The sequence below is a fragment of the Dermochelys coriacea genome, chromosome 2 (genome assembly GCF_009764565.3).
Source record: "Dermochelys coriacea isolate rDerCor1 chromosome 2, rDerCor1.pri.v4, whole genome shotgun sequence".
Taxonomy (NCBI): Eukaryota; Metazoa; Chordata; order Testudines; family Dermochelyidae; genus Dermochelys; species Dermochelys coriacea.
The window spans coordinates 229,622,764-229,834,150 of NC_050069.1; the positions used below are offsets into that span (position 1 = coordinate 229,622,764).

Sequence of the window (211,387 nt, forward strand, 5' to 3'; positions counted from 1 at the left end):
CATCTAGCATTGTACAACCTGGAGAAAGACAACAGTAGACCATAGTTGTATGCAGTTTTGGTGTAGCCGTGGCATTCCCAGGATATTAGAGACACAAGGTGGGTGAGGTAATATTTTTTAATGGACCAACTTCTGTTGATGAGAGAGACAAGCTTTTGAGCTACATATTACACTTCCCCAGATGTTCCTCTGAAGAAGAGCTCTGTGCAGCTCAAAAGCTTCTCTCTCTCTGTCATCAACAGAAGTTGGTCTAATAAAAGATATTACCTCACACACCTTGCCTCTCTAATGGTGGACCATTACAGTTAATGGAAAGACATTGAAATGGAAAAGAAAACCCCAGTCTTGAAAAACTAAGGAATGAGGGAGTCCCCCCGCCTTCACGCTCTACGTAAAAATAAATTACCATAGTCTGAGAGAGAAGAAAATAAACAAACAAAACACCACCTCCCCAACACAAACCATGTTAAATGGGAGGAGGGTTTGAAGAGAAGGCTATCCAGAAACTGAGAGCCAGTATGTAGGTGGGGTGCTATCCATGGAGCACCAGACCCTCTCTAGGACAGAGGGCGCACTAGATAACTTGTATTAGAAAAGGAAATTTAGCTAATATAGAAGTGTAAAGTCTGAGATTGTGTCTCATTTATTTTTTGTGTAACTTGTATGTATTTTGCTTCCCCTTTCTAGTTCATCTTTGACTCTGTAGATTTTTTAATTAAACTTTGTTTATTTCTACCCCAAGCATGTCTCTGTTGTGCAAAGTGTGTGGAGTGTATGTGCCAAAGTGAACTGATAACTGTGGGGAGATTTCACACCTTTAGGGGTAATGAACCAGAGAAGAAAAGTCAGAGTGTCTGGTAATTAAGGACATGGGGAGATGGAATTGGGGAGGCTTGGGATCAGAGGTGTAGCTGAGGTCACCCACCAAGGAGTAACCAGGTTGGTGGAATCCAGGGTTCAGACCTTTATGCTTGCAGGCTGGCTATGGGTTTTAGGTCTCTGAGCCATAACAGCATAGCATTAAGGCACCCAAAGTTACAAGGCAGGTGGTGACAGATTCTCATATTAGTCTGATTCCCAAAATATCACAAATACCATACATAAAACTGTACTTGAATCACGGGATGATCTTCAAATAACTGTGGCTGAGTTGCGGACAAGATATGCAAAATGGCAGAAAAGTAATAATGGACTGTTATTAATAGTGGTAATTTGGAAAAGCCACAGTAGACCTATTTGTTTAAGAAAAGTTTGTTGGAACAATATAAACATTCAACTATTGTGTTATGCCTGCAAATTTTTTTGATAACCAGACAATTTGGTGCAACTACAGGGCTGTAACTAGGGTGGGGTGAGGGGGACAGCCTCCCAGGGCACAAAGCCAGAAGAGAAGGGGAGGTGGAAAAATGGGGCAGAAAAAATGAGGAAAAACGAGTAGGGGGTAGAGCCCTGCAGCAGGCATGTATTGCCACCCATACTTCTGTGCTGCTGCGAGCGGTGGTGCTGCCTTCAGTACTGGGCAGAAAGTGGCAGCTGCAGACTGGATGTCCAGCTCTGAAGGAAGTGCCTCCACCCGCTGCAGGCCCCCCCCCAGCTTTGGTGCAGCTGTCTCGCTCACCCACCCTGGTTACGGCCCCGCCCAAAACTCTCCAAGTTTTATGTGCTAATGGGTGGGAGGGGGTGGGGAAGTGTGTGTTGGAAAGCTCAAAATTGATGCAAAATTATGGACGGTGCAACAAAAGCTAATTTAAAACAAAATTGCGGTAAAAGCCTAATATTGCATAATCCGCAATATCGTGAATGAAGTAGGACCTTAACCATATGTCTTTAGTTTCATGATCACATGGTATTTCTCTAGTACAGTATTATCATGCAACTTCTTCTACAACTGTACATTAGAAGTCAGCTGATTTTCAGAAGTGAGCAAGTACTTTTCCATGTGCCTTTATTGTAGATTTTTTAAGGTGCCCTTCACTGTGTTATTTAAACAAAAGTGCACGTCCCCCCCCTATTTTGCTGACACACACATATGTACTTGGGCATGGGAGTCAGGGACCATATATATATGCTGGAGATACAGTGTGCATAAACCATACAACATGAATGCATGTGAACTCTTGAAAAACTTGCCTCTAGATGCAGAGCAGATGTTGAACACTTTGAATACCAGTAGCTGGTCTGCTGAAAACTGCTTTCAAAACATAAGCAGAATATGGCAGCGGTGAAGTGTGAATTTGAGTGTTTAATCAATATGCTTGCTTTAAAGTAGTTAAAATTGAAAGCCATGTTAACAGCCATGTAGGAATGAAGTAAATCTCATAGGATCACTTCAAATAGCAGTTAGACAATCAGATGCCCCTTATTAGAAGCTAAGAAGGAGCTAGTCTATGATAAAGAGAGGAGTTAGCATTTCTCCAATGAATGGAGGTTAAAAGAAAAGAAGAAGAGGCTTCTTCACAGAATGCTGTACTGAGTTTGGAGCAAGGTGTGGGAGGGAAACAACATGCTGGATGTTATACATTAAAAATATACCAGCTATTATCTATGGAAGATTCTTGTCATGTTTTATTGTCTCCAATTATATTTCCTCTTCCCTGGTTAGTTACACCAAACCATGTTTTCCTTTTCCATAAGTAATGCACATTTATAGTGAATTCATAAACATTTACAAGTGTTTATATATTCAGAGTTGCAAGAGAATGTATTTGCTGGTGTTGCCTGGATATGTAATATATAGGGAACTATCACATTAAAGTAAATGTCAGTGGCTTCAATTGTTTCCAGAAAGGAGGGAGAGTTGATGTATTTGGGGCAAAAGTATTATTGATTAAGTGAGAGCATGTAAGTGAGCATATAAGTGAGAGCATATACATAAACAAAAGGAGAATTTCATTTAAAAAGGGAATCTAGAAATAAAAATTAAGATATACAGCCTTCCCCCTGAAGGTTTGCTTCCTGGAAATAAAAAAAAAAAAAAGCACTTAACAAAAGTTTCTTGCCTGAGGAGAACAATGGACCAAATCTAAAGAGGTTATTTTCCCCACCAGTTCCAGAGTTAGTAGAGAGCAAAAAAGCCATTACAGCCAAATTCTGTAACACACTGAGTAATATTTACTTTTCACTCAAGTATATACTCCCATCGCAATCAATGAGAACTATGGAGTCAGTGAAATTACTCATGTAAGTGCTACTCAGCATTGGATAGAATTGGAGACCTAAACCCTTAAATATTGTCTCTTTTTTAAGATGCAAGAATGTATGTTTTCTCCTCCCCAAAAATCACAGCTGGGTTGAGACCAAACACAGAAAATTCCCCCATCAAAAGGAGATTTTGTTTCAGAAGTTACAGTCAAATGAAAACAGAAGGTTTTAATGGTACTTTGATACTATGATTACAGGTGCCTTATAAGTAGTCTAGGTTAGATACACATGGCCTGATTTTCAAAGGGGCTGAGCACCTATGGCTCCCATTGACTTCCGTGGGATTTGTGGGTGCTCAGCACTTTTGAAAATCGGGCCAATAGAGATAGCATAATTTGAGGTAACTGCAATTATAGCACTTTCTCCTTTTGTTACTGCTACTTATAATTAGCTTTGAGCCAGGCAACATTCCTGATGTGGAAATACTCATAATGACACATAGATGAAGTTTAGGAGAACTGAGAAGTTCAAGAACAAACAAAGCCCATTTTTTATAGGTTATTGTTGCAAACTCACCCCTGCACAGGGCTGATGTTTAGAGTAAATAAGCAGCCCAGTACTGAATTCTCTGAGAAAAAAAAATGGCTGCATAAAAGAAACGTCTGCATTACATATATCCCATTTATTATTTGGGACATAGTCTTAACTCCCTCCAGATGTAACCCTTGACATTTTTCTTTTTACAAGTTTATTTTCCTTGAATAAAAACATGGAATAGATTTTTGGTGGGTCTATAGACCAAAGTGAGAAGTACTGAATGTAAAGAATGAAAAAGACATTGTATGATATCTGCTGGCCATGATCCACTTCACAGGCTCAAAATCTCCATAGGTGTTTTGCACCTCTAAGTCCTCCTTGTTGGGTGAAATTTGTCTCCATCTCTCCCTGCAACAAAATGGGTTTCATGTGGGGAGCTAGTGGGGATGAAAGGAAAATGAAATCTATTCCCAGCTTCTGGGCTAGGTGCAGCAAAGCTCAATGGCCTTTCCATGGCCACGGCTTTATTCTCTAGGTCGGAATAAAGGCTGAAAATCCTGCACATGCTTTTTGAGGGAGTTTTCAGCCACTCAATATGCATATTTTGTTATGCACATTATCATGGACTAAGTGATCGTGCCTCTGTGTCTTCCTTAGATACCCATAAACCTCTTCCAGGCTGTGCTACAGTATGTGGAGCTGGCACGGAACCCAGTTGTGTCATGCCCAGAGTCCCTTCTGTATGTCTGCTCTGCAGACACCAACCGCCACCGGTGCTGCACATCTCCTCTGGTTTTACTGCTTTATTACTTCTTCTCTAACGGGTAAATTTAACCCCCTGAGACGAATAGGCCCTGTGATGAGGCTTCAGAAGAAGTGTTCTCATTCAGCTTCATTTCTCTCTCTCTCTCTCTCTCACACACACACACACACACACACACACACACACACACACACACACACACAGGTAGTGACTGATAAGAAGACAGTAAGTAGAATAAGAGACCTGAGGATCTTGACTCATCAGCTAACTAGAAGACCATTGCTGGAACAGCGGTTCTCAAACTCTGGGTCGTGACCCCAAAGTGTATCATGATCCCATTTTAATGGGGTTGCCAGGGCTGGTGTTAGACTTTCTGGAGCCCAGGGCTGAAGCTGAAGGCCAAGTTCCACTACCCAGGGCTGAAGCCCTAGGACTTCAGCTTCAATCATCCCCATCCAAATCAGGCTTCTGCTTCAAACCTCCCTCCTCCCGGGGCATCAGGGCTTGGGTTCAGGCTTTGGCATCAGCTCCACATGGGGTCGTGTAGTAATTTTTGTTCTCAGAAGGGGATTGAAGTGCAATGAAGTTTGAGAATGGATGAGATAGAGGAATGAGGGTAGTTACCTGACTTAACCAACACTGTCTGGGATTTTAGGAACTGTTGATGTGTACCCGATTACCATAGCAAGAGAAACTCAGTGCACATAGCTGCTGGGTATAGTAGTTCACTTTCAAAGGACATTATGAACTATTGAGTCAGTAATTCACATTTAAAAGAACAATCTGCATGTACATATGCCATAAGCAGTGAACGTTCCATTTCTCATGTCAGCACGCAGTCTCCACAGGCAGACTTGTTTTCTATTTTGCTTTTGTCTGTTTTATGTGGAGCCTATTATTAAAACCATCTGAAAGCATCACACACATTTTTATGTCTTACTGCCTAAAGTCAGGCCCCCTACATCCATTTTAAGTGCCTAAATAAGTGGCTGATTTTCAAAAGTGCAATGTTCAGCATCTCTGTGAAACAGCGTACTGACTGAAGTGTGCTATGGAGTGAGGTGTATACCTTCAGGCAGTGAAGTTTGAAAACTTTAGCCTATGTACAACAGAAAAGAAATACTAAAGGAAAACACAGGAGCCAGCAAACAGAGCTGTAAACAGGGGAGTTTGAGTGGGAGTTTGTAAGGGGAGTTTGTATTGTGCTGCTTGTTTGGGGTTTGCTTTTGCTGTGGGGGGGTGGTCTTTTTGGTGTGACTTGTGTTTCCCAGATTAACAGGATGTAGGTGGGAAGGCGATGACAGATACAGAGGCAGCTGTGGGAGTGACTCATGTGGTGGAAGACACATTGAGGATGACTGGATGTGGAAGCTGTGGTATGTACATGATCCTGGAGGGAGGACCTGGTAAGAGTTTTTTCTGCATGAAATGCCGTCTGATAGAGCAGATGGAGGAGAAGATCCGAGGTTTGGATATGCAGGTGGAAAGTCTCGTTGAGTTCAGGAAGGGGTTTGAGCAGATGATGGAGCAAAGATATGAGGTATCTGAGGGGAAAAGCTCAGACTCACAGATGGAAGCAGGGCTGGGGAATGCTGAGGGGAGACTGGGTGAGGAAAGTGATCAGTAGAAGCATGTGACTAAAAGAACCAGGCAGAGGAAAAGACGGGCTAGTGAAGGAGAAATAGAGCTTAGGAACAGGTTTGCAGAGTTGGAAAATGAAGAAGGGGCTCGTCAGGTACTTGTTGAAGGTGGAAGGGTAAGGAAGAAGAGAAGAGAGGCTAGTCCTACAGGAAAAGGGGAAGAGTCAAGGGAGACTACACCAAATATGAGCCCCAAGAGGATACAGGATGGGTTGAAGAGGATTATAAGGGAAAATAGGAATGGAAAGAACTTGCAACCAGAGGGAACGGGGAGAGACTGGAGAATAGCACTGTCACCAGGAAAAGGCAGGTCTATATGATAGGGGACTCTTTATTGAGAAGAATAGACAGGCCTGTAACTAGAGCTGATCCAGAGAATAGAAGGGTGTGCTGTCTTCCGGGTGCTAAGATACGGGATGTAGACCTGAGGTTGAAAAGGATCCTAAAGGGAGCGGGAAAGAATCCCCTAATTATCCTTCATGTGGGAACAAATGATACGGCTAGATTCTCGCTGGAAAGTATTAAGGGAGACTATGCTAGGCTGGGGAAGACGCTTAAGGAAATTGAGGCTCAGGTGATCTTTAGTGGGATCCTTCCTGTTCCCAGAGAAGGGCAACAAAGGTGTGACAAGATTATGACTGTCAACAGATGGCTTAGACAATGGTGCTATAAAGAGGGCTTTGGGATGTATGGCCACTGGGAGGCATTCACAGACAGAGGACAGTTCTCTTGGGATGGACTTCATCTGAGTAGGGAAGGAAATAGACTTCTAGGATCAAGGCTGGCACAACTGATAAAGAGAGCTTTAAACTAGGAATTAGGGGGAGATGGTTCGGAGATGTCCAGGTAATCTCCATGCCAGATTTTAACATTGAGAGGGAAGAAGACGAAGTAAGAAAGGATACAGCCGTGGGTAGGAGAATGTATATAAGGAGCGAGGGTGGTGTGGATACTAGTCTAATAGGTTATACTGGCTGTAGAATGACTGTGCCTAATAGGGTACAAAATGTGAGCGAGGCCAAACAGCAAAAATTAAGATGTTTGTACACCAATGCGAGGAGCCTAGGTAACAAAATGGAGGAACTAGAGCTACTGGTGCAGGAAGTGAAACCAGATATTATAGGGATAACAGAAACATGGTGGAATAGTAGTCATGACTGGACGACAGGTATTGAAGGGTATGTGCTGTTTAGGAAAGACAGAAACAAAGGTAAAGGTGGTGGAGTAGCATTGTACATCAATGATGAGGTAGAATGTAAAGAAATAAGAAGAAATGCAATGGATAAGACGGAGTCCGTCTGGGCAAAAATTACATTGGGAAGATAACTAGTAAAGCCTCTCCTACGAAAGTGCTTGGGGTGTGCTATAGACCTCTGGGATCTAATTTGGATATGGATAGAGCCCTTTTTAATGTTTTTAATCAAGTAAATACTAATGGAAACTGCATGACCATGGGAGACTTTAACTTCCCAGATATAGACTGGAGGACCAGTGCTAGTAATAATAATAGGGCTCAGATTTTCCTAGATGCGACAGCTGATGGATTCCTTCATCAAGTAGTTGCTGAACTGACTAGAGGGCATGCCATTTTAGATTTAATTTTGGTGAGTAGCGAGGACCTCATAGAAGAAATGGTTTTAGGGGACAATCTTGGCTCAAGTGATTATGAGCTAATTCAGTTCAAACTAAATGGAAGGATTAACAAAAATAAATCTGCAACTAGAGTTTTTGTTTTCAAAAGGGCTGACTTTCAAAAATTAAGGAAATTAGTTAGGGAAGTGGATTGGACTGAAGAACTTATGGATCTAAAGGTAGAGGAGGCCTGGGATTACTTTAAATCAAAGCTGCAGAAGCTATCGGAAGCCTGTATCCCAAGAAATGGGAAAAAATTCATAGGAAGGAGTTGTAGACCAAGCTGGATGAGCAAGCATCTTAGAGAGGTGATTAAGAAGAAGCAGAAAGCATACAGGGAGTGGAAGATGGGAGGGATCAGCAAGGAAAGCTACCTAATTGAGGTCAGAACATGTAGGGATAAAGTGACAGGCTAAAAGGCGAGTAGAGTTGGACCTTGCAAAGGGAATTAAAACCAATAGTAAAAGGTTCTATAGCCATATAAATAAGAAGAAAACTAAGAAAGAAGAAGTGGGGCCGCTAAACACTGAGGATGGAGTGGAGGTTAAGGATAATCTAGGCATGGCCCAATATGTAAACAAATACTTTGCCTCAGTCTTTAATAAGGCTAAAGAGGATCTTACGGATAATGGTAGCATGACAAATGGGAATGAGGATATGGAGGTAGATATTACCATATCTGAGGTAGAAGCAAAACTCAAACAGCTTAATGGGACTAAATTGGGGGCTCAGATAATCTTCATCCAAGAATATTAAAGGAATTGGCACCTGAAATTGCAAGCCCATTAGCAAGAATTTTTAATGAATCTGTAAACTCAGGAGTAGTACCGAATGATTGGAGAATTGCTAATATAGTTCCTATTTTTAAGAAAGAAAAAAAAGTGATCCGGGTGACTACAGGCCAGTTAGTTTGACATCTGTAGCATGCAAGGTCCTGGAAAAAATTTTGAAGGAGAAATTAGTTAAGGACATTGAAGTCAATGGTAAATGGGACAAAATACAACATGGTTTTACAAAAGGTAGATCGTGCTAAACCAACCTAATCTTTTTTGAAAAAGTAACAGATTTTTTAGATAAAGGAAATGCAGTGGATCTAATTTACCTAGATTTCAGTAAGGCATTTGATACCGTGCCACATTGGGAATTATTAGTTAAATTGGAGAAGATGGGGATCAATATGAACATCAAAAGGTGGATAAGGAATTGGTTAAAGGGGAGACTGCAACGAGTCCTACTGAAAGGCGAACTGTCAGGTTGGAGGGAGGTTACCAGTGGAGTTCCTAAGGGATCGGTTTTGGGACCAATCTTATTTAATCTTTTTATTACTGACCTTGGCACAAAAAGTGGGAGTGTGCTAATAAAGTTTGCAGATGATACAAAGCTGGGAGGTATTGCCAATTCGGAGTAGGATTGGGATATTATACAGGAGGATCTGGATGACCTTGTAAACTGGAGTAATAGTAATAGGATGAAATTTAATAGTGAGAAGTGTAAGGTTATGCATTTAGGGATTAATAACAAGAATTTTAGATATAAGTTGGGGACGCATCAATTAGAAGTAACGGAAGAGGAGAAGGACCTTGGAGTATTGGTTGATCATAGGATGACTATGAGCTGCCAATGTGATATGGCTGTGAAAAAAGCTAATGCGGTTTTGGGATGCATCAGAAGAGGCATTTCCAGTAGGGATAAGGAGGTTTTAGTACCATTATACAAGGCACTGGTGAGACCTCACCTAGAATACTGTGTGCAGTTCTGGTCTCCCATGTTTAAAAAGGATGAATTCAAACTGGAGCAGGTACAGAGAAGGGCTACTAGGATGATCTGAGGAATGGAAAACTTGTCTTATGAAAAGAGACTTAAGGAGCTTGGCTTGTTTAGCCTAACTAAAAGAAGGTTGAGGGGAGATATGATTGCCCTCTATAAATATATCAGAGGGATAAATACAGGAAAGGGAGAGGAATTATTTAAGCTCAGCACCAATGTGGACACAAGAACAAATGGGTATAAACTGGCCACCAGGAAGTTTAGACTTGAAATTAGATGAAGGTTTCTAACCATCAGAGGAGTGAAGTTTTGGAATAGCCTTCCAAGGGAAGCAGTGGGGGCAAAAGATCTATCTGGTTTTAAGATTCTACTTGATAAGTTTATGGAGGAGATGGTATGATGGGATAATGGGATTTTGGTAAGTAATTGATCTTTAAATATTCAGGGTAAATAGGACTAATCCCCTGAGATGGGATATTAGATGGATGGGATCTGAGTTACCCAGGAAAGAATTTTCTGTAGTATCTGGCTGGTGAATCTTGCCCATATGCTCAGAGTTTAGCTGATCGCCATATTTGGGGTTGGGAAGGAATTTTCCTCCAGGGCAGATTGGAGAGGCCCTGGAGGTTTTTCGCCTTCCTCTGTAGCATGGGGCATGGGTGACTTGAGGGAGGCTTCTCTGCTCCTTGAAGTCTTTAAACCATGATTTGAGGACTTCAATAGCTCAGACATAGATGAGGCTTTCGCAGGAGTGGGTGGGTGAGATTCTGTGGCCTGCGCTGTGCAGGAGGTTGGACTAGATGATTAGAATGGTCCCTTCTGACCTTAGTATCTATGAATCTATAAACATCTTTTAAAAGCTAAGATCCTATATGAATAACAGAGTATGATTACATGTTGACTTTACAATATATTAATTGGTAATTGTAGCAGGGTGGCTGTTCTACTCTGGCCAAGGGTTACTTTTCAGGCTCCCAGTCCCCTTTTAACTCCCTCTTGCAGGCTCCTTATGATGCCCACAGGCTTTCACATGGATAACACCACCCTGTCCAGGGCTGGTTTAATAACAGAAACAGTTCTTAACAATCTTCAAGGTCCCAAAATAAAGTCAATCACCACATAACAGGTCATACTTAGCTGTGGTGTCTTCTGTCACTGCCAGAGCGCTTTCTCTATCCAGTCTGTTCGCCCAGCTCTTCCTAGCTGGAGCGTAGCCTTCTGGCACTAGCCTCTATTCCCCCACTCTATGCACTCTCCTACTCCCTGGGTTCCACTGTCACAGCTCCCTTGATCTCGGGTCTTCACTGAAGGAACCCTTCACATCCAGTGCAGTCCACAGTCTGCCCTGCCCCTTTGCAGCCTCCTGTTGCTCTTTATAGGGCAGTCACCCTGAGCGCTCTCAGGTGTGTCTCAGTTTGTAATCAGGGTTGGGTACCTCCAGCTCTTCAGGGGAAAGCCACTGTTACAGTAATCTTTAAAGAAAATAGTTGAAACTCAGTTCTACCTTTATTAATGGCAAGTTCTCTGGTGTGCTATGACTAAGGCTAAGTTTTTGTCATGGATATTTTTATAGTGAAAGTCATGGTCAGGTCACGGGGAATAATGAAAAATTCAGAGAAGCCCGTGACCTGTCCTTGACTTTTACTAAAAATATCCATGACAAAATGGGTAGCCTGAGTAGCTGGGGTGGGGTGGGGTGGGGGTGGGGGTGGGGCTCAGAGCAACAGGGTCCCCCTCCTCTGGCAGCTCCAAGCTGCAGGGGTCCCTGTTGCTGCCTGCAGTGGATGAGAGCCAGGGGGATCCCCCCTGCCCCTCGCGGTGGCTGGGAGTGGAGGTTCCCCCTGTTGCCCATGGTGGTTGGGATTCCTATGAGGCTGGGTCCACCCCGGGACCTGCGTGGGCCAGGAGCAGCGGATCCCCCTGCAGCCCATGGTGGCCGGGAGCAGCAGTGGGGAGCTGAGGGGCTCCCCCCACTACCCACTGTGGCCCAGAGCTGAAGAGGTACCCTGCAACTCCCTGCCTCTGCAAGCAACAGGGGACCCTGCAGCTCCCAGCCCACGCTGGCTGAAGTCATAGAGATCTTTGGAAGTCACGGATTCTGTGACTTCCATGACCAAATCGCAGTCTTAGCTATGACCACTGCTTATCATGCTGTTCAGAATAATTGCATTATTTCCTTGTGCTTCCCCTACCTGTTTGTTGTGCTCAGCTGTTGTCTCTCATCTTATACTTAGATAGATAGTTCTGCTATGTGTTTGTATAGCACTTAGCACAATGGGGCCCTGACCGGGGCCTCTCAACATTATCACAATACAACTAAAATAATAATACACTTCATGTTCTGAGAGAGAAAACAGTTTTCACAAAAGCCTTGCAGTTTAACTATAAGGCTGGGACATATGTCAACCAAAACAAGGAAATTTAGCGTTAACATCCACTCTCCATTTCAACTCATCCTACTAAGTGTGAGGACTGAAGAGATTTTAGATGATATGAAGTATTGCAGCAGTGATGCATAGGCTTAACCCAATAACATGAGGTCTAAATGTGCCTTGTCCAAGATTTTCATGAGGGGATTGGTGATTTGGGATGCCCAATTTGAGACATCTTAAATGGTTCTGATTTTCAGAGGGCTCTGTGCACTTCCCTCTTAAAAACATTGAAGCACCCAAAATCCAGAGTCACATTGAAAATGTTGGCCTTTAACTATTGAATTGACTTGGTTATTTCAGCTTATACCATAGCTTTGATATTACTTAAACAGTTACTTTCTGTCTTGATCAAAATTCTATTTGATTCCCTGATTCAAATATATATTTGCTTGTCTCCATTCCTTTTCTAGGCTCTCCCTTGGGCTGCAGGGAGGAAAGTCACCCCAGCATACGAGAAGGGCTTCGTATACAGCACAGCAAAAGCAAGACCATACAACTTCTAATTTGATATATTCTTCCTCTCGCCCCAAAAGTTATGTTGTTGAAAAACTTCATAAATTACATATAATTTCACAATAAACTCTGTTTTATAGAAAAATGGGACAGATCCCTTTGGGATTTATGGATCTGCAGTTGAAAGAAGGGCTATTAAATACCAGTGTCCCTATCCCACTTGGACTGCTATAGACAACAACTTGGGAAACTATTATTTTTACAGCATTTCAATTTCTTAGAGTTTGAATTATATATGACTTCAGCTGGATGCAGATTGCAGATAATGGAATAAGCAGACCTTTCCAGCAGGCCTAAGAAAAATAAATAGCTTAAATCACAATACCCAAATTCTTCATTAGCACAGTTTTACTTTATTCCACCAGTCATAACTGTTACCCATTAGTGAAGCAAAACTGCTGAAAAGCAACCCCCCCTAAGATTTTGTTGCACACTGGACTGAGGGGGAAAAAGTGGTGCCGTTTGATTACTTCGTATTACAGGTACACAAATTATACAATAATAGCCCATCCAGAGATTGTTATTATTTTGTATTGATGCATCACCATAAGCTTGCCTGGCACTTCATAGAAATAAGAGAAATAGATTCTGCTCTGAAGAACTTGTAATCTCTCTCTTTCTCTCTCTCTCTCTCTCATATGGTCCCCATTTTAGGTGAGTAATTGTGAGATTAAGTGATTTGCCCAAGGTCACCCAGGAAGTCTGTGGCTGAGCCACAAATTGAACCATGTTTTCCTGAGTCTTAGTCTTGGGGCCATAAACCCGAGGGCTTCCTTCCTCTCCTGGTGTGTTAGATTAAGCCAGAAAACAATGACAGCTAGTAAAGGAGGGTGGGAATGGAAGGGACAAAGACTATAACAAATCCGAACATATTAATTAACGAGGGATATCAGAAAGAAATGGATTTTGAGGAGGGATGGGATTTGCAAGCTGCTCACAGAGTCAAGGTGCTAGTTCTGGACATAGGGGCAGGATTCAAGTGAAATACAGATGTGAGTAGTAAAAAGCAAAATGCAAAGAGAGCAACATGGTGAGAAGAAGAGGCAGAGCGTAGGGTTGGTTTTAGCAAGAGGGAGGGGCATGTCAGATGGGGAGACATAGCAGCAGAAAAGACACCCAGAGAGGTGCGTGTCTAGATATTACAGCTTCTGAGTTAAAAATTACTTGTACTACATCAGAGTAAACTGTAAAAGCAAGAGCACTGTGGGGCACAACATGCCATCTCTCTGTTACCGCTGCTTTGCCGTTATGATCCCATTCAGCACTGGATCCTTGAGAGTTCTTTCTAGTATTTCATCAAATGACTTGACAAGGTTCAGTGAGTTACTAGGTCAAAGATGAGTCACATGGTCAAATTCAGGCCTGGCATAAGTAGCTGTCAATACTACTATGTACATCAGAGCTGAATTTGGTCCATAGATATACGTTTGTCCATTGCATAGGCCATAAAAAGATAATTAGCTCATTTCCCCATAGATGCTACAGGAGATGTTCCCAAATCGCTAAATAAGTACATTTCCATAATAGGCACAATTACATACACTATAGAAAAGGACGAGGGGCATGGTATACAGCCGAGAAAGCATTTTCATGCTCTTCAGTTATAATGTGATCTCTGTGATTCACGCTAAGGGCAATTCTGGAGCTCATTACATACACCTTTCCCTTTATATAGTAACCTCAGAGGAAGAGGAAGCAGAATCTTGTAGCATCCATAGTCTCACACTTCATAAGAAATAAGGGAAAATGCCAGAGCATGATTTAAATCCTGTTCACTGTGGGATTTCAGAAGCTGCTGTATGTTTCATGGCACAGATTCAGAGGAATTGTCAGGATGAAGCTAAAGCATGGAGCTGCTGGAAACCCCAGAATTTCCATCCTGTGGGAAATGCTGACATTTCTGAATATGTTTTTCTTTCAAACTGGAATGACAAATTGAAATTTCTCACAGAATGAAAATTCTGAAAAAATTAGATTGAGAAACATTGAAGTGTTTTGTTTTAGGAATGTCAAAACATTAGATACATTTCTTTCAAAAAGTGGGAAGAATCCCCTGACCCCCCGCCACTTCTGGCACCACTGACTCAGAGGAGAATGGGGTGGGGTATGATGAAGCCACTGTAGGTTTAGAAAAGCATCTAAAGCTTTTCATTTCCCTGCTGCTGGGCCACCAGTGAGAAGGAGGAAAAGGTGATTTAAAAAATGACACTATTGTCTTTGTTATTTTTGCTACATCTACAGGGCTTTTACATTTAATTGTTTATTTAAAAAAACAACCCAACCTAACTCATGAGTAGTGAAACCTTCCAATCTGGCGATTTAAAATTTGTGTTTGCTGAATCTCAAAACTGAAAGTGTTGCTGTCTTTCTATATACAGAAAATCTTAGTAAAGAACCTACGATGAGTACACATTATAAGTACTAAAATCAGAAGATAAGAGAAGATGCTCCTTGGGACTCCCAGAAGGGGTTAGGAAAGGGCATAATGATTACCATGAAACTGATCTTTTGTTTGTTTGAAAACAATCTATTAGAATTAGTGAGCCTATTCTCAGTTACACAAAGGCCTCTTTGCCACGCTGCCCACTCTGGCAGTGTAAAGAGGCCTAAAAGTAGGTGTACATGTCTGAAGAGGGGTATTTCCAGCTATGTCTGCTTGAAGGTATCTTTTTACACCATCTGAGTGGTATAAAGGGCCTCCATCCTTACGTAAATGAGAATCAGGCCTAGTATGTTAACTGGTTTTGATTTGCTGCCTGATTTATATGGTTATTTTCTGGCCCATATGACTTTCAATGGAGCTTGTGCTCCTATGTCACTAAGAGTATGTCTACACTACAGTTAAAAAACCCCTGGCTGGCCTGTGCCAGCTGCCTCAGGCTTGCAGGGATCAGGACAAGGGGCTGTTTAATTGTAGACATTTTGGCTTGGACTGGAGCCCAGGCTCTAGGACCGTGCGAGATAGGAGGGTCCCATCCTTGAGCCTGAACGTCTACACCACAATTAAACAGCCCAAGGTAGCCGACACTGGGTGTCTGTCTGCAGTGTAGACAAACTCTCAGGCACTTCTGAAAATCCAGTCTCCACAGTGGGCCACTTTTCTGCAGCTGCATTATCTACTGATTTGGAAAAATAACTGCCTGTAGATCAAGGAGCAATTAATAGTGTGCCAAATAGAATCCACTCCTATCTCCTGTCTGTAGCATATACAAATCTTATGGACAAAATAAAAATGACATGAAAGTTTCTCATCTGCCTCATTAATGGTGCCAGGTCCAACACTCTGGCCTTCTTTCTATTATCTCTGCACTGCTTCGTGGCAGGCACGTCTCTGCTACTTCAATAAGAGCTCATAAACAGTCTGGGTAAATGCTGATACGGTCATTCTGAAATAGAAATTGGCCCATTGCTCTAGCAGTTTTTAACACAAATTGGCACAAATTCCATCCTAATAGCTTCACCCACTGAGGTTAGCCAGAAGTGAATATGGCTCTTTGCTTCAGAATGATAGGGATCCACAGATAAACACATCATGGTGCTATTGCAGCTGCAGAGATTTTTTCCTTTCGGATATCTTGTTACCAGAGAAGAGCCCTCCATCAAACCTTGTAAGTGCAATAAATCAATCAGCCACTGTCGAAAACACTGTAGTAGATCATTAGTCTCCATTTTTTTCTGGGACCCCTGCTTATTCTCAGACACTGTATCCGGGCCTTATTTCCAATTCATTCTTCTTCCTCGTCAGTCTTTTGTTGTCCCTGATCAACCCTGTGATAACATATGCATACTCTGAGTCTCTGGCTTCCGCCCTGGAGGCTTCCAGCTCTACCCTCTCTATTCTCTTTGTAAAAGCCTCAGCTGTCATTTTTATAGTTACCATAAAACCCTGCAACCTGTTTGAATGGCTAAGAACTAAATCCGAGCTCATTGAAATGGAGCTTTTAGCAGTCTACAATCATGGCTCCAGACTTGTGCCACATGGTGTGGCCTGGTAGTAACTTTGGTGCCATCTTTCCCATTTGGAAAAACAGATTTTGTCAGGGGAGTGTCCTTGCTATTAGGCAATCTGAATTTTCAATCCTAACCCTCCGCGGTAAGATGGGTTCTTTTCTTAGTGTAGTCAATCAAGGTGTGATTTTCCTGGCACACTATCTAGCATGGAGGGAGGTGCTCTCTGGCCCATGTTCCAGCCTCTTTGAATATTTAGCAGTAGATGGCAGTGAAAAATGACTTAGTGGTTCCTTTTACATATCTACCACTATGCATGATAGTCAGCATGGGGTTGTTGTGGGATTATGAAAAAACCAAGCCATCCAAAGAGACTCAAGAGATGCCTAGCCTCTTACAGGCCTAGGGAATGAAAGGCTGAGTCCAGATTTAAGTCTGGCTCTCCCATAAGACCTCGCTGCCTAGTTCTGATATACAGTAGTCCCACGCTATTGATTTGCTGAGCTAATTTTTGCCCAAATGCAATTTTAAAGAAACAGTAACATCAGGGGCATTTGATCTTTGCACATAATTATCACTGGCTACTGTAATGTGCTTCAAAAGTGTCAAAATGAAGCTCTACAAAATTCATGGACTCTCTGTGAATTTCCTCTGGCCCTGTTCATCTGCTATTACAGATGGAAACATTGGGTTTGTTGGGGAAGATTGATCTCATGCTTAATGCACAAGACAGAGGCAGGAGATATGAATGCTGTTTGTTGCTCTGTCACATGTTTACTATGATAGCTTGAGGTAAGTCATTTTGCTTCTTTTTCACATCTGTAAAATGTAGATACATACTACCTACCTACCGCATAGTGGTGAGGTGAGGCTTAATTCATTTTTAGACCCTTGAATAGAAGATGGGTAAAAAAGACCACATGCCCACCTGAAAAGAAGAGATTTGGGATTCAGAGGTGATTTAGTAATTTCTCTCTGACTGAATTTGTTGAAAAATATCAAGAAAGAAGCCAACCACGAATTGCTGCAGCCATTCCCCATAACGTCCCGAATTCTCCTCTGCTGTAGTCATCTATTGCTTCTGGAAAAACAATACTACCTGATACATTCCAGTTTAGCAAGGAATAATTGAAATATACTTTATGAACTGCTACTACAAAACAAAACATGCAACATCAGTTAGGAGAATGCAATATGTTGAATGCAAATGAACATTAAGTTGAAAAATTATTCCTATTTTTAAATTGGATTATATAAACGCAGGGTAAGGCAGCACACTGAAAAGCTAAATGTCCCTCAAATACAATGCACAGTCAAAACAAGCAACAGTCCTTAGATATTAAATACATTCCTGCTGTGTCACATCATGGCGCCGGCATAAGCTAAATTCAAGACTTTTTATTGTCAAGAGGCACTAACATTAGACTACATTTCAATGTGGATGTTTGCCAACAGTCCAAAATAAAAAGCTCCCTGTAAACAATTTCTAAAGGCAGTGCCTTGGGCAGATGAAGTGAGCTGTAGCTCACAAAAGCTTATGCTCAAATAAATTTGTTAGTCTCTAAGCTGCCACAAGTACTCCTTTTCTTTTTGGGCAGATGGTATTTCATTAAAAATAATTTTGTTAAAAGTATAGGAGTACGTTGCTTGATGGCCAGTTGGCTGATCTCTCTTTTATGCATCGCTGAATGTTTATAAATGTCAGACCTGAGGAAGAGCTCTGTGTAAGCTCAACAGCTTCTCTCTCTCACCAACAGAAGTTGGTCCAATAAAAGATATCACCTCACCCACCTTGTCTCTCAGTTCCTAAGTGGCTTTTCAGATAACATATGCCATGCTGCTTTCAGATCTGACATGCTAGCAATTCAGCAAAGGGGAAGTTACTTACCTTGCAGTAATTGAAGTTCTTCGACATGTGTGTCCCCGTGGGTACTCCACTATAGATGTCGGTGCATCCCGGCGCCTTTGATTGGAGATTTTCAGTAGCAGTGCCTGGTCGGGATGCAGGCACTCAGTTGGTATCTCCCGTCTCATTGGAATCTTCCTGAGCACATGCATCTTGCACCCACCTCAGTTCCTTCTCTACCTTGGAGCGATTATACTAGTACTCCAAAATAGAGGGAAGTGGAGCACCCACAGGGACACACATCTCGAAGAACTTCAGTTATTGCAAGGTGAGTAACTTCCCCTTCTTCTTCGAGTGCTGTCCCTGTGGGTGCTCCACTCTAGGTGAATGTGTAGCAGTATCTACGATGGTCGGTGGGACTTTGGAGATGCAGCAGTGACTACTGTAGAGCGTACTGTATGGCCTACTATGGTGTCTGTCATGGTATCTTGCATGATATCATAGTGTTTGGCAAATGTGCGTTCAGATGACCATGTAGCCACTCTACAGATGTCAGAAATGGGTACGTTATGTAGGAAGGCAACTGATGTTGACATAGCTCGAGTGGAATGAGTTCTAATGCCTTCAGGCGGTTAAATATTTTGAGTACAATAAGAGGAACTGATGCAGTCAGAGATCTACTTGGACAGACATTGTTTAGAGATAACCGTACCTTTCAATCTTTCGGTGATGGAGACAAAGAGTCGTGGAGATTTACGAAATGGCTTAGTCCTAAGTAAAAGGCGATTGCTTGCCTGACATCGAGAGTATGTAGGGATGCTTTGTGTGGAGGTTTGGGATACAAAGTAGGCAAGTATATTGGTTGGTTAAGGTGGAAGGTGGATACCATCTTAGGGAGAAATTTAGGATGTGGTCTCAGAGTGACTGTCTCTGGAGAAGATTGTGTAGGGAGGATGGGCCATCAGGGTGCTTATTTCACCTACTGTCCTTGCTGATGTTATTGCAACTAAGAAAGCTACCTTCATAGACAAACAGAGGTAGAAGAGCTGTTGAAGTATTGCGGGATGCAGTTCCCATTAGGGTTCTGTTGAGAAGTGTCTGCTGAGTGCGTCGGCAGTAGTTTGTGGCAGCCTGGTAGGTAGGAAGCGATGATTTGTAATTGATGTTGTATGCACCAATTCCATAGTCGGATGGCTTCCATGCAAAGGGAATGTGATCGGGCTCCCCCTTGTCTGTAGTACATACATGCTATGATGTACTACATACATGTTATGTTGTCTGTTAAGACCCGAATAGATTTGTTCTTTATGAGGGGAAGAAAGTGAAGGCATGCTCACCTCACATCTCTGAGCTCTAAGAGATTTTTGTGTAGGTGCGTCTCTGATTTGGACCACCAGCCTTGTACCCTGTGTCCCCCTACATGCACTTCCCAACTAATTAGGGAAGTGTCCGTGGTGAGCATGAGCATTGGGGATCGTTCCTGGAAGGAAACCCCCATGCAGAGGTTTTCTGGTCTTATCCACCAATGTGGGGAAGCTATAACATTGGGAGGAGGAGTTAGCAGCATCTCTAAGGCGTGTCTGTTGGGTTTGAAATTGGAATTGAGCCAGCCCTGAAGACATCTCATGTGTAGCCTGGCATACTGGACCACGAAGGTAGTGGCTGCTATGTGACCAAGGAGCTGTAGACAGATTCTTGCCTGTGTCCTGGGACGAATAGAGAGCGTGCGTAGGAGCTGCGTGATAGCGAGGATATGGGAGCGAGGCCCTGCTCTGGATTGAGTCAAGATGAGCTCCAATGAACCCGATCTGTTGTGTAGATGTCAGGGTGGATTTTTGGATGTTTATTTGGAGGCCTAGGCTGTGAAAGAGGGAGATGGCAAAACGGGTAGCTTGAAGTGTCTTGCCATAGGAGTTGCCTTTGATGAGGCAATCATTCAGGTAGGGGAAAAGCATGATCCCATGTTTGTTGAGGTGAGCCACAACCACTGCTAGAGTTTTGGAAAAGACTCTTGGCGCTGTGGAGAGGCCAAAAGGAAGAACTCTGTATTGAAAATGGTCGTGACCGATTGCGAATCGGAGGAAGCGTCTGTGAGCTGGATGAATTGATATATGAAAATAAGCATCCTGTAGGTCGAGGGCTGTGAACCAGTCCCCTTGATCCAGTGCAGGAATTATTGTGCCCAGTGTGACCATCTTAAATTTTTGTATCCTCACGAATTTGTTCAGTCGGCGTAGATCTAACATAGGCCTCCATCCCCCGGTCTTTTTTTGGGTCAGGAAGTAATGGGAGTAAAATCCTTTCCCTCGATGTTGCATCGGCACAGGTTCCACTGTGCCTAGCTGGAGAAGGTGAACCACTTCTACGCAAAGGAGGTGCTTGTGAGAGGGGTCCCTGAAGAGGGACAGGGAAGGGGGAAGGGTAGGAGGATAGGATATGAATGGGATAGAGTAACTGGACTGAACTATTTTGAGGACCCAGCGATTCTGTGTAATACGCTGCCAGGCATGTTGGAAACTCTGGAGGCAGTGGCCAAATGGGCAAGTAGGCTGTGGAAACAAGGGGAGGTCGCACAGACCCTCGACCAACATTTCAAAATTGTTGTTTATTCCCGGATGGGTGGGAGGTGGTTGCTTAAGCTTGATTTTGTCTGCGCTTAGAGCGACTCCTATTTATGTCATGTGGTTTGGGTTGAGGCAGATAATATTGTTGTGTGCGTGGTCTTTGGTAAGGTTGGTATCGTTGTCTCCTGGGAAGAGATGGGTGAATACCCAGGGTGTGCAGTGTCGCTCTAGAATCTTTCTAGATCTAGTGTGAATCTAGTGTGAAGTAGTTCATCATTTTTTTTTTTGGAAAACAGTGTGTCTTTATCGAAGGGGAGGTCCTCCACTTTGGTCTGCAGATCTTTAGGGATGCCAGATGCAGGAAGCCATGAAGATCTGCGCATAACCACAGCAGTTGCAATAGTACGGGCTGCTGTGTCTGCCGTGTCTAAAGAGGCTTGTAGGGATGTTTTGGAAATCAATTGGCCCTTGCTCAGAATTGATTTAAAGTCCGCTCTCCTATCCTCTGGAATGTAGGAGGCAAATTCAAAAAGTTTATTTTAGTTATCAATCCTGAATTGAAGAGTGGAGGATGTGTAAACCTTGTGTCCGAAGATGTCAAGGTGTTTAACGTCCTTGTCTTGCTGGGTGGGCTGATATTGTGGCTGTTTCGTCCTTTGTGTGACTGTATCCGTGATGAGAGAGTTCGTTTGTGGGTGAGAAAATAGGAAGTCAGCATCCTTAGCAGGAACATAGTATTTACGTTTGGCCTTTCTGTAGGTAGGTAATAAAGAACCTGGAGTTTGCCAGAGAGTGTCACCTGGTTCCAGGAGACCTTCATTTATAGGGAGCGCAATCTTTAGGGTGCAGAGGGTTGAAGGATTCTGAGGAGTTTGTGTTGTGTCTCCCGAACCTCTTCTAGGGGGATGTCTTGACTGACCCTCTTGAAAAACTCTTGAAATTGTTTACAGTCATCCACATGCTGTGGAGGCGGTGGGGGAAGAGGGCTGAGTCTGGAGCAGATGGAGAATTAGGGGTCAGTGAGTCAGGATTTGGTTCATAGCTCACGTTCTCAGGAGGATGTTCAAGTACTCTAGAAGTGGATGGAGCTGCAGATCGAGGCACAGAAGCAAGTAGTGGTTTCGTGGAAGAGGTCTGAGGATGAGTGGCAGGAGGATGTGGCCAAGGGTACCACTGGGGCCAAGGCATAGGGTAGGAGAACCCAGATTCCGTCCATGGGGGGGGGCAAAGTAGGGAAACTGAGGCTGATGACTGAGGACTGTAGCCTGAGGTGGAAGAGGGTCCAGTGGAGGAGGAGAGGCAGGTGAGGAGAACTCCGCCCGCTGCTGTATATCGGGTTCGTTGTCAGTGAAGGTAGCCAGCTCAGGTGAGAGCGGCTGTTTGAAGAGTGAGCCCTGGTATCCAGGAGCGGAGAGTTAAGCTCAGGTGGCACTGATAGATCTCATTCAGTGAGGAACTGCTGCTCCTGCTCCCTGGGCTGCGCTGAGCCTGGATTGCGTTCTAGCACATTAGCACTGGAAAGTGAAATTAGCTACTACACCACACTAGCATTGGACAGCGGTACCGCAAGTCTGTTAGAAGTCCCCTGCAGGGGTCCGCTGCCGGTGCTGGGGCAGGAGGCGGGCTCGATGCCGACATTCTTCCCGGCACCGGGGCAGAGCGCTCAGTCAGCACCACAGCTATTTTTAGCGCTGAGGCGCTCTGTGCTGCGGAGATCTTCCTGGTACGGGAGGTTGGATTCCTGCCTCTGCGGTCTGTGGGAGCCGCGGCCGAGGCTTTAGAAAGGGCTGAGGCACCTGCCTGTGGCACTGTCAGCACAGAGGGTAAGGATCTCGCAGGAGCCCCTTTACCCTTGTTGGAGTCTCTCCCAGGAGACTGCGGTGTTCTTGCCTCTGCTCCAAAAAGGGTGAAGCAGCGCCCCCAAATGGTTCGGCTCTGGCCGGGGAGCATGTAGGAGCGGGTTTAACTTTCCCCGTCTCCGAAAGGGGCTGCAGGGATTTTTCCATCAGATCTATTTTAAGCCGCAGAGAAGGAACTGAGAGGGGTGCGGGACGCAGGCACTCAGGAAGATTCCAATGAGACCGGAGATACCAACTGAGCGCCTGCGTCCCGACCAGGCACTGCTACCAAAAAATCTCCGATCAACAGCGCAGGGACGCACCGACACCTAGAGTGGAGCACTCACAGGGAAAGCACTCAAAGAAGAACCAACTCGAGATTCAGAAAAAAGGTGTGCAATTTTCAGCAGATATTTAAAACTTGCGAAGTCTCTTAATGCATCATTTGGAGAGGACAGGAAAGTTTATAAAAGTGATCCACATAAATGTGACAAGAGCTTTTTTCTCATTAACATGTAGGCAATTACAAGAAAATCATATTAGCTACAAACCTCTGATTCTTCACTCCCTCTGACCCCATCACTCTTTCCTGTGACTTCTACATTCTTGGCAATTAGTGGGACAACATAGGTGTGCTGCAATTTGAGGTCAACATCACTTATGCAGAGACTAGGCCACATTCATCAATTCATCTTTGGCTTGACTCCATTGAAATGAATAATCATGGATGGATTTGGTCAAGAATAATTGTATGGTACAGTAGTTACATGAGGGAGTGACAGATTATGGCAATTGCCATGCCACTGTCCATATACAGGATGCTATTTTCCATGGGAATAAATGCTCTAAAGAGAAATTCCCTCACCTACACTGAGCCCTAGAAGTTGCCTTCTCAAAGTTGTTTGCAATTTCCACCCAGTTATAATCACAAATATTGGGACTCAAAACTACAGTCCTTGACAGCCCAAAGCTTCTGACATTACTGTGTAGGAAGTTTAATCTACAAAGAAGCAGAAATATAAAACACAGCTTTTGATCAAAAGTAACCATTTGTCAGTTGATGTGCCTCTAATTTGGTTTTCAGTGACATTATACAGCTGCAGCCAATGGATTCCAGCCAGGCCCAGCAATGAATGGAGTGGGTTTCCTTTGTTTAAATTTAGTATCTGAACATGTTTTGCCCATCATTAAAATTAAGTGGAATTGCTCAAAATTGAACCATAGATGTTCAAACTCAAAAGGATTTATTAGGTCACCTAGTCCCTTCGTCTGGCCAAAGCAGGATTGAAAACAAATTGGAATCCATACTAAAAGAACCTTCTGGGTTTGTTCTAGTTCTTTTTTTATTGTACTCAATCAGTATATTCAAAAGTTTAAAAAACAACCACAAATGCCAGTGTAAACATGCTTCAGGTACATAGGTAATATAAAATATTGCACATATAAAAGTCATATGTTCAGTATTTCTTAATGATAATATTTCATCAGAGTAAGAGAGTCGTGCAGATGATGCGAATTTATTTGGCTGGCTGGACTTGTTTCAGAAACTACTACACACAATTCAATATTTACAAAAGATGAACTCATTGCATTTTCCTGTGTGTGTAAGTCAATCTGAAATGTGGAGGATGCAGAGATGTATGAACCCTGCAGGGTGTGGTTTGCAAGGGTATTTGTGAAATGAATGTAGCAGTTTGTTTTGCAAGGGGTCAGCACAATCAGCATAGGGAGGGCTGCTGTCCCCAGTCTCAAGAGTTTTTTGGGGCCCAGGAAGTGGTAAGGCACTTTCCTTACCTCTTCAGAAAACAAGAGGTTGGGGAAACTCTCCTTTCCTTAAGCCTCAGGGGCAGATAATGTCCCATAACACTAGAAAACCCTCAAGGATTTCCTTGAAGACTGATGTGAGGCATTAAGATGGACCTTTAGTGCTCAGGTTTTCTAGCTACAGACATGAGGTTTATGGGTCTGTCCATGAGCTGGCTGCCGTAAGATAGTGGAATGTCCAATTGAGCTATTTCCAGGGTTCTTTGGAAGGTTCTTGGGATTGACAGTACTGACCTTACCTGCTGGTTTTCCCTGCCCTGAAGACAGATGCCAGCAATCCAAAAAAGCCCAGGAGGTAGCAGGATGGATCAGAAGAGGCCACTGGCCGCCCTGAAGATAGGAATCCCAGGTGCTTGGTGGGCAGGGAGACCGGCTAGGAAGAAGGAAGGAGAATGAGGAGTGTGTGTGTGTGTGTGTGTGTGTGTGTGTGTGTGTGTGTGTGTGTGTGTGTGTGTGTGTGTGTGTGTGAGAAAATGAATGTCCTCCTCCTAGATTTCACAAAACATAACAAATTTCAAACTCAGGACAAGCACAGGATGGTCCAAGGTTTTATAGAGATGGTTTGCACAGCTCTATAGCTGAATGAATCCAGCTTAAATAAAGGCCATTCACTGATGTTATAGAAAGAATTACTGGTGAATTATGGATCTAGTCTTTTGATCTTAGAAGCAGCAAATAAACAAATGAACATTTTATTGCCTTTACAACAAAATGTCTTTCCTTCTGTGGGTCATCTCAGCCTTGGATGATTTGCATCCTACTTTTTATATGAATGCAAATTCAGTGCACCTTCTCTGCAAGACTCTTTGTAATATGAGATAACTATAGGATACTCTACCCAAAAACTTAACTTGCTGAAATATCTTAAACTCATTAAACATGTTGTTAGGTCTGTATTTTATAATTCCTTTTAAATCAATCAATCAAGTGTTGTCACCTATGACACAATAATCATGAATTTAACAAAATATGCAGTAGCATTTTAAGAGGATATTTTAATGAAATAAGTACCCATAAATAGCGGTTAGAAATTCAGCCCTAGCAAAAAGGTGGACAAAAATTCCCACAGACTTCAATTGATGTTGCACTAGTTTACACCAAGAATGGATTTGATTCACTGAATTCAGTGCTGCCATCTACAAGTTGAAAAGGGTACAAAATATTTTATTTATGCCCCTTCCAATACAATTATATTTAAATTCCCCTGCTCCCCAAATCACCCTTGTAGCCAAGAAAATTGTTCTGAATGTGCAGGCCACTTGTCTACTTACATACAAGATAAGCAAATTATTTCCATGTTATGATTTACTTCTCTAAAACTGTGAATCTACGATTAGATCTTATACTCACCCCAGAAAGGTGGAAAAATAAATAAATTGTGCCCCATCTATAAAGTCCTTTAGAGACTACCTTTCTGCTTCAAAAGTACTTTCACAGTACCAGTATATTGCTTGTCTCCCTGAGCCACAATTTCATAGAAGTTCTTATCCTTAGGGAGGTGTCAAAATATTCTGCATGATACAGTAGTGTTTGAAAGCTTTGTCCTGATCCATCTTCTAGATGATACAGCAATGCAGGCATTTCATCTTTGCAAGGTTTGGGTATTCTGAAAGTGATTTAACACACCACATGTGTTCAAAAACATCTGTCAAAATCTAGAGTGACTGAAGTATGGTACAAAAACTCTTTGCACAGTGAAGGATTATGTTTTTAAGGCAGTGATAAGGCTGATTTCTGCCTAAGATCATCATCATGTGGTGAATTTTCAGAAACGTTGCATAGATCAGATTACAACATCATGGCACTTGCAATTTCAAAGGAAGTCTGTTGGTAGAAGAAATCCTTCATTTAACCTTTAGCACATTCTTAGGCTTGAGCAGGACTCTGAATTGAAGCTTCACTCTCCTTTTTTATGCATCAGTAGTCTTGTCATTTGTCAGTTGTTCCCTGTCAGCCATGTTGTCTTGAGGAGGTTTAGCTCTGTCAAAGAAGCCGCACTACAGAAAACAAAGCAACAGAGAAATCACAATAAGGCAGCCACATGATTGTTCTCCTGCAGCTCATGCTCCTTTCCTCTAACCTCCACCCCTCACCTTATTGAGCCTTAACTTAGGGGCTCTTCTTCGCTCCTAGCTCTCACATGGAGTCAACAGAACTATTTGCATAAGTATGAACTACTCACTTGAATAGGGGTTGTGGAATTGGGCCCATTGTTTATAAGCTCTTGGGAGCAGCGACATTGCCCTTTATGTTGGTAATTATATATATAAACCCACTATATATTGGGAATTCCAGGAGATTTTAAGAATGCACTGATATGTAATAGAACCATTCTGCAAACTACTTAACACCCTCAGCTCTTATTAAAGTCAGTGGGAGTTGAAGGAGATTAGCATCTTGTGAGATCACCTTAAATGCCACCATTTTTTGCTCTGTAGCTACTATATATAAATAAAATGTTAAATGTATTCTAGTGAATTTAAGGTTCTACAGGAAAGGCATAAACAGCACCAAAGTAGTGACATAAAAAAGTCCCATCATATGATAAAATACATAATAAAAATGAATACAGAGGGGTGGCATAGGACATCTGACTGAGATAAGTATAAATCATTGTAATAAATTCAAAGAAATGAACAATAGTAGTAATGTCTTTGCCTTCCTTCCATCATGCATACACAATTTGTTACTTTTTTTCTCCAATTAAATGTATTTTTGTAGAGAAAAATTAAGAACAAGGGAAACATGCACTACAGAGGAAAACATTAGAAATGCTGTGAATAGAGAAAAGCCTCCGGTCCATCATATGGTACCTGTCCTTTCAGAAGAAATAGCGATTCTGTCCATGTAGGATGCTGCACTATTATTATTTAATACATGTTGTGATAAAGTTCCTCCTCTACCTTGGTGGGTCCTGCGCTTATTGGCGGATTTTACTCACTTCAGAGATTCACAGTAGCTCTCAGTTTGGCCATTTTCGTGGCTCAAATCTGCTATTCACTCAGATAACCTCATCACTGGCCAGCATGGGGGAAAAAAAGTAAGAACAATCCCCACAGTCTCTGCTGATCCACCATGTGGGTCGGGGAACAGCCTAGAGACCCTCCCCTCAGGTGGAACCTCCTGTGTTGGATAAGGAGTTGGGAGGTTTGGGAGGAACCCGGGTCCACCCTCTACCCCGGGTTCCAGCCCAGGGCCCTGTGAACTGCAGCTGTGTAGAGTGCCTTCTGGAACAGCTGTGTGACAGCTACAACTCCCTGGGCTACTTCCCCATGGCCTCCTCCCAACACCTTCTTTATCCTCACCATTGGACCTTCCTCCTGGTGTCTCATAATGTTTGTACTCCTCAGTCCTCCAACAGTACACGTTCTCACTCTCAGCTCCCCACATGCGCACTACAAACTGAAGTGAGCTCCTTTTTAAACCCAGGTGCCCTGATTAGCCTGCCTTAATTAATTCTAGCAGCTTCTTGATTTGCTGCAGGTGTTCTAATCAGCCTGTCTGCTTTAACTGTTTCCAGAAAGTCCCTGATTGTTCTGGAACCTTCCCTGTTACCTTACCCAGGGAAAAGGGACCTACTTAACCTGGGGCTAATATATCAGGCTCCTGTAGCCATCTGACCCGACCGTGTCTCCCTATTGTTTTGAAAAGCACTTTCCATTCTTTGAATGCAGTCCAGGCTTCACTGATGTCAATAGCAACCTTCTCATTGACTTCAATGGAACCAGAATTTCACCCTTTGGTGCCAGAGAGATAATACAGCATTCTCAATGGACAATAACATTTTGCATCCCAGGGTGCTATATTGCAGTGATATGTTCTTCTGAAAGTCTGACTAGATTATTAATTATTTTCTATTCATAACATTCGTTGTGAAGACAGTAGGAGTTTTAGGTTTTAGGTGGACGAGGAAAGCTGGATTGGACCCCAGAGTGTAAACAAAAATCTAAATTTAGTAAAGCTGCTTATGACAGCCACTATTAAAAACCTGATTTGAATTTTGTCATCAACAGTAACTCTAATGACACAGTTTGTGTTTATCCCAATTCAGAAGTGGTTACAGTAAGGCACAATTACTGAAGGAATTTCAAATCAGTGAAATAAAGTGACAAAGGGATGAGCAGCTGGCCTTGAGTTGGGGGGCCATTTTAGAGGGCTCGATTAAAGATCATTGAGAGATGACACTTTTTCCAAGGACTAAGTGATGGGTATGAAACTACTTCAACTTCTAGTGTTATAAGGGATGTTGCCAGGAACCCTGAAGAAGCAGATTGTCTTAAAACCTGTGAAATAAAAATCAATCAACTCACTGACTGCGAATCTGATAACTTGTAATTAAAAAAAAATCAGAGACAACCTGGTAATATTAAAAGAAATCTCCTTAAAAGTAATCTCCTCCCAAATTGGGTGAGGGATTATATAATTAGGTGCTAACAAAAATGGCAGTTCCTTAAAGATTCAAGGAAAATGAAACCAAAACTCTTTGTGAACCTAAACACTCCAGAAAGAAGATCATAAGTCTTTAGAATCAGAGCCAAACTCTGTAAAACCATTTATAACCAGACTTTCATAACAAAGAAGACTTTGAAAACAATGTCCCTTCACAAAAGTCAGCTACATAAGCATGTCATCATATGCTACATCAAAGACAACATAAGTCTATTGTTGCTTTTGCTCCAAACTCTTAAAGGTCACAGGTTCCAATTTCTCTCCCTCTTTCTCTCTCTCTCTCTCTTTTTTTTTTTTGGTTGGTCATCCTAAATCTTGTAAATATCCTTCCAAGTTTCATTAAGTAAATAATAATAATACAACATACCTTCCACAAAGCTAAGGTCAAAATAGCCAGAACCAACAATCCAAGGAGTATTGCTAGTATTATAACCCATAAAGGGATTACAAAGGAGATATTTGGAGTAGCCCAAATGATAGATGTTCTTATCTGAAATGAAAAGATATTTGTTGTAAATGAATAATAATAAATGAAACCCAAAAATGAAACACAATGAAATTGCCAGATTAGAAACATATACTGCCCACAGTTCTTGTGCATTAACTTTATTTGCTGCAACTTTATTCACAATAATCCTTAAAAATGGGATTTGCACAGACATAAATACCTCTTATATTAGACATAATATAAAACATTTTCACCCACTAAATATAGAATCACTCTGAAGCTCAACAAATTAACAGTAAATGCTTCAAAACCATACAAGGAACCAAACTCTGCTCTCAGTTACACCAGTGTAAAATCCAGAGTAATATTGTCTTAAATAGAATTAGTCTGAACAATGGTGTAAACAAGAACCAATTTCAGCCTAAGTTCTCTACTGGAACTAAAATATGTACCATCTACATAATATGTTGTAATCTAAAAACTTTTGCTCACAAACCAATACAATTTTTTTTAATATTACCTTATGTTTCAGCTAAGCAGCCCAAGAACTAAACTCCTCATATAGAACACATCATCCATGTAATATAAGCATAATGCACAAAAATACCATTGTTTTTGAACTCTCTCTTACATTTTGAACTCACACACTTAAAGGAAGCCTAGTAATGACCATTTTAATGAATTGAGATGTAATTGGAAAGTACAGCAACAGCTCTCTCATTGTCTGTGGCTCTAGAAAGCACCAGGTGTGGATAATATGTGAATTACGAGGAGTTAAGGTCTTCCCACTGATTTTACAAAATCATCCAGATTCCAAGCCTTCATTGTAACAAATGAAGCTAATAGCTCTTCTAGCTTTTTCCCCTCCCGTCTTCCCAATAAATTATCTCCTGGCTCTCTCCTCCATATCTCATATCCAGTTCATTCTACTCCCTCAGATACTGCTCAAAGCTCTCCTCATCAGTCTCACTTGTTACTTTGTTTCTCTCTGATGTTTCTAAGTCGAAAGAGTTAGCTTGAGCTTTCCTTATCTCCTTACTCATAGGTTACATCCTCTGTCATCTTTCTCTAGCTTTCTTCTTTTCCATTGTGCTAGGAAGTTTTCTTGGGTTTTCTGCTGGACCCATCTCACATACTCCTCTTCTGCCTAAGTAGAGAAAGTTTGTGGCAGATGGAACTCATCCTGCTCTTCATGATGGAATGCAACCACCAGGAAGTTTTCAGAGCAAATTGATTATATGCCTTCTGAAGCTATCTTCTACTTTTTCTGCTTGAGGTACTGCTAGGAAATCAGAGTCTCTACTAATTGAGTCTGCTGCTTACTGCTAGTCCCTCTGCCACATTCTAGGCTCAAATAATTTAGTGCAATATTGTATCCTTCTGGTGTCTGCCAAGATTTTTCTCACTCTCTCTCTTGGCCCTCGTCTTGACAGCTTAGTCTCTTTTTCATCAAATTCTTCCATGCAGACTCCCCTGTTCCCTTATCATTAAATGATAATTAACTCATCAGGATCCAGATTTAGCTGTTCTGATGCTCCTCTCATTTACTCCAGTGTAAAACAGAACCATCTCCACTGAAATCAACAGAGCTACACTAATGTAAAACTAGTGAAAGAGGAGAATCGGGCCCAATTTTTTCAGCCCTGCCACAAATTCTCCCTTTGCTAAGCTTTGGCTATTAGCTAACTGGCCAATTATAACCAAATAGTTCTAAACTTACTAATTCACTTTAATGGAATGTTCAATTTGAAGATTGATGATGACCTCTTGGCCCTTAGAATGAGTCGTTTTAGTGATTAAGATTCTAAGGATAGGTCTAAACTACAGCTGTGATCGATGCTCTGAGATCGATTTACCGGCGATCAATTGTGGGTCTAGTAAAGACCTGCCAAATTGACTGCAAATCGCTCTCCAGTCAACCCCTGTACTCTACCCTCGATGAGAAGAGTAAGGTAAATTGGCAGGAGAGTTTCTCCCATCAACCCCTCACAGTGTAGACCCCACGGTAACTCAACCTAAGATATGTTGACTCCAGCATTATTCACATAGCTGTAGTTGCGTAATGCAGGTCGATTTATCGTAGTAGTGTAGACATAGCCTCTGTGATGGACAAGTGCCAAGTTAATTCCACTCCTTCTGTCTGTGTTTCTTGCTCTTTTTTTTTTAAAACAGTATCTCCAACTTCCTTTCTGAATCTGATCTTTCTCTCTCCCTCCCTCCCTTGATCATGGCCTCCCTCTCTTTTTGTAAGCACCAGCAGACCCTATCCCTGCTTCCAACTACCATCATACCTAACTGCATAAGCCAGTCCTTTCCACATGTTCCATCTCTGTGCCTCTGGTTCCTGGTCTGAGGCAGCACTTGCAGAGTTAGCAGATGGAGAGTGGTGGGAGGATCGGTATGGCCTAATGAGATACATCTGTCTACACTTCTAGAATGCAGTCACTGTAGTATCTAGGTTCTGTTACCTGATTCAAAATCAAGTGAGTAGGGTTATACTGAAAGAAGGATGAAAATATATGTTCTGGATAACAGTCCTGACCTAACAAGGCTAGAACACTTATCTTCCAGCTACAATTACCCTGTGGGTTCCCCAGAAGACACTCAGAAACTGTCCAGTCCTTATGTTTAACACTAAGATTGGCCAGAGTCCCATTGATTAGACATATTGTTATTGATCTTGTAACGGAAACATTCAGCTACCATGCTTCTCCACTGCAGCTGGGAACACTTATTGAACCCTGATACTGCATTCATTTGTAAACATGCTCCATAGGAATTTGAATGCAAATATGCAAAAATCATATATTCTTTATCCAATAAAATTAAGTGAAATTTGTTTCCTTTCTCAAATAACCACCACAAAACTCCCACTACCCTCCAAATACTCCCTTTTCCCACATACCAGGATAAAAGGAATAGATTCCACCACTGTAGTTTTTTTTCACATCCTATAAGGCATTGCAGAATGTTGTAGGCTTTCTACACTTGGTTCAGCAGTAGTTTAATATGTTAATAAATATTTTGAATGGCTTTTCTTGTGTCTCACAGCAATACTATATCCAGCATTAAAATGCAAGAGCATCAAGAATGAGAGCAAGGTCAGCTGCTCTGTCTGCAGTCACTGCACAGAGAAAACTCTGTCATGGATAATAATGAATTGGTACAAAAGGCCTATCTGGCCAAAATAGTCATGAGAGTTGCAGAGATGAGTGGCTGCACAAAATCTGTAACAGAGCAAGGCACTGACTAATGAGGAGAAGAATTTCTCTCTGCTGCTTAAATATTATGATGGGAACCCTGAGGTAAATCTTGTAGGCTCAGATTAAGTATTGAGCAAGGGATAAGAATGGATTAAAAATAAAAAACCCCTCACAGACAGCCCAAGAAGAGAGAGAGAGACTGATAAGATATATCTGAAACAAAGTGCTGTCTCTGTTGGAAAAGTTCTTGGTTCCCAATACTTCATGAGCAAGGAGTAATATTTCTGACTGAATATGATCAAAGACTATAGGCCTGTGGCCAACTTCACATACATCAGTTCCACACTGGTGTAATTCATTTGACTTCAATAGAATTGCTGTCATAAAGGGGTGCAGCACTCGGCCCTCATACTGGCGTTACTTATCTGAGGCTGCTGGTGACAAGAAAGAAGCAGTAAAGCAAGATCTACAGGCATGTCAAGAAACCTTTGAAATTTGCAACCAGAAGCTGCCCTAAGTAGCACCTTCTATCAGCCTGAATCTGATGGACTCAGAGAAAACTTATTTGCCTGCAATATTGTTGTGATAAAGCCATTGCTGATCTTAATATTTTGAACCAAATTCACACCTGGTGTAAGCAATAATGCAGGGTACTTAAATGCAGTAAGCCCAGGAGTCAAAGAAATTGCACGAGGGATAATATTGACAATTGTAACAGGGCATTATAAAAAAAGACAGTACACCTACAAGAAATTAGCCAGTTATATATGGGTGGGTAAAGAGCCAGTTGGTGACAGTTTATTGACACTGCACATTTTAAACAAGAAAATAACTAAAGGGCTAGGCAAGTGGTCAGTAGACATTACAACTAGCTGCTTTATTTTTTGTTTAAAGACCTTTGAATAAGTTGTGACCATCTAACTGTGCACATAGGGCCTGATCAAGTCATACAGAAATCAATGGAAAGAATCCCATTGACTTCAACAGGCTTTGGATCAGGCCCAAAGCTCACTTATGTAATTACTTCTCTCACTGTTACCTTATCCCCTCTCAAACATTTGTTTGTTGCACTCATTTGTTGTACCGTGTCCCAATTTAGATCATAAACACATTAGGTTAGGTAATGTGTGTTATTATGGTTTTGGCAGAGCATCTTACACAATGGGGTACCATTCCTAATTGGGATTTCTGAGTGTTTCACTAATACAAATAATAATTAATGATGAATTGTGAACCAATTATCACCTTGCCAGTCTGAATGGGAGCTGCAACCCTTTCCCTTACCCTTCATTGGCACCTTTTGTCTTTTAAGGTAGTAAGCAATTTGCCGCAAGGCTGTGCCATCCTCCTATCACCCTCTATAGAGCTTACAATTTATGTAACATCAATAAAAAGCCTTAATCCTGTGCAGGTGCAGAGTGTAACACTCCCAAAGTTCAGAGTGTTGCATAAGTCAGGTAGTGCAGGGGAAGATGGTCTTTTATCAAGGAGAGTGCTGCTGCATGGTCATCAAATTATGCCAACCTTGTAGCAGGGGTAAGGCCAGAGAAGGGAATGCATAGCTAAAGGCCTTATTTGCACCTTTTTGTCACACCTAAACCCACGTCTCCTCACCCATGACCATTCTCCACCAACCCCATGCACCTCTTTGTCTTGTGTTCTTGAAAGCAAAGCAGTGGTGGTGCAAGTTCTTTGTAATTTACTTCCTCTGAATGGGAAGGACTATGCCTAATGCTTAATCCTAGTTGTGCCTTTACAAAGCCTGCACTCACACTAGCATTAGAACATAACAACCCTGTGTTCCCCGCTGCACACTGCACAAGGCCTAATAATGCACTCACTGATAGACAACTTGAGACTGCCAGCTCTGAACACCTGGCTGGCACAGGAGAAAGAACAAAACATCCTTCCAGTTTTTGTCTTCCTTATTCTAATATCTACACTGCACATATGTCATGCACACTCTCCACAAACAGTTTTTACTTACGAATTTGATTTAGGACAGATTTGTGTTATTTCAACTTGGATATCTGCACTTCTCCATGTGGTTTCAGGTTTAGTGCTAGGGGAGCCAGTTAACATTCTGAGCGGGTTTATCTGTTTTCATCTGAAGTTACAAGGATTTGGAATTTTTATACAAGATTTACACGTTTGGCAGCAGAATTTTGATGCATTTTGGTTTTCCTACATGACTAATGCTAATTTTTTCCCCTACGTTGAACAAAGCAAATGGCTTGTGCTTTCCTCTGTCATGATGAAGTGATTCACATCAGGGATGCAGCAGCAGGCCATAGTGATTTTCTGTCTGTTACATTGCTGTGGGAGCTGCTGAAGTGGAGAGCTGGAATCTGAGGGGAGCACACTTGTGTGTGTGTGTGTGTGTGTGTGTGTGTGTGGATTCACCCACCTGTGACAATGAGGACAGCCAGGAGCAAAAAGTAAAGTTGTGGTGCGGTAGGTGACAGTATAGCTCACAAGAAAATGTGTGGGAGCCTATTATTTTCATTGGGTGATCTCTGGTTCTTGTATTATGTGAAGGGGTAAATTACACCACTGATGATTTTATAGACTTCTATCATATCCCCCCTTAGTCATAGCTCTTCTAAACTGAATAGTCCCAGTCTTTGTAATCTCTCCTCGTAGAGAAGCTGATCCATACCCCTCATCATTTACTTTGCCCTTCTCTATAGCTTTTTCAATTCTAATATATCTTTTTTTGAGATGGGGCGACCAAAACTCTATGCATGTTCAAGGTGTGGAAGTACCAGGGATTTATATAGTGGCATTATGATATTTTCTGTCTTATTATCTATCCTCTTCCTAGTGGAAGCATTCTGTTTGCTTTTATGACTGCTGCTACACATTGAGCAGATGGTTTCAGAGAACTATCCACAATTGTAAACTAACCACTATTTTGAGTCAAAACAACTAATTTAGACCCCATAATTTTGTATGTATAGTTGGGATTATTTTTTTTCCAATGTGCATTACTTTCCATTTATCAACATTGAATTTCATCTGCCATTTTGTTGCCCAGACATCCAATTTGGTGAGATTCCTTTGTCACTCTTCACAGTCAGCTTTGGACTTAATTATTTTCAGTAAATTAGTATCATCTGCAAACTTTGTCACCTCACGGTTTACCCCCTTTTCCAGATCATTTATGATAATGTTGAACTCTACCAGTCCCAGTACAGATACTTTGGGGATCCCACTATTTACCTCTTTTCACTGTGAAAACTGACTCTTTATTCCTACCCTTTGTTTTTTATCTTTTAACCTGTTATTGATCCATGAGAGGACCTTCCCATTTACCCCATGACTGCTTACTTTGCTTAAAAGCTTTTGATCTAAGACCTTGCCAAAGGCTTTCTGAAAGTTGAAGTATAGTGGCACCCTCCTGTCAAGTATACTAATTTTTAGGGTTGCAAAGTTTAAAGGGTAAGTGATATAACAAATTTAAGGAGATATTTCTCCCCGTGTGCATTAAAATAGCCACATAGAAATTAAGCAAACCATTTTCAGGTAAATTCCTGTTGTTTCTGATAATGTATGCTGTTTAGGAATAATCTAGAAAATAACATTTAAAGTAAAATGAAGAATTTAAATCCTTTCACATGTAGCTGTGTACTATATTATACAAACTGCCTAGAGAAGTTGTGGAATCTCCTTCACTGAAGGTTTTCAAAAAGAGACTGGATAGTCATCTGTCTTGGATGGTTGAAACACAACAAATTCTGTATCTTAGACCCTTGCAGTTCTATGGTTTCTAATCCTATGGTTCTATGATTCTATATCAATTGGATCACCTTGTCCGTATACTTACTGGCAACCTCAAAGAATACTAATAAATAAATTGGTGAGGCATAATTTTCCTTTACAAAAGCTGTGTTGACTCTTCTCCCACATATCATGTTCATGTATGTCTGATAATTCAAGTTTTTACTAAAGTTTCAACCAATTTGCCTGATACTGAATTTAGGCTTATGGCCTGTAATTGCCAGGATTGCCTCTGGAGACTTTTAAAAAAAATCAAAGTTACATTAGCTAGCTTCACATCATCTAGTACAAAGGCTGATTTAAGCAACAGATTGCATACCATAGTTAGTAATTATGCAATTTCATATTTGGGGTCCTTCAGAACTCTTAGTTGGATACCATCTGGTTTATTACGGTTTAATTTACCAATTTGTTCCAAAGCCTCATCTACTGACGCCTCAATCTAGGACAGGTCTTTAGATTTTGTCACCTAAAAAGTATGGCTCTCATGTTGGAATCTCCCTGTCTTCCTCTGCAGTGAAGACAGATGCAAAGAATTAAATTTAGCTTCTTTGCAATGGCCTTGTCTTCCTTGTGTGCTCCTTTAGCATTCTGATCATCCAGGAGTCCCACCGATTGGCAGGCTTCCTGCTTTGGATGTACTTAAACATTTTTTGCTGTTAGTTTTTGTCTTTTGCTAGTCGCTCTTCAAATTCTTTTTTGGCCTGCCTAATTATACTTTTACACATGACTTGTCAGAGTTTATGCACCTTTCTGTTTTCTTCCAGAGAGGTCCAAACTATAGCCTAGAAAGTGCCTGTGTTCGGCTAGTTAATTCACAGATCATGGTCCTGTTGGAAATGCAGAAACTGCATTTATCTTTGTGTCTTGTAAAGTGTTGAGCACTCCCAGCATTAAATAAATAACTAAGCAAATCATAGTGCCAAATAGAATGCTCATTTCAATGTTAACCTTTTATCTTTATTCCATTTGGAAACAGTTTTATTATTAAAATGCCAGCTTATTCATAGCTATCTGATTTAGCTGCTATTTTAAGAAACAGTAGCTTTAAGTTAGTTATTCTTGTAATGCCATTGCTACTGCAATAACATTGCAGCTAATTAATCTGCTTTTCATCTAATCTTTAATCATTTTTCTTACAGGAGTTGATAGATCATAAATAACCTCTTTAATACTCCTACAAGTTACCATCAAACATTTACAGTATAATGTTCTTGTATATTTTGAAAAAATGCCCAAAGCAATATGTAAAAGTTCCCCTGAGCTTGGTGTCATAATTAATATTGACATTTGTGTTTACATATTACAATGCCTTGTGTAAACAGACTTCTTAGGGATTACAAGGTTGTTTAAAATAAACATACCCAATAGTTCATACTGTATAACACTGTTTAAAACAAAAGAGTAAAAAAAGTGTATTAAAACCAACTTTGTTCACTGTAGAAAAATTGATCAAACAAACTATGCCAAAGTAATTCTGGTAGATCCTATTATACATTTAAGATAAGAAAAGTAATTTTATTTTTATCAAATACAGAATCAAGAGTCACATAACCAAAGTCAAGGAAGTTACCAGCTATACTAATCCCATACCTCAGTCTTTACTACAAAGAATTTCCTGTGCAAACATTACTGAAGGAATGCATAAAATCTTATTTACAATAATTATATCTAGACTAAAATGGCAATTTCCTCTTGAACGTTACAGCCTTCAGCAAGAAAGAACTTCCAGTTGTACAATATACAGGTCTGATTCAAAGCCCATTGAAGTCAATGGAAAGACTCCCCTTTACATTTTCGATTTAGGATCAGGCCCCATTATAGAGTGCTACTGAAGAGCAGAAGTAAACAGTTCCTAAGGGTCATCTGATCTATTTAGTTTTGTTGTAATCAATTCACCATTCAGTTACGTTTCCAGCATCCTTCCTCTTTCCCAACCATGTACAAGATAAGCACCATATCCCATGACAAAAATACCATGCTCTAAAACCCGCAAAGACTCATGTAAATGCTTAATTTTAACATTACCAATATTCCCATTGAAGTTAACTGATTATTTACATACTTAAAATTAAATATGTACAAAAGTCTGCTGTATAAACTATAATCTCCACTCATTTCATCAGACCTTCTGAATCAGCCAACAGTATTGTGTCATCTGCACAGAGAAATGTTATTCACCAATTTTGCATTCATCTTTATACCTTCTTCTGTTTCCTCAATTAATTTAATCAAACACTCTATAAATGTTCAATCAAGAAGGTGACGTTATACAACCTTGTCTGACTCCTCTCTTGATCTCCATTAGATTTAAATTTTCATCTCCCTTTATAATTGCCTTCTGATGCCAGTATAATTATGATTTTAAAATTTTTGTATCAATCAATTCTGACAGATTGTAATATACTGAGCAAACTATGGTCATATGCAAGGATCCTGGGAAAACATGCAGGATCCCTATGGATGATTGAGCTGTATGGCAAGTGAGAAATTATTGCTACTTAGGAAGAATCATTGTAGGAAATGGAAAATTGGATATTGAAATCAGCACCAGAATAGCAAGAGCAAAAGGGTAAGTAATGGCTGCTATACCTCCACAAGATCATGAGACCAGGCCATACGTCTCTGGATTCCATCTTGGGATGTCAGTGTTTTTCCACAAACTGAGTTTTGGAACAAAGGGTTCCAGCCATATGCTAAAGCTACATAAGGCAGGGAGTGACACCATCTGTGATTCTTCATGCCCCACATAAGACGAAGCCTGGAAACACCTGAGCAACAAAGACTGAACTGGGGAAAGTGCTGGACTCAGGCGAAAGGGATTCCCCTCTGTATGAAAGATCTGGGGATTCCAAGCTGTAAAGCAAGTGCAGCTTGTCCCTTAAGAATCTGTAAGCCTGCTTGTACCATCTCTCAGGTTGAGAATTTGGTAATTCATATCCTATCTTTCTAGTATCTTAGGCTTAGTTTACATTTTTGTTTATTTTGTTTATTTGCTTTGATCAGTTCGTTATCACTTATAATCACTTAAAATCCATCTTTTGTAGTTAATAAACTTGTTTTTGCTTTATTTAACTCAGTGAGTTGCAGTGAAGTGTGTGGGAAATCGTAGCTCAAGGGGCAAAGGCTATTGCATTTCCTTTCCACATTGAGGGGGAGGCGAACTGGTTAATAAATTCACACTAGTCAGGGTTTTGACGAGGGCAGGATGGTACAGCTCTCTGGTCTAGGCTGGGAAGCTGGTGGTTATTTTGGCTGTAGCCTCTCTATTGTTGGTTCACATGCAGGGTCTGGTCAAAGTCTTTATGTAACTGCAGCTGGGTGTGTCCCTACCCGTGTGTATGCTGGTGAAAGTGTAGGATCGGGCGTGGGAGAGGGAGCCCAGGCTGGTGGGTCAGAGGGTTCAGTGGTACTCCAGTTCCAGGTGGCATCCTGGGGGGAACCCATCACACAAACCTCCAGTAAAGAGATTCCATATAAGCAGTAGTAGCATATTGGGGGTATGCTGTATTTATTACAATATATCTTACCCTAAACCCCAAGCTTATGAAGGGTGCAAGTCATTTATGAAGTATAATCATGTCGCAAATTGATTTTAAAAAAATATTACAATCGTTATCCTTCTGCACCTTGCCCTGTCTCACAAAAAGACAAACTTCCAAATAAATCCTTGAATAGATACTTTCAAACCACAAGCACGGATCTTTTACAGAAAGAGCAAAAAATATGAAGTATTGCTGAACTTCAAGAAAAATTCTTCTCACAAGTGAAACTTCAAAAGATCTTATGCACATATCACATCAAGCTGTAGAGTTGGCAAACATCCACTGTGATAGTCAGATAGGAGAAGACATAAAAGCACTATAATTTTTCAACGTTTTACAGTTGCCATAACAGAAATTGTGCGTAAATCACCTACACCAAATAACAAGCATTCTACTGGAGTAAAAAAATAAAAAGGGCTTATCTGATCATTTAGTAGATCATCCGAGACTTGTTGAGAACAGCAGGCTATCACCTGTGGCAAAGCACTTCAGACCAGATGGATGCAGTATGATCAACAATGTTCTGTGCAACATGTGTTTCTATTATGGAACACGTTGCAGAAAACACAAATAACTTGAATTTATCATTCAGTTTGGAGCCTTTGAACCCCTCTGGATGAACACATTATATTGAGCATCAAAACTTGCAGGGTGCAATCTTGGCCCTATTGATGTCAGTGGGAGTTTTGCCATCGACTTCAATGAGGCCAGGATTTCATCCTCTGTTTCCAAGCCTAAACATAAATTAACTATACAACAAGCACCTGTTCAAAAAAAGGAGTGATCCAAAAGAAGAAACATTCTATCGTTTGAATCCCATGCAATATATTTTGCTTGTGTAAATCTAAAACTATATCACTATATTGATTTTATGGGCCAGAAAATATTCTTTTCCTTAATAGGATTCATTGATAGACAGATTATAATTTGTTGGCTCAGGATTTAATTTTAGGTTTGAATTGATTGGTTTTATATCTTTTGTAAAGAAGGAGGATTGAGAATGATAAACCTCCTTAAATACGTAAATCAAAAAGGCTTCAGGTTTTGGACTCCTATGGTGCACTCACATGTTATTTATTTATTTCAGTTAGTACTGGCAAATGTGTTCTCCCTTGCGTTCATTTAAAAAATAAAATTGAACACCTGTATGAACAGACTCTTTTACTTTATTCCCAACATTTAGTTCTTTTGCAACAACAAAAAGGTAAAACCCTACAGGGCCAGAAACTGGGACCACATCAGATTCCGGGTCATTGATGTCTCCACATCACCACAGGGGAGGCTTAGGCTGGATGCTGCCTGCCTCCTGATGTTTCACTCTTTTTTTGCCCTCTGGCCTGTCTCAGATTCTAACCTTCAGGCACCAGACTCGGCCTGACTCACGATTCCTTCTGCTCCTGATTCATGACTCCCACTGGGTCTGACTGCTCACGCCCCACTCATGACAATTTGCTCAGACCAACCTTCACCCTGGCCCCCAAATCCATCCAACCCCCTCACAGATGATGGAGGCATTGGGCTGCCTTCCAACCATCAGCTCCCTGAGGGCCCATGAGCTGCAGGACTAAGTCACCTGTCTGCAGGTGAGAACTTCACATTAAAGACCCACACTATGCACCATGCACTGGAAGCACAGAACCTTCTCACTGCTGCTGCTCACTTCCAATGGTGTGTGGCTGATGTTGAACGGAATGAGGTGGCCCACCTTTACCAGTTCTGCTGGGGGCTCAATGATGAGGTAAAACACGAGCTAGTCTGTGTGGACCATCCCACCCACCTAGGTCTTGGGTCAGGTGCAGCAGATCCCCCCAGAACTAGCAGTGAAGGACACCAGGGCTGCTGCCAACTTTATGATGAAGCAGCCAACACCCTGCAGATCCCCTTCTGGTCAAAACCCACACCAGACCCGATGGAGACTATTGATGGGTCATCCCATCATCGAGACCTGTGACTGGGGAGACCATCCCCTCAGAGGCCATAGTGGAAGGGCACTGAAAAATAATATGCTTTGATGTGATCTTCTCCCTGTTCTTCCCAATAATTCTGGGCATTTGTTGGTTGGAATGGCATGTTCCATGTATCTCCTGGCGGCAGACGAGTATTAACTTCTCCTCTGAATACTGTCAGAAAGTATGCCTCCAATGAAGCAATCAGCCCCCAAGTGACACACACCCGGGGCCCCGGGATGAGAGGAGACCCTCAGAAGCAGAACCCCGGACAGAAGAGGAGCGACTCCAGGCCAGAACCTTAGCCTCTCTGACAAGTACCGTGACTACCTGGATGTGTTTGAGAAGAAGAATGCAGACTGATTACCCCCACATAGAGACTATGACTGCCTGATAGATCTACAGCCCAGGGCCCTATGGATTGATATACTCCATGTCTGAACCAGAGCTGGAGGCACTATGTGTGTGTATCCAAGAAAACCACACCAAGGGCTTCATTCAGAGATCTCACTCTCCAGCAGGGGCACCAGTCCTCTTTGTGAAGAAAGATAGTCTACACAGAGGCATAGTGACCTATTGCACATTGAACCAAGTGACCATACGTAATTGCCATACCCTTTGCCCCTCATTATGGAATTTCTAGACTGCCTGCAACTACCAGGATCTTCACGAAACTAGATCTTTGGGTGGCATATAATCTAGTGCATATAAAGCCTGGGGATAAACAGAAGACTACTTTTTGTACCCTATATGGGCACTTTGAGTACTTGATGATGCTGTTTGGCTTGATCAATGCCCCTCCAACATTTCAGTATTTCATAAATATCATGTTCACGGATCTCCTGGACTGATATGTAATTATCTACCTTTATGATATACTGGTATTTTCTGAGAACCCGAAGCAGCACTACCACCATGTCTAGTCTGTGCTGGGGAGACTACGGAAACATTGGTCATGTGCCAAACTGGAAAATCCACCTTCAACCAGGCCACCATTGAATTTTTGGGATACATCATCTCATGGGAAGGAATCCACACAGATCCACAGAAGGTGGAAGCCATCCACAACTAGACAGCACACTCGGCCCTCTGGGAACTTCAGTGCTTCCTGGACTTTGCAAATATTTATATAAGATTCATTGCTGACTTCTCTCAGTTAATAACTCCCCTGACTTCCCTCCTCTGCAAAGCTCTGCAATTCGCTTGGCTGCCCAAAGCCCAGCTTGTGTTTGATCAGCCAAAAGCAGCCTTGACCGCAGCCTGATCCTGGGACACCCTGATCTGACTCATCCATTTATAGTGGAAGCAGATGTGTCCAATATGGCTCCTAAAGGGGGTACTCTCTCAGCAACTCAGGCCCCAGTCAGTTCTGCACCCTTGTGCATTCTATTCCCAGAAACGTATCCACACTGAGATGAACTATTAAATATTGGACAAGAAGCTGCTCACCATAAAAATGGAATTTTAAGAATGGTGGCACCACCTCAAGGATGCTCTATCATAGAAGGGGAATACTATGGGGGAAACAAAGAATTGACTTTCGAGGCCCCTATCTCCACAAGTCTGATAACCTTAGAGCCTCTGGCTAGGCTGTGGTCTGCCATCAACCTACACTTTATCGTGGAACTCCCACCATCTGATGGTCACAGTGTAGTCTTAATGGTTTTGGACTGCCTGACCAAAATGGCCCACTTCATCTCCTGCAACCAGCTGCCTTCTGCCAAGACAACCGCCCAACTTCTACTGCACAATATGGGCTGACTCCATGGACCCCCAGACCACACAATTTCAAACTGAGGCCCACAATTCAGCTCTTGCTTCTGGTGTGAAGCATTCAGGCAACCGGATGTCTGGATATCCACCTCCGTCACATATCACCCACAAACAGGTGAACAAACAACAGGTGAACCAAGTACTGGAGCAGTACTTGAGGTGCTTCATAAATTACCATTAAGACAACTGGTCTAGTCATATGCAGAGTTTTCCTACAATAACACTGACCATGCCTCTATGGGTCAGAGCCCCTTCTTTGCTAATTACGGTTCCCCCAACGTGACCAGCAGCCTCACCAAACCCTGCTGCCATTGAATGGCTCTGATAGATGGACCTGATTCAGGAAGAACTCAAAAACCACCTAGAAGAGCTACAGAAGGCCTACAAGGGGCATGCAGATCACTGGTGACAAAAAGCATCAGTATTATTCGTAGGCCAAAAGGTATGGCTCACTGCCAAACACCTGCAGATCAGGAAACCATCCCACAAACTGGACCACCAGTTCCAGCAGATTAACTTGGTTACCTTCAAACTCCAGCTTCCTGTCTCTCAAAATGATGGAAGAACCTGCAGGTCTAGAACCTGGGACCATAGTGGTTTTTGGCTGTTGATGCCTCCCCATCATCACAGGACACTTAGGCTGGGCTCCCGTAGGAGGATCCTGTGAGGCTTGGCTCGGTAGAAAATACCCAGCAGGACCTGAATGGCAGCTCCTTATAGCCCACTGACTGGTTGGCACCAGTATTTAAGCCAGGAAGTCATGACAAGGGAGCTGTCTGAGCAACAACACAGACTGCCTGCCTAGCTCTGCTTCAGACCCTGCTGTGAGTGACACCAGACTCCGGCTTCTGACCCTGCCTGCCTCCTGAAACCAGACTCTGGGTTTGCCCTCTGGCCTGTCTCAGACTCTGACCTTCTGGTACCCAACTTGGCCTGATTCCCAACTCCTGCTCTGACCGCCCTTGCCCTGGTCATGACAAAAAATTTACACAAAAATTGGGTCCCAGAACTCCTTTCCCCAATAACCCAGGCTCACCTAAACCTCCCCCTCTCTAAAAGTAAGGGGGCATGTGGTTCCTAGAAATCTAACTACCTTATTTTAAGGGGCAATGATGTAATTAGATATCACAAGCCTGCAATTATTTGAGGGTGGAAATCCAGAGGATGAGTGGAGGCCTTTCTGAAAATCAGGACATAAAAGAGTAACTCCATGACAAACAAGGACAGAGGGTTCTATGGGTGGAACATACTTTCTACCCTTTAGGCATGCTGCTGATTGGGAGGAGACCAGTAACATGTTTAAAAACAATGAACATAAGAGAGACAAGATGGTGAAAGCTGCACAAGATTTTCCCTTCAGATTGTTTGCCCACGGTAAGAAATTACAGGGGTAATTAACGTTGGCTTTGATGGTACAAAGATTTTTCTGCATAAAAAGTCTAACATAATTGAAATTAAAGCAATGCACAATGTTACAATTTGTAAAAGAACTGAGAAATTAATTTAAAATGGAGTTCATTGTCATATCAGCTTTATGTAAAGAAGAACAATAAAGAAGTTTCATTTAAAAAGAATTCAAGGAACTCACACAGGAAATACTGGTTTTGCTTTTCCATATATATAGAAAACTTTCACAACTGTGATCAGGATGACCAAAGTAATTCATGTGCTTAAGTCTTAAAATATTTTTTGTGATACTTACTGCTATGCTTCCCTCAGGGTGTTTTGTTGGCTGGACTTTATATGGCATCTTCTTAACTTCAAAGGACACATTGGAAAAAAGGGTATACTGGTAATTATTTCTCTGGAAAGACAAAAAAAAAGATTTATAAGGAATACATTCAAATTTGAAGATTTATACAAGAAAGACATCACATACTTTGACTGTAAGCTCTTTGTTGTACACAATGGTACTGGGGTCTACAGATGGCACCACAATACAAAGACAACAAGAATTGAAGTGTGAAGCTGAAACCTAAATACTGCATGCATTTCAAAGGTGATGAGGGATTTACCTGCAAAAAGTGCACATATTTACCAGTTCAATAGAAGATTTGTAAGTGCAAATATGGGGTTTTGTGATTGTACATGTTATGTTTAGTTTTGAAATGTAGCATTTAATCTCCAGTATCAGGAAAAGCTCTGTGCATCTTCAGATTTCCAGGCCTATTTTCAAACCTATTTGTCAGGATTCCTTGCTGCTCTAATATGAATTGGCCATACAATCCTAATGAAAAATGCCAGTCCAAGACTATATAGGAATAAGCAGGCTTATCTTAATTTACCCATTTTGGTACTTTTAACATAAAACTGATTAAAAAAATATAAACAAAACTATTTGTCTGTTTAAAGTCCATCAGCAATTGCAGTAGGAATACAGAATGATCATATAGCTCTAAATAGGTCCCATCAATAGCAGTTTTATTTGGTCTTTCCTTTGATCTCTACAGCAAACCCCAGACATGCTGCTTGACTTTTACTATCCAAAAATGCATCCCTCCTTTAATTAAGATTCCTCAATTTAGAGATGGTCTGTCTTTATTGGATACCATGGTTTTTAATCTGGTTCAAGTCAGAAGCGACAAAAAACTGCTACCAGCTGAAGTTCATTCTGGAACTTTTAGATGAAATGGTTTCAGCCCATTTCCTAAAGGTCAAAGGAATATAGGAATTGCCTACATGGGCTCAAACAAGGGTCTGTCTTGTCCAATATCCTGTCAGTGAGTCTCCCACTAGATCTCTCAGGGGAAAGTGCAAGACATGCTGGAGGCAGTTAAGGGATAACCTATCCCATGCAAAAGTTTCCTGCTCAGCCCCATTAGTTAGAGACTGGCTTAAGCCCTGAAACATGAAAGTTTATATCCCTTAGAAAACTCTTGACTTTTTTTAAAAGCATTTACTATTATAGCTCTGGATATTCTTGTTTTCCATAATTATAGTTCAATCCTTTTCTGAATCCTGTTAAGAGCTTTTGGCTTTAATGATATATTATGACAATGGGTTCCACAGGCTAATCATGCTTTGTGTGAGAAAGAATTTCAGTTATCATCAGTCTGAATTTGCCACCTTTTGGTTTCAGTGAATGTTCTTGTATCATGAGAACAGAGGTTCCAGATCAACCTTCTCTTTATCGTTTATTTTTTGTTTCCTTTTATTATGTCCCCTCTCATTTGTCTCTTCTCTCAGATAAAAAAATCCTAATCTTTTCATTCTTTCTTCATAAGAGAGGTTGTCCATGCCCCCTAATCATTCTTTCTTTCTATGTTGCAACTTCTAATTCTGTTATAATCTTTCTGAGATGGAGGAGTGAGCAGAGCTCAACACAGTATTCCAGATGAGTGTGTACTGTTGATTTATATAAAAATGGGGATCTTGTAACCAAAGCTACCCTAAAATTTGGCACCAGCTGCTTGCAGGCTATATTGAGTGGCCAAGGAATGAACTGGCATGGAGTCCGAATTACTGTAGTAACATGAGCCAAGTGTAATTGTTACCTGATACACATCCAAAGTTCACTTTCTTTTAGCCCCTTGCTCCCTCAAACACTTATGAAGTTTCCACACTCTCTGGAGTTAGCTGAGCAGTAAAGAAAGCCAGTTCTATTCTTTTCAATTCATAGTTTTATTTAATAACCCACTTTAAAAAGAAACACAATACTCCCCATTTTCTGACACTCTTTGTGATCTCATTCTGTATCTTATACATTACAGTGCTGGATTATCCTTAAATCCTTTCTATCCCATAATACAGTTATTATATTTCATTTTCTTCCATTAATTGTACTTGTGTTTAATTTTTATTCTGAACCCTCACTGTCCTTTCCCAGGAGAGGATATAGAAAGTCCTTTTCATTTCTCTCCATCCAGGGCACATTTTGGGGCTTTGTTTCTTTCACAAGACTCAGTTTTCAATCAGCTAGTTTTTGTTCTCTCTCCTGTGCAAGGTGTTGGTTTTCTCTGGGATTTCCTGTGGCATTAACTTTCTTACCCTTTTCAGTTCAAGGATGTTTTCTCCCTTTTCAGCTGTTTCCCAGAGCAAAAGGAACAGAAGACTCCAATTATTTTCTCTTAGCTATTTTCTTGCTCATTATATGGGAAGGATTTTTGTGCACACATACCTCTGCATGTACTAAACCTGGACTTTTTGCTTGAGCATGGAGCACACACAAAGTTGGGCAGCTTTGTCAGCACACACACTTCTGAAAATTTTTCCCTCTCCCTTTTTAAACAGTTTTCTTGTCAAATATGTCAGAATATTTACTGGTGACATGAAACCAACATACTTATTGCCTTATGGAATTCATTTGGCTGTGCCATTACTTAGCTGTTTTAACATATTTATAGCAGTGGAATGTTTAATATCACAACATATTAAATTGCTCCTTTAGGCCAATGTTAGGAATGAGCAATAGAGCGAAATCTGCCTCAAGTGACCGCGAAGTGACAGACAAATCAGAACCACAGCATAGGTGTGTGGCGTTTAGATGCTGCTTGTAATTATTAGAACTGGGAGCACTGGCTGTTGGAAGTCTGAAAGGCAGGAAAGAGGAAGGTGGGGGGGAGAGTTGAGGAGGTGGAGTGAGAGCTACTGAGGGTGCAGCAGCAGCTTGGTAAAGAGATTTCCACTTTAAAAATAAAGTCCTGTTGAAGTTTGTTAGTACCTTGCCTGGTTGCTACTACATTTTAGCGATGAGGATGGATCTTCTGCCTCTGAACCCACCTGCAACCTTTCTGCAAAGCCCAGGTGAGCCTCCAATTGCTTTTACTACCTGGATCCATGTTTTAGACTTATCTGCTTGCAATTACTGCTACAGAGATTTCTGAAGTAAGAAAGTGTGCTCTGCTAATCCACTGCCTTGGAGCAGAAGGGCAGTGTATATTTTACACTTTCCCCCTTGCAGATGATGAATATGAGACTGCACTCACTGTATTAAAGAACTTTTTTTTTGCCAAAAGTGAATGTAGTAGCTAATCACTACGGATTTTGCCAGCATGAGCAGGGGAGACTATAATGCAGTATATTGCTTCCCTGAGGAGTCTGATTGTAACTTGTGACTTTGGGAATATGGCAGATGAGATGATTAGAGACCAGCTCATTGAGAAAACAACCATGCTTTGTGTAAGAGAACACTTACTTCTAGAAGCACAACTTACACTAGAAAAAGCAATAACCATTCTACTCAGATTGAGTTAGCTAGAGCTGAAGCCAAAATAATGACCATGGATACAGGAGGCACAGTTCAGGCTGTGACTCCTTTGCAGAAAAGTTCACTATCACTGCAGTCAAACAATTACAAGAGGAAAACTAATGGAAAACCACCAAATCAGCAAATTCAAAATACAGTAAAAGCATGCTTTCGCCGTGAATCTCCAAAACACATTGGAAGCTACACAGGATGTCCGGCAAAAGCTCAGTGCAATCATTGCAAAAAGATTTGGCATTTTGCTAAAGTATGTCGCAGTAGACAGTTCAGTCAACAGGTGCATGCAGTTACAATACCAGATGTTACTGTGCTGAGCGTGGACAAAATCACTACTGCACATATTCCAGAACAAATAAAGTGCACTGTAAATTTTTCCGCCATACCCTCAGGCAAATCACACTCTATTCAGCTAATGTTGGACACTTGCTCAGCAGTATCTATACTACCTGATTCCATCTATTTCCATTACTTTAAAGATGTGCCTCTTACTGAACCCAAACTTCACTTGGTGTGCTATTTGAAAAACCATATTCCAGTACATGGCTGCCTGCCAGCAATAGTTACTTTTGGTGATTGCTGTGTAACTGCAGAGTAATACAGTGTCCACAAAGGCACTCCTATCCTTGGCAGAGATTTATTGTCTGCTTTAAATCTCAGGGTAGTTAATGGATGAATTGATCTTCCTCAGCAAAGCACTCTTGTGGTACACACCAGTTTCAGCTGGGACCCAACACCAGGTTGAGGAGAAACTCAGCTGTGCTTATGGATTTCTGCATAAAGTTAAAATGCAGAATAATGTGATGCCTGTATGCAGAAGTTACGGCGCTTACCATTTTCAGTCAGGGAAGCTATTTCAGAGGAACTTAGAAAACTGTTCAAAAGGACATTATTGAAGAGATTGACTCATTGGAATGGGTTTCACCTATAGTAGTGACATAGAAGAAGGGTGCAGACATTGCCTTTGTGTGGATTTAAGGGAGCCAAATAAAGCTATTGTGATTGACAGCCATCTTGTTCCTCACATAGAAGAAGTATTTGCAGAACTCAGTGGAGCACAGATGTTTTCTACTCTTGATTTTCAGACCGCATACTACCAGTTATGTTGCATGAAGATAGCAGAGACCTCACAGCTTTATTACACATGATGGACTATTTTGTTTTAAACGTGTTCCATATGGTCTCGCATCTGCCCCAAGTGTCTTCCAAAAAATGATGTAATTGATTCTGAAGAATCAGCATGGAGTTCAGTGCTATCTGGATGATATTATCGTGTTTGGAAATACTTCTGAGGAGCATGACAATAACCTGCAGTCTGTACTAAACTGCATCAGCAAAGCAGGCCTCAAGCTCAGTAAGTCCAAATGCAAATGTAGACAAACTGAACTCTCCTTTCTGGGGCATACAATTTCAAAGGCTGGACTAAAACATGATCCAGATCATATCCTGGCAATTTCAAATGCTCCTCCTCCAACAGATTTGCATACCTTACGTTTCTTCTTGGGTCTTACCTCCTGATATGCAAAATTCATTCCCAATTATGCTTCTGTCATTGAACCGTTATGAGAATTACTACAGAGAAGTTCAACCTTAGTGTGGACAACGGATGCATAAGCTAGTTTCAAAATGGTGAAAGACTTGATTGTACATAGTCCAGTACTTGCACTATTCAGTCCTGCATTGCCCACAATTGTAACTACTGAAGCTTCTGATTATGGCCTTGGGGCTGTCCTCACACAACTTGAGGACACAACATGAGGACAACACAGAGAGGACTGTTGCATTTGCTTCAAGGACACTAAGTAATGCTCAGAGGAAATATTCTACAGTCAAAAAAGAAGCACTTGTTTGTGTCTGGGCTACTGAAAAATGGAGAACTTACCTGTGGGGCTGCACGTTCAAGTTGCGCACAGACCACAGCCCTTTGATGACGCTGCTCACCATGAAAGGACTGGGAAGAACAGGATATCGTATTGCTAGATGGTCTGCAAGACTACTCTCTTTCAATTATGAACTGGAATATAAGCCTGGAAACCAAAATGTGGTAGCTGATTGTCTTTCTCGCCTGCCTTTGCCTTCACCAGATGGTTCACTGGAGGATGAGGATGTAGTAGTTGCACTTAATACAAGCACTCTTACTGCAGTTACAAAAGAACAATTTCAAGCTGCTTGTTCAGCGTGTCCAATTCAACAAAAACTATGGGAATTTCTGACAAAGAGATGGCCCAGTAACCCTAAAAACCTTGACCCAGTTTTGCTGCCTTATTTTAGAGTTCAGGATGAACTTTCTTTGCTTGATGGCTGTGTGCTACAAGGTACACACCAGCTCCTTGTGCCAGAAGAATTACAGTCAAAACTCATACACCTGGCACATGATACTCATCAAGGAATTGTCAGAACCAAACAGTGACTACGGGATCTGTATTGGTGGCCAGGGATGGACTCTCAAACTGAAGCACTCATAAAATCCTGTGTCACTTGCCAAATGCATGATAAGACAGCAGTGACATGTACCCCTCCATTACAGCCTGTTCCTCTTCCTGAATCTGCATGGGAAAAAGTGGCTATTGACATTGTAGGACCCTTTGATACTGCTCCAAGTGACTGCCATTATGCCATCACTTTAATATACTATTTCAGTAAATGGCCTGAGGTAGCGTTTACATTGCAAATCTCTTCTGCTACAATAATTAAGTTCCTCTCTTCAGTTTTTAGCAGGGAAGGTAACCCCAAAGAACTGGTTTCAGATAATGGCAGTCAATTTACTTCCCTGGAGTTTGAAACTTTTCTAGCACAGAGGAACATTTTACACAGAAGGTCATCCTTATATTACCCTCAAGCCAATGGGGAAATAGAGCAGTTTAACAGAATTTTGAAAGAGAGTTTGCAAATGTCTAAACTGGAAGGGTGATTGTGGATAACCTTCACTACTAATTTCTTGCAAGCATACCGGGCTACCCAACATACCACAATGCAAAGATCAGCCACAGAGTTACTGCATGGGAAACAGATGAATACTAATCTGAACATTGCTGGAATGTTAAAGGCATGACCTGATGCCCCAACCGAGGATGATGTGAGAAAAACAGTTGAACAGAATAAGCAAAGTATAAGGCTTTCACAGATAAGTGCCGGGGTGCTAAGGAACCAAAGTTTGAGTATGGTTCCTTCGTTAGAATACGAAAACCTGGAATTTACGAAAGGGGACCATAAATTCACAGCTCCTCTTAAAATCATAGAGAAGGGGGGACTTTACACCTATCGGTGGGCAGGTATGGAATGCTTCTTATCTTGCACCTGCCTATGCATCAAGAGGAGATTATGTCAACACCCAGTCTGCATTGGATGACTTCACTGTAGTATCAACACAACAAGACAATGCACTGGAACCGGGGCTTGAGACACGGCCTGTCAGACACAGACGACCACCTGTCTGGACTAGAGACTATGTTATGTAGCATCTACAGTGTTTTCAGAGTAATATTTCTGCCAGTAGTATAGTGTCTTGTTTCATATTTGTTCCTGTGGTTAGAACAACAATGTTTATTTTAATTGAGAGAGTTTCTTAAGAGAGCAGGGAATGTGGTGTTTATATGCTGCTTGTAATTATTAGAACTGGGAGCACTGGCTGCTTGGAGTCTGAAAGGACAGAAAATAGGAAGGAGGGGGAGGGAAGTTGAGGAGGTGGAGTGAGAGCTACCGAGGATGCATCAACAGCTTGGTAAAGAGGTTTCCACTTTAAAAATAAAGTCCTGTTGAAGTTTGTTAGTTCCTTGCATGGTTGCTACAACAAGATGGTCTTCTAATAAAGAAGGACTAGATTGGCACCCAATAGAGATAACTAGTTTGGGGCAGTCACTTAAGACAGGAGGTTGCCTAAGAAGAATGATGTTTTATATAAATTTCATGGCATTTAAATTGTGTAAGACAGAGTCTTCAGAGCAGGCATCTTGTTCTTTATCTCGGTCACAGATTATTTTCTTCTTTTAAAGCTTGTTCCATTCCTCAAAACTAAGTTGACAACATTCTAATTCTTAGACAAAGTCACATAAATACTTGGGCATTTCTCATTTCTGCTAATATATTTTACTGTGGTTTACTAGGATACATGTTAGGAAATTTACAACTCCTGCTGCCTGAAAAAATGGTTTATTAATTCAACTGTTCGCATTGGAGTAGCATTCTGCATGTGATTTATAAATGAACTCTGCAGTGAAGGTGACAGGATATGTTAGATTATGAAATGAACAGGCAGTAGAGAGATAATTCACACAATATGATTGGCTAGTAATAAATAAATACTACTGTGTATGGTTTATTTCATTTTCAGCTTATATTAGCAATAACAACCTCAGTGAAGGGCACTTCCTGGGGATTAGTAAACTGAGGCTGTTCCTTGGGCCGTCAAATCCTCTCGGCCAGTCATTAAGCTCCAGGAAATGCTTTGCACCTTAATCTTTATCACTTAATAGCAACGAAGAATGTAAAAGACTCTATGTGTAGTCTATATATCCACGGGACAATTTGTTTGTGCTAAAGGGTACTAATAAAACATATCTGGTTAGGAACAACTGCAGACTGAAGCCTTTTAGTTGTCCAAACACCTAGTAGATACTGGAAGTTGTCTCTGTTTCCCTCTTATGCAGTCCTGTTTATAATTCTCAACTAATTCTTGAGGAACAACATTTTTCCCACCAAAGAATGATTTCAAGTCTCTCATGTTTAACTATTCAGTGTTTACTGGAAGCAGTGAGACCTGTGGTTGGAAATACAAGTGAAGGACTCAGTTACAGCTCTAAGAGCATGGGGAAAGAGGTCATGCACTGCATAAGTGGCAGTGTCTAAAGACACACCAGGCAGAATGCCTTCACGGACACTTGCCAGTGGAGGTTCCAATAGCTGTGGAACAAGTACAGCATGTACTCCCCCAGCTCAGTGCTGCAACTGTTTGCCAGTGCCCTGGGGGCAAGGAAGATCTGGAGCAGATCAGGAGTGTTTGTTGCTGCTACATCCTCCTCATACACTCTTTGGTAAACTAGATCCTTTGCTTTAACAACTGCGAAACATAAGAGAATCTGGGGAATCAACAGAAAGTGCTTCCAATAAGCGTGCAGTGCAGTACTTACCTACTTAGTGTCCAGACAAACACAGGGGTAAACTGTAAAGAGCATGAGATTTTAGAAGCCTTTGAAAAGGGTGCACTACAGTCCAAGTATGCTTTACTCTGAGTGCAGAGTAAAGTACAGGACAAACATTAGATCAGGCTTGCAGGTCATGATACTGAGTGAGAGTGAGAAGGCAAGAAGCAAGTTTAGCCAACTGGACAGGAAAGGTGAGTCTGGTAAGTGGTCTCCTTTGCCCTGTAATGGTGCTCCAACCCGCAAATGAGTTCCAGAGTGCCACCGACCGCCACTGCAGCCTTGAGGAATGCTTATTATTTTTGAGATTCTTTTCCTTTCAGGTACAGTACACTGAAACTTCTTTCAGTGGAGGACTGGATGGTTATGTATTTTCCTTATTCTAGGCCTTGCACTGAAATGGAGCTCTTCCCACAGAACTGAAGCTTACTGTATACAGAACTCATGTTTTCTGACAGTGCTGGTTTAACCATGTTAGTCCTGCCTCATTCCAACATGTTCCCCTTCATTTCCACTTAGAAGAAAGTGAGCAATTTACTGTTACCATTTAAATATGTGCTTTGGGAATTCGTTAACTTTCTCTCCATTACTCACAGCACCTAGGAACAGAACAACTGCCAAGAAATAAAGTAACTCTAAATGCAGGTAATGAGGATTATGCAACAATTTACTGTGATATTACATTTCAACTGTAGTGAATTTATGATTATCATGAAGTACATGTTATTTATGACAGGCATGCATACTGCTGCAAAAATCAACACACCCAATTACTTTGACCAATTTGATCCCTTGTATTGGGTTTTGTGCATTTTTCATTCATTTAAAGGGAATATTTTGAATTGAAATAAAAGACAGCAATTTTGTCAGGGTTTCATAAAATTTTAAAAATACAGGTTTTAAGGATAATTGATTTATATTATGCATTTGTTTCTTGAGATTTATAATATATAATAAGACTCCCATCTGCTGCTCTGGGCACCTTTGACATTATTTTAAATAATACAATAAAATCAAAACCAGTAGCAATGTCCCAACAAAACTCCATCCCCAACACAACCCAGTTGGTGGGATTTTCCTCACCAAATCTCCATTCCCTCCATGAATCACTCCCCATCCCAATATTTTCAGCCATTCATTTTTCTCTTTTACTTATTTTGTTTTCAAATTAACAAAGATTCCTTGAAACTAAAAAAAGGAAAGCAAAATCCCTTCACCCCTGACTTCCATGTCATTATGTTGGTGCTGCTAGAGGAACACAATAAACTTATGGCTGTTAGTAGTTGAATCAAAGTCAGTTACAAAGACTCCCTATATGGCCTATGAGATCAGTAAGACCTCTCCAATCTGATTTTTCATGGCTTTCCTTGCATGTAAAGTTACTGTGCAGGCTGCCAGATTCTGCCAGTCTATTTTTAGGGAACTTGGCTTGGTTGCAGAATAATGTGTTTGATAGTTACATGCAAGACTCCCTTAGGCCCAAATCCTTTCCCCTGCATAGAGAACTAGGCTTTCTGAGCGGAGATGAAGGGGGTCAAGCAGGGACAGAACCCTTCTCCCAGGTGACAAAGCCATTCTGCACACACATGGGTGCTCACACCAAGATCTGATTTTTTTTCTTTTCTAGATACTGCAGTTCATGCAGACAGGCATGGCCAAATCCAAATGTGTGGATCTATGTACGGGCTAAGGAAGGGAAAACAAAAACCCTTCTGTGGAATCATGCATATTCTCTAGGCATTGTTCCACTACCTACAACATAGCCAGTTCAATTCGTACATGGAACTGTTCAGGCCCTGTGAATGTTTGGGAGGAAATTTATTAATAATTTTCAGGCACTTTTAACACAGATTTAAACAACAGTTAAGAAAGAGCTGTGCTCTGCTCCTTGTCGTGCTGGTGAATATCTGGCGGAAGAGCCTGCAGTCTGGAAGGGTATTACAAATCAGAAAAATGGTACAAATTCACCACTTAGGAATACATTTTCAGAGCAGCTGTTTCATTGCCCAATTCACACACACTACATTAAAAGGTACCCATTAAACAAAGGTCAAAGAACATTAGGCAAGATCTCCATGGATCTCCCTCCAAAGGTTTGGCTTAGTACCACAACTTGCCATGACCGGCATTTCAGCCACCATGGGTTGAATAATGAAAACTATTAGATAAACATCTTGACTATAAATTAAAGAAATGATAGAACCCTAATGGAACACAGTGTAACATAACCATGTAAGGTTATTGTTTTCATTAATCAGGCATTTAATGATGATTTGCTGGCTCAGCAAGTCTGACTCCATTAGTTAGCTTATGTGGTGGTTCTTATTTACATCCAAGCTTTGAAATAAAGCCAGAAATGCCTCTGCTTCTTCTTGGCCTCTGTACAACATCCTCTCTATCTTTGTTGGCTAGTTAGGACACTCAGAGCTGCTTTGTTTACTCAAACATGTCTAATTATTGCACTTCTTAAAACTGCAATTTGTGATAAACGTTTTGATTTTAAGGTGACAGATGACAACTGCCATGCGGCAAAAAGGTCAGGAATTGTCAATCAAACCACATGGGAAAAAAGAGAGATTATATATGACTGAATGTCTATGACGACAAAATATACAATCAGATTTGTACATTCTTTGAAAGGAAATATGAATTGTTAAGCCTAGCATGAATCACATTGAATCAAATTCTCATCAGGAGTGTACTAGTATAACTGAGGGGAAAATAATGTACACAGTGACATAGTTGATTGTGCTATAAATATAAACTTTTCGTTATTAGTAAGTACAAACAATTCTTTCTGCAGATCATCATCTCTTCATTTATATTACAATACAGCATAGGACTCGTGTTGTTAATATTACCTCTGCTCTTTTGTACTTGCAAATTGTACAATTAAATTTATAGAGTTTGTATAGAGTTACGTGTACAAAAAAGCAGAAATAATAACATTAACACACAAGTCATACATTGTGTTGTATTATAAATGAGGTCATGATCTGTACAAGGAATATACTGTACCTACCAATACAGAACAATGACTGTGGAATTCAGCCATATCCTGGTACGCTGTTTCTTGTTTAGAAATAGCTCCAGAGACCATACCAATTCCCTCAGTCTATAGTTTAATCCTAAAGATTCATTGGAGGTTAGTCCTTAGATTTTAGCCTAGATAACGTGTTCCAAGCTGCAATGTTTTGGGTGTATTTTTATTTACTTCTGGGATAGTCTTGGGAATTGGAAGTTTACAGGCTTTTCCAGAGCACATGATGCCCTTTTTAGGAAATTAATTATGGCCTGTTGTCTTTTATGGCTGTGCCTATGTCACTGTTAATTGTAAAAGGGGCTCTGGAAAAGGAAACGGTTTTACGGGGAGAGGGAGAGTGGCAGCCTGCATCCTCTCATGCTATTTCCTTTTTATTTCCCCTGTAGATAAGGGTGGATACAAAAGGCGGGGTATCTTTTTCTGGCAGCTTCTTAGACATGAGGTGAAGTACTAGATGCAACAACTCTCTTAGGACAATGTTTGTTTTTAATCAAAAGAGGCTCCGGTTCCTTTAAGAGAATCTTTTTGAGCATTTATAAGGCTTGTAAGTATCTTGGGGGAGAGGCAGGAGGAGGACACAGGTAAAACAGCTAAAGCTATCACAGGCCATACAAAGTCTAGGTTGGAAGCATGGCTATGTATGGACAGAGAAGTGAGCAAAAGGCCTGTAAGTGACTCTTGCACACAACAGCAATCTCTGCACTCTGGAAAACACAGGGATGTCTCACTCCTGCTTCCCTTCCAAAAAGCAGGCAGGAAGGATGCAGGGCCATGGCTTCAATTGCTCCTTTGCACCTGTTTGTGGAGCTCGGCCAACGTAAATGGATGGGTAGAGGAAAGGCACAATCTGCTGCATCCTAATGGATATAAGAGATTGTTCAACTCCCACAGGCAAGGATTACCATTGGGAGTCTATTCAGCATTCCTATATGGGTGGCTGAGCGTGGTTTCACACTGCACCTTATGGAGGGGGTAATACACATTTTCTTTACCTTTAATACTCTATGGTACTTTATCAACAGGTTGTTTTTCCCTTTTGCAGGGGCAATTTGTAAAATGTGCACCTTTATTTTGTCTTTCATAGATTTTAAGACTAGAAGTTATCATCAGATGATCAAGTCTCACTTCCTGTATAAAACAGGCCATAGAATATCATCCACTTACCTCTGTATGAGCTCAATAACTTGGGTTTGACTAAAGCTTATCCTCTAGAAAGACATTCAGTCTGGATCTGAAGAATTCAAGAGATGGAGAATCCACCAATTCCCTTAGTAGACTTCCAGTTGCTAATCACTCTCACTTTAAAATGTGTGCCTTATGTCTTAGGCTTTAACTTCCAACCATTGACTCTTGGTGCACACAAAGCCCTTTTCTGTGTTCATGAGATCAAGATTTGACCCTTAAGGAAATAGTTGAATTTCAGCTGCAGAATAACAAATCCAGAGGCTTTGTTCTATTCAGGTTCTTATATCACGCTCATCACTGTAGTACCTGAGTACTTTCCAGTAGTGTATTAAGCAATGTGACTAACATCCATCACAAGTTGTTTCTTCTCTGATTCTCTCCCTGGGGGAGAAGTGTGTGCAGTGGGATGTTTGTTTTGGCAGATGTGTTTCTTTGTTAGTTTTTAGTTGAGTCCAGAATGCCAGATGTGCTGTTCATAGTAAGGTAACTAACTTATAGATTGCTTCTGGATAAAGAGGGAGGAAAAACTCTATGTGGTTGAATACTTGGGCTCTGCAGTGCTCAGGTGCCATGGTAACAGGCTCAGGTTAAGAACATTAGCTAAACAGGTAGGTTCTTAGTAAATATTATGGATGGGTGAACTGATTGAGTTGAACATAATAAGGAGTAAAACCAAACTAGTGCCCAAAAACCAAATGGGATATCTTCTGAGGTTCAAAAAAACCAACCAACCAAACAAAACCCTGTGCAACTTTTGCATTATATCCATCTTATTCTGGCTCTTCACTGCCACGCTCTGGAAACAGAAATGTCCCTATACATCGAGAAAAACTGTTTTAATCGTATTTTCTGGGCAACATGAGCAGGAAGCACTGTAAGTCTGGTGAGGGAGCCTGTTCCCACAAGATCTCCAGCCCAGTTTTCCAGATTCAGGAGGTTAAGATAGTTGAGAGAAGCATCCAAACTTTTGAGATTTTATCTGAATCAAAGCTTTCAATGTTTGCTCATCACTAATAAATGATTCACTAAATAAATCCAAAATGAGGGCCCTTAATCCCTCCTTATGAACTGATTTGTTTGTGTTTGCAAAATATGAACCTTTTTACAAGCACGTTATTTGAATTAAGGAAACTGAAAAACATAAAAATTGGTTAGGATCTGAAATCGTTAGGAGAAGGTAAGTGTACTTACAAAAAGAAAATTTCAAACAAGGTCCTTTGTTACTGAATTGGGCTGACATCACTATCCCTAGAGCAAAATAAGACATGCAGCTCACTGCTCTCTTTTAGGCGTCAGTGGTGCCATTAACTGTGGCAGAAGAAACACAGAACCTGAACTTAGGTCTTGACAGGCAAAATTTCCTCTTGTTTAGATCTTTAAATGCCCACTGCTGACCAGTAAAATGTCGAGGGGTAAGGATATGCAGAGTTATGTGCATTTGGCTCATTATTGATTTAGAACCCAGGACCATTAGGTATTGGACTGGTTTAAATTTGGCTGTATACCCTCCTATCTGCTCTCTAGTTCCTCCATGGAGGCCAGAAGAAAGAACATGTTGACAGGATCTTCTCTTATTCACTTCTGGTGATGGAAGAAAGAGGAGGTTAAACTCCTGTCCTCACTGGGATATTTTCCTCCTCTCTTTCTGCTGGTCTTAGGTCCACTAGGCATTCCTGTTTCCATACCCACTGTGAACAAAGGAAGATGCTGAGGAATGATCTTTCTTTTTCTGCATTTTAAGTCGAAGGAATGGGGGAGGGGATCCAGGTTAAATGTCCATGCAGAAGGAGGGGATAATGCATCAACTGGCTTCATGGTAGGGTCTGGAGTTGTCCCTTAACAGCAGCAAAACATGAATTATAAATTTTCTCAGTACACCCAACTGTGGCAGATATTTATCCAAGTTCACAGTGCTGATAGGTTACTCACGGGATTTTTCAATTGATTATCCCAACCCTTTTATGTAGTCTCCAAGAAAAACAAATAACTGATACTAGTACCGTATGGACACATGTTTGGAAAGTCACAGGTTTCTATTGCATTTCAGATTTGCATATAGGACTTTTAGTGGTTTAGTTGGATGTTCAAAGAGAAGCCAATATTTTCTTCTACTTTAGATTATAATGGTCAAAGTTGAATAGTTTGTGCATACTTCTAGAATACAGAAACACACCTGCAGAAGGAGAACCTGTAAAGGACACCTTAGAAAATGCCAACACAGCTCCATAACACTACTGGAGAAGTTAATGGTAGACAAGACTTGTTATTTCTGCCATTGTGGAGAAGACTCTGCTCTGCTTCCCCGGTTGAGGCATGGCATCAGTTAGCATGGATTGTTCCTGGCTCTAGCTTTTCCCTCAGGTCCATATCACATGCACAGGGTAAGGATGCTCCTTTGGGGGACAGCTCCCTCTGAGTATCAGTCACCCCAAAGTGGATGGGAGAAGCAGGGAGAAGGCAGGGCCATGGCCTCTCTCAACTTCTGACTCTGTGCACTAGTTCATTTACCTGGCCTGTTCCAGAGAAGAGAATACATTGCACCATGCCAAAAACTAATGCAGTATGTGCACACTCCCTCTGAGGTAGGGTGACGAGTTGACAGAAGGGATTTGCATCCTAAGGATCAATCTCTCTGAGAGTTCTGCACTGTCCCCTATACTCACAGTTATGGCTGAATGCTACAATTCAGCTCTACATGCCAATATGACATGTGGGTCTAATAGCTAAACCATGACAATACCGACAGGCGAACGAGTAACTTTTAATTTTTTGGAATGCATCCGATGAAGTGAGCTGTAGTTCACGAAAGCTTATGCTCAAATAAATTCGTTAGTCTCTAAGGTGCCACAAGTACTCCTTTTCTTTTTGTTAATTTTTAAACTGCATACAGAGCATTCATCATCAGCTATATGGCTCTGAGACATATAAGCACCAAGAAAACAGAGAAACATGCCCTCGCAGAGAATTCATACCAATTATAACATAAAGCCACAGGAAAGTCAAGTCATCTGGGAGAATCAATAGAAGCCTATGAGCAGATATACTATGGAAAGTCAAGGTAAGATGGTGTCAAGGTTCCTTCCCCACTCTGAACTCTAGGGGACCTGCATGTAAGACCCCCTAAACTTATTCTTACCAGCTTAGGTTAAAAACTTCCCCAAGGTACAAACTTTGCCTTGTCCTTGAACCCTATGCTACCACCACCAAGCATGTTAAACAAAGAACAGAGAAAGAGCCCACTTGGACACGTCTTCCCCCAAAATATCCCCCAAGCCCTACACCCCCTTTCTTGGGGAAGGCTTGATAAAAATCCTCACCAATTTTTACAGGTGAACACAGACCCAAACCCTTGGATCTTAAGAACAATGAAAAATCAATCAGGTTCTTAAAAGAAGAATTTTAATTAAAGAAAAGGTAAAAGAATCACCTCTGTAAAATCAGGATGGTAAATACCTTACAGGGTAATCAGATTCAAAACATAGAGAATCCCTCTAGGCAAAACCTTAAGTTTCAAAAAGACACAAAAACAGGAATATACATTCCATCCAGTACAGCTTATTTTACCAGCCATTAAACAAAAAGAAATCTAATGCATTTCTAGCTAGATTACTTACTAACTAACAGAAGTTCTGAGACTGCATTCCTGATCTGTTCCTGGCAAAAGCATCACCCAGACAGACAGACCCTTTGTTTCCCCCCCTCCAGCTTTGAAAGTATCTTGTCTCCTCATTGGTCATTTTGGTCAGGTGCCAGTGAGGTGATCTTAGCTTCTTAACCCTTTACATGTGAATGGGTTTTGCCTCTGATCAGGAGGGATTTTATAGCACTGTATACAGAAAGGTGGTTACCCTTCCCTTTATTTTTATGACAGATGGAGATCAAGATCAACATGGAATATGCAGTAAAAACTGGCAAAGTAAAATTGAAATGGACACAATATTCAGAGGAGGGAGAAATTAGCAGTATGTGTGTGACATAAGCATGAAGAAGAGAGATTTACCCCAAAACAAAGTGATGACAATAACATTCACAAGTTAAGATCATAATATATATATTACACACATACATATATATAAACATACATATAGACACACTATATATATCAATCTTTAAATAAACAGACAAATAAAATTGGCTTTTTTGTGTGTAAAGAGTTTCACAAATTTACATTACCTGTAGGAAAGTTTGGGCCCATAACCGAGATCTGATTTTTAGTGTTGCACTCTTGCCTCTTTCTAGTTGTCCCACCATACACGAGATTATTAAACACTTCACATTTGTACAGTTCTGTATAAAAGTAAAATGAAATTATAACAATGCTTTTGTAACAAGGCTAATGTGAGAATACACACATTTAATTATACACAGATTTAATTACCCTCAAATGCTCTAAATTGAAAAAACAATAAATTATCTTAATGCATTAAATATCATGCATCTTCAAGAATTTAATCTAATACAAATATACAACAAAAGATATCTGAAGTGCCTTTGTGAGAAATGAATAACCACAATGGGGCTTCTTCTAAGTTACCTATGAATACAACCGTTTACATATGTTAGTGATGACAAAGCTAATAGCATTCACCAGTCTGGTTTGAAGAATTCTTAAAAAGTCCAACTGTTTAACAAAATCTTGTTTATTCCTCTTTCCATCCCTCCAGCCAGTTCCTTGTCTCTTCTCTGACTCCCAAACTCCATATTTATACTCTCAAAACTTCCCCTCCTCCTCTGACACTCCTAATTTTCCTGGTGAAATTTATATTGCAAAGCCAGCATGTTTGCTGAGCTTCATTAGTTGCTCTATTTGAACCTTATGTTCTGTGAAGATTTCCTGGTGAGCAGTGATCCTGGATGGGACTAGACCAGAAAACACACAACTGAATACAACAGCCAATTGGCCCTAGCCAAGACTGCTGGAGTCTAGAATGGAAATGTTACCAGCCAAGGTAAGAACTCACACACAGGGACAAAGGATTGGAGAAGGGGATCTATTGGGGAAATCACAGAAAAAGATAGAGATGTACTGGACAAATGGAATGGAAGGCAGCTCACAGGGAGAGGGAACTAAAATCCAAGGGACTGTTGGAGGTCAGAGAGAGTGTTTGAGGTATTTATCCAAATAGATCTAAACCTAAGGGTAGGTCTACACAGCATTTTGGACCGTGCGGAGCAAGCTTTCCAGCCTGGGTTGACAGACTTGGGCTAGCAGGGCTTGCACTAGCACTCTAAAAATAGCAGTATAGACAGAACTTTGAAGTTGTTGCTTGGGCTGGAGCTCAGGCTCTGAAGCCTAGGGAGGAGGATGGGTCCAAAATGCTATGCAGATGTACCCTAAAAGGTTTGGACCCAGTTCAGGGGAAAGGCTGATATTTTGACTAGTCCATTTTCTTTATAATCCAATTTGCCCCTCGCTGCTACATACTTTACTCACAATGGCGATGCCAAGTGGTTTTGATTGTCTTGAAGCAAAGGTATCACCTCTACAGACACAGCACTTCATTAGTGCTATAATGTACTTTCTGTAAGAATATCCTCTTTCAGAGACCATACTCTGATAAAACTGGGTAACTACCTTCGTGAATAGGGTGCTAATATATTTTATTATGTCTGAACATATTCCAGAAAGAGTCATACCTAGCTATAGTGCTACACCAGTATAACCAGCATAACAATACTCCCCATAAATCTCTATCTCATTACATCTTAAGTAGAGGCTGTGTGCTTCCTCTCTACTTTCCACATTCTCAGAAGAGACTCATGCTATAAGCCTTGTTTACAGTACCTATTGTAGAGGATATACATATTTAATTCTTCCTATTCAGTCATTCTCTAACCAGCTTCATTTAATCTTTCATCTGTTTTCTTTTTAATTTCTAATTACAGAGGACAAAAACACATATTAACAAAATATGATTGGATATTAGGAAAAACTTTTTCACTAGGAGGGTGGTGAAGCACTGGAATGGGTTATCTAGGGAAGTGGTGGAATCTCCATCCTTAGTGGTTTTTAAGGTCAGGCTTGACAAAGCCCTGGCTGGGATGATTTAGTTGGGGATTGGTCCTGCTTTGAGCAGGGGCTTGGACTAGATGACCTCCTGAAGTCCATTCCAGCCCTGATAGTCTAGGATTCTAAATCATTGCTGTGCAAAAAGACTGATTGTGGCTGAAAGTTGAAGACCTGAGCACACATTCCTATTTTTCTTAGGAATGTATTTAGCCCTTTATAGTCTTCACTACATGGAAAGCATGAGAAGTGAAAGGAAAGAAACCAAATGTTTAGCAAACAGAACAGACAGGACAGGATTAGAGCTAGCTGGAAAATGCTTCTCCCTCCGTAAAAAATTGACTTTTCATCAAAAACTGAAAACCAAACAAATTTTGGGGCTGAAAATTAAAAATTCAGTTCAGTTCAGTTTTCATCCAAAAAGTGTTTGATATTCAGATGAAAAGTCAAAATTTTCTGTGGAAAACAGACACTTTCCATGAATATTTTAAATTTAATTAAAAATCCAATTTGTGAGCAAAAACAATTTTCATGGAAAGTTTTTAACCAGTCCTGAACACAGTACTCAGTCAAATGAGCTAATGGCAAAAATCAGCATCAACTAACAAACAATATATTGGCTTGTTTTTCTAGCCTAAAAACAAACATGACTAGCGAGAGACTACCAAACATCTCCATACTTTACATATGCCTGCTGCATATGCCACCTTCTCAAGCATCTGGCTAATTCTACTGTGAGAGACAGAATCCTGGACTAGTTGAACTGCTAGTCTGATCTAGACTGGGACGTCCTATGTTTCTGTGAAATCAATCTAATATTGTCTGTCTGGATCAAGCTGCTGAAAAATCTCTGGTTCCTTCTTATTTTAAAGTACATAGATGCAAATACTGTACATACTTATAAATTTTGTTAACCATTCACAGTTGCTGAAGTCTTTTCTATGTTGGCAACATAAGAGAGTAGTTACAGAGGAATATAACTGATAATTAAGGCATTACTGAGAAATGGATTAAAAGTTTTGTGGTACTGAATGGTATGTCTTCCAAAGGCTAGTTTTTTTTTGTCGTCTTGCTAGAATCAGAATTATTTCCAAAGTGTGACGTTGTTGGTCTTTCTGCTGATGGAAGAATTATGCAGGACACAACCACCATAGGTATATAAAATCAGTACTTCTCTGATTCTATTTTTAATTAAAATAAGTCATTAATTAATTTCAGCTTTGGGCTCCCCCATTTAAAAAATAGTCAAATTCCATTTTCAGACATAATGTAAAGACTTTTTTTGTTACTTTGCAAGCAGAGCTTAGGCCTACAGAGGTTTTTTTTTTCCTGACTATTTGTGACAAATTCTGGTGATAGCGAGGAGCTCAAACATATGCTGACAGTGAACCGTTTAACAGGAGACTGGACAGCAGGAAAGAAACTCGGGCTGGGGTTAACAAAAATAAATGGAAACGATGGCCACAAGAATCCCAGGTTTTGGCCTCAGGGTCACCGATTTAGAAATATAGCCTCCAAGCAAAAGGACCTGGTAATTGTGCTGCTTAAATACTCTAAAACATGGAGTACTCAATGTATGAACAACAAAAACAAAACTGACAGCATGTTATCGTCCAGATGTTCATGTTCCAGAAGGCTTTGAGACCGATACTCAGTGCTATTTTGCCACACTGGGTGAGAGGTCTTTGCTTTTGCCAACATTTTACAGACCCTACATTTTTGATCGGTTAGATATTTACCCATGAAAACTAAAAAAACTGGTAAATAATACCAGAACTATTTTGATGGCTTGTGATACTTTAAAGAACAAAATCCTTGACATTTCTTGAGGCTAGAGAATGTTTTGAGTATTTATTGAATGAATATTTGCACTTGACAATAGTTATGGGATAGTTGTTATTTTTGGTATATTTCAGTAGCTGAGTTTAAGAATTTTATGAAAACGCTAAAGCCCCGTTAAGAAAATATATGCATAGATTTTAAAAGTGTTACTATGTTTCAGGCCATGATCGGGTGAAAGACCTGAGTGAGTGGGTGCAGGCATGTGTGTGTGCAATCCATGAGCCTCTCTACTTTCACAGAGAGGCCACTTGAGGCAATGCATTTGTAGAGAGGTCTGCATTTGTGGACCCATCTGCAGTACCCGGTCCTTAGACTGCAAGATCCTTGGGTAAAGGATCTGTCACAATTTGTCTGTAAAGTACCATGAAAATCAATGGTGCAGTGTATAATACATAGTTAAGACAAGAGAGTTAAAAATCAGTTGCTCCATCATTTACTTGTCACTTAGAACAGTAGGAAGTTAAAAGTCTGTAAAGAGAATATGACAAAACCAACGGTCACATTGTATAGCTTGCGCATATAGTCCCAGCACTATATATTTCAAATTAGCTCACCAGTACTTTTGCATAGCTCTTTCTTCGTGGTTCTACCACGGTGACATCCCTCCGCCTGACATAGTGAGGAATAGTGGAGTTATGCAAAAAAGCAGTGAGTTCCGGGGTGTCCTGTGGAATAGCAAACTGGAAAAGAAAGACAGTGAACTGTAATGATAGATCATACAGTTACTCTAACAGGTATGTTGCCTTCTCAGCGAGCTTGAACTTTATACTGACTTGTTTTTTTATAAATGTAATAGCACTACCATGAGACTAGATACCACTTTCTTCAACTAGCAGCTTGATTTGTAATAGGACAGCAGGATGGTATCAAGCAATCTGCATTGCACTAGATAATTTTTTTTTCCAATCCTCATTCTCTACTGGAGCCAATTTCATTGCTGTATTTGTTTTTGTTAGACTCTTGGGCCCAGGTTCTGATCTCTGTTACAGTGTAAATTCAAAGTCACTCCCACTGAAGTCTAGTCATTAATAGAGATCAGAATCTGGCTCTAGGAATGTAATGGTTTTACCAGCATCCAAAAAGATCTGCATCCTACTATCCTCATTTTTGGTGATTGTTTCTGGAAGATTAATTATTATAACAAAAATTCTCCAACTTGGTAAAAACTCCAACTGATTTGTCTTTAAACTTTGAGTGAATATTCACAAACAGAAAATTTAAGAGACGGAAATCTCAGAGCCAAAGTCTATTTTTATTGTTGGTATTTTTGTGTTTAGATGATATAGAAGGCATTTAGAGTCTTCCTTTGTCTTTCTTGAAGCCTCCAGAGAAACATAAGGGATCCTCATTTTTCAGGAAGGAGAGATAAATTCTCTAATTTAGCACAGTTTTATCAAGTCAAACTGCAATGAAATATATGATGAAGTTTGTGATCTGACCTCAACAGGAATTCATATAAATACATCCAAAACAATTCCTTAAGGGCCTCAGATTAAAGAAATGTATAGGCTGGCATGCATTTAAACTCTGAAGCACAAAACTTGCATTTATTTTAAATAAATTCCTAAAAGAAGTATTTGCAATTATCAGAATATTTTTTTAGTATAAAAGGTAAACACAGACATAAATACACACATAACCCCTTCCATAAGCTATTCCTGCATAGTACTATATTTCTACCATTTGTCTGATTTAATGTATGAGGGTCAGGACAGTTTACTTCTTAACATCCCACAGAGTGGAAGAATAGTATAATTAACTGCTGAAAAAGTCGTTAATCAGAAATGAAATTCTTTTACTTAAATTAATTTTTTTCTCTGCACTAAGGAAATTTTTAAGCAGATAGTAAATCTCTCTCATTCTCTCTGTGAGGTAACACATGGGTGTTATTTATTTCCAAGATTCTCTCATCAGTACATGTAGGGCCCCTTAATGATGACAAATTAAAAGGAATACACTGTAATAAACTTTGAAACTTATCTTTGGAAGAAGCCATCAATATATGATCACAGATTATATATAAATGTAGAGTTGGTCAAATACCAGATTAAAAAAATTGTGAATATCTCACAAAGTATAGGGTTTTGGCAACAGGGACATTCAATTATTGCAAAAATCTAAAGCTAGTCTCCATGATTCAGCTGAAAACTTGTTCTTCGTCTCAAGTACAGATATTTTACATTAAATACGTTTATTCTATCCACTAGAATAGTTGAGTGACCAGTTTGGTAGCTAGAATCCCAATCACAGGATTCCAAGGGTCATGAATGAAGCTTGTTGGGAAATGTTTGATGAAGCTGTTTTTTGTCTAAAAATACCAAATTTTCAAAACCAAACTGTTTTCTGGAATGTGATAGTTTCAATGACATTTTAGTCAGGATGTTTTTTTACCCCCAGCACCCATGCTCAAAGACAAAATACACTAAATAGATTACAAGGCTAATATATACAAATAAGTAATGTTGTATATGTTCTATACAGGGTTAATAGTCTGTGGAGGTTTCAGCTCTCTTTATTCCAAGTATTACAACCCACACTCTCATATGTTTAAGAAATGTATCCACATACAATTCTCAAACATCTCCAGCAGTTCTCTCTTCACATCAGGAAGCAATTCAAAATCACCTCCTGTAGCAAGATTCTCTCCAGAGTGAAAAGTCTTCTGGCTTTTTTGCAGCACCAGTCAACCACAACCTATCCTCTATGGGGAGATACCTGGGTAGCAACTCCAGCTCCAAAAGCTGGCAGTGCTGGCATGGGATGGACATGGCTAGGCTAAACCCTGATTCAGTGCATCCCTATTGCAGCATCAGTTTGTATGGCTTTAACTGGAGATCAAAGCTGCGCTTGACAGGCAGAACCACCTGGGAACGATACATGTGGAAATAGCTCCTGTTCTACCTCGGGAGCTGAATCTCTCCAGTGGCCCACGGGGCCAGGTTAGTACAGGAGATAAAATTGTATTCTCCTGGAGTCGGGGGGGGGGGGTGAGTTTGGCCCTTTGTTTCTAAAGCTTTCCATGCACTTGCTCCTATCTCATGGACCATACCTTTCTCTAAGCCATTTGATGCTCCCTACATTTGTCTAGTTTTGGTCTTCTTGGCCCCTCCACACGCCTCCTTCTCTGCAGTGCCTGGCATCTACAGCAAACTTTTTATTCCTCTTTACCTCCTCAGCTCTTAATCTCCCATGTCAAGCTTCAGCTTGAAAACATAGGTTTCCTCCTTTTCTTTCCATGCAACACCCTCTGTTGTGATTTGTTATTTAAATCCATGGAGTGTTTTGGAAAGTGACGTGTATAAAAGATGCTGCACAAAAGAAAATTGTTTATAGCTGTAGACATCTGCATGCCCCACTAATGTGTTTGCATGCCTAGAGCCCTCAAAAATAAATGTCATTTGCCTGCCAGAATGACTGTTCATGTAGAAGCCTCACTATAAAAAGGGAACCTGAAAAAACCCATTAACAGCTAGCCATCTGAACTGGTGGAAAAATTAAAAGTTTCTGAGAATGGGATTCATGGAATGGCTGGAATTTAATGTCACATTCTGCATGAGACCAGTGCCATCAAGGTCACATTTGGAAGGTGATTTGCAGCATGAGAGGGGAATAAATACTTGACCTGAAATAACTGTCAGATAAAGGGGAGGAGGGAAGGTAAGCAGATGGTACATTTAATACAATTCTAAGGGTTTTCCATCCACAAAAACCCCCTCAGAAACAGAAAATCCCCTTCCCCCGAGCATACAAAAACACTGATGGATTAAATCTGTCCTTTTGGAGAAAAAAGCATAAGAAAAACATTTGCACAAGACAAGATAAGATCAAGTCAGCACAGTGGAAAGGTTTGCTGGTAGGTATGCATGAAACGGAAAGGTCGAAAGCATTTTAGGCTGGAAATTTCAAAGGAGCCTATGGGAATTAGGTGTCCAAATCCCATTAACTCCAGTGGAAGTTAGACATCTAAGTTAGGCATAAAATGCCCTTTGGTGAAGTCTCAGCCTTAGTCAACATACAGTCTGTCCTGGAAATTGAAGCTTTTCCCCCACCAGCCTCTCTTCCTGTTTGCTGTAAGTAGTAACATATGATGATAGTATTTATTTAACCCTATTTATTTGAAACAAATTCATGTATCAGCAGTTATCATTCTGTTTATGATGCTTTTGTAAAGTTAAAATATAGAAAGGCTATTTTAAATTTGTGATATAATATGCTGAGCATCTAAACTCTTATTTAGTCTGGTTACTCATTTTGATTCTTCCATTGCCATGATCGAATTCCACACAAAACAGAGACATGACATCACAACCCTCATTATCAGCCAGTCTCATTCACGTAACAGATGTAGCCATTATCAAAATAAGATAGTAATAAGGAAAATAAAATAGGAAGGTGAAAAAATTGTAATTTTCTGTATATGTTAAAAAAATAAAAATAAAAAATGTCACTACAGCCTGAAGCATGCTTTTGCCTATGAACTCTTCTCTCTCCTGACTATAATGCTCCCAGTGCAGCTTCTTAAATCAAATTTATAATTGAGAACACAGCAGCTGTGTGGGAAGAAAGATATGGCATTTCTCTTTGTATGTCAGCTGCCTGCTCTCACCAGTGGTTTTTGAGCTGTTGAACTTCAGAGGAAAATGTAGCATTTCTCCCTTATCCTGATCTCTAGAACTGGGTAAAAAATTTTGTCTGAAACTTTTTTGGGGGGAGGGAAGGATGGGGTGCAGATTCAGCAACACCAAAACATTCTGCAAATTCACGTTGGTTTCACTGAATAGTTCATGTTGACAAAAAGCCAACAAGAAAATATTCAGAAAAAGAAATACTTCGTTTCAACATTTTCAAAACAAACTGTTTTGATTTTTCTGTTCAAAATAACTTCCTTCAAATAAAAACAGTTTAAAATGCTCTAAATTGAACCAAAATATTTAGTTTAAACCAAAACTGAAATGTTTGGGTTGAACAAATCTTTTGATTTTTTGGAATTCTTAGCAAGCCTAAAAATTTGTTGTTAGTACCACTTTACTCATCACTTTCAAGAGTAGCCTGTTTAAGCTGCTTCTGGAATACACAGCAGCACTAGCCAGACTGAAGCTGAAATGTACCAGTGGAAAAGGTAGTCCTTGTCTACACTGAGGATTTCAGCCCCCAGTGGCCTGCTATCAATGTAGCTGCCCTTGTGTAGGGCATAGATTAGACTCTGAAATCCCTGTTTATACAGATCTATAATAGGTTTTGCATGTGGACCTCTGTTTCTCTCACAAGATCTTTAACAACTTACTCTCTACTGGCTACACACAAGAAGTGTTTACCCCAAGAAGTGTCTGGAATCAGTAATGTTTACTAAATTAGCTATCTTGTTTCTTATGGCATAATATGTAGAACTGGAGCATTCTGCGAAATCTTCTGACTTTGAACCAAACCCAGCTCCTTTTGGGGGATCTGCCATAACAAATGTGGATCTTAAAATACACACTTCTTGAGAATGGCCGATCAATGCTTTTGTGAAATGGTTGCTACTAGGCCTTTACATACATAGGTTTATCCCAAACTCCAAGATCTGCATAGCTGCTATGAATAGAGAATCAGATCCATAGAAAGGAAAATAATTTGGATGCATCACATTAATTAACAATAATGCAGAATAGAAAACCAGTTGGTCCTATTTTTGTGCCAGTGTCACTGAAATAATTTGAGAAGCATTCCATTGTAAAAATGACTAACAAGAGACAAGTGAAAGGTTATACTGATAAGTGCATCATACCGCTGACAAAGCAAAAGCTTCCACAAAGTTATAAAATAATAATATACCGTATGAATCCTTTCATCAGGCATTCATACCTAGTACCTCCCATTAGTGTATTACATTCCATTCAGCACTGCACTCAGCAATTAAATGTTATAGCACAGTCAGAAACAATAGGTATTTGTTGAAATATTAAAAACCATGAGCACTTAAAAACAGCTATAAAAACAGAATCCTAATGTGACTACCTGGAGATAGAGTTTATCATTTTACGTAATGTGGGAATTCACATACTATACAATTTAAAGTACATGAATATACAATATAAAAAAATCTCCATACATGCCAGCTAAAAACAAACCATTAGAGTTGAAATATAAATAACAAAGCAGGCAATTTGTTAAAAAATGCCAAGCACCTGTGGTGTAGTTAATAGTAGTGAAAACAATCACTAGGGTCTGATAAGAAAATACCGTATTTAAAAGCAAATGGACCAAATTCTAAGTTTTTTAACTCAGGGAAATTTGAGTTGGCTTCTGTGGGAGTATGGGTGAAGACTTGGCAAAAACTTAATGCCAGATTATTATGGTTGACTGCTGGGTATGAGTGCAAGATGTGTGTGCATGTGCAAGAAGCCTTCCCCAGGGGCCATTTGTGCCCAGTACCGGGGCTGGTTAGTATTAGTATTTCACTAGTGTCTAGGAATCCCAGCCCTAAGATCCCATTGTGCTAGGTGCTGTACAAAGACTGAATAGAAAGGATGATGCCTGCCCCAAAATGCTTAGAATCTAAACCCCCAGTTCTTTTGCTCACTTGAGCACAAGAACTTCATGGGTCTAGCAATGTTGGCCACGCCAAAGGAGCCTGGGAAGAAGGTGGAGTAATAGATTCCTTCCATCTCCACCAGCCATAAAGGGAAAATGTTTTAGAGCCCTTTAAAAGGGGATGGCTGTAGCAGCCACAGTTGTCACTCTTTGCCTGTTCATCAGGCAGCTCTGGGATGTTGGTGCCTTGCATCTTAAAAGCACCTTTCAGTGAGGACCTCAGGGTTTTATCTCAGAGTTGCTCCCTATACTTATAATACACCAATAATTCTGAATGAAATTGGCAAGTATTATAAGATGTATTGCAAGTTATTTATTTATACTGTCCCAATAATTGCTAACTGTAGTAAAGTCATACCCGATATGATATGTATTAAACAAGATTTCTAAGAAAAGCATGTACATAAACTATTTCATACACAAACTAAATATTAAGTCTAAGAAATGGACAGAAAGCTTCTTCAAATTACTTGAAGATTTTAAGCAACCTTACTAAGGAAATAAATGTTATAACAAGTATAGTACAATACAGAATACTTATTCTGCAGATTTTTATTTCAGGAACTCAATTGTTTTTTTCAAATTTTATGCATTAGTGATGTGCAACTTTGAGTCTTTGTTCTGCCAAATGATCCAGCATTTGCAAGTAGAAGGGGAAGAATAAAAGATGGGAGAATTTTCATTTCTAGAGAAGAAACATTTGATCATCTTGTACAAAACCAGTGATCTTATTTACGTGATGTTAAAACGTAGCCCTTCTATAGCACCTTCCATTGGAGAATATCAAAACACTTTATTAAGCAAAAAGAGAAATTTGTTAACTCTCACAGCACTCCTCAGTGGGTATTATTTCTATTTTTCAGATAACGTGACTGAGGCACACACTTGTCTTTTGACCATCAACATCAGGAAGAATATAGACAAGAAGTCTCAGTAACTGCTGACCAGCATCCGGGGCACCATAGTCCCAAAATCATAGTGCAGTTTTTTATTACAAACAAATATGAACTTTGCTGTTCAACAATTGCAGGAAACTAAAAGTGCCCATGATATAATCTTATCAATCTGACAAAAATGTCTTGAACTATGAGTGCACCCCATAGCTGAGAATGTACCTGGATAGCCAGGTAAGTTTACCAGCATTACAAGAAAACTCTCTGGTAGCACATTTCATGTACAGATGGAATGAAATCCTACTCATTTGTTATTTAGCAGAACAAAAAGGTGACGTGGAAATTGCAGGTAGGATAGTTCATGTATATTTTTTAAAAAGCGGGCAGTAAGAACGTGTGCGCCAGGCACAATTCTCTGAGCATTTTGCCTGAATGTTTTCTGACTTTCTGATTTAGCCTTTATCTGCTTTTTCTCTTTTTAGATTGTAAACTCTTTGGGGACAGACACTAGATCTTGCTACTGTACATTTCTGTATGACTAGCCAATTTGAGTTTTTATTGTAATATAAATTCCAATAAAGCCAATATAAGTATAATCAGAGTCAGACTCTAGTCTCTACAAAGTAGTCTTATTTCTATGTATCCAATCAATAATAATCTGAATTAATTTAGAGAAGGAAAGTGTGCAACTAGTAATCTTGTCTAGCAGCTGATCATTTAATTTGATGCAGTTAAGCTGAGTTAATCATGCATACACTTTTTAGCATTAGATTAGGATACAGCAAAAATGCCAGTCTTCTCAAACCAAAGAAAAATTGTATGATGATGGAGTCTTCAGTCCAAAAACTAAAATGTGGTAGGGAGCTAATATTTTTCCATTGTTAACATTTTCATAAACTTGTGAAACTATGAACTTGAACCACAAACATCAGACTACTTGCATGTTATGAGATTCACCCAGAGTTTTGTCAGAAAGTGCAATGTGCATTAGATAAACAAACCAGTTTTATGTTGTATTAACCAGTTGTATGTAGAGATAAGCCAAACTGAGGCGCCTTGATATATGTGAGCATCTGCAAGTATCTCCCAAATATTGTGCTCTTGGGAGCTGGCATTTGCAAACTAATGGCACAAGAATTTACAGGGTCTCACAAGAGCTGCAAAATCCTGCATTGTCTATTTAGAGCTGTAATAAAATTGCCTCTTAAAAATAGAGAGAGCAAAGTTCTTGTTTGTAAAATCATCTTGTGTCTAATTCTTGGGGCTGCAATCTTGCAACTGAAACCAGAGTCCCTTAATAAAAAATAGGAGAGAGATTTAACACACATCACAGTACAACGCTTGTCAGGTTCTACACATTCTAAATAGTGACATTTTCCAAGTTAGGAAAATTATCTGGATGCCACTGTGAACAGCTGAATGAAACCTTCAGCTCAGTGTGGCATGGCAGACCAAAAAAGCAAACAAAATGTAAGACAAGGCTAAAAAACAATAGCAAGTATCCTACCTTTATTTGCAATATATTGATAGCAGAGCTTGTTTGACATTGCAATGGTCCATGTGTCTGAATATGAAGAACATAAAGAAGAGACTCCTCTCGACTGGATGCAGGCCATCCAACATGGAGTAATGTTTCATTGATGGCACTCGGTCCAATATTGTACAGCTGTCAAATAAATAACAAAACCCATCAATATACAACTTTCCAAGACCAGGAACAACAGCAACATCCATTTAGACCTTACAACACTTTTCAGCCAGAGATCTCAATGAGCCTTACAAAAGAGGTAAACATCATTATTCTCATTTTATAGGTGGGGAACCTGAAGCACAGAGAAGTGAAGTGACTTGCTCAGGATCAGCTAGAAGGACATTAGCAGATGTGGGAATAACACACAGATTTCCTAGGTCCCGGTCTATATGCAGTGCTTAGTGGCTTTCTCACCTGTATTTTTACTTCTGATGCTAAGGTCTTCAATTGCCTACAAAGTGGGGATGAGAAAATAAAGTTCTAAATTCTGTCTTCATTTACAACAATGGAGTTACTGGAAATGTATAGCTGTTGCATCAGTGTCAGAACTTAACCCTCTTTGAGGGAGCAGCAGTAGCTGTTTCATAGTGAAGGCTCAATCTACTTCCTCATTATTAAAAACCCAGTTTTCAAACCTCTTCAAGCCAGCTTTCTCCAAAATCTTCCTGAAATCTCAGAGGTCACAGCACATCCCAGAGAAGAGTTTTTCTGGGAAGTTTGGTAAAAAAAAAGAAATCAGAAAAGAAATGAGGCGCTCAAACCTTCTAAATTTTTTTTCACATGAGCACATACTTTCACAAATGTGTGAGGGCAATTTTAAGTTTGGGTAGGTGGCGTAAATTGGGTCTGGTGTAAGAGTGGAATAAGCTGGATGCTTTGCTGTTCATTCTGAGACATTTTAGAAGTTTTTTTTGTGAAGAGGGTGCACTGTTGGTTTCTGGGCTTTAACTGGAATCCAGTGACACACATTTTCAACCTTACTTCTTTTTCAGTGAAGTTTTTTATTTGTGACTAACCCATAGGGGATTCCTTACTAAATGGGACTACAAATGTGCTGAAAGTTACATACATTTTTCAGTGCACTGCTGCAACAGAGCCCAAGAGGGGTAACATGAAGATCCTTATTACAAGTTGTAGAAACACATTAAGCTGTAAAATTAGAACATAACACTTCATTTTGTTCATAGGTTGATATCTCTGATTAATTTAACTTCAGTATTTGGCTTGAAAATTTTAATCATATAATTTTGTTTAAGTTTAGTGGTTCTTTCTCTGTTTCAAATTGCCAGTCCTTTCCGGACTACTGGCTTGTTAATTGTAACCGTAAGTGAAGAACTTTGAACCCTTGCAGAAGGTCATCTATCAAATTCAAAACATGGTCTCTATTCAGTCTAGTTCATTAAAAGTACTTGTTTTGAACATGAACCCCTTTTCTATTTAATCAGTATATCTCCAGAAGAAAAAACACATGATGGAAAGACGTACGCTTGAAAATATTAATACACAAAGCTTCCTTGTGTATACTTGTGAAGTTTTTTGTTGTTCTTTTGGAAGCTACACATCTTTACTTGGAGAGCAGAGAACATGTTGTTGCATTTAAGTTGCTGTGATTTTTGGAGTTACTTACATTTTAAAGGCAACATATTTTATCATTTTTATAGTTCTCATAGGGCCTGCTCAAAAACCCATTGAAGTCAATGGAAAAACTCAGCGTTCACTTTAATGTGCTTCGGATCTGGTCCACAGCTTCCTGGTTAGTATTCAGTAAACACCAAAAGTGTTTAGGATTCCTTAATGACCAGGGACTAAATCCTGCCCTGGCATAAACTGGTGCCTCTCTCACTAAACCATAGGAGTTGTGCCTGGTTACTCCGGGACTGAATTTGGACCAACGCCTAGAGTAACAATATTTGCATTAAGACTTGTATCCAGCTCCAGATGATGACAATGACCAAACTCCAAATGAACTCAATGGAGACCTATAAGAAGCTAAATGCCTTTAAATTATACCTCATAAATGTGTTCTACTAAAGGGCCAACATCCTCTTCTTTGGTGGGCTCATCTTTAGGCTCCCAGTTGTGAAGTGGCAAAACAATTTGTGGAGGATGAGACACACTGCAATATATAAAAAGGCTTAATATGTCACTTGCAGATTCATCTGCTATGTTATCATCATATATATTACCTTTAAGGTAAGACTACTTTATCCAGTTGAAACTACAAATAAATTTTAGATAGGCCGAATGGTCACTAGAATTATGCTAGGTGAATGGGATAACACTTCCAAAAAGTGCAATAGACTCTTTAATGACCACTAATGGTCAGTATCTCAGCCTTACATTTTGTCTGAAGGATGGCACCCTCCAGCCACATGTTGCCCCCAACCATTAGAGGACTGATTCTCTGTTGACTTGGAGGGAAGAGCGTTATCTGTCTAGGTATTTATAGCATACTCCTCACTCTGGTATCTGAAGGCATCACTCAATACTATAAACTCAGGTTAGTGCTCTGCACAAAAACTTCAGGTTTTTCTTCTCATCCTCATCCAGAGTTTCCAGAGTCTAGAACTTTACATTCTACTTCCTTTTTAAAGCCAATTTTATCTATCTTAGGTACTTATTTGGCCTCCCTTTTTGTAGTATCTGAGTGCCTCACAATCTTCAATGTGTTTATCCTTGCAACACCCTTGTTAGGTAAGGAAGTATTATTATTCCCATTTGAAGATGTGCAACTTGCCTAGGGTCACAGAAAGTCTGTTGTGCAGCAAGGAATTTTACCCAGTGCTCCTCAACCCTGGCTAGTGTCCTAAACACTGGATCATCTCCCTTTTTTGGTTCAAAGACAGTAACATTCATAACAATTATCCAAAATGTTAGAGCATCATACAATAAGTAAACAAGGGTTAAGAAAAAAGGACATAGTACATAATGAAACCTGGATCAGATGCTTTTCTACCTTCTTTGCATCTCCATCCCAAAGTAAATTAGAACTTCACAATTTTCTTTCTTCTAGCCTCCTATTTAATTTTCCTCCCTACCATCTCAGAAAAGGCTGAGTAGTATTAAATTCTTTTAAAATTCCTATCTAAATCACAAATACTATTTGCTGCAGCACCTGCAAGTTCCTTAGAGGCCTCCCATCCAGTCACTAACTTTAACCCAGTTTAGCCTATGAGATCTTAAACTATCACAGCCCAAGATTCTCTTCTAGCCCATTACGTGAGTTCTGGTCAGTACATCCTGCAACGGACATCCAACAATACTGCCTGCAACAGAAGTAGATTTGTGTTAAAATAATAAATAATCAAATTAAATATTACCCCTTCATTGCAGCAGTTAACATTGATGGCAGTTTTGCTTAAAACCCACTTGGTACTAATTTTAAGATTATGCAGCTTTGAGGAGGGGTGTCATGTTTAAATGTGTTCTCTCTCAGAGCTGGAAATTCATGTTTGGGCCAACAACATGTTGTAAAAAAATTAAATCACAAATGAATTTTTCATCTAGGTTAACGTTTGATTAAACATATAACATAATAATCATGGCCTTCTAACCACTGATGTTAAAAATAGCTTTCTCTTGAATCTCAACACAGAATGCAGATCCATAGGAGCAGGTTGCTCCTTGAAGAACAGAAGAACCAATACTTTTGTTGCAATTGCTGACATTTTAAAATGTCTTTGGAAGAAAAAAAGGTTTCAGTTTCCAGTTCTAATGTCATGCACAATCACTGAAATATATGACAGAAACTATGCTGCAGAATATAGCAGAAAATAAAGTAATATTGGATAAGAACAAGTGGAGAGCATCTGGAGTAGTTTGGAAACACAGGGAAAGAACAGCTATGTTCATATGTTATGACTTCACAATGTTAAAGCAAGCCTGTTCTATATTGGTAATTCTGAATATTCCCTTGAGCTGTAAAAAGGCCATCAACTCACAAAAGCAAGGATACCAGAAGCCACATTCATAAACTAAAGCCAAATAGGACACACAAAATTAATATATATTTTTAAAAAGTAAGAGAATTTTAGATTAGGTGCTTGGCTCTAATCTGTTAAATTTCACAAATTGCTTTCCTTCCAGTAGTAATCTTTGTTTTAATGCTTCTTTGGAGATTAGGAAACAAAGCCCTGACACATGTCACTTTAAGGAACCACTAAAATATTGCAAAACACTGGCTGTGCTATAAATAAAAAAGAGAAGGCTTTAAAAGCCAGTGTTTCCTATTCAATTCCTCATGCAGTTTTCTTCTCATCAACAGAAACAATTTAAAAAACATAAATTTGGACATTCAGTTACAATTATTTTAAAATAAAAGAATACAGGGGCACGTAAAGTTTATTTTAACAGATTTTACAATGGATGCTTGGGATGGCTGCTATTTTTATAATAAATGAAGTAAATCAGGTTAATTTGAATGGTATTTATCTCTACATTTTGATTAATTTTATTTTGTATTTAATTTAGAAATCTGAATGTTTGAATAACATATTGTCTAAGGACTCCTACTAAACTGATAGGAGTAGAAGATGGGGGAATCAGCCCCACAGAAACACTAATAAAATAAAATAAAATAGGTAAAGTCTTTTGAAAGGCAATTTGCCCAAAATGTACAATAAGAATTTGGATTTGACCTATGACCTCAATCATCATGATAATTTGGTCACTCTTATTTCACCATTCTTTGGATGTTTCTCTTAGATAATATTTCGTATTTTATGGAAAAATGTTTTTCATATCACCATATTTAATTTAAAATGTTGATTTACACAGTCCTGTCTATTACAAAATACTGAATTTTTTAAAAAAAATTGGTATGAGACTGAATATTTAAATGAAACTCACCAAATTTATTCTATACTGCTGTCACTTTATTTCTGCAACACTTTCTTATGACAGTGAAAGAAATCACGTATTTTACTTTTTATTAAAGCTATAGAAGTCACACACAATTGTGTACCATACCATCACCGGGTAAGCTGGCCCTGAAAGGGGTTCGGTTCAGCCTCACTTCTGGCAGGCTTAGCCCACCTCCTCAGGTGAAATGAATGACACAAGGGCCCACATGACAGGGAGTAGTCTGGAACTGGACCATGGCTTCTGGGGAATGTAAAAGCAACCTGGAGTTCAACAAGGCTGAATTCAGAGAGTCTCTCCTTAGTTCCCAGGCAGAGAGCCATGCTTCAGGGAGCAGAAGCCAGCTAAGAAGGTTTTGGGAAGAGGGCAGGTGAGAACTCTCCAGAGCTTCCAGGCAGAAGGCCTGGGAGGGAGACCTGCATGGAGACCTGAATGAGCAGCTCCAACTATGGGCTGATAAAGGGCTTTAAACCTGGAAGAGGGACTATTAGCAAAGGCAAACTGGGACAGCAGCAGGGCCTGAAGCTATACCAGGCAAGCTGTGCTAAACATACACTTATTGCCTGCATAAAAAAACAGTAAAGGAAGGGTACATTTCAAATCAAACCAGGTATAGTAATATTTCAATTTTCCTTATACTTTCAAAATGCATTTTTCTTTCTCAAAAAGAACCAATTTGCCTTTTCACAGCCCTAGCCTGTTAGTAAAGATACCATTTTATACATACAAAGAGAGGTCTCAACAAAAATGATAATCAGAGTACTTATCTTGGGGGAAAAAAGTGCAATTTTGCATAATGAGTTTCTGCCAGGAGTTTATAAAGCATTTTTTGTTAGTTGGAGTGGTACTCCTCCTCCAAAAAGAAAAAAAACCCAATTGTTAAGATATACACTGGTTGCTATTCAAAGCTGTAGTTCAAAGCAAGTTTGGTTGTTTCTTGTTCTGTAAACTAATGGAATTTCACAGGATTATTTAGCCATTGCATTTATTCAAAGCACTATGAATAGGCAAGGTCTCATAGGACCATACATAACTGATTGATGAGAATGTGATATGCTTTCAAGTGAAAGGAAAGGCATGTAATGTGCTGGCTTTTATTTTTGGTGAGATGCCACCTAGGTTGTGGTTTGCCACAAGTTACTAATGACATGCTACAACAGAAGTACCATTGTATGAAATGCCTATCACTTCACCACCAAGTATTCCACATGCCATGAAATGCTACAAACACCTCTTACATTTCGTATAATTAAATTCCTTTTTGTTCTGTTCCTTTACACATTCTATTCCAAAACCAGTTAAAGGATATCATATCTATCACTGGTGAAATAACATTCATAGCTCAGCGGGTAATCTTTGCAACGACTGCAGAACCCACAGCACTGAAAGGATACCTCAAACACACACGATGACTCTTGTGTATCAGATTTTACATTTGCCCCTGATTTCAATGGAAGATATGTAAAAACGTATATACACAAATAGCTTCCAGTTGTTTAGCTATCTAACGAGTCTCAAAACCAGTCTCTTCTTAGACTTAATAAGTCTCTTCTTATTAATTATAGTAATTAGTATGTTCACTAGACCATGTTTCAAAAACTAAAACCACTGGAATGGAAACTTTCAGCATATCACTGCATGATAAATCTAGGCAGTTGTCTTCCAAATAATGCCCTTCAAATTTTACAGATTTGTGTAGTCAAGGCTGCGTGTGGGTGTGGTTTCCAGATATGTAACTTTAACCAATGAGGGTAAGTCTACACTTCGAGGTGGAGGTGCACTTTCCACAACACTAGGTATATTCTTGGGGAGCTAGCCCCTTCTGTTGCTGCAGCTACACTCTATTTTTGGCACGAGTTTGAGCAGAGCTAGCATGGGAATCGCCTCGTGCTGGAATTCACACCACTGGCTCAAAGTGCAGACATACCCTGAGAAACATTTACAGTCCACTGTGGGTGTGCAGTAATCTAATCCTTGTTAAGAAACTTCTGCCTTCAGCAAGTCTTCCCATACTAATTGACTTCCTTCCTATGGTGTTCTCTGCCAGAGGCTTGGCTACAAGCAAGTGGAAATCACACGAATAGTCACTGAAACATGGATATCTTAAAGAAAAAATGACAAACAGCATTACCAAACTCCAACAGGAAGCACGACAAGGGATGGTTCAAAATTTTTTCATTTGTTTTAATAAATTATTTGATGAAGATATTTCCCTACCTCAGATGTGGCAGAATAACTCACATATATATTGAGCAAATAATATGATGAATTTTGTCAAACTTCCTTAATAAAATATTCAATTATTTCTCTCCCCACTCCACCAATTCCCTGAGAGTTGGGGTGGTTAGCTTCTCTGAGGTTCAGTTCCTTAATTAGCAAAATCTCTCTGGCAAAGACCCTGTGATGTTTCTTCACACATCCATCATATTATGGCAAATACCAAAAGCAAAGGGACAAGCCCATAAAGTGGAGAGTATGCTGACTACAAGTCCTTATATGAAACAATTCTCATGTTTGTTACACACCCTAGTTTTTAGCACCCTGGGCAGCAACCCAGGTCACCTGTCCCTAAGGCCTATTTTGGGGTACGTTCTCTAATATTTGATGTTGGTTTTCCAAATGCCTAGGCCCAGCTGTTCATAGATTTTCATCAAAAGACATGCATATTGCAGTGTAGAAAATGCATTACAGTAGAGACAAGTAAGAGCCCATAGAAGAGTAATCTGTGGATGCACCCAGCATGCTAGAATCATCACTGAAAAACAGGAGGCACTTTAATAGGGAAGATCCCTCCCCTCAGTATAGCAATGTTTTCAACCAGCTCTGTTGCCAGTTTATATCTTTATTTTGTCCCTGGTTCAGCTAAGCACTTCAGCACATGCTCAGTCCCACTTGCTTCCTTGGCTGCCACTGAACCAGCACCAGCATCTCCAGGGCATCAGGCCCCAAAGGCCATGCTGCACCCACATGGCCCTTGTCCACCAGGTCCAGCATATTTCTGGAGGCACAGATTCCTCTATGAGCACAAGCACTCACCATCACCAGCTGCAGTAGGGGTGGGAAGAATGTCTGCAGAATCTACAGCCCCGTGATTTTAGGGCTATGATTACTGAACATTTCACCTGAATTGGTTCACTCATTCTCTCTAACCTCTTACTGTTTGTTGACATCATCACCTACTCTTGACAACTCTCTCTCTCTCACACACACACACACACACACACACACACACACACACACACACACACACACACACAGAGTGCACCTTGCTTTCTTCTCCTTACTACATCCTCAATCCTCATCCTCAATCTCCACTTTCTCTTCCCTCGATGTAGTCTTCCCAATCATCCTTTGTTTCAGTCTCTATAAATCCTCTCCCATAACACCACCTTGCCAAAAAATCACCTCTCTCTCTAACTCCTTTCCTCTCTACTACCTCTGACTATCCCAGAAAATGATGCAAACTCACTTTAATCCTGAACATTTTTAAAACAAACACTGCTTTACAAAAAAGTAACCCTTAACAGAAGGCCACATTTTCCTTGGTTTGCCCCTCATGTTCCTTTGAATAACCCCCTTTCTTTTAGTCTTCTTTATGCTGTTAGCTGGGAAGCACTTAGATTGTTGATAAATTACATAGTCAATTGCTTAACCATACTTTGGTTAGGTATGAAATACATTCAGGAGACCAAATAACCAATGTCAGTCAGGTTTATTGCTAAAATTCAGTAGTAGTACAGGAAGAAAAGTTCAATATGATACCAGTTTCTGGGAAGCAGTCTCATGCAGTGTTTGTTAAATTCACCTTACACAGAATGTTTGCTCCCAAAGATACACATTTCAGCTAGGAGTATTTATGGGATGATTTTATAAGTTATAAGACTTTTTACATGTTACTAAAATCCAACCCATCAGTTCATCTCTGTTCCATGAATTGTTGTTCTGTACCTTTCCTTATCTTTGTTTTGGATACTAGCATGAGTGTGAAGGTACCTCCCTAGCTTGTTCCAGGGTAAAAGGTTAACAAATTTTGCCTTAGACAAGTTTGTTATTTTCTAATGCCAAAGATTACTTCAGTTTAGCAAAGTCTTATGGGATACTTAGCATCAGTGAACAGGACTATAAAACCATAGTTTGCAGTGCCTTCCACCAACACAAGTTGGGCTCAAATAAATTTGTTAGTCTCTAAGGTGCCACAAGTACTCCTTTTCTTTTTACTCCTTGCCTGGTCTCTCTCAGAATTATACAAGACAAAGGCCAATTCAGGCAATATAAATATTAGAAATTATATGTTATATTGATATTGTGTGCTTAATGCATATTAATATATGTGGTATCAATAATACATATTGATAATGTGATTTATATAATTTTAAGACCAGCATATATTGGTCAGATAGATACTAGGGTAAAGGGCTAAAGAAAACTCTGAGACAGATCATCTTAAATTGTTTGTTCTTTGGATCAGGGACCATGTCTTCTCTACGATCTGTGAGGTGCCTGGGATGCTTTAGGGTGCTAGACACAAACATTAATAGAGTACTTCATTTTATGTATTGGGTCTAGTTTAGATATCAGCAACAGCATACTACTGTCCAAGCAACAATTAACCTTGTCCATGCTAAATCATTAACACTGTTCAGGACCAAAGTGGAAAGCTCTCTAGATTAACTATGTATTTTGAATATTTATCACAAGTTCCTCTTGCTTCTTGCCTTTTTCAGTTTCCAAATATACGAGGATATAAAAATGTAGTAATTACTGGTCTGGATCACACCAAAGGCCCCATCTAGCCTACTATCCCACAGCTGGTTCAGAGGAAAATGTAAGACCCCTGCAGTAGGCAGATGTGTGTTAATCTCCTCCCCCACGCGCACACACACACACACATAGGTTTCATCCTGATAGTTTATTTATGTCCTGTAACAAAACGGTTTAATACCCCTTCCAAATTTCTTGTTGTCATTTATTATGATAATTCCAGACTCCAGAATTGAACCTGCAGTTTCTATGTGCGTACACAATTGAATATATGAAGACAATAGGGCTCTGTGTGGGCACAGAGCCCATTTCCTCCACATGACAGGACCTAAAGCCCTCATCCTGCAAAGCTTGTGCGTGTGGTATTCCCCAGAAATCAATGAGAGTTCTGCACTTAAAAGACCTTGCAGGATTGGGCCATAAATAATACACAGTTATATAAAGATTCGTTGAAAAAATGTGCATTGATTGCAAGTATGAATTGAAATACTAAAGTGCTTACCCTATGATCTGTACTTGAGCCACAGCACTGATGTTGATTTGAAGGTTAACCACATTGCTGGTGGGATTAACCTTATTAGAACTAGAATAGATTTGCACACAGGTTAGTTAGGTTTCAAGTACAAAATCAGAAAAACAATCATTTAATACTAACTCTGACACTTCAGAATTCAATTTAATGCCAGTGTCCACCATTAATTAATTAGAAAAGGCTAGTATTGGAAATGTTATATCACTGCCTTTAGAACCTAGAAAAATTAATAATCGTTATATGCAAGCATGCAAACACATGGATATAAATATATTAATGTATAGTATATGTACTCTCTCTCTCTCTCTCTCTCTCTCTCTCTCTATATGGGGTGTATTTCAAAGAACCTGCTATGACTCAACAAAAAAATAATTTGTTTCTGTTGAGCATTATATGCCCTTCTTATTTCATTTCCTACTATATACAGCAGAACCTCAATTTTATGAGCTGTCTTATTAATGAACACTTATATGAATAATTTTTCTGCCGCCCAAGTCATCTTTCTGCAACCGAACGTGATTTCAATCCTTTAGCCAACATTCAAGCTGATGTACAGGTTTAAACATACTGAGAGATTTGGTGGTAAAGAAAAGATGGAATTATTTCAAAGAAAAATCAGGCATGCTGTATTCTTTTATTACCATTTGTTATGTACCCTATTACCAAATAATTAATAAATTATCTTATGCACCACACCTACTGTAATTATGAGATGTTCAATTTTATGAAATTTTTGATTATATGAACTCCTCAGTCCCCAATTAGTTAATAAAATAGGGGTTCTACTGTAATAATTGATCTTATCACATGTTTTAGTAATGCAATGAAATCAGGCTTCTTTTAGAAAATCTTCTGATCTGGTTATGACACAAAAGAACAATTACTTAGAGAATTTGTTTAGCTTGGTTATAAGACCATGTAAACGGTCTGGTCTGATTTTGCATCTGTCTGTGTAGGGAAATCCCAGTAAAATCAAGAACAGTTTTGTGCATGAAAACATGGCAAGGCTAACTAACAAGCTGTCCTCTGTTACTGTTTGGCTTTTAAGGCTCTCCAAACTTGTGAGTATGAAGAATGATAAGATTAAATGAAATCCCTCAGGGAAAAACTATCATTGAAATGAACTACATTTTTCCTCAGTCTTTCTATCCCAGATCTCACCTAGCAATAAAAATGAAGCCCCAGACTGAAGGCCTGATTCTCTCACTTTTCTATAAACAAATATGTAGGCCTTATCCTAAAAACCCTCCCTAGTGCATGTAGTCCTTTTCACTTCAATATGACTGATCATAAGATCGGGGACTATCCATGTGAGGAAGGATTTGTGGGATCAAGACCATATACATATGCAATATAAATATTTAGAGATTTCAAACTCATTTTCATCATGAGACTAATGTTAGTGAGGTTTTGAGCATTTCCAAGCAAGCCTAGAGGGCCCCTTTCCACCGGAGGTTGAGTCTCTATTGCTGTCATAGTTTACTGTTATCACATCTGGGTAGCATCAGTTAAATGGAAACATTTTGAACAGGGCAGAATTCTAATTGCCTAACTACTGAGAAGTAATAGGTAATTCTGTTTTGATCCAGGGCTTCTGGGTCCAAATTGCTAAATTAGAGGCAACTTTAATTTATTTGAAAACTTGTGCATTCCCTTTTCAAAATATCAGTTTAGTTTTTGATTTAGTCCTGCACTGTCATTTCCTTGCCATAGACAGCAGCTTGGGGACTGCAGTTAAAGTTAAAATTTTAATTTCTTTGTCAATACAAAGGCGATTATAATATTAATTTGTTATATAAAATGCACTCCAATTCCTACAAGGGCAGTAATTTCCATACAGTTCACATGCTCCGACTACACAGCATCTGATTATGGTCAAATATTTGGGTCACTGATATGTTTTCTTTGAGGTTCATGATATTTTCTCATTATGCTAGTATTTTAAATAAAGAAGTCTATATACTGATATGCACTGCACACCTCTCTGTACAGATATCTAAGGAAACTATTTGTGCCTAACAAAATTCATATTAAAAAAGGAACTACATTTGACAGACAATACTAGTTCCCTGGCCTCTTCCCATAAGCAAAGCTTCCCTTGTTGCTCTCCGTGAGCTACCGTTACACGTTTGGTATGTAGAAATATTTATTTTTTGCATATTATTTTGGAGAAAATTAATGATTGGTTTCCTATGGAAAAACTACTCATGCTGAGACATGTATCCAAGCCAAACAAGCTTTATGCTTACTCTTCTTTTCCTGTTAGGTCATTTACTTTTGCTTCACTATGGTTTCCTGTTTCCTTGGTTTTTTTATGATTGTTTTATCCTTTCATTAAGGAAGTAGAAATACTACTTAAAATTTAGAACGCGCATAAGTTGACTGCTGCTGTGGAAGGAACACACAAAGTAGTCTCTAAGTACAGCAAGGTACATTTACACTACAGCAAGAGGATAAAATAATGATTTTTTTAGACAGAGTGGGGGGAGCTGTGCAGCATTTTAATCTAAATATTTGGAAACAGAACTTTTCTACCTAAACAGAAAAGGAGTACTTGTGGCACCTTAGAGACTAACAAATTTATTAGAGTATAAGCTTTCGTGAGCTACAGCTCACTTCATCGGATGCATTTGGTGGGGGTTTTTTTTCCACCAAATGCATCCGATGAAGTGAGCTGTAGCTCACGAAAGCTTATGCTCTAATAAATTTGTTAGTCTCTAAGGTGCCACAAGTACTCCTTTTCTTTTTGCGAATACTGACTAACACGGCTGCTACTCTGAAATCTACCTAAACAGTTTCTCCTCCTGTAACTGAATGCATCACACCCATTAATAGAATATAAATTGTCTAGATTCCCTAAGAATTCAGATTTGTTTGGAATAGAGGTTTTCAGGTTTTAAGCATCGGAACCTCTATCTAATCTAGCCATATGAAGAGGGAGGATGGTCAGAACCCTCCACCCCATATGAGAACCCATGTTTTTCACTGATGTTAGGGTTCTATAAGCCATAGGTAGGCATCATGTTTTTAAATTTAAATATAGTCATCACCTCTCACCTGACCGACACATATACTGAAACTAAATTTCCATTTGGCTCACATACCAAATGGTTCTACAAATTCCCAAGTACTTTTCACTGTATGTACATGGCATGCACCTTTCTTTTTTCTTCGTTCCCCTTCCCTGAGTAGTCAGTGTGATTCACCCCTGGGTTCTACACTGGTCTCGGCCAGTATAATGCAAAGGTCAGTGCCCTAGTGAAGCCAAGTCTGATGGGTGGAAGGGATGAATGTTATCATGGGGCATATGCCCAAGGTGCCGCTCCTGCTAGGCAGCTTACAGCCAACTGGTGCTACTAATTGTATGAGGTGTTGAATGAATAGGACTACGACCAAGGCTATCAGGTGATGCACTGATCTAGCACATTTCCTGGGCATTCTCCACCAGTGGGGCAACCAGGAAGCATCACCCTCAAGATAAAATTGCCCCTGTCCCCAGGCAGGACGACTGAGGGAGGGCTGGAGCATGAGACACCTCTCTGTGTTCTCTGGAGAAAATCAAGCCCTGCATGTGCCTTTCTGCCTTTTCCCTGTTTACATGTTCATCTCCAAGTCCTTCTTGCTGTGAGGAATGTTTTGAAATGATGATTTAAACAATATCTGTGTTATTTATTGTAGTGAACATGATCAAGACACTCATTAAAGGCCAGAGACTGGCAATTAAATCAACGAGGGTAGAGCAAGGAGACACCTCAGGGAGAACTCTGGCTGGTGATTTGATGAGCACAGATGCGGTAGGGCAGTGTTTTCCAAACTTTGGATGCCGCTTGTTCAGGGAAAGCTCCTGGCGGGCTGGGCTGGCTTGTTTACCTGCAGCATCCAGAGGTTCAGCTGATTGCGGCTTCCACTGGCCGTGGTTCGCCGCTGCAGGTCAACGGGCGCTGCAGGAAGTGGCGGCCAGTACATCCCTCGGCCCGTGCTGTTTCCCCAGGCACCGCTTCCCGCAGCCCCCATTGGCCTGCAGCAGCAAACCGCAGCCAGTGGGAGCTGCGATCAGCCGAACCTCCGGATGCTGCAGGTAAACAAGCCAGCCCAGCCTGCCAGGGGCTTTCCCTGAACAAGCCGCATCCAAAGTTTGGGAAACACTGTCCTACTGCATCTGTGCTCATCAAATCACCAGCCAGAGTTCTCCCTGAGGTGTCTCCTTGCTCTACCCTCGTTGATTTAATTGCCAGCCTCTGGCCTTTAATGAGTGTCTTGATCATGTTCACTACAATAATAACACAGATATTGTTTAAGTCATCATTTCAAAACATTCCTCACAGCGGCCAGTGGGAGCCGCGATTGGCCGAACCTGCAGATGCGGCAGGTAAACAAACCGGCCCAGCCCACCAGGAGCTTTCCGTGAACAAGCGGTGTCCCAAGTTTGAGAAACACTGCAGTATGAGATCTGCCAGCCTTTGAAAAACTGTACTATGTGCTTCTGCCACTGCTCCTAATCAACTCTATTTCCATACTGGGGGGCAGGGAAGGATGGGATGGCATGTTGTGGCCTGAAGCACCGCCCAACATTTATTATTAGCAGTTCAGCCACATCGTTGTGGCTACAGCTAGTAGAAAAACTTTGACTTCTCTTCCCCGCCCCCAAAAAAATTTCATTTGGTTCAAGTTAGACCCTGTTTTCTTTTTTGTCAATTTTTAAAAATTGTAACTTTTCTCCTAACTCTTATCAAAATGGTTATTGAGAGAGCTCAGTCAGAGACTGGAATTTCTGTTACATGGGACATTCCAAAGTTTGAAAAATTCTCATTCCAAATTGGAATAAAAATCTGAAATCTCAAAATTTCCTGCAAAACAAAAATTATTACTTTTGTTTTAATTGGGAGCACTGAATCATTTTGTTTTGACTGTTATATTTATGTTAAAATATTAAAAACAACACATATAATATTTAAAAAATGAATGCAAGTCTAACCTAAATAAATCTAAATGGTAGTCTAAGCTAGATGTTTTACTTTATCAGAATGTTTGACATTATCTAAATGAAGTGAGAAAGCTGAAATGAATAATTTTGACTTTCCCCCTTAAATTTAATCAAGATTTACATGTTTTGCCTTTGATGGAAAACTGTCAACATTTCTAACTAGTTCTAGTTATCAAGATTTTTATTTTCCAATTTTCACTAAACAATTATTTTTATAATTTCAATTACAAAAATATTAAAATATCAGTAACAAATTTCATGGAAAATGAAAAATTTAGAAAAATAAAGTTTTTCCAATAATAACTTTTTTTTGGAAAAAGGCCTTTTTTAATTACAGCATTTTATTGGAAAAAAATCAGACCACTTCCAATTGTGGACCTTCTATTTTCTTAGACGGGCATAAGGAAGAAGCCAGTCTTTTTTATTTTTTCTTCTGCATCAGGATGTGTTTCTAAAACTTGGATTATATTTAGGCTTGGAAGGATCAGATTTTATCATTCAGCACAAACACAACCAATAAAAGAAATATTTCCATCAATATTAATAAAAATTTAGTTTGGCAATAAAAATGCTGCTTGAGAACTTATTAGAGTTTGATTTAAAAACATTTACTTTGTCAAGATCACACGTCAAAATATGCAATTGTGTTTTAATGGTTATAAAGCTTTAACTTTTTGAATTTCAGAATCTACTGTCATTAAATAATTATTGTCTGACCACTCCTACAGTTTGATCTCCCCATAATTTCCCACAACTGTGAAAATTTAAAATTAAAAAACAAATGGGAAGAAATGCTTAAAAACAAACTTAAATATGATCCAATCAACATTTTATATATGCATATATATATGCATATACATATATACACACATACACACACACATTTTGATTGGATAAATATATATAATTGAATTCTGCCGTACCTAATTATGTGTTTCAAGCAATTCAGAAGGGGAATATCAGGTTTAAATTCCATAAAGCTGGCACCCAAAGAACCAATGACCACAACCAGAAGAAATGAATTTTGACAAATGAAAAACCATCAACATGTTCCTGTAGCTGATTTAGCTAAAAGGCAACAGAGTTGTCTGTACCAGTTTTAGAATCCTCTAGAAAACAGCTGCAAAAGGAAATGCCATAGAAGAATTACATCCATTGTAGAGTTACAATGAATCTTCTTAGCACTAGTTTTGAAATATGGATATAAATTTAGAGTATAAATCATTGTGTACTTGGTAAAATATCTAACCTTTTTACATGCAGTTCAAACTTGATGCTGAAATCGGCATTTTCAAAATTCTGAACAGAAAATCGGATGCCAGTGGAGAACTAGGAAAAAACAAATGTTTTGTGAGTAACATTTTGAAAGGATGGTTTAAATGTCTGTTATTTTTTGTAGTGGACCTAATCGAGACACTCATTAAAGTGTCCACCCCCCCAAACAAATGAAAGAGTCAGTTATTAAAAGTGGCAGTTTTAAAGACGACTCATCCTGGGAAAAACAGCACTCTTTAAAGTTATGATTTTTAGATTTGTACAAGCAGTGTGTAATTGTGTATTAATAATTATTAAGGGGACACCATTAATCTAAAACCGAGTCAATTGACAAAATATAGAAGCAGGACTATTTGAAATGTTTTTCATTTGGAACTGAAACTGTGCCAGCAGTGTTCAGCCTATAAAGGTCGTCTAAATACTCCTCAAATTACATTTATTGCCTTGTGTCAGACACACACTGTTTTGATCAGAACCCTGCTTGTGCTCCCTGAAAATGTTGGTTGCATGGCTACACGTGCATATGTAGAAACAAATTCTTCTTGAGAATTCTACCATGTATTGTTGAGAAACTGGGTCATCAATCCTCCATTTTCAACCAAACTTTGAACTTCTCAGTTCTCATCTTTTTCATTTTATTTTCTTGTTTGGAAGAGATCTCTTTTTTTTCTCTGCTTGCTTGTGTGGCATCTTCAACAAAACAAACACAATAATCTACAGTTTTCTTTTCAGACCTAGAATCAATAGCATTCAAGAGGAATGCATTTCATCCTGCATTCATGCTTCTAGTCACGATTTGATCATTTCTCATATTTTACCAACCATCTTGGATTATTGCCAGTGTTGATACTTTAAGTCTTCCGTTAATTTTTCCTCTCCTTCTTCACTTGCAGCACATAATGGTGGATTGGGGAGTTGAAATCCATCTAGAGGACTATTTTTAGGGTGAAATGTTTCAATCTTTTCCTTCAATTATTAACTTTGTGCTATTTGGAAGGCAATATTGTTAGCATAAAAGCATGCTGCAAGTTCAGGTCTTTGTCTTTCAATCATTTTAACAGCATAATCACCAATAATCCTTGTCATTGTTTGTAGTGTCTAAAATGAACAGAAACCACTCCTGAAGTAAACGGATGCTGAATAGATGCTTGAAGGCCTGGAAGGGACTTAGTTTGTCATTATGGCTACATTCTGATGATGATGATGAGGTGGTAGTGGCAGTGTCAAAAATGTATCTGCAACACACACACATTTAAAGTATTATTTAAATTTAATGAAGAAAAAACTTTCACCTCAGTGGTGCTGGAACACTCTTTACAGTGGGAGTGCTGAAAGCCAATGGTCCCCAAACTTTTTACCTCGCACCCGCTCCTTAACCCTGTCTGGGCCCTCTCTCCCCAGAGCTGGGGCCAGGACTGAACCATGGCTCCGGGACAGGGGAGGATGCAGATGGGGGTAAGCGGGATGAGTCTGGGATCACAGCTTGGGGGCAGGAGCAGAGCCCCAGGCATGGGTCCTGCAGCCAGGATCCCGGGCACAGGGCTGGGAGTAGAGTTACAGGCGTGGAATCAGCAGTGCCAGGAACTTGGGTGCGGGGCCAGTGGCCGAGACCCCGTACAAAACATGGGGTGTTGCAGCACCCCCAGCACCCCAAGTTCCCGCGCTTATGTTTCACTGAGTGAAGTAAGAATGCAAAGTAAGAAATTCAGGATTTGTTCCACTGTATCTAATGGCCAGTGTATGGTGAATTTTTATTAGTGTTAATGTAACAGAGATCCAATGAAGCGGAGATATAGTTTCCCTCTGATCTAACGGAGCAGACATGCACTGCAGTTTTGATGATCTATTAGACCTCTATCAGCCTGGGCTTAATCCCTTATTTAATACTGAAACAGCACTCCTACTGTAAAATACTAATGAGCTGCAGATGTTGCCTCTGTGTGGTCATATGTCTTTTCTATGTCTGAGAGTTGACTCTACTAACAATAATGAAGCAATAGTGCTCATATATGCCACTGGTGAATCTCCAGAGGCCATTGGAGTGGCCAGTATGTTGCTGGATTTCTAGCAGTAAGTTTATCTTTATTGGCACAATATTAACATGATTTTCATTTTCATGTTCCAAGTGAAGTTTATTAGTTTTGTCAGGACTATATTATAATGAACCAAATCAGATTCTCGACGGTCGTCTCTTAAGGCTCCATTCTATCATTATTATGTCATCCAGGATTATGCTAGGAGACAGTTGACTGCTCCTCAATTGCTGCCTACATACAACCCACATTACTCTTATTTTTGAAAAGTGTATTTTAGTGTATACAAAAGGTACAACATTGGCAACCATGGCAACTGAGATCTCTGTATACCAATACAACAGGCAAACTTCCCTACTTTACCACATCTTCTCCTTCTTTTGTGTGGCAACTTCAAAAGCAACATTAAAGGTTGACATCCAAGTTTTGTCATCAATGATATGGCTTCTGGTAACATGGACTGAACCAAGGCTGTCCTTCCAGAGAAGTATTTTAGAGGGCAATTGTTCACTAGGTATTCCATGGTTTGGATGTCTTCTCCACATTCATATATTGGATCGTCCTTCATTTTCCATTTGTGTAGTAGGCAATGCGAGTGTGTGGTTCTGGTGTGGTTCACTGTGATCCATATCTTATGTGCCATGGTGAAACTAGGTGCTTGGTCTGGATCCATGAGCAGGTCTTGATTCTTGACCCTGCTATTTTCTCAAATTCTCCACCCATTGTCTTTTGGCAACAGTCCTGAGGTTTTGAGACCTTTGTTTGTCATAGTGTTCCTGGACTTATGGTGGGATGTCGAATGGGGGTGGAGGGCTGGAGATTTTCACAGATGGAGAAGCCTGGGTTCACTATCACCTGCTCATATTGTTGATGCTTCTCTTTTGGAGGGATGGTGATAAGACATGCATGAGAACAGGAAGTTAGACAGTCGGAGTTGACTTCCGCACTCCTGTACAATTCTCATAGTTAAATCACACATTGACAAGTTTCATATTTATGGTACCTGCCCGTACTGCATGCAGTATTCAGCTGCTGAGAAGACAAGGGCCAAGGTAGCTGTGTGCAAGGTATGAGGATCTGCTCCGCAACTAGCCCCCACTAGTTTGTGGACTGTATTGTTCCTAGCATTTTATCTTGGCAGCAGTCTTCATCAGATGGTGGTGGTACGTGAAGCTTCGATCCAGAACCACCCTGAGATATTTTGGGAAATACTCGTAACTGAGTTTGGTACCACAGAAGGTGACAGTCAAGCACTTCTTTGCATGGTGCCTGCTCAGGTGGGACATAAAAACATAAGAACAGCCACTCTGGGTCAGAACAATGGCCCATCTAGCCCAGAATCCTGTCTTCCAACAGTGTCTAATGTCAGTGTCTTCCAACAGTGTCCAATGCTTCAGAGGGAATGAACAGAACAGGTAATCATCAAGTGATCCATCCCCTATCGCCCATTCCCAGCTTCTGGCAAACAAAGGCTAGGAACACTTAAGAGTATGGTTTTGCACCCCTGCTCACTCTGGCTAATAGCCATTGATGGACCCATCTTCCATGAACTTATCAAGTTCTTTTTTGAATCCTGTTATAGTCTTGGTCTTCACAACATCCTCTGGCAAAGAGTTCTATAGGTTGACTGTGCGTTGTGTGAAGAAATATTTCCTTTTGTTTATTTTAAATCTTCTGTCTATTAATTTGATTTGGTGCTCCTTAGTTCTTGTGTTATGAGAAAAATTAAATAACATTTCCTTATTTACTTTCTCTACACCAGTCATGATTTTATAGACCTTTATCATATCCCCTCCTTTTAGCTGCCTTTTTTCCAAATTTCCAGTCTTATTAATCTTTCCTCGCATGGAAGCTGTTCCATACTCCTAATCATTTTTGTTGCCCTTTTCTGTACCTTTCCAATTCCAATATATATTTTTTGAGATGGGGCAGGCAGATCTGCACATAGTATTCAAGATGTGGGCATACCATGGATTTATATTGAGGCAATATGATATTTTCTGTCTTATTACCTGATCACAGGTGCTTTGTCCTGGCCTAAATCCTCTTTAGAGATGTAGTACTCAAAAACAGATATAACTGTCTGGTGTAGCATCCTTTCCAAGAGCTTGTATGTTACACATAGTAATGACATCAGCTGGTGGTTTTTCGGAGTGTGGCTGCATTCCCTGGTCTCAGGATGGCAATGACGTTTGCCTGTTTCCATTCCTTGGGTGTTTGGCCAACGGCATGCATGTTGAGAAATAACTATCTGAGCCAGTCGTGGCCATGTTAACGTACATTTTTCAGAAATTCTGGGAAGATGCTCTCTAGGCCTGCAGCCTTGCCAAGTTCGGTGAGTGTTATGGCCTTGTTCACTTCTTCTCTAGCAAATGGCTTTGATAGATTCGTTGTTGCTGGGCAATCGGATAGGGAACGATAAAGCGCTTTCCCATGTTAAGTGTGCCTTATCCCTAATTCGTTTCCAATCTCCATTCAATCTTTGACCTCTCTTGCTGAGATTACTTCATTAAAAACTCCAACATTATTGGCAGACACCTTCCATTAATATGTAGAATAAAACTTATTGAGGCCATGGAACAGTCATCAGAAATGGTAATGACTTGGGAAGTACTTCAATCTTTAAGACTCTCAATCTGATACCTTTCAGTGTACTAGACAAGCAATTCAATTAAAAAATATTTAGACTCAATTTCTGCTTCTTGTCCTGTGCTTTAGTGCTGGTATATTTACTGTGGAGTGGCAGCATGAAGTTATAGTCAACATTCTGGGCCACGCTTTGTGGTTTTTCCTGTTTTTTAATATTGTGAAAAGGTTAAGTACATTTCATGTATAGTAAATTATTTCAAAGTCATTGATTTGACAAAAGCCAGAGACCCTGTAATCCTGCTCCTAATAATGTATTCTGAAGATGGGAAACTGCAGACCATTCTACGTTTTACTGCAGTAGTAGTATTCCACAGGGTACGTCACTAAACCCTGCCACACAAACGTGCTAGCCTTTCCAAACAAGTTGGTCTTAAATTGCTGCAGAATTGTAGGCTCCAGGTATTGAAGAGTCACTGTGGTGTCTCTGTAGTTAAGGGTTTAAGAATGTTTGATTATGATCTCATCCTCCACAACATCTACAAAAAATCCCTTTATGACTGAATATTTTAAAAACAACTGATCTCTTGCCAGAGCAAAAGTGTTTTACAAAGTTGGAGGTGGATCAGAGCAGCTGTTTATGAGTTATGTGATTTGAAGAAATGACTGGTATTTTACTGTTGGAGATGTGCTAACTTGGTTTGCCATCACACAGCTTAAAAACTGTCTGGTACATGAACTCCAGTCCTTTGGCCTTCACTAGGCCCCCATGAGATCTAGTTCCAGAGTTAAAGTTAGTATTCAAAGCTTACATGGTATTTCCAGACTTGTTGACGACTGGATTTTTTAAAATTACAGTCTTCATATACCTTGAATTTCAAATTCTTGGTTCTTTTCTTATAAATAAGGCTTCTGATTTTAGTTGTTTTTTTTAAATCAATAAGTAGTGATAAAATACCCCCAATACAATAAATAAGTTGGTGTTTATCCAATAAGCACCAGAAAAACACTATAAATGCTTACATGTACCTAAGAGTTTGTCTACAAAGAACACTAATGCAGACTACAGAGTGTGATTTCTAACATGCCTAAATATGTTGTGCATCAGTTGGGCTGTGCAGACTCTTCTAGTGCACAGCAGGGAATACTTCAAAGAGATCACCGTTGTACATACTGTAATGGGTAATGTAATGTACGTATGTGCGTTACTCATCACAGGTGTCAGGCTTAGTAACAGAAAACTCAAAACTTTCTAGCCCTCTTTTCCAGGCTCAGTTAATCGGGCTCCAGAATCCCTATAGCTCTTCCTTCCAGGCTCACAGTTCTTTTCAGTCCTCATTGCCTGTCAAAATACTGGGTGATAGTAGGCAGGACTAGTGGCAGGAGCTTGGGGTTCAAGGAAGCCAGGTGTCAGAACCAGTATCAGAGTCAAGAGTCAAGCTGAGGGTGAGAGCTGGAGGCAGAATCAGGAAATGGGCCAACGGTCAATACCAGGTATTGGGGTCCATGTTGGGATTCCAGGGGTCAGTCAGGAGTCAGAATCCATGTCAGAGTCAAGGTCAAGAATGGAAATTCAGGAACAGGGAAGCTGGGCAGTTGCTGCTGCTGCAGCTGCTAGCTGGGGACCCAATTGTTGCCTGAACAATTCCTGGTATATTTTGTGGGTTTATTTAGAGACAAGGAGCCAATCAGGGATCACTAAGGCCACTGTCGGTCAGGTCACTCAAGGCAGAGCTTCCTGTGGCATTGAACCTCTGAGGATTGTGGGTCACTGGGAGTGCGCACGTTACAGCTGCCACTGGGTGGCAGTGTGGGGATGGTAATTGCCTGGTAGTCCTGCAAGCCTGGGTTCAAGTCTTGTCAACCCTTACATAGCCAGAGCTTCTCACACTGCTAGCTCCTACTCCCTGCATGTTTCTCAGATAAAGCTCATCCCTCAATAGGGTCTTTGCAGATTTCTCTCCCAGGCCTTCTGCCCGGGAGCTCTAGCGAGTTGTCAGCTGCCTTCTTTCAAGAAACATCCCTCCCCAAACTCTCTGATTAACTTCAGGCTGCCTTTATCTTCCCCAGCAGGCCTAGCTTCTAACCAGATGTTTCCATCACAAAACCTATGGAACCATTTGCTACACTTGGGACGGGGCCTAAACCTGGCAAAAGTGCAGCTGAGTCCCAAACACATTAAAGGGCCAGCTCAGACTGTGACAGTTCTTCCTCTAACCTCTTTATTTGTCGGCATTTAGGCTGTGAATTTCTCAGAGCAGGGACGGGCCCATCTTGAATATTTGAAAATCATCGAACAGAGCTAACAGGGTGGGATCTACTATGAAAATAATCCATGAAGAAACATTTGCTTGATATCATGTCGGAATAACTGTGTCAAGACAGCAACCTAAAAAATTCCCGTCTAGAGAGTTTAAGAGAGAAATACCAATTATTGCTAGTTGTTGCTACCCAGTATATTGGGTAGCTTAGATTATGAAGTAGCTTGTAAAGCTCCTGCACTAATATTAGGGTATCCAGCTAAACTCCTACCAATTTAAAATGTGAGCAATGCTAATTTCCAATTAAAAGCTATTATTTTAAATGTTTACAATTCATTCACACAGGAGTTGTCTTGCTCAGTTTTACTAGCATGGCATATTATGTAACTATAAAAAAGCTTGGATTAAATTACATTTTTGATATTTAAATAGTCATGGCATTACCCCTTTGAATTATGATTGTATGGGGATACTCACCTAACCATAATTCAAAGGGGTAATACTATGATCATTTAACTAAATATCAAAAATGTAATTAAACCCAAGCTTTTTATAGTTATGTAATCAATGGGAGAGGATTCTTGTGGGAGGAAACTGTCAGGTTCTGCTGCTGGAGTTTTTCCTGAACTGTTTTGTCAAGAGACAGAAGGAGAGGACGTCCCCTGTGGAATGAGCAGCATTTCTGCTCCCAAGCCACAAAGATACCCAAACCTAATCCAGATCCAAACACCACCTCTTCAGCCCATCTTTAATCACTGTAGCCAGAATACTTGCCAAAAAAGTGCCATGGTGATTTATGCTGCAATTCACTTGATTGTCTCAAATTTTTCTCACAGACACTTGTTCATAAAAATGCAGCACAACCTGCCAGTTGACAAATTCTCTGTTTCACTCAGGAGAAACCCAAAATAGGCAGATTAGGAGACAAATGTGAATTATAATTTTCTGTGATGCCAGAACGAATGCATTTCTTATAGAGCATTCTTATAGAGTATGAATAACAGATTAGACTACAGCAAACACATTGTTCAGCAATAGAATGGTTAAAATAGAGCCTTGCATTATGTTAGCCAGCTCTATACTCGACTGTAGCCAGTGCGATTGTGAACACAGAGATTCATCATTTATTTTTAAAAAGCAGAATTTCTTTACCTTAGAAAATATTTGTGAGGATACTAATTATGAGTCAAACCTCATTTGCGCTGGTGTAAATTGGATTCAACCAAAAGAATTACACTGGTGTCAGTGAGTTCAGAATTGGGCCCAATAGGATTTCACTTACAGTATAGAACAATAAAATATCCTTTACTGAAGTCACATTAAAAGGAGCAAATGAACACATCCAACACTATGAATAAGGATTCCCACCCTGGTGAAATGCTGGTGACACTAATGGAATGAATCCCAATTTACACTGGTGTAAGTGAGAGCAGAAACAGGCCAAAAGTCATGAATGTTTTCAAGCATCAGATTATTAGTCTTAAGGCAGTATAGTACTATATTTTATTACATCAATAATTTCCTGTCCAGATAAAGAATTTGTTTTAGCTGCTGCTTATTGGGATGCATTCTGCTCATTGAGAAGATTTCCATTAGCTTCTCTTAAAATTCAATTAGATAAAATCAGCAAATGCATCTGGTTGTCTCTTACATTTGTTCCAGCCACCATGGGATTTCCAAGGTCGCAAACGACCATTCTAGTTTCATTTTCCATCTTGTAATCACAGCTCAATACACGTAGTGCCTGTAACAAAAGAACACCAATATGGAGGTCAAAGGTCTGAGCAAAGTGTATAATGTTGAGAAAATTATGCCTTTTTGCTTATGAAATTTCTTTTGATGTCAAACCCCTGTGTGCATCTCTACATGGAAACTTAATTGGTTACTGTTGGCCAGTGAAGGGAGTCTGACACCAAAAAGAAACAAATGGGAAACTAGCCAGTATTTTGAGAGAAAGAGACCATTTCATTTCTTCCCAACTCTCAGTCTTGTAGCCTATCGTCTAGCCTGTGCTTTCAGCATTCCCTGGGGCACTTCTGAGAACAACTTTGAAGATATGTTCTCATCTTCCTCTAGCAAAGATATGTTCACGTTTTCTCTAGAGAAGTCAATGTAAAGTTTGTTCTGATGCTTCCCCCTCCACTTCCCCTGCAGCTCACACTTCTCATATCATCTGTGTACAAAGTATAAAATCCTATATACAAAGTGTTAAGTGGAGAGGAAGCAGCAGTTGTAAGACGGTTGAAGTTAAGAGACACAGACTAGAAAACAAAGTAAGATCAGTCTTTTCTGTTTTCCTCTTTGGCATCTTTAATAAGAGAAACAAACTCAGAAGTAACAACAGAAGTCACTGATTTTCTAAAAATCAGGATGCATTTGGAATTGTTGTTGTAGGTCTCTCCCACCTAATTTTGTTTAATTTTAAAGTCCCACAGATTAGGTAATACATGACAGGTCATTCTTTATATAAGAAAGAGCTGTGAGAACTCCAGGACACAGCCTGCAAGTTCACCTCATGCTCTTACTGGTTGGTGAAGGACAGTGTGGACCTGCTGAGCTAGTGAGTTAGTTGAGATTGGCAAGGATGATAAATGTCCTAAATGAAGCAACTGTGAAGTCCCTGCCCATGAATCCATCTCTTGATACTGTCAATATTGCTGTTGGGGAATGTCCAACTTCCCTTTGTAGGAAGGAAAAAAAAGGTGAGTTTTACTGTATGTCCAGATAACCATTCCAGCCTCTTGTAAAGGCAAGGAATGGGTACTGGAGGCATAGGCCCTCGAGGGAGAATGCCCTGCCAGCAGCCCCTTCCCTCTTAAACCAAGGGCTGCTATATTGTGCACGTTGGACTTGTATTGGGAATGGCAGCTCTGACTCTTTGATGGCCACCTTAGGAACATTGTGTGGAGAATGGAGGGGAGGAATGGATCCAATGATCCCTTTGGCAGCGGAAGATAAAGAGAAAAATAATGAGTCAAGCTAAATTGTATCAAGATGTTTCATCTCACCTTCATTGGCTTTGCCTAGGGTTCTCTCTCAAGAGGATACAGTATCAGACCATCCTGGCCTTTGCTTCATACTGATTAATGAAGGTCATTGGTTAATACATTTTCAAGCATCCACAATCTAATAAAGGACAAGTCCCCCAGTTTTGCATGAATCACTCAAACCTGGTATGAAGGATGAGGGGCAGATGTGAATGGACTTATGAATACCGAATGTGACTGGCTCAGGAAATAATGACCTTGTACACATGACAGGGCTGTTAGGAAGATAACACAAGGGTCCAGGTTTCAGAGTAGCAGCCGTGTTAGTCTGTATTCGCAAAAAGAAAAGGAGTACTTGTGGCACCTTAGAGACTAACAAATTTATTAGAGCATAAGCTTTCGTGAGCTACAGCTCACTTCATCGGATGCATTTGGTGGAAAAAACAGAGGAGAGATTTATATACACACACACAGAGAACATGAAACAATGGGTTTATCATACACACTGTAAGGAGAGTGATCACTTAAGATAAGCCATCACCAGCAGCAGGGGGGGGGGAAGGAGGAAAACCTTTCATGGTGACAAGCAAGGTAGGCTAATTCCAGCAGTTAACAAGAATATCAGAGGAACAGTGGGGGGTGGGGTGGGAGGGAGAAATACCATGGGGAAATAGTTTTACTTTGTGTAATGACTCATCCATTCCCAGTCTCTATTCAAGCCTAAGTTAATTGTATCCAGTTTGCAAATTAATTCCAATTCAGCAGTCTCTCGTTGGAGTCTGTTTTTGAAGCTTTTTTGTTGAAGTATAGCCACTCTTAGGTCTGTGATCGAGTGACCAGAGAGATTGAAGTGTTCTCCAACTGGTTTTTGAATGTTATAATTCTTGACGTCTGATTTGTGTCCATTCATTCTTTTACGTAGAGACTGTCCAGTTTGGCCAATGTACATGGCAGAGGGGCATTGCTGGCACATGATGGCATATATCACATTGGTAGATGCGCAGGTGAACAAGCCTCTGATAGTGTGGCTGATGTGATTAGGCCCTATGATGGTATCCCCTGAATAGATATGTGGACAGAGTTGGCAACGGGCTTTGTTGCAAGGATAGGTTCCTGGGTTAGTGGTTCTGTTGTGTGGTGTGTGGTTGCTGGTGAGTATTTGCTTCAGATTGGGGGGCTGTCTGTAAGCAAGGACTGGTCTATCTCCCAAGATCTGAGAGAGCAATGGCTCGTCCTTCAGGATAGGTTGTAGATCCTTGATGATGCGTTGGAGAGGTTTTAGTTGGGGGCTGAAGGTGATGGCTAGTGGCGTTCTGTTGTTTTCTTTGTTGGGCCTGTCCTGTAGTAGGTGACTTCTGGGTACTCTTCTGGCTCTGTCAATCTGTTTCTTCACTTCAGCAGGTGGGTATTGTAGTTGTAGGAATGCATGATAGAGATCTTGTAGGTGTTTGTCTCTGTCTGAGGGGTTGGAGCAAATGCGGTTATATCGTAGCGCTTGGCTGTAGACAATGGATCGAGTGGTATGATCTGGATGAAAGCTAGAGGCATGTAGGTAGGAATAGCGGTCAGTAGGTTTCCGATATAGGGTGGTGTTTATGTGACCATCGCTTATTAGCACCGTAGTGTCCAGTAAGTGGATCTCTTGTGTGGACTGGTCCAGGCTGAGGTTGATGGTGGGATGGAAATTGTTGAAATCAGATTGACAGAGCCAGAAGAGTACCCAGAAGTCACCTACTACAGGACAGGCCCAACAAAGAAAACAACAGAACGCCACTAGCCATCACCTTCAGCCCCCAACTAAAACCTCTCCAACGCATCATCAAGGATCTACAACCTATCCTGAAGGACGAGCCATTGCTCTCTCAGATCTTGGGAGACAGACCAGTCCTTGCTTACAGACAGCCCCCCAATCTGAAGCAAATACTCACCAGCAACCACACACCACACAACAGAACCACTAACCCAGGAACCTATCCTTGCAACAAAGCCCGTTGCCAACTCTGTCCACATATCTATTCAGGGGATACCATCATAGGGCCTAATCACATCAGCCACACTATCAGAGGCTCGTTCACCTGCGCATCTACCAATGTGATATATGCCATCATGTGCCAGCAATGCCCCTCTGCCGTGTACATTGGCCAAACTGGACAGTCTCTACGTAAAAGAATGAATGGACACAAATCAGACGTCAAGAATTATAACATTCAAAAACCAGTTGGAGAACACTTCAATCTCTCTGGTCACTCGATCACAGACCTAAGAGTGGCTATACTTCAACAAAAAAGCTTCAAAAACAGACTCCAACGAGAGACTGCTGAATTGGAATTAATTTGCAAACTGGATACAATTAACTTAGGCTTGAATAGAGACTGGGAATGGATGAGTCATTACACAAAGTAAAACTATTTCCCCATGGTATTTCTCCCTCCCACCCCACCCCCCACTGTTCCTCTGATATTCTTGTTAACTGCTGGAATTAGCCTACCTTGCTTGTCACCATGAAAGGTTTTCCTCCTTCCCCCCCCCTGCTGCTGGTGATGGCTTATCTTAAGTGATCACTCTCCTTACAGTGTGTATGATAAACCCATTGTTTCATGTTCTCTGTGTGTGTGTATATAAATCTCTCCTCTGTTTTTTCCACCAAATGCATCCGATGAAGTGAGCTGTAGCTCACGAAAGCTTATGCTCTAATAAATTTGTTAGTCTCTAAGGTGCCACAAGTACTCCTTTTCTTTTTACAAGGGTCCAGGTAAAACACCTAATGATAAACTGGTTAGGATGTTACGAAACAATAGCTGGGCTTTTAGGCATGAAGATACTCCTTCCCTTTAGTCCAAAAGTTACACAACTTTTACAAGTTACACAACTACAAGGCTGGGAATAGACAGATCAAAAGAACTTAAAACAGTTAAAGTCAGTATCAAGAGGATGAGGGAGGCAGTTGTCAATGAGATGTTCACAGAAGAACAGGCTGATTGAGAGACACAGGGATGAGCCCCCTAAGGAGGGGGTCTGATGCAGCTGGGCCTTCCTGGGGATGGTAAGCCTTAGAGAGCATAGACATGCATAGAGACCGCTGTAGTGTTAAATTTCTTTTTCTTTCATGCTTTGCTATGCTATGCTATTAAATAACACTTTGTTTGGTCGCTGTATTAACTACTGGTTAGAGCTCCCAAAGGGAAGACTTGCAGGTTCTGAGCCCAGTTGACCTGCTGAGAAATCATGGACGGTACACAGAAGGTCGTAGCCTGAGATCTAGTCTAAGAGTGGGAGACTTATGGGATTCCAACCCAGGACAGGTGAAGGCATGAATTCTGGTACCTTAAAGAATTGCACTCAGAGAACAGGGAGGAGTCAAAAGTATAGCTACCTCTGTAATGAAGACATCTGGTTGCAAATCCTATCTATTTACTCAATACTTTGGGGGAAGGAAGTGGGATAAGGGCTGGTATTCTCTGATTTGCCTTTAATAACTTATCAGGTGGTTAATTTCTGCTGTGAGGTAATTTAACCTGTTAAATCTTTTCATGATTTTAAAGGATTTGCCAAGGGTGCTTGGAGCTAAGAATAGGCACTCACACTGTGGATAAGCTAACAATTGCAGTTAAATGTGTGTAGGAATCTAAGTGCATAAATTCAACTCAATCCTTCTCTTGTGCAAATTTAGTTTCAGATGTTACATAAATGTCCAAGCATCAGTACTATATAGTTTAAGATTGTTATATAAAAGTTGTACCATCCACCAGCACAAAGTATACCAACCCCTTTGTGACTTCCTCTTGCCAAAAGAGTCTAAGCAAATAGGTGGGTTTTGGAACTAAATTTCAGAGATTCATGCAAAATCAGTGGCCTGATCCTTTATTAGACTGTAAGTGGCTGATGGTGCAGCATTTATGTAAAAGACAATGTCAAAGCTAATTTGTGCAATATAGGGATGGGACAAAGGGTCAGTCTGTGATAGGATGTCCAAAATGTGAAATTATCTTTGGTAATACTTTTCTTTTCTTTTTCAGAGATCACCTCTTAGAGGTAGTTACAGCAAAGTTAGAGGTAGAAAAGCAAAATTAGAAGTGGCAGCAGGAGGATAACAAGAAAAAGGAGAGAGATTTACGCATCCAGCATTGCCAGTTCCATTGGTTTCACATGTAACTGAGCAACATTGTAGATTCAGCCACAGAACCCTTTTACTAGCCGTGTGCAGCAATTTATATTTTTATAGTAGCACGTGGCCCTTTTGGCAGTCTTGAACAGCCGCTAAACTCCACCAATTAACACTTGTACTCCCAGGGCACATTTTAACTGGAAAATGACTGGATGCTTTAACTAATCCAGTGCCTACAAATGCACTAAGAACAAACGGACTGTCTTGGCTGTCTCAGCAGTGAACTACTAATTGGTAACAGGATAGTTAATGGACCCAGACTACTGAAAAAAAATGCCCCCCCCCGCCCCCTTTAAAAAGTTATTTAACCATCTTTCACAATAATGTTGTATTTTCCCAGACAATGTAGATGGACATGCTTTTCAATTGACTGAGTGCCAACAGGTGGATTATTGCTATTCAAACATTAGAAGACCTGATTTCTATACCAAGAGGTTTACAATCTAGTTCCAATTAAATCATATCTCATCTAGCTAGCAACCTTGTACCCATTTCACTAACAAGATTTTACAAGTGAGCCAAAAAAGCTTTATTTTTTTGTTAAGTGTATCACTCTCCCGCCCACAAAAGCATAGTGCTAATAGCACTGGCTATTTGTGTGAGAAGCCATGTGAGACCATCTCCATACATTGCAGCCAAGGCTCTCATTTTGACTGCAATGCCTCTGCTGTTCCCAGCCAGAGCAGAGACAGTGAGCTGTGCCAAATTGTTTAATGTCTTTGTCATGTGGACAAACACCTAGCAGGGGCTAGGAAAACACTTAATTTACAAAAAGAAAAGGAGTACTTGTGGCACCTTAGATGCATAAGCTCACGTAAGCTTTCGTGAGCTTATGCTCACATAAATTTGTTAGTCTCTAAGGTGCCACAAGTACTCCTTTTCTTTTTGCGAATACAGACTAACACGGCTGCTGCTCTGAAACTTCATTTACATTCACTTATCACTTTATGAGGATTTGGACTCCAGTCTCCTGCAGAGTGGAAAGGCAAGAGCCTGTGTTTATTGTGCCATCCAAGATCAGTGTGATAAGCTTTTCAGGGCAGGGACTGTCTTTTTTTTTTTTTTTTCTGTTTGTGCAATGCCTAGCACAATGGGGTCATGGTCCATAATTGGGGCTCCCAGATGCTACCACAATCTAAATTACTGCTACTAATAATAGGGTTGATCATACTGTATTTCATTAACCAACTGGCAACTTAAGGAAGAATCAATATATGCAATGGGTCAAGAAAATAAATGGTATCTTTTGACTTTTACACCTAAAGATTAAGAAGGGCATCAATCTGCAGCTGGGGAATGAGGGCCTGATTCTCCACTGGGTTGCACTTTGATAGTCATGTATACCAGTGCAAAGAACTACCATTCTGATCTGGCTACACAAAGTACAAGGTGATGGAAAATAAGAGCCTGAGGTAGCAACACAATAACAATACAGACATAGCACACTCAATGGTGCCTCGTATGTAGTGGAATTGGAACAGTTTATCAATTGTGGGCCCTGTAAAGTAATATTATTGTTTTATCATTTTCCCTGAGTACCTAAAGTTTATAGACTAGCCAAAGGAATCTTTCTACAGACATATCAGACAGGTTACATTCAAGGGATATCTTTCAGTTAAGCCAGAGTAACTACAGAACAAATTGGAGTAATATCACACTGTCATTGCTCTGGGTTTATGCCGGAGTAACTGAGAGAAGAATTTGAGCCTAAAACTCTCCTGTGTTCTCCTTTTTCTTCTTTTTTCTTTTTCTGGATCCAAAGTGTGTATAAATAAGTTCATGAGGGATACATTTGGTCCACTTGTTTTATCAAACTGAACTATATCCAGCTGTTACAGTGGGATTGGTTTCAAGGAGCATATTATCTCTTCCCTGTTACAGGAAGGCCAGTTATATAGGGACAATACTGATTATAGACATGGAGAGGGCCACTGTCTTTGATACAGTGAAGCGCCACTGAGGAACCTTGGGTGCAGAGGGCTAATGGCATGATGGTAACTGGTGCCATCACAAATCTAAAGGACTGTGCCGACATTACTGTGGGACTTCTGATTATTTGTATTACAGCATTGCCCAGAGTTCCAATCAGAATCAAGGCTTCATTGTGCTAGGTGTGGTACAAACACTTCTGGAGACATAGGGGGAAATCCTAACCCTGCTGAAGCCAATGGTAAAACCCCCATTAACTTCAATGGGCCCAGGATTTCACCCAGGGTTACAAACCAAGAGACTTGGGTGTCACATTGCAAGTTGTTTTGATAAAGCCAAATATGCTGAAAGTTAGCCCTGTGCAAGGCAAGCCAGAGGCCTATCACCATGTTAAGATGCTTAAACTCTATTCATGAATGGAATTAACTGTAAGCACTCTTTTATACTTTCAGCATTTATATTAGATCAGCCTTTAAATATATGAACCTAATGCACCTGAAAGTAAGGCCATTTTGGGAATAAGATGATAAAAATGGTTGTAAATACTTCTCTTTTTGCAAACTTCCTCTTTCTATAATGACAGAGAGGTAGAGCGCAATGAGAATGTAGAGGAAAGGGTGTAAAGGAACGTTAGGGATTTACAGGATGCATGTTTTAATCCATTCATTTTTTCATTTCAATTTGTTTTTTTAAATGACAGAGATAGTGTATTCGTCTTTGTCAGGACTTCAAAAGCTTTGAACAACTGTGGTAGCACAGAAAAGCAATTGAAGATAGAGAACAACAGTCCATTTCTTATTAAATACTACATGCATATTTTAGAACATGGGTAAATAGTACAATATGAATTTCACTGTCACACAGACACTTTGGGTTGTGTTTTCTAGGTTTTTATTTGTATTAAACTCAAATCAAACTCTGTATAGAGTTGTATCAAACTCTGATAGAGTTGGAATAGTATACTTTTTTTTTTACAGTTCTAAAATCAATAGAAGTCATTGGTTAGCTTTCAGTACTATATGAAAAGTTTACAAAAACTAAATCTGCTATACAAAATGTAATGCTGCCTAAGAATTATGAACACACTGGGACTAATGTTCTGCTATTTTTAAAAAAGGACATAAATAGCAATCCCGCTGTCTGAATAAGGGCTGACAGTAGGAGATGTGAATGAAAGGTTAATCAGTCTGCTCTAGTGCACAGAACATGGGAGTGCAAATGTATGGAAAATTTAAGACAGCCTCATTAAGTCTGTATCAGCATTCAGAAGCAGAGCTGGTCAGGAAATGTATTTTACTTCCCACAACAACAACAAAAATCAAAGAAATTGAAAACTTTTGATCTAAAAAAATTCATTTTACAGTAGTTGAAAACAAACCATTTTGGGGAGCTAGGGGTTATTTTTTCGTAACAAAAACCTGAAAGATTTTGATAACATTTTGATAAAAAGGGCATTTTTCATCTAAAAATTTTAGGGGGAATTTTTTCCTCACCATTTCTAATCAGAAGACTCTCTCCTCTCCAGGACCCAATCCAAAGTCCACTGAAGTCAATGAAAAGATTCTGATTAACTTCAGTGTGCTTAGGAACAACCCTCCATCCCACAATGTCAGGAAGAATGGTCTATTGCGTCTTGAGATCAACAGAGTAAAATAACCCAGCCACATTATGAGCAATACAGCTTTTTTCCTGTACATCGGTCAACAAAGTTAGAGTTACTGTGAGAGAGCAGGAGAAGAAAAATACACTGAGAAGCAAGGAGTAAGGGAAACTTTTTAAGTGCACGTAAGGGGTGGCGTTCTCTTTAATTTCTAACAATATAATATTCAATAACATCTTCACTTTCCTTCTCATCAGTTCTTTTAACTGGGTTTATCCTATGGCAACTTTCAGTCCATCAGTAAAGTAGATTGACAGAAGAAGAACCAAGAAATACATTGTAGATTACTTTCAACTCAATTAACAACATTTCTCTCTAGAAAGGAAATTAACTCCCCTCCAATTCCCAGGGCCATTCTGTGTGTCACATTCCAAACGTTCAAAAAAAAAAAGTTGAGGTTGCAACAGCTTAAGAGATTTATGTGCAGATGAGGTGATATTATCTTACTGTCCAGCAGTGAATAAGTGAATCTGTTTAAAAAAAAAAACAAACGGTTGGGGCGGGCTTAAGTAATTACAGTACAGTTCAATTGGACAAGCTTCTTTAAATAGCCTCCGTCTAAACATGATCATATCTTATGATTTCATGCTTCTTGGCCTACATATAAGGCCTTGTCTATACTCACATCCACATGTAGGATACATGTAACTACATGCCACAGTGAAAAGCACGTTGTGCCCAGACCCTTTCCCTTCTGCCTCCCCCTGCCAGAGCCTCTCCCTGCTGCTGGAGACTTTCCTTGTGGTGGGGCAAGGCTCCAGCAGCTCCCTGCTGCAGGGAAAGGCTCCAGCTGTGGGGAGCTGCTGGAGCCTTTCCCCACTGCCTCCCCACTTCTGGAGCCTTTCCTTGTGCTGGGAGGCCGTGGGACACCACACTGTTTTTAGCAGCGTAGCCATGGAAGGCACTGTTTGGGCATGAAGAGAGCTATGAAGGGTACATACCCTAAGGTTCTAGCGTGTCTTTACTCCATTCGCCTTAAGAGCAAACATGCCAAACCTGCAAAAAAAACCGCAGTAATTGGGCATGTTTTTGGCTTAATTGGCTTGTGAGTTGCTTGTTAGTTTTTGGCTTGCAGCTTGTTGCTTTTTTTTTTTTAATCGGCTCCCGGCAAACAGGGGCAACGGGAGGCAAGCAGGGGCACAGCGGGCCTACCACAGTACCAGACTGCCCGCTGGAGGGATTTAGTCACATAGTGTGTTGGGATTCTGAGGGATTGGCTTGTTTTGGCCTTGTTTTGAAATGGGATTAGCTTGATTTTTGGCTTATTGTGAAAGTCAGGATGCTTATTTACCATGTGAAAGTTGGAAACTGTGCTTAGTAGTGCCTCACTGTCTTTATACCATGTTGTGTGCAGGGACACAAAGTGTATGGACCATACACACCATCGTAAGTGAAGACATAGCCTAAGATAAAACGACTAATCTGAATGTAAATACACTTTTTAAAAGATTTGTACTACTTTTCTGTTAAAGCCACCAATCTGTTATCTGACCCTAGCTAGAATACACAGGGTGCTTTAACTCTGTGCCAGTCTTTTTTCTTTTAACACAGAATACCCCAATATGATTACCTTGTGGTTTCGTTCAACACCTGTGTAATCTGCTTCAGGTGGGATCTTTATATGAAGCTCAGCTTCATAGGCTCCTTCCCCATCATTCCATGAGTTTATTATGAGCATGACACAATTTTCTTCTCCAATGATTAGTTGATCTTTATCTCTATAAAAGCATACATCTGATCATGAACTTTGAAAATAATAATTAATTGGATTATAAATATTCACAATTAATCAACCTGTTTTGTCCATTTGCTCTCCTAGTGTCTATACTCAAAAATGTAGCAATTTTCTAAAAAAACCTGCCTTTAAGTTCTATGCACAACCAGCTACTTGACATGCAATTTACAACACAAAAATAATCCCACGGAAGAACTCCACAAAAGATTTGCAAATTGTGAAAAAGGGAGTGTACTCTAGAACAGTGAGGAAGTGGTCCGGGCGAATGACTGTCCACAGTGGCACATGCAAAGTGAGTTACAACAGAATATGGAAAGCAAGTTGTGTTAAACTCCAAAGCTCTAATTGCACCCTACCTATACAGGAATAGCTGATCCCCATGGAATGAGAAAGGATTTCAGCCCCCAAAATCAGCACATCTCCTAGATCCACTGAGACTAGAGCTGGGCAAAATTTTTCAGACTAATATTTTATTCACCAGCAAATGCAGTTTCAGGTCAGCCAAAACTATTCATGAATTTTTCACAAATTTGTTAAATAGTTTCAGCCAAAAAAATTTAAAAAATCCTGAGCTAGATTCGCAAGGGGACTTATGTGTCATTCACAAAACAGAAGAGAAGGAGGTGGTGGAGTCCCCTTTTATAGCCTTTAGCTCACCTGGGAAGTCCTGGGTTTGAGTCTCCATTCTTCCTGAGTCAGAAGAGAGACTTTTGGCTTTTTGTTTCATCGAGAAAATAGAAAATTTTTCATTTAGGCTCAAACCAAACAATTTTAAAACTTTTTTTTTGTTTGGACAGTGAACCAAAAAAAGTGATTATTTGCACAGCCCTAGCCAAGACGCACATACTTCTAATCATGAACTTTGAAGACACACACTAGCTCCACACTGACATTTGCCTCCAATGGCCTTCTCCAGTTCCTTGACAGCACAACTCCAGACCCATTATACTGCCTATAATTCCTTGATGCCCCTAACCTATAACCTTTCCCCCATGTTTTTGACTTAATTATGACTTAATTTGACTAAATTATGACGTTGAGAATCAAGTGCCAAGCACAAAAACAAATAGGCCATAAAAACAAATAAAGTGAAAAGCAATAGCCATAGCAATTCATATTATCTACTGATATTCAGGGGTGGAAGCTGAGCTGTTTGGTTGTATGTTTCCCTATCATTGCTGAGTACAGTGAATGTTTGGGACAAATATATAGACAAAAATAGCCATATATAGGATTTATCTTTCTCTCTCCTTGGAAACCTGGTACTTGGCATCAGTAAGAAGGCATTGCTATAGCCAGCAACTGACCTGAGTTTCATATTTCATCTAGTAGTTAAGGGAGTTAGAAGTGTCTATATTTCTTTCTGAGCTGTTTTAATGACCACCTGTATTCTATTAGGCATAGCACAATTATTTTTTTGTTTAAACTTACGGTGTAGCTGAAAGTTTCAAATCAGGAATGCACATGTTGTCCTCTCCACAATCCACCAGAATGAAAGCCTATTCAAAACAAGTATCAATGGTATTAGAGTTTTTCCTTGAAAAAAATCAATTCACTTCCTTGTCTTGATTATTACCAGCAATGCCACAAATGAAGGGGTTATTTCTGCAAGCCTTTATGTACATGAGTAATCTCAATGACTATGTATGTAATGGTTTGTAAGATATGAATATATGAATCTTTCATATTTTTCCCCACTATAACTTGGGGCTTACATGTTCTCCAATGACAAGTTTCAGAGTAGCAGCCATGTTAGTCTGTATTCGCAAAAAGAAAAGGAGTACTTGTGGCACCTTAGAGACTAACACATTTATTTGAGCATAAGCTTTCGTGAGCTACGGCTCACTGCATCAGATGAAGTGAGCCGTAGCTCACGAAAGCTTATGCTCAAATAAATGTGTTAGTCTCTAAGGTGCCACAAGTACCCCTTTTCTTTATATTCTACAATGCAATCAAAACAATAGTTCGGGAAGAGTTTTAAAAGATGCATGGTATTCTATTCCCATTAAATACATATTTTGAATTAATTAAACTCTCGTTGCATAACTTCTGTGAACACGATACACTATTTTAAGAAAGATGTGACAGATAATGTTTATATATAGAACATATTGCATGCAAGGTCCATACCTGCTCCCTAACAGTGCTTTCCTGATAATAGTTCAGTACTGGTTTCACAGCTAGGTCATCTACAAAAGTGGATTCATCCAAGCTGTAATTCAAACTAACACTGATTGGAGATAATTTATCTCGAAATTCTGTTTCATCCTGTGAAAGGTAATCACATAATAAAAACAACACTTTAAAATGGCTGCAAAAGGCAAAGTGATAACGGCCATGAATTCAGGGATTTGTTTGTACTGAAGGAATAAAATAGTGATTCTTTGAAGAGGGTCTTTGCAGACATTTTCTGATTAGGTGGTATAGTTAGGAAAGCGAGGTTACTCACCTTTAACTAGTGGTCTCAGAACACATTGCCTCCACAGACCCACACTCTGGAAGTAGCTTGCTGAGCTGCGTAGACTCAGAACTTTTTCAAAGCAGTAGCCTAGAATGAGGCCGTATCTAAAACTCCCATCAGTTCTTGACCACCTGGCAGGAATGGAGGGAGGGCACGTGTGGATCTGTGGAGGCAATATTTTTGGTTTGTTCCATAACCAAGGATTTATACACATCAGCCTTGGTAAAAGTCCACCATCTTTATTGCCTATGCAGCTCCTTATATACTGCTAAAGCCCTTCTTATCCCCACGTCACCTTCCTCTGCCTTTCCAGGGTGGCCTTAATGCCTACCCAGACAATGCATTAAGCAATTCCAACTACAGGTGAGCAACAGTAATCTTTTCTCCTTCATAAATATACCTCCACAAAAGCTCCACTCTTGGAGACTGGAGAACAGTAGTCATCCTGGAGAAGAAGACAAAGACTAAATGACAGCTCTGCTAAACCATCTCTTGAGACCTGACAGCTATGTTGAACAAAGGTTTAAAGCAATACTCCAGTGGGCTCCATATATTTCTTAGCTACAGGGATTTGGTGGAAATATGCCCATGAGGCTCCTATGGGTCTTCCAAGGATTCTGCACAAAATGGATGCGGTGACTCTCTCAAATGATAACCCTCACTTCTTTTTCCTTCACCGAGGAAGTGGATTAAGCAGATAGATGCTTAATATTAGCTATTTAGGACTCCAGATCCATCATATAAGAAAAAAGAGGGGATCACTGTATGAAGGGAGGACAAGTCACCATTATCATTATTATTTTGCACTTATGTCCCACTTTTCCTTCATAGATCTCAAAGTGGTTTATAAAGGTGGGTAACCATTATTATCCTAGTTTCATAGCTGAAGAAACTGGGACACCAAGAGCTTAGCTGATTTGCCCAAGTCTTTCTGTTTTATAGTTATCTTCTAATGAGTTTCAGTGTTTTGTTCTCATGCACTAGATCATCAGTGTGTGGTGTGCAACTGTTTACATCCAAATAACTTTGTTTGTGAAAGTGTTTCTATTAACATTTCAAGATCTAATTATATTTATTTGACAAAACCTACATTTTAGCCATAAACTGCTAGACAGAGTCCCTTTGAAATAGATATTGAAAAGTGAATTATCATTAAATTTAATATTTTAATGCAGTTATCTTACCATAGATAGAATAAGTGATTTACACAGTATAAACATGCTTTAGGAAAAGGGAAAACTTAGGCAGAATTGCAGGAAAAATTTCCTGACATTAAAACATATGTGGCTGAGGACTATTCACCCATGGGAAGCCCCATTCCTTGAATGTAACTGGACAAAAGATTTGTATGGAATTATCTTTTATTGATAAGGAACGGACAAGATGACCTAATAGGTCTTTCTCACATTTAATTTTGTGATTATAGAATGTTCATGATAAGTGCTTTTTACTTTTTGATCATTCATATTTCTGAGATTAACAACATGACTGGCATTTTTCTATATTTTATTTTTTTATTCCTCCCATAATACTAAAACTATGAGATGACAGCCAAGAATATTGTAAACCACTTACTCGGAGATAAACAACAAAGTCCCGGCAATGGAGCTGTTTCTGTCTTTCTATCACAATGGGGAAGAAATGATGTGATTGATGGTAATCAAAGAAGAGGGTCCTTTTAACAGCTCCTTTCTGTTTCAATGAATCTAATTGCAATTCAGCTTGCAGTGCTAGAGAATGTAAGTATATGAAACTTTTAACATGGAAAAAAAAAGCATGAACAAAATTATAGCTAATGTCAATAAACTCTTTCCAGTAAAAATAAAAGCCTACATTTCAAAATGGGTTGCTAGATTACAGCACACACTAGGCATTGATCCAAAGTGCAGAATATGTATAATTTGAATTAATCTCTGTAACTTTATTTTCACAGTCAACATGTACTGTACACAATTTCTATTTCCTAAGATTCTTTCTTTTAAGAGCATTACAAAATAGTCAAGTTCTTGCTTTTATTTTGACAACTTGCTCAGTTTAAATAAACAAAACGAAAACAGACAGTATTTTCTTAATTTATAAAGGACCCAATGCTGTATTCTTTGAATGCAGTCAAAATATCCAACTTAAATCAATGAGCCTTAAATAATTCATAGGTACATAAAACTTTCTTACCTATCTTATCTGAAATACTTTGACCTTCAAAAGCCACACAGACTCTTACAGTAAAACTATAAAAAGCAACAAAGAAAAATAATTAACAGATAGAGCTTTGTACTAAGTCTCTGATTCCATTATTTCTCAGTCTGCCTTTCCCCACTTCTTAAAAGTTGTTACAGAGCGTTCACTGTCATGAACCAATTCAGCAATCTGTCTCACTAGCTCTGCATCAAGCAGCCTACACACAGTCCTTTAGTTTTTTACGATGGAATTAAAAAAAAGTATCTGTGCATATACACAGCTCACAAGCCTGTATTCCTTGCTTACCAAAAAAGCCAAAGGATGAAATCCTGATTCCACTGAAGTCAATGACTAAAACTCCCGTGTATTTCAGTGGAGCCAGGAATTCACCAAAATACTTAAGCAGAACTTTTTTAGTGCTCAAGAAATTAGAGGTTTCAGAGTAGCAGCCGTGTTAGTCTGTATTCGCAAAAAGAAAAGGAGTACCGGTGGCACCTTAGAGACGAAGTGAGCTGTAGCTCACGAAAGCTTATGCTCTAATAAATTTGTTAGTCTCTAAGGTGCCACCGGTACTCCTTTTCTTTTTTCAAGAAATTAGAGATCAGGCCAGAGAGTTTTCATTTCAATTTAAAACTTTGCTGGAGTTGACTATGAGATCAAGCCCTAAAATAAGTCACAAATTAATTTTTCAGGGTTTGTTATTTATTACATAAATGCATTGAAGCTGTATGTTAATAGCTTTATTTCTGGTGTGCGTTTTTCAAATCTCATGGCAAACTCTGTTCTCAACATAACGGCCAGCAACATCCATGCCATTAAAGATAAACATTGCACAAACTTCAACACATGGCCACCTAAGTTATACATTTAAAACTGCCCACTTTCTTTTCTCTACATGTCATGTTACTGATCCTTACTTATACTGGAAAATTAAAAGAGAAGACCTTCTCTAACGATAGAGATTGACCGCACTTTATTTTAACAAATTCTAATGCATGTATTTTCCTTAATAAACCCATTATTTTTGTCTAATCAACATATGTAAAGGTGAAACCATAAAATTTACAAAAAGAAAAGGAGGACATGTGGCACCTTAGAGACTAACAAATTTATTTGAACATAAGCTTTCATGAGCTACAGCTAACTTCATCGGATGCATTCAGCTGTAGCTCACGAAAGCTTATGCTCAAATAAATTTGTTAGTCTTTAAGGTGCCACAAGTACTCCTTTTCTTTTTGCGAATACAAACTAGCACGGCTGCTACTCTGAAACCATAAAATTTAGTAATGGTTGTGGAAAGGTTTCATTTTACAAAGAGATGTTTTATTACACAATACAAAATATAAATGTTTAATGACATGACATTCAAAAGCTTTCACAAATAACCACTGATGGTCTCTTAAACCATTATAACAAGGTTAATGCTATTAGAAAGGCTTGATTTCCTGCTAATAGACACCATTGGAAACCCATCTTTAGTAACATGCTCTTGACATCTAGTACTTGACACTACATACTAAAGTCCCAATTCTGCAAACCCATACTCCCACCCGTAGTCAGCCATGGGACTACTCATTTGAGTAAGGGTTGCAGACTGAGATATTAAAACTTGCAAATCTCCCTAGTTACTAATGATTCTTAGAGACTATTACAATCAGTCTACACAGAGCCCGGTCAGCACTGGAACTATAAAATTGGCACATTTCACGTCAGACAATGACAACGTTAGATAAAATCCAAACACTCCTGAACTGGTCATTGCTTTTAAATACTATGCTAATGTTATGGTATGTACCAACATAGTCATGTAGCCAGCTCAAAACTACTAATGTTACCTCTAAAATAACCTCTAATCATATTGTAACTGTGAATCAGCTTCCTCTGACAAGTATAATAAAAATGTGCCACATCTGGGATTCATATAACTCACATGACCTTACTCAACATCTTCCTTCAGGGCAAACAATTTCCTTCATACCATTAAGCAAGACTTCACCATAGGCTCCAGAGGCTATTAGAAGTGTTGATTCCAATTCCCCTGAAAAACTGCAAATTTGTCATCTTTACATTTCTCCTAGAATTACCAATTAGAGACAAATAATTGATCATTTCTAAACATATGGGCCAGTGTAGAGTGGGCATTAAATGGAGAACGTATACTTTGCTGAACTGATATGCAAAGAATTTAGTCATCAGCCTTTATAGGCCAAATTGTGGCACAGCTAGAGCACCCATGCAGGAAAGTAAGGAGGTACAAAGCTGCCCTCTATGTGGCAGCTATCTACATAACAGGTAACTGCACGAAAGGGGAATCAGACTTTGTGGAGCGGTTAGCCCCTCCCTACTCAGGTGGGTTGGAGCTGTAAGGAGTAGGCAGAATCTTGACTCGGCCCTCTCAATGCCCCTGGTGGCGTAGCTATGCTACTGTGTCAGACAGCATGCTGGGTATAAACCCATCACAGTGTACTCTTGCCCTGCAGCTGAAACCCCTTCACAAGTCAAAATCCCCTTCCTTGGCTGACCCAGGGACAGCGCAACAAGGCACTCAAAGTGATGCGCTTCACTCAGATGAAGTGAAATTTAAGATTAAGGTGTCCCTTTAAGATTAGGAAATTTGTAGAATACTTATGTTTAAAGCAGGACTTATATAAAACTACTTAAAATACATTATGGTGTTTGTAGTTTGAATTAAAAAGTCATTATTAAAATGATACAATTTTAATGAATTTTGAACGGTTGAGAATTACGATATGTTAAAAATAGGTCGGGAACATTGCAGTTTATTCCAAGATCGTACTCTGCTTTCATAAACACAGCAGATCATCATGCACTTCATATGACTGAGCTCAATTAGTTGGCCCTTATATAAAATTCATGGCTCATCCTTCCCTTCCAGGAAAAATAGGTCCAGGAGGTGAATGTTTACATAGAAGAGCTTTTGCAGATCTGTCAGTCCACTGCATCCTCCCCTCTGAGAGGTAGGGCCAGTAAGACTATGGAGTAGGCAGTGTTTGGGTCCTCCAGCACCCCTACTGAGCAGAGATCCACAGCATATTTAAGAGGCCCCAGGAGTCTCTAACTGAATTCATACCTCCACTTCTGGGCTCCCCACAGCTGAGACAAAATAACCAGCAACATTGCCTCATTGGCCCATGGCTTCCTGCCCCAGATGCCTTGTCTTTGAAACATGTGGAGAGGATGTTACTCTCTTTAGAGCAGCAGTAGGGTTGCCAACTTTCTAATTGCACAAAAAAAACCCCCCCTTGCTCTGGCCCTTCTCTGAGGCTTCACCCTACTCACTCCTTCCCCCTCACTCCCCTACTCTCACTCACTTTCACTGGGCTGGGGCAGAGGGTTGGGGTGCAGGAGGGGTGAAGGTTCTGGCTGGAGGTGTGGGCTCTGGAGTGGGGCCAGGGATGAGAGGTTTCGGTGCAGGAGGGGGCTCCGGGCTGGAGTCAAGGGGTTTGGGCTGGGGTGCAGGCTCCAGGAGGGAGTCTGGGTATGAGAGGAGGCTTAGGGCTGGGACAGGAGGTTAGGGTGTGGGCTCTGGAGGGAGCTAGAGTGCGGAATGGGTCTCAGGGCTGGGCAGGGGGTTGGGGTGCAGTAGGGGGTGCAGGCTCTGGGAGGGAGTTAGAGTGCAGTAGGGGGTTTGACCTGAGGCAGGTGGTTGCAATGTGGGTTTGGGCTCCAGCCAGGTGGCACTTACCTCAGGCAGCTTCTGGTGAGCAGCGCAGCAGGGCTAAGGCAGGCTCCTTGACTGCCCTGGCTCTGTGCAGCTCCCACAGGCACTTCCCCTACATCTCCCAATGGCCGCTGTTCCCGGCCAATGGGAGCAGCAGAGCTGGCGCTCGGGCAGCCGCTGGAGCTTCCCTGATCACCCCTGTGCCTAGGGGCCGCAGGGACATGCTGGCCATTTCCAGGAGCTGTGTGGAGCCAGGGAAGGCAGGGAGCCTGCTTTAGCCTTGCTGCCCCACCCACCGGACTTTTAACGGCCCAGTCAGCAGTGCTGACTGGAGCCACCATAGTCCCTTTTCGACCAGGCATTCTGGTCAAAAACCGGATGCCTGGCAACCCTAAGCAGCAGTAGTCTTCATACATTTTATAGGGTAAAATACTGCCTCTCTAAGAAGAGAATATGCCCTGTTTAGAGCCTGTCTCCCAAACTCTTCCACCTTGGTCACATGGATTGCACTAACACCACACTGATCCAGGAGGCAGAAGATGTGGCTACTAGGGTTGGTTGAAAACAGGAGTTATTATCCATTAAAATTTTGAAACAAAATGAAAAATTTCTGTTTTGTTTGAAATTTTTTGCAGCTGTTTCTGAAAAAACAAACCAAATTCAATGGACAAAATTCTCATTTAGAATCAGTTTTGTTTTAGTTTTTTCACTTGTCTATTCCCCCAAAGTGAAAATTTTCATTTAAAATAATTTTGTTGAAAAATCAGAAAATTTCAGATGATGTTATTTTTTCCTGAAAATTATCATTTTTCTCTCAAAAGTAATTTATAATCAACGAAACTTGGAGGAAAATGTTTGACCAGATCTAGTGGCTACATGAAAATTCCACTCTACCCTTTTGAAAAGGCACTTAGCAGTATGTATATAGGATATGTGTGACACAGCTGAGTTTGGCAATACAAACTCTAAGTGGAGTTTACTATATTTAATTATACATCGTAAAAATCAAGAGAATGAAAAACTCATCTCTTAGGATCAGATCCTCTGCTGATGGGAATCCTCACCAGTTCCATTGATTTCAATGGTGCTATGATGTTTTACACCAGCAGAGGATTTGTCTTTTAGTATCTTGTCAAATCCAAGTGATATTTTTGATGATTAATTTAAACTACATTAGTATTTACTTTGCATGATAGTGTGAAGAACTCAGTACTGTGCATATGTACTACTGCCCACTTCTGGATGGAATTGGAACTGCACATCATAGGCCCTTGAAATGCTAGCACAGCTAATGTGAGCTCCTTTAGCTCAAGTCCCAGTGAGCTGTGCTTTAGAAACAGGATAATCCAACTTGTGTCCCTTGTGCCATCCTGGTGCACAGCACAGTAACAATGGTGAAATCCTAAATTGCACAAAATCTGATACTGGGAATATTTAGTGCAGAAATATTTCTAAAGAGATCACACAGTTTAGTCATAAACACTATTAGATTGGTGGTAAGTTAACTATTTCGAAAGTAGCATCAATTTTAAGGGAGATCTTGTGATGTTTAAATGGGTTTGTTTGTACTATGAGGCACTCTATGCTTGTAAGAAGTGGGAAAAGCTAAAAATAACAGATTTTATAATAAGTAAGGCCGAGAGAGTTAGATCAGTTAAGAAAGACTGGAGTCAGAAGGGTTTTTGAGATCTGGAAAGTTGATTTATAGTTCTGTGGAAAAATAGACTGAGTTCAACTTTCAAACTTCTTGCAAATGCAAGTTGGTATGGTGATTACTCAACAAGCAGGACAATTTTGAACAATTAAAGGAAAAGAACTGCTGTAGATAAGAAACAACTGGGAAATGGCATCTTTGTCCTTTGACTGTATGGCCTTGTCTGTATCAACAGTCTTGGATGACATGGAGTAAGAAGACTAGAATCTTGTCTGCCCTATAGTATCTATCATTGCTACCACCATGAGAGCTACACTGGTGGCTACAAAATGAAGCCCATGATTGAACAGACAACAAGGTTTTTCCTCCAAACCTTAAAACAACAGAACAGTTTGCTTGAAATAAATCTATACCCTTCAATCTGATGTAAAAACCCAGACCAGTGTATTTTAATTCTAACACAACTGAATATTAATAATACATATGATAATAATAATGTGAATAATAAAAAAGTGATAGTGAGATATAATACATGCAGTTGAATCTAATTATCTTCTTATAAGTTTTCTGCCTTGAATTTAGGCATAAACAAAATCTAGTGAATCTTTGTATATATAGTTACTCATGTCTTTTGTGTCAGCTGAATATTTGACTTCGTGAATATCTGTAAATATTATTTAAAATACATTGGTTTGGCCTTCTGAGTCAATTAATGCCTACCCGTTATCCTTCCTTAGGAGAGATGTATAAAGTTATAAATTACCACCTTATGGAGCCTGGAGACTCAAAAGCTTGGTCCGTCAAAAATAAGGAGTGATGTAGGTTACACATTCCACAGTGTGTAAAAGCTGGACTGCAGAAATTTTTTTTGACAAAATAGTTTTCTGCTGAGAGATGGAATTTCCTTGAAATAGACATGTTTTGTAGGAATGTGTCAATTTTGACAAAATTTTCCATGGGAAAAGGTCAAAAGAAATAGTTCTGACTTTCTTGCTCTATTGTGATAGTATTAAAATGTTTTAACTATCATTTAGATTCATGTGAACTTTTATAGTCTATTAAATATTCACTTAAATATATTTACATATTACATTAATTGTAATATATTACATTTAATATTGTAACAGACTATAAAGGCAAAACAAAATGAATTGACATTATCTAAATAAAACAATAAAGTTCCCATCAAACATGTTGATTTTGGTTAAACTACATTTTCTCTGATCAATATGAGTTTTGGAGGACTCAACCTGTGCCTAAACTGTAGTCTTGCCAGCCTTGCCTCTCAGAGGGGAGGATGCAGTGTACTGGCAGAACTCAAAAGTTCAAGTCTTTCATATGAATGTTTGTCTCTTGGCTTGGTTCTCTATGGAAGGGAAGAATGAGCCTTGGCTTTTACTTAAGACCTGAGCAACTGATCTGTCATATGAAATGCATTATGATTTGCTGTGTTTACGACAACAGAATCGGGTCTTTGATTAATCTACAAAATGTTACTAACCTTAAAATTATACCGAAACGGTAATTAAAACAGTTCTATTCTTAGCATCTTAGCCTAAGTAAAATGCATGGAGTAGATCATGATTATAAGGTTATAGATCATATAAAAATCAGAGCAAAATTATTCAATGGTCCTGACTTGAACTTTTTTGGAATTTTTGTCTTATGGAAATTTTTGAAATTGTGGGTTAAAATTCATCATTTTAAATTGCCTTTAGAAGCTCCAGTGTTTAGTGTACGTTCAGGTTGCCATGGTAAAAATTATTACCCCATGTCTAATCCACAGAAATATGCATTCAAGTCACTCCAAACAAAGTTTTTTTTGAAATTGTGCGGTTTTGAAATTATGGAACATTTTTTTGTCTCAAAATATCAGACTTTTCTCTGGAAGGAAAATTCCACTTTTCATCCATCTCTCCTGAACTGAAGTTTGTAACAAAAAATTTTGATTTTGGTTTGTAGATGTGGAGATATGTAATGCATAAAGAATTTGATTGGGGACATATCAATATGATAAACAAAAATGACTGTCAGTTCCTAATATGACTTATTTACTATTATTGATAATTCATTCAACACAAAGGAAAACGTGGTTAAAGATTTGATACTATAGAATCCTATTCTGCTCACAGATGAATCCTTGCCAGCTACTCCACAAACATCTACAGCTGAGCAGTAGAGGCAGATACCCCTCTATTTTGGTGAACCATTCACTCAAACACATAACAGTCAGCAATTTCTGTGTGGAAAATGTAACTCCTCAAATTCATTTTAATTGCCTTTAGAAGCTCCAGTATTTAGTATACTTTCAGGTTGCCATGGTAAATATCATTACCCCATGTCTAATCCACAGAAATATGCATTCAAGTCACTCCAAACAAAGTTTTCAAATGCCTAAATCCACATTTTCTGGGATACTGATCATATCATTTGAAATGTTGGGAGTAGCAAGTACTTAGCACTAGAAATGATCAAAGATTATTAACTCCCTCTCCGCCGAAACAACTCCCCTGAAAAATGTCAGAGATGTTTCCATTTTGCAAGGTTCAAAACTGACCACACTGTTTTTTTCCTCCAAAAATTGTCACTATTTTTAATTTATTTTTTATTTAAAGTTTTATAGACATTTTTCATTTACTGAAAACCTGGTTTACTGAAAATTTTCAATAAACCATTTCAACAGTGGATTAGATAATGGTAAATTTTAATTACAAAGTGGCAATTTTTTCTTTGGTAAAGAACATCACCCCATTTTACAGAGCGGGAAGAGGAGGCTAAGAAATGGTAAAATGCTTGTGTGAGGGATTACCATAGTTTGGTAGATCAGAAGGTGGATAGTCAGCACTTCTGAAAATTAGACTCTCCAAAATGCCTCAGATTAGTCCCCCAAAATGGAGATATTCAAATCAACAGTCACAAATTTAGGCCGTAAGTTCTAACCCTGATTCTGATACCTTTTTGCTGTATAGCCTTAGGCAGATCAGTTAACTTCTCTGAACTTCAGTTCCCTCATTGCTAAAATGGGAATAGTACTATTTGCCTACGTCATACAAATGTTCTGAGGGCTAACTAAATACCATTTGTAAAGTGTGATGAAAGTGTAAAACAGCAGTCAGGCCAATAGGTGCTCAGATTTCACTGTGATAAGCAGTGGCACTAGAACATTTTTAATACTGGGGGTGCTAAAAGCCAGTCTCCTTTCCCCTGTCCACCACCCCCACCCCCCAGAGCTGAGGCCGGGAGCGAAGCCCCAAGCAGGGGCGGCAGCCGGGACCCTGGAAATGTGGGGTGGTAACAGAGCCCTGGGCGTGGGGCGGTAACTGAGACCCCAGGGCCAGGCTGGCAGGTGGGAGCCTGGGGGTGCTGCAGCACCCCCTGCACTCCTAGTTCTTGCACCTATGGTGATAAGTGCTATCGAAAAGGCACAGGTAAGAACAGAACGCGGGTGTCCCTGGCTCCCAGTCTTGTGTTCAATGTACTATATAGTTTGGGGACAACTATTCCAACAGCCTTTCAAAAATTCAAAAGTGTGATTTTTTTTTTTTAATTACAGGAACTGGCTCTTTGATTTTTCACAAACATCTAGATAGTGAAAAGCTTCCACGGGACATTTGTTTGAATAGTTTTGAATTTCAGAAAGTTGCAGCAAATTCGTGATGATTTTCTTAACTCAATTTCTGAATGAAGAGAATTTTGTTAGGAATATTTTCCTCGGCTTTAGTAGATGCCCTTCTAACTAAGTAACATAGATACCATACTAGTAAAGTGGTATGTGCATAAGTCTAAAAGATCAGGATAAAGCCCAAAGAATTTTGCAGAGAGTATAAAAAAAGAAATTGTATGTGTTTATGGTATTTTGCCCTATGCTTTAGTTTTATAATCTTAGATGATGGCTAAAACAATATTTTCCTAATACTGGAAAGCATACAATAATCCAAATCTTCTTAGACTTCCTGAAACTTTTCTGGTAGGATGGTTTCCTTTCATTCTTCTAATTTTGAAATGTCAGTCAACAGGCATTTCACACAAGTTGCACAGCTGGCTAAGAGATACAGAAATCTATCCCATGGGATGGAGGAATTATTTGCCTATTGGAGTTTCCCTACTAATTGTTTTCATATGTACAATACAAGGTTATATCAACGAGAGAGAAAAATTACAGCATGGAAAATCAACAGCTGCTCTTCAATCATTTTGGGAGACTGAATTAATTTACTTTGTATAGTAGGAGCTGAACCTTTAGGGAACTGTAGATTATAATATAATAGCCAGAAATGTAATCATCCTTCTACTAAGGCACTTGAATTATGTGTAAAACTCTTGCAGATATAAACCAAAAACACCTTTCAGATTATTCCAATACAAATAATAAATATTAAAGGAATAACTTTATCCTCATAGTACATTCTCTTCTCCCAATAATATATTGCATTTGGAATGTGACCCATGACAGAAATATTTTAATGTTTCCTGAAGAGTTGTGCAGGAACCAGATTTTTATTTTGGGGGAATTTCACAGTTTCAAAATTTCTTCTGTTCCAGAATGAAAACAAAAATTAGAAATTTCTCACAGACAGAAATTTAAAAACGAATAAATACATAAATAAATAATTTTGGCTAGCTGAAATGTTTTATTCCAATTTTGTTGTATATATAAAATTTCAAAATGGCAAATTGAAATGTTACATTCCGAAAAGCTCAAAACTTTTTGAAATGTCTTTTAGCAAATTTTCTTTCTAAATGAATTTTTACAGAAGGCAGCATTTCTGCAAAATGTTTTACTTTCAACAAATCAGGAATTTCTGACAGAAGAATGTTCCAACCAGCTCTAGTTATCTGTCTCCATCTGCTGGTAGGAGGTTACTTTATCTTACTGCTTTTAAGACAATGTAGAAACATATATTAATACATGATGAACCTTTTCAAAAAGGATCCATTAAATCTATTTTTTTAAGAATATATATTCTATAGCTCAATGTTTATAACAAAAGTGTGCTGTGTTTCTTTGTGTTTGGGGTATTATTTACCTTATGATGAATAAATGAAAAACATGATACATGTGAACAATGAAGGAAGAATACATCGCCCACATTGATGGCGAATGTTTCTAAAATGCTAACATGGAATAATGCCAGTCTTTAAGTATTCACGGTTTGGGTTGATAAATAAGCCTTTTTTGAGAGCTCCCTCTCTTTCTTCTGTTTCATTTCATTTTACTACACTCCGCTACCTTGAAAGACTGCATGAAAGCAAGACTACAACTGGCCAAGAAGAGCTGGATACAACTATAGAACTGGTTATAGGAGTGCAAAACAATGCATTCTGTCCCTTCTTTAAATGGATGAGCATTCTTCTTCCTCATACAAAATATGGGGTGAAACAAAATGGCAGCACATTAAGTTAATAGAGTACCAGGGATGTAGCATCAATGTAATAACTTATACATCCTCAGTGAACAACTACATCCTTACCAAACAGGGAAATGGGTTCAGTTTTATAACAGGATCTTTTCCATCCAATCTGGTCTGTTCCACCAACTCAGACACCACATTTGAATTTAGGGCATGATCCTATGAGATGCTGAGCATCCTCAACTACCATGGGATATGATGGTGCTCAGCACCTCACAGGATTTGGCTCCTGGCTACTACATGTCAAATATTTATGAAGCAAGGGAAAATAATTTGATTCTGCTCTATGTCGGTTGGGTTCTAATACCGCACTAATTACTGCAGCATCCGAGCACCTGCACAAACACTAGAAAGATGTCTGGAGCAAGAAGGGAAAGATTTCTTGTCTTATCGATGACTTACCAGGCCACCATAATCATAGAGTCAGGAAGCTGACAAGTTTTATTGTCAGGATTTACAATCATTGGGTGCAGCATGAGCTGAGCATCCACTGTCACAACAGGCCTTGCTCTACATGAGAGAAACAAAGGTCAATACACGCAGCAGGAATAAGTGGTTATGCAAATTAAGAGAGGTCCAAGACTGCAGATGGAACATTTAACCTTTTAATAATACAATTATCTTAAAGACAGCTGTAAATAGAATCATAGAATATCAGGGTTGGAAGGAACCTCAGGAGATCATCTAGTTCAACCCCCTACTCAAAGCAGGATTAAATCATCTAAATCATCCCAGCCAGGGCTTTGTCAAGCCTGACCTTAAAAACTTCAAAGGAAGGAGATTCCACCACCTCCCTAGGTAAAGCATTCCAGTGCTTCACCACCCTCCTAGTGAAAAAGTTTTTCCTAATATCCAACCTAAACCTCCCCCACTGCAACTTGAGACCATTACTCCTCATTCTGTCATCTGCTACCACTGAGAACAGTCTAGATCCATCCTCTTTGGAACCCCCTTTCAGGTAGTTGAAAGCAGCTATCAAATCCCCTCTCATTCTTCTCTTCCGCAGACTAAACAATCCCAGTTCCCTCAGCCTCTCCTCATAAGTCATGTGTTCCAGTCCCCTAATCAATTTTGTTGCCCTCCGCTGGACATTTTTCAATTTTTTTTATTGTAAATAGGGTCCCTCATGTGGATGGGGGTTTTGTTGTTGCTATTCACTTTCCTGAAGAAATGAAGATTCTATTTGGCAGAAAGTGTAACCTCTCTTTTTCCACAGATTTGGTCATTTTGATAATTCTTCACAAAAATTACAAGCTACCAGGAGAAATCACTAAAACAGGAACTTGAATTTATAATAGACATAGACACACATGCAAGATTGTGCAAAAGCCAGATATGTACAACAAGTTCCGTTAAGCAAACACTGTCCCCCCGCCAGCAATGTCAAAATGCTCACACAGGGTCAAATTCTGCCCTGAAGGCTCTGAAACCTGGACTAGGCTCCACATTTGTGCAGCTGACAGCAGCCTTTTAGTAGGTGTTTTACAACCTGTCATCTTTCTGCCATGATTCAAAAAAGGGGCATCTTCAGATTTGCTGTCTTCTGTAATTGTGTTTGATTCTCTCTGAAAAGGGGATGTGATTGGCTTAAACAGAAGTTCTTAGGAAATATTTTAAATCAGACATAGGCTGCAACCTAATTGACAGAATAATGTTAACAGAAGAAGCAGCTGAAGGTGGATATATATGGCTGCTGTGTGAACTGTGAGTAATGGCTGGTTATTAATTAGCTACCCAGTAATTTAGAGTAGTTTATAACAGGGTTGGAAATAGAGAAAGTTCTAAATTATATGTTCACAGAGTACGATTTTATGATACATTAATTTACAGGAGTCTGATAAAAAATAAATCACTACCCTTAAAGTTTTAATCTACAATTTGTGTTGTAGTGTTAATTTTTCATTGTAACATCAGTTGGGGCCTCAAAAATGAAAGGATTTCTTGCATTTTTGTACAGCAGGGAAAACAATTTCTCAAACAAGTTCAGTTTGTATTATTAAATGCACATAGCCATGTTTGTCCAACAATACCAATTTCACATTAAAACACAAAAGTCAGGAAATGAAAAAAAGATGAGGCGCTCATAACATTAACATGCCAAATGGCACAAACCCCCTTTTGGGTTGCAAAATGAAATGTAGATCTATACATACCAATTCTGATTTTCCATTACCCTGCATCTTGTGTGATCATTTATGCCACTGCAAAGTGGTTGCAAAACAATACTGGATCAGCATGGTAGTACTTTATACACTGACTCTATGAGGTTCAGGGAAACGGACCATAAGTCCACTGTACATATTGATGTAATGTGCAAATTGAGCTAATGCTACCAATGTGAGTTTTTGTTACCCTTTCATTTCTTTACTTTTGCATGTCCATACATTTGTAACCTTAGGGTAAGATCATGCCCTGTCATTGCAGGTGTGTAGGGTTGGGAAAAACAGAAAGCTATAAGGAGCCAAGCAGTTTGGCAGCACTGTTGCAGTATTTATGCTCAGGATGGCTCAGTGTTTGGATGGGCACAGTTTTCTGTTCAGCTGGATTAACAGAACAGCAGCAGATTTTGTCTTAAATTTCTGAGAGCTGTAATTTATGTATTTTAAATAAAACCTTTGGATTTGCAGAAAACTATACTATGCAGCAAAAACATTGGAGACTAAAATTATGGGCTCTGTAATTCATTAGCCACTACTCCTGACTTTGAATTTTAGGCATGCTTAATAAAGAGGGAGCTATTTTGTTATATGCTTCATTAAAATAATACATTCTCTCTCATAGAAATGGTCTTGACAGCAGTCTGAAAGTAGCAATCCTTGTGCTTGTCAGGTAGTTCACACCCTAGTGTCACTAAGCGGACAAGGCTACATGAAAATCTAAAATTATTAGTAGGTGCTATTAGGTCACAGTAGGAAGTAACTCTTCAGTCACATGGCTTTTTAAATTCTCCCTCATTAAGGACTATTTACTTGCAACAATAAAGCTTTCATTTTCAATTATTTGGGACTCAGTTCCACTAAAAAAAAAAGTGGTTACAATTTTTAAATGGGAAAAGTGTCATTTTTCTCAACTTGCCTAACTTAAAGTTGGTAGGAGGATTTGATCAAAACACTTGTTTGTAGATAGACTGAGATAGGCACTTTCAACCTAATGGAGAATTTTTCAAAGAATGATGAGTATATGAGAAGAGGGACTTATAGCACTACAGCATTTGCTGGTAAGAATACACTATAATCTATCATTTATTTACATACTGTATAAAGTAACAAAAATGTGAAATAAGATTGCTCGCAGATCTCCTGCTTGAGCTGTAAAACAAAACTTCCATAAAATTTACCACATACCTGTAAACAGCTACTTTTCCAGCTCCAAATGCACCTACTATTAAATCTGGAAAAACAAAATAATTTTATAAGAACAACTTACTACCCTCCAGCACAATTTTGCAGCCTTATTTATTTATATTCAAAACACAGTAACATAAAATAAATGACATGTTTCAGAGTAGCAACCATGTTAGTCTGTATTTGCAAAAAGAAAAGGAGTACTTGTGGCACCTTAAAGACTAACAAATTTATATGAGCATAAGCTTTCGTGAGGTAGCTCGAAATTAATTTGCTAGTCTCTAAGGTGCCACAAGTACTCATTTTCTTTTTATAAAACAAATGAGCTAACTCATACTTTCCGGATCATTCTACAAGAACAGAGTGAGGAAAAACATTTCACATTTTTGCCATGGTAGCATATTAGTTCACTGTCAGCCTTCATAACACAGAGTCATCCATGCCACAATCTCTCTCTAGCTTGTCTTGGAAGGGAAACAACTATTTCTTTAAAAATCCAAATGTTTTACTCCAAACCATTACCTGTCTGTCACATGAATGAGTGGCAAACAGGTGCAACTTTTTGGGGGGACAATCTCATACCAGTTTAAATTAATGTAGTTTAAATAATTTTTTCCTGATGAACTCTGATCCCATCCTGATTTATTAGATGAATTGTATTTTTGTAAATTTAGGTATTACCATACTTTAATATCTATCTAGAGAGAGAGTAAATTTTATAGTTTAAATTATAACCATATATTTGTTTAATTTGCAGGGGAGATCTGTGCCTTTAAGAGACCCAGCAGTGGCACACGCTAGGAAATTATTTTAATGTAATTTAAATTTTTTAAATTAATTTAATTAAACCAGTGCACACATAGTGTGTAAACCAACCTACAGATTCTCTGTTGAGTAACATATCCCTGCCAGGCACTATTGGGCTGATTCTCCTTAAACTGGATTTACAATGCTGGAACTCCAGTGGCTTCACTAGAGAGCACACTTCAATGGAGGGGGCATCCCAGTGAGACTGTGTGAGCGGTTTCTCCCCTTGCGGCACTTAGGAGTCCCCTTTGCGATAATGGCTCTCTCAGACAACTCTCAATGGACTCGAAGCCTGGGCAAGCGGAACCTGAAGAGAAGTTTACCTCCTTGGTTAAGATGTTGTGAGGTGAGATGTCACAAGACAACAGCTCATGTGACAAAAACTCTCCTAAGATTTTCCACCCAGCTGGGTTCCCTGAGTCTCACAATAATCTAAATGGATTTAATAAGATATTTCTCAAGAAGACATGTGGGAAAGAAACATCATGCTATGTCACAAACAGATAGAAAAAAGACAAGTAAAATAGGGTCTCCATTAAACCTATCATCTATCCTTGCAGATTTTAAAGCTGTGGTTTAAGTTAGAGCAGCTGATTTCAGGTTTCAGAGTAGCAGCCGTGTTAGTCTGTATTCGCAAAAAGAAAACGAGTACTTGTGGCACCTTAGAGACTAACAAATTTATTTGAGCATAAGCTTTCGTGAGCTACAGCTCACTTCATCGGATGCAACCCCTTTTCTTTCAGCTGATTTCAGAATCTGAGCTTCCATATAAGAAAGATGCCTCAAGCCTTCATTGCTGCAAAGAAAAGCTTGAAGTGGCGACAGATGTCTGCCTGAATCTGCTGACTCTGAGTCTACACCAAAAACTTACATCAGCATGGCTGTATTCTAGGGGTGTGAAAAATCCAGAAACCTGAGAGACATAGCTATACCAACCTAACCCTGTTTTAGACAGTGCTAGGTCAATGGAAGAATTCTTTTGTGAACCTAGCCACCTAGCTCGAAGAGGTGGACTACATATGCTAATGTGGTAGTTAGTGTCTACATTGAAGCGCTACAATGGTTCAATTGCAGCACTGCAGCTGTAGCAGTTTAAGTGTAGGCATACCCTGAAACAATGCCTCTGAGAGGAATGAATTGCTCCACTCATCACAATGGAGCGTTAACTCTAAGACCCACTGTTCTGGAGAGCTGCACCAACACCACCTCAACATAGGAATCTACGTGTGGAGGGCCTCTGTACCTCAATCTCTTCATGGCTTTGCTAGGATGAAGTTGAAAGGGGACCACACATGCCAAATCCTCTGCATAGGCGAGTAGGGGCTACACTCCCCCACAGCCCACTGGAAGACAAGGAACGGTGGTCTAGAGAAGGATGAGGCCCATTCTTGCCAAAAATGAGTGGTGGCAGACCCCCCAGAAGCCCAGCAGACTGCTAGTGTGAGGGCTCCAGCATCTACCAACTCAACCAGGGCAAGAGGTGTAGCAAAGGAGTGGGGCCATGCCATGGGGGCAAGGCAAAGAGGCCCCCCATTTGGAGCTGTATTTATGGCTCTGGATTGTGCTGATTTGGGAGCTGCAATTCATTCATTGAGCAGCCACTCACACCCTACATCAAGCTGAGCTCAGCTGCAGGGGAGAATCTACCCCAACATGACCTCCCAAAGAACTTGAAAGAGCATGAGTATTAATTGGGAACAGAGGAATTAGAGTGAATAAGCAAACATTAAAAGATCTGTTTCAGAGTAGCAGCCGTGTTAGTCTGTATTCTCAAAAAGAAAAGGAGTACTTGTGGCACCTTAGAGACTAACAAATTTATTAGAGCATAAGCTTTCGTGAGCTACAGCTCACTTCATCGGATGCATTTGGTGGAAAAAACAGAGGAGAGATTTATATACACACACACAGAGAACATGAAACAATGGGTTTATCATACACTCTGTAAGGAGAGTGATCACTTAAGATAAGCCATCACCAGCAGCAGGGGGGGGGAAGGAGGAAAACCTTTCATGGTGACAAGCAAGGTAGGCTAATTCCAGCAGTTAACAAGAATATCAGAGGAACAGTGGGGGGTGGGGTGGGAGGGAGAAATACCATGGGGAAATAGTTTTACTTTGTGTGATGACTCATCCATTCCCAGTCTCTATTCAAGCCTAAGTTAATTGTATCCAGTTTGCAAATTAATTCCAATTCAGCAGTCTCTCGTTGGAGTCTGTTTTTGAAGCTTTTTTGTTGAAGTATAGCCACTCTTAGGTCTGTGATCGAGTGACCACAGAGATTGAAGTGTTCTCCAACTGGTTTTTGAATGTTATAATTCTTGACGTCTGATTTATGTCCATTCATTCTTTTACGTAGAGACTGTCCAGTTTGGCCAATGTACATGGCAGAGGGGCATTGCTGGCACATGATGGCATATATCACATTGGTAGATGCGCAAGTGAAGGAGCCTCTGATAGTGTGGCTGATGTGATTAGGCCCTATGATGGTATCCCCTGAATAGATATGTGGACAGAGTTGGCAACGGGCTTTGTTGCAAGGATAGGTTCCTGGGTTAGTGGTTCTGTTGTGTGGTGTGTGGTTGCTGGTGAGTATTTGCTTCAGATTGGGGGGCTGTCTGTAAGCAAGGACTGGTCTGTCTCCCAAGATCTGTGAGAGTGATGGGTCGTCCTTCAGGATAGGTTGTAGATCCTTGATGATGCGTTGGAGAGGTTTTAGTTGGGGGCTGAAGGTGATGGCTAGTGGCGTTCTGTTGTTTTCTTTGTTGGGCCTGTCCTGTAGTAGGTGACTTCTGGGTACTCTTCTGGCTCTGTCAATCTGTTTCTTCACTTCAGCAGGTGGGTATTGTAGTTGTAGGAATGCATGATAGAGATCTTGTAGGTGTTTGTCTCTGTCTGAGGGGTTGGAGCAAATGCGGTTATATCGTAGCGCTTGGCTGTAGACAATGGATCGAGTGGTATGATCTGGATGAAGATTGTGTTAATGGTGATGTATACAATCTAAAATAAGGATAATGTCACTGTACATTCACAAAGAATAATTTACTGAAAGGTCCATCCAGAATTCAACTACAACTGTGGTCAGTTTATTATAATTCATTAGTCTCATTGTACTCTGTTTCACTGTCATTTAGGGCCCAATCCAACTACTACAGCACTAAATGGAAAGAGCCTTTTTGACACTGATGGGAGTTAGGCCAAACCCTTCATTAGCTAAGTAATAGTTCTGAACATGCATAATGTCAGAATCATTTATGAGCAGTAGTTTGTAAGTTTATTGTGTGTTGTGTAAAGGAAAAGCCATTAATCATTTCTGTGAAACATACGTGCAAGACGTCCAAATTATCTGAAGTTTGGCAACCTTCTTCTCCTAAAAATAGATGGAAGTTGTCTTCATTATTTGCTTTTTTATTGCTACATATGAAATGTCACTGATGCAAAGGTTATTAGCTGAAAAACAAATGTTTGACAAGGCAACTGGAATTTCCACAGCAAAAAAGTAATCTTAACTAACTGTCAGGATCTCTTCCAAATGAAGCCTGAAGAAAAACAACACTTGCAAGCTGGAACATAAGACGGCACCTATTTCATTAGTTAGGGTTTGTTTGTTTTTTTCACAAAGGCAAGTTGCTATGACCCTAATTTAAAAAGAACAATCATCTATGAATCACTAATAAGCAATAGCTATAAGAGTGTTTCCACTTTAATTCCAACTTCCAAAACTGAAATCCACTGCAAACCCCTGAGTAATGCCCACAGATGAGAATGGGAGTTAGACATAGGTCTGAAGAGAAGAAATGATCATTGACAAATATCTGTTCACATCCTGTAAGGTGCTGCATTTCTCTCATAAAGTACTGAATGGCCTCAGTTCCCCAGGGACTGCTCCCATTTAAATAAATTGGAGCAAAGGCATACCCATTGGGAGCAAAGAACACTTAACACTGGGCTCCACCTGAGAAACATACATCTATTTACAAATGCAACATGAGATCTCTCTCCCATAGATAAAGAGCAGGTGGTTTATGAGGAGGGAAGTATTCTCCCAAGATATCTAAATGTAACCCGCAAGGTTACATTAAAATCCTCCCCAGCTTTATCAGTATTTGCTGAATGCCCATAATAGTTGGATTAAGAAGGGAATTCAGCAAATTGTCAGTTCAAAACTTACCATTTCCCCCTCCTTTGGGGCCAAAAATGTCCTGTCGGCCTTTTCCCTTGGCAGAAAATGGCCCTGCCAAGCTGAGTGATCCATAGGACTGAAATGCCCTAGAACCCCATTGTGCCATAACTCAGGAAACAAGAAATTTCAAGGGGCGTTTCCACTGAGAACTGTTATGATAATTGGGCTTACAAATGTACCCTAATTGTAAGCTCAGCTGTAGAAAATGAGTGTAAATTCATGAATTATCACAATGACCTGTTGTTTATGATGTAAGCAGGAGACAGAAAGACTGAACTAATTTAAACAGAAAGGGTTTACTCGAGGACTATGTTAAGTTTATGACTGGTAAACAAGAGAAGCAGAGGACAGAAGTTAGGCATGTCGGAAGTTAGGACTATTGGTGGACAAAATAATGAGAGGATGGCCTATTCCACCCAATACTCCCTTTCTAGGTTCTTAGAAAGAAAAGACTTTGGGAGGGTATTAGCAGAAGCAGCAGCTGTCTGCAGTGAGCTTTATCCTCATAGCAACCTCCATTATCTCTTGGGATCCCAGATCACCTTTGTCCTAATACTGAGACATGTCCTGACCAGACTGGGCCAGAGAGAGGGCTTCAGATGGCACTGATACCTCCAATGGCTTAAGATAAATCTCAGCCACCACCTCCGATGTGAGACTTCATCAGCCCTCTCCTCTGCCATGTATGTCCTTTTCTTCTCCAACCTTTTAAATTTTCTTTCCAGTCTCTCTCCTTTTCCCTTCTGTTTCATAAGAGTCTGTCTTAGCTGTCCAAGACTGCATATTTTGCAACGCTGTTGTGAGCCTGTGACCAGAAAGAGGCAACTAAAAGCAATGCCCTAACCAGCCCGATGCTGGTACAAGTTTGCCAGATCTCAGAGTGGCTGATAAGACCATGTGTTTCTCCAGCAGTGAGGTTGCAAGTGAAAGTCAACACCAGAGACAGAAGCTCCATTTTCTACCTTTCTTTCCCTTTTTGTGTGTTTTTTGTCTTCTAAGTAACAAGATCAGACTTTAACAACAGCTACAATGACAGTTTCAGGCCATCTCAACTAACTTCTGCTCTTGTCCCCAAAAGGATAGCTATTACCATCTTTGATGCTATCTAAAAAATTGTCAGACAAGGGTTTTTTCCTTTCAGAAACTCTTTACAGCTAAAGGGAAAGGGAACAAGGTATGTTGTTAAAATGAAAGCCCTATTCAATACTTTACATTTCAAATGCTTTAATTGTTTTTCCTTCATTTCTGTATCTTCAATAAAAAGTTAAAAGGACTTTTAATGATGTGTTTGCCATGGTACTAAGCACTCTGAGGTCTCTGTATAGCAAAATTCCCAATCTTGTTTAAAATTGTTTAATGTTGGACTGTGACTGGGTTATGACCCAGTGACCTTTGACTCCTGAAGTCTATATATTGCATCTAAATTAACACAGCGGAACCCTTCAATTTAGATGAATGAAACCCAAACTGGAGGGATTCCACAGAGCTTAGTCCTGAGACAAGCTCTCCCTACGTGAAATTAGGTAAAGGTGCAGATGAATAATTCAAAGGGTACTGCGGAAATTAAACAACTCTAGTTATTTCCATGACTGATTTTCATTTTGCTGCAAATAAAGGGCTTAATTCTGCAAGACCTTACACGGTAAAGAGACGGGAAAGTCCATCTGCTGACCTATAGGACATGATCAACAGATACACAAGTAGCAACCACCCGTGGAAGAGAAAGGCACATTAGGCTCGGGAAGGTGAGCTGACACCTCCACCAGCATCCCTTTCCCCATTGATGTGCCAGATCTGAAAGGATGTATGCTGAGGATGGAAATTTGGCATGGCTTGTGCAGTGGCGCTGGCTATGTCTACACTGGAGCTGGAAGGTGTAATTTCCAACTGAACGAGCATGCTAAAAATAGACATGGAGCTGTAGCGGGAGGGGCAAGATATCCCAAGGGCACACCTAGAATCTCAGATGGGATTGTACTTGGGACAGCTAGCCTATCCCACTATGGCTACACTTCTAGTTTTCGTGGTATCACAGGGTTGCTGGCCCCTTTAAGAAGAGCGTGGGCCCCCTGAAAAGTTACAAGCTAATTTAAGGGGAATGAGCCTATCTAAGCAGGTAATTAATTGAATAATGAGCACCTCAGCCTGATAAAAGGCCATCAGGGCTCAGATGCAGGGAAGCTCCCTGAGACCACAGGCTGCAACAAGGAAGGCTGTGCAACCCTGAGCCAAAGGGAGAGATTATAGGCCAGAAAGGCCAGAACTGAGAATCACACAGCCCAAAGAGAAGAGCTGTGAAATTCTGTGAGTCTGAGAGACTTTATTTCAAGTTTATTTGCATTTAATAAAGTAGAACCCAGCAGGGGAATTTTGTCTTACACCCTTTGGACTGGAGGAGTCCTTAAGGGGCCCTGAAAGAGGGGAAAATGAGGCAAGGAGTGCCTGCAGCTCCACACTGGATCAGCAGGGGGTACTACAGGGCAGGCACACCCTGCGACCATCAGAGCTAGGTATGTCTCCTGGAGCTGGAAATTACACCTCCAGCTCCAGTATAGAAATATCAGCTGAGTGAGCCTTCATCCATGCTATGGAAATAAGCATAGCAGTAAAGTTCTGGAAAAAGCAGACAACCAGGGCTGCTCTTCTCCATGTCCAGCCTCACCAAGTGATGTTTAGATTGGTTCAAGCTAAGCAGGCAGTCACCCTCTAGTAATATCTCCTTCCTCCCCGTGCAAGATCCAACTCAAAGCAACTTTGAAAAGGGACTTTGCCATACAACACCAACCAAGCAGCAAGTGACGTGCTTAGAGAATCCCCTTTTCCTTGAGTCTATCCAGAAACCCTAAGTTATGGCCTGGAGTCTCATCTCTTGCCTTGGGGGTTAGTAGCCAAAAATTAGCAATACAATTGGCAGTTCTGAAAAATTGTACAGAATGGCCTACACTCTGCTCATGAGACACCCAGGAGTGAGCTAACCAAAGGTTAAGCCATCTCTCATCATGGTACTACATATCAGGATACAGAGAATAAAAACGTTTAGTTTTAGGCTCTACCAGTTCCTAACCCTTTCTGAATATTTTACCAATACTTTAAGAAATATATCTGTATATTCTATTAGTAAAAGAAGCTGCCTTTTAATGACACAATATGCATTGCAACTGGGAAGTCTTTGGGACCCCCTGAGAGTAAAGGTTTGATATAAATGGAAATGTTATTAAAATGGAAAAAAAATTCTATATCTGAAGTATATAGTGTATAAAATTGTATATCATTATACCTTGTGGATATTTATCTTTGCTGTTTCACTCAATTCACTCACCCTTTAAGACGCCCAAGGAGCCTGAGGTTTATAAGGTAGATTTATTTCCCTCTTTTGGGGTTCCATGACCTAAATTTCCATCAGCCAGTTCCCTTCAGTCCCAAAAGTCCAAAGTAAAAGATCCCTTAAAAAGCTTTCTAATACAGCAATGACCACAAGAAAGGTCAGAGGATGATCTGTTCCAGGCAACACCAGTGAAAAACTCAGCCTATAGCCAGAAATAACCTTTGTCTGCAAAAACAGCACTTTCTTCTGACCCAGTAACTCACAAGGTCCTGAATAGTTCTTTCAGGGGGAACTTCCTTTCTCCTCTCAGCTCTTCTGACAGCAAGCCCCTTAATATCAGCAACTGCATCTGGCTGGTCTACTTACACTCTCCCCTGGGGTCTGAATTAACTCCCTTCTCTAACTTCCTGAGGCACTGTTTCTATTCATTCCACCCTATAACTATCCACTTCTTGAGTATTTTTAATGTTTACCACTTAAATGAGTCCTGTTATTGACTGGGATAAATATATTTCCCCTGAGCATCACTGAACGCATGATATTGTGATGTTCATTAAATCTCCCAGAGCATTTTGGAAAAAAGTGCATCTGTAAATTAAAATATATACCACCATTTGATTAGCTATAAAATGAGGATGTTCAGGAAATTGTTGCATTTTCAAGTGATTAAAATCAATCAACAATATGATACAAGTCAATTATCTGCTTTAGTTTGCTCCATTTGGTTGCAGAATCCCTTCCCCCTGTTCTCACTCACACACTGTACAGCTATCATCAGAGCTGATGCAAGGTTTCATTTTTTGTCTTCTGTAACTCTCCTGACTTCAGAATATAATCATCACTAGACTACAATGCTGTGATGTTATTGGCACACTGCCTGTTATGTTCAACAAATTTTATATCATGAAAAATCCCAGCTTTTAAGAAAGAAACTTGAGGCTTTTCTTCCTGCTGTTCAAGTTAATGCATTTAGCAGATGGCACTGTTAAAGACTCAATCCTTAATAAGATTAGACTGGATTATTGAATTTTAGAGACAATTTTGCCTGATCATCACAGCCTTGTGATAACATTTCGTTAAATGTTTCTAGAGACATTGATTTATATATAGTATAAACAATCTTTAACATAATAACTGCACCCAGAATAAGGAAAGCTGACCCAACCAGAGCTTAGCTAGAAGGAATAACCAGTATAAAACGGGGGTAAATTTGAGTAGAAAAGGCCCCTGACTTCAAAAGGACAACCTAGATTAATGAGGATTACTTATACACTTGTTCAAATAGTGTAATTTATCCAAGCAATAAACACACACAGATGCTCTACATCAATCTACTTTGTTAAAAATTGTTTAAATAGTTCTGGATGATAAATAAATTTGAAGACACCACAATCTGCTTGAGGAAATGCCACTGGCAGAAAACAGGCTGAATCAGTTATTTGTGATAAACGATTTGCTCAGTTATAATCAGCCAGCAAGTGACTCAACATATGCCATGGTGTGAAGACAGAAATCATACAGATTGAAAATGCACGAGTTCTACGAGGCTACATCTACACGACACACCACTTTCAGAGGCATGTAGTGTAGTACCTGCATAGTCCCTCTAGCAGGGGTATAAATAGCAGTGTAGACAGTGAGGCACAGTTTAGGAGATGAGAGTTCAGACATACCTGAAGGGTTCGGATATTTATGTAAGTACCTAGCCTGTCTGCTCTCTACTTGCTCAAGCTGTGCCTCCCAGTCAACACGACTATTTTAAGCAGTGTAGTGACCCATTGCCTCCTTGCTGCTGGACTCTTTCCCCACTGCAGGGAAAGACTCTCTCAGCAGGGAAAGGCTCCAGCAGCTGGAAGGTTGCAGGGAAAGGTTTCGCCAGCTCCCTTCTGCTGGAGTTCTTCCCCACCACAGGGAAAGGCCTCTGGCACAGCAGGGGCAGTGAGGAAAGGCTCCACCAGCAACTAGCTTCAGGGAAAGACTCTGACAGTGCAGGAATGGGGAGGTTGCGGGAAGGGATGGGGGGCAGAGAGTGAGGAAAGACTCTGGTAGTTCCCTGTTGCCAGAGCCTTTCCGTCCTGCGGGGAAAAGTTCTGGCAGGGAGGAGGCAGCTGGGAAAGGCTGAGCCATTTCCAGCTGCCTCCCCCCTGCCAGAGTTTTTCCTCACCACAGTGAAAGGCTCTGGCAGCAGGGAGCTGCTGAAGCTTTCCCCCCACTATCTGCCCCCACCCACAACCTTTCACTGCCACCTGTAGCTACGCACCACAGCGTGGACACAGCTTGCTTTTCAGTGTGACATGTAGCGACTCGTACACTAAACACCACCGAAAGCAGTGTGCAGTGTAGAGCTAATCTTGTAGATGAACCAGCTGGATGTACAACACCATTACCTAGACAACCACTGATCCTGAGCACTCAACAGGGACCAACTTTGAACAGTTGACCAGAAGCAAAGGAAAACATTTATTTTCCATTAAACACATTTATGGATTTCTCTTGCATCTGTCAAAACTGAATTACTCTGTTTAAGAAAAAGAAATGAAATAAACCACAGTTCAGAAAGCAGATCTAAGGTGGGATTCTCACCCCTGCTCCATTGCGCCAGCCCCTTTACAGCACATAAAAGGTTTGGAGTGGAGTAAAGAGTAACAGGATGGCTTGCCCCATTAAGAACTAAAAACCTAGTTATGAAACAGGCAGAGATCAGGTGATTTCCCTATAAGAGAAGTAGGAAGGGAGGATGCTTAGGGAGAGTAACCAGAGGAAGCTGTGGCAGAGACTGCAGAAGAGCTCCAGTGAGCAGGAGACCCTTGACTATTGGTTAAGGGTTTGAGCCTAGAAGCCAGAGGGCTGCACGCCAGGGAGAGCAGACTCCATGGGTTAAGAATGAAAACACTTCAGCCAGGTGGGCCTGGGATAGGGTGACTAGATGTCCCGATTTTATAGGGACAGTCCCGATTTTTGGGTCTTTTTCTTATATAGGCTCCTAGCCCCTGTCCTGATTTTTCACATTTGCTGTCTGGTCACCCAAGCCTGGGAGTGGCCTGCAAAAGCAGCAAAAACCCCAGCAGGAAGGCCTGGGAATAGGAAGAGAAACTTTTGTTTGTGTGGACTTTAATTTGGAACTTGGAGTTTTATTTCGAGTTTATTTTATGTCCATATTTTAGACCCTGGAAGAAGGGGCATTATTGGACTAAAAGCCTGTGTGGAGTTTATTTGAGGAGCCCAAAAAGGGAAGCTGAGGTGAACAGTCACTTGCAGCACTGCTTTGAGGCCACAGGTGGGAGCCTGGGAGGAGGCCACCCACATTCACAGGCTCCTAAAGACCCATCCCTAGTCAGGGGATGATTCCCTTGATGCAGGTACTGTGGAAAACATATGTAGAGCTGCCTCCCAAGGATTGTCTCACAAACCCTTGTGTAGGGAGTGTACCACGTGTGGGGCTGGGGCCAGGAAGAGTATGTTGGGGCAGGGCCATTGCACAGAACACAGCAGAGATTGTTGGCAGTGCTGGACCCCCAGGACTACTTAAAACTACCTCAGGGGGTCACTCCAGCCCCAGGACTGACAACATGCAAATATGGCTTAAAGCTATGTAGCTCCCCCTCCCCTGTCTGTGAGTTGTGTGCTGCACCTCCTAGGAGCATAGCACAACAATCTCACCCACAATTCCTTTAGGATTTTACTCCAGAGTAATTGAGTCATATTTGCACAAACTTTTTTTTTAATAGACTTTTTCACATCTTCTAGTCTTCTCCACCATTCATCCCTTACCCTCTTTCTTGAGCTAGACTGGGTTAAGTCCAATATAACTGTATTGAATGGAAGTCAATGGAGCTACTACTCCTGATACATACCAGTGTAAATGAGGTTATAATCTGACTCTGCAACTTCACTACCAGAAAACAAGTAGTCGAAAAGAATGGGCAAGAGAGACTACTATAAAAGGCAGCAGCCCATCTAATTTCTCCCCATTCCGCTTTTTTATCTGGAAGCTTGGAGGCCTCTAGCGCCAAGTCTATTCGTTCTCTTTTTTGCTTTCCAGCTTGGCAATCCAGAAGATATAAGAGCACAAGATGTAAAGATGATAAATAAGTTTGAGAGACAAAGAGAGACAGTATGCAGTTATTGGTTGAACACTTGGCTTCAGCACTGGTTACTGGCAGCTACAGAATGAATTACTCATAAAGGACCTTCCTTCCACCTGCTTATCAGGATCTGGACTCCAGATCCATCAAGACACAGCATTAAGACTTGGAGAATGGAAGAAGAAAAAAAGTGGAGAATAGTTGGTCTACTGGAGAGCACTGAAAGGTCTTCACCAGTCTGTTTTCTTCCAATACTGGATCCCACCTCATACATCAAATCTCTCAGTCAAACAAGGCGCAAGATTCTTTGATTTCTCATCTGGCAGAATGGGAGAGTCTCTCACTGAATAATCACACGGAGAAGCAGAAATAGCTCACATCATGATCCATCTCTTTTGACAGTTAAACAATCTCCCCCTTTCACATTTCAGCTGAAGGTCCTTGCATAGGTGTGAATAGTGTCTGGTGTGCTCAGCCATGAAAGTAAGGGAAATTCAGTTCTACAAATGATAAATTGCCAAATTCATGGGAGCATGCAATAGAATTCATGCTTATTTGCTTCCTCTGAAGAGTTCTGGTTTCACTTCTGAATTCAGCCACAGAGGAGAGGTGGTGTTTCTTAGTAAATAGACCACAAAACTGGGACTCAGGAGACCTGGATTCTATTCCTGGCTCTGTCACTGGCCTGCTGGGTGACCTTGGGCAAGTCACTTCCCCCCTTGCCTCAGTTTCCTCATCTATAAAATGCAGGTAATGAAACTGACCTCCTTTGTACTATTAAGAACAAAAAGAATCTGTTTGAAGCAGGTTGATCTTTTTCAATCTATATGAAGCATTCTTTCCTTCTATTTTGCTTTCTCTTGCCAGCCTTACAAGCTAAGATTTAGGTTCTGCCTAATTCTTGTGCGGATGTGCAGCAAAGAGCCCTCCCCAGTTCGGCACTGACAATGCAAGGGCTGGCTAAAATTGCAGTCCTCTCATCAGTGGAGCACAGGGACTGCTTCCTAGTTATTCTGTTGGGGCTGGGAGCAATGGGCAGTACTTGGCTCTGCCCTGTGTCACTTGGGTGGGATGTTGCACCCGTAAAGAGATGTAACAGTTTGAACACTCCCCTCTGTATCAGAGAGCTCTATGAGGTGTTCTGCTACAGGATATCAACAGTGCTTTCCTTGAAGTACTAAAGTTCCTCACCACTCCGAGTGCAGGGCTGTGCCTACAAGGCGCAATTTAGCCTTGCATGACCAAGTGTCCCTTTTGATAAAGGAGTAATTCTAGACACGTCATCTGAAGTGATTCTAAGATTTCTAAGATAAAAAGCCAAACTGTTATGAAATGATAGTAGTTATGAGATTATTCCATATTTCTCTGCACAAGCAGCATTATTTTGATGGCATCGCTTCCTTGGACGTGGGGTCCGAGGGCTGTGTTTAATAATGAAACCCTTGTTGAAAGGTTAGACACTTCCTGTATTTTAACAGAGTTGAAAATGGTGGTCTGTTAGCTTTAACAGTGACAGCGCCTATATCGGGCTGGCTGAAGACAGATGGCCATTCTGTTGAGGAGATTGCTAACGAGCAGAGAAAGCCATCATATCTGTTGTGCTGACAGCGTTGGAGGAGAATAGATAGCATCTTTAATATCTACCCTTTGTATTTGTATGTACCAGTAAAGGTTTTTTTTTTTAAGAGTACTTCTAATCTTTGCTCTCTGCAAAGAAGATTCAACCCTTTTGATATTAAATAAAGAACTTTCAAGCATTATGGTTGAGATTTTCAAAGCAGTGCAGGGGATTTATCCACAATTATTCACCAATAATTGGTGGCAGCTTTAGCCAAACTCAAATTATGCTCTAGTCAAACAAGTTATTAGGCTCAATAAAGAAGTAAACACAAGAAATTTGGAAGTATCGTTCTATTTGTCTATTTCTAGGATAGAAAGAGCTGAAAGCCTCATGCCTCCCTATTGAGTGCTATAATTATAAGATGCAAGGTTTCTTCCGACATTCCGCACACATGAATAAAGAACTATTCTACCAGGTCTACCTCATGAACTAAGACAACTGACCTATTGGCCAGTGACAATTATATAGGCACACGCATGGCTGTTCCACATATTAGTCTCTATAAATTAGATTGACTAGTCTCTTGCAGCTTATGGTAACAAATAATTCCCCTCCAACTTGACATTTTAAGGGTAAAGTTGTACTATTATTTAACAGTTTAGGTCTTTCTGCATTGAGGAGTGGATAAGCTGCTTCTTTGTTTGACAGTTCTTTTCGCCCTATCATTTTCTTGGAGGTGGATTTTGCAACGTTGTCAGTCTAGGAAACTGTAGGATTGAGGGAGAGGTTGCCTATGGTAAAAACAAAAAGAAAAGGAGCACTTGTGGCACCTTAGAGACTGACAAATTTATTAGAGCATAAGCTTTCGTGAGCTACAGCTCACTTCATCAGATGCAGTTACTAGTAAGACTTTTTTTCAAACAACTCAGCCATGTAACAATACAAACACCAAATTATCACATGCTAAACACATCCCACAATAGAATTCTTCAGGTAGAAGCACAAACCCAAAAGTGATAGTCAGGGAAAAGCTAAAGAAATGTCTCAAATGAACTGAAGATCTAAGTGTGCCACCCAAAGTTCCCCCATTCCGCTTTAAAGATGCCCTGTGAAGGACTACAAAGCCCTTCCCCTTCTCAATTGCTCAGCTTTTTCTCCCTTGAGTCTTTTAATGTTATCATTATCCAGCTTTTCAAGAAGCATTTTCTAGAGCAGACAAGATCTGAATTTCTAGCATAAAAAACCCCAAGCAGAAAAAAGTCCCCCTTTTAAAAACAAACAATAATCCCAAATCTTTCAGGCCTTCTTTACCTAGAATAAATAAGCCAAAAAGGTCTCATACACCCTCTTTTTTTTTTTCTTTGCAAGTCACCATTAATTTACAAAATCATGCAGCTAACAACACCAACTTTCAGGTCTCTAACTTGCTAGCTGTAATAATAAAAGCTAAGAAAGACAAGCTAAGAAAAATAATTCTATAAAGAGTCTGTGAAACCTAAAGCATTAGCAAGTATTAGTGCGGTAGGTCAACAGTATACAACAGCAAGGCTATGCATTCCTCGACACTGGGTACATTGCAAACGTTCAGAGATTTCTCAATCCAGAGAAATAGTATGGTCTTGTATGTACTGATCCTAGAAGAAGGAGTGAATGGCATCAGATTAAAAGGATATTGTACATTTAGGCAGCATATGGTCCTGGAATGCTGCTTCAAACTGGAAGGACTTCACTAAAAAAAAGCATGCAGTAGTAGTGTAATCTTGATAAATACCATTGGATGTCTGTAAAATATTCATTGTTAGGAAAAATTCAAAACAAACTAAAAAGGAAGAATCTGTATAACAGAGTGCAAAAAAGGTCATGGAAAGACCTAAATAAAATCTGTGACTCAAATTATGGAATCTTTTTGCATTCTCTCTGCTTTTTGTAATGAGGTCAAAAGCAATTAGGAACATATATATATATATATACACACACACACACACACACACACACACACACACACATAAGGAACTATATATATCTATATGTTCAGCAGCTATTTGGAAAGCAAAGCTTTAAGAAAAACAACTAGCAACAAACACAACCAAGTCGGTCTCTTCTCTTATAACATGACATGGTTTTAATTAAGGAAGAATGTCAGCATGGAGCAGACCTATAAGCTCAGTAGGAATGAGTGCATTCAAATGTTGAGTGGGGAATAAGGGTTAAGCTTTTTTCTGTAAACTTCACATGTTTTATGTTAATGTAACTGTTTAAGCCCTTGCATTTCTGATGATGTCTCTTGACAGGAAAGGGAGTATTTGTTTTGTCTGACTAAGTTCTCAGGAAAACATTGCTAGAACTACACAAAAAACTATGTCTATTCTTTATTGTGACCTCTGCCTTCCAAAAGGAACAGTTTAGATGCATTTTCCAGAGAATGTAGGTATGAAATTCCCTCTCTTATGGAAAAATCTTACCTGGGTAATCATTCTTGTCTATGTCTGAGTCTCCTCTTAGAGTAAAGCCAAATCCCGCAGGCATGGACTGTGAGGCCCATGCTCCATTGAGAACCTGCGAAGGGTTAGCAATTAACCCATTCCTGTGTCCATTGTAAATGAACACTTTGCCTCTTCTGTCTTCACCTGCGAATGGTGCACCGATTGCAATGTCTGCAATAGAGTAAAAAGAGTTGACAACATTAAAACAAAGAAAGAATTAACTCTGACAGGGAAAATAGACCAGAGGGACCTGTGTTGTGTGTTAACTGGAGCTGGGGCTTAATCTTTTTTCTCTATTGCATAGATTCTATTTCAAGACAAATACGTAAAAATGTTTAATAGTGTTTTAGTGTTTCAAACTTTCATGCCTATAGTTGTAATGAATTTATTTTCATATGAAAGGGCCCTCACATTGCAATAGATAGACAACACACGTTTATTATTAATTGCACGTTTTCCTTTGTCATGTTTTTACAGCAATCAACAAGATTTAACAAACAGAGTGAAATAATGGCTAATGTTACATTCACCTGTTTAAATTAAACACACACTGTGTGATGTTCCCTGTTTTCTCCATCACCTAATTAATTAGCAGCAGCTCTTTAAGAAACTCTGCTTTGTAGCTTGTCCTTTTTCCAGCTTAAAAAAAAAATTCAATGACTGCAAAAAAAATACATTGTCGAACAGCCAACTTTACAGCATGCAGAAGGAAAAACAGGAGTGCAGTAGAGTAACAGCATAGTCTCTAAGGTGCCACAAGAACTCCTTTTCTTTTTGCGAATGCAGACTAACACAGCTGCTACTCTGAAACCTAGCATAAGATCAGTTTTGTTTGTATGTAAAACACCTTACCATGAAATGGGAAACATCCCCTTTGTATTCATGACCAATAAAAATAAATAAATAAATAGTATAAAAAAAGCTTTTGAGGAGTATCTTGGAGAAGAGATAAATACAGAATAATAAACAGCCTCAGAGGGAATGCAAAGCTGTAATTCACTCAAGGAACTCTCTGGATGTCATAAACCAGGAGAATTAGCTGGAGCAATTCATGGAAGTAGCAGATTCCCGAAAGTGAATTTATTCTATTAACTGATGTAGGGCCATATGCTATTTAGAATTTATACTCATTATGTATAACAAACCCTCCCTTACTACTTTTCAGGTACAAAAATCAAAGAAACAGCCATGATGACTAAGTAGACAGTCTGAGTTTATCGGCGAAAAGACAATGGCCAACATTTTCAAAATGATGAGAGATTTTGGGTGCGTAGCTTAAGTTTCTTAAGAGGGCTGAACACCTGTTCACTGTCAATCAGGCACCTTTAATGCGTCTCTAGCTAGAACGCCAAATCACTACCACTTTAAAAGCCTTGGAGAAAATAATCTCTGATGGACAGGATGAAAGACTTGAGGACAGATTTTTAAAGGTATTTAGGCCTCTAAAAATGCAGCGAGGCACGTAGTGGAATTTGCAAATGCCCTTAGGTGCCCAGTTTCCACAAATCAATGGGAGTTAGGCACCTAGGCATTTTTGACAAGAGATCCTCATAACTGCTTCAGCTATGACTATGAGCAAGATGCTCTACCTCTTTGAACCTCAATCAGCTCATCTACACAACTGGGGAAGAAGCAGAACACCTCCTTTTAAACTGATGCTGTATCGAATCAAATACATTTATAAAAACATCATATTACATTTTAATCCACATTATTATGAGCTGAGTTAAAACCTCTTTAAGCCTGATGTGTGAATGAGTTCTCCATTTAAGCCAGTTGTAAGAGATAGTTAAGGAGCCACACTCAAAACAAAGCCTACTAGTGTCTACCCAGAAACTAGCACTAGGTGGGCAGAGGGCTTGACTGGATGGGTCTGAGGGGTGGAGGGAATTGACAGAAAAGAAGGGCTTGCCTACACTTAAAACATTAAAGCAACAAAGCTGTGCCACTGCAGCTGTGAGGCTTGTAGACACTACCTACGCCAACAGAGGGGTTCTTCCATCAGCATGAGTAATTCACCTGTCTGAGAGGCAGTAGTTAGATCAATGGAAGAATTCCTCTGTCGTCCTAGCACTGTCTATATGGGGACTTAGGTCAGCTTAACAGTGCCACTCAGGGATGTGGATTTTCCATGGCCCGTACTGACATAGTGAAATCGTCCTAATTACCTAGTGTAGACCAGGGTCTAAAAACAGACTGAGTCAGAGAGACAGACTGAAGGAGTAGCTGAAAGCATGTGCCAGAACCTGGAAGAAACCTGGGGAGAGGTTTTTGGGTCGGGGTGCTGGCGGAAAAGACTGCTCTTGAAGCTGTGAGCAAAAGAAGCTATTTCCTGTTATTTGATTCCCTCTGCAATCAGATACACAGGACTTTGTACATTCTTTGTAAATAAACAAAACTGCTTCAAAGAAATACCTATCACCATTTTCTGCTCTGAACTGGAACACCCACAGGGACCCAAACTTTGACTAGCCATTCGGGTCAAAAAGGGGCAATTCTGCTCCGAACAGTGGGATCTAGTTTCCAAGGAGAGAGATTGTGCGCTGGTTATTCCTATTGAATCAAGATGGAACAAATGGAAGTGCTTGCAGAAATCAAAAGTGGCCAGCAGGATTTAAAACAAAAGCTGGAAGTTTTGCAGGAAGAGCTCAGAGATAATTGCAGATTCAGATGAGATCTCTATTGGAGCAGTAGCAACGACAAAGTGCATGGACAGAATGGGGAAACCCCGACAGGCTTGAATGGTAAAAGAGATTATTGAAATGATCAGCAACATGACTGCCATTTGCGATGTTTTGGGGGGATAACCCAGACCAATAAGGGGTTCTGCCACCACCTGCCCTGTAACTGTGGGTGCCCATATGCTATGCAGCTTTGGTTCAGACCCAATGTGATGTGTACAGGAATTATTGACACATGTTCAAACATAACAGTTATGAGACCGGATACGCTAAAAAGGCCACGGAATAGGGGATCCAAAACTGAACAACCTAAATTGATCTCAAATGGAGATGGCATCTGTCCAAAGCCTGGGAAGTTGGGTTTGAAGATGAGACCTCTGAAATTTGAGCTGGGTGGCTGAACTAGTGGATGAGCTAGTAATTGGAGTGGATTTCATTATGGCTAACAACTATGTACTCAATAATAGGAAAGGTGTCTTACAAATTCAATCTGTGGAAATGACCTTTAAAAATATGGCCCAGGTGAGATAAATGGCCTATAGGTCTGCTCCCAGGTGCAGAAACCACCATAACAGCTATATGCTGTGGCAGCTTTCCAGCAAAGGGAAGATGGAGAGTGCTTGAACCCTGTTATGAAATCAGAGTCTTGGGGCAATCTTAGCTTTCAAAGCTCTCATGGCTTGGAAATAAGAACTGATCCCTGTTCATTTGCTGAATGTTTCCAACAAGCGTCAAATAGTTAAAAAAGGAGGGGCAGGGCCAGGGAGGAGGGAGGAACTGTAGTTGCAAAATGTGAATTGGTGGATCTGGTTAATGCTGGTATTGAAGAAAACTACAAGGTAGAAGAGGGAGAAGGTGAGCTTCCAGAATTTCTACTGGACCTGTTGCAGCACTGTGTTGTACACTGGGGAACAGCAGAACTATTTAAGAGACTTTCTGGTTAGAAATCAGGAGCTGTTCTCCTAGTCCAACAGAGACATAGGTTGTACTGCACTGATGCAGCACAAAATTGATGGTGGGTGGGGAAGGAATCTGACCCTCACTGTTACCAGGAGCAGAAAGGGAAGAGGCACTGCCGACCATCAAGGAAATGTATCAAGAAGATATTATTGAGCCTTCAACCAATCTTTAGGCCTCCCGCATAGCTCTGGTTAAGAAAAAAGATGGCAACACAAGATTCTGTCTGGAGTATAGAAAACTAAATGAAGTCACTTAAAAAGGATTCTTATCCATTACCTTGAACAGATGATACCCCATATACTGTAGCACTTTGTTTGGTTTTCCACACTGGATCTTAATAGTCGGTACTGGCAAGTGGAAGTGGATGCAAAAGACAAGGGGAAAACTGCTTCGCAGCAGGACAATGCTTGTGGCCATTTAAAGTGTTGGTTTTGACTTGTGTTTGCCACCTTAGAGAGGATAACGGGGAGGGTAATACATGACATGCCCCTCTCAGCCTGTCTATTTTATCCTGGTGCATGCAAAAACATTTGAACAGGAACTAAAACATTTAAAAATGGTCTGTGATAAGTTGAAGGCAGCCAATTTGAAACTGAACCCAAAGAAACATTAGCTGTTTCAAAAAGAGGTAATCTACCTTGAGTATACAATTAGTGAGGAGGGAATTTCCACTGACAAAAAGAAAATTGAGGCTGTACAGAGCTGGCCAACTCCCCAAACACTCACAGATGTGCAGAGATTTATAAGGCTCTGTTCCCATTACAGAAGGTTCATTTGTGGGTTTGCCATTATTGCAAAACCACGGCATAGGTTGGGTAAGAAAGAGAAATCATTTCAATGGTCACAGAGTGTGATGTAGCATAAGGCTCTAATAACTGCTCCTTTCTTGGCCTATCCATGTTTTGAAATCCCTTTCATGCTGGACACAGATGCTATTGCTCATGCTTTGAGGGAAGTATCGACAAAAGAACACAAGGGAATTGAGAGGGTGGTAGCTTATTATAGCAAAAGTCTAAGTTTTCCTGAGAGAAATTATTGCACCACTTGAAAGGAACTCCTAGGAGCGGTTTGTACGCGAGGAAGTATATGGTTAGGGCAGACCATGGTTCCCTGCAATGGCTCTTTAGATTCAGAAATCCCGAGGGACAGCTACCAGCTTGCCATAGCAGTACTATGATTTAACAATTACCCACAGGCCTGGCCATAAGTATGGCAATGTCAATGCCTTAAGCAGGACATCAAGGAATGAGTTGCTCAAGGGGAGGAGTGTGCCTTCCTTCCTCCCTCAAATTCGCATTAGTGCTCATGTTCTTGGTTCACCCTTGAACAAGGGGGGTGGGGCTGCAAGAATGGACCCTAGAGCAACTAAAAATCTTCTTAACGAGAGGATCCTGATTTCAGGATAACGTGTGACTGATTTCAGGAAAATCAAATGAAAAACACAGCCTGGAATGTAATGTCACCTCACAACACCACAGTAAAAGCTTTCTTGTCACAATGGGAAAGCTTGGAATTTAAAGTTGAAATATTGTATAGGAAATGGGAGAAATCAGGGCGGGATGAGTACAGGTACCAGCTGACTGTATTAGATCACCGAAAAAGGAGTGTCTGAGGTTACATTGTGGATCTTAAAACTGCAAAACCCTTAGCCAAGCTAAGGGAGAATTTCTATTGTGTAAAATGCAAGCAGAATTGTTAGTATATAGGTCTGTTTGCTAGCCTGGGACAGAATTTTGGGTTGGACTTTTTGATACTCTTATACTAAAATGTGTAAACAAGGGACAAAGACACTGTGATGTCGCTTCTTCCTAGTCAGCAGGATTTGTTAGTACAATGGGACCCGATAAGAGCAGTTAAAGTGTTACTCAAGAGCACAATTTAAAATTGCCTCAACCCTATCTCAAGGCAAAGTCAAGCAACCAGTCGGGAGGGGCAAAAGGGCTTGGGAGGGGAGGTATAAAACACTAAAAAAAAAAAACAAAGAAATGCCCCTACCTCACTTGAGCACAAACTCACTCTCCTTAACCCTCCCAGACCCAAAATGGAACATGACCCTAAGTTTAAGGGGTGGGACTGTGGGTGTGCATTGCAGGTATATTTGGGCCTGCAAAGGAGGAGGAAGTGGGAACAAGGAAATGGAGAATGGGAAATGAGAATGGGGAATAGGGAATGGGGTCACAGGCAAGGCTCTGTGGCATCAGAACCGGGAAGGGGGACATGGGGTAAATGCTCTGTGGTGTCAGAGCTGGGAATGGAACAGTGGGAAACAGACTCTGGATAGGTTTGCTTGGAACTAACCCCAATAAACATTGCATTGTCTGAACTTTGGACTTCTGGTCTTCTGCTTTCTGTCAGCGTGACAAGAACCGGGGAGGGGGTAAGGGAAAGCTTTCTAACAAGGTAGAAAGTTGGTGCAGAAAATGTGATGTTTGCATTGCAAAGAAGGGTCCTCCTAAACCTGGGAGAGCCCCCTTGCAACAGTATCCTGTGGGTACACCAATGGAGCTCATTGCTGTTGATGTTCTTGGGCCATTCCTTGAGATGGAGGCTGGCAAGTAATAGTTGCTGGTAGCTATGGACTACTCCACAAAATAGCCTATGGCTTTCCAAGCAGAAATCAATAGGCTGTGGCAGTAATAGGGGTCTAGTGAATAAATTCTTCACCAGATTTGGAGTCCCATGTGAGTTATGCACAGATCAAGGGAGAAACTTTGAATCCAAAGTGTTTCAATAGATTTGTGAGGTTCTAGATACACAAAACATACACAAAACTTGCACCCACCCCAGCACACCCACAATCTGAAGGGATGGTGGAAAAGTTCAATAGGACTTTGGGCGATCAGTTGGCTACCTTTGTAGAACAGCACCAAAGGAGCTGGAAGTAGCATTTCTCATTCCTTTTGATGGCTTATAGAACAGTAGTCAATGAGAGTGAAAAGTCTACCCCATGTCTGGGCATGAGCTAAGTATACCAACAAACCTCTTGTAGAGAGTTCCTGAAGAGTTGACTGGGTTAAAAAGGGGCAACAATATTGAAGTCTTAATATATGTTCAGCGTTAGCATTGATGTCAATGGGACTATTCATTTAAGTTTAACAGGATATGGCACTTAATTTCCTCTTTGTTAGGATTAGTCAATGTGTCAGGAATTCAGCTGGCTCTTGGCATGGTTGCCTAGCAACCCAATGAGCTCGGCTGGGCCCAATAAACCTTCACTAAGTGACTGTGCTCCTTGATGGGGCAGAAGGGTCAACAGGTCACCATTTAAGTACCAACAGCAGCACAGTGGCAGCTCAATGCATTTTATGCCTGAAGCTGCACCAGACCTGCTTCCTGTCCATCCCTTGCTCCACCCCATGCCTGCTCCAGGCCTACTCACTGCCTGCCTCTGAACCCCCTGATTTATAACTCATGGTTCTGATCACCGCCTTGTCTCTTGACCACGACTCCGGCTCTGACCTTTGATTCTGCTCTGACCACTAAGCAAGACTCCTACTCCAATCACTAGGTCACACTGTGTGACACAGAGATTCTCATCACTTTCAATAGCACATTTACACGTTAAAAATGGAAGAGTTGCAGAAAAACAAACATGTATATAGTTTTATTTGGCTTTTTTCGCAAACATCTTCTAAATCCTGTAGTTCTCTTCAAGAACTGGGAAGAAAGCCATTTTCAGACCTGAAGTACCATCATATTCAGTACAGAGGCAATTTGTTTGCAACATATAATATATTAATTAAGTACCGTTATATCCATCCTGGTTGAGATCTCCAAGATGCGCGATGGCACTGCCGAATCTACCAAACACTTCAGTGCCCGACAGTATCTGTGCATCTCGGAAGTAGGAAGCACTTTCCTGCAAGTACAGGTAAACCTGCCCTACTTCCTTAGGTTTACTCTCAAATTCACGCTCCATGAAGAGGGGGGCACCAACTAGGATGTCATCTAAACTAGAGGAATAAAAACAAAACCAAATGTTAATGGGAAATTCAGCCAAATGACATGATTCTGGAAGAAGTGAGAAAGTAGCAGAAATAGCCTCACAATATGTGATTTAGAGATATAAACCAATAATATCAAATAGGTATGTGGGGCCTGATTCAAAGCCTGCTGAAGTTAATAGGAAAACTCACACTGACTTCAGTGAGACAAAGTGAGTGAGTTGAGAATATCTATTGAACCAATTTCTTTTGATGAGAGAGACAAGCTTTCAAGCAACATCGACTTCAGTGGCAGGCTCATGGCATGGAAATCCTCTGTTACTGTGAAACCGTATTATTACTTGACTAATATATTTAATTTTGGCAATGGTATTTTTCTGTCAGGCCAATAAACTTTATTTAATTGAGAGCAAAGCTTTTTTTACCTTAAGCCTGAAAAGCCTTCCCAGCAAGGAACCAACACAATGAGAGAGACACAACAAATTCTAATATGTCTTAACTTTTATGTAAAAAGTATATAAAATTTAGGAGGAGTTAAACCAACAGGGCTCTATAGAAATGTAATATGGCTGTATAGATAATACTCTAAATCATATAGAATATAACAGAGAATGAGATCTTTTCTATGTTTTTAACCACTATATAGAACTGAAATTTTATAAGTTGCTTCAAAACACCTATAGAAATATTATTTTCTATAAATTTGATAGAACTTCTCCATAAGGAAAACTGTAATTTAAAATTTAAAGTTCCATTTATTTAGTTCTTCCATGGTTGTAAATATTAGATACCATCCTATGCTACACATATCCTGAAAAGGAAGGAAGCAGATGATGAATGAACAAACAAATATTAAAGCTCTTGGATTTTTTTCCCCCACACTAAAATACTCCAAATCTTTCTCTTTTTATGAAAGATGCTAGTGGTTTGGACAGCATGTTAGCTGAAATTGCTGACTGCCACAAAAAGAGAACATGCTGTTTGTGTCCCATGAATGCTGTATTTTACCAATTGTTTTACAACTATTTAGCATATACCATATATTACACAGTAGCTCTATCATCCTCCCAGCATTCATTATTGTTATTTTATTACAGTACAATATAGAGGCCCCCATTGAGATCAGGGCTCAGCTGTGTTAAGTGTAATATAAATCATTTAGCAAGAGATGGTCCCTGCTCCAAAATCTTACAATCTAACCAGATAAGAGAGACAAAGGAAAGGGAAAGAAAAAGGGGGTATTATTATCCCCATTTTACACAGGGGAACTGAGACACAGAGAGAATAAGAGACAGATTTTTAAAGGGTCAGATAGACACCTAGTGGGATTTTCAAAAGCACTTACGTGTCTAACTCTCAATGGGAGTTGGACACCTCGACACTTCTGAAAAAATCTCACTAACTGCATATGAGTATTTGTAGATGATAAACATCTTTAAGAAGGTGAGCCTAAGTGACTTGCCTAAGGGCACACTAAAAGACCATAGCCAAGTCAAGAATTGAAGCCATATCTCCTGAGTCTCAGGACAGATCTGCACTACAGCTGGGATCGATACTCTGAGATTGATCCACCAGCAGTCGATTTAGCGGGTCTAGTAAAGACCTGCAAATCGACTGCAGATTGCTCTCCAGTTCACACCTGTACTCTACTCCCAACGAGAAAAGTAAGGTAAGTCGATGGGGGATTTTCTGCCATTGCCCCCCTGCGGAGTAGACCAGGTGGTAACTTGACCTAAGGTACATTGATTCCAGCTACGTTATTCACATAGCTGGAGTTGCGTAGCGTAGGTAGACATAGCCTCAGTCGAGTGCCTTCACTGCAGGACCAATCCTTTATAAATTAGTGTTGTAAGTGGCAAGGTGAATTTTCAGTACATGATGCCTTGTGGTTCTTCCTCCTGCCCTGCCCCAGGGTGACTTGTGCTCTGGGGCCAATAAAAGGAGCGGTCCTTGTACATGAAGGATAGGTCCATCAATGGCTATTAGCCAGGATGGGCAGGGATGGTGTCCCTAGCCTCTGTTTGCGAGAAACTGAGAATGGGTGACAGGGGATGGATCCACTTGATGATTACCTGTTCTGTTCATTCCTTCTGGGGCACCTAGCATTGGCCATTGTTGGAAGACAGGATATTGGGTTAGATGGACCTTTGGCCTGACCCATTATGGCCGTTCTTATGTTCTTACTCCCCTGAGCAAAAGAACTGCTGTCATTGAATAGGGAACACAAGTGAGAGGCATGCAAACTGAGTTTTTCCCATACACCTCCACCAGTGCTAGAGCCAAATACAATCTGATCTTTACAAATCTGGTTGGAGGGGGATGGAAAACCCTTCAAAGGGAGAGCCTAGAACTGTGTGTTGTAAACAAATATAATCACCTAGGTTACTATTAACAACTTAGATTACTTACCGTGAATTTAAATGTCCAGAGCAAGCTTTTGGCACAAGCTTGCACCTGGGGGGTGGGGGAGACGGGGTGCTAATGTGGCTTTAAGCCATCTTTATACTCTCCTAATTCTGGGCTGCCTAGGGGCATCGACCTAAGCTACAAACACCCAGTCCCTAAATGCCTATGGGTAAGAGCACTTCCTGACATCCCTCAGCTTCCCCACCTTCATGCCCCCAACACACCCCCCTACATAAGGGCTTGCAGTGGGGCCCTTTTAGTGCAAGGTAAGCTCCCTTTTGCAAAGCCTGTTCCAGTTGGAACTCTTCCCTGGCCAAACCCAAGGCTCTAATGTCTCTTTATGCATTACCACAGCAATGTACAAGGGCTTCAGCAGAGGGGAGAATTACACACACACACACACACACACACACACTTTACTTGTCACTCTCCATGATCCTGATTTACTTGTTTGCATTTCTCTCAATGTGGATAATAAAAAGCAATAAATCAGTCTCACTTTTGGTTTATAGCTAATTTTACTTTCCCAGTTCTAGTATCTCAATGTTTCAGTTTCAAGCACTGCAGAGGAATTGGTTGGTTGGTTATCAACACCTGTGTGTTTGGCTTTTTTAATTGCGGATATATTTCAGTTGTTCTAAGGTTTTGTAGAGGTTTATTTTTACAAAATGTGGATCTGAGCCAAATTCAAGTTGATACCATCCCTTTTAAAAGGCAGCAGGAGTAAAAATAAGAAGACAGAAAGCCACCAAATGGTGATATATAACCATAACTGTAGTTCAATCTATGGGGGGTATTTTAATAAGTTTCATTAGATTCATTTCACTACTGCACCATGATGTTGTAGTTAACATAAATCAACATATTTATGTTTGTTCCAGCACATAAATGTGACTAGCCAGTATTGCTTCCTTTCTAATAAAACAACATTAAAAAGCACAAGCTGACCACCTGCTGGAATTTTATGCAATTCTTTTGTATCCCGGTGAGTAATAAACAGCAGGAGTATGGGAAGTGTCAATAGTTTAAAGTGTAACTATGTGGAGCTTTGATATAGTACAAATAAAAGACTGGTAAATATGTTATTCCACTGTTGTTCTTGGATATATGGTTTCAACCTAAAAAGAAAAATTTCCTTCATCTCCTTGCTAAGCATTTGTCTATAAATTTATTACAAAATGGAAGCTTCTAGTTTCAATAGCTGATTTATTTGTATTAGTGGTGGACACAACTGTAGGACGGCAATAAACCAAGATTTTCTTGTGTCCCTAAAACACTTGCAGACTTTACATCAAGAATAGCCCTGGAACATTTAGTTGAACTGCTCTGGCTAAAGTTGATCAGAGCTGCCTTCTAAATTATGAAAAATAAAAAAGTCTAATCTTAGAACTTACTCAAGTAAAAGCCTTGTCCCTATTTATCTTTTCAGCCTGATAAAGAATCAGGTTTCCTATACTGGTCAGACACCCTGCTTCTAATTTCTCCACCATCCCTAACTATATAACAACTTTTCCATGCATATCTTTTCCCTCAAGCAATTTTTGTTAGACTTAGTCTCATCTTCTGAGTTATATTTCTAGTTAGTGTACATGCTAGGGTGACCAGATGTCCCGATTTTATAGGGACACTCCCGATTTTTAGGAGTCTTATATAGGCTCCTATTGCCCTCTACCCCCGTCCCAATTTTTCACATTTGCTGTCTGGTCACCCTAGTACATGCCGTCAGTTACTGGACTGCAGTCAGGCACATTTATCAAGTGAAGCTTCTTTGTGTTTTGTTTTCAGTGGGATGTTTAGATCTTGGAGAGAGTCATTAGATTTCCTTTCAGATACAGGATGGGAGACCACACAAGCCTCCAAAGCTGTTTGCTGATATTATTGTCATACAGCTATGGAGTTAAAGGAACACGGAATGTTTTAAAAAGATCTTAAGAGATCTTGCAAGCGACTAGCAGTTTCCCAAGAAATAACCGGTTCATGAATTTGTTGGCTCAATGAGAGATGAAGCTAAGTCACAATCAATTTCTATAAAGCTCTTATGATACTAGCACAGTGTTTCTTAACATTTTCAGGTTGGTGACCCCTTATTCAAAATAAAAAATTGTCCTGACCCCCTTACATTTACGTAAAAGTTAAAAGTTAAAAAATGTATACTCCAATTACTACTGCAAATTCTACTGGTGACCTCACAAACTTTGAAGGTTTGGGCTATCCTGAAGTTATTCTGGACCTTTTATTTTTTTTAGAATTATTCTAAAATGTTCAATGCTTCACAACCCTCCCCATTGCCTTGTGTAATCCCCTTGCGGAAGGTGTATATCTCAATTAACCAGTTGGGAAACACTAATTTAGCACACAGAGAATACGTCATACATTATGGTTTTAAGCTACAAATAAATACAAGAAGAGAAAGTGTCCCATATGATGCATACAACTCTTTGGGATATTTTGCAGCAGGTGAATAGTCACACACTTATAATTTTAAGCCTGAAATAACATTGGGAGGAAACTCCAAGGCTCAAAGTATTAGTGATCTTATCTCAGTGATAAAGAGCTAATGTTAACATTCACTCACTAAAGCCCTGATCATGCCAACTACTTTGAGTATGTCTACGTGGGGATAAAAAACCCGTGGCTGGCAGGGGTCAGCTGACTCAGGCTTGTGGGGCTAAAAATTTCTGTGTAGACATTTTGGCTTCAGCTGGAGCCCAAGCTCTGGGATCCTTCACTCTCACAGGGTCCCAGAGCTCAGGTTCCAACCTGAGCTCGAACATCTACAGAACAATTTTTAGCTCTGCAGCCCAAGCCCTGCAAGCCCAAGTTAGCTGACCTGGACCAGCCGTGCCATGTGGCTTTTATCCATGTGTAGGCATACCCTAAAACTATTCATAATTTTAGGTCTTGTTGACACCTAAAACTTAGGACAACGCAGCTACATCACTCCTAAGATAGGAAGTTAAATCCCTTTGTAGACATCCCTGTGTAGACACTGCTAGACTGATGGAAGAATTCTTCTATCAACTACCTCTCGATGGGGTGGATTTACTACAGCAACAGAAAAACCCCTTTCATCACTGTTGCAAATGTCTACATTATGGTGGTGTAGCTGCAGCACCACAGCTATGCTGCTGTAGCACTTGTAGTACAGACATACATGAAAGACATACATGGTGCTTAAGTGCTCTATGAATCAGGGCTTAAAAGCCAGATAGTGTCATTAAGGCATAACCCTGAGTAATGGGAGCTCTAAAAGGCATTGGTCCTTAGGCAGGCACAATACCTCTTGGAATTATTGTAGAGCATGGCCACTTTGCAAACCTTAAAAGATGATGCAGTATGCATGACCAACCAGCTGAGCTACTTTTTGATAGGCTAGCAGCCTTAAGCAGCCCTTGCTGCAATGGGAGATGGACAGGGTATAAGAGAAATTGAAAAAGAAAGGCTCTGCTTTTCCATAGAGGCAGACTGAACTATTCTACATTTGGCTCTTACTCACATCTTTCTAAACACCACTCCTTGCCTCTTTCAATATTAGGAAATTGAACAGAATTTGGATGTTCTAACTCTGCCCTTATTGTTCCAAACAATCTTCTCAGCTGTCAATAAGAAAAACTCCACTAACACTTCTTTTGCAAAGGCCATTAGACCAAGTTTTAAAAAAGGAAGAGTGAATTAATAAATTTGAGACCCAAACTGGATAATTAGAGCTAGAAAAGCACAGAAGAGCAGAAAAGTACAGAAGTATAAGAAACATTTTCCAACCGAAAGCATTAGAAAAACAGAGTTTATTAACAGATATATTTATTTTGGCTTTTCCATATAAAGGGATCATGATGGCTTTTGGAGCTGTAGTGTGAAGATTATTTACTAAGGCCAGGATTTTCAAAAGGGACTAAAGAAGGAGTTAGGCAATCAATTCCTATTGGATTTCAATGGGATTGGGGTGCATTGTGTAACCTACCCGTCACTGTTAATATCCGACACTGCGACAGTGTACCCAAAGTAAGACGCCATCTGTAAATGAAAAACACCACATACATTTTCATATCCAATATTCATTAAAAGATTTTTTTTCCAAACAAAAATCAGACAAACCTCTTCACCTTTATGAAAATGTATTTCAAAGCGTAGAAAATATTACTTAATAAATTGTTAGAACTATAATATTTTAGATGATATTCCTCCAAGGGATAGTATATTATTGCTTAGATCTTTGACATTACCTGTTCACCAGTGAAATTCTGAATAAAGGTCAAGTCTGTAGAATTAATAATTGAAACCTGGCAATAGAAAAAAAACATAAAAGGTTCCAGTCATACCATAACAAGTTATACTGTAATGTAACTACAGGTATATTTAGAAAAGTTAAAGGATGGTTCAGTGGTTACAGCACTAACATAGGACCTAGGAGACCTGAGTTCAGTTCTCTGCTTCACCACAGATTTTCTGTGGGACCTTGAACAAGTCATTTAGATTTTTCTGTGCCTCAGTTCCCCATCTGTACAATGAAGAACATAGTACTTCCCTGCCTGGCAGCGGTGTTGTAAGGAACCATCCATTAAAAACTGTGAGATGCTCAAATACTACAATATCTGGGGGGAGCATATATGTACCATAAATAGGTGCTTTTTTTTTTGAGCAGTGAGTTCCAATATGAGGTTGGAATCTGGCAATATGATGTTAGAATCTGGAATCCGTTTAGGGTATGCAAGGACTACAGTCAGGTCTGTAGCTGGGAACTGTCAATTTTCCAAGCAGATTGTTCCTGAAACCTGGCTTTTGTTGTATTTACTCTATAAGGAGAAGCATTGTTTCACAACCTGCATTGCTCTCTCTTCTCTTCAGAATTTATACCATGACTTTTCACATCTGACAGTTTCATAACACATACATAGAGCATTGAACTGAAAACCAGATCTGAACGTCCCTAAGCTACGTAGACTTGGATGTTTCTTCATCATGGGAACAACCAGAACTGTATATCAAATACCCATGGACTTGGGGTGAATTTGGATTTGAGTCTGCAGCTACAGAAATACTGGCACAAGAGTTCAAAGCAGTCTTGTAACTGGCTACAGCACATACAGACTTCAAAAATAAATAAAAGCCTGAGCTTTAAAGCCCAATTCAGGAAAGCAGTTAAGCACATGCTTAAGTGCTTTGCTGAATCAGAGTCTAAGTCCATAGGAGTTTTGCCCGGATAAGGAATGCAGCATACAATGTGGCATAAAAACATGATATAGCCTTTCCTCCTCAAAACAACACAGACATGCATTTTTACTACTAATCAGATCAAATGTGGGTACAATACATACATAGCCAAAGTTCTGTGCTCCCCTTGGCACTCCAGCAACCAACTCTGAAAAGATAAATAATTAATTAATGCATACATTGTTTTAGCTGATTGGAGCACTGTCTGCTACCATACAGCCCCTATTATTTGAGAGTATGCTGTCTATTAGCTGTATCAAAGACCCCTGTAATTGACGTTAGATTTTTAAATGTATATAATGTGCTTATCAGATTCTCTAGATATATGCACAAAATATTACATCATTAAATGTTGAACTCTCGGTCTACACTAGGACAGAGGTCTCTTTCTCCCTAGTGTCCTCTAGATGACATTTACTGTATACTTCAACTTTAACACTATAGGAGAAGGAATTCCAAAATTACAGGGAATAAGCAGCAGCAGTTGGGGGCAACTGGGTTAATTTGCATGAGTTCTCCACATCCCAACTGACTTTGCACGTTTTGGCTATGGAGCTGTTCGTGCTTTTAAATAGTCCATTTTCATAGGCCAGCCTTTCCGACAAATAATCTGGCCTGCCTGAGATAAAATGCATAGTTCCTAAGGTTTGAGCTGCCTAGGAGGCCATGCATTTTTCAGCTGAACCAAGTGCCTGGGTATACTGCTCAATTTCAAAATAATTCTGGAAATAAATGAATACGGTTGGATGAACTTGCTGCTGTGTAAATGTGATTATTTTTTAACCTCAGAAGTCATTTTGCTCTAAACTCTGCTGCCACATCACATGGGGCTCGGAGCTCAGCGAATATCAGCTAGACAGGGTCAGGCCTGGTCAATATTTGGCTAAGTCTTCTACTGAACACTGGAGGAAGTGGTGTTGCTAATTGAATAGGTGGTGCTGTCTGATGCTCTGATTCAGTCCTTAACCATACTACTAGGGAACTGTGCTGCTTGAGGCATAGGTCAGATATACCATAAAACCAAGCTCTTCACCATATGAGACCAATTAAGATACGAAGTCACAAGGGGAGCAACATGAACCTCAGAGTTGAAGCCAACTTCTAATTTGGGTAATGACATTGTGCCTAGCTACAAAACATTTTCCCTGTAATTGCAGTTGAAAATTCTTCCTCACTGATTCTCCTAAACTTGTAGGGCTTGTTGCTGTCTTCTGTTACATTGCTGATCCATTTTATCCTAGAGGCAGCAGAGTTTTATGTCGGTGAAGAATCCATTATAGATATGTAGCTTGTAAATAATTGGATTAAACTTGTGTATAATCTTGTGTTGTGTGTAATCTTCTGGATGAAATTGCCACGTACCTGCAAATTGTTATAAAAATACCCCACTGAAGAATGTATTTGATCCAAGAAAGAGCCTTCACTTCTAAAAGAGGCTCAGGCATTATTCTCTTTCAGGCATTTTTGTTCATGTGCCTTTAAGCCTTTTCATATTCAGGGGATCATCTGTTCCTTATTTCATTTGCCTGTATAATTTTTTCTCTTCTTTTAAATATAGATTTTTAATATTAAGAGTTCAACCCTGATCAGCTCTGCTCTGAAATGCAAGGTTCAGGAAGAGGAGAGAGTATAGGGATCCCCTTCCCACTACACAAGCAGTAACTCAAGAACAGAATAGAACACATTGCATTAGGAGGAGGAACAGTTAACAAGCTGTCCCATGCACCATGTCCTCAAGTGATATAGTCTGTAGCTTTTAGGAAACATCCAGGATCCCAAGTGAACAGTGTTTCTCTCAGAAGCACCTGGAGTTAGCTGGCAGATGTGGCCTTAAGAGTGCTATCCCCCAGCCCTACCTGTGTAATCTTGTCCTAGGCAGAAAGATACCTATGGCTGGGGATGCACAGGTTTGGGCTACTGCAGCTCTGCTTTCCCTTGCTGTACCATCCCAGGGAAAGATTTGCCCCCAAGTACATTGGGTAGAGATTCATTATCCCACCCTTTAATATTTTAAATGTTTAAGACCCATTTTCCCATTTAGAGAACAGAAATAGATAAACAGACATGCACACAGTCATATGCTTTACATTTTGACTTGCTTCTTACCTTGTTCAAGGTCTCCAGTAAATTCCCCAGCAGCCACTGAGTATCCTGGTTTAAGAATAAATTACAAGCATGAAACCTGACAAATCATTGACTTCCAAAGAAACATGCTTCTGGAAGGGCAACCAAATTTGTCCTCTCTTTCAATAATCTCTGTGAAAACTTTATAAACTAGTATATCTAAGACTGGGGGGTGGGTGGGAAAGGAAAATCATTTGTCAAGTTATTATGGCTACCTTCATCATAAGTCTCAAAAGTACAATAATTCTACAGGCCTAAATCACTAGGAAACACATTGCTATTCAATTGCATCCCAAAATCAGCTGTTAAACATTAATACTTTATAATTCACCTGAAAATATAAACTGCAAATGCTACATCCTTTGTGATAACAGCTTTTTTATTATATTCCTTTTTTGCCACTATGATGCACAATCACACAATTGTATCTGTTATATGTAGGATCAGATTTCCAAAGCTATTTAGGCATCTAAAGATGCCGATACGTGCCCTAAAAAGGACATAAGGTTAAGCGCCTAATGCCCATTGACTGAGTAAGGACTAATGATTGGGCCCATGACTGCAAAGCCAAATACAAAGCATATGCGAGAGGACATATATCACTGCCTTCAAACTTCACTGCATCATTTCTACAATCATTGAAAAGAAAGCAACATTTGTTACATGCAGAGTTATGTGCATATTACACACAATTCCTGGAGAGAAGGAGCCACCAGCTATCTTTTAAAACATGTACTCAAAGAGATCTAGGTTTCTCTGTACAGATTACTCCTATTTATCTGAAACCCTATTATCTGAACCCCTTACTCAACCCCCAACATGAGATACATACCCTCTGCAGCCTGTATCTCATGCTGGGGAACAATGAAAGGATTTGGATAATGCAGAGGTTTGGATAATAGAGCAGAGAGCCCGGGCCAGGGCTGTAAGGAGGAGGACAAGCCCCTGGTTGCAGGGAAGGCCTCCCTGCTGCTGAATGACACCTGTGGCAGTGCAGGGAGCCCTCTGCAGCCCCACTGTCATGGGAGGGACGGAGTGGGGCAGAGCAGAGATCCTCAGCCAGGATTGCAAGGAGGAGGATGACAACAAGCCTCTGGCATGGTGGAAGCCATCTTGCTGCCAAAAGGCTCCTTCCCTCTCAATGATCCAAATAAAATCCATGCCCCCCATGCTTTCTGGATAATCAAGGCCCACTACTGCTCTCATTGAAGTCAATTATAGTTTGTCCTTAACGATAGTGAGAACAGAATTGGGCCCTTAGGCATTACTGTACTAAAGTATTACAAAAAAGGTTTCTTTTCCCTCTCTTAACAGTTGATATAGTCCCTAATTACAGTAAACTAAATCATTTCCCCCTACTGAAAAAAGATGCAAACATGAAAAGTTAGTATGCTTGCTTAAGTACATTAAAACCCATGCATAAATATAGCATCCTAGTTAGCTAGTCATTTAGGATCTGACTCTGTGAACACTTCTGTGTTTAACTTTAAGCATGTCAGTTGTCCCATTAAAATAATTAGCAAATTACTGAATGGGATTCCTTGCTCCTGTGCTTAAAGTCAAGAGAGTGTTTACAGGATTGGGGCCTTCATAATTTAGGATTTGCTTTCTCATTCAGGTAAGTTCAGTGCCTCTAGACCAGGGGTCGGCAACTGATGGCACGCGAGCCGATTTTTAATGGCACGCTGCTGCCTGTCAGGTCCCAGCCACCGGCCCCGCTCAGCCCTCTGCCAAACCCAGGCCAGGACCCCGGCAGGCAGCAGCCTGCCATTAAAAATCCTGCCTGCCCCGGACCGCTCTTCTCTGCCCTCCTCCCCCCCCGGGGGCACGGTGAAGAAGTTTGGTCCTGCCAGCTGCTGCTGCAGGGCTGGCAAGCTCCCCCCTCCCCACCTCTTCCCCCAGCGTGCTGCGTTCCTGCCCCTCCTCCTCTCCCTCCCTGCAGCCCATCAGCTGATGGCCCTTGCAGTGGAGCAGGAGAAGCAGAGCTGCAGTGCACTCGCTGCTTCAGGGAGGAGGCGGACAAGAGGTGGGGATAAGGCCGTGGGGAAGGGGGGTGGAATCAGGGCATATCCCCTCCAGCCCCCTGCTGTGAGCCGCTCAGGGCAAGGGGCTGGGAGTACCCCCGTGACCCTAGTCCACACCCCCAGCCCTCTGCCCTGACCCCTGCACCACCTCACACACCTCCAGCCCTCTGCCCTGACCCCTGCAGCCCCTCACACACCCCCAGCCCTCTGCCCTGACCCGTGCACCTCCCCACACACACCCAGCTCTCTGTCCTGACCCCTGCACCCTCCCACGACCCCAGCCCTGACTCCAGCATCCCCCACACCCTTTGCCCTGACTCCTGCACCCCCCTCACATGCCCCCAGCCCTCTGCCCTGACTCCTACACCTCCCACACATACCCAGCCCCCCCACACCCCATGTCCTGACTCTTGCACCCCCCCACATTTCCACTTCCACCCTGAGCACCAAATGGGAGCTCCTGTATCCCCCACCCTCCCACATTCTCACCTGCACCCCTTGTACCAAATGGGAGCTGCCCAGGTAAGCGCTCCACCCCCAAACCTCCTGCCCCAACCCTGAGCCCCCTCCCTCATTCTAGCTCCTAGCCAGACCCTACACCCCAATCCCCAGCCTGCTCCTTCACCTCCAGTCCTGTGCTCAGTGCACTCTCACCCTCAGCTAAGTGGAGAGAGAGAGGAAGAGAATGGGCTAGAACCAGGGAGAAGGTAGGTACCCACTCTATATGGGCAGGGCTGGGATCCCAGACTGGCAGCGGGCTTGGCAGCTGGGACCCTGGCTGGCAGGAGCCGGTGGACTGAACCCCAGACCAGCAGTGGGCTGAGCGGCAGCAGGCTAAACCGCTCAACCTCCTGCTGGTCTGGGGTCCCAGCCGCCGGCCCCGCTCAGCCCACTGCCAGTCTGGGGTTCTGGCTGCCGGCCCCTTGCCAGCCGGGGTCCCGGCCGCAGGTCCTGCTTAGCCCGCTGCTGGCCTAGGTGAACGGAACCCCAGGCTGGCTGTGGGTTGAGCAGGCTGGTGGCATAAGATTAGCATTTTAATTAATTTTAAATGAAGCTTCTTAAACATTTTGAAAACCTTGTTTACTTTACATAGGACCATAGCTTAGTTATATAATATATAGACTTATAGAGAGAGACCTTCTAAAAAATGTTAAAATGTATTACTGGCACGCGAAACCTTAAATTAAAGTGAATAAATGAAGACTCGTCACACCACTTCTGAAAGGTTGCTGGCCCCTGCTCTAGACTGTACATCTTACCTAGGTAATTGTCATCATATATGGGTGGTGCCACTCCAGTTTGCTTTTCTCTTGTCAGTTTCCTTAGAATATCCTTGAATGAATAGTCCGTAATGATATCTGCAATACTGGTGGTGATTACTTGACCTGTATTCAAATAATTTCATAGAGTAAAGGAATTCAGAGAAGAGCCAACTCCTTAAAATGCAGGGTTATCTACAGTTTTTAAGATTTAAGATTAAACACAAATTTCAAGACACTGTTTACTCGATTCATCACTAACTGTCCAATATCCATAATAATATATTGCCAGACTGCTGCAGCAGAGAAAAGCAGTGCATAGCCACTGCAATACTTTCCCACTGCCACTCTGGGAGCTTCCTGAGAATATTTAAACCAATGCATTTCCATATCATTCAGAAACAGGAAGACAATATGGAACACAATATGGTATTAACCATAACTAGCACAACTCCATTCCATTTCAAAGTGCTGGCCCAGACCTTCCAAGTCCTACTTAGGCCTAGATCATGCTCTTGCAGTGACAGCCTTTCCATAACAGCTATAATTCAATGGGATCCTATAGCCCAAGAGCAGTGTATTCTCAGAGGAGAGTTCAGAGATATGGAATTCTATTCCATCAGAAGTCAAAATGAGTCAGAATCTTTCTCCTTCAGTGACACAATGCAAAACCCATTACATAGGTCCCCCACAATAATGGAGCTGCCGAATGGCTTGACAATGTCTTCCTGGTAGGCAGACACCAAGAATGCGCCTTACTGTAATAATGGTTAAATCAAGGGAGGGGCAAAAATGTTCTGCCCTTACCTATAGCAATGCAGGTCTCATCTATATACGTGGCACCATGATACCAAAATGATGAGATGGGGTATTAGAAATGTCTGGACAGAAATCAATCTAAAAATCTCAAACTGTACGTTATGCTATGAAAATGTCACACATAACGTACTCTCTCTATTGTGCAATTGTCACTTCAATTCCAGATGAAAATAAAGTTAAGTTTGTCCATTAAGAGGCAAAATGTCAACAGTAAAACATTTACCTCATTTCACTTCCTATAGAATCCATGGCCTGATTCTGATCTCATTCTTTTTTTTTTTTTAAACACACAGGAGTCACTACATTGACTTCAGAGCAGTTATTCTGATTTACACATATATAAGTGACACCAGACTCAAACAGATGACCTTACACCTCGAAAATAATAGGAATCCAGGATGAACTTTCTCCTGACACCTGGCCTTTACTTTTTGGTTGAAGTTAACTGAGTGAACATACCTTGCCAGTAAAAACTCCCAGGTCCTCCTACTATAAGGTCCCCATTCTACAAAAACAACAGACATGAACAATGTTAAATTATAAATCGATAACATGCAGAGGAAAAGCATTTAGTACAATTATATCTAAACAACTGTCCTGTTTTATTTAAACAACAAAAGGAAAATCAGGGTCATGGTACAGGATATAGGCCCCGATGCAGGAAAGCACTTCTTTAAGTACATGCTTTAATCCACACTTTTTTCAGGAAAGCGGCTGAGTGTGAGATTAACTTTAAAGTCAAGACACATGCTTAAGTGTCTTTCCTGAATAGGATGCTTTCCTGAATCATCAGGGCAATAATATGTTTGGCATCTACAGAATAACATTTCTCAAAGACTGCTTTGTTTCTTTGTAAACAAAAAAAAAATAAAGATAACACAAAAGAGGTCAGTGATGCCTAATGTATCCAAAACAATGCTTCACAGACCGACATGGCAATAGCCACCTTATAGCCATCCCTTCGACACAGGCTAATTGGGTGAAAAGAATAACATGAATGTAAAATGGATAACAATCCGTCTCAGAAACACAATGTATGGTTACTGTGTTTAGACACACACGTGACGCTCTGGTGGTCTAGTATTGCTATTTACCCACTAGCTATAAAGTATATTCCTAGGACCCATAGTATTGTTACTAGGTGGCATAGGGGAATGCACTGGACACACTTTCAAAGCACTCTCCCCGCCCCCCAGAAAAAAATAATGTTATTGAATTATTAGCCTGCTGTTGAAAGAATCCTCCTATAAATTGCTTGGATTTAAAAAACAAAAAACAAACAAACAAAAATAAAAAACCACTCAAGGGCTGATGCTCAGCACGTTCTAAAAATCAGGCCCTGGTGAGTGACTTAAGTTGGGCATACGAAAATGGAGGCACCCCCTGGGCTGGGGCACCATTGCCCCCCTTTGGTTAGACAGGATGTAGCACGGCAGGCACCCACCCTGGTTCTCTGAATCTCTGTAGTCCTATTCTGGAGATAAGGATGTTTATTTCTGTCCCATGGGGGTGTACAGGGAAGCCCTTATGTTTGACAAAGGTAATCAGACCCTTGCCATCAATAGGCCTGAAACCCCCTTTGGTTCTTAAGTCCCTGTTAAGGGGTTGGTAGGGGAATCCAGGCCCAACCACTTCACTGGGTTCAGCTCAGATCCCTTAACCCAGACAGGAAGAATCCTCCAAAATTCTCCTGCTATACTCTGAGCTCCTTCCTACATCCCTTGGTTCTGTACGCTTCTGAAGCCTGTGGCTCTGGCTGTCCCTTCTCTAGATCATTGTCACTCCGAGGCAGCTTCTCACCAGCTTGCTGGCAGCTCCTTCTTTCTCGGGTCTGTTGCCTCCTCTGGCAGCCACCTCACCCCTCTGCTTTTCAGTTCTTTTATTCAACCAGCTGCTCAGAGGCTGCCAATCAGCACTGATGGGCAGTTCCTTCATTAACCCCTTGGTTGCCAGGCCTGCCTAAGGTCTATGCATCCCATGACACAACCAAAATCACTAGTCGATTCTGAAGGTTTGGATGGCCAGAGCAACAATAATGCTATAGCACAGGCTGGGATGGATTCAGGAGAAGTCAATGGGAGTGCATCTAACAAGTTATCTGTAACAGCTTTTATCTATTTTTGAAATTAAACTGGGAAGTTTCAAGTCTGTAAAACTTTTGAGAAATTGCAGCTGTGATGGGTTGCCCACCCCCGGGATGTCACCTGACTTATTGGGGTTTAATTGAGCCTCTCCTGCTCAACCAGCCTGGGTTCCCTCCAGCCCCTTGCAGCATACACACACAAGTAGGGCTACACCCTGCTGCAGACACAGACTGAAGTCAGCTCTGTGTGAGAGGGCTCCCCAGCACTCACGTGACCACCTTTTTTGGGAGACAAACCCAAAATACTAGTGTTTTGCACTATATAGAAATATCTGTACAGCACAAGCTCATAAAATTCACCCTCTTCCTCAATGCGAAGAGAGATATGCATGACTTCTCCCCCCCCCCATTAAAAATTGCATAAACTGGGTTTAATAATAAACAAAACAAATTTTATTAACTACAAAAGGTAGATTTTAAGTGATTAAAGAGATAGCAAACAGAACAAAGCAGATTACTAAGCAAATGAAACAAAACACACAAATTAAGCTTGACACATTAGATAGGTAGGATACAAATTAGCATATTCTCACCCTGAGTGATAAATAGGCTGGCAGATTCTTAAGGCACAAGTTGCCTTGGCTTTCCCAGGTTTTAGCCTGATTTAGTTGGTATTGGTCGGGCTTTGAGCAGCGGGTTGGACTAGATAACCTCCTGAGGTCTCTTCCAACCCTAATCTTCTATGAGTCTATGACCAGTACTTCTTACAGTTCAGGCTTTGTTCCTCAGGTGTTTTCAGGTGTGTTGTTGTAGAGAGAGTTAGGACCCCTCATGTTGTCATTGTTCCTGTTTTATATCTTCCCCCCACTTGCTGGAAAGTTTTTTGCTGTGACCTGGGTCAAACAGTTCCCATTGTATAGAGCTATGTTTGAGAGGTTTTTATTGCACACAGTTCCTGGGGTAATCCTTATGCTTGTGTGCATTTCTTCAATAAGAAGTCCCTAGCATTGTTTAGCCTCATCCATTTGAAATACAGAGACATGGTCAATATTCCCAGCTTCAGATACAAAAATGATACATGAATACAAATTAGATAAACACATTTAGTAAATCATAACCTTTCCAACGATACCTTACATGAGCCATCTTGCAGAAAGTACATCTCGGTTATGTCATATCCATATCATAAGCATATTTCCATAAAGAATATGGAGTGTAACATCACAGCAGCAACTTCATGAAAAATGTTACTCAAAATAAGAAGGGGATGAATTTCCAATCAGGGGGACTGGAATAGATGAAGGAAGAGATCAATCGGGATACGTCAGCATAAAATTTCTTCCAAGGAGTTCAAAAGTAGAATCTTACCTTGTAAAAATCTAAGCTGAAGCCTGCTTGACAGAAACCTTGTCCTTCAGGATCTGCATTGCCTGCATTATCAAAATATGAATATTTATTGATCTCATAATGCCCAAGTAGAACTTACTTATAGCCATAAGAGAGGGTTCAGCAAAGAGCCACAAGAATGATTAAAGGATTTGAAAACATGCCTTATGATGAAAGATACAAGGAGCTCAATCTATTTAGTTTGACAAAGAGAAGGCGAAGGGGTGTCTTGGTCACAATCTGTGCATGCCCATATATGGAACAGAAATTTGATAATAGGGGGCTCATCAGTTAGCTGACAAAGATATAACAAGATCCAATGGCTGGAAGTTGAAACTTGTCAAATTCAGACTAGAAATGAGGTGTAATTTTTTTTAACAGAGAACCACTGGAACCTCTTACCAAGGGTCATGGGGGATTCTCCATAACAGGCAATTTTTAAATCAAGTTTGGATGTTTTTCTAGAAGACATGATCTAAACAGGAATTAATTTGGGGAAGTCTTATGGTCTGTTATACAGGAGGCCAGATCAAATTATCACACTGGCTTTATAATCTATGAATTGTCATCACTACAAGATTTCCCAAGGAGAAATAATTAGTACCTAGATTTACATGCAACAACAAAAAGAAAAAATATATACTGTATTGAATTATTGTATTATAGGTTTCCGTTGTGAGTACATATTTTATTAAATATTGTAGTGCTGACTTATCTCCATAATTCAAAGTGATAGTGCAAATCCAACTCCTGTATCAGTCCTATAGTTTGTTATAGTAGGAAGAAAATTTCGGTAAAAGAGGATGGAAGAAAATATAAAAGCATGTATATGATTTTATTTTTATTTTTATTTTGGAGAAATATGCTTTAATGCAGTGTTTCTCAACAGGGGGTCCATGGACCCTTTCAGGGGGGCCAAGGGGCCCCACACCTAAAACCCAGAGCCCAAGCCCCAGCACCTCCTGTGGGGCTGAAGCCAGGAACCGCAGGGCTGAAGCCCTGATCTCCGGTGCCCCATGCGGGGCAGATGCCAGGAGCAGCAGGGCTGAATTCTGGAGCCCCAAGCCCCGGTTCTCCCCACAGGGCAGAAGCCCTGAGCCCATGGGCAGATTTGGGGGGATATGTGGATTTCCCCCCCCCCAAAAAAAACTGCAGTGCAAGAACAGGGCAATCCCAGGGCAGCTCCACACACACACACACACACACACACACACACACACACACACACACACACACCACCACCACCACCACCTCCTTCTCTCCCCACCCCCTGGCCAGGTTGGAGGCAGGAAGCAGGAGCCAGGCAGTGCAGGACAGCTGCTGCTCTGGCTGGCGTCAAGGAGCAGGCAGCTGCGGTGTTCCCTTGTCTCCTGCTGCTGCTGGTGCAGGGGGTTGAAGCTGCTCCTCATCTCCCAGCCCCCTTTGCTCATGCTGCTGGTAAGAGCCACCCAGGTGGGAGGACCCGGCTCTGTGGCTGGAAGAGCCCTCGGGGAACAGAGACTGCAGGGGAGTCCTCCAGGCACACAGCCCCTAGCTACCCCCCTCTCTGCACCGAGCTATCCCCTCCCTGCACCCTGAGCTACCCCCCTGCCTGCACACAGCCCTTAGCTACCCCTCTCCCTGCACCCACCTTTGAGTTATAATTTTTGGTTCTGCCCCACTCCACCCCCTCACATCCCAGGCAGGCGCGTGGCCTGCTGAGGTGAGTCAGGGGGTGGAGGTGGCGCTCCCTCCCTAGACCCTGCCATGGGGAACTGGCTCAACCCCTGCTGGCCCCTGCTCACCCAAAATAGAAATCAAAGTACATCTATGCCCAAGGGCCCTCCCGCAATCCGGCCCAGCACCCCGAGTCTCCCCTTCTCCTGCTGGGCCCTGGAGTTTTTAATAGCATATTGTGGGGGGCCTCAGAAAGAAAAAGGTCGAGAACCCCTGTTTCAATGCATTTACGAATAGCAGAATCACAATAGCACACAAAACGTTCTCGAGATCCAGTCTGACAGGATCTGGTACTGGTAGTAAATCTGTGAGCTTATGCAGTTATTGTCTTAAGGATGTGGTCTTGTTTTGTTTATTTACATTTAGCAGCTTTCTAGAATTTTTATAAAAAAAATATACCATGCAATTAAATAAACCCCACAGCCTTGAGGCAAAAGGTACAAAACCACCTAAGGAGGTAAAAAAATTATATGGGATTCTAAGTAATGAACAAATCAGGGCCCTCTGCAGAGCCATGAGATTGGTGCCAAATGATGTCATTTTTCAAGATATTGACTACTTGGGACATTCTTCTCTCACTGCCTAGCCAGGGTCCCTAGCCACAATCAATTGGCATCCTGTCCAAACCAGCGTGGGTAACCAAAAATGAATGGCTTAGCAAGGAGTCATAGAATTGCTGCAACAGCTTCATTTGCCATAAATACAAAAATAAGGGTCTCCTAGGAAGTTTGAAACTTTTGGATAAATGGTGACTTGGAGGGTGGATCAATCTGGCTGTATTCAAAGGGGCCACCCTGCAGGAGATCCTGGCTATCTATACGACCCTGAGGGACTTACAGGTAATTCATAAAGCCAGGCTTTTTGAGAGACTGGATTTCAGGTTAAACAAGTATTGAACTGTAATATAATTCAGCATAGTTGTGTATATTTGTTGAGTCTTCTTTCTTAGTTCTATCATCATGAAGCAATAGACTTGAAATAGACTACCCTGCTATGGTTGCCCAATATCTGTGGTAGGGTGGGAAGAAGAATGTGGCGGTCTTTTCTTCTTCCTCAAACCACTAAAGAAGACCTTCCCTATGAACACCACGCTCCTGGGGATGTGCAGTTACAGGGGGCTACAACTGGGCAGAAAGTGAGAATGGCCATTGGAACAGTCCCTCCACATGGCTTCATCCCTGAGCCAAAGTGACACACCAGCAGGAACTAGTGCAGAGCTTTTGAATATTGTTTTCCCACAGATTCAGCTTCTCACTCTGTGGTGTCCTCTCTCCCCTCTTCGGGGGTTTGGGCGTAAGGCTAGGCCATGAGAGGGAGACTTGGTAATGCAGCTCTATCTGGAGCTACTCTGCGGTGGAGAACCTAGTGGGTAAAGCTGAGGAGTTGGCCCTACAGACAGATGTCCCAGTCGCCTTTGTATGTGCTGAGTTCCATGGGATTTTCTTGCAGATCCTAGGAAGAATCACAGGGCTACTTGGTTGCACATACCTCAGGTGTGCATTCTCAGGGCAGGCAAACAGGGCTACGAAGAGGTTTTGGGGCAAAATCTGAAACTAAGGCCCCCCCACCTTTCCAACAAAATTACCATGGATTCAAGAGAGGCCCCAGAGGGTGATGGATGAGGCTGAAGAGTGAATCCACCCCACACTCACCCAGCTGTGGTAACTTCAGTCCCATGGGGCTGGACTCGGCACTCCACTCTGTGCACTGTGACCTAGTCATGACAAAGGGATGGCCAGGCCAAACTTTAATGGTGCTGTCACCCCATGCACCAGGTCACAGCACCTTTCACTCAGATTCCATGGGCTTGGGGGCCCACTCAAAATGGGAGGCCTGGGGAAAACTGCCCTTTTGGTCCTCCTGCCTCAGCTGGCCCTGCAGGCAAACCTCACAGCATGGCATGATGTTGTCTCTAGAACTCCACAAGAACGAACTTGGCAAATTTCACTATCATAGCCTCTTCAAAGAAGGGAGCAGGTCTGTCTACTTGGCTTTGTTGCCACTATATAAATAACAAACTGAATATCAACAACTTAGCCCTGTGTGGGCGTTTCCACACAGAGGCATAGGCTAGCCCATAACATTAGCTATTAGCGTTGGAAAACACCACATGGCAAGTAACTGTGAAACAGCAGCTATTTCTGGTCTGTGGGAGAAGTAACTGCTAGACAGTAAAATGATTCTGTAAGGGCCCAATGCAAGTCCCATTACGTCAACAGGTTCTTCTCATTGATTTTTAACGACAGTTGGAGGAGGCCTTTAAGATGCATCTCTACAGCTGCTGGGAGTGAGTCTTGCAGTTTGGGTCGACGGATTTGAGCTAGTGGGGCTCGTGCAAGCACTCTAAAATTAGTGATGTGAGAGATCGGGCTCTGAAGCTTAGGTAGGGAGTTGGGCTTCAGGGCCTGAGCTCGAATGTCACAACAACATCTACACAGTTATTTTTTAGTGTGCTAGCCCAAGCCCTGTTAATGCAAGTCTGTTGACCTGGGCTGTGAGACTCGCTCCCAGCAGCTGTGCAGACACACCTTTAGAGTTTAGAGAAATAGCACACGACGTGACTCTTTGCAAAAAAAAAAAAAAAAAAAATCACTGAGGCCAGGAGCTTAGCAGGATTCAGAAAGCAATCAAATCATTCATATGGATAATAAGAATATACAGAGTTATTGTAGTAAATATTTAAAGCCACACACACACACACACACACACACACACACACACACGTTGGAACAGCTATAAACCCTCATGCTTCGAGGCTTAAGCCAGTCTTTAGCTTTTGAGGTAGGAAGAAACTTCCTTAGGGCAGGTTATCCCATCACTGCTTACTGCAGGAATTCTGACACCTCCCTCCAAAATATCTGGTAATGGCAACCGTCATAGACAGGATACTAGACTAGATGCATCACTGATCTGATCTAGTATGGTATTTTGTGTATTCCTATAAATAACTGGGCTTGGGCCTTTATACACACCCTCTCTTACCTATTCCATAAGCAGGAAGGCATTAGAGTTGTGGAGGAACCCCCCAATTCCCACACAACACATAGCAGCATGTGCACTAGCACTGCTACCGTGGACAGCTTTCTTGTGCACAGGAAGGAATACACAATCAACCTATTGCTGGTGATTCAGACAATGCAGCCCTTTTTATCTCAGTGCAGGATCTGATCCTAGGATGGCAATTCTATAATGACAGATTCACATTCAGAATGTAACTCACGAAAGCTTATGCTCAAATAAATTTGTTAGTCTCTATGGTGCCACAAGTACTCCTTTTCTTTTTGCGAATACAGACTAACACGGCTGCTACTCTGAAACCCATTTTTAAATGTTTACTTATGCTTTTTGAGATCTGTTTGCTGCATTTTAAACCATTAAATTAAGGAAATTATATTTTATCACCATAATTGCACAAGCTTTATTTACTTAATCTCTTCTCTTTTAATTATATGATAAAGCATCCAAGTGCAGACATGTAGTTTAATGTCTGTCTTTCTTTATACTCTTTCCCTAGGTGACATCACCCAGTAATTTTCATCTAGCCAAGGCAGCACTAAGACTGAAAGCATGAAACCACTGATCACAATTTCAGTTCTATTGAGGCAAGAGCATTTATATTAAAACTTACTGTTGCGACAAGGAGAATACTCAGCATATGCACTGAAGTTCTGAATTGCAACATAGCAGGTGCCAACTGGATCCTTTTCAGGGGTGGCTTTCAGGGTCCTCCAATGATATAAGGGAGCACAAGCCTATTAAAACAATAATTATGTAACAGATCTTTTATGTGCCATGCATGCGCTAAGTCAGTTCTTCATTAACAAATTAACTATTTTTGTTCCTGTGAAGTTTCTATCATTTGGGTAGAAATTGTCATAGTAAGTGGATGAAAGAACCACGGGAACCTTCATAACCTGCAATGTTCTCTTCTTCCCTCTGCATCATTAGCAATCCACTTACATCTAAGGACCAAAACCTGCCCTCTCCCCGGACATATAGTCTCAGATAGAGTTACCCATTTTTAAGCATGTGTTATTAAACCCGCTCTGTGCCTGGATCCACAGAAGATGAGTTTGCTACTGTCCCAGTTAGGGGACTTAGTCCTTTGACCCATGGTTTTAGTTTGAAAGGTCCCTGGTTCAATCAATCCCTCGTGATTCTCATGATGTTGGTTGTTACAGTATGGTTCTGCTGTACGGGGGAATATGAAGAGGTCATACGCATCTGGGTTCTGCAGAGCTGAGCTCTCTCTGTTGCATCATGGAGGGTGTGGCCGGTGGTCTGCTATTACATGGATCCCTAGTTCAAACCCAAAATAGAGCCAGAGAGAGGACACGGCTATAGAGTAGATACTGGAGTAGCTCTACCTATGCTTCTCCCCTGCCTTGGAGGTAAGATTCTGAGACCTTTTTCTGTTTCTGGCTTGGCACAACTGGCAAGATTTAACCCTGACTGAGTGGATTTTTGCCAAATGAGTTTTTGAAACAAAACTATTTAATAAGATAGAATATATTCTATAATAAAAATTAGTGTGTGATGGAGCTGATAAACTGTCCATTTTTGCCTTGGGATTGATTTACAGTCAGATATTAATCTCTCTCTGGTAATGTATTGTTGTCATTTTTTACATCACTATAAGGCACCAGTCCTGCAATTAGCTCTGGCTGGGTGGATCCCTGTGCCCTCACAGAGCTTACTGCAGGTGTGCACATTGCTTTGCAAATGTATAAGACAGGGCTCTTCCCTGAGCAGCCTACAGTCTAAACAACATACTAGAGAAAAAATAGAGGACAATTAACATTAATTTTAGATGCATTTCAGAAAGTTTGACAAAATTATTTGCAGCAGAAAACTTATAACAGTAACATTTTGGCCCAATTCTATTTTATTGTTGCTGCTGCTGCAGTAGAAAAAAAAACCACAAGCAAAAAAACCTCCCCCCCTACCCCAAGGAACCCTATCAAAGTTTAAACCTAGAGTTTTCTCACTTCCCAAAGTCAGCAATTCAAGGTTTTGTCTTAAAACTGTTGACTTTAGCTACTGTGAGGGTTCTGGGCAAGAACTGCTGACTCAGCCCTCTGCCATGCCAACCCCCGTTATAGGAAGCAAATTGGAGCTGGCTAGAGAAAACCGGCACCTATATGGTGAATGGGAGACAGCTGCCTGCCCAGTTAGCCTGGGGCTAGATAAAGACTGAAGGGAAAGAAACCAGGGGAAGGAGAGGAAGCAAGGTGATAGCCCTTCCGTCCTGGGAGCAGACACTAGAAGCAAGATGTGTATGGGGAAAAGGTGGTGGGAGCACAACCTGTGAATAAAAAGCACCAGTGGTTAATGGATCCCAGGGTCTCCAAGTGACTTTATCAGCACAGCAGGGGCAGGAGCCAAGAGGGCACTGCCACGAACTGCTACTGCTACACTGCAGAAAGTTTGGCAAAACTTGATGAGAAAACATACTAGAACCAAAACAAAGCTGGTCTATAACGGACATTGTGGGGGGCGGTTTATGGCACAGCAATCAATGGTGGAATTTCCGCACATCTGATTAAAACTAAGGCATTCTAAGTTTCAGTGAATAGTTGTATAGGAAGATGTTATATTTCAGCTTGCTATTATTATTAGAATACATGATAAGTATTCAGCTATTTAAATCAATATAACACTTTATGACAAATTTTAGTTAAAGCCAAATAATGTGTTAGAATTTCCTTTTTAACAATAATTTGATATATGTTATCAATTTTTAAATAAAAGTACATCTACCAGATGCAGGTACCAAATCTGCAATTTGACAGCTATGATAACTCAGATGCAAAACCGCAGGGAATTAACTGTACATGTTAGTTCTGTAACACAAGAGAGCGATGTTTTATTCATCACCTGTTTTATGTCAAAATCCTTTCTGGGGTTGACCACAATATCAACTATTTAATGACATTTCCTTTAGATACTTATTCCCATTAATTAATAACTAAAACAGCTTTAAACAAATCCCAAGACAAAAGTTGTTGTTTCATAATTGTAAGGAAAATAAATTTTGGCCAAACTAAAGTTTCATATCACAAAAAGTGTTAAGTATCCTTTTCGCTGTGAATCCTAGTGCAAAAACTGTAAATGTAAAATGCCTGTGTATTGCATACATCAACTCTATGCTATGCAATAAAACTATTCAGCATAAGAAAGATATCAAATATATCGGTATAAATATGCAGTAGGGGCTTTCCATCAGTGCCTGCAAAATGTTCTATAAAATCAGAATATATACCCTAAATGTTTTTAAAAGCAAAACTCTTATTTAGTCATTATCATGACTACAATATAACAATACAATATATTATGATTGTCCTATAAAGCAAAATTAAATATTGATACAAATAGTAACATTTTCATCAGGATATCAATTGATCTTCACTGGAATTCTTGGCTTCCTTTAGGTAATTCTCTAGCTAACTTTCCTCATAAAGCTTTACAACATGTTATAGTTTTTTAAACATATGGCTATCAGTTTCTTTGTATCTAAAAGTTCCACTATTTTATGCTTTGAATAATAAATTAGATTACTCATTCGCTTGCATGATGAGTAAAATGCCTTTCTTCATTTCTAACATTGCATTAAGATTGGCTTCAAGTATTCAGTTCAGTCTGATTTTTATATATTGATTTTATTGTCTGATCTCTCTCTATATATAATCTGTTTTTGTATATATGTATATTCTAAAACCCTTTTAGTTGTGTACATACACACATGCACACACACATTTAAGATACACAGTTCAGAAAAGGTAAACATCTGAAAATGAATATCAATTCATGAAACTTACCACAACTTTTCCTTTATGAGCTTTGACAGTTGCCCCAAACCACTGATTTGACTTAAACTCAATAGGTTCCCTGGTGCCGTTGACTTTGATTTTTCTGTTGTCTGACAAAGAAAGAAACAGGCTGCTGATATCTAATTTAAAAACTGTTACTTCATTGGCTTTGGCTAGATGATAATAGACCAATGGACATATGAATTATATCACATCTATCATCCTCAGACAAGTTTCATTAATGTGGTAAAGGCATTTTAATATTGTTCAAGCACATGTCATTGGTCAATGAAAAATGTCTCTCAAACTCACATAAAATTAAATATTTGAAATGACTGTAATGGCAATGAGAAACTTAGGAAACTATGGAAAATTCTAGCCCTCTAACCACACTGAAAATGTTGCTTAGCTGGGGATTTCTAATACAGAATGAACAAGAATCCCTACAAAATGAGCAAAAAATTCATAAAACTGTTCTCAAAAGTTACATAGCTTTATACTGTGACAAAATATGTATTATAATCATCGTTGGCCAGGCAAATGCAATTTCTCAGCATGCATTATTCAAGGACCAGCATTCAGTATAGCAAAGGACTTAGTTCTTAACTGAATTACATGTGTACATACTGCCACAAGAGACAGTTCTTTAACATTACTTTATATACACTTTGCAGATGTCAGCATAAGAGGAACCATCTGGGTAAAGACTCAGCCCAATTATAATGCATTTCAGGTTTAATGAAAAGCAGACATCCCTTCCTTTCACCCTCGGTACTCTGAAGTAAACCGATTTCCCACATGGTCTTAAGGTATGCTCCTCCCTCACCAGTCACTCTTAATGAACTTCTCAATTTATATATAAGCAGCTTATTACACATATCCCCTCGTATCTGTCTTCTCTTACTTTTGTTTCTGGTTCTTATCAAAGAGTATTTCACAAGAATCAACTCTTTTTTATGCATTTTAAGTGAAAATAAAAACACACACACTGTCAAACCTGGAATGTAGAGAGGTTTGTAACATCATATTATTTGAATTTAGGTAAATGAAAAACAAAAACATACCAGTAAAAATTAGAGAGTCAACATTTTCCTGCAGTTACAGACAGTGGTAGATGAAATACCTATGTTTTTTCCTATTCTAAGCACAGGGTATATTGTGGCATTGGAGACTCTGCTGTGCGATAACCACTGACAAATGTTATTGATACAACCTGAATTAGGGTGAAAGAACCATTATATTAGGGAATAGGAAGACTCAGCATCTGTATTTTTGTTAACTTAGGACTGTGAATGAAGTTGCAGGATCAGAAAAACTGACTCAGAATGAACGTACAAAAGTTTTGAGAAAGTTCGTTTCATTTATATGAACCTGTGAAATTTGTAAATTTCTGTGCCTCACCAATACAGATTCTCTAGTACGGCAATTAGCATTTACAGAACTGGCAAAAGAGCCAGAAACTTTATCGCCTGCATACTGATTTTCAGAAATCAAGCAAGAATATATATAGAAATATATTGAATTTTTTTTAAGCTGGAAACTATTAAAGGGCCAAAACTTAGGAGTGTGACAGAAGATGACTTTTGCGAGGCACCGCATTGGGGGAGCTGCAAAATTCCACCCACCCTTTGGTGCCACTCTTTTGATTCCCTCTCCCAAAGGGGCCAGACGTGCAGACACTTTCAAGCTCTCAAAGCTTCTTTTTTGATTAAACCAACATATTTGAACACAGGCTATGTTCAAGTATGCAGTCTTGATTGAAAACAAAGCTTTTAAAGCTTGAAAATCTGCCATGGGTTTTGACTTGCAGCTGCCAACCTTAGACTGTCTCTGAAGAGTGAATCCTCAATCACTTTTCTAGCTTGAAAAGAGTATTTTTATTTGAAACAAACATATTTATATACAGGGAGATTGTACTCAAATGTGAATAGAAGTTATACTTTACAAACAACACCTCTTGTTCAAGAATCACCCCTCTAAGAATGAATCCAAGATGGAAGCAGGGATTTCAAAGCTCCTGCAGAACCCTATACAACTCTACACTTTGGGCCCTGGACACTTTTAAAGCCATGATGCTGTATAGGATAAAGGGCCTAAACTACAGTGAGATAACCCGATGTCTCACTATATTTTCTCAAACCACACATGATTATTTCAGGGGTAACTAAATAAAGTATAAACCCATTGTTTCATGTTCTCTGTGTGTGTGTATATAAATCTCTCCTCTGTTTTTTCCACCAAATGTATCCGATGAAGTGAGCTGCAGCTCACGAAAGCTTATGCTCTAATAAATTTGTTAGTCTCTAAGGTGCCACAAGTACTCCTTTTCTTTTTGTAAATAAAGTATGTGAGTCTAGCATCAGTCACGCTATGGCCTTGTTTTCTCTTTCTCCATACAGGTCAGCAAAGCTGGCACCTGTCGCAGGATCTGCCTGAAGCACAATATGGCTGTGTTTTCTCAAACACTGCGCCTGTCTGAAGCGTAATGCCTTCAGGAGCTCCTGCTAGGGGAGCACATCTCACCATCACCTTTGGATGTGCCTTTTATGTACCATTTAGGTCTTCACATATAACACTTACTGAAGCCAAACCAGTATTGAGATCATGATAAAACAGTAATATAAAAATGTTTTTGTAGCCTTGCTGGTCCCAGGATATTAAGACTTGAAGAGAGCTCTGTGTAAGCATGAAAGCTTGTCTCTCTCACTAACAGAAGTTGGTCTAATAAGAGATATTATCTCATCCACCTTGACTCACATAAAAATGGACATATCTGTAAATTTACCCAGCCTGTGTTATTCCATTTGTATTGTACACTGTGTTTCATTAGAGAATAGGTTTCTGTGGGAGTACAACATGATACAGCTACTATTTCACTTATATGGCCCCCATTACAGTAGTGTGCAAGCTCCTCCCCACGTTTAATGTATATATCCTCACAACACCCCATGAAGATAGGAAGTGCTATTATCCCCACTTTACATAGGGGCAACCAAGGCACAGAGAGGGTGTGCCTCTGGTCACTCAGAATGTGTGTAGTGAAGCGGGGAATTGTACCAGCATCTCCCAAGTACTAGGTTAGTGCCCTAACCACTCAACAATCCTGTTTTGCTAATAATTGCAGTCCATGCTCAGCTGTGCTGAACCTCCTTCCATTTGGTCCTTACCCCATACCGAATTTCGATTGACTTAACTGGTAATTTTGCCTGACTCAGAAGAGCAGCTCTTTAAAATGCCCAAGCAGCAGGTAGTTTCTCAAAGAAATGGTGCCCCTTTTTACTGGGCTCCAAATGGCAGTTTCTGCAATGAAACCCATGTGGCTCTACCACTCTGTGGACACCAGCTCTATAAAGGTTTTTATGGAATGCTGTTGACAGAGTCTTGGATGCAGGGTAGGAGATGGCCCTGGAAGGAGTGGTGCTAAGGCCAGTGGATCTGTGCCTACTACATGGATCCAGCAGCCATTTTTTGTATGGAGGATGGAAATAGCACCAGTCTAGGGAGCCATTGTGGCTCTACTGCTATTCCATTGGTTGGGAAGAGAGGACTCTTTGCCCATGCCCTCAACTCCCAGCCTCATTACTGAGGATGTGAGTTGGATAATAAAGATCGCACGGACCAAATCTAAGATCCTTATTCAGACCTTACTCAGGGAAATTCCCATTGACTTCAGTGGGGGTTTTGCCTGAGCAATGACCTCAGGATTAGGCTCATGAAAAAATGAAAATGAGCATGAATAATGTTTCCTGAAATGAGATTGAGATTACCTAACATGGCAGAAATCAAGAGTTTATACAGAAAGTTTCCTTGTGTTTCCATCAGGTCAAGCAAATATCACATGCTTTTTCAATCTATTTTGCAAACCATGCCACGTGGCACCTGTTGGTAGTATGACCTAACATAGCATTTATCCATGGTGTGGACCAAATGCTCAAGACAGCAGCTTCAGTGAAACTTCCACTGAAATCATGTCATTGGTGTTATTTCAATGGGGGTTGTCGTGGTGTCACTGAGAGGAGAATTTAGCCATGTATGGCCACATGTCCTAGAGGTTAATTTTAAAGACTCCATAATTCAGCTTCCCATATCAGCGTATATGCGGCGGCAGCAATGCACAGAATGGGTCAAGCGTGTGCTAAACACAACTCTTGTGGGAGTGTTTTTGGGTTTTAAGTCCACACAGCAGTAACACAATTAAGAAAAATGTTAATCCCCATAGTCAAATATAAATCTATGTTAAAACATCATTGTAGGTTACAACTGTACACTTGAAAACTGAGCAGGTAACAGGTACACCTGTAAATACAATATTTGCATATGTTAGATCAAATTTAGCCCTTCACAAGTGGGTGCAATTCCCATTTGACTCACCAAGTAAGTAACTATACCTATGAGCTGTTAAGCATGCAGCTACATGACTTGCATCAGCAAAAGCTTCTGTGCACGGATAAATACAGGATTTGCATATTGAATGGGTGCATATGCAAATATTTGCTGGTGCAGTACTGATTTGCATATTTAGTTATTTTATTTATTTAGATTTTTTTAAAAAATTCAAAACCACCTTTCCAAAAGACCCATATTTATGAAAAATTTGAAACAATTTAAACAAAAGCAAGCACGGCAATTTTCTCAAACTGAATAAAGGAGAAAAAAGATCCCACTCAAACAATTGATCCCAGCTATACAGTATACCCACTATACATCCACCCCAAACCTCTCCTCCCTCTTCAAAAACCTGTGGGGAAAAAGAATAACTTTATGGGGTCTGTGTGGTAACAATACTTTGCTTTTCTCATGCACTTTAAACAGTCTCACCTGCATTCTGCCCACTAATCCACCTACACTACTTCTGATAATTGAAACCCCTGTGCAGCTATCAAACTACTGATGCTGCTTTTTTTTAAATCAACCTGTCAGAAAAATACTCCCTTCTTACTCTTCCAAATGGGGTGCTTCTCCCCATGAGTTACTGAGGTCCAGGATAGACAATATTCAGACCCATATCTTGTGACTCCTTGGAACTAGAGGAGAGTGCTCTGTATCATTAAAAAACCAGGAATTCCCATTTCCAATTACATCAAATTTATTTACATGGATATCAAGTTTTGAATTTTCTTACTTTTGAGGCACTGCCTAGGCATTTTAAAAAGCTGTTTTCTTTTCTCTAAAACATTGGGGAAACCCTTCAAGGATAGGTGTGATAAATGAAGGGAGGTTAGCTCCCTTTTATGGACACCCAGCCAACCAGTTAGCTGTAAAATCCCTCTTGGTAGCTGTTCGCTGCTTGTTTTACCAGTAAAGGGTTAACAAAGTTCCCCAGGTAAAGGAAAAGAAGTGGGCACCTGACCAAAAGAGCCAATGGGAGGCTAGAACTTTTTAAAATGGGAAAAAAACTTCCCCTTTGGCTGTTTGTTCTCCGGAGAAGGAGACAGCAATGTTATAAGCACGAATGCTGTGTAATGCTTGAACCAGGTATGAAAATTCATCTTCCATACCTAGAAGAAATTATTGGACAGGAAATGTTTAAATAGACATTATCAGGTTTATTTCTTTATTTTGGCTTGTATATCTCCCCTGTGCTAACCCCAGGTGCTTTTGTTTTGCTTCTAATCTTTAAGATAAACCTCAAGAGAGCTATCTTGATGCTTAATTTTTGTAATTGTTTCTTTTAAGATCTAGCAAAAAAGCCTAAGTTGCAAATGTATTTCCTTTCTTTGTGTTTTCAATAAATTTTACCTTTATTAAGAACAGGATTGGATTTTTGTGTCCATAAGGGGTTTGTGCATGTTGTTTAATTAGCTGGTGGCAACAGCCAATTTCCTTTGTTTTCTTTCTCAGCTCTTTGGGGGGGGGGGGGAGGAAGAGGTGAAAAGTCTTGAGGATACCCCACAGGGAGGAATTTCCAAGTGCTCCTTCCTGGGTTCAAAGGGTTTTTTTTTTGCATTTGGGTGGTGGCAACATTTACCAAGCCAAGGTCAAAGAAAAGCTGTAACCTTGGGAGTGTAATACAAGCCTGGAGTGGCAAGTATTAATTTTTAAAATCCTTGCGGGCCCCCACCTTCTGCACTCTAAGTGCCAGAGTGGGGATTCAGTGTTGACAGTAGGTTTGCTGGGATCTCAAAGAATGAGTGTGAACTGTTATGGCTGAACACCTGGAAACCTCTTCTGTCTGCTCTTAGGTGAAACTTTGTGGACTAAGCAACAGCACCTATAGCTAATACAACAGTGGCCACACTGTAGATCCACTTCCCATTCTTCATTTTAATTCTTTTCCAGTAACCTCCAATCTGTAGACAAGATCATTCCCACCTGATGCCATATACAGACCCTGGATTTCCTTTCTACTCTGCTAGATTATGCTAGTCACCATTCTAGCTCTCTGCAGATGCAGGAGGAGGAGACACTTTAGTGCTTAGCCTCTCATTTGAGGCATGTCTACAATACAAACTTTTGCCAATGCATGTTACAGCAGCATAAAGCCTCTGCAGTTAGTATAATGCTTGTGTGCATGCATCCTTACATTGGCACTGTGTGTACTCACCAGGAATGCTTGTTTCTATGTACAATGAAGTGCATTATGGGTAGGCAACTCTCCACCATCCAGCACACTATCTTTTGGGAAGTTCTGGCAATGCATGGTGGGGCAGAAATGGATCTTGCAGAGGTGACTGGGACTGTTGGGTCAAGTTCCCATCATGTAACTTTCTCCAACTCATAATACTATCTCTATCCCACAATTTCTGTGATTGTTTTGAAAATCCCATAACCAGCATAGGACTTTTTGCTGTTCACCGTCTCAAACAGAAGCCTGGAGTCTCCACAGCTCTGCACCATTGCCATGAGCATTGCAAGCACAGGATGCATGATCCTCTGGTATTTGCAGAGCCAAAAGAAGAGCAGTGGGGAACATGATGATTTCCAGGCAGTCAGATTGCACTGGGACATAGCAAGACCCAGTTAAAAGTGGAGCAGCTTCAGGCAGTGGAGCATTGCTTCTGGGCCTGAGAAATGAGCACTGATTGGTGGCATCATATCATAATGCAGAATTGAGATGACAAGCAGTGGCTGCAGAACTGTCAGCTGCACAAGGCCATATTCCTGGATCTGTGTGCCAAGCTTGTTCCAGCCCTTCAGGGCAGGGACACCAGAATGAAAGCTTCACTGACAATGGAGAAGCAAGTGCTGATCATACTGTGGAAATGTACGACGTCAGATTGCTATCAGTCAATGGAAAATCACTTTGCACTTGGAAAATCCATTGCAGGGGCATGGGGCACTGTCATGCAAGTGTGCAGGGCAATTAATTGTCTCCTCTCATGCACTGGCAATATACAGGACATAATAGATGGATTTACAGCAATGGGGATTCCAAACTGCAGTCAAGCAACAGACAGCACTAGTTCACCATGACACAGAGTATATCAACAGAAAGGGCTATTTTTCTATGGTTATGTAAGTGCTGGGTAGGTCACAGGGGATGCTTCACTGACATCAATGTTGGCTGCTCAGGGAAGCTGCATGACTCTCATATCTTTAAAAACACAGGACTGTTTAATAGGTGCTACAAACAGTGACTTTCTTTCCCAACCGGCAGCTCACCAGTGATGATGTTGAAATGCCAGTAGTGATCCTGGGGGACCCAGCCTACCCATTACTCCCCTGGCTCATGAAGCCATACTCCAGCCACCTCGACAGCCCCAAGAAAAGATTGAACTTTTGGTTCAGCAGGTGCAGAATGATAGTTGAATGTGCTTTTGGTAGATTGAAGGATTGCTGGCATTGTGTATTCACAAAATTGGATCTCGGTGAGAAAAACTCACCCAAGGGTTATAGCTGCCTGCTCTGGCCTACATAATATTTGTAAAGCAAAGGGAGAACAGTTGCTGCTGGGATGGAGGGGGGAATCCTCCACCTGAGTGTCTGCTGAGTTTGAGCAGCCAGACACAAGGGCTATCAGAATAGCTCAATGTGGAGCTAGACATCTCAGAGAGGCTTTGAAAGAACAGTAATGTATTGTGGTGTACTGTGCTCTACCTGGCCCTGCAGTTTAGAGGCCTGTTAGGAACTATGTGGTGCTTGGTGCACATCTATGAATATAAAAGTGACAAAGCACCTATTAATCTGGTCATGTTTGCTGCACATTTATGATTATAACACTGTGTTTGTCACTGATCCTATGTGTTGGGTCACTCTGTATAGTAACAAGTAGGTGGGTGCTTTCAGAACTGCTAGGCACTTTGTAGCGTATGTTGGGAACTAATAAAGATGACTTACTTTCCAAACAATAGAGTTCTATTGAGTAATGAAAAACACTTCAAAAATTTCTGTGCAAGTTAAAAGCAAATACATTAAAATCTTAACAAATGTATAGAACAGAGCTTAAAGAAGGGGAAGGAATGTTCATTTCCTTTTTAGCTACACATTCATCAACAGTGGTTCTCACAAGTCAGCGTACATGAAGCTGAGGTTGTCCTTAACATGCGTCTCTCTCCCGCCCCCCAGGGTGTAGTGGTAGGGATAAGGATGCAGTTCCTGATGCCACAGGGACTGTGAAGGGGGTTTGTAGGGAGGTGCTATACTGGAGTTCTCCATGGACTGCAAAAGGAGGTGAGCCCATGATGGTTGATCCTGTAGGTCCACAAGAGTCTGCAGCATCTGTGTGTGCTGCTGGACAAGCCCCATTATGTACTGCTGCATCACCCTCTCTGACTCCTGGGCCTTTAGCCTGCCCACTATTTCCCTCTCCATACACTCTGCAATATTCACTGTTTTGCCAGGCCCTCTGTTCACAGTCTGATGCTAGATCTTGCTGAACATGTCATCCCAAGTCCTCTTCCTTATCTGGCTCAGGCATTCTGCAAGTGTGGAGGGAGAACCCCTCAAGACCGTAGCTGCTAATGGCATCCCGAAGCCACCCAGGCCCAGATGCTACTAGCCTGTGTACTGCAGTGGTACCTGCTGAAGTTATCAGTGAGTGGTGTGGAAAAGTGTACCACCTTGGAGGAGGAAACGTGTCTGCCATCCCTAGAAACCTTTGGGAAAGAATTGCAGAGTATCCGCATGAAAATTCCAATGAGAAGTTGGGGGAGGCATCACTGTAATGGGAAATAAATTTATAGACTTACCCGAAGTTCCTTCCTCTGCACCAGGCTCACCCATGCTCGACTGCCGGGACTGACTGGTCCGCGGTGGAGTCTCAAACAGTTGGCCACATGTCCCTCTTACTTCTCCTCCTCCTCACTGTCATGCCAGGGGCCTGTGGTTCAGGGTACCCATGGGCTATCCACCAAATATGGCATGACAATCTTTATAAAAGCAACAGGTCTGCACCTTGGCACTGGAAATGACTGTTGAGTTCCCTGGGCTTCTCGTATGTCTTCCACAGTTCCTTTGCTTTCATGCGGCATTACAATTAATCCCTGTTGTAGCCTTTTTCTTGCATCTGCCATGCAATCTGATCATAGATGTCCACATTTCTATGACTGGTCCATAGCTGTACTTGCACAATCTCTTCTTCTCACAGGCCCAGGAGATCCAATATCTCTTGTCTACACCAAGCCAAGTGCATCTGAAGCATGTAGCCAGCATGGTCAGCTGGCAGCGGCACACAACAATGTGAGCTGCAAGGAGTGCTCTCCAGTCAGAAAAAGGCGTTCACAAATTCACAGGGTTTTAAAGGGATAGGGGTGGGGCTTCCAGTCTCCATGACCCCTAGTCAGTGAAATTCACTGTTGGGCATTGTGGAACAGCTGCTGGAGGACTGTTAAGGTCGATACAGGTAACAGGTACATTCACCGGGTCGACCTCAATACATCGACCATGACTCAATGCTACTTGGGGGGAGGTGTTACAATGTTGGTGTAATGGAGAGCTTACATCAGTGGGAGACAAATTTAAGTATAGACACATGCACAACTAGGATGACACAAGGTGGCTTAAATCGACCTAACTTTGTTCTCTAGACCAGGCCTTACTCACACATTTTCCTTCTTAACATGAACATGAGCATTGATTTTAGGTCTTTCACATAGATGTGCTGAGCACAATCACAAGGCTTGGAACTAGAATCTAGGGAACCAGGGTCTAGTGGGACAAGCAAAGAGATGATAACTGGTCCTGTTGGAAACTGGGAAAGGAGGAGACTGACTTTAGGAAACTCAGTTTGCTTCTCTGTGCCTCAGTTTCCACATCAGCAAAATGGAGGTAATGATACTGACCTCCATTATATAGTGCTTTGAGGTCTACGGATGGAAAGCATTAGATATTATTTTTATTAGTGTTTTGGAGCAGTTAAATCTCTTAGGATTATCATGAGAAGGGATCTTCTTAAATGAATCTGATTTTGCATAAGTGGATTTACATTTTTTTTGTTGTGCATTAGAGTTCGTTATGCAAGTTATTTTAATTTAATTGGGCCATACCCAGAAGTTTTTATTCCATTTTTACTTTTTCCTGACTCAGGGAAATCATCACTGAAGTCAATGGGAGTTAAATCACTCTTTCCTTTTTTCTCCTTAAAATGTGATTGGGATTGGGAAAAGAAACCACATACCTGCCATAAATCAGAATTCTACATGGGAATCATTAAGCCCATGGTAAGGCAAAACCAGTGTTGTTGAATCAATGTTGTCAGAATTTGAAGGTGGGGTGAACTTTTTCTCCCCTAATATTTTCTCTTGAGATGCAAATCCTATTTTATAACAGGATTCTAAATTTCCCATAGGATTCTATCATCTTTACAGTTAATAGTTCTTTTATATAACTAAATCTTCTGAGTCTCACAATACATCCTTTCCTTCTACAGTACCTGGGTTTTGTTACAATCAGCTCAGCTTCTGGCCAAACTGGCTTATGTTTTCTCTCAACCGCACACTTGGCCAGAGTTAACCTAGACTTCCTCCCTTTTTTTCTTGACGGGCTATTCATATTTTCTACAGTTAGTTTGAAAAACACAACCTGTCTGACTAATATATGATGAAGCACACTCACAGGAGAGAGAGAACGGGCTGAATCCTGGAAGACTGGCAAATTCATGCCCCATCAGTACTGCCTTTTTAAAAGTTGTTACTGTCTATCATGTACCTAAATCATTTTAAAATGAGTTTTTGAAATGTGTACTGTTAGTTTTCCAACAGATCCGATGTATAAATAGTTAAAATGGGGATTTCAGTTTGGTCCTGAGCTGCAAGATGTGCTGGATGCTTTGGAAGTAAAGCACTTAGTCAAATAGGGGGAAAGATTTCTGCAAGTTGCCCTTCTGCTACCCCTTCTGGTCACCATAAGGAACAGCGCCCATATTAGTACTGACAGAGCAATTCTCACCTTCAAAAAACAAGTTCAGCAGAACCTCAGAGTTACAAACTGATTGAATACCTTAGGTTCCAAATGAGGTGTGTGGTTGACCAATCAGGCAGCAGCAGAGACCGAAAAAAAAAAGCAAAGAAAAAAAAAGCAAACAATACAGAAGCTGGGAATGGCTGACAGGGGATGGATCATTTGATGATTACCTGTTTTGTTCATTCCCTCTGGGGCACCTAGTGTTGGTCATTGTCGGAAGACAAAATACTGGGCTAGATGGACTTTAGTCTGACCCAGAATGGCCCTTCTTATGGTCTTATGTCCTTATGATGCTAAACATAAGCTACTAAAATAATAAAGGGAAAGTTTAAAAAAAGATTTAACAAGGTCAGGAAACTGTTTCTGTGCTTTTTAATTTAAATTAAGATCGTTAAACCAGCATTTTTCTTCTGCATAGTAAAGTTTCAAAACTGTGTTAAGTCAATGGTCAGTTGTAAACTTTTGAAAGAACAACCATAACACTTTGTTCAGAGTTGCAAACATTTCAGAGTTATGAACAACCTACATTCCCAAAGTGTTCATAGCTCCGAGGTTCTCCTGTATTAAGTAATTAAGCCTCACAGCTAATACATAAGGGGGTATTCTTAGTCCCATTTCTGAGATGGAGAAACTGAAACAAAGAAGTTGTCACTTGCTGAAGGTGAAAGAGGAAATCTGTTTCAGAAGCAGGATAGGAACTCAGGAATTCCTGATTGCCTGTCCAGTGCTCACATCACACTAAAACATACCCCTCTGACCCCATCTCTCTCTCATTATACTCCAAAGAGAATCATATCCAGCTTTCCACTGCTTAAGGGTAGGTCAGTGCACTCTGACACCTTTAAAGAGGACGGAGGGAAAAAGAGGGAACAAAGTAGAGAATCCTTAAAGACATCTCACCTCCCACTGGAGCAAAGCACATACATCATTAAGGGGTTAATTGCTGTTGTTGCTTAGTAATTAAATCATCTTAGTGCTCTGGAGAAGTGCTGGATTGACTCATCTGAAAAAAACGAAGTCCCCTTACCTTTCCACATGCTAGGTATAAACACTCACAAATATGCATATCACATGCCATATAACACTGCACATTAGTTTTGGGTTAGTTTTATCACCTATGGATGAAAATCATCATGACTTGACAGATGTACATATTCTTATGTGATATATGACCATTTGGGATAATCCATTGAAGAACAATTGAGATTATGTTGTGTGATTTTTCTGCACAAATATGAACATGTAGCAGATATTCGTGGTCTCAGCTAGGATGACTTTCTGCCTAACTGGCTGTATTCTGGTATACAGATATTGATAGCACAATACTAAGGAATCCATTCTGTGTTTGGCAGCTGGAACAAGGCACTCTGAAGCAGTGACAGACATTTAAAGCTAGTTTTATATCTGTCACTAGGTACCGGTCTCAGTTCCAACACCTCTTCCTGTCCAGCACTGTCTCCTAACAACCCTCAAGGGTTTGTGGAGAAGAGGCTTATCTTGAGCCATTCTTCTTCCCTTCCTGCTTGTTTTTCCGTACAACCCCATATTAAACAAAACCAATACATTCAGACAGTAAACATCTCAATAACCAGGTCAACATTCAGTAACCATAACTTATTACAGAGCAACTGTAATTACCATCCCACCATAAACTTAGCATGTGGCATAATACAACTTCCTGACTCTTGACTGATGTCATTACATTACACTTGTCAGCTCTCTCTCTTTTTTCTCCACATTTGAGTGGAGGGAGGATATTAATAGCATGAATTCAAATACTGGTGATGCATTTGGAATATTGTTGATGAACGAACCATGCTTGAAATTCAAGTCATAGACTTTAAGGTCAGAAGGGACTATCATATAGTTTGACCTTCTGCACATTGCAGTCCATAGAACCGCACCCACCCTCTCCTGTAAAAGACCCCTAACCTCTGGCTGAGTTACTGAAGTCCTCAAATCATGATTTAAAGACTTCAAGTTACAGAGAATTCACCATTTACACTAGTTTAAACCTGCAAGTGACCCCTGCCCTGTGCTGCAGAGGAAGGAGAAAAAACCCCAGAGTCTTTGCCAAGCTGACCCAGGGGAAAATTCCTTCCTGACCCCAAATATGGAGATCGGTTAGACCCTGAGCATGTGGGCTAGACCTACCAGCCAGACACCTGGGAAAGAATTATCTGTAGTAACTAACAGCCCTCCCCAGCTAGTGCCCCATAATGGTCCGTTGGGCATACTTGCTGCTAGCAGTCAGCTACATGCCATTGTAGACAATCCTGTCATACCCACCCCCTCCATAAACTTATCAAGCTCAGTCTTGAAGCCAGTTATGTTCCCCCCCCCCACTGCTCCACTTGGAAGGCTGTTCCAGAACTTCACTCCTGTGATTATTAGAAACCTTAACCTAATTTCAAGCCTAAATTTGGTGATGGCCAGTTTATATCCATTTGTTCTGGTGTCCACATTGATGCTTAACTTAAATAACTCCTCTCCCTCCCTGGTATTTATCCCTCTGATGTATTTATAAAGAGCAATTATATCTCCCCTCAGCCTTCTTTTGGTTAGGGTAAGCAAGCCAAGCTCTGTGAGTCTCCTCTCATAAGGTAGGTTTTCCATTCTTCAGATCATCCTAGCCCTTCTCTGCACCTGTTCCAGTTTGAATTAATCTTTCTTACACATGGGAGACCAGAATTGCACACAGTATTCCAGATCCTGAGGTCTCACCAGTGCCTCGTACAATGGTACTAACACTTCCCTATCTCTACTGGAAATACCTCACCTGATACATCCTAGGACTGCATTAGCCTTTTTAATGGGCACATCACATTGGCGGCTCATAAAGCTCCTGAGATCAACTAGTACACCCAGATCTTTCTCCTCCTCTGTCACTTCCAGCTGATACGTCCCCAGCTTATAGCAAAAATTCTTGTTATTAATTCCTAAATGCATGTCCTTGCACTTTGCCCTGAGACATTCTATACCTCAAAGCAACATGCTGAAACCCCCATAATCACCAGTGTCATACAATTATGACATGTTTTGAACAAAGTATGCGTTGTGAGGTATCATGTTAAAAAGCCTTAATTGGTTGACCATTAATATTATGTTGGATTGTATATGCTGTTGTTATATGTGAAGTTCTGAAGTATTGCTGTATGTATTACTGAAATATGTTATGAGGTTGGGAACACACACAACCAGCCTTTCAGATACAACAGTGGAGTAGCCAGACATGCTGGTGTCCCATTAAAGGGAATCCACTCTCCCAGAAGCCATCCCAGAAGACTTCTCAGAGAGAGAGCATGTAGACAATGGATGCTGCTTGACCAATGGGAGAAGACCCCCATGTCACAAGCAAAAGATCTTTCCAGCAAGCTGGAAGAAACTATAAAAGAGAGGAAGTGACATCACGACTTGGCCTCACTCCCACCACAACTCAACCCCTGGAAACGTGCCTGTAGGACAAAGACTTTGTACTGGGGGAGGGTGGTCCCAGGCTGAATGGCAGTTCCAGTCTGTGTATTGAAGATCTGTGACCTGTTTGTACCATCTATCAGGGTGAGACACTGCTTGATACAAATTCTGTTTAGTTTATAGAATTTAGACTGCAAGTTTATTTTTGTTTCTTAAGTAAACAACTTTGATCTCTATTCTTGCTACTTATAATTACTTAACAATCTATCTTTCTGTAGTTAATACTGTTTGTAAGGTAATTCCAAACTCGGGTAAATCAAAAGTATTATTACAACTTTTTTGTAAAGGGCACTTATGTAAAGTGTTCTCATTCAATGAGCATTCCTTTGTTTCTCTTTTTTAAGTCTAATGGTCATTATTGGCAATATAAGCGAGAAAAGAATCGAAGTGTGCTTCTCTCATTGGGACAAGGTAACTCTCATTGACAATAATAATACAAGTGAATTACTCATGTGTCAAGGGGAGACTAGATCCCCAGAATGGGAACGTTAAAGACTTGTTATGCTCGAAATTCTGGATTTAGCTGTCAGTTTGCATAGTCATTTAAGTGGTATGTAATGTGTTCTCTCTCTCTGTCTGTATACCACATTAGTTTCTATTCTGATCTTAGTGAAGCAGATTATTAATTATTCAGCAGTTTGTTTTCCTTTTATTGTACTTAGCACACTTGACTGAAAGAGCAGCTAATACTGGACTAGGTCCAAGAAAAAGGTGAGTTTTGTATAAAAAGGCATCAAAATGAAAGCTTTCAGCTTTGAAATCACCTATTTTTTCTCTCTCCTCTGTTTTTGGAAGATTATTTCCAGCCCTTTGATGTCAACAAATTCAATGCCTTTTACAAAACTACTGCTGTGTGTAAAACATTCCTTTTTAAAAATAAATCCAGTATATTTAATTCCCCATCTACTATACTCTTAATAAGTGAAACTTCCTAATATTAGAGAAATGATGGTCTTGTGATTAAGACACTAGACTGGGATGAAGGGGACCCAGATTCAATTCCTAGTCCCACCATAAACTCCCTGTGTGACCTTGGGCAAACCTAAATAATTTGTTTCTGTGTCTCAGCTTCTCCCCTGTAAAATGGGAACAGCATCACCTCAAAGGGGTATTGCAGGGATAAATTCATCAGTGAGTCTGAAGTATTCATACAGTGACAAAGGTCATAAACGTCATATAAGAATAGTCTGAAAACATCTGTAATATTTAACAAACCACTGGTTGTGTCCCGTTACAGCTACAAACACAAAAAACGGAAATATATTAAAAAGATTTAAAACAATAACTTCCAGGCTAAAGGCAGTATTGTCTGCTCTGCTTTGGAGTAGAGAGGAGATAAAAAGGAACAGAAGACCTCCTCAGACAGCTGAAAATATTCTGAAGAGAAGGAAGCTGAATCAAACATAAGTGGCATCATTCCCAAGTAAGTTAATCGATTTTAGGCCACAGATGTGTAAATAAATTAATGTTGACTGAATCAGTGATGACATATGCAAAGCATTCTGTGCACCCGTGTCCTAGCTCCAATTTATGTTTGCATTCATTGATATATACGTATCCTAATACCCTTTCCTTTCTCTTCTCTCTAGCCCCTATAGACATAGGGTGTTGACTTGCCTCTGTGGACTCCCTGAGATCACTCTATGCTTCAGCTTAGTGCTCTGGAAAAGTTTTGGACTGACTATTCTGGAAAATGAAGTTCTTTTATCTGATCACAAACTAGCATTTGCATGGCAAAGCCTAAAACCCTTGTTATGTTCAAGTAGTCAACCGCTTCTGGCCACCACATCTCCTACCTACTCCAGAAGGATAAACCTTTGCTCCAGATCTCTCAGAAACTCTGTGACTGATAGACTGTGTGGAGCCTTCCTGAATCTGTTTAGCCACCCACTGTGGTGTTTTCCACACAAGGGCCTGATCTGGCCCTATGTTTCCACTATAATCCTTTCCCAAGATAACATTTTCAAATGTATTGGATCCTCACTTTGGATGAAGCTTCAAAACCTGAAAACAATTTACATTTAAACACATGGTACTTCATTGTATGCTTCTGTGGCATAAGGGTACATTTACCCTTATTTACCCGGATGTAAATAGTAGGTGTGTTGGCAATATTATTTGCTGTGTACATATATACACATGCATATATTAAAATATATACACATACTGTGTATACATCTACATGCATACAGAATTAGAGACAGTATGTGTGTTATTACAGTATATAGCCAGGTACTGCAGGTGTATTGTAATGTTTAGAATACAGTAAGCTAGGATTCGTTCACACATGCCTGTGTGTGTCCACACACACACAGTTGGGGAACTGTGTTGCTGATTTGTTTGCTATAGGGATGTTGACGGAAATTTCATTTATGTTCATAGAAACAGGCTTTGTTGTATTATATTAATATTTGTATGACAAATAAGCACTAAAATGAAATACAGTCTGGTAAATTGTAACTTTTGTTCTAAAAGATTATATTGTATAAATATGCCTACATTAAACCATTCAGTTTAAATGTTTTTGGAAACACTAGGTTTAAATTATTTTCAAGGGCTATAAAGAGAAAACAAACAGCCTGAATTGTTTAAAATGTGTGTTCCCTTTAATTAAATTAGAAACATCTGTCTTGGGATTTTGAAAGTGGTTGGAGATAATCTATCCACATTATGCCTACATCAGTTTGCATCCAACATCCAGTATTTTGAAAGAAAATTCTTCCTTTCTGTAAAGAATTAAATCAGCACGGAGCATAAGGTACCGCCTCCGTCTGAATGGGCAGAAAATCCCTTGTTGAAAACAGCACCGAAGGAGAGCAACAACCAATTTCCACGGTTCGGAGAAGTACGTGAAACACGGAGTTTGGTCTTCTGAACATTTCCAAGCGGGTATTTCTTTTCAAAAAGTGTTACGTGCAATCCAAACACCTTTCATGCAAAGGTATGGAAAGCGGCAGTCGCCTACGCACCAATCCCCAACTTCACGCGATTGTTATTTCTGCAGGGACCATCTCCCCCGCACGCCCACAAACTCCAAGAGCGCAATTCCTCGGGGGAACTGCACACACTCAGATCAGACCGACCGACATAAGCGAACGGAGCGTCGAATCAATTCGCAGTAAGGGGGGACTTTAGCAATACAATACAAGGCAAAACATCGGTGCGTTACATGCGTATAACCATTTACTTACTAGTAGTATCGAAGGGGATCTGTTTGCACTCAGCGGCTGGCCAAGGACAGTGATACACCGCTCCCCCTTCCTGTATGTCCGGCTGCGTAGTATTGGCTTTGGGAGCACCGACCAGGACACTTATTCTGCACAAACATTTGTGACCGTCACTAGATAAAGGCGGACTGATGGCCGAGCATTTATGCCCACACGCTGCCACCCACACCAGAGCCCGGGGACTGGCGGAAATCACCAGGACCCTTTCCCTGTTGCCACATGCCCCACGGAGCTTTCCTTCCCATCCCATCCGTTTCCAGGAGATGGAGAACCCCTGCGGGCGAGGGGGCAGCGGGAGCTGCATTCGCGAGCCGGGGCCCCAGACACCCCCGCAAAGGGCTGCCCCCACTCGGGGTTTGGGCAGCTGCCCCCTCCCCTCCCCTCCCCACACACCCCCGAAGCTGGTTTCCCGGCGAGCCTGCCCCGGGGTGCGGGGAGCGGCGCCCCGGCTGGCTTTAGCCAGGACGAGTCGGGCTGATGGAGACCTTCTCCGGCCACCCCCCGGGGGTCTCCGGTGGCCCCGGCGCGGGGGCTAAGGGCCGAGGAGGGGGCCGCCGAGGTCCCGGGCAGGGCTCCGGGCTGGGAGGGAAGCGCCCCGCGGGTACGTACGCGCCGGTGTAGTGGTGGAAATCCACGGCGTAGCCGAAGTAGCTGCTCTCGGGCCCGCTGTACACGGTCAGCTTCTCCTCGTCCACGTTGAACGCCGCCAGCCCCGGCGGCCGGAGCGTCCCTGACAGCAGCAGCAGCAGCAGCAGCGGGGCGAGGGGCTCCCAGCGGCGCCCCGGGGGGGGCATCCCGCTCCTCAGCCGCGCAACCTCCCGCTCCCGGGGCAGCCCGGCGGGGCGAGGCGGCTGGTGCGCAGGGACCCGCGGCGGCTCGGCTCGGCTCGGCTCGGCTCAGCTCGCACCCGCAGCCCCGCTCGCCCGGCGCCCACAAGCGTCTCCGCGCGGCGGCGAGGGAGGCAGCCGCTGGGCCGGCTGAGTCCGGGGCTCCCCCTGGTGGCCGGCCGCTGGGGCACAGGCAGAGCGCTCCGCGGGGCAGCGGGCGGGCTCGGACCGCGCCAACGCCCTGAGCTCCCTGGCTCTGGACGTTCTCTCTTCCCCACGCCGCGCGTGTGAGACACACCAGGGAATCCGCTCACTGCGGGGGGGGGGGGTGCCTGATGCCCCCGGCCTAGGATCCGAAGGGATCTAGATAGTCACCCCCACTCGAAAAGCAAGCAGGCTTTTGCCCTATCGTCTGAAAGGTAGAATCTGAGCCTTCCCCGCAGACCCAACAAGTCAGGGGGGAGGTTCAGCTGCTTTGCTAAATTAGAGGAGGGCAATCAAAGCATGAAAGTACAAGCCGGTACATGACGTGCAACAGCACCCCCAGAGAGCAAAGTTTTTCCCGAAGTTTGGAGTGTGGTAGCCACTGGTGGCACCCTGGAGCGGGGGGGCAAACACAGGTGTGCAGCGCCCTCCTCAGCAGAGCAACGGGGAAGGACAAGTCACTTCCAACTCTTTTTTTGGACTGAAAATGTCCCGATCTGGGGCTGAAACGGACAGGTGGGATTTTAGGGAAAGGTGGAACCCCTGGTTCCAAGCTGTTTGTGAGCCATGGGTGTATGATCTAACCCCCACATTTGCGATTTTGGCTGTAACTATAAAAACAGCTGCTGTCTGCCAATTTAGCCCACAACTAATCCTCAATGAGAAACAAGGCTGAGCTAAATTTAAAAACTAAAATTGTGGCAGTACTTTCATTTTTCTTTAAGACGATTTATATGGCAACAAGCAACGATGCACTGCTGCCCCAGCCTTACAGAAAACTGTTTCCAAATAACAACAGCTGCAAAGGTGTGTGATCTCACCCGTCCCGATCTAGAAAAAATTAGGGCCAAATTCTGAGACCATCATCCAGAGTAATCTCACAGAAGCCAATGACATTACTGGGATTTGCACGAGAGAACCTGAAATCGGAATTTGACCCTGAGAGGCGCCTATGACCATTACAGAACAGTGGTTGCTGTTCCATAATTAAGGTCTTGATCCTGCAACTGTGCCTGTATGGAGCCTCATTTATTTTAATGGGGCTCTTACAGGCTACAGGAGTCCCCCGTCTAGGTCCACTTGCACACTCCAGCTCTAAGGAGTTTCCATCATAAACCCAATTTTGTCCTCTGTCCCAAGCAAGATTTAAGAAAGCATCAACACTGAGACAGGATCTGCAGACAAAATCACCCTGCTCTACCCATGTGTATAGCAGGGATGAAGTTTCAGTAGCTTCTAGCTGAGTAGCTTCCTTCTCCTCCCCCCTCAAACTATTTCATCCACTGAAGATTCTTATATTTTGAAAGAGCCTTTTATGATATAAAAGGACATGGAAAAGCTACTCCTAGGAACTGGACACTCAACAGCTCATTATAATGACCACTAAGATGGCTATTGTTTAAAAGAAGAGGCCTTTTCTTGTTTTCAAAAGACGTTTTAACCACAGGAAAGATATAAAAACCAACAACAGTTCAGAACACCTCAGGAGGCCTATTTCTTTGTAAGTTTCACTATTACTGCTAGGTAGACTATATAAACTCTAACTATGCCTAAGGGAGTAACTTAAATTCACTTAAAGAGAAAAATCACTGTATGTAGTTCCTATAACTATTATACAAGAGGAGGTGTCAAATCTCTCCCCTGACAAAAGAATGCAGACCGGCCCATAAGATACATGACAACCCCATTCAATGCAGAAAACAATGTCCCTCTCAGAATTACTTCCCTCCCCCTCCAATTTTAATCCATAACACCCTCTTGTGGGATTCTCCACTCCCATAACTGTGTTTTAGATGTTTTGTTTAGGACTATATTAAAACAGGCAGCATCTGCTTGAAATTCTACCCTTCCCTGCCTGGATCAATGGGACACTCCAACACCTGCCAGAAGAGGGCAGCATATTTCATTTTTAAATCCCCCAACCTCTCCCCTCCCCCGGCGCCAAGTCAGCAGAAAAACCTTCTAAAAATACATCTTAATCCTCTAAAAAGCCTTTCTTCTCTCTGAAAAAAGAGATGGGCAGCATTTACAATGCAAGTGTGTATCAAGGAAATACTGGAGAAAGAAATCTAGAAGAATTGTAGCCATTCCAAAGTCACATTTAAGATCACACTTGCTACATTTTGAGTGTACCTATTATAGCAGCAGATTAAGTGCTTTGTGGCTAGAGTTACTCTGATATTCCCAGTCACTATAACCGAATAGTGTGTTTATTTTTAAAGTTTGATATAGTTGCCCTAAGCTGTCATCACTGACTCTCACACCTCAGTTTGTGGAACATATAATGAGTTTCTATTGTTCTAATTTGGATGAAACCAAACAATAGCCATTACTTAGTTATTTTAGAATGAACAAGTATTTCTGGTGATAAGGACCAATAGCAAAATGTACTTCAATGACATAAGAGCCTAAGTCCTATTTTCAAAAGTAATTTAGGCTTAGGTTTCTAAGTGCATTAGAGGCTTTAGAAAATTTTACACCAAACTCCTAAATGAATAGGAATTCAACTTTTTGGAAATGTTGAGTTGTGCTATGTAATAGTAATACATTGGTCCCTTCTGACATTGGACTCTGTAAGTACCTGACTCTTTCATAGGGCTTTTCATCAGTAGATCTTAAAGTGATTTACAACAGAGCTCAGTTTCATCATCATTTTACAGATGGGGAAACTGAGGCACAGAGTGACATTATTTGCCCAAGATCATCCAGTAAGGCAGCAGCAGAGCCCAGATTGAAACCCAGGTTTTACAAGTCCCAGTCCAGTGTTCTATTCACTAGCAACCCTGCCTTATATGGGCCAATTTACAGTAGGTCTAGTAATTATAAAGTTGCTCAAACTGGTGGCAGAGGGGAGGGGTGGGAAGGACAAGGATCAGAAAGACAAGAAGCTGTGTCATGCTCTCCTTACTCTCAACGTATTAATATGTTGAAATTCTCTCCTTCCTTTTCTATATGTCATTCAGATAATCCAGCAGCAGATTGAAATGGGTGTCATAACCTACCCTACCCCCTTCAAATTCAAGCACTAATTGTCACATTTAAAAAGTAGATAAATAGTTAAAGCTACTTATTGTTTAAAAATTAGATCAACACAACATTTAACCTTTCTCCCTTTGATAAATCCAGTGGCAGCAGGGCCAGAGCCTCCACAGCTGGAGAGAAACTCTGCAGGAGACACAGCACAACCAAAATAGAACAATCTCCGGGGGTCTAGAGTTACTTTACAAGGTTCTTGCGGACGCAGAAGAACAAATAAACAAAACCAAAATGCTCAGCGCAATGTTTGGCCATATTCTTATCACACATCTTAAGCCCTTAAACTCCAAAAAGCAGGACCCATCTATAAAAACAAATAAAACAGTTTTTCTGCCTGCAGTATTTTCCCCTCCAACCCATTTCCCTGCATCCAGCACAGCCTCCCTGCTTCAGAACTAAGCTCAGCTGCACTTGATTACCTCAGCTCAGAGGCACTCCCTGCTGGAAATCTATAGAGTTCCGCTGGGATTTAACTCCAAAAGCTCCATAGTAATGTCTGCTCATTGGGTCCTTTCCCCAGGAGTATTGGGTCAGGATACATCAAGGATGGAGGGTCCTATCAGTGGAGCACCATGACACCTGTATATTCAATCCCACAAGTTCTTTCACAAATTTAAATGAAGTAGTGGGTCACCTAATAAATATCCATGATGGGCTTGCATCTTAACATAGAATAGACTTCAAATCTGGAATTTATGACAGTGAAATTTGGATCCAGAGCTAGATTCAGATTCTGAACTGCCCCCAAATTGGATGTGTACAGAGATGGGTTTTGTTCAGGCCCATCTCTAATAACGATGTGTACCAATGTTGCTTTTCATGTTTGATTTTTGATTCAAGAATGCTGTGGCTGAGGCCAGAAGGACTATAAGGAATAGACCGTTATTGGACGCTGCAGATTTAGAGCAGGTTGCTTAATTGATAACCAGAAACCAGAAAAAGAAAACACACAATATATTCTCCCCAAACCCATATGACCATTAAAATAATAAAATAATTATTTGTACTGCAGTATTGCCAAAAGGCCCTAGCCCCATTATACTAGGTACTGTACAGATAGCAAAACAGTTCCTTCCCCAAAGATCTTACAAGCTAAGCCATAAAAAGTAAAACATTGTCAAGATATTGTAGTCAGAGACTATACCTTAGTGATATTTTGCAGTGGAGTTGCAACATTTTGTAGCATGCATTGAATCTTTTAGTGAAGTGAAAAACATGTTACATATTGCCTTTTCAGTTAGGCATGCCAAGAGGAAATAGAGCCATGTGATAAGATATTCACTTCACTGGAAGACATGCCATCTGTTACAAGACACTACCACCATGTCCTGTTCACATTGTGTAAAAGGAATGTCCATCTTGTTGTGTTGTCTCAGTTGGTGTTCTGAAACATTTAAGAAAAATGAGTATTAATAATATACCTATGATGAAAAGATTATATTAAGAATTACTTGTAAGCCATGCATTAGATTCTAGATCCCAAACCCTTCAAGGAGTGTCAGAAATTCACATGATGTGCCTGAATGATAAGTGTTTCAATTAGAGCTTTGGTTTACTCAAATACTGATAAAAACCCCATAGGCAGAAAATTCAGTACTAGCTATATATATGACAGAGTGCAAGAGTGTCAGCTAATATTTCTAGGTAATTTATAATTTCATCATCATCATAACTCCCCATAACTGCATTGGTCATTAAGGGACCACCAAGGATGAGCAATCAACCAATTGTTTCTACCTCTGATGATTGTGTGTCAGTGCTTGAGTCTCTGCAAAGTCCATTCCTGTCCATTCTTTTGTTGTCAACCCAATTCTTCTTCTCTTCCCCATACTGTCCCTTGAAGAATGATCTTGGATAGGCCAGCTGATCATGTTACATGGCTGTACCACTTCAGCTAGCACTTCTTCACGGTCATTAGGAGGTCTTCATATGACCCAACATGTTGGGTGATGATGTTGCAATAAGTGTCCATGTCTCGCACGCATACAGAAAAATGGATATGACCAGTGAATGCAGCAGTTTCAGTTTGGATTCCAGAGAGATTTTCTTATTCCTCCAAACTGGCTTTAGCTTTGCCACTGCTGCTGTTGTTTGCACAGTTCTTGTCAGAATTTCTGCCTTTGATCCTTCATCAGTGATGACTTCCCCCAAATACTTGAACTGTTTCACTGTCTCCAGCTCTTGTCCACTGACAGTGATATCTGAGCTGATGCCAACATGTTTGTTTGTCATCAGCTTGATTTTCTCTGCTCTGATTTCCGTGCCGTATTTTGCGGAGGTTTCATCCAATCATTTCACAAGGTTGGCAAGTTCGTCTTTGCTGCCTGCCAGGCCATCAATGTCATCAGTGAACCGAAGATTTGGGATTGTTTGCCCCGCAATGCTGACTGTGAATATGTGATCTTCTACGGCAACAGTCATTATGCGCTCCAAATAGATTTTGAACAGTGTGGGCGAAAGAAGATAGCCTCGCTGGACTCCAACAGTGGTGTGAAACCACTCTCCTATTGTGCCATTGACGAGAACTGCACTGCTGGCCTTGGCATACAGTTGTTTAATGGTAAGAAAAAGCTTATGACCAACATTGTACTTTTTTATGGTTCTCCAGAGAGCTTCATGCCATACTCCATCAAACGCCTTCTTGGAGTCAACAAAGAAGTGGTAGATGTCCTGCTGGTGTTGTACTTCTCACAAAGAACAGGAAGGTTGAAAATCTGTTCTGTGGTACTTCTTCCAGCATGCAAGTCAGATTGTTCTTCAGCCATGATATTCTCCGCTTGTGGCTTTATATCTTATTTACACTAAATTGGCTTATGATCTGCTTGTTTTGGATCAGTGATACTCAGACTGAGGCTACCGAGCCACATGTGGCTCCTGTGACAGGGTCGGGCCAGATGGCTACAGGAGAGTAATCGAAGGCAGATATATTAGCCGCAGGTTAAGCAGGTCCCTTTTCCCTGGTAAGGTAACAGGGAAGGTTCCAGAACAATCAAGAACCTTCTGGAAACAATTAAGACAGACAGGCTGATTAGAACACCTGCAGCCAATCAAGAAGCTGCTAGAATCAGTTAAGACAGGCTAATCAGGGCACCTGGGTTTAAAAAGGAGCTCACTTCAGTTTGTGGTGTGCATGTGAGGAGCTGAGAGTGAGAATGTGTACTGTTGGAGGACTGAGGAGTACAAGCATTAATAGACACCAGGAGGAAGGTCCAATGGTGAGGATAAAGAAGGTGTTGAGAGGAGGCCATGGGGAAGTAGCCCAGGGAGTTGTAGCTGTTGCACAGCTGTTGTAGGAAGTGCTCTAGCCAGCTGCATTCCACAGGGCCCTGGGTTGGAACCCGGAGTAGAGGGCAGGCCCAAGTTCCCCCCAAACCTCCCAACTCCTGGTCAGACACAGGAGGAGCTGACCTGGACTGTGGGTTCATGAAAATGGCCAAACTGAGGGCTGTTGTGAATTTCTGAGGCGAGCAAATCTGCCAATAAGTGCAAGACCCACCAAGGTAGAGGAAGAACTTTGTCATACTCCTTAATGTGTTTCCTGTGGCTCTTTGCAGATCATGATATTAACACATTGTGTGATTTAATTATTAACCAATCTAGGTTATTAACCAATCAGGATGCTTTTACTATGTTATTAACCAACAGCAGTTGATATATCTTGGTCAGTCATTTTGCTGTGAGTACTCTCTCTCTCATATACATTATTCTATTAATGTATTTATATTCTTACCCTTTAACAACTGTATGCCAAGGCCAGAAGTACAGTTCTCATCAGTGGCACAATATTATATACATGAAGAGAGAGAGAAAAATGAAAGTATGAATTCACACTACTGTAGCTCTTTTGGGTAATGTTGATCTCTAATTTGGCTCCTGAACCACTGAGGTCCGAGTATTACTGTTTTAGATGGAATCACATAACAAGCTTTTTGCTATAAATGACCAAAACGGCCAAACTAGACCAGAGCAGAGGATATCTGGATCTGACTATTTTGTGAGGATGAAATATCATTTTATTGTAGCCTGAACAGGAGGGCTGCTTTTAGCTTCTCAAAAGTTCAGCTCATCATACATTTCAGAGACATACAGTGTAAATCTGAGGTCATACCAATGAGTCTACATTACTTTTCCACTACATGCATCGGATGAAGTGAGCTGTAACTCACAAAAGCTTATGCTCAAATAAATTTGTTAGTCTCTAAGGTGCCACAAGTACTCCTTTTCTTTTTACATTACTGCAGGGGTTCAAATGAGAGGAATGTACACAACACCTAGTGGTCCCCCACTATGTATGCATTCTGTATTGCACGCACTCATGCTGCTTCAACTGTAAGCTCACACACAGAGTGAAGTGTATTCTTTGAAGCTAGAATGCTTTACATAATAGTTCTGGAGGAGGTGATAGAGGACAAGTGGTCAATATTAACTGGTGCCTGTTCCAAGCATAAAGGTGGCATAAAAGCAAGATAGATGCTGTGAATGGGCAAGGGCAAAGACAAAGCCAGTCAAGAGAGAAGCTGGGACAGAGCAGGCAGGATTTAGTGGGAGATTAGGGAAGAGCCAGAGCTGGGGCTGAAGTGGAGCAAAATAAACCTTATTACACTCCCCAGGGTAATACATGCTATTATGGGGGCAGGCTAGTAAAAATTTGTGTTTGTATTACTATTTATTCTTTTCCTACTGCTTTATGAATCATGAACTGGTCAAGTGCAGTTCACTTTGTTGTGGTACATGCTGTGCAGTCATTTTGTGTCCTTGAATCTTCTACGCATAATCACATAGGAGACAGGTGTTTGCCATGATAAAACTTGTGCTTGAAATGAAATGGGAAATGTATGGGATTTATGGGAAATGCATGCCTTGGAATGTATCCATCTGCTACACTGCTGATGCAGCTGCACATCTAAGGATGAAATAGGTACAACTCACAAAGATGCGTTAATCTCTTAGTTTATGGTTTTATATATTACTGCCAGTCACCCTAGTAGCTTTCCACATAAAATCACTAGCAATAGCAATGTTGCTGGTAGACTTGCAGTCATTTGGTTTAAAAACTTTTTTTTAAGGTTTCTTTGTTTCATGTTGTTTTTTTGTGGTAGAAAAGGGCATTATTGTTGTCTGCATATGAGGAAAGATGGAAGAGGAAGAAGAAGGTTTTTGCAGAGACAGTTGAACTCCAGCTTCAACTCAGCTCCTCTGGAAGTCTGTTCAAGATTTCTTCACTAAAGAATGCTTTCTTCCACGCTTCATCCTGGGTTTTGGTCTCAGAGGACGACAGCTGGCTTGGTAGCTGATAGTTTCAAATGTGGTCTTTAGCGTATCTGGGGCTTGATCCATTAATTGCTTTGATTAGGAAAAAAGCCTTAAACTGACACTAGAAACAGAGCCAGAGGAGGGAAAGCTGAATCTGCCTTGATGCGAGTCTGAAGAATATAAAGCCAAACTGCATTTAAAAGTCAATCAGTGTCTGCTTACATGATCAAAAAAGCCATTTGGAAGGTTCAATTAAATGAGCCAAATCCTGAAGTCCCTACTCAGGCAAAATGCAGGAATTACTGGTGATATTCAGGGTCTTATGTTATGCAGGAGATCAGATGATTTTGTAATGGTCCCTCTGACCCTAAAATCTACTAAAACTTCCAGTGGAGTTTCTGCCTAAGGACTAAATTTCTCATAAAAGGTCTTTACAAAATGCTTTAATCTTACTATTTGTATAATTAGTGGCATAATCTAACTATTAGCATCAGGAGGACAAATATTTCAAAGCATTGCACAGGGTTTTAATTGTGTAATTCCTATTAACGTTGATGGCAGTTGTGCTGCTAAACCCTTTCACTGCACTTTGAAAGTGCACTCTGGGTGTCCATCCACCTTGACAAGTTTACCATTTCCCTCAGTTATTTATTTACTAGTTAAAGGGATTTCTATAGTAATGAAGCCTTTTGGGAGTTTGTAATTGGAGCAATTTAGCATGCAGTATTTTGTCTTGGAAACATGACAATCATGAGGCAGTAAGAGAAGAGGAGAAAACCATACTTTACTAGCAATGCCACAGCTGCTAAAAATTGCATGTTCACATTAACGTTCATACTAAGCATCCTGAATCTTTGTGACTCTCCATATTAGAGCATACACACAGGCAGCTAGCCTCAAGTTGACAGCTTTTAGATGGGGAAGAAGTATGAAGCACCCTTAATTTGGAGAAGGAGCTCTACCTAAGTTGCCTTTCCCCCGTAAGCCACCTTGGTCTACTGCATCTTGGGTCACATTAGCACCCTCCCTACCTCTTTAGAGAGGCAGACTGCTCTGGCACCCCTGGATTGAAGAAAAAAAATCTGCAATTTGTTGCTCATGCTAGCTGAATTAAGAAAAAAGTGAAAACTCATTAGGTTACGTACTGAGCTTTTTCACCAACTCCCCAAGACTCTAACCTCTTACCAAGATCCTTTAGCTCTTTCTCTTATACCCTAGCTGCAATTCTGCCACAGCGAGATTCTGCCTGGGAACTGAGGTCAGGATGCCATGCCAAAGTATTGACTCTTGAGAAGGAGCAGATAAAGTTCTCCAGTAACTTAAGTTTGCAGTCTCTTGTGTTTCTTTTAGATAAATGTTGCATGCAAATGCTATTGTCTGATGAAGCTGTACTTGATATTTATAAACAAAAATCAATGCCAAACCCCCAGTCCTCTGAGCCATCCTATGTCCTCAAGTAAACTTAGATTGACTGATTATAGTTTTTGCTCAAAACACCTCAAAGATTGCAATAGCACAGGCATTGTGGGTCAGGTTTAAAATGCAGTCAGAGAGGTTTCCTTAATGATATTTTATTTTTACACTGCTATATGCCCAGGCCCTACTCATTTTTCCAAGCTCTAAATTCATCATCCCAATTAAGAGAAGTAGTGGAGAGCAGGTCAAAACCAAAGAGAGTTATGTTAAATGAGTGAAAAGATTGGTTGAAATTTAGGAAGCCTTCAAGCTGGCCAGCTAGATTTAAACACAAGTTTTACTGTACATGGGGGAGAGAGTGGTCCCTGTAAAGTAAAATATGCATATTTGCAGGTATTGGGTGGGAGTTACACTGGATACTTAACATGTTTCAGGTTCCAAGAAAGCAAAACACAACAAAAGGATTTTTTGGAACAGTGTTAATTCCAGTGGTTTATTATAAGAGATCAGTCTGAGTACAGTATTCCTCCCTCCTCTTATTAATTATGGCAGTTAAATTGCAACTATTTCCTCAACACACCGAAAGCCTGAAATGATTTGTATTAGAGCAGTGCCTGGAAGCCCCATCTGACATAGGGACCTAATTGTGCTAGGCATAATACACCTATATATTAACAGTCCCCTGCTTTGAAGGGCTTACAGTGTAAATAGGTAAGACAAGGAGTAGGAGTGGGAACAAAGGGTGCAGTAATTGCCCCAAGGTCACAGCATGGTCCAGCAGTGGACACTAGGTCAGACTGCCAATTGGGCACTTGGGTTTCCTCCCTGGATCATGCTGAAATTTTTACCTATAAATTAAACGTACCCACTGTGTGACTTTTTTTGGCATTAAACCCCTGGTCTGAAGTATTTACACTGGTTAGTTAACTATCTGCTCTTTTGATATATAAGCAGTTTTACAGTTTAGCACCACCAGTTTGTTCTGATTTGTTACAAAATATAATTTAATTCATAAGGTCATTGGTATTAAATAGTAACTGAACACTGACCTGTGTGTTGCAATTTATATATGCTACTTTTATAAATGGCACCTTGAACAGGATTTATTCAAATAGTATTTAATTATAAAAGCACTTTTATTGTTCTAGGTAATATAAGGAGCCAAAAATACAAGATACAGTAATCCTCCAAATATTATCCAAACAATGTTTCTAACAATCTAGGGCAGAACCACTATATGCAAACTTTCCCGCTTCCTCCCTCCATAATACTCCCAGATCCTTCTTATGTCTAGGAAAAATGATTAAAAACAGGTTGTGCTTTTGCTTTTTCCCTAAACATTGCTGAGTATCCAAGACAAGCTGGAGGGAAGGTCTATGTTTTATTAGGAGTTGTGCTAGCTTGCTTCTTTATTCCAAAAATATATAGCTGGACTACAGTTAACCCTCAAAGTTTACAAGGTAAACTAACACCATTAGCCAGGACAAGTAATGGGTTGTGATATGGAGGGAAGGACTCTCTAGGAGGTCAGCAGTAGCTCTTGTTGCTGTGACATTCCCATCCTTGTACCTGGCAGTATTTGTGGAGATAACTGAGGTCTGGTCTATACTACCACGGTAGGTCATCCTAGAGTTATGCTACTTCAGTTATGTGAATAACATTAACTGAAGTAGAAGTAGCATAGGTCAACTTACTGCGGTGTCTATATCACGCTGTGTCTGTGGGAGATGCTATCCTACCGATTTACCTTACTCTTCTCGGGGAGCTGGAATTCCAGAATTGACAGGCGTGCGCTCTGACATCAACTTAGGTCTTTACCAGACCTGCTAAATCGACACCCGCTGCATCAATCGCAGCACTGCTAATTTACCAGGAAGTATAGACATGGCCTGATGAAACTACAGGGCTCCATAGAGATCCAACAGCTATACTATCTCCCCTAATCCCTCTATTGTCTGGGTATTGGGAGCCCTAGTGGGTCTGTTTGGACAAGTCTGAGCTCCCCAATCCTACCCCTCTCCCACCAGATCACAATTTTATTCTGAAGCAGGAATATATTCTGATAGCTGAACAAATGGAACAAAACAAAAATAGGTGGTTACGGTCTGCATGGCTAAGCAAGAAGATGAGGTTACTTATTGTAACTGGAGGTTCTTTGAGATGTGTGACCCCTATCTGGATTCCAGGCGCGGATGCACATGCATGCCGTGCACCAGAACTGTTCGTATTAGTGTCTGTTGACCTGCATATGCATTGGTCACGTGATGCATCCAAGGTTTTAAGAGGCTGTGCGGCAACGCTGCCCCAGGTCCCTTTTACCAGGTGATGGAGTCCGCAGCAGGGGAATGGAGGGCAGGTTTTGGAATCCAAATATGGACCACACATCTCAAAGAACCTCCAGTTACAGTAAGTAACCTCATCTTTTTCAAGTGATGGTCCCTATATGGATTCCAGACATGAGTAGCAAGCAGAGATCAGTGTGGGAGGTGGTTGCACAGACATGCAAGAAGCCAGTCTGTAGGACAGTGCAGCCTGCAGCTACATTTGTCACTGCCGTAGAGGTGATGGCATAGTGAGCGGAAAAGGTGTGGACAGAGGACCACGTGGCCATCCTACAAATGTCCTGCCATGGTATATCCACAAGGGAGGCCAACGTGGCAGCATACAACCATGTGGAGTGGGCCGTGACTCTGGGGAAAAATATGAGAGAGCACATAGCATTCCTCAATACAACAGAAGATCCATTTAGAGAGGTAATGCAGACTGCAAGGCCCTTTCAGAGCTCTGCAATGGCGAGGAAGAGCTGGGGCGAGGCACACAAGGCGCAGGTGCGTTGGAGAGAAAAGGCCAGCGCCCGATGGACATTGAAAGAGTGCAACAGGCGTGCCCAATGGGGATGCATGTGGTTTAGGGTAAAAGATTGGGAGGTGTATGCACTGGTTGAGGTGGAATGGGGAGGCCACGTTTGGGAGAAATTTGCGGGGCAGGCATAGGGAGACCTTGTCTTTGTGGAAGACAGCGAAGAGCAGGACGGCTGTCATGGCCACCAGCTCGCTAACCCATCTCACCAAGATTACGGCCACCAAGATTACCACCTTCATGGAGAGATGGGCAAGAGAGCAGGCCGCAAGAGGTTTGAAGGGTGGTTTAGTGAGGGTGGAGAGGATGAGATTCAGGTCCCAAGAGGGAACAGGCTTCCGCATGGATGGAAAGGCGTTGGAGGAGGCCGCGAAGGAAGTGGGCGGTAGT

At 40.8% G+C, this 211,387-nt stretch overlaps 1 protein-coding gene across 1 annotated transcript; it reads right to left on the bottom strand.

The window, feature by feature from the left end:
- Window positions 1–24,876: 24,876 nt before the first annotated feature.
- Window positions 24,877–198,431, bottom strand: ITGA8 (integrin subunit alpha 8). Its single transcript, XM_038392475.2, has 30 exons — window positions 198,012–198,431; window positions 197,367–197,491; window positions 179,371–179,471; window positions 176,181–176,304; window positions 170,819–170,880; window positions 167,827–167,872; window positions 166,549–166,674; window positions 163,248–163,292; window positions 161,246–161,289; window positions 160,154–160,210; window positions 159,892–159,944; window positions 153,328–153,533; window positions 145,919–146,110; window positions 129,500–129,545; window positions 126,558–126,665; window positions 115,403–115,458; window positions 114,806–114,960; window positions 112,900–113,037; window positions 112,201–112,268; window positions 110,605–110,752; window positions 99,945–100,037; window positions 91,388–91,467; window positions 85,125–85,205; window positions 77,012–77,117; window positions 74,978–75,136; window positions 66,559–66,684; window positions 62,329–62,442; window positions 45,292–45,393; window positions 29,262–29,384; window positions 24,877–26,442 (listed from the first exon to the last, which is right to left on the bottom strand). The coding sequence occupies exons 1-30, from the start codon at window positions 198,194–198,196 to the stop codon at window positions 26,356–26,358; spliced, it is 3,156 nt and encodes a 1,051-aa protein (XP_038248403.1). The 5' UTR covers window positions 198,197–198,431; the 3' UTR covers window positions 24,877–26,355.
- Between the last annotated feature and the right edge of the window lie 12,956 nt (window positions 198,432–211,387).

Excerpts from the sequence above, each read along its gene's own strand:
- ITGA8 (XM_038392475.2), bottom strand. The coding sequence starts at position 198,196 with ATGCCCCCCCCGGGGCGCCGCTGGGAGCCCCTCGCCCCGCTGCTGCTG. Across the intron at positions 170,881-176,180 it reads GTATTCTCCTTGTCGCAACA|GCAATGCAGATCCTGAAGGA; the intron begins GTAAGTTTTAAT and ends TTGATAATGCAG. Across the intron at positions 115,459-126,557 it reads TCTATGATTATGGTGGCCTG|TTTTACTGTAAGAGTCTGTG; the intron begins GTAAGTCATCGA and ends TGCTTTTTATAG.